This window comes from Mastigoproctus giganteus, chromosome 9 (assembly GCF_048544385.1).
Source record: "Mastigoproctus giganteus isolate SK-2022 chromosome 9, ASM4854438v1, whole genome shotgun sequence".
Classification (NCBI taxonomy): Eukaryota; Metazoa; Arthropoda; class Arachnida; order Uropygi; family Thelyphonidae; genus Mastigoproctus; species Mastigoproctus giganteus.
In genome coordinates, this window is record NC_143583.1 from 168,651,795 (window position 1) to 168,916,934 (window position 265,140).

At 37.7% G+C, this 265,140-nt stretch overlaps 1 protein-coding gene across 3 annotated transcripts; it reads right to left on the bottom strand.

The window, feature by feature from the left end:
• Positions 1-438: 438 nt before the first annotated feature.
• Positions 439-241,803, bottom strand: LOC150080879 (N-acetylgalactosamine-6-sulfatase-like). Of its 3 annotated transcripts, none has more exons than XM_090381786.1 (14): positions 241,777-241,803; positions 229,382-229,505; positions 188,034-188,108; positions 175,855-175,957; positions 159,905-160,048; positions 135,356-135,422; positions 111,265-111,392; positions 97,984-98,120; positions 78,516-78,619; positions 74,537-74,673; positions 60,027-60,129; positions 51,139-51,260; positions 18,160-18,277; positions 439-906 (listed from the first exon to the last, which is right to left on the bottom strand). In XM_090381786.1, the coding sequence occupies exons 2-14, from the start codon at positions 229,503-229,505 to the stop codon at positions 820-822; spliced, it is 1,449 nt and encodes a 482-aa protein (XP_090237912.1). In that variant the 5' UTR covers positions 241,777-241,803; the 3' UTR covers positions 439-819. The 3 variants fall into 3 exon arrangements, with proteins under 3 accessions (XP_090237912.1, XP_090237910.1, XP_090237911.1); XM_090381784.1 differs by lacking the exon at positions 241,777-241,803 and adding an exon at positions 240,821-241,015; XM_090381785.1 differs by lacking the exons at positions 188,034-188,108; positions 241,777-241,803 and adding an exon at positions 240,821-241,015.
• Positions 241,804-265,140: the final 23,337 nt, after the last annotated feature.

Below are 265,140 nucleotides of genomic sequence, written 5' to 3' on the forward strand. Positions count from 1 at the left end.
TTATCAGGATTAACATTAGAGTGAACGGAGGGCATTGAGCTACATCAGATTTACACCTTTATAATGGGGGGATGCACAACTAACAGATTTAAAAAAATGTGAACGGGTATATTTATTATATAAATATAATTGATATAATAAATGTATATAACATTTAGAGACAACTTAATGAAAAAATATTTTAATGAAAATCACAAAGGTATTAGACCCTATAGTACTTTGTACAGTGTAAGGCTGAAGATTATCAACTTTCCCTTGTGTTTTTGCCTTTTTGGTGTAAGAGTGGCAGAGGAAGTCTCCTCTACCACTTTTATACCCCCTCTATCATTAGTAGGTTGTGTAATTATAGGTGAAATTCCAGGAGTATGCTTAGTAATTTATGTATTTCATTCTGTGTGTGTGTGCGCGTATATTAAAAGGATCAATGCAAGCAACACATTCAATGTGACCATTTATAACAATTTCAATACTGATAAAGCAACTCATTCCATGAATTAAAGAAAAAAATGTTTCTCATTAGTTAACTTACATTAAAACTTTACCTGATTTATGCATGATGTGATTTATTTGTATGCAAAGTAAATCACGCTTCCAACACATTTCTGGATAGCAATACAAAATATTCATTCTGTCTTCAAGGTCTGACTATTTATAACAATTTCAGTATTGTATAAAGCAACTGTCATTCCATGAATTAAAAAGCTTCTCATTAGTTAACTTTAATTAAAACAGTACCTGATTTATGCATAATGTAATTATTTATATTCAAAGTAAATCATGCTTTCAACACACTTCTGGATAGCACTGCAGAATATTCATTCAGTGTGGCCATACACAGAGAAAGGGTTTTGACGGAGGCCCTGGTAGGCAACGATCCAGCTGTTCACATCCAGGTGGTGCCCAGTTCTAAAATGTTAAAAATATAACATGAATGCAGTGCAAAACATTTAAATTATGAAAATATGACAGGGCATATGGGGTGTCAAAAAATATTAACACCAGTTGTAATCCAAGGTGCTTAGAGGACCGTGTACTTGAAAGGATTGTTCATGACAAAAGGATCAAGAGTGGTGGCTGCATGGTTATGATTGTCTGGTATTCTAGTAGGTAAACGAACAATCTGTGTGAGGCTATCAATAATTGCAAAAGCCTCAACATCTCAACGAGCTGAATCTGTGTGACTAGAAAACAGAAGCAGCTGAAGTTATGAACATTAAATTCACCAAGGAAAATTGCCTCACTGTTAGACAGTTGGATTGGAGCAAGTCAAGATTCAAAGAAAGGTATGAAACTAAGTATGATAATTTTATACGAGGGGCAATCAATAAATATTTACCCTCACCTAGAAATATTTCAGTTAAGGATTTGAAACTGCGCTGGCAATTTTATCCTTCTTTATATAGTTACCTTCTAGTGCTACACATTTTCCCATCTGTGGATAAACTCTTTTAGGCCTCATGAATAGAACTCATCACTTTGAGCAGAATTTATGTATTCTGTTTCATTAATTACCACCTCAGTGTGAAATTTACAGTCCCATAATGGTTTTTTCATTTTAGGGAAGAGGAAGAAGTCTGAAGTTGAGCGCAGGAGAACAAGGTCTATGTGTTTCAGATTTTCAAAGTCATCTGTGAGAGCCCCATTGTGAGTAGGGGATTGTTAGCTTGGAGGCAGACACCTTTGGATAGCTTCCCATGTCTCTTCAACATGACAGTCTCTCAACTTTCCTAAGAGGTTACCCTTTGGGAGATAATCTGCAAAGATTACCTTTAGCATCCTAGAAGACTGACAACATGATCTTGCTGGCAGACAATTGAACTTTGCCTATTTGGGGGGGGTGAAGACGAATGTTCCGTTGTTTGCTCATACGTTTTTTTTTTTTTTTTGTGTCATAGTGATGTACCCAGCACTCATCCATAGTTGTAATTAAGTCAAAAATTCATTCCTTTACAAATTGCCAACAGTTGTGCAGAACACTTTCCTGTGGTACTTTTGATGTGACATGCAGAAACTCATGAATTATGGTGTAAACAGACAACAGCAGGGTCATGTGGCTGAGATGGGTCTTCCTTCCCTTAGTTCATCATGCACACTGCTTTGCCCACACCTGAACAGTTTTTTTACAATATATCATTTTACAATATTACAATACTTCACTCTCATATGACAGGCAATCCTTCTCATATACAGCTTTCATCTTCATGGATTTGTTTGTTTTGCTTTTTTGCCTTGGAAATTAAGAAATTTTATAATGGAGAGAACCAAGGAAAACTTCCCCAGAAACCACCTCTTGTTGTATTCATAGCTATAGTTCAATAACCATTCAATAGACATTCTCTCAGATATGCCAGACAAGCTGTGCTTGCTACCTGGGAGTGGTCTATGACAGCCAAATCCTCTGCTTGCACCTTCACAATGGTGGAACTGTTAGTAATCCTGGGCAAGCAGACTGTGGGTGACCACCCAGGTGTGAACTAAAGTAAGCAGGGGTTAAGGTGTGGGGCCCACCACACCACATGGAGGAATGCCACCCCTCTGTGTTACCAGGCAATACTAGGTGGTAGATGACTCTCATCAACCGGTGCAATACTACAACCACTTTACTTATTGGAGGATTGAAGTGGTGGAACCCATGTTTAGTCTCCAGAGCTAAGTTCCGGTCAACCCTTCCCCATCTCTTCCATCATGCAGTCTGATTGATATCTTTTGAGGTTATGATGAACATCATGGCGAGATCCTAACTTCCTTGCATTTTGAAGGTACAACTCTAAAACGGTGTTTGCAGGCTGGCCGCTAGTTAGTGCACCGGACCGAATCTATTACTAACTCTTTAAGAGGCTTCCGGATCAGATAATGTATAATATTTGCTGCCAGATGGTGACTGGAGGGAGTCCAAGTAGAGTGTATGCGAGGGGCATTGTCGAGGCTACGTTATGTCAAGGATCTGGGTATATTCTTACCATGCATATGCCATATTTAAAAATTTCATTACTTCATACAGCATGTCCCCCTCCCCAACTTTTTTTTTTTTTTTTTTTTTGTTGTTGTTGGCACATTGGTTTCTGTGGCCATAATGCACCTCCCAGGGTTTTTGCACTACTCTGATCCAAGCCCGAGGCAGGATTCAAACCCGCGACCTTTGGGTTGCTGGGCAGGCACTTTACTTACCCGGCTAGCCCGGTCGACTACTTTTTCTTACTATTGAATACACCATGAATTGTCAAACTAATACAGCAAACGTATCTGAAAAAAAAAGATCTAAACCTCCCAAACACTTCCTAGTTCATTTCACACATATATGTGGTCTCAGTTCTAAGCTCTGTGATGTCCATTTCCACTTACAGTCTGCCAAACCCTATGTACTTTTTCTGAAAGAATCTCAGTTATCGATTGATTCAACCACTGCTCATCTCAGTTGCCCAAATTATTTGCTGTATGATTCCTTTTGCCTCAAAGGTAATACTTGTGCACATGTCCATTCTGATATTCCCTGTCAGAGATTGGGTAATTTGGAATCTCCTCTTTTCGATCTTCTCTAGCTTAAAATCTCTCTGCCTCATTCCAAATTCACCTGTTGTCTCTACCATTCTCCTAACTCCACTAATCACTTGGAACTCTTTGAGGTCAGTGTTGAAAAAAAAAAACCGTGAGTTAGGGTTGAATTTGAAAGTGTCTGCAATTCTGCCCAGACACGATAGAAGGGAGTATATGATGAGAGCCTTGTCAATCAATTTGACCCCGGAGAGATTGTGCAAGGCTCAAAGGGGTAGAATTTTTCTCAGCCTGGTCTGTGCTTGTTAACAGGAGAGATTGCTGCAACAGGGATGGGATACACTTAAATAGAAAGGGTGCAAGAATATTTGCTGATGCTATTGAGGCAGTGTTAGGTGGGGCGGAAAACTGCTAGCTTGTGGGGATACATGGACTAATAGATTAATAGTAGCTGCTGGCTACTAATGAAAGTGATTCTTGCACTGCTTCTATTGGAATGAGAGGCAGCCTGGAAAACAAGGTACAAGGGATTTCAGAGACTGCTGGAAGTCATAGTGGAACAAGTAAATACATGGGCTGTGTTAGGTTAACTAAGAATAGGATCAGGTGCACGTATACTTGCATGTACACCAATGCTAGGAGTTTGGGAAATAAATTTGAGGTGTTGGTCAAAACATCAAAGGCAGATATTGTTGAGATATCAGAGATGTGGTATCACACTGATATAAGGAATGGAGAAATGGAATTTGGGGAGTCCAATGTGTACAGGAAGGGAGGAGGGGTTATGCTATTAGTTAAGAAAAGTGTATAGAGTGGGCCAATCAATCAGTGTGTCTTATAAATGTCTTATAACACACACTAGCAAGGCTTTTGTGGGGCTCACATCTGGTGAGTATGGGCTTGGCACACTCATGGTCCTGAGCTGGATATCATTCTTCTCTTTCTTGGTGATTCCCTTTCTCTCTCTCAGGGGTAACTCAGAATTTTTTTTTTTTTTTTTTTTGCTGGTGCATCATAAGCCTCAGGCTTCCTTGCACCATATGCTAATTATAATAATAAAAAAATAACAATAATAATCATTGTTTTCTACAGCAGCATGTTCGGGAGGAAACTAGAGGGAGTAATAGTGATTTTTCATGCATTAAGAATCTGCAGAATAAGGTACCATTAGGTGGCAGTAATCACAGTGTGATGAAGTGGATTTTACTCAAAGAGTAACTACCATAACGGGTAACAGGGAAGGGATTTTGCTTTCGCAAAGTTGACTAAGGGGGTCTAAGACAATATTTAAATTCTACACGATGGGATAGAATGATGATGTTACCAACAGCAAATACAAAATGGGAAGCATTCAAAGAATTAATCTTGGAAGCTAATACGCTTTCATACCAACTTAAGAAATATTGTTCAAGGATTTAGGTTTAGGCCTAAATGGATTTCAGATGAACTAATGAGACATGTGGCAGAGAAGAAAAATGCATGGGATACATATAAATTAACGGGTGATACGGAAGCCCATGAGAGATATAAGCTGGTCTTTAACCAAGTCACAAAGGAGGTTAGGCAGGCAAAGGCAGATTGCAAGAAATCTTTGGCAAAAGATGCAAAGAAAAACAGCAAGGAGTTCTTTATTATGTAAACTCTAGAAGGAAGGAGGTGAATCAGATTGGTCCACTTGATGGTTCAACTAGTAGTAGCAGAGGCATACGATGCAAGTAAACAAGCGTATGAGCTTATGTAGCATTAGCAAAAAAACAAAAAAAAAAATTTCACAAATTCGCTGCTTCCGAAATTTTGTCCAGTTCCTTGATTTTATTTAAGCTACCAACTTTCACAAAGGCAGATGGAAGTTTGTTCCAGCAATTACCAACACATTTATTCTACAATTGTTTTTCCTCAATTTGAATTTATGCCCCCCTCAGGTTCATAATCTCAGCAAGCAGAAGAATCCCATCAGAATTCAGCATGCTCAACCCATTCAAGGCCTTATACACCTTAATCAGATCACCTTGCAGCTGCCTAGTCTCCAGCTGCTACAATTTGCAGAACTTAAGCCTTTCTTGGCAAGAGGACCCCTTTGTTCCCCTCACCAAACCAATCTTGTTGCCCTTCTCTGTACATGCTTGAGCAAATCTACATCCTTCCAAAAATGAGGCATCCAGACCTGTACGCAGTACTCAAGGTGCGGCCAACCATTGCCTATACAAAGGAATAATCACCTCCTTTTTCCTACTAGCAAAATTCCTGTATATCATTGACAACAACCCATGACTTGCTGCGGCAGCCTGTCTGCATTGCTAAGAAAACTTCATACCTGACTGCACAATTACTCCAAGGTATTTTTCATTTTCTACTACCCTAAGTGTAATACTACATAGTTGGTACGTTTCTCTGGGGTTACTTCAACCCATATGCAGTATTTTGTGTTTGTCAATGTTAAACTTCAGTTGCCACTTCTCAGCCCATCTGCGCAACTTTCTAGATCCTGTTGCAGTAGCACACTGCCATTACTCTCATTAACAACCCTTCCAACCACTTGTATAATGGACATTACGCCTGATTTACTTTCATCAATATAATAATGCGTTAAGAATGCCTCAGGCTGCGAGAAAGTCTAGACTATGTATAAGTTAAGTGGAAATGCATCATTAATACACAGCCAATTCTAAATTAGCGAGATATTTGCAAAGGGAGCATCGTTTTAAGTTATATCTCATATTGTGAATACCTTCACGAGTTGCCATGATATTGCCCTACTTTGAATAAGTAATGCTTCACCTAAAGGAGAAGACTAATGTTACTTATTCTCATTGGATACCACCACCCAAATGACACTGTTTCAGGACTAATCACCCCTTCTACGTCTGGGTGGTGGTATCCACTGAGAATAAGTAACATTAGTCTTCTCCTTTAGGTGAAGCGTTACTTATTTGAAGTAGTGCAATATCATATTGTGAAGGTATTCACAATATGAGATATAACTTAACACGATGCCGCCTTTGCAAATATCTTGCTAATTTAGAATTGGCTGTGTATTAATGATGCATTTGCTTAACTTATACATACGTTCATCAATATCATTGATAAATATACAAAACAACAGCGGACTGAACACCGAACCCTGGGGGTCTCGACTAATAACATTAGTCTACAAAGGGCAGTGTACATTGATTGCCACTCTCTATCATCTCCCACTCAACCACACTTTTATCCATTGTAGCAACTTGCCCTTAGTACCATACTGCTCCAATTTATACAGTAGTCTTCCGTGCACAACAGTATCAAAAGGTTTCCTGAAATCCAAGTATACGATATCAAAAATAATTTTTGCATCCAGTTCCTTTGTAACTACATCATAGTATCCAATCGAATTTGTCTGACAAGAGTTTCCCTTAACAAACCCATGCTCTGTGTTGATGATCCTGCTCAGGTAGCTAACAAACTAAATGTGTATTTTGCATCTACATTCACACATGAGCTATTCAGGGAGGGGAATGCTAAACGTGAATTAAACTCTGGCAGTGAGCTAGATGATTTTGTAATAACTAAGAGTAAAGTGGAAGAGAAATTGTTGAAGATAAACACAAAGGCACCTGGGGTGGATGGGATCTATCCAATTATATTAAAGGAGGCAGCAAAAGAAGTAAGCAAACCCTTAGCCATAATTATGAGAGCTTCCTTGGATTCAGCGGAGGTACCATAAACTGGAGATGTGCAAATGTGACCCCAATTTGCAAAGGAGGATCAAAGGGTGACACAAGTAATTACAGACCTGTTAGTTTAACTTCTGTTCCAGGGAAATTAATGGAGGCACTGGTTGAAGCACTAGCATTAGCATTAGTAGAGGCATATGATGCAAGAAAGCAAGCTTATTCAGCATCAGCCAAAAAAAAAAAAAAAAAAACAACCACTACTCCCATTTCACCCCTCAATTCGTTCGAAATACCTGTCCAGCTGAGCCTTAAATTTGTTTAGGCTATCAACTTCAACAACAAGCGATGGAAGTCTATTCCACAAACCAACTGCCCGCTGGCTAAAGGCGAATTTCCGCACATCTATCCGACATCCGTCCTTCCTCAATTTGAATTTATGCCCTCTCAGGTGATTATTCTGAGCAAGAGGAAGAATCCCATCGGCATTGAGCATGCTCAAGCCATTCAAAGCCTTGTACACCTCTATCAGATCACCTCGGCGATGCCTAGTCTCCAGGCTCTGTAATTTGCAAAACTTAAGCCTTTCTTCGTAAGAGCAACCCTTTGTTCCATTCACTAATCTTGTTGCCCTTCTCTGTACTCGTTCCATCAGCTCTACATCCTTCTTGAAATGAGGCCTCCAGACCTGTATACAGTACTCAAGGTGTGGCCTGACCAATGCCTTATACAAGGGAATAATCACATCCCTGTCCGTGCTAGAAAAATTCCTGTATATCATTGACAAGACACCATGAGCTACCCTTGCAGCTCGTCTGCACTGCTCAGAGAACTTCATATCTGCCTGCACAATTACCCCCAGGTCCTTTTCATTCTCTACCACTGTCAGCGTAGTACCACAGAGTTGATACGTTGATCTGGGGTTACTGTTTCCCATATGTAGTACTTTACATTTGTCAATGTTAAACTTCATTTGCCACCTCTCAGCCCATCTGCTCAACCTTTCCAGATCCTGTTGCAGCAGCACAGTATCAGTAGTGTCCTTAACAACCCTGCCAACCTTTGTATCGTCTGCAAACTTGGACATTAAGCCTGATACACCATCATCAATATCATTTATAAATACAGAAAACAACAATGGACCCAACACTGAACCCTGAGGAACTCCACTAATAACATTAGTCCACGTTGAGCAGTGTCCATTGATTACCACTCTCTGTCTTCTGCCACTCAACCATCCCTTTATCCATAGCAGCAATTTGCCTCGAATGCCACACTTCTCCAATTTGTGCAGCAGTCTTCCATGCGCAACAGTATCAAAAGCCTTTCTAAGATCCAAATATATAATATCAAAGTTATTCCCTGCATCCAGTTCTTTTGTGACTACATCATAGTATCCAATGAAATTGGTCAGACAAGAGCTGCCCTTAACAAACCCATGCTGTGTCTGAGCTATAACTGAATTCTTGTCCAGATGATCCTGCAGTGCTTCTTTAACCAGTGCCTCCATTAATTTTCCTGGAACCGAAGTTAAACTAACAGGTCTATAATTACTTGTGTCAGCCTTTGATCCTCCTTTGTGAATTGGGGTTACATTTGCACATCTCCAGTCCATGGGTACCTCCCCTGAGTCCAAAGAAGCTCTCATAATTATGGCTAGGGGTTTGCTTACTTCCTTTGCTGCCTCCTTTAATATAACTGGATAGATCCCATCCACCCCGGGTGCCTTTTTTATGTTTATCCTCAACAATTTCTCCTCCACTTTCCTCTCAGTTATTAGAAAATCATCTAGCTCACTGCCAATGTTTACTTCACCTACGACATTCCCCTTCCTGAATAACTCCTCATGTGTGAATGTAGATGCAAAATACTCGTTTAGATTGTTAGCCACCTGAGCAGGATCATCAACAGTCGAACCATCAATATCCAGTTGACCAATCTGATTCATCCTTTTCCTTCTAGAGTTTACATAGGTAAAGAACTCTTTTCTGTTTTTCTTTGCATCCTTTGCCAAGGATTTCTCATAATCTGCCTTTGCCTGCCTAATCTCCTTTGTGACTTGGTTACAGACCAACTTATATCTATCATAGGCTTCCACGTCACCCATTAATTTGTATGTATCCCATGCATTTTTCTTCTCTGCCATATGTCTCATTAGTTCATCTGACAACCATTTAGGCCTGAACCTTGAACAATATTTCTTGGTTGGTATGTAAAGCCTGGTAGCTTCCAAGATTAGTTCCTTGAATGCTTCCCATTTTGAATTTGCTGTTGGTAACATCATCAGTTGGTCCCACTGTATAGAATTTAAATACTGTCTCAGACCATCATAGTCGCCTTTACGAAAGCAAAAACCCTTCCCTTTACCTCTGATGGTAGTTACCTCCTTGAGTAAATCCCACTTCAGCACATTGTGATCACTGCCACCCAGTGGTTCATTTATCTGCAGATTCCTAATGCATGAAGAATCACTACTGATAATCAGATCAAGAGTATTGCTCCCTCTTGTTGCCTCACGAACATGCTGGTGTAGAAAACAATCATCCAATAAATCCACAAAAGCCTTGCTAGTGTGTGAGTGACCAACCCACAAATTCCAGTCAATATCTGGGAAATTAAAATCCCCCATTATAAGACTCTCTGATTTACTGGTCCATTCTATTTCCCTGTACAGTGTCTTATTATACTCATCAGAGTCATTAGGCCTATAGCACACTCCTACTCTCAATTTTGATTTACCTATGCTTATGTCACACCAAACTGACTCAACACTGCACTGTCCAGCGATGTCAACTGGCTTCACTTCCTTGGATTTTATGTGTTTTTTAACTAATAGCATAACACCTCCTCCCTTCCTATCCTGTCTATCCTTTCTGTAGACGTTGTACTCCCCAAATTCCAGTTCTGCATTCCTTATATCTGTGTGACACCACGTCTCTGATATCCCAACAATATCTGCCTTTGATGTTTTGAGTAATACCTCAAATTCATCAAATTTATTTACTAAACTCCTAGCATTAGTGTACACGCAAGTATACATGCACCTGTTTCTATTCTTAGCTACCCTAACACAACCCATGTGTTTACTTGTACCGCAATGACTTCCAGCAGTCTCTGAAATATCCTGCATCTTGTTTTTCAGGCTTCTGCTCATTCCAATAGAAGCAGTGCAAGAATCTCTTTCACCTCTGCCAGTGGCTACTGTTAATCCATTAGTCTTTGTCTCCCCCCAAGCTAACAGTTTTCCGACCCACCTAACACTGCCTCGATAGCATCAGCAAATATTCTTGCACCCTTTCTATTTAAGTGTATCCCATCCCTGTAGAAGCAATCTCTCCTGTTAACAAGTACAGTCCAGGCTGAAAAAAATTCTACCCCTTCAGCCTTGCACAATCTTTCCAGGGCCGAATTGATCGACAAGGCTCTCATCATATACTCCCTCCTATCGTGTCTGGGCAGAATTGCAGACACTTTCAAATTCAACCCTACTTCACGGCTTTTTTTCAACAGTGACCTGTACTTGTTAAGTAATTCCGCTGGTCTCCTACTCTTAATATCATTAGTGCCAACGTGTACAACTATATCACCTTTTGTGCCCTTAAAAGATGATATCTGCTCTACAACGTCATCAACCTTTGCCCCTGGCAGACATACCCTGGTCCTGTTCCACCTATCCTTTTTACAAAGCATGTTCCCCGTTTCCCTGACAATTGAGTCACCAACAACTACTAGTTCCTGTTGGACCAGCGCATTCTGCCTTGGGGGCTGCCTCTGTGTTGCAAGATGACCAAGTCCAAGCTCTGGTGTTGATGTGGGCAGCTGAGAGCTTGATGGGCCCCTCAATTTATTTCCTTCGAGGGCATCCACCCTGTCCTTCAAGGTCTCATATAGGCCCATAACAACGCCGAGTTGTCGCCTAATTTCCTTGCACTCCTTGCATCGTGCACACACAAAGACATCCCCCATGGCAGTATCATGTCCCGTACCCGATTGCTCCGCAAACATCAAGCAAACAGTGCATCTTAAAAGGCCGTGATTCAGGGGGCAACCGCCCCCCTCAGTTCTCCCCTGAGTCACAGCACTCCCATTAGCTTGAGCCTTTTGCTTTGCTGCTCTGGTCAGAGTCATGATTTCGATTTAAATGTCAATAAAATTACAATTTCAGAACAAAATTAAAACCTTAAACTTGTATCTTAACACAGTTATAACGCTATATTTATTTTTCGGTATCGAGTGTTATCTACGAGTTCCCTTTATATAACTTCCGTATCAAGTATGTATTAATTATTTGTTACGTTTGTACTCTAAGTCGTTATTTATATATATATATAGTTAAAAGTACAATTTAATTGACAATGAAGTTTAACAAGATTAATAGATGTACTGATTAATTGACAATATTATATTATGCACTATACTATACAAAGCTAATGCTATCGAATTCCGGATATGCTGTATCGCGCTTCAGTAACGAGTGTTATCTACGAAATCCCTTTATATAACTTCTGTATCAAGTTATGTATTAATTATTTATTTTTACTAATTATTTATGTTCCGTAACCTAAGTGGTTATATGTATAGTTAAAATTACAATTTAATTGCCAATGAAGTTCGACAAGATTAATAGATTTTACTGATTAATTTTCACGTAACAATGGCGGCCGTTTATGAACGGTAAACACGTGGATTTGATACCCTTTCCGATACTAAGTAATACCTACAAAATCTCTATCTAAGTTATTTTAACTTTAAGTACCGTAAATAGGAATATAAAGCTACTCTAGAAATAAGTTAATATGTCAATTTAAACTAATAAAGCACAAAATAAATCAGAAAAAACTTCTCTATTCCAAGAGCGGCAGAAAGGCACGTCCGCACAGGAATTAGCCACCATTTCATCCATGAGAATCATCTAGAGAAGACTAGAAGACTACAGAATCATCTAGACAAGACTTCAGTTATATAGCTCGGACACAGCACAGGTTTGTTTAGGGGAAGTCTTGTCTGACCAATTTGATTGGATACTATCATGTGGTCACAAAGGAACTGGATGCAAAGAATAATTTTGATATCATATATATGGATCTTAGAAAGCCTTTTGATACTGTTGCACAAATTAGAGTAGTGTGGCATTGGATGCAAACTGCTGTGATGCATAAAGGGATGATTGAGTGGGAGAAGACAGAGTGCTAATCAATGGACACTGCTTTTCGTGAACTAATGTTATTAGTGAAATCCTCCAAGGTTCAGTGTTGGGTCCATTGTTGTTTTCTGTATCAATTAATGATATTGATGATGGTATATCAGGCTTAATGTCTAAGTTTGCAGATGATACAAAGGTCGGTAGGGTTGTTAATCACAGTACACTGCTGTAACAGAATCTAGATCTAGAAAAGTTGAGCAGATGGGCTGAGAGGTGACAACTGAAGTTTAACATTGACAAATGTAAAGTACTGCATATGGGAAGAAGTAACCCCAGAGTAACGTACTACACTGACAGTGGTAGAAAATGAAAAGGACCCGAGAGTAATTGTGCAGTCAGATATGAAGTTTTCTGAGCAGTGAAGATGGTCTGCAAGAGTGGTGTCTTGTCAATGATATACAGGAATTTTTCCAACAAGGATAAGGAAGTGATTATCCCCTTGTATAAAGCAATGATCAGGCCACACCTTGAGTACTGTATAGTGGTCTGAAGGCCTCATTTTAAGAAGGATGTAGAGGTGCTGGAACGAGTACAGAGAAGGGCAACAAGATTAGTGAATGGAACAAAGGGTTGCTCTTACAAAGAAAGGCTTTAAGTTTTGCAAATTAGAGTGTCTGGAGACTAGGCACTTGCGAGGTGATCTGATTGAGGCATATAAGGCTTTGAATGGTTTGAGTATGCTCAGTGTTAATGGAATTCTTCCTCTTGGTCAGAATAACTGGCTGAGAGGAAAGACAGTTGCAGGATAGATGTGCGGAAGTTTGCCTTCAGCCAGTGGGTGGTTGATTGTTGGAACAAATTTCCATCTGTCGTTGTAGAAGTTGATAGTTTAAATACATTCAAGGCAGGACTAGACAAACATTTGGAACAAGTGTATGGATGAAATTAGAAGGTTTTTTTTTTTTTTTTTTTTTTTTTTGGCTGATGCTCTATAAGCTTGCTTTCTTGCATCATATTCCCTTGCCAATGGTAATGCTAATACTTATTCTTTTGCAACTTGCCTTTCTCCAGTCCGGTAATTTTCCTTGACGATTTTAATGTTTACAACTCCAGCTGGTCGAGATGCTGCGGCTTTTGCAATTACTAATTACCTCTCAGAGATTGTTCATTTACCTACTATAATACCAGACAATCCTAAACATACAGCCAAACGACATTTTTCTTACAAACAACCCTTCTATGTACACGGTCGAAGTGAGTGGTCCTTTAGGCAACTCAGATCACAACTTAGTGATTGTCTCTTCTCCAATGGAGCCTTTATCTCATGGCTATTCCCAACCTCATGTTGTTTGGCATTACAAGAATGCAAAATGGGATGACTGCAAGATTTCTTTTCCATGGTCAAATTACTGTTTCTAAACTTCTGATGTCAAAGTTTACTCAGATTGTGTCAGAGAAATTATTCTTGTACGAATGGAATCCTTTATTCTACACTCCACTTTAAAATCTGGTCCTTTATCTAAACCTTGGTTTTCCAATAAATGTGCTAAAGCTGTTCAAGAGAAGAATGTTGCATATCCTAATTGGCTTGTTTCCAATTCTTCTGTTTCATTATCTGCTCACACCAAAGCTTGCAACAATTGTAAACCAGTTATTAATCAGCCCAAACTAGATTTTGAACAGGCTAAGAGTAGAAAACTTGCTTCCTGCCCTAATGATAGCCGAGCATTCTGGTCTCTTGCCAAAGCTATTGGCTGCAACTTTTGCCTATCTCTGCTACCACCTCTGTCAAAACCAGACGGCTCTATTGTCACTTCAGACAAGGATAAAGCTGACCTGCTAGAATCCCAATTTTCTTCCAACACATGTATTAATGATCTTGGAAAAACACCTCCCACCATTCCCAACATGCTCCATTCAATGCCTCTCGTGGTCTTGCATCAAAAGGATGTTAGAAGAATTTTGAGAAATCTTGATGCTAAGCAAGCTCCAGGTCCTGATGGTATTTCTCCACTTGTTCTCAAAACCTGTGCTCCTGAACTTACTCCTATTCTTTGCCGCCTTTTTTCACTTTCTTATTCCAAAGGTGTGATTTTCCTTCTGCTTGGAAATTTGCTTATATCCAGCCAGTTCCTAAAAAGGGTGCCAAATCCCTCCAATTACTTCTATTCTTTCTAAAGTAATGGAAATCTCAAACTATCTAGAAACATTCTGTCTGATCAACAATTGCCAGTATTGAATTCCGTCAGTGTCGATCCAATGGTGATATTCTGGCTTATGTTATCAAGTTATGGACTAATTCAATGGAAAAGGTTGGTGAAACACAAGCAGTTGCTTTAAGATCTCAATGTCTTTCGATCATGTTTGGCATAAAGGTTTTCCAAACAAGCTTCCATCGTATGGTTTGCCAACTGTTCTTGGTCTTGCTGGCAGACAATTGAACTTTGCCTATTTGGGGGGGAGGGTAAAGATGAATGTTCCAATGTTGCTCATATGTTTTGTTTTTGTGTCATAGTGATGTATCCAGGACTCATCCATAGTTGTAATTAAGTCAAAAATTCATTTATTTACAAATTGCCAACAATTGTGCAGAACACTTTCCTGTGGTATTTTTGAGGTGATGGTAGATGGCATTCTGTCTTCGAACTTCTCCACTAATGCTGATGTCCCCCAAGTTTCAGTTCTTCCCCCCACTGTTTTCCTCTTGTATATTAATGACCTTCTTCCATTGACCGGAAATCCTATCCATAATTGTGTTGAGGATAGCACATTGCATTCCAGTTTGAGAAACTTTGCCCTGCTCAATCAGCTTCAACTTCTCGAATATCAGCTACCAGTTCCTTAATTGCTGATCTCCAGGTAATTCTCCAGTGGGGCAAAGACAATTTAGTTGATTTCAATCCTTCTAAAACTCAGTCCTGTCTTATATCTTGCAAAAAAGGATTCTTTCGCTCCTATGCTTATCTTTGGTGATACTCTGATTTCTAGGCAAGATGATATATCTCTTTTGGGGATTACCCTGACTTTTAATCTATTTTGGCACAAGCACATTATAAATATTGCTTCCTCTGCATCTAAAAAACTTGGTTTTCTCTTTCGCTCTTCGGCGTTACTTTTCTTCCAAACAGCTGTTCACTCTTTACAAATTGCAAATCCACCCTACCATGGAATATTGTTCCCACATCTAGGGCGGTGCCAACAAAACCTCTCTCAGGATTCTACATTCCATCTAGATTCTAGGTTAATTAATGACTCATCTTTAACAGAGTCTCTCCACTCTCTGTCTCAGAGACGTACTGTTTCTGCTGCATGCCTTTTATACAGATACTTCCATGGGCACTGTTCTTCTGAATTGGCTTCTATAATTCCTGCTCTCTCTCTCTCTCTTTCCAAACAGTCCGAACATGTGCCACCACCAGCCAACATTCATTTACTGTCCAGCTTCAAACTCACAGAACCAACTTTTCATCTTCCTCGTTTATTCATTCAACTGCAGTTTTCTGGAACAAACTTTCTTCATACTTTGCTGAAAATTACAGTCTACAGAAGTTCAAGTCCAATGTCAACAATATCTTCTTTCGTGTTCTCAACCTCCAACCCAATGCGCGGTACTAAGTACTATAGGTTCTAATACCTCTCGTGTTTGGGATTTTCATAAAAAAAAAAAAAAATCCCTTTGAATCTAGAATCATACATTAATTTATGAGACTTAGAAATATATCTATACATAATATCAAATTCCCAATTCAAATATTTCAAGGCAAGGGTAAACACTCATTGTTCACCTTTCATAAATTGCACTCTGTTGATATTCTTATTTGAACACATAATTTACATGTAAATTTTGATCCATTTGATTTAATGAACTAGATTTAGGGCAATTTCTATTAGGATTTTTCAACTTTGAATAAAAAAAAAAAAAGGAAAAAAAAATTAATTTTTCGTTTTTTTTGGACTTTGTTATCAAGTCAAGAAAACTGCGTGTAGGCCAATATTATCTAGTTATTTAGTTTTTTAGTCCTTGTATTATACTTAGGTAAGCTTCTGATGTGAAAACATAGCATTCCACTCCCAAGCGCATTTACTGTATGCCAGGTAGTGGGCATCCCTTTGGGTGCCATGGTGGTTGGGTGGGGAGCCCAGGCACTGTACCACTTCAAAAACTTCATGAATCCTGATAAACTTACATCAAAAAAATAAAAAAAAAATATTTTTTAGTCCTTGTATTATACTTAGGTAAGCTTTTGATGTGAAAACATCTTTGGTGATACCTACTACATTTTTGGATGAAGCAAAACCAATTGGTAACAAAATTTTCTTACGGAAATGATGCACTTCCTACTAAGTCACTAATGTTGATTCATTATAGTAAGTAGCGGATAGTAATATTATGCAAGAAAAAGCTTCAAAGCCACCAAACAAGAATCCAACGTTGACAAAAGAATGAGTTCAAAAACATAGAGAACGAAAAAAAATGCAGAGTTTAATAAAATCTGCTTCTCAAGATTTTGATCAACATCAGCCTTCTACTTAGAGTTCTTATCAAGAAGATGGACTGCCAACATCATGAAATTATATTTGACGTGATTACACCTGATGAAATTACATTGATCAGGTAAATTCAGAAATAATTGGTTCTTGTGCTGCTTATGTGGTCAAATGCATGAACAAGACCAATCGAGGGATTAGCAATTTACAATGTGAAATTACAAACGAGTATCCTGAGTTTGACATTGTTGAAATTACAAGGAAATTAAGCATTGAAATGCTCATCTCTGTCAAAATTACTAGTCAATAGGCTGCTTAGTATTTGTTTCGTCAACTGATGTCTGAGAGTTCAGTTGTTGTAACATATACTTACCATGAGGCCTAACGAGGGACAGCGTAATAGAAAATTGAACAAAGAAATGGAACGAGAAAACATTGGCATGATTCTACTGACATTTGGAAAGGGAATTGGTTTAATAAGTATGAGAAAAGACCTCCAGAACTAGAAAATGTTACTTTAGCTGACCTTGTTGCCAATTATACTTACACTTCAGGACATCAATATCGACTTCATCAATATCCAAGAACACTTCGTTATCGAAATTATGATATGGCCAACAATTTGAATGAACATAAACGAGAGTTGGTTACTCTTCATTTACCTTTTCGAAGTGAAGAAGAGGAAATATTTTCTGAAATGAAATCCCTCATTTTGTATATTGAACGCGAACTAGAAATTTTCAGGGCAATCAACAGTTTGATTGCCCTGAAAATTTTTAAATAGCTCGTCCATCTAATCTGTTCACACAACTGAAACTCCTAATAGCTGTTTTTGAAAATATTTTCTTTGACTTCTCCACAGAAAATTCTGGAAATGTCTGTTAATTATTATACAATTAGGAAAAATTCATGATGAAATTAAACCCAATTATATGTTGTGTACAACATATAATAGCAAACTCTCTCTTTACTGCTGCATGCTTTTCTGCAACCAGTAATACTCTCTGGCTTTGCGACACTGATGTACCATCTGGAATCCAACTGTTGATACATGTTTCACATTTCATGCATCAAACTCTCCTGTTGCTGACACAACGGTATCTAATTAAAGTGTTTGTAGGAGCATGCAATTTTTAAATTTGTGCTCTTTATCCAACAGATCTAAAGGGAGCTTTAATTTTAAAAATTAATTAAAAATATGTTTTTCAAATACAGAACATTAATTTTTTTTACAGCTGTGTTCAGAAAAGATTGAAAATATAGGTGGCATAAAAGCATGGAACAATTTTGAATTATTTTTGCTGATATTTCTAATTTGCCTGCAAATAGTGACAGGTTAAAGAATTCTTCCCTGACTTATTAAGCACACAAGACAAAGAAACTTACCATTACAGCTGCATCACACCAGTTAAGATCTGGTTCTGCAATCACTAGTTTAGATTTATGTTTCTCAACGATTTGCATGATCTTTATCATGGCACTTCTGTATTCCTCTGTATCATTTCTATAGAACATACAGGGAAAAACCAAAGCTTTAAAGGAAACTGGAATTTTTTAAAAAATTTAAAAGCAAGTAATAATTTTTAAGTTGGAGAGTTATTTGGTAATCTGGAAACATTATTTTGACTGAAACATTATTTGAAAGAAGCCTTGAAAACTAGATTGATTCAAACATTTTTTGCTTGAATTCTCTGGTTGTTACTGTAACTAATAAAATGACACTAAATATTCCATACTAAAAAGTTCACTAAAGCATTAACTTGCACTAATTACATTTGTAATGAAACAATGCAAAATAAAACAACATAATACACAGGCATAAAAAGTGAATGCTAAAGCTTTCAGCCGCCCAAATAACCTTATTCAATAATAAAACTAATTTAGCATTAGTAAAGGCATATGATGCAAGAAAGCAAGCTTATGTTACAGCATCAGCCAAAAAAAAAAAAAAAAAAAAAAACCTTTCCCATTTCATCCATCCATTCGTTCCAAATGTTTGTCTAGTTCTGCCTTGAATTTATTTAAGCTATCAACTTCCACGACAGATGGAAGTTTGTCTGGCAAACCAACTGCCCGCTGGCTAAAAGCAAATTTCCACACATCTATTCAACAACTGTCTTTCCTCAATTTCATTTTATGCCCCCCTCAGGTTTGTTATCTGAGCACAAGGAAGAATCCCATCAGCATCGAGCCTACTCAATCCATTCAAGGCCTTATACACCTCAATCAGATTGCCTTGAAAATGTCTAGTCTCCAGATGCTGCAATTTGCGGAACTTAAGCCTTTCTTCGTAACAGCACCCCTTTGTTCCCCTCACCAGGGGAACAAAGGGGTGTTCTTGTTGCCCTTCTCTGTACTCATTCTAGCAACTCTACATCCTTCCTAAAATTAGGCTTCCAGACCTGTATGCAGTACCCGAGGTGTGGCCTGACCATTGCCTTATACAAGGGGGATAATCACCTCCTTATCCCTGCTTGCAAAGTTCCTATATATCATTGACAAGACCCCATGACCTACTCGGGCAGCCGGTCTGCACTGCTCAGAAAACTTTATATATGACTGCACAATTACTCCAGGTCTCTTTTATTCCCCACTACCCTGAGTGTAACACCACCGAGTTGGTTCATTTCTCTGGGGTTACTGCTACCCATATGCAGTACTTTGCATTTGTCAATTGTTTAACTTCAGTTGCCATTTCTCAGCCCATCTGCCCAACTTTTCCAGCTCCTGTTGTAGCAGCATCATTACTGTTATTAACAACCCTGCCAACCTTTGTATCATCTGCAAACTTTGATATTAAGCTTGACATACCTTCATCAGTATCATTGATAAATATACAACATGACAATGGGGGACACCAATAACAACATTAGTCCACGAAGACCACTCTCTGTCTTCTCCCACTCAACCATCCTTTTATGTATTGTAGCAACTTGTCCTTAATGTCATACTGCTTCAATTTGTACTGTAGTCTTCCATGTGCAACAGTATCAAAAGCTTTCCTGAAATTCAAGTATATGATATTAAAATTATTTTTTGCATCCAGTTCCTTTGTGACCATGTTATAGTATCCAATCAAATTGGTCAGACGATACTTCCCCTTAACAAACTCATGCTGTGTCTGAATTATTACTGCAGTCACGTCTAGATTATCCTGCAATGCTTCTTTAACCAGTGACTCCATTATTTTCCCTGGAACAGAAGTCAAACTAACAGGTCTGTAATTACTCATGTCACTCTTTGATCCCCTTTGTGAATTGGAGATGCATTTGCACATCTCGAGTCAGTGGGGTCTTCCCCCGAGTCCAAGGATGCTCTCATAATTATGGCTAAGGGTTTGCTTACTTTCTTTGCCACCGCCTTTAATATAACTGGATAGATCCCATCCACCCCAGGTTCCTTATGTTTAACTTTAACAATTTCTCCTCCACTTTGGTCTCAGTTATTACAAATTTATTTAACTCCCTATTAGAGTTTGATAAACATCTGGCTCTCTCCTTGAATAACTCCTCATGTGTGAATGTAGATGCAAAATACTCATTTAGTTTGGCAGCTATCTGAGAATGATCATCTACCGCAGTGTTTCTCAACCTGTGTGCCGTGGAAAATGCAAATAAAAAAATTAATAAATCCAAGTTTTATAATAATAATCAATTTAAATAAAAAAATTCATTTATTTACGCTGCACTGATCCCAACCCCTTCCAGCGGTCAATGTGATGTCATGTTTTGATTCCTAGCACTAGATCTGTTCACCATTAATCCTTTTTTGAGCTTTTGATTCCTAGTAATAGTTCACCTTTATTCGGACATTCTTATCACTTGAGGGTCTCTCCCAGGCACCCTGCAGTTGTATAAATGCAAACTTGTCAGCAGCACAGTAAGAAATTTCCTTTGTGTTTTAAAAGTACTTTTTATATCTCTAAAATGCCATATTCAGTTAATTCGTATAGAACAGGTATTTTCAATTAACTGTATTAGTACATTCTAGAAGTTAATTTTTTTTAGAAATTATTAGTGAAGGATAAATTTTTAGTGAACGGAAATCAGAAGAGGCAACTTGATAACAATGAGCTTGGAGAAAATGACAAAAACAAAAACGAGCAACCATCAACATCAAAAAAGAAGAAAACGTGTCGTAAATATGATGATAATTATTTGGCGACGGGATTTTCTTATGCTGGTACCCAAGATTGTCCTCTACCTTTACGTGTAGTATGTGGTTTAAAATTGTCCAATGAATCAATGATGCCGAGTAAATCAATTTTCTACGAAACACAAGAATTTATCGTCCAAAACTATGGAGTATTTTAAAAGACTGCAGGCCTCTATTAGAAAACTAGGTACAGAATTTTATAATATGGCTAAAATATCTGATAAAGCACAAGAAGTCAGCTATTTAGTAGCTGAACTGGTGCCGAAAAAAAAAAAAAAAAAAAAAAACTTACTTGATTGCAGAAAGCCTTGATTTTACCAGCATGTTGGGTAATCGCAAAAAATATTTTGGGAGAGGAAGTTGGAAAAAAATAAATAAATAATGACAGTACCACTATTGAACAGCACAATTAGCAGGAGTATAAAATAAATGTCCGATGATGTTGAAGAACAAGTTGTTCAACATATTAATAATTTTAGGTGACTGTTTGCATTGCAAGTAGATGAATCTGCAGGTATTAGCAGGAAAGCCCAATTAATAGCATTTGTCAGGTTTATCAATTATTAATTTTTTTTTTGTTGTTGTAAAGAACTCACTGAAAGAATAATGGCCCAGATATTTTCGAAGTAATGAATAATTATTTACAACAGTAAATAATGTGGATAATATATTATGTAAATAATATATAATATATTATGTATTATGGATTATTATGGTAAATAATATATTATGGAAGCCATGTGTCAGCATTTGTACCTACAGTGTTCCCACGATGACAAGAGCACAAGAGGATTTGTGAACTTTAGTAAAGCAACACAATTCAAATATTATTATAACACTCTGTTTATATACAGAGAAGTTCTAGTAGCAAAGACAGTTGTACCCGATTTAAAACTTGTACTTGATCAAGCGGTTAAAATGGTCAATTATAACTAAACTAGACCACAAAAAATATGTATTTTCGATAAATCATACGCGTGGACAAGTTGCACAAAGAAATGCTCATGTTTTTTCACTGGAGCAATCAGAATTTTGTGATTATTTAAGTGATGAAATTTGGTGCTTAAATTAGCTTTTCTAGCAGATTTATTCATGCAGCTTAATAAATTTAATATCAGTATGCAAGGCCCCAGAGGAAAATTTACTCACTTCAACTGACAAGTTGTTCGCCTTTAAAGAAAAGTTGAGTATATGGAAAAAATATGTAAATGAAAAAAAATTTAGAAATGTTTCCCCTAACTGCCAAAATGAATTATACTAAAATAATTAATGTAATAATAAAAAAAAAAAAAAAATGTTTTTGTTTATATTTCAGCATGACCACCAGGTCAGTGGAGTTTACAATAACTCAATCAATACAAATGTATATCATATTTAGGCGTGTGCTGCTGCACTCGTGCTCTTGACCACTCGGCTACGTCAGGCCTAATAAGTGAAACATTAGAGCTATTAAAGACAAAAATTGAGTATTACTTCCCATCCCTTGATACCAAAAAATATTTGTGAGTAAGAGACCCATTTGCAACAAGAAACCTTCCAACACTAGAACTTAATTTGCAAGAGGAAGGAGAATTGGCTGAGATCTGTAGTGACAAGTTGCTGGCAATTCACTTTAAGAACACTAATATTAGCAAATTTTGGATCAAAATTCAAAACGAATTTCCCCGAACTTCAGAAAAGGCAATTAGATGAGATTAAACAAAAAAAGAGAGACAGACTAAAGTTGGTAGAAGAGGAATGAGAGTAAGCCTATCCACAATAAATCCTCATATTAAAAAACTCTGTGCCTCTCATCAAACCCAACCACTGATTAAAATGTTATAATTGTATATTTTTATATAATTATGTTAATTTTTTATATATTTTCTTTTAGAGCTTTTAAATTATTTTCTTTTAAATTTCATGCAATTCATGTATGTTCAGAAAAGAGACATTTAAAACAAATAAAAAGTGTATTATTAAATATACCCAACAGAAATAACTTAGTTTGTGAAAATATATGTACAGTAAATCCTCAATTTAATGGATTTTGGATTTAACGGACCGGGAAAATAATAATACAGTAATGTACATAATAATCTCAACCATATTATTTTTTTTTAGGTTATACAAAACTTCAGTGTTATTAATTAAAAATTAATAATAATTACCTATTTCCATTATTGTTTTGATAATTACCTACTTTTATTTTTATGATCAAATTCACAAAATTGTAGTCTGGAAATTGTTTTTTATTCTTTCTGAAAACGTGTTCAAATAGCTGTTTTACCAGATTACAGATAACAGCAGGCAGTGACTTGCAAGCTGAACATGACTCAGGACACTAAACTGAAAGCCTACTGACTCGCTTTGTTTCGGTCTCAGTCTACCTCAAGCTATCGTGCAGTCAGGTTGTATACAGAGTGTTTCTGTGATTTCTGAATTGTGATTTTATTTATTAAATAAATTTTGCAAACCTTACAATTGAAAATGGTATCAAGTGATAGAGGAGTTAAAAGAAAGCATGTGGACTTAAATGTGGCACAGAAATTAGAGAAAATTTATAAATTAGTTATGTTATGTTATGTTATTTTTGGTTTTTAGGAACATTAGCAACTAAGGCCATATTGCTCCGGGATATGCGGTGGTCATTCCCTGACCTTTCCGCATCCTCCATATTTGGTGGTGACGGGCTCGAACCGCAGTCTAATCAAGAAGCATGTGCTACGCACTGCTGCTCCTTCCCACCTGGCTACGGAGGCGCCTGATAAATTAGAACAAGGCATCTGAGTAGCACATGTTTATGAAATTATAGCATAAAAAAAACAAACTGTTTCTGATATCCATAAATCAAAGGCCAAATTGCAACATAATTTTATATTGTACAGTACTGTATATTGTATTAAAGCTTTTTTTTTTTTTTTTTTTACATTAAGAACAATAAAAAATGCCCCCCCCCCAGGTTACATTCCATTTAACGGACTTTCATCTGCATTAACAGACACCCCTTCTCCCCTCTTAGTCTATTAAATCGAAGGTTTACTGTATATGTATGTATTATATATATATATATTTAATCTATTAGGAAATATTGGAATAGATGTAAAAAAATATGTCAGATAAGATTAATGCCATCAATTGTAAGAGGGTACTATATAGGTACTCAAAGTGTATTAAAACATTGGCACAAAAGTACCCAATGGGCCTTAAGGAACTATAAAGACTAAGATAGCCTGTTGGTTTGCATTGCTATACCCTAGAAATAAACATATAATTAGAAATAAAAATTTAAAATAAAATAATGATTATGCAGCTAAAGATACATTGAATGGCACTTTTTTGAGGGCTAACACCATTCAATATATCCCACCAATAATTAGCAAGGCTATCAGTTTCTGATTATTATCTGCCTGTTTAACTAGGTCCAAATAAGAAACATAAAGGCAATCTATGCTAAACTTTAATATATAATACAGAAAAAGAGTGCCAGCCATAATTTTCACTTCAGTTGTGTGTGTAAAATAAATAAAAAAACACCACAACTGAAGTGAAAATTATAGTCGGCACTCTTTTTCTGTATTATATTCTGTGTATCCATTTCAAAGCTATCTGTTATCTTGCCTGTTTGCTGTTAAATTTAAAGTTTAGCATAGATTGCCTTTGTTTATTATTTGGACCTAGTTAAACAGGCAGATAACAATTAGAAACAGATAGCCTTGCTAATTATTGGTGGGATATATTAAATGGTGTTAGCCCTCAAAAAAGTGCTATTCAATGTATCCAATTATCGATAATTAGCTGCATAATCATTATTTTATTTTATATTTTTATTTGATTTCTAATTATATGTTTATTTCTAGGGCATAGCAATGTAAACCAACACAGGCTATCTTAGTCTTTATAGTTTCTTTTGGCCTTATGGCCCGCTGAGTACTTTTATGCCAATGTTTTAATACACTTTGAAAACCTATATAGTACCAATTACACTCTTAGAATAGGGTTTTTTTTTTTTTTTTTTTTGTTAGTTGTTGGCACATCAGCTTCTGTGGCCATAATGCACCTCACAAAGTTTTTGCATTTACTCTGCCCAAGGCAGGATTCGAACCCGCGACCTTTCGGTTGCCAGGCAGGCACTTTACCCACCCGGCTAGCCCGGTCGGCCTATATATATATATATATATATATATAAAAATAAATAAATAAATAAAACAAATATTATAATATATATTATTTATAAATTTTATGTATAATATTTATAATATATATATATATTTAAGTTTAATAGTGATTGTAGTGTGCCACCAAATTTCAGCATCTTCAAAACTGTACCGTAACAATGAAAAGGTTGAGAAACACTGATCTACAGTCTAATCGTTGATATAAAATGGACCAATCTGATTCATCCCCTTCCTTTTAAAGTTTATGTAAGTAAAGAATTCTTTGCATTCATTGTCATAGATTTCTCATAATTTGCCCTTGCTTGCCAACTCCTTTGTGACTTGATTACAGACTATTTTATATATAGCATAGGCTTTGTGTTTTTTTGATAATTTATATGCATCCCATGCATATTTCTTCTCTGCTATGAGTCTTATCAGTTCATCTGACATCCAGTTGGGCCTAAACCTAGACCAGTATTTCTTAGTTGGAACAAAAAGACTAGTAGCTTCCAAAATTACTTCCTTGAATGCTTCCCATTTAGAATATGCTGTTGGTAACATCATAAGTTGGTCCCACTTAGAGAACTTAAAAAATCTCTGATACCATTGTAGTCACCTTTATGACAGCAAAAACCCTTCCCTTTATCCCTGATGGTAGTTACATTTTTAAATAAATCCCACATCGCTACACTGTGATCATTGCCACCTAGTGGTTCCTTTATCTGTAAATTCTTAATGCATGAATAATCACAGCTGATAATAAGATCAAGAATGTTACTCCCTCTGGTTGCCTCTCTAACATGCTGCTGTAAAAAACAATCATCCAATAAATCCACAAAAGCCTTGCTAGTGTGCAAGTGACCAATCCATAAGTTCCAGTCAATATCTGGGAAGTTAAAATTCCACATTATAAGACACTCTGATTTACTGGTCCACTATATATCTCTATATAATCATTCATTGTCCTCCCCAGAATCATTAAGCCTATAACAAACTCCTACCCTCATTTTTGTTTTCCCAGTGCTTATGTCACACCTGGCTCAACATTGCACTGTCCATCTATGTCAACTGGATGCACTTCCTTTGATTTTATGTGTTTCTTAACTAACAGCATAACCTTTCCTCCCTTCATATCCTGTCTGTATACATTTTACTCCCCAAATTCCAATTTTGCACTCCTTATATCTGTGTGACAACATGTCTCTGATATCCCAACAATATCCACCTTTGATGACTTGACTAGCACTTCAAATTCATTTACTATATTCCTAGCATTGGTGTACATGCAAGTATACATGCACCTGTTCTTATCCTTAGTTACTCTAACACAGCCCATGTATTTACTTGTTTCATGACTCCCAGCAGTTCTTGAAATTCCCAGCAACTTGCTTTCTGGGCTGCTGCTCATTCCAATAGAAGCAGTGCAAGAATCACTTTCACCCCTGTCAGCAGCTACTATTAATATATTAGTCTGTGTATCCCCACAAGCCACCAGTTTTCTGACCCACCTAACACTGCCTCGATAGCATCAGCAAATATTCTTGCACCCTTTCTATTTAAGTGTATCCCATCCCTGTAGAAGCAATCTCTCCTGTTAACAAGCACAGACCATGCTGAATAAAATTCTACCCCCACGAGCCTTGCACAATCTCTCCAGGGCCGAATTGATTGACAAGGCTCTCATATCATATACTCCCTCCTGTCGTGTCTGAGCAGGATTGCAGACACTTTCCAATTTAACCCTAACTCATGACTTTTTTTCAACATTGACCTGTACTTGTTAAGTAAATCCGCAGATTTTCTTCACTTAATATTAGTGCCAAAAATGTATATCGATATCACCATTTGTATCCTTAAAAGATATCTACTCTACGTCATCAACTTTTGCCCCTTGCAGACATACCCTCGTCCTATTCCACCTATCCTTTTTGCACAATATATTTCCTGTTTCCCTGACAATAACTAGCTCCTGTGGAACCAGCACATTCTGCCCTGTGGATTGCCAGTGACATGATATATCTTGACAGTGACATACTACTCCTCTATTTTGCCCTTTGCTGTCATATCCATCCACCACACAATCTCCCCCCCCCACTTACTGATTATCACCATACTACAATAAACACTAATATCATAATATTAAGTTTTCTCATGTAATGTGTATTGGAAGCTCCCTCTACGGTGTTCATAGTATTCTCTATTCATTAGATATATGAAATACACCAAGAATAAAATAGAGGGAGCTTCAATACACCTCAGAGGAAAAAAATATAATATTAGCACAATATTAACACTATTATTTATGGCAGAACGTCAATCAGAAGTTGATAAACAGGAGGGGAGGGTTATATGGTGGCAGAGGGCAGAATAGAGTAGTATCAAGCTATATTATTAGTTTCAAGATGCTAATGAAGAAGGTAACCTAGTGACTAAAAGCTTCTTTAGTTAGCATTCAGTTTTACAGATGCATTTTCTTTTTGTGAAGTTTCATTGCAGTATAGTCACTGAAAGATGCTGCTATAGTAAACTTTTTAGTTTGGAATGGTTGGTGTCATTTTATTTCAGTTGCAGTAATATAAACAATGAGTTCAAACAAGGAATATATTACTTTGAGTACTTTTCAAAACCTGATGAATCCTATCATTGATACATGATAGGATTTTCTTAGTATGATATTTGCACCAAGGACAATGTGGAATGATTCTTTTGCGCTCTCTCAAGAGAGTGAACAAGTTTGTGTGGTTTTTACTTTCAGGAGAAGTAACTCTGGATTACACAAGATATTAATAAAAGACTTGGATCTTTTATTAATCGATGAACTAAATATGGCTTAAAGAATTTTTGGGACTGTGATTACAAATATGAAAAATTACTAAGTATTTTATGAAGTAAAGACACTTAACTTCACATAGATTTCAGCTTAAATTGTTAGTTTGTGTACTGGAATTTTCTGATTACAAATCCCAAAACATATAATTTCTAAACACAAGAACTTTTCTTTTTCTTTCTTAGACTCTGAAATTGAACCCCAAAGGCTAGGTTAAAAATATCAAAAAACAGAGCTAAGTTGCTTAGTAGTTGAGTGCAGTATTAACTTATTTTAACCTTTGGTGTGATTAGAATTCTGGTACTTAATAAACTATCAATTTAAGTTTATGTGGAGCTAAGTGTCTTCACATTAAAAAATACTTAGAGCAATTTTTCACAAACTGTAATTACAATCTCACATTGGCCTTTCATACGAATTTAAGACATAGATACAGACAAGGCAAGATATGGTCTATTTTATTAAGCAGCTCAGGATTGTTAAAATTAAACAGTTAAACATACACACACTGGGATTAAAATATGAGAAGGGATAATACCTTTAGGTGTAAGAATTAAAAGTTAGTTAGTTAGTTATTTGGTTTTTAGGAGCATTAGCAACTAAGGCCATATTGCTCCGGGATATGCGGTGGTCATTCCCTGACCTTTCCACATCCTCCGTATTGGGTGGCGACGGGCTCGAACCCCGGTCTAATCAAGAAGCCTGTGCTATGCACTGCTGCTCCTTCCCACCTGGCTACGGAGGCGCCAAGAATTAAAAATTCAATGAAATATAACAATTAGGTCCAATGTTGTTAATTTAAAATCTTAAATTTCAGAAACATTAGGAGAAACCTAGCACTAATTAAATGTACCTTACACTCACTAAATGGAACTCTTTAACAGCCTTTCGAGAATAGACACGTTTAAAAGATCACTAGAGAACAAGATTAATTGTAATAAAACACCAAAAGGAAATCAAACTGTTAAAGTTAATCCAAAACTGTAACCAAGCTGAGTCATGCGCCATTCAAACGATCACCTTAACTCAAGACAACTTGAACCACTGCCTAATATGAATAACCTACTGTAACATCCTACTATGAACATCCTACTGTAAGTCAATCTGAGAGAATGACACCAGGGCCACACAAGTTCTCTATTCATAGTCAACTTGAGTAGGAGAAAACCATCTCCTTTGGAAAGTAGCATTTTAAACAAAGGCTTAAATTTCAAACCAATTCCCAAAACAATATTTCTGAACCTCTTAACCAACATCCACAACAGTCTCAAAAGAATATCCAATTTGGAAGACAGATGATTAATAGCATAGTTATTAATCTTCTGAAAAATACAAGTATTCAAACATCTCAAAAAAAAAAAAAAAAAAAAAAAAAACGACCAAAAAATAATGTTAAAGCTATCTGCAACTTTATTAAAATTTCACAGTGACATTACAAAGGTAATGTTGCTATGAAAAGAAAATACAGGACTTGTTGGAAACAAGAAAGTAGATGACAGAATTCTGAACCCTAATAACTCTGAGTCCCACACATGCTTACAGGTATCAAAATACATTAACCTACCCACCCAGCAAGACCTATCATTAGTGAAAGATTACACACCAGTAAAATAAAATAAAAAAAATAGCAGATTGGTTTATGAGATTACTGACAAAAATAATATCAAAAAATCCAGGATCCATTAAGAACACAGATGCACTTCTTGAAAAAACCAGAACACAGATACAACAATGATATGAGCCAATCTCCTTTGATATCAAATCAATGTTTACCTTGATCTCCCTCTCAGAAGCTAAGAATCTCCTCAAAGAAGTAATTAACAAAAAAATTCATACTGGTTATACCAAGACCTCTCTTAGTTAATGACATTTTAGTCATGAGATTTTCAGTACAAGAGTTGTATTCTCTTTCAACAAGTTCTCCTCCTCCTTATTCATAAAACAGATCTCAGATTAGTGCTGGAGAATTGTTTCTCTGAATTTATTTACATTAAAGTTAAATAATATGTAGCTTAATGCTTTTGTAAACACCATTGGCAGCTTTGCATCTATGCATTTGTTTGGTGACCAGTACTTTCAACTGCCATAAGTAAAACCACTATTGTCTTACGATAGAAAGCTTGCTGGCTGCTTCACACAGTCCACAATTTACAAAATTTATTTATTTACTATTATTTTTTTGAAAAGTGTATATATATATATATATGACCGTAACTTTGCTGTATGTAAAACATGATAAGATTTGCCATGTTTTTATATGCAGTGAAGGTCTATGTATAACCATTTAATATTTTGATAAATCAAATGTATGCCATATTAAAGGTAAATGAACACAACTACACAGAATCTTATTTGTGGTTTCCACTTTCATCTGATGTTCAAGAGCACATTTATCATACTAGGCTGGCCAACTATTACACTAGGCAGAATGCACTGGTTCTTGTCAGATCACTAATGTTAAGCAGCATTAGGCGTGGTTAGTACTTGGGAGAGCAACCACCTGGAATACTGGATGTAGTTGGCTTTTTTTTGTCAGGGAAACAGGAAATATATTGTGCAAAATGGATAGGTGGAATAGAACCATCATATGTCTACTAGTGACAAAAGTAGATGCTGTTGTAGAGCATCTTTTAAGGGCACAAAAGGTGATAAGGTGATACATGTGGACACTAATGATATTAAGAGTAGGAGATATGAGAACTTACTTAACACATATATAGCAATGCTGGGGAAAGTTGTAGGTTACAATTAAATTTAAATTTGAAAATGTCTGAAATTCTGCCGAAACACAACAGAAGAAAGTGTATGTTGAGAGCTTGTCAGTCAATTTGTCCCTGAAAAGATTGTGCAAGGCTCAGAGTAGAATTTTTCTTAGTATGGTCTGTGCTTGTTAACAGAAGAGACTGTTTTCACAGGGATGGGATACACTTAAATAGAAGGGGAGCAAGAATATTTGCTGATTCTGTTGAGGAAGTGTTAGGTGGGTCAGAAAACTGATAGCTTGGGGGGGGAAATACACAGACTAATATATTAAAAAGCCACAGGCAGGTGAAAGTGAGATTCTTGCACTGCTTCTATTGGAACATGCAGCAGCCTGAAAGGCAAGGTGTTGTAGTTTTAAAACCCTGCTATGAATCATTATGAAACAAGTAATTACATGGGATGTAGTAGTAATAATGGAGGTCATTATTACTACTGATACAAGAAAGCAAGCGCATGAGCTTATGCAGCATCAGCCAAAAAAAAAAAAAAAAAATTTCATACATCCATTCCCTCTCTAAAAGTTTATCCAGTCCCTCCTTGAATCTATTTAAGCTATCAACTTCCACAATGACAGATGGAAGTTTGTTCCAGCAATTAACTACCCGCTGGGCAAATTTCCACACATCTATTCTACAACTATCTTTCCTCAATTTGAATTTATGCCCCCTCAGGTTCATAATCTGAGCAAGAGGAAAAATCCCATCAGAATTAAGCGTGCTCAATCCAGTTCAAGGCCTTATACACCTCAATCAGATCACCTCGCAGGTGCCTAGTCTCTAGCTGCTGTAATTTGCAGAACTTAAGCCTTTCTTTGTAAGAGGACCCCTTCGTTCCCCTCACCAATCTTGTTGCCCTTCTCTGTACACACACCTTGTTTAAATTTTTATCAGAATCAGCATCAACAGCAAAGATATACTAGTCAGAAATCAGTGCATTATAGCCACAGTTGCTGATGCACCAACAAACCTAACAACAACAACAACAACTCTGTACACACTCGAGCAACTCTACATCCTTCTTAAAATGAGGCCTCCAGACTTCTATGCAGTACTCAAAACGTGACCTGACCATTGCCTTATACAAAGGGATAATCACCTCCTTTTCCCTACTAGCAAAACTCCTGTATATATCATTGACGCACCATGACCTGCTCTGGCAGCCTGTCTGCATTGCTAGGGTAAGGAAGAACAGGTACAGGTATATTGCATATACATTAATGCTAAGAGCATAAATCTGGTGAATTTGAAGTATTGATCAAGTCATGAAATGCAGAAGTTGTGGAGATATCGGACACATGGTGTCACAGACAAAGGATGCAGAATTTGAATGTGTGGAGTACAAAAAGGACAGACAAGACAGGAGAGTGGGTGGAGTTATGCTCTTAGTTAAGAAGCATATTAAATCTAATGCAGTGCATCCAGTCAACAAGTGGCTGGTGCAATGTTGAGTCATTTTAGTGAGAAATAGTGGGCCAGTAAATCAGAATGTCTTATATCAGGGGATCTGGAACTTATGGGCTTGCCACTCATACAAGAAAGCATTTTGTGGATTTGTTGAATGGCTGTTTTCTACAGCGACATATTAGAGAAGCAACAAGAGGAAGCAAGATATATCTGATTATTAGCATTGGCATATGATGCAAGAAAGCAAGCTTATGCAGCATCAGCCAAAAAAAAAACGCTTCCATTTCACTCGTCCGTTCATTCTAAATACCTGTCCAGCTCAGCCTTAAATTTATTTAGGCTATCAACTTCCACAACAAAGTCTGTTCCACCAACCAACTACCCGCTGGCTAAAGGTAAATTTCCGCACATCTATCCTATATGTGTCTTTCATCATATTTTAAGCAAATCAGTGATTCTTCACGGATTAAGAATCAGCAGGTAAAAGATCCTCTGGGTAGCATCAATCACAGTGTGCCGCCATGGGATTTACATAAAGACATAACTACTGTCAAGGGTAAAAGGAAGGGTTTGTGCTTTGTAAGGGTGACTACAGTGGTCTCAGACAGTTTTTAAATTCTGTACAGTGGAACCAACTGATGATGTTACCAACCGCAAATTCTAAATGGGAAGCATTCAGGGAAGTAAGCGTAGCAGCTACTGGGGCTTTTCATGCCAATTAAAAAATGCCACTCTAGGCTTAGACCTAAATTGCTGTCAAATGAACTAATGAGACTCACTGCAGAGAAGAAAAATACATGGGATGTATAAAAATTATCAGGTGACAAAAACCTATGGTAGATATAAACAAGTCTGGAATCAAGTTACAAAGGAGGTTAGGCAAGCTAAGGCAGATTATAAGAAGTCTCTAGCAAAGAATGCCAAGAAAAAGAAGCAAAGACTTCTTTACTTATATTAATAGTAAAGGGATTGAATGGCCCGCTTTATGTCAATGGTTTAAGTGTTGATGATCCTGCTCAGGTTTCTGACAAAATGAATAGGTATTTTGCATCTACATTCACACATGAGGAGTTCTTTAGGAAGAGGGAATGCCAGAAGTTCATCACAATCTAACAGCAAGCTAAATTATTTTGTGATAACTGAGAGGAAAGTGGAAGAGAAATTGTTGAATCTTAACATAAAAAAAAAGCACCTGGTGTGGATGCGACTATTCAATTATATCATGGGAGACAGCAGAGGAGGTAAGCAAACCCTTAGCCGTAATTATGAAAGTATCCTTGGATTCGGGGAATATATCCCCAATTCAGAAATTAATGTACCAACTGTGTGGTACTACTCTCAGGGTAGTGAAAATGAAAAAAGATCTGGCAGTAATTGTGCAATGAGATATGAAGTTCTCTTGAGCAATGCACACTGGCTGCCAGAATAGCTCATGGGATTCTGCATATGATATTCAGGAACTTTTCTATCAGAGATAAGGAGGATATACAATGGTTAGGCTGCATCTTGAGTACTGCATACAGGTCTGTTGGCCTTATTTTAGGAAGGATGATTTTCAGTTCTGAAAATTGCAGCATGTGGAGTCTAGGCACCTGTAAAATGCCATCTGCAAGCTCAATGCAGATGGCATTAGAAAACACGCCTTGCGCGTCGGGTTGCATATCATCTAGGTTTCTTGCAACAACCGACTAACTGGTTAAAATATAATAAAAGCATTAAAATATATAGAAGCTTTCAAGACAAAGTGCCTCTTCATCAGCTAGCCAGTGAATGGGGTACTTCAGTATATATTGATGGTTACAATAGCAAAAGTCAGCTCGGCATGATCATGTATCACGACTCTGGTGTCGGCAGAACAGAATTACGTACACGTGATGAACGCCAGTGCTCAACACACAGCAATACAGTACATTCTATAATAGGGTGTAAGTGCACTTCCCTCGTGCAATTCATAGTACTATTATAGGTAACTATGTGCAGTGCTTCAAGCCACGAATGCTGGCGGTAATCATGTGAATAGTCAATAATTTCAATATCCTGTTGGGGACCAAGATTGTGCTGCTCAACTCAATAATGCTCGGCGACTGTGTAGCATTCAAAATTAGCTGTTCGCAGAGCCATCTCATGCTCAGAAACCTGGTCTTTCAATCTTCTACCAGACTCACCTACATAACATCCCCCCCCCACAATCTGGACATGTAATGCAGTATATGGAACCACTCCATATGATAGGAGGAATAGGTGTTTTCACCTTAGAAATAATAGACTGTAATTTCCTCCCTGGAAGTTGCACACATCGTATAATGATGGAGATGCAAGATCCTAACAATATGTTCCAATATGCCCGAATAATAGGGAATGTATGCAGTAGAGATAAATTCATTGATGCGAGGAGGGTTAGATTGCATAATAAATTCGTGAGCCCGAAGCTCACATCTATCTAGAACATGAGGTGGATAGCCACACTTTGAAAGCTCTGCCTTATTTTAGAAATCCCCAATTGCATGTCACCAGTCGAACTAGAATGCGATACTATCTCAGACAATGTCAATAGGAAACTCTTTCTTCTTTGTGCAAAGATGGCACTATTGTAATCTTGCCTGCAGATAAGGGGCGGTGAACTGTCCTGGACAAGTCGGAGTATATTCGTAAAGCCCTCGTCCTACTACAGGATCGGGAGGTTTATGAAACTGTGCAAGACTCCCTGTGAAAGTGTTGGAATCTAAAGTTAATAAACTTGCATTCTTGGTTTTTAGCTAATAAGATTACCAAGAACATCTGCTGGAAGCTTCATGCGACAGGTTGCCGACTCCCGCAGTTTTAAAGACTTCCAAAGATCCATAAATCTGATGTTCCTTTACAGCCCATTGTTTCTTGTTGTCATACACCTATGTATGAACTTTCTAAACACGTTGCCAAGTTATTAGCACCCCTTGTTGGGAAAACTGTTTACACTGTTTCCAGTAGTACGCATTTTCTGCGTATTATTAAAGAATTTACTATTTCTGAGAGTGAGGTTATGGTCTCCTTTGATGTGGTTTCTCTGTTCACTTCTGTACAACAGGCTATTGCCTGTGCAAGACGTCTTTTGAGCAGGGATACCACATTGGGAGACAGAACCTCACTCTCTACAAATGATATTTGTACCACTCTCAATCTGTATTTAACGGAGAGCGTGATCATGTTCAATGACTCTCTGTTTTGCCAAATACAGGGCACAGCTATGAGTGCCCCTGTTAGCCCTATTGTGGCCAATATTGCCATGGAGGAACTTGAGAGTCAGATTTTCTTGAACTTACCTATTCCTATCACTCTTTGTTGTCATTATGTTGGTGATATCTTTGCAATTGTCCCCCCCGGGGATCGGAATCTCGACTGCTGCAATATCTCAATTCTCTGTCGCCTGTCATTCTGTTTACGACTGAACTAGAGGTCGATAATACTCTTCCTTTTTTGAATTGTTAGTCCAACACGTGGATTCAAATTTAGTAACTTCCGTTTTTAGGAAGCTAATGTGCACAGGCCAATTTACCAATTATGGGTCTGCGCATGCCCCTGGTCAGTTGTGTAGCACTGCTCGCACTTTATTCACCCACGCTTAGATGCACTCTAGTTTGACTGGTGACAGGCAATTGAAGATTTCTAAAATTAGGGCAGAGCTTTCAAATTGCAGCTATCCATCTAGACAGATGTGAGCTTCAGGCTCACGAATTTATTATGCAATCTAACCCTCCTCGCATCAATGAATTTATCTCTACTGCATACATTCCCTATTATTCGGGCTATTGGAACATCTTGTTAGGATCTTGCGTCTCCATCATTATACGATGTGTGCAACTTCCAGGGAGGAAATTACAGTCTATTATTTCTAAGGTGAAAACACCTGTTCCTCCTATTCTATGGAGTGGTTCCATATACTGCATTCATGTCCAGATTGTGGGGGAAGGGGGGTGTTATGTAGGTGAGTCTGGTAGAAGATTGAAAGACCAGGTTTCTGAGCATGAGATGGCTCTGCGAACCGCTAATTTTGAATGCTCCACAGTATTGAGTTGAGCAGCACAATCTTGGTCCCCAACAGGATATTGAAATTATTGACTATTCACATGATTACCACCAGCGCTCATGGCTTGAAGCACTGCACATAGCTACCAATAATAGTACTATGATTCCCATGAGGGGAGTGCACTTACACCCTATTATAGAATGTACTGTATTGCAGTGTGATGAGCGCTGGTGGTCATCACGTGTATGTAATTCTGTTCTACCGAAACCAGACTCGTGATACATGATCATGCTGAGCTGACATTTGCTATTGTAACCATCAATATATACTGAAGTACACCATTCACTGACTAGCTGATGAAGAGGCACTTCGTCTCGAAAGCTTCTATGTATTTTAATGCTTTTATTATATAATAACAATTATCTTATTGTATTTTAATGCATTTATCTCTGTTTTATCTTATGTACAAAGGGTACTAGGAAAGTTTTGCAATACAGCTTTGTTTATTTAATTTTTTCAAAGTAATTTCCTCTACATTCAGTACACCTCTCCATCCTCCGAAACCAATCTTTAAACTAGTTCTGCCAAGTTTCACTAGGGAGTAAAGCACACTCGTTGTCCCAAGCCCGCAGAAGGTCCTCATCACTGGAAAACCGCCTCCCTTTTAGCTTCATTTTCACATGCGGGAACAGTGCAAAGTCGCAGGGAGCAAGGTCTGGACTGTAGGGAGGGTGCTCGAGAAGTTTCAGTCCTGTCGTGGTCAAATATTCGGTGCAGGCTTTGGCGCGGTTAGCTGGAGCATTTCGTGATGGAGGCACCAGGTGTCCATTCTTGACTTTGGCCGCAGGTTCTTCATAGATCCAATGACTTTAGGCAGGCATTGTTCAGTATACCACTTAGCTGTGACTGTCTTCTGCGTGTCCAAAACGACACGTTCCACAATTCCACTCGATTTGAAAAATACAGCTATCATTTTCTTCTTTACAGATCGGGATTTTCTGACAATTACGGGTGTGTTGTCATCATCAAAGACCCAAACTTTGTTTTGAGCCTTGGTCGGCAGATCGTAATAGTACAGCTAAGTCTCGTCACCTGTCACGATGTTGTTCACATACCGAGATTGTCCCTTATCAAACTTTTTTAACATCTCCCGGCACCAAGTCACACGTCGTGTCATCTGCTCTTCAGTCAGTTGATGCGGCACCCAGAGAGAACAAAGTTTCTTCACGTGCAAATGATCTTGCAGAATCGAACGAATTGCTGGTGCATTTAGGCTCAAAGTATCCTCTATCTGTTGGTAGGTCACTCGCCTGTTTTCGTCAAGCATTTTCCTCACAGCAGTAACGTTTTCCTCCGTAACTGACGTTCGTGGCCTCTCAGAATCCTCCAGAGTGAAATTTCCCCTTTGGAATTCTCTATACCACCTGAATATCGTTGTACGATGTGGACAATCATCATCTAGTGCAAGAGTAATTTCTTCTAAGCACTGGTCTATGGTTAAACCACGCATGAAATTATACTGCAAAACTGTCCTTATCTCATTTCGTGACCACGATGCCATCGCAAGCACTTTACACTCTCACTACTAATGAATAACTGAGCCCATCGACTTGGCACGGCGGCTACTATGCACGTATGAACACGTCTCAACATGCAGCAACAAGCAGCTTCCTGTGATTCATTGTTGCGTCATATTGCAAAACTTTCCTAGTACCCTTTGTACCGTATTTCCCCATGTATAAGATGCACCTTAATTTTGGGGCCCGAAATTTGAAAAATTACATAAAGTTATTGAACTCAAGTTTTATTCATCATAAAATTCATACAATTCCTCATCACTGTCAAAACTCCCATCCATTAGCTTGTCCTCATCTGTGTCTGATGACGAATGACTGTCTTCATATATTGCCTCGTCCTCAGTTCCATCTATGGCATTTGAAATGCCACACTTCTTAAATGACTTGACAACGATCTCAATCTTGATATTATCCCAGGATCTTTTCACCCAGGTACAAACTTCTCCTATAGTTGGTTTCTTCACTCTTCTTGCTGGTGTCAAATTTTCCCCAGAAGAGTTCATCCATTGGTTCCATTCGTCTCTCATGGCAGCTTTGAAGGGTTTGTTAATGCTGACATCAAGTGGTTGGAGCTGGGATGTCAAGCCTCCAGGTATGACGGCAAGTTTTGTTTTTTGCTCTGCAGCAATCTTCTTTGTATTTTTTGTTGTGTGTGCCCTGAACTGATCAAGCACCAACAGGGCAGGTTTTCGTAAAGTCCCACCTGGTCTCCTGCTCCAAACTTTCTCAAACCAGATCTTCATCCAATCCTGATCCATCCAACCCTTGTCATGAACGTGGACAATCACCAATTGCCTGTCACCTTTGAGGAATGTCTTCTTTTGGCATTGTTTTGCGTTTGAAAATCAGCATAGGAGGCAGTTTGGTTCCGTCGGCACAACAAGCTAGAACAACTGTATAATGGCTCTTTTCATGTCCACTTGTCTTCACAGTTAGTTTTCACCCCCTTCTTATCAACAGTTCTGTTACTTGGGACATAAAATTGAAGGGGGACTTTGTCCATATTTGCAATCTGTCCCAACTCAAACTGATGTGTCTTCCGACATTGAATGACAAAACAATGAAATTCAAGGACCTTCTGCTCATAGTCTTCAGGCATCTTTTGGGCAAGTCTGGTGCGTGTACGCATGCTAAGTCCATTCCGTTTCATGAACCTGAAGCACCAATTGTGTCCTCCTTTGAAATCAGTAACTTCTTCTTTTTCATCAGCAATTCTTCTTGCCTCATGCTGAACCATCTTTGTGGACACAGGAATTCCAATTGCCCTTTGCTCCTCAATCCATATCTTCAATTCCCTCTCTAAATCAGGCCATTTTGCTGACTTGCCTCTAATGGCCTTCTTCTGCCGTGGCGTTTTCAGTAGGGTTTCTTCTTCCCGTAGCTAGTCTTGGATTGTTTTCTCAGTTGGAGGATGACCAAACGTACGTTCAGCAGCACAATTTCCATTCACTTTTGCAAACTGGATCACTTTTAACTTGAATTCAGCACTGTACGAAAATCTTTTCTGAGCCATTTCTGGGCGGAACATGGCAAAACGTAACCTAATATGCCGGTAACAAGCGTGAAACAATGAGCGCAAAGACAACAAGCGGGAAAAGCGGGAAATGCAAGTAAAAAAAAATCTTCAACCACTGTATAAGACGGACCCAGTTTTTAGACCCCAAATTTTTCGAAAAAAGGTGCATCTTATACATGGGGGGAATACAGTATATATTATTTATTTATTTTAATAAATTTATTTTAACCAGTTACTTGGATGATGGCAGATGGCATTCTTTCTGTTGCTCAGACTACACATGAGTGGGCATAAATTCAAATTGAGGAATGACAGTTGCAAGCCAGATGTATGGAGGTTTGCCTTCAGCCAGTACATAGTTGATCGTTGGAACAAACTTCCATTTGTTTTTGTCGTTGTGGAAGCAGGCAGTTTGCATATGTAGTTTAAATTTAAGGATAAACTAGATAAATAATTGGAGCAGATGGACAGGTGATGTGGGAAGGTGATTTTTTTTTTTTTTTTTTTTGCTAATGCTTTATAAGCTTGTTTTTGCCTTGTATGCCACTACTACTACTACTAATAATAATAATAATATAACTGGCCAATGATATAATACAGATTTTTTGTGTCATTTAGAAAATTGGCTTATGTCCTATCTCAAATTTGCTGGATAAACTGTAAACCTGTATGCAGTATTCAAGATACAGCCTAAACCATTACAAAGAATAACTCAAAATAATATTTGTTTTCCACCTACTTCACAATTCACTGCTCCAAAGGTGGCATCACAGTAGGTTATGAAACAAAATGGCTAACAAAAGAAAGTGCAATGTGTTTTGTGGCTTGCCATTGCTGATTCCGGTTCAACATAATTATCATTGGATGTTCAGGAAGGACCAGGTGCTGTAACCTTTTGTGCATGGATGGAAAGTTCAAAAAGACTGGGAGTTAAGGAGCCATCTGTAAGTCCATCAAAGTCCAAGAAATCATTTTGAAATGCTTCACAAGAACTTCATATTTCAAAATCAACAAAATAAAAAGCTTCAATTATTTGCCTATAATGTTTAAGTATCAAGCCAGCATGACAATTGTTTTCCATGACAATTCTCCAGTTAACTGAACAAAACTGTTTCCTATAAAAAGTGTACTTCTTCTGATAAAACAACTTTTCACATTTAAGGACATGTAAATTGGCACAATGTTTGCATATGGGTGTCTGTGAAAAACATGGCGTGTCAAAAAATGCTTGATAATCCAAGGGTCAATGTGTGGTGTGGGCTTAATCATGCATCAGATTATTGGCCTGTTTTTTTCTCTGAAAAGTCAATTAATGGAACAGACTATCTTGACCTTTTCAGCTGAATGTTTTTTCAACAGGAAGTAGACCCACTTCATTGCTATTCTGCTGTATGTAATACTTTTGATGCTTCCCCCCCCCCCACCAAATTGTTAGAATGGCCATTGGTGATCATTTCAATGGCTGCCTCCAATCACATAACATAATGTTCTTCTTTATTTGTGAGGTTACATTAAGGATAAGAAATTAGCATCATCAATGGTTGATTTGACATTAAAGATAAGAATAATTGAAGCAATCTCTTTAATTTCACCTGAAATGCTAAGCAGTATGGCAGGAGGTTGAGTACAGATTTGATATCCTCAGAACTACAAGAGGGATGAATGTTCAAGTTTATTGATAACACTTATGGTGTGGTGGGTAATCCCAGGGACTCACATCTGGCAAGTTTGGGCTTGGCACACCCAGGATCCTGAGATCATCATCCTTCTCTTTCTTGGCAGTTCTCTCTCTCTCTCTCTCTCTCTCTCTCTCTCTCTCTCTCTCTCTCTCAAGGTAACTTGGGATCCATTTTTTTTTTTTTTTTTTTTTTCTGGTGCAGCATAAGCCTTAGGCTTCCTTGCACCATATAGCTAATAATAATAACTTTTTGGGGTATTATTTGTAATTGGAAAACTGTTATAATGTAAATATGCAACTGTTTTGGGCTTTTCTAATAACAATAATAATTTTTCAACACAAACATTTTTTTAACGTTTTTATATCAACGACAGAACTACATGGAGTGTCCCTGCAGCCTGTCTGCACTGCTCACAGAACTTCATGTTGGACTGTACAGTTACCCTATGTCTGTATCATTCTGAACTACTTGAAGTTTCGTACCATCCAAATGGTATGTTATTCTGGGATTATTGCTACCCAATGTGCCTTGCAAGTATATCAGTGTGAAACCTCAATTGCCATTTTTCACTCACCTACTTAATTTAACCAGTTCTTCTTTGGGTAGAAGAACTATCGTATGGCATATCCTTTGTGACTCACAGGAGGAACACAAAGGAACTAGATACAATATGAGGTTGCAGACTTCTAATAAGATTGGTCAGATAAGGTTTCCTCTTAACATGTTTGTTGCCTTTTATATTTATGAGGGTCTTCCCTATGTGCCTTGAGTGCTTCTGTGGGGTGCTGGAACAAGCAGGCAGTGCTCTTTAGTAAATGGATTTCATCTGTGAAGAATCATCATTCCAAGTAATGGCAGAATCTGTTGTTTGTAGTGTTCTAACTTGAACAGATGCAACTGAATTATATTCAGAAGCTGTAGTGCTTGAACTTAATTCTATTTTACTATCAGATGACATATTATAAAGAGCTGATTGATGTTACCAGCTTCAACACACTTTCCATTCCTCTTCCTTTTCAGTCCTGATGTCCCAGACTGTGGATCCATTATAACAACCCTTTATGGTAAAATTTTATAGGAAAACATTTCTTATAAAAATTTTATCAGTAGACACACACTAAGGATGTTTTTTTGTTTTTCACAAACTAAAGAATTAAAATTCAGCAAGCATAATCTTCAAAAAATTTTACCCTTTTCTTTTTATGAAAAATGCTGAACTAGGTAAACTTCAACATAAGCAAAGAACATATGAAACTATGAACTAAATATACAGCTTTTGTAGCACTTTCTAGACAGTTCAATTGACACTAAGCAAAATCCCAGCCATAATGCAATAACCCGTGAGTCAATCAGTCTGCCAACATCAACCAGTTGTTTTTCATGTGCCTTTCCTTTTACAGCGCTCATTCATTGACCACAATTGAATGGAAGCATATCTGTGCTAAAGCACAAAAATTGCAGTTTGTTTGGATGCAAGTTTGCATTCTGGCAGCAAACTTGTTAACAGATCCATGGTGTTGTTACTGTATAACGACTTCATTATTTCTGCATTACTTCTTTAACTACTAACTCCATTAATTTCATGGCACAGAAGTCAGGCTTATGGGTTTGTAATTACCCATGACATCCTTTGATTCCCTACCCCCTTCTTTGTGAATAGGAGTGCCATTTGTACATGTCCCGGTCTGTAGGTACATCCCCTGAATCAAAGGATGTTCTCCTAAGTATAACTAATGGTTTGCTTAAGTAAAAAAAGCACCTAAGGCTCCATCATCCTTAGACCTTATTTACTTTCAACATTGAAAAAATTTCTCTTTCAACTTTCTTTCAGTTGCCATAAAATCATTTAATTCCCGTTTTGAATTAGGCATACCTCTGGTATCACCATCCATAAAATCTTCATGTTAGCATTAGCATTAATAGAAGCATATGATGCAAGAAATCAAGCTTATACAGGATCAGCCAAAAAAAAAAAAAAAAAAAAAAAAACACCTTCCTATTTCATCCATTCGCTCCAAAAATTTGTCCACTGAATTTATTTAAGCTATCAACTTCCATAACGACAGATGGAAGTTTGTTCCAGCAATCAACTACTCGCTGGCCAAAGACAAATTTCTGTACATCTATTCGACAACTATCTTTCCTCAATTTCAGTTTATGCCCCCTCGGGTTTGTAATCTGAGCAAGAGGAAGAATCCCATCAGCACTGAGCCTGCTCAATCCATTCAAGGCCTTATACACCTCAATCAGATCACCTTGCATGTGCCTAGTCTCCAGATCCTGAAATTTGCAGAACTTAAGCCTTTCTTCTTAAGAGCACCCCCATTGTTCCCCTCACCAGTCTTGTTGCCCTTCTCTGTACTCATTCTAGCAACTCTACATCCTAAAAGGAGGCTTCCAGACCTGTACACAGTATTCAAGGTGTGGCCTGACCATTGCCTTATACATGGGGATAATCACCTCCTTTATCCCTACTAGCAAAATTCCTGCATATCATTGACAAGACCACATTGGCCTACTCTGGAAGCCTGTCTGTACTGCTCAGAAAACTTCATATCTGACTGCACAATTACTCCCAGGTCTCTTTCATTCTCCACTACCCTGAGTGTAACACCACTGAGTTGGTACATTTCTCTGGGGTTTCTGCTACCCATATGCAGTATTTTGCATTTGTCAATGTTAAACTTCAGTTGCCACTTCTCAGCCCTGGCGCCTCCATAGCCAGGTGGGAAGGAGCAGAAGTGCGTAGCACACGCTTCTTGATTAGACCGGGGTTCGAGCCTGTCACCACCAAATATGGAGGATGCAGAAAGGTCAGGGAATGACCACCGCATATTCCCGGAGCAATATGGCCTTAGTTGCTAATGCTCCTAAAAACCAAATAACAACAACTTCTCAGCCCAATTAGGCATATGGGCAGCACTAATCAACTTCAACAACTTCTCAGCCCATCTGTCCAACTTTTCCATTCTGGAAAAGTTGGACAGATGGGCTGAGAAGTTGTTGAAGAGAATTTTCCAGAGAACACAGAATGAATTATGTTTTCCTTTTTCTCCCGAACTTGACTGTTTGTTAATTTCGAAACACGAACATAACAGTCAAGTTGAAGAGCAGTTTTTGTGAGTACTGATTTGTTTTTGTGACAAAATGTGTTTCTACAATTATTCTTTACGTGATTTCTCTTAGAAATCACGTAAAGCAGTATTGCAATTATTGCACAAAAAAAGAGACAAGCAAAACTGATAGTACGTATGAAGTTGGAATGCTGAAAAATGGCTAGAATTTTCTAATGCAATCCAGCTTATATAGTAATGTGATTTTTTGGACCCTGTTACATCCCATCACATTATAAAATTTCATTTGTATTGCAATTTGAAGAACTGAAGTCTTTTGTATCCTTGACTAATCCAGTTGCTTTTCTCTACACCCATTCCAAGAGATCTACATCCTTAAAATTCTAGCAAGATGTAGCCTAATTATTACATTATACAATGGTACAATCATCCTATTTGTTTCTGCTTCAAAATTCCTCAATATTGTTGACAAAATCCCCATGAGCTCACTTCAATTCATGTTGGACTGTACAATTATCCCTAAATCTTTTTTCATTTTCCACCATCTTTATGGTACACTATTCTGGGATTAGTGCTGCCCATATGCCTAATTGTTTAATACTCACTGCAGGCTTCTATGTCTCCTTATAATTTATAATCATTGCATGCAGTTTTCCTCTCTACCACTAGTCTAATCAGTTCATTTAACATTCATTTAGGTATAAACCTTGAACATTACTTTTCTCAGTTGACATATTTAGTAGCTTCTACAGTTACCTCTCTCTGAATACATCCCATTTAGAATTTACATATGTTAAAATTTCAGTTGGTTCTACTGAAAAGAATTTAAAAACTTTTTAAAACCATCGTAATCACTTTTACAAAAGCAAAATCGCTTCCATTTATCCTTGAATGTTTATCCAAAAATCGTTTCCCTTTATATTCTTTATATTCTTTATATTCCTAAATAAGTAGTTTTAGTTTTTTCAGTGTGCACAACGTGCACATCAGGTTGCAAATGCCCACTTCTATAGACAAAATAAACACAAACATATCAATAACAATCTCCAGTGATGTGATAAAAATTATTTGTAAGTGCATCTAATATCCACTGAGAGTTGCACACAGCCTTGGTTTCTATGACAGAACCACAGCTCACAAGCCCAACATCAGTGAATATCACATGTCATTTACAATGGTTCACTATCTATTATTCTTGAACTCTATAAAATATAAGTTTTATCGAGCAGTGAGAAGGACTAGTGAGTTTTACTATTCAGGATAGGTATGATTGATGACTTTTGAGGTTATGATGAACGTCGTGGCGAGATCCAATATTCCTTACTGAAAAGAATTTAAAAACTTTTTAAAACCATCGTAATCACTTTTACAAAAGCAAAATCGCTTCCATTTATCCTTGAATGTTTATCCAAAAATCGTTTCCCTTTATATTCTGTATATTCTTTATATTCCTAAATAAGTACATCCAGTCTTTTGTGGTCATATTTGGTCAGCACAATGCATTATTGTCTTCCATTTGTTTGGAGCGATCTGGGTTAGATTCCCATCATCAACCAGAGAAACTTTTAATCATTTTCAGTCAAGGCTGTAGTTAGATTTCAGGGAGATCGAGTATGGATTTTTCGTGAGTTATTTTAGTTTTTTCAGTGTGCACAACGTGCACATCAGGTTGCAAATGCCCACTTCTATAGACAAAATAAACACAAACATATCAATAACAATCTCCAGTGATGTGATAAAAATTATTTGTAAGTGCATCTAATATCCACTGAGAGTTGCACACAGCCTTGGTTTCTATGACAGAACCACAGCTCACAAGCCCAACATCAGTGAATATCACATGTCATTTACAATGGTTCACTATCTATTATTCTTGAACTCTATAAAATATAAGTTTTATCGAGCAGTGAGAAGGACTAGTGAGTTTTACTATTCAGGATAGGTAAAATGTTAATATTCAAAGAACGTATTTGCCAAAGTATACTGATTCAACATTTCAGTTTAGAAAAGTCAGTATCACGGTGGCTGCTTCTTGAGGTTTATCTTGGGGGTTATTGGCTACAATGCCTAGAATTCTGATAAAAGCATCCTATATTGACAATTTAGGAAATTCCTAACTGCTAGCCGGATCAGTTGTCACAGACATTCTCTCAGATATGCCAGACAAGCTGTACTTGCTACCTGGGAGTCTAAAACGCTGATGGAACTGATATTCGGGTGACACTCAAGTCAAATGGACCCAATTTCGGCGAAGTCCGGATGGTCTGTGACAGCCAAATCCTCTGCTTGCACCTTCACGATGGTGGGACTGTTAGTAATCCTGGGTATAACCTCCATGCACAAGCACATGGTGGGTGACCACCCAGGTGTGAACCAACGTAAGCAGGGGTCGAGGTGTGGTGCCCACACCACATGGAGGAATGCCGCCCCTCTATGTTACCAGGCAGTACTAGGTGGTAGATGACTCTCATCAACCGGTGAAATACCACCACTTTGCTTATTGGAGGCTTGAAGTGGTGGAACCCATGTTTAGTCTCTAGAGCTAAGTTCCGGTCAACCCTTCCCTATCTCTTCCATCATGCAGTATGATTGATGACTTTTGAGGTTATGATGAACGTCGTGGCGAGATCCAATATTCCTTACATTTCGAGGGTACAGCTCTAAAACGGTTTTCGCAGGCCGGCCGCTAGTTAGTACACCGGACCGAACCTATTGGTAACTCTCTAGGAGGCTTCCGGATCAGCTAGTGTATAATCTTGCTACCTCTACTCTGCCAGATAGTGACTGGAGGGAGACCGAGTAGTGTGTATGCGGGGAGCATTGTCGAGGCCACATTATGTCAAGGATCTGGGTATATTCTTACCACATGTATGCCATATCCAAAAATTTCATTACTTCATACAGCATGTCCCACCCCCTTTTTCTTACTATTGAATACACCATGAATTGTCAAACTAATAGAACAAGCTTATCTGCGAAAAGATCTAAACCTCCCAAGGACTTCCTAATTCATTTCACAAATATACGTGGTCTCAATTCTAATCTCAACGATGTCCATTTCCACTTGCAGTCTGCCAAACCCCATGTACTTTTTCTGACAGAATCTCAGTTATCGGTTGATTCAACTACTGCTCATCTCAGATGCCCAAATTATTCGCTATATGATTCCTTTCGCCTCAAAGGTGGTACTTGTGCATATGTCCGTTCTGATATTCCCTGTCAGAGACTTGGCAATTTGGAATCTCCTCTCTTTGATCTTCTCTGGCTTAAAATCTCTCTACCTCAATGTGTCAAATTCATCTGTTGTCTCTACCGTTCTCCCAACTCCACTAATCACTTGGAGCTCTTTGACTTTCTCCAGTCCAACTTTCCTAACAGTGAGGTGATTTTAATGTTCACAACTCCAGCTGGCTTCCGTTTTCTAGTCACACCGACCCAGCAGGTCGAGATGCTGAGGCTTTTGCAATTACTAATGACCTAGCACAGATTGTTCATTTACCTACAAGAATACCGGACAATCCGAATCATACAGCCAATATGCTTGATCTTTTTCTCACAAACAACCCTTCTAAGTACACGGTCGAAGTGAGAGGTCTTTTAGGCACTTCAGATCACAACTTGGTGATTGTCTCTTCTCCAATGGAACCTTTATCTCATGGCTATTCCCAACCTCGTGTTGTTTGGCATTACAAGAATGCAAAATGGGATGACCTGCGAGACTTCTTTTCTTCTTTTCCTTGGTCGGATTACTGTTTCAAAACTCCTGATGTCAACGTTTGCTAATGTCGTGTCAGTGAAATTATTCTTGCAGGAATGAAATCCTTTATCCCACACTCCACTTTAAAATCTCGTCCTTTATCTAAACCTTGGTTTTCCAATAAATGTGCTAAGGCTGTTCAAGAGAAGAATGTTGCATATCGTAATTGGCTTGTTTCTAATTCTTCAGTTTCATTTTCTGCCTACACCAAAGCTCGCAACAATTGTAAAGCAGTTATTAATCAGTCCAAACTAGAGTTTGAACAGGCTAAGAGTAGAAAACTTGCTTCTTGCCCTAATGGTAGCCGAGCATTCTGGTCTCTTGCCAAAGCTATAGGCCGCAACTTTTGCCCATCTCTGCTTTCACCTCTGTCCAAACCAGATGGTTCAGTTGTCAATTCAGCCAAGGATAAAGCTGACCTGCTAGCATCCCATTTTTCTTCCAGCTCATGTATTAATGAACTTGGTAAAACACCTCCCACCATTCCCAACACGGTCCATTCAATGCCTCCTGTGGTCTTCCGTCAAAAGGATATCAGAAGGATTTTGATGAATCTTGATGCTAAGAAAGCTCCAGGTCCTGATGGTATTTCTCCACTTGTTCTCAAAATCTGTGCTCCTGAACTTACTCCTATTCTTTGCCGCCTTTTTTCACTTTCTTATTCCAAAGGTGTTTTTCCTTCTGCTTGGAAATTTGCTCATATCCAGCCAGTTCCTAAAAAGGGTGACAAATCCCTCCCATCCAATTATCGTCCCATTGCAATTACTTCTACTCTTTCTAAAGTAATGGAGAAATAAATTAACCGCCAACTCTTAAACTACCTAGAAACCTTCCGTCTGATCAACGATCGCCAGTATGGATTCCGTCAGTGTCGATCCACTGGTGATATTCTGGCTTATGTTACCCATTTATGGACTACTTCAATGGAAAGGTTCGGTGAAACACAAGTAGTTGCTCTTGACATCTCAAAGGCTTTTGATCGTGTTTGGCATAAAGGTCTTCTAAACAAGCTTCCATCTTATAGTTTGCCAACTGTTTTTAGTAATTGGTTATCCAGTTTTCTCTCTGATCGCTCACTGAGGGTAATGGTAGATGGCTCTCTGTCTTCTAACTTCTCCACTAATGCCGGTGTCCCCCAAGGTTCAGTTCTTTCCCCCACTCTTTTCCTCTTGTATATCAATGACCTTCTTCCATTGACTGGAAATCCTATCCATAGTTTTGCCGATGATAGCACATTGCATTCAACTTTCCATTTTGAGAAACCTTGCCCTGCTCAATCAGCTTCAACTTCTCGAAAATCTGCTACCAATTCCTTAAATGCCGATCTTCAGGTAATTCTCTTGATTTCAACCCTTCTAAAACTCAGTCTTGTCTTATATCTCGCAAAAAGGATTCTTCTGCTCCTATGCTTATCTTTAGTGACACTCCAATTTCTAGGCAAAAGGATATATCTCTTTTGGGGATTACCCTGACTTCTAATCTCTCTTGGCACAAGCACAGCTCCTCTGCATCTAAAAAACTTGGTTTTCTCTTTCGCTCTCGGTGTTATTTTTCTTCCAAACAGCTGCTCACTCTGTATAAATCGCAAATCCGCCCTGCCATGGAATATTGTTCCCACATTTGGGGTGGTGCCCCCAAAACCTCTCTCAGGCTTCTTGATTCCATTCAGAAGAGGGCAGTTAGATTAATTAATGATTCATCTTTAACAAAGTCTCTCCACTCGCTTTCTCATAGACGTACTGTTTCTGCTGCATGCTTCTTCTACAGATATTTCCATGGGCACTGTTCTTCTGAATTGGCTTCTATAATTCCCGCTCTCTCTTTCAAAACAGTCCGAACACGTGCTGCCACCAGCCAACATCCATTTACTGTCCAACTTCAAACCCACAGAACCAACTTTTCATCTTCCTCATTTATTCATTCAACTGCCGTTTTCTGGAACAACCTTCCTTCATACGTATTTCCTGAAAATTACAATCTACAGAAGTTCAAGTCCAATGTCAACAAATATCTTCTTTCGTCTTCTCAACCTCCAACCCAAGCACGGTTCTGAGTACTATAGGTTCTAATACCTCTCGTGTTTGGGGTTCACATAAAAAAAAAAATAATAATATATTTCAGGCCATGAGCATGATAACAACATAATCAACTATCAGCATGATAATAATAGTAATATTTCAAGCCAAAAAAAAAAAAAAAAAAAGAAAGTCTTGTAGGCAGTTGAGGAGAACAGTTTTGCAGAATTTACCTGGTCAACATCATTATCAGCCATTTGAAAGCTACTGCAGGATGAAGGCCTCTCCAGCAACTTCCAGTTCCTTCTGTTTTGTGCAATGGCCATCCATTTACTACCCACAAACTATTGAATTTCATCTGTCCATCTCCACTGTTGTCTTCCAGGTTTTCTTTTAACTCCTATTGGGTACTAAAAGAGCAAAACTATCATTAAGGCCAATGGCAAGCCCATAAATTACTAATTTTCTAGTAGTACACACACACACTAAAAAGTACATGGCATTAAATACTTAAAAGTACACTGCAGTACAATATCACAACCTGAATTATACAATCCAGAATTATTATATTCTTGATTTTTTATTCATAAGTCACTGCTGACACAACATAATACTATTTAACACAACAGTAGCATACTTTGGTTCATCAGCTTTTGTATAGTAGAGGAAGCTGATTGTTTTAAAATCCAGATTACCATTTTTACACTTTTAAGTTTCATTTAATATAGAATGTACCAATATTTTTTTTTTTAGTTTTTTTTTTAGGAGCATTAGCAACAAAGGCCATATTGCTCCGGGGATATGTGGTGGTGATTACTTGACCTTTCCACATCCTCCATATTTGGTGGTCATGGGCTCAAATCCCGGTCTGATCAAGAAGCGTGTGCTACGCACTGCTGCTCTTGCTCACCTGGCTACAGAGGCGCCTGAATGTACCAATATGGGAAGGGTATAGTCTCAACCTAAATAGCAATGAACAAAATAAGTTTGCTACTGAATGCATCAATCTCATATTGTGGAAGCACTTCATCACAAGTTGATCCAGTATCAAACTTTAAATAAAAAAGAAATGCTCAAATGAAGAAGTATATCACCACTTATTTAGAATGTATGCCACATCGATGGAGAAGTAGGCACCATAAATAAGCAAACTTGACAACCCAGTGATGAGAAATATCCACAATATGTGAGATGCTCGATGGTGTAGAAAGCTCTAAAACCTCAGTGAATCTACGGCAGAGCCTCAGTCTGTACATAGCATTGCACAAACTAAATTTTCTACTAAGTACATAGGCACATAATATGGAGGCACTTTACACTATACACTTTAGATAAAAGGCACTGCTGCATGAAGAAATACATCATCATTTATTTAATATGTATGTCATTCTAGATTCACTGTGGTTTCATTAATATAGAATTAATTATTTAAAAATCAGCTAAATTTAAACATTCACCCAATTATAAATTTTTCTCCAGGATCTCTACCAATATGAAAGAGGACTGGATCACTCGTATAATTTTTTTGTTCATGACTTGTTATTCCTTCTAACTGCTGACCAGGACAGAAATCAATTCCCTGAACAAATAATAAAAAACATTAGTATTAGAGATTGATGTTAAATCTTATTTACATATATCATATAGAAACCTTAATCACTGCATATTGTGTAAAACAACAGTAATAGACAATGTTACATGGTGCTATGCACGAATCAGGCAATAATGGAGATAGATCTGGAACGATCTACATTTTAGAATGGAGATAGCCCCAGATCTAAAATGGCATGGAAGAAAGATATAGTTAAATTTTTAGATGAATTAATCATTGGTGGATGGCTATTTGGTGCAATGATTTTGTAGTTCACAACAGTAAACAAGTTTAAAAAAACACGGAAGCAGTTCAAGTGGGAAAATTCTGGCAGACACTGGTTGCTGCAGCAAAAGAACCAAAAAAAAATCAGCAAGGACTACAAACAATATTAACAAATATTCAATGGTGATTTGATAGTCAGTATTACATAGTCAGTGCACAGTGAGATTTTGAGCTGTGAGGTTGTGTTTTGCAGTGCTCTTCATATTATTGTTTTTTTTTTTCATCAGATAAGTGATTTCGCCCTTCCCGCCAAGATTTGAGGATCAATTTATAACAATTTAGATTTTTCTCTTGGTGGGAATATCATTTAAATACAGTATTTTGTGTTGAAAGCTAACTGTGCTATTTTTCTCCTTCTACTAACAACTGTTAGAAGTGGTAGTATTTTGGTCATTACCAGATTAAAAGTGAGGTTATTATACAGTTGATTAAGCTGTGATTGTTTCTTAAGGAAGATTACAGGCTGAGGAAAGTAAAATTTTTATGAGGTTAGAGTTTCCTTTTTCTAGAAGAAATATTAGTCAGAAATCTGCTTTGCAGTGACTTGGAGTACAGGTATCCCCATATAACACAGTACTTCTACAACATGGTTTCACTCTAACATGATTGATAAATTGCAGAAATCCTCGCACAACATGGTACTTATATAACATGGTTTCGTTCTAACACAGTTAGAGAATTTTGGCAAATCTCGCATAACAGGGTATTTTTGAGCTTTTGTGTGGGGAAAACCCTGCTATTATGTTGCATGATTCAAAAACAGTGGAAATGTTGATTTTTCAACATTTCCACTCTTTTTGAATCCCCACTGTTGACTCGCTAGTCAAAAAAAATTGAATACAGAGAAATCCCCTTGTTATTGAACTAGTGGAAATATTTTAGATTTCAAAGTTTTATTACTATTGGATAGCACGCCAGGCCATCCAAAAGATTTAAGTCATCCAAACTTTGAAGTTATGTTTCTACCACCATGGTTGTATTAGGTTAATACAACTTGTTTCATGCAGCCATTAGATCAAGGCATTTTATCCACCTTTAAAACTCATTACATCAGGAAATCGTTACAATGGATTTCGAAAAAAAATGATTCTGAATTTATTGAAGTAATGGAGACATGGAAACATCTCTCAATTGTGGACTGTATCAAAATCATAGCTTTATCACTCAAAGAAGTAAAACCGTCAACGTTAAATGCATGTGGAAAAATGTATGGTTCGTTCAGTCAGTTCGTTCAGAAAATATGGTCGAACTGGCAGAAAATGGAATCGGTGCACTAGTAGAACTTGCTACGTCGATAAGAGGGGAAGGTTTTGATGGTATGACTACTGAAGCCCTCATGAGTAGCACAGTTGATAGAATCGCCCTCCTCCCCCCACACCGGGTGGAAAATACCCGAGTTCAAATCCCATCAATAATGGGAGGAATTTTTATGGGTCTTTTTCACAATGTGGCTGAGTTAGTCAGGCTCAGGTGAGGGTAGCATGGTTTTTCCTCCCGGAAATGGGTTTTTCATCCAGCAAAACAGAAAATTGACCTCAGGACAAATGCAATTTATATACAATATATGCAGAGAGACATGACCTTAGCCGCCGATGCTCCTAAAAAATTAAAAAAAGTATGATTACTGAAGACATTCAAAAATTACTGGTAGAAAAAGAGGCTGGTGAAGCAGATTTGGTGGAAATGTCATTGTAGATAAACCAAATCAATTCAGAGGATGATAGCACAGATTAAAAGTCTAAACTTCAAATTTTACACTAAAAAGCATATAGGAAGGCATAAACTTAGCCGCGCAATTAGAATCTTATTTTTTGAATGTAGAATCTTGAATGAAAGAGCCCAAAGTTCAGAAAGGAGCTTCTGAAGTGTTTTACCTCATTTTAAAATGGCTGGAAATTTGTCTGGTCATGGTGAGAGCCTTGTCAGTCAAGCTAGACCTCTTATGAAGAGCCTGTGCAAGGCTCATAAGTGTAAAGTGTGTTTGGTGTCAAGCGGCACGAGGGGCTTCCCCCATCTCCACGTTGCTTGCTTTGTGATGGGCCAGTTTGCTGGAAATGCCAGAGATTTACAAGTGTATGGATTCTGTATATGTGTAATGTTGTGTACCATTGTTCATCTGGTCATTTAGTTGCTGGACCCCTGCTGAGGCCCAACGTTGCCCCACTTTCACCCCATAGAGGCATACCAGATACACCTATATTATAATTATTTACTCTGGCAGATCCTGCCACTTAATTTCCTGAGATTTCAGTGGCTAGGACCTAAAAAAAAAAAAAAAAAAAATTCATTTAATTAGTTTTAATTCAATTGCAAAGGGTAATGTCGCCTGAATAGGAAAGGCCTAGAATATAGGCGAAAGTTAATTTGAACATATTTAAATTTTGTTATAGAGGGGGGGGGAGAAGACTGGAGAAGGCATCCCCAAGGAAGTCAGTGGGGCAGGCCCATTCCCCACCAGGAAGGAAAGGGGGGTCGGCGAGGAGGAGAGGAGACGGAAAAGACTCTCCGTCCCCTCCCCCACTCCGCCAGGGAGAAGTGGCCAGGCAAAGTGCTTGGTCCAGATCGCCAGGTGGCGTGTTGGCAGCAAGGTGCCATGGGATCGCAGATAGCTAGTGCAGGGGGTGCAAGGCTCATAGTGGTATAATTTATCTCAGCATGGCCTGTGCTTGTTAACAAGTGCCAGAGGAGAGACTGTTTTTACTGCGATGGGATACACTTAAACAGAAGGGGTGAGACAATACTTGCTGCTGCTATAAAGGCAGTGTTAGGTGGGTCAGAAAACTACTAGTTTAAGACGAGGACACACAGATTATATTACTGGTCAACACATTTTTTAAATGAATATTTCTTGCTAATTCTCATGTATTTTGTATTGCTGAATTCAAAAACGCAAACAGAATTTCACTATCATGCACAATATTTATGTGACACACAAATTCTGATAAAATAATACCATAATGAAATAATAAAAGAGTGTGGTTTCACAAATAAATCACTGTATGGAAAGGGTTGTTCTACGTGCTGGAAATGCCAGAGACAGGCGGAGACATGTTCGAACCTTCCATGACACTATATTTGTAGCACGTTCAGACCTGACATAATACTGTTTATTTCCGCAGAGCAGACTGTTCTCTCACTTGTATGCCACATGTCATTATCGTTTGTGATCCTTTTCTTTACATGTTGTGTATACTTTTTTCTGTGCATTTACAACCTCAGATGCCTCATAAATGAATCAATCATCCTAATAGTTTTTATTACATACGTGGTGAGCTAACTTTTAAATCACAGAGATGAAACTTCACTTCTCTAGTTAAAAAAGCTTACAAACTTTATTTCAGATGTAAAGTGAGTGATTGAGATAAGTCTTGGGTTCCTCATTTCTCCTGTATCAGTTGTGTTAAATTATTTACTGCCTGGTTATATGGATCTTACTGTCATGTGACATTTGCAGTTCCTACGATTTGGAGGGAACCAAAAGACCATTCTACAGCTTGTTAACAAAAATTTCAGGTATTATGTCTATATCTAAACATACTGTAAACTATCCAAATATACATTCAGCTATAAGACCTGTGTCACACAATGAAGAACAGTAAGGCGTGTTGGTACAGTTTCTGGTACAGTTCCTCTACCAGAAATACCTTTATATTAGTTTTATTATTTGTAGCAGCAAATGATTGAAGAAAGCAAGCTTATATAGCATCAGCCTAAAAAAATCCCATTTCACCTATCCATTCTATCCAATAATTCTTCCTTGAATTTATTCAAACTATCCACTTCCACACTGGTTCAGGATGAAAGGCAAGAATTTACAGAAGCATATAACTGTTGATTTTTTCTCAGCTGTCCTGCATTATTTCTTGCCTACATTTCTAGTTTGTTTATGGTCAGCTGGAGCTGTGGCCTAATGGCATTCAAGCTTTGTGATTATTCACTCAGAGTGAACAATGTAATATTGTTCACTCTAAGGGAAAACAGGTTTTATTCTTAACACAGAGCCCTGTGCACCTACAAAATTCTGAGGAGATTCTCTACAAATTGAGGAAAGCTGGATTCCTAATCTCCATGGTGTATCAAATGCTTCCTCAAGGTCTAGATTTATGTATCCTGCTGTGTGAAAAATGCATTTCTTATATTTGTTTCACCTTTGCTATGTAAATCAAGATTCAACTTTTTTTTTCATAAAACGAAATTGGTGGGGTGATTAAACATGCTCTTTTTCAGTCAGCCATATTAATTTCCTAAGGTCAATGAAATGGGATGTATGTGTTTTAAAAACTGCATGTTGCCAGGCAGATAGCTATAATTGGTTAAGAAAAATTTGATTATTCAAGGTCAGCATCTGATGAGTATCTAAGGAATCTGAGTTTAGGCATTGGATCATGGTATAATATATACCATGGTAATAATATATTTACAATAGTTGCAATTAACTCCTCTATTAGAAATAGTAGATTATATGAATGAGGTATACTGATTAGGAAGTTCAACTTCATTTCTGCTTGTAATTCAAGTCTTTGAAAGTCTGTACTACAGGTTGTAATCACCAACACAGCAGCAAAAGAATTTGTCAAGATTTCTGAGGTCATATCTGTTGAGGAGACTCTTGCCCTTTCCAATGAAAGATTGTATGCAAAGATACTTACCATTCAATATCCAAATCTGTTTCCATACTAAACTAAGACTCGAATTCCCACTGAGTGTGGATGCAAAAAAGATACAAGAATTTTTCTTAGCCTTTCTCTGAATCTACCTCACTTTAACCTTAGCTTTTTTTTATACATAGTTAGTTCAGTTAAGGTTGGATATTTTCAGAATTTGTTCCATGCATAACAGTCTTGTTTTTGCTACTACACATTCTGCATTCCACTAAGAGAACCTACCTTGCCTTACTTAATTGTGGTGGTATTGTAGCAGTTGAAACCTGCAACAATTGGTTATTGATATACATGACAGTATAATTTATTGGTGAGGTCTGAATTAACTGTTTGATTAATTGCTTATATTCGCTCCAGTTAGCTTTTTATAATTCCATATTGTTTTGGTATCAGTATCCGATGTGCAAATCAACTGTGTTTGTATGGAACATACTATCGGAAAGTGTTCACTTATGAGGATCATTTAACACAGACCATTTTATGTTGGGATAAACTGATGGAGAACATACTGATAAATCTATTTTAGAAGTTAACCTGTAAACAAACTGATATAGATGTGAGACTCAGCAATTAATAAATTCAGGTTTTGGTCATCCAAAAGGGTTTTGATCATGTTATCTCTGCTTTTTGTGTGAGTAGATTCTTACAACAGATGGGTATTCATATCGCCCAATAAGACAGTACAGAGGTTGGAGTTGTATAGCAAGGTGTTAAGTTACTATCTGCAAAGCTGTAGATTTGATGGAGGTTATACTGATGTGATTGTAACAGAAATTCTCACTACTGCTGCTTCTAAGTTAGATTATAATGCTTTATTTGCTTAGCTGAAATCTTCATATTCATAAGTATTGCTGCTTCTCCTTTGGTAGTTGTACTCACATTTTTGTCTTTCCAGAATAATACATAGTTTCGAAACTGGCTGAAGGTTTCTCATGTAGACCATGGCAGTTCCACTGCATAATATGTTGCATCATTTAGATCTTGATCTGTTTATTTCTTCTGACTGCTTTTTTTTAATTAGAGTTTTTATGTTTATCATGTTTGGATCTCTCTACCTTTGGGAAAACAGGAGTAGGTGTATCCATACTTTCTTCAGGATGAAGTTCTAGTACATTCTCTCCTTGAACATCAGTGCCATAAGTATCCATTTCATCTGTATTCAAATGTTTCTGCTTATATGATGTCACAGATGCTATCTTGTTTGCTTTTAAAGATGTCAATTCTGGTTAGTGTATTGGAAGCATGGAACTTGACTGTCTTCCTGAGAATAGAGTATTTCCTGTATTATTATTTTTGTTGACAAAAGTCTAGTACCAACTTTAATCCAATCTATAATTTAATTTGGATGTACAGCTACCTCTATCTGCATGGCCAAAGTCAGCTGTAGTTTTTAGTTTTATTGTTAAAGCCTAAGAATATGAAGACTTAGTTGCAAGGATATGCTTTCTTGCCTATAGGCAGGACACTTTATTTTCACATATATTTTTGTATTTGTTTTCCTAATAAAGCTGGAAAAAGCTGGGTGATTTCCCATAATCATTTTCTTTCTATCCACAGCATGGACAGATAGGACTGCCTCGACATGTCACCTGGCAGTGTCCATATCACTGCTGGTGATAACATCTTATGGTTTTACTACAGATGGTGAATTTTGTAATTTAAATATCTTGCTTTCACTGATTGTGGTAAAGAAGGGGTATTAAAAGTAAGAATTAGACTGTGTGTGTGAGCAAGAATGCAATCTTTCTTCTTCATTATTTTTCTTATGTGTATCACTGTTGTTCTTTCAACTCAGCATGATCCCTCTGAAATGGGCGGTAGGTCCCATTCCGCAATAACACCCTTTGGTGTATTTCAGGGTATTATGCAGTGTTAATTTTACCGATAAAACTGAAAAGGTCTTTAGCTTCTCTTTTGAGCAAAATCTTTAGATGTTGTTATTTGGTTTTTAGGAGCATTAGCAACTAAGGCCATATTGCTCCGGAATATGCGGTGGTCATTCCCTGACCTTTCCGCATGCTCCGTATTTGGTGGTGACGGGCTCGAACCCCGGTCTAATCAAGAAGCGTGTGCTACGCACTGCTGCTCCTGCCCACCTGGCTACGGAGGCGCCAGCAAAATCTTTAGAATAGCTTCTCTGATTGCTGATGATGTTGTTAGGTTTCTATTAAAAGAATGCCTGAGTGTAACTATTCGATCATTTTTGGTGAGCCAACCAAGGTTTCTATGGTCTCCTGAATCAAAAAAGGGGGATAAAATAAAATTGGTTTATTTTGTTCAAATAAACCAATTTTATTAGAATAAAAACAAAATAAACATAATGGCTGTATACGCGATGCTTACTCTTCAGTATATGCATTTTGCTGTGTAAACAGCTTGCTGGCTGTATGAGTGCAGTTGTGTCACATTGTATCTACTTGCACGACAATCGTTGCATTTGCTTTTTTTTCTTCAAATAAAAATAGTTCACATTGTTTGTCTTTAGGCTAAACTGCGGATGGAAAAATTAATTAAAAAAACCTTGTTAATTAGGAAAAAATTTAATTTAGAAATCATAAAATCTAAATGGTAATACTTAGTCCTATGTAAACATTGAATTCAAAAATTTTAGCCCAAATATGACAGAAAACCTAAAAATAAGAAAGACAGATAGATCCCAGTGCTTTTTAATTGAAAAACCCTATATGACTGGGCTGATCCATTTTTAAATTTTTTTAGTCCTCAGTTATGTATTAGTATTGGTATTATTAGCCATACAGTACCATAAGGAAGACACAGGCTTTTGCTGTACTAGTAAAAAAAAAAAGTATATATATAAAAAAATAATAATAAAATAAAATAAACAACATATGTGTTTCTTTCCTTATACAGGTAACTATCTGCTGACCTGTGAATTTCAACCTGTCAGCCTCAATGACCAAAACAGTAACTTATTCCAGTAATTAACAATTTGAATGAAAAAAAAGGGGGGGGCAATTCCTTTCCTTTCTGTAAAGGTCTTCCTTATCCTTTGAGAAAGAAAACTAATTATATTATGAAATGAAAACTTCTAAACTCAAAAAAAAAAGGAACACTTCATTTGCTAGAACACTTGCAGAGAAGAATTGCAATGCTTAACCACTCCATCAGGTAATTGCGCAATCCTTCTATAGCAGTTAGTTTAAAAAATCAATTAAGAGCTAACCTGCATCGCTCTCAGTTGTTATTATTGTTGTTCGAGGAAAGTTTTTAGTGCATTGATTACTTTTACCATATTATGCTAGTTCCTAAAATATTATATAGGATCTTATGATCTTTTTTATTATGAATTACATTCTAAAAGTGCACTCATAGGCTGATTTGCATTGTGCAGGCTGAAAAACCCAGAATTAACTCATGGGAAGCAACTTTAGCCCCTCTTCTGAGATCAGTTAACTACTATTCAACCTTGATTTATTATTATTAGCCATATGGTGCAAGGAAGCCTGAGGCTCATGCTGCACCAGTCAAAAAAAAAAATTCCCGGCATTACCCTGAGAGAGAAAGAGTGAGAGAGAGAGAGTCAGAAGTAGAAGGGAATCACCAAGAAAGCAAAAAAGAGAAGAATGATGATATCCAGCTCAGATTGGATTGGCAAAGGCAAACTCACTTATAGCTGTAGACTCTCAATGGGGACCAGTGTTACTGGATTTATTATGTCATGCTATACTTCATATTTGGCTCAAACTGTATTACTTTTTTTCAACAAGAGTTAATTGTTTTACTATATTTATTCAAATAAACACATAATGAATCTTAAAAATTCAAAGGAGTTGGGGAGAAAACCTACTGTCTTAAATTCCTCTAAAGAGTTAGTCCAACACCAGAAGTGAGCTTTATACATTTCATATCTCACTGCCATCATCTGATTACCTCTGTAATAGAATACTGGCCTGTAAGGAAAAGTAGCCTAATATAAATAACAATACAAAATTTATTTGTGCAAATCATCAACCATTTCCCTCCATCAAACTTCAATTTTAACATTTCCAAATTATTTGAATTTATTACCTTTATAGCAATCAGAAGAGACTGATTACCTTAACTAGATAATGGAAAGAACAGAACAGCACACTAACAAGGGAGAAATATCAGTACTAAATGTCAGTACAGTAATCTCTCAATTTACAAACACTATGCATTATCAAGAAGTACAGTTGGACCTCTCTTTAACAAACTTCCATATAGCGAATTTTTCTATTTAGCAAATTTTTTTGATTTCCCCTTGATTATATGGAAATTTTTTTAAATATCTGGAAATACTGAAAATAGTTTCCAGATATCGAAGAAAATTTCCATATAACGAATTGATTTCAAGAGACCTAGATATGCATTTTTTGCACCTCTGGCCTTTAGGCAATAGAGCAGATGCTGCAGAAAGCACAAATTAAGTGCTAAAAGGATTAAGAATTAATCTCTTTAGCTTTTAAGAGCTAAAGGGATTAATTCTTAAGAGCACGAATTAAGAGCTAAAACATTCCACAATTTAGTGGTGCCTGTAAAATCTATATAACTGCCAGTACTGTACTGAGAAGTCGCTCTGATCAACTGCTATTTATGTGACCACAGCCAATGGCAAAGATTAAAACATATTCCCGACACGGACATTGGCTCTGGTCAACCTGTTTTCTACTGTAAGTATCCTATTAGAGAATTAGGAGAGTGATTTTCCTTTATCCCTGAAATTCATGTTGTTTCTCAGAAATGAGTCATTCACACTTTCACTAAATTTGACCTCTCTGTTTACATGGTCGGTACGAGTGGTCCCTAAATCGTTTTTGTTTTAGCTGCTGCGCAAGCAACCTTACAGAGTCTAAGAAAAAATCCTTGAGTGTAGTGGAAAAAGTGGAAGTGCTTAATAGTTAAATGGGGGTGTAAAAAGAGGGGGGAAAGAAATCACTTAAAAATTTGGTATCCCTGCCAGTAGTGTGTCAAATATCTTGAAAAACCATATTTCAATTCTCAAACTCTTTGAGGAAATGGGACCCAGTGTTGGAGGCATGCAAAATTATGCCTGTATGAAGATCTAGATGAAACCATTTTTACATGGGTGAAGCTGATTCAAAACCAAAACATGCCAATATCAGGGCCATTAATAAAAGAAAAGGCTATGGAGTACGCATTTTTTCTGGGGCATAAAACATTCCAAGCCAGTTCTGGTTTGCTGAAAAAAATTTAAAAGGTGCCATTGGCTTACTTGAAAAAGTTATTTCTGGTGAAAGTGGGGTTGTAATCAAGGAAGACTGTACTAATTGGAAAGAAACAGTTTTGAAAAAAAATTATGGAAGACTATGAACCCAAAGACATTTAACGTTGATGACAGAAGTCTATTTTTTAAATGTTTTAACTGACTTTTAAAGGTGATAAATGTTCAGGTAGTAAAAATAGTAAGGAGAGAATTACAGTCTTGGTTATGGCTAGTAATGAAAAACTGAAGCTTTTGGTAACAGGCAAATGTAAACAACTCCAACATTTCAAAGGAGTAAAGTCGTTAGAGTTGGACCTACAAATTCCCCCAGCAGCTCACATCTGGTGAGTATGGACTTGTTACACCCAGGGTCCTGAGCTGGACATCATCATTCTTCTCTTTCTTGGTGATTTCCTTTCTATTTCTCTGTCTCTTTCTCAGGGTAACTTGGGAATATTTTTTTTTCGGCTGGTGCAGCATAAGCCTCAGGCTTCCTTGCACCATATGGCTAATAATACTAATAACAATAACTACAAAAAAAAAAGCTTGGATGACAAGTGAAATTTTTTTGAACGATGGATTTTAAATTTTGATAGAAAGATGAAAGAAAACAGAAAAATTACTTTGATTGTCGACAATTGCCCTACCCACCTTCACTCGGTAATTTTTAAACTTACAAGTGTAAAACTTGTTTTCTTCTCTCCAAATACCTCTTCTAAACTGTAGCCAATGGACCAAGACATTATCAAGAATTTGCAAATGCACTACCAAAGGTGCATACCGAAAAAAATTATACTGAGAATAGAAACCAATCAACCTATAGATTCTGTTATATATTTGCAGATGTGCCATATCACAGTTGGTGAAAGTGTGGAGTCAAGATGTGACAGAAACAAAGATTAAGAATTGTTGTTATTATCATTTGGTTTTTAGGAGCATTAGCAACCAAGGCCATATTGCTTCGGGGATATGCAGTGGTCATATCCTGACCTTTCTGCATCCTCCATATTTGGTGGTCACAGACTCGAACCCCGGCCTAATCAAGAAGTGTGTGCTACGCACTGCTGCTCCTGCCCACCTGGCTACAGAGGCGTCAAAGATTAAGAATTGTTTTGCAAAAGCAGGTTTTGCTAAAATGCCAATCACCAGCAATGAGAGGGATGAACTACAACAAGATATTGTGCAATCTTGGGAAGAACTCCAAGTGAGAGGTTTGATCAGTGGAGAAATTGTTCTTGATGAATTTTTAGGAGTTGATAATGATGTCATAGTAGCTGAAAATCCGAGTCACTCAAACATTTTGGAGGTATTCAAGAATCAAAGAACTAGTGACAATATTGATGATGAGTTCAATGAAAATGAGGGCAATATTAAACCTTCCATACACAAAATGTCAGCAGCATTTGAAATATTGTGTCAAGGCCTTCAGTGTGAAGAAAATGTATTTGAGTGTTTAGAAAAATGCAAACATTTTTATGAATGATCTACAGTTGTTATTATTGTTATTTGGTTTTTAGGAGCATTAGCAACAAAGGCCATATTGCTCCGGGGATATACGGTGGTCATTCCCTGACCTTTCCGCATCCTCCGTATTTGGTACAATGTACAGTAAAATCCAGTGTACAAAAAAAATAACCAAATATTTCATGAAATAATTCTTAAAAGTATATTAATATATTGTGCACATCATGTAAGTAGTCATTTCTTAATATGTATGTATTAACAAATTAATTGTTTTAAAATGTTAGAAAATTTATTCATTCCCACTCTGTTGAATTATAGTAGTTTTCATTATTGAAAAAGTCAAATTTCTTCATAACAAAATTTCTTTTTATTGAATTTTTTCAAGCGAACAACCGAGTTTGTTATATAGAGATCCAACTGTATTTTGAAAATTCGAAGTGATCTTCCTATATATATAATGATACAATGGGAGAATGCATGCCAAAATTTTTTTTTTTTTCTTTGTTGTAGTATGGCTGATATTAGAATGGCCAAATAAAGCAAGGATGCCATTGGTTGATACACACTTTATTTAATGCATACACACTGCACTTTATTTTGTATATATAATATGGCACCATATAAAAGGGAAAAAAATGTGCCCTATAACACTATAAGATTGTAGAGCTACATTTCAATTCAACAGCCAAAATCAAATAAATCTGTATATTTTCTGTGTTCAATTATGATCATGGGGAGATCTTTGCTTCCAAAGAAAGAAAAATGTATACATTTATTTGATTTCAATTATTATGTTGAAATATACCTCCACAATATATATAGAGCAAATACACCTCAGTTCTAAAGGTTAAAGATGTACATAACAGTTATGTTTTTAAGTGGAAGATTTTCACTATTTGACCAAGCATTTGCTAATATAGAGTACAAATTGTTAATGATGAGAAGCCAGGCCAATAAGCATTGAAAAAGCCATCCTGGGGATGTCTCAGATTTTTAATAGTGTAATGCAGGGGTCACCAATTAGTGGACCACAGTCCAAATCATTAATTTAAATATAGTCAGACCTCTGTTTAACAAAACTGCGATGCGTAATGTAAGTTATAATTGAATAAACAAATCTTTATATTACTCCTTTGTACAGTCAAAGATACTGCGGGTTAAAGGATAGCAACCTAGCGCACTATGACACAGTTTTGTCATGCGTACACCACATTTCATATTTCCTACACAAATGCTAAGTTAGCTCCATTACACGCTGCCATCCATCATTGAGTCTTACTGAATAGTGACATTCTCTGAAGTTTGCAGTTTAGTGGTTATCAAATACATGTTTCGTGCCAATTATTTTACGTATGGAATACTTTTTTAAAGAAGGTAGATAGCAAAAATATTTTACAAAAAATTACTTTCTATTTTATCATACATATTTGCACCCACACATATTTGTGGTACTTGTACATATGTCCGTTCTGATATTCCCTGTCAGAGACTTGGTAATTTGGAATCTCCTCTTTTTGACTTTCTCTGGCTTAAAATCTCTCTACCTCATTCTGTCAAATTCATCTGTTGTCTCTACCGTTCTCCCAACTCCACTAATCACTTGGATCTCTTCGACTTCCTCTCTTTACAACTTGACTTTCTCCAGTCCAACTTTCCTAACAGTGAGGTAATTTTCCTTGGTGATTTTAATGTTCACAACTCTAGCTGGCTTCCATTCTCTAGTCACACAGACCCAGCTGGTCAAGATGCTGAGGCTTTTGCAATTACTAATGACCCCGCACAGATTGTTCATTTACCTACAAAAATACCAGACAATCCTAACCATACAGCCAACACGCTTGATCTTTTTTCTCACAAACAACACTTCTAAGTACACGGTTGAAGTGAGTGGTCCTTTAGGCACCTCAGATCACAACTTGGTGATTGTCTCTTCTCCAATGGAGCCTTTATCTCATGGCTATTCCCAACCTCGTGTTGTTTGGCATTACAAGAATGCAAAATGGGATGACCTGCGAGATTTCTTTTCCTTGGTCAGATTACCGTTTCAAAACTTCTGATTTCAATGTTTGCTCAGATTGTATCAGTGAAATTATTCTTGTAGGAATGGAATCCTTTATTCCGCACTCCCCTTTAAAATCTGGTCCTTTATCTAAACCTTGGTTTTCCAATAAATGTGCTAAGGCTGTTCAAGAGAAGAATGTTGCATATCGTAATTGGCTTGTTTCCAATTCTTCAGTTTCATTTTCTGCCTACACCAAAGCTCGCAATAATTGTAAAGCAGTTATTAATCAGTTCAAACTAGATTTTGAACAGGCTAAGAGTACAAAATTTGCTTCTTGCCCTAATGGTAGCTGAGCATTCTGGTCTCTTGACAAAGCTATTGGCCGCAACATTTGCCCATCTCTACTCCCACCTCTGTCAAAACCAGATGGTTCTATTGTCACTTCAGCCAAGGATAAAGCAGACCTGCTAGCATCCCATTTTTCTTCCAACTCATGTATTAATGATCTTGGTAAAACACCTCCCACCATTCCCAACATGCTCTATTCAATGCCTCCTGTGGTCTTCCGACAAAAGGATGTCAGAAGGATTTTGACGAAACTTGATGCTAAGAAAGCTTCAGGTCCTGATGGTATTTCTCCACTCGTTATCAAAACCCGTGCTCCTGAACTTACTTCTGTTCTTTGCTGCCTTTTTTCACTTTATTATTCCAAAGGTGTTTTTCCTTCTGCTTGGAAATTTGCTCATATTCAGCCAGTTCCTAAAAAAGGGATGACAAATCCCTCCCATTCAATTATTGTTCCATTGCAATTACTTCTACTCTTTCTAAAGTAATGAAGAAATCAATTAACCACGAACTCTTAAACTACCTAGAATCCTTCCATCTGATCAACGATCACCAGTATTGATTCCATCAGTGTCGATCCACTATCCATTGGTGATACTCTGGCTTATGTTACCCATTTATGGACAAATTCAATGGAAAAGTTCGGTGAAACACAAGCAGTTGCTCTTGACATCTCAAAGGCTTTCAAAAATGTTTGGCATAAAGGTCTTCTAAACAAGCTTCCATTTTATGGTTTGACAACTGTTTTTTTGTAATTGGTTATCCAGTTTTCTCTCTGACCGCTCACTGAAGGTGATTGTAGATGGCTCTCTGTCTTCTAACTTCTCCACTAATGCCGGTGTCCCCCAAGGTTCAGTTCTTTCCCCCCACTCTTTTCCTCGTGTATATCAATGACCTTCTTCCATTGACTGGAAATCTTATCCATAGTTTTGCCGATGATAGCACATTGCATTCAACTTTCCATTTTGAGAAACCTTGTCCTACTCAATCTGCTTCAACTTCTCGAAACTCTGCTACCAATTCCTTAAATGCCGATCTTCAGGTAATTATCCAGTGGGGCAAAGACAACTTAGTTGATTTCAATCCTTCTAAAACTCAGTCCTGTCTTATATCAGTTGAACTAATAGTAGAATTTAGAAGAGGGCAGTTAGGTTAATTAATAACTCATCTCTAACTGAATCTCTCCAGTCACTGTCTCATAGACATACTGTTTCTGCTGCCTGCCTTTTCTACAGATACTTCCATGGGCATATTGTTCTTCTGTGGCTTCTACAATGCTCACTCTCTATTTCAAAACAGTCTGAATACATGCCATCACCAACCAACATCCATTTACTGTCCAACTTCAAACTCACAGGACGAACTTTTCATCTTCCTTGTTTATTCATCCAACTGCAGTTTTCTGGTTTTGTTTGTTGTTTGTTATTAGGAGCATTAGCAACTAGGGCCATATTGCTCCGGGGATATGCGGTGGTCATTCCCTGACCTTTCCGCATCCTCCGTATTGCAGTTTTCTGGAACAACCTTCCTTCATGCGTATTTCCTGAAAATTAGACTACAGAAGTTCATGTCTAATGTCAACAAATATCTTCTTTCGTCTTCTCAACCTCCAACCCAAGCACGGTACTAAGTACTATAGGTTCTAATACCTTTCTGTGTGGGGTTTTCATAAAAAATAAATAAATAAAAAAAAAAGCCCAAAATCAACCAGTATGGATAAAAAAGGAAAGGAAAGTGGACATGGAAAACAGAGTTTTTACTGGAGTGGATAGAGTTATATATCATTTTATACTTTTAAATAACGAAGGAGAGCTTGCAGTGTGTATAATTTGTCTTAAAACAGTTGCTATTATTAAAAGTAGTAACCTGAAACATCATTATGATACGAACCATACAAGTTTTCATAATAAATATCCAGTAGGAAGTGTCCTTCATAAAAATAAAGTGGCAAATTTATTACTAAGCTTCTCTGCTTCAACACAAATTATGAAACAATGTCTGTCCTGACAAGAAAAAGTGACTGAAGCTGCCTCACATATTCTTGGACTTTGGCTAAACATTTGAAACCATTTGCTGATGTTTGTATTATGAAAAAAATGTATGGTTCAAGCTGCCTCATCAATGTTTGAGAGTGATGTTGCTGATAGCATTCATAGAATCCCATTATCAGCTTAAAGAAACACAAGAAATTCAGAAATACAGAAAATTTTAAACAAATACAACATCATGTTCAACTTTCTAAATATTATTCTTTGGCTCTGGATGAATCATGTAATATTAGCGATACTGCTTAAGTACTTATATTTATACGATTTTTTGACAAAAAAAGTGAGTACTACCAGGAAGAACTCTTAACTGTGTGTGTCTTATCCCTTGAGGACAGAACTCGTGGAGAAGACTTTTACAATTCACTTACTGATTTATAAATACCATTGATCTTGATATATCCAAATTAATATCAATATGCACAGACATCCTCCCGCAATGACATCTTCAATAAAGGGTTGGTTCAACGCCTGAAGCAAGATAACATAAGATACATAATTCACCAAACGGTCTTATATTGCACACTTATTAAAAATTTTTAAGACGTTAATGCAAAAATTTATAAAGATGATTAGGTGAAGGTAAAGAAAGCCAACACGAGAACCACGGGAAACTTCGGAAAACTTATACCGGGTGAACTCGTTTCCCACTACTGCAGTTTCACCCTGCATTCTCGGTAAACAGATGGTGTGTGTTATCAGTAGTGGCAACAGAAGTAGATAACGATGTACTGATTAGTTTTTCTCATTATAAAGCAGATTATTGGAGTTCATGAGTGTAATACCTTCATGGCTGAATTTACTTAAGGGTACCCCCCCCCCCCAGACTGCCTCAGTCTTAGAGTGTTTATCTCCCCTTCCGCTGTTTTAAAATAGGAAAACGACTTCTAGAGATGGCACATGTTATCAGTAGTGGCAGTAGAAGTCATTTTCCTATTGGGTTAAAACAGCATGAAGGGGGGGGGTAAACACCCTAAGATTGAGGCAGTCTGGTAGGTGTACCCATAAGTAAATTTCAGCCCACTCATGATATTCAATAATCTGCTTTTAATAGGTGACCCCCGCTTAACGCTGATAATTCGTTCCCAAAAAACAAAGCACTAAGTGATTCAGCGCTAAGCGAGCGCTGTATTCCCGTAATGTAACATATGTATTTGTGAGTCACAGTCTACGCCATAGGATATTTCCTAATCAATAATAAATGGTAGCAAAAACTCGCACAAGTGTCAGTCAAAATATTTAATATTAAAAATTTGTACATATAAAATATTCTCCATTACATACATATATAATTATGTGGTAGGTAACTACATTACGTATCAAAATTAAACTTAATATCACAAATTTATTAATCCGATGGCCCTGGGCTGTCGGGTTTTCGTAACTTTGGTCGATTTTGAGTTGTACTTTGGCCATCTTCCTAGTAAACTAAAAGGGGTTTTACTTTAAAATCCCCGCAGCGTTACCACCCAACAATAAAGTCAACCGATTCTTCACCGCTTTTGAAGCCTGGCATGTTTTTTTTTTCTTCTTTAGATATGAAACTTCTTTTAGGCATTCGCTTCCAAAAAAGTACTGTTTCATCTATATTAAAAACTTGTTGAGAAGTTTAACACCACTCTTCAATAATTCTTTTTGAAAGTTTCGGCTCCTTCTTGATCTGCACTTGTGGCTTGTCCCTGGATTTTAAATCTATTTTACCAGCCCTTACTAGCTTTAAATGGTTCCACATTTTTTTTTTTTTTTTTTTTTAAAGGTGAGCTTTCTTCAGATCATCATATAGGCTAATCACTTTTTCTTTAATAATATTTAACTTAATGGAATTGTGCGTTGGATATTATCTTCAATAAAATTATTTAGACATCTCTCCATTTCAATTATAATAGCTGGCCTTGTTGCTTGCAGTGGAACGGCTGTCTTTCCCGCTGCTAAAATTAATTTATTTTTTATAATTGTTCTTACAGTTGAACCTGCCAGTCCTAAATTATTGCACACATCCACTTGTCGTTGAATGGAATCGATTCACTTCAAAACACGTAATTTAATTTTCAAATTCAGTATTTTTCTTACCTTAGTAGACTTCGTACCGTGTCCAGACGTTCCTTTTTAATTCTTATCCGCCATTATTAATCTTCGAAAATGTAACTGCATTGCATTAATTATAATACAATGTTTGAGTAAACTGTCCAACAATGTAAAATGTCTAACACTGTACCGAGTGATGACTAGACTTCGGATAAATGCATATAATGCAAATATTACAAGCAATATACTTGATCATTTTAAAAAATGTTGATCATAACAAGTCACCATAGTACAATTAAATTAGCGTGGGAGAAAATTTTACTGAGCATGGGAAAATTTTGCAAGTCAGCGTGGGAAACTTTGCTATTCATTTTCAAGCTATCGACTACATCAAATGAAACGTTTTCATTAAACCTGCCAAAAATTCAATCTGTATGCTGTCTGGTAAAAGAGCGTTATAGTGAGTTGTGACAGCATTAGAGTGAGATATGGGTTATAATATAAAAACAGCATTATAGCAAATCAGCGTAGAGCAAGCCACGTTATAATGAGGGCCTGCTGTAATGAGAAAAAATTAATCAATACATTGTTATCGACTTCTACTGCCACTATCAATAACACGTACCATCTGTTTACTGAAAAATGCAGGGAGAAACTATGGTAGGGGGAAATGAGTTTGCCCAGTATAAGTTTACCAAAGTTTCCTGTGGTTCTTGTGTTGGCTTCTTTACCTTAGCCAATGATTAATTTTATTCGATCTACAGCCTCACTTTATCATCGGCAATTCAAATTGTTTCTTATGGATGTTGAAGCCAATTACGATGATATGCTTCTCCACAATAATGTATGTTGGTTTAGCAAGAGTGAGTTTATGAAGGCTATGGTCAATTCAGAAAGAAGTAAAATCATTTCTTGCTATTTCCATGATTCCAGCAGCAAGGAATCATCTAATTTTTCTTCAAGAAGATATAAATTTATTTACTATTGCCTTAATAACACATATTTACACATTTAAACAATCTAAACCAGAAATTACAACGAAAGGGCAAAGTTATTTCTGAATTTCTGTCAGTTGTACAATCATTTCATAAGGAACTCAACATATTGTCCTCTGATTTAAATGATGAGGCATTGCACTTTCCATATATGGAAAGATATTAGCATTAGTAGAGGCATTTGATGCAAGAAAGCAAGCTTATGCAGCATCAGCCAAAAAAAAAAAAAAAAAAAAAAACCACTCCCACTTCACCCCTCTGTTCGTTCAAAATACCTGTCCAGCCGAGCCTTAAACTTATTTAGGCTATCAACTTCCACGACAAGGGATGGAAGTCTGTTCCACCAACAATATGTTGATGGAAGAACTTAATATACAATTAGATAAAAGCGAATGCAATATTTTTCTAAAAAAACTAAAACATGATGAAAGGCTTGCAGATTTTAAACAAATAGGAAAATTAACACAACTCGTCATATGTCCACTTTCATTTGAAACAAATTGGGAATAAACTAATGAGGCAGCAAAATGGTTTAAAAGGAATAAAGCTGCACTGCAATTAGAAATGTCTGTTTTTCAAGATTTTGCTTTGAAACATTAAATGAAAGAAATCAATAATTTCCAACAGTTTGGGGGAAAATATGTGCAACGTGAAAAGTATCCTGAAATAAGGAAACTGTGTAAATTATGTATAATGTTCAAATCAACTAGATAGTATGAATCAGAGATGTAATACTCAATATGTTCTACGTTGATAATAATATTAGTAAATTAATAAGAGGAGTTTACCTCAATATCGTACGTGGAACACTTCCGTATGATACCCTCCAGAAATTAAACCGGAAAAAATGAAAAAAAATCGCAACTTACCGGTACATAAAAGTAAAATAAATAATTAAAGAAAAATATAAATAATCAATTTAACACAATTCAAAAACAATTAAAATTCAAATTAACGCAATTAAAAGAATCTAACGAAAATATTCAAAACGATTTTCCTTCCTGAAGCTGACAATGCTTTTCGACCGACTGTCGTGATCACAGGAACGAAAATTACCTAATCAGGCTAAACCTGCAACTTAAATAGTGATTATATGTCTTCGCGCATGCGCGTAAAGGTCCACGCATCGGAGATCAAATATGGCCGCCGAACATTAACAGAATTTTCGTGTAATTTAATTTCAACGGTTTCTGCAATTAATAGTTGCGTATAATTACGTTGAACATTAAGTATTTTGGCCTCGTTAAATAAAAAAGTATGTTTTTCGTTAATGGCATGAAAGGCTAATTCTGACGCTGCTGAACGAGAAGCACGAACTGAGGCTTCGTGTTGATTTACACGGATATTAAGAGAAAACCGGGTCGAACCTTGGTAAGACGAGTCGCAATCACCGCAAGAAATGTTGTATACTAGATCATTAATTTGTGTTGCGAACGCGGAAAGAACCGAGCGATTGTTCAGTATAGTGTGTAACTTCCGTATGGGCCTAGCTATAATTTTAAATTCGGTATCTTTAAAGAATCTGTTAAGCTGTTTGTGCCACTGTTCAACATATGGGACAGAAATAAAGTATTTTTTGATATAACTATTGTTGATTGGTGTAGTATTTTGTATCCTATCCTTAGCTTGTACCCTAATCCGATTTATTGTGTTAATGGGATAACCCCTGTTTAAGAATCTGCTAGTTAATATTTGTATTTCTGAGTCCAAAGCAGAATCCGTCGTTGAATATTTATAGGCATTTAGAAATTGATTAAAGATAATCGATCTTTTGTAGGTGAACGGGTGGTAGCTATTATAATGTAGAAGCATACCGGTGTTTGTGGGTTTTCGATAGATGCTAAATTGTATTTTGTTCGAGTCCCGGGTAAGCGTGAAATTTAGAAAGTTTAATGACTTTGTATCCGTATCTTCCCTTTCCAATGTAAATTTGAGTCTAGCATGAATATTATTAAACTATTATTATATTATAATTAATTAATTTCCTTCCTGATAATATTATAATATTATCAGGAAGGAAAATCGTTTTGAATATTTTCGTTAGATTCTTTTAATTGCGTTTATTTGAATTTTAATTGTTTTTGAATTGTGTTAAATTGATTATTTATATTTTTCTTTAATTATTTATTTTACTTTTATGTACCGGTAAGTTGCGATTTTTTTCATTTTTTCCGGTTTAATTTCTGGAGGGTATCATACGGAAGTGTTCCACGTACGATATTGAGGTAAACTCCTCTTATTAATTTACTAATGTTCAAATCAACATATATATGTGAATCAACATTTGCAAAAATGAACCATATAGAGAACAAGTTTTGATCTTGGCTAACAAATGATCATCTGTGAAATTTGCTTTAAATATCAAGTACAAGATTTGCTCCAAATTTTACAAAAATTGTTTTAGCAAAAAAAAAAAAAAAAAAGTCATTTTTTTTCATTATTTATGTATATGTACATAAATAAAAAAAAAAATGTTTTACAAAAATTGCAATTTTTCTTCTTAATATGTATATGTACATAAATTTTTACATTGTATCTATAGTAATTACATAAATAAATACAGAGATCACCTAATGTCTATTAGATGATTTATTAATTTTATTTTAATTTCAAGCATGCGGGACGGCGATTAAATTTTTTTTCTAATACAGACCCCGATGAAAACTAATTGGCGACCTCTGGTGTAGTGGATTTACTTTTTTAGTGATGCTATACATTTTAAAAACATATAAACTCACCCTTTGGTGGAAGCAAAGATCACCCTGTGACTGAAATGAAATACTGAAAAGCATACAAATTTATCTGAAAGTGCAGTATACTTAATAACCTTAAAGTTAACAAAGAAAAATACTTGAAAGTACTGTAGTTATGCAGTCAGAACATGGCATTCTCTCAATAGCAGAGCAGACTCCCAGGACAGCACATGGTGTTTTATCCACGATGTACATGAATTTCACTAAGGACAAAGAGGTAATTATTCCATTGTATAAAGCCTTAATTAGACCATACGCCTAGGGTACTGAAATCCAGTTTGGAACCTTCATATCAAGAAGGACATGGATCTACTGAAAAAAGCACAGTGAAGACCAAGGTTAGTTATTGATATAAAGAATCATTCCTATAAAGAGAACTGCTAGATGTTTGTATTGACCGAGGTGCTTGTGAATAAATTAAATGAATGAATGGATAGCTTTTTCTTTTATGGGTTTTGCAAACTATAGGATATGCACTTAAATTAAGGATATAAAAAAATTCTTTTAGCCAAAGGGTAGTAATTTATTACCGTTGGAATAAATTACTACCTAATTTTGTAAAACTAGAAAGTTTATGGCAATTTAAGTAAAGGTTAGTTGGTTACCTGGATTTTTTTTTTCTTTTTTTGTGTTTCATGCTGAATAGGTCTGGCTTCCTTGCATCACTCTACCTTTGTTAATATCAATATAACAATAAATTATCAACATCAGAACCCTGCCAACAGTTAATAGAAATAGCTAAATAAGCTTACTTTATAGGCAGCAAGGGAGGAATTCCTTACTGCTCCAAAAAACATGTTTCATTGGAAAAATGCAATGTAAACATTTGCTGCAACCAGGAGTGTGCTGAAAGGGACTCCCATATAAGCCCCTTTTTACATTTTTTGGATTATCCAAACCACTTGGTAAAAAAATCAGTTCGATAAAATTTAACAGACTATTTTAACTGGGGATGACCCTTAACAGAAATTCTCAAGAAAGCTTTGTTAACAAATTGGAAGCACATCCTTAACTGCAACCCTGAAATAGAATTAACTGCTGCTTACAACAGCAGCCACCATTTCTCGGATATTAATGAAACTGTATTATTAATATCCAAGAAATGGATATTTTTATGAGAATTTGATCCAAAAGCCAAATGCTTTCTTTTTCTGGTGTATCAGTTATATTGCATGCATATAAATTATTTCTGCATACAGATTTTCTTCTGCGTTTGCCGGTCTTTGATTGTGAACTGGATATGGCAAATGGGATATCTGTTTTACCTTAAATGTCAGAATAAATTACCATCTAGTCTTACAACTAGAAAGACTATGCAAATTTCAGGAAGAATTGGAAGTATCTGTCCAACTACCTGGGATATGAAAAAATACTTGGGTGAAACTAGTTGACTTTTTTCTTTTTTTTTTTTTAAAGACATGCTAAACAAGCTTGCCTTCCTCATCTTACTGCTATCTGAAATACACATTAATAACTCAATTACCTATTTTTTGTTTTTCCTGTGAACATATTAGAAGCAAGAGAGATTCCATCAAATACATGTCCTACAGGAAGGGGAAGTCCTACAATTTCCAAGATAGTTGGAAACAGATCCATTATTGTTGCCACCTGATTAGAAACCTGTATAAATAAATAAATCTTATCTTAAATATATACGAAAAATAATTTTTTGAACATTTTTTTAACAAACATAGCTGACAGGTGGCCAGAATAATGCATATTGTGCTCAACCCCTCCCCCTTTATATAGAAAAAATTATAATTATAAAATATTACACTGAGGGGATAGAAATCATGGGATACCTACCTAGTAACGGGTAGGCTCACCCTTCGCCCGGATAATGCAGTCACATGGTGACGCATCGAGCCCACTAGTTCATGAAAGTGTTCCAGAGGTATTTCCATCCATGCTTGCTGCACCACTGTCCATAATTCTGTTGCATTCCTGGTGGAGGATCCAAAGCTCAAACGGACCTTTTCGCAGCATCCCAAAGATGCTCCACAGATTTCATGTCTGGTGAATGGGGGAGGCCATTCCATGGTAGCAAAATCTGCAGAATGTTCTTCAAACCATGTTCTAGTCACCACAGCTCTGTGGGGAGGCGCATTGTCCTGCTGAAAGAGTCCACTGCCCTGTGGGTACACGATGACTATGAAGGAATGCAGAGGGTCTGCAAGAATGTATATGTAACCTGGACCATTCAGAGATGCATCTAGACGTACCAGAGGTCCCAATGTGTGCCAGTAGGACACACCCCAGACCATTACCGACCGACCACCTGCCTGAACATTTCCTCGTTGACATGACGGGTGCATAGCTTTGTGCAGTTTTGCCAGATACGCACCCTCCTGTCTGCTCGAAATAACTGGAAATAGGACTCATTGGACCAGGAGACCCATCTCCAATCATCCACGGTCCAGTGCTGATGTTCATTCATCCAGTTGAGGCATAGAGTCCTGTGTCGTGGTGTTAGCAATGGGACTCTGGTGGGTCATCAGTTCCCATAACCTATTGCGGCTAATAATCGCCTGATGGTCTTGGTGGAGACATTTCTGGCACTCCCTTGTAGTTGGCAGTAATTTGTGCCAGTTTCTCTCTGGTTGGCTGAAACAATGTGAAACAGATGTCGACGGCCATGTTCATCCACCACCTTTCTCCTCCCATAGCGCTGTCCATGATGAGATGTTATTCTGAAAATGACATATTCCCAATATGCTCTTGATACTGTCAAATGGGGATAGTGCAATTTCTGTATCACCTCCGCGATAGAGTGACTCATGCATTGGGCATCCACTATCATCCCTCTTTCAAAGTCGGTTAACTCACGACATTTATCCATACTAACATCAAATTACCGTCTATGTGAATGCAGTGTACTTATATATACCTGCCAAGCGGTGGGTTCATCCACTAGCGAGAGGGGTAATAGTGTCGCATTGCCCAGGAACCAAGTATCCCATGAATTCTGTCCTTTCAGTGTACTTGCTAATTGCAGTCTTCTTTAATGACAGCAAGCACTTCTCATTTTTGATATAAGTGAATGTTGCTTGTTCATAACACCAAATCATATAACATGACTGTTTAGAAATATTTCTAACTGTCTCTAACCTAACTTATCTTAATAAAACTGGTATATCTAGTTGGAGAAGTGGGAGAAGACAGAGTGTTAATCAATGAACACTACTCTTGGTGGATTAATGCTATTAGTGGAGTCCCCAGGGTTAGGTGTTGGGGGCCCCATTGTTATTTTCTATATTTATCAATGATATTGATGAAGGCATATTAGGCTTAATGTCCATGTCAAAGGTTAGGTTTGCAAGATTGTTAATGACGGTTAATGACAGTATACTACTGGAACAGGATCTAGAAAAGTTAGGAATGGCAATTCCAGAAATGGCAATTGAAGTTTCACATTGACAAATGCAAAGTACTGAATATGGGTAGCAGTAACCCCAGAATAATGTACCAACTATGTGGTACTATGCTGGGGTATTGGAAAATGAAAAAGACCTGGGGTAATTGTGCAGTCAGATATAAAGTTCATTGAGTAGTGTAGACAGGCTGCCAGGGCAGCTCATGAGGTTTTGTCAATGATATACAAGAATTTTGCTAAAAGAGAAAAATGACATGATTATCCCATTGTATAAGGCAATGGTCAGGCCACACCACGAGTACTGCACATAGATCTGGAGGCCTCATTTCAGGAAGGATGTAGAGTTGCTGGAATGAGTACGGAGATTGGTGAGGGGAACAAAGGGGTGCTCTTAATTAAGAAAGACTTCAGTTCTGCAAATTGCTGTGTCTGGAGACCAGTCATGTGTGAGGTAATCTGATTGAGTTGTTTAAGGCTTTCAATGGATTGAATAAGCTCAATGCTGATGGAATCCTCCTTCTTGTTCAAACTATACATGAAGGGGCACAAATTCAAATTGAGGAAGGGTGGTTGCAGATTAAATGCACAAAAATCTACCTTCAGCCAGAGGCTGGTTTGTTGCTGGAACAAACCCTCATTCTGTGTTGTGGAATAGTCTGAATAAATTCAAAGAACTAGATAAACTCTTAGAGGGGATGGATAGGTGAAATGAGGAAGTGTTGCCTTTCATTTTTATTTTTTTTTATTTATTGCTGATGCTACATAAGCTTGCTTTCTTGCATCAGTTGCCATACTTTTCTTGGTGAAGGTTACTACTACTAACCTTCACCAAGAAAAGGTGGAGGAATTAACAACAACTCAACCTTTATTAAGTGGATTCAGTATTAAAAAGTTACAGAACAAGGACTTTAGCTTTACTTGACTATATTAACCATATAACTTTAGTCAAGTTATATTCTCACATAACTTGACTTTTTCTCTTCACTTTAAGGATTACAAATATTAAGAATATGCTGTTACATGGAAAATCACACAAGAAGTCATTGGAATTTTTTATCCATATATTCTTAAAGAGTATTAAAGCCAACTGCTTACACACATCAGTTATTTGGTCTTCTGCACCTCCTACCTACCTATCCAAAGTCACACCTTATGCTTGATTACTGGTCCCCTCATTGCACAAAGTCATCTCAATGAACCACTTGTCAGCATCAAAGGCAATGGATATTAAATTTCCTCTGTAATATTGTTACTCTCAGCTCCTTCTGGTCACATTCTTAATGCTCTAGAAATTCTCCCACCCATCTGAAAGCAACGTTGTTGGCTTGAATACTGGTTCCTTCATTGGATGAACAGCATCACAAGAAACCTACCCATAGCATTAAAGACAGTAGGGTTTACATCATTAGATATCATCCCTTAAAGACATCAAATTCCTTTAGGGATATTGTTTCTCTCAGTTTCCTCTGGTCACACATTCTTGATACCCCAGAAATTAAAGTCTTAATTTGCTAAAACAGACAAGAAGCATTACTAAAACTCCAGCAAGTACTTATTACAGCAGGCTGCCAAACCCTATCGGTGTATTTCATGGATGTTTCTCTTGAACACAGAAATCTGTTACACCGCACAAATGATATCAGTAAGGATTTCAGAGACAGGCAATACAGAAAACAAATGCTGGCTGAACTTTATCTTGTCCACCCCCAATACTTATACTGTGACCTCTTTATTGCTAATGTCTGAATGATTCCAAAGAGACTGTCTTTCCATCTGTGTACTCAGAGTTTTTTTATTCACCTTATGTCAATTCATATACAATATCTGAAACAAGGAGCCGCAAATTTTTTGTTTACTCCTTTCCTGAACTTTTTTCTACAGTTCTATCAGTATTTGTACAGTCTCATCATATGAAAGTTGACAATCATATTTATTAATTTTTGTACATTGACTCATGTTTATATCCTTGAAAACTGGTACTCTTCACTACTGTAAAGTACCTCAACAGCACACTGCACAGAAATGAGGACTCTAGTTTCGATCTAAAATAAATAAATTAAAATTATGGCTATATATTCAAGAAACTAACCTGTCCTGCTGGAATTTTACCAGGCCACCACGCTATAGCTGACTCTCTCATTCCTCCTTCAAAAGTTGTTTGTTTTCCACACAAGAAGGGTCCATTACTTCCAGCTATAATATTTATAATATATAACATGAAGTAAGGTGAGAGATAAAAATGCATAGATGGTTACTGCTATGATAAATTAGTAGCTTCTAGAAAAGTATTTTTTAGCCAAAAATTTGTTAAATGAGAATAAATGTCTTCTACTAATGTAAAAAAAATTTAGTTTATTCATTTCTGAAATTACTACATGAAGCAAAAAATATATATATATATCACACATATTTATTAATATAAACATGGTAGACAGTAAAAACAGAACTTATATATGAATATCTGCTTTTGAATTAAAAAGAATGAGACAGAGATATTCTTTGTGGCATCATTTAAATCACCAGATGATCTAGTAGCAGTAGGAGCTGCTATTTTAAAGTAGGATTTCAAGGGTTGTTTTTCTGGACATCCTTTTCCTCTAACATAATGTTTGTTAATTAGTTTGTTTGCTCCAGAAGCTTGAATGATTCATTTAATCCCTTAGTTGTAAGAGTCCTCATTGTGGGACTCTCCAGAACTAAAGGCACTGCAATACCCCTCTGCTTTTACATAAACTCATCAGATTCCCCAATTCTTCAGCACGAGAACTGAGCAATTATTTTTCACTCTGAAGCTCCAATTCTAAGTTCAATTGTTTAGCCATTTCCACAACCTCAGCTGCCACCGCATCCTCATGTGATGTTTTATAATTCATTTATGAAAGCACTGGACACTTTTTTTTCTATATCCCCATTAATATTAGATCATCATATAAGCATGGTCTAACCATGTTAGAGCACACTTGTACGATGATCTTCATTGCATCCAGCACATTGAATTTTCTCCAGAATACCTGCAAACCTGGTGCATTTTCTCCAACAGTTTCTGCAACTGACTTCATAAACATTCCTACTGAGTAATGTGCTTCGAGGTGGTGATAACTCCTTGGTCCTGCAGGATGGAGGTTGTGTTGGGAGGTAAAAATATAACCTTCACTTTGGGATCAAGATCACCAAGATAGTTGGGATGCCCAGGACCATTGAGAGTTTATTTGCTTTACAATAATCTTTAACAGAAGGCACATGGTACTCAGTGACCCAATCAAAAAAAAAAGTGAAATGGTTGCCTAGGTATTTGACTTTCCAATGACCAGATGCATACCCTTTATACAGCCTTTTAATGCTCATTAATTCTCAGCTTGGTAGACAAACAGAAGATTAGGTGTGAAGTCTTTTGCTGCATTGCCTCATATGAGTCAATCTATCCTTGGCAATTTTGTGTCCAGGAACATATTTCTCCTCCTGAGCAATGTTGGTTCTGAAAGGCATCCTCTTCCAGAATAGCCCTGTCTCATGAATATCAAAGAATATCCTCTCACTTCAATGATTTATTTTTTAGCTGGTCAGAACTTCAGCTGCTGAAATATCTGCACTAGAAGCCTCTACTTTCTTGCTGATATTATGGAACTGAGAGCATTTTCTGAAACAATCAAAACATCTAAACCTCTTTAACAGTTTTGTAAAGGCTTAAAGGCCTCCATCACTATCAGACTCAGGAATATGCTTCTAAATGATCCTGACACCCAGTGGCGTAGGAATGCCTTGACATTGGGGCAGGTGCCAAAGGCGCCAACAGGAGAAGGGCGGCATTGACAGGCCACATCAGTACAGTGACAAGCTATTTCAACACCCGAGGCTAGCTGACGAAATGGCACCCCTTGATGATGTTGAATCAAGATGACAGCACAGGGAGGGTGAAAATTAATTTTCACATGGCGATTCAAGCCTGCATGCATCCTTACACCTGAGTACATACTGCATAGCATCACAGATCTTTTGTTGTCCAGAATGTAACTTTGAAGGGACCAATCAGGCAATCCCTTCATCAGCACATGCTCGAATGCATAGCATTTCGCAATTCACGCATTGTGTACAAACTGAATAAGTTATAAGTTATAGTGTTTTTGTGATTGTTATATATAAACAGATAATCTTGGATATTGTGATTTATAATTTAAATAAAACAATAAACACCAAATTAATTTTAGACATGCCACCAAAGAAAAAAAGTGGACATCAGTACCACGTAGAAAGACTGCATAAAGAGGAAATTAGAAAAAAAACAAAGGCTATTTTCAACATCATTTTAAAATTTTTTCAAAACATTCAAATTTTTGGCACACTGCAAAGCATATGAAATTTAAATATTATCCAGGATGCTATTTCTCCCTGTCCCAAATGATTATTGCTTTCTGTGTTTACTGTTCAAAAATTATAATGAATATTTCAAATAAATCTTTAAAAAAGGAATACTTTATGGTGATTAGACACCATTAATAATCGTTAGACCATGTAAGACAGTTTTATAAATAATTTGAACTAGAAAGAAACATAATCAGATAATTCTCTATCCCGAGTAATTATTTTGAATAATGAACACACACAGAATTGTGTGTTTATTCTTCACACACTAGTATTACAACAAATTAAAGTAGTGTGGTTCTACCCCACTACTTTTATTCATGTCTGGCCCAGACACGATAGGAGGGAGTATAAGATGAGAGCCTTGTCAATCAATTCGATCCTGAAGAGACTGTGCAAGGCTCATGGGGTATAATTTTTCTCACTGCGGTCAGCACTTGTTAACAGAAGATACTGCTTCTACAGGGATGGGATACACTTAAATAGAAAGGGTGAAAAAATATTTGGCGATACTATCAAGGCACTGTTAGGTGGGTTGGAAACCTGCTAGCTTGGGTGAATTCACAGACTAAAAGATTAACAGTAGTGGCAAAGGTGAAAGTGATTCTTGCACTGCTTCTATTAGATTGAGCAGCAGTCTGGAAAGCAAGGTTCTGGTGGGAGTCATCATGGAACAAGTAAATACATTGGCAGTGTTAGTGTAAGAGTAAGAACAGATGCATGTATACTTGCAAGTACACCAATACTAGGACTATAGTAAATAAATTTGAAGTGCTAGTCAAGTCATCAAATGCAGATATTGTTGGGGTATCAGAGATGTTGTGTCACACAGATATCAGGGATACAGAATTTGAATTTTGGAGTATAATGTGTGCAGAAAGGACAGCCAGGATTGGAGGGGGGGGGGGTTGTGATCTTAGATAAGAACCACATAAAATCTAATGTAATGCATCTAGTTGGCATGGATGATCAGTACAATGTTGAGTCAGTGTAGGGTGATTTGTATAAGCACTAGAAAAGCAAAAATGAGAGTAGAAGTCTGTTATAGGCTTAATGACTCTAATTAGTATAATAAACTTGTACAGAGAAATAGACTAGGCCAGTAAACTACAATATCTTATAATGGGAGATTTTAACTTTCCAGATATTGACAGGAACTTGCGGTTTGGTCACACACACACACAACATTTTTTGGGGATTTATTGGATGACTGTTTTCAACAGCAGCATGTTAGAGAGGCAACCAGAGGGAGTAATATTAATGATCTGATAAAGATTATTCGTGCATTAAGAATCTGCAGACAAAGGAACCAGGTAGCAGTGATCACAGTGCATTGATGCAAGATTTGCTTAAAGGTGTCAACCATTACCATTAGTAGAGGCATGTGATGCAAGAAAGCGAACTTATACAGTATCAGCCAAAAAAAAAAAAATCACATTTCACTCAACCATTCGCTCCAAATGTTTTTCTATTTCTGCCTTGAATTTATTTAAGCTGTCAACATCCGCAATAACAGATGGAATGTAGTAGTAGTACTAGAGGCATGTGATGCAAGAAAGCAAACTAATGTAGCATCAGCCAAAAAAAAAAACATTTCACATATCCATTCCCTGCAAGCATTTGTCCAGTTCCTCCTTAAATTTATTTAAGTTATCAACTTCCACGACAGTTGGAAGTTTGTTCCAGCAATTAACTACCTGCTGGCTAAAGGCAAATTTCTGCACATCTATTCTATAACTCTCTTTCCTCGATTTGAATTTATGCCCCCTCAGGTTCGTAACCTGCACAAGCAGAAGCATCCTATCAGAATTCAGCATGCTCAACCCATTCAAGGCCTTATACACCTCAATCAGATCACCTCGCAGATGCCTAGTCTCCACACATTGCAATTTGCAGAACGTAAATCTTTCTTGGTAAGACAACTCCCTTCATTCCCCTCACAAATCTTGTTGCCCTTCTCTGTAGTCGCTCAAGCATGGTTTTTTTTTTTTTAGGAGCATTTGCAACTAAGGCCATATTGCTCCGGCGATATGCGGTGGTCATTCCCTGACCTTTCCGCATCCTCCGTGTTTGGTGGTCACGGGCTCAAACCCCGGTCTAATCAAGAAGTGTGTGCTATGCACTGCAGCTCCGGCCCACCTGGCTACAGAGGCGCCACTCGCTCAAGCAATTCTACATCCTTCCTAAAATGAGGTCTCTAGACCTCTAAGCAGAACTCAAGGCTTGGCCCGACCATTGCCTTATGCAAAGTGATTATCACCTCCTTTTCCCTACTAGCAAAATTTCTGTATGTCATTGACAATACCCCATGAGCTGCTATGTCTGTCTGTCTGCATTGCTCAGAAAATTTCATATTCTGACTGCACAATTACACCCAAGTCTTTTTCATTTTCTACTACTCTAAGTGTAGTACCATACATTTAGTATGTTTCTCTGGGGGGTTACTTCTACCAATATAGAATACTTTTCATTTCTCAATATTAAACTTCAGTTGCCACTTCTCAGTCAATCTCCCCACTTTTTTTAGATCCTGTTGCAGTAGCACACTGCTATTACTGTCATTAACAACCCTACCGACCTTTGTATCATCTGCAAACTTCAACATTAAACCTGATATACCTTCATCAATATTATTGATAAATATACAAAACAACGGTGAGCCCAACACCTAACCCTGAGGGATTCCACTAATAACATTAGTCCATGAAGTGCAGCATCCATTGATTACCACTCTCTTGTCTTCTCCCACTCAACTACCCTTTTATCCATTGTAGCAACTTGCCGCTAATACTGTACCGCTCCAATTTGTGCACAAATGTCAAAAGCTTTCCTGAAATCCAAATATATGATATCAAGATTGTATTTTGCATCCAGTTCCCTTGTAACCACATCATAGTATCCAATAAAATTGGTCAGAGAAGACTTCCCCTTTATCTCAATTACTACTGCAGTCTGGTCTAGACGATCCTGCAATACTTCTTTAACCAGTGACTCCATTATTTTCCCCGGAACAGAAGTTACACTAACTAGTCTGTATAATTACTCGTGTCACCCTTAGATCCCCCTTTGTGAATTGGGGATAGATTTGCACAACTCCAGTCCATGGGGTCTTCCCCTGAGCCAAAGGATGCTCTCATAATAATGTAGCAGGTTGCTATTTTTTTTTTTTTTTTTGTCTGTTAATTCGTTTTTAGGAGCATTAGCAACTAAGGCCATATTGCGCCGGGGATATGCGGTGGTCATTCCCTGACCTTTCTGCATCCTCCGTATTTGGTGGTCACAGGCTCAAACCCCGGTCTAATCAAGAAGCGTGTGCTATGCACTGCTGCTCCTGCCCATCTGGCTACGGAGGCGCCATTAGTTAGTAGGTTGCTTACAACTTCTTACATTATTATGCTCTCATAATAATGTAGGAGGTTGCTTACTTCCTTTGCAACCTCCTTTAACTTCCAAGATAGATCCCGTCCACACCGGGTGCCTTTCTTATGTTTAACTTCAACAATTTCTCCTCCACTTTGCTCTCAGTTATTACAAAATAATTAAGCACCCTGCTACAGTTTGATAAACTTCTAGCATTCTCCTGCCTTAATTACTCTTTGTGTGAATGTAGATGCAAAATACTCATTCAGATTGTCAGCTATCTGAGCAGGATTATCAACAGTCAAACCATCGATATCAAGTGGACCAATCTGATTCATCTGATTCCTTCTAGAGTTTAAAGAAGTCCTTGCTGTTTTTCTTAGCATCCTTTGCCAAAGATTTCTCATAATCTGTCTTCGCTTGCCTTGTTCCAGCAATCAACTGCCCGCTGGATAAAGGTAAATTTCTGCACATCTATTCTACAACTGTCCTTCCTCAATTTGAATTTATGCCCCATTGGGTTGGTAATCTGAGCAAGAGGAAGAATCCTATCACCATTGAGCCTGCTCAACCCATTCAAGGCCTTATACACCTCAATTAGATAACCTTGCAGGTGCCTAGTCACCAGTCACTATAATTTGTAGAACGCCAGCCTTTCTTTGTAAGAGGATCCCCTTTCATTCCCCTCACCAATCTTGTTGCCCTTCTCTGTACATGCTCAAGCAACTCTATATCCTTCCTAAAATGAGGACTCCAAACTTGTGCACAGTACTCAAGGCAGAATAAGTGTATGAATTAAACCTCATACACCTTGATCAACATCATTGATAAATATAAAAAACAACAATGGGCACAACACTGAACACTGGGGAACTCCACTAATAACATTAGTCTACAAAAATCAGTGTCCATTAATTACCACTCTGTTTTCTCCCATGCAACCAACCTTTTATCCACTTATCCACTTCCTTTCAGAGTTTATATAAGTAAAGATGTCTTTGCTGTTTTTATTTGCATCCTTTGCCAAAGGTTTCTCGTAATCTGTCTTCTCTTGCATAACTTCCTCTGTGAAGTAATTACAGCTTATATCTATCATAGGCTTCCGTATGGCCTGATAATTTATATGTATCCCGTGCGATTTTTTTTTCTCTGCCATGAGTCTTATTAGTTGATCTGACATCCATTTAGGCCTAGAACTTGAACAGTATTTTTTTAATTGGTATGAAAAGACTAGTAGCTTCCAAGATTAAATCCTTGAATGCTTCCCATTTAGAATTTGCTGTAGGTAGCTTCATCAGTTGGTCCCACTGTGTAGAATTTAAAATCTGTCTGAGACCACTGTAGTCAGTCACCTTTATGAAAGCAAAAACCCTTCCCTTTACCCCTGATGGTAGTTACGTCTTTAAGTAAAATCCCACTTCAGTACAGTGTGATCACTGCCACCTAGTGGTTTCTTTATCTGCAAATTCTTAATGCACTAATAATCACTGCTGATAATCAGGTCAAGGGTATTGCTCCCTCTGGTTACCTATCGAACATGCTGCTGTAGAAAACAATCATTTAAAAAATCCACAAAAGTCTTGCTAGCGTGCGACTGACCAACCCACAAGTTCCAGTCAATATCTGGGAAGTTAAAATCGTCCATTATAAGACATTCTGATTTACTGGCCCACTATTTCTCTGTACAACTTGTTTGTTGTAATCATCAGAGTCATTAAGCCTATGACACACTCCTACTCTCATTTTTGCTTTACCAGTGCTTATGTCACACCAAACTGACTCAACATTGAACTGTCCATCTATGTCAACTACATGTATTAGCATTAGTAGAAGCATATGATGCAAGAAAATAAGCTTATATAGTACCAGCCAAAAAAAAAAAAAAAACCCTGCCCATTTCACCCATTCATTCATTCACTCCAAATGTTTGTCTAGTTCTGCCATGAACCTATTTAAGTTGTTGACCTCCACTACAACAAATGGAAGTTTGTTACAACTATCAACCACCTGCTGGCTAAAGGTGATTTTCCGCACATCTATTCTACAATTGTCTTTCCTCAATTTGCATTTATGACCCCTGAGGTGAGTAATCTGAGCAAGAGGAAGAATCCCAATTAGCACTGAGCTTGCTCAATTCATTCAAAGCCTTAAAAAAAAAAAAAAAAAAAAAAAACTACAGCCATTATCAACCCAATGCAGGATGGAAGCCTCCTCAACAATTCATGTTGAGGGAAATGGACCATAATCTGCCACACTGGTCCAGTGCGGGTTGGCAGATCGACCGTATTTAGCAGTCAGGGGGTTTGAACCCCGGTCTACTCAAGGAGCGTGTGCTATTGCACTCCCACTCCTGACCACTTGGCTACGGAGGCCAATGTCTTATATTCAAAGCCTTATAATACTTCACTTAGATCACCTCGCAGGTGCCTAGTCTCCAGAAGCTTCAATTTGCAGAACTTAAGCCTTTCTTGGTAACAGCAACCCTTTGTTCCACTCACCAGTCTCGTTGCCCTTCTCTGTACTCATTCCAACAGCTCTACATCTTTCCTAAAATGAGCCATCCAGACCTGTATATAGTACTCAAGCTATGGCCTAACCATTGCCTTATACAAGGACACAATCACCCCCTTATCCCTGCTACCAAAATTCCTGTATATCATTGAAAAGACACCATGAGCTAATCTTGCAGCCGCTTTGCATTGCTCAGAAAACTTCATATCTGACTGCACAATTACTCCCATGTCCTTTTCATTCTCCACTACCCTGAGTGTAGTACCAGCCAATTGGTACTTTACTCTGGGGTTACTGCTACCAGATCCTGTTGCAGTAGCATACTAACATCACTGTCATTAACAACCCTGCCAACCTTCGTATCATCTGCAAACTTAGACATAAACCTTCATATACCATCATCAATATCATTGATAAATACTGAAAACAACAATGGGCCCAACACCAAACCTTGGGAGACTCCACTAATAACATTAGTCCATGAGGAGCAGTGTCCATTGATTACCACTCTGTCATCTCCCACTCAACCATCCTTTTATCCACTGTAGCAACTTGCCCTTAATGCCATACTGCTGCAATTTGTACAGTAGTTTCCTTGTGTCACAGTATCAAAAACTTTCCTAAAATCCAAGTATATGATATCAAAATTATTTTTTCGCATTATTTTTTGGTTCCTTTGTGACCACATCATAGTATCCAATCAAATTTGTTACACAAGACTTCCCCTTAACAAAACCATGCTGTTTCTGAACTATAACTGCAGTCTTGTCTAGATAATCCTGCATCGCTTCCTTAAGGTTTGTTTGTTTGGTTTTTAGGAGCATTAGCAACTAAGGCCATATTGCTCCAGGATATGTGGTGGTCATTCCCTGACCTTTCTGCATCCTCCGTATTTGGTGGTGACAGGCTCGAACCCCAGTCTAATCAAGAAGCGTGTGCTATGCACTGCTGCTCCTTCCCACCTGGCTACGTAGGCGCCGCTTCCTTAAGGAGTGACTGCATTGTTTTCCCTGGAACAGAAGTTAGACTAACAGGTCTGTAAATACCTGTGTCACCTTTTGATCCCCTTTGTGATTTGGGGACACATTTGCACATCACCAGTCCATGGGGACCTCCTCTGAGTCCAAGGAAGCTTCATAATTATGGCTAAGGGTTTGCTTACTTTCTTAGATTTTGTGTTTCTTAACTAACAACATAACCCCTCCTTCCTTCCTATCATGTCTGTACACATTGTGCTCCCCATATTCCATTTCTGCACTGCTTTTATCTGCTTGACACGTCTCTGATATCCCAACAATATCTGCCTTGGATGTCCTGATCAGCACTTCAAATTTATCAAATTTATTTATTATACTCACTATTATCCTAGCATTGGTGTACATGCAAGTATACATGCATCTGTTCTTACTCTTAGTTACCCTAATATAGCCCATTATTTACTTGTTCCATGATGACTCCCACCAGTCCCTTGCTTTTCAGGATGCAGCTCAATCTAATAGAAGCAGTGCAAGAATTGCTTTCGCCTCTGCCTGCAGCTACTCTTGATCTTTTAGTCTGTGAATCTCACCAAGCTAGCAGTTTTCTGAAGGATCGAATACTGCCTCAATCATCAGAAGAGCATCAGCAAATATTCTTGCACCCTTTATACTTAAATGTATCCCATCCCTGTAGAAGCAGTCTCTCTTGTTAGCAATCACAGAACATGCTGAAAAAAAAAAAATTGTATCCCATGATCCTTGCACAATCTCTCCAGGGCCGAATTGATTGACAAGACTCATTGTATACTCCCTCTTATTGTATCTGGGAAAAATTTCAGACACATTCAAATTTAACCTTAACTTGCAATTTTTTCAACACTGACCTGTACTTGTTAAGAAAATTATCAAGGTATACATCTTTAAAAAAAAGGTGCAGGGAAGGATATTTGCTTTCATAATGGTGACTACAGTGGTCTCAAGTAGTATTATAGTCTGTACAGAGGGTCCAATTGATGATATTACAATCAGTCAATTCTAAATGAGAAGCATTCAAAGAATTAATCATGGAAGTTACTAGGCTTTTCATGCCAACTAAGAAATGCTGTTCAAGGTTTAGGCTTACGTGAATGTCAGATCAACTAATGAAGCTTGTCGAAGAGAAGAAAAATGCATGGGATGCATATAAATTATCAGGCAACACAGAAGTGTATGGTAGATATAAGCTAGTCTGTAATCGGGTCACAGAGGAGGTTAGGCAAGTGAAGGCAGATTATGAGAAATCTTTGACAAAGGATGCAAAGAAAAACAGTAAAGACTTCTTTACTTATTTAAACTCTAGAAGGAAGGGGATGAATCAGATTGGTCCAATTGACATCAATGGTTTGCCTGTTAAGGATCCTGCTCAGGTTGGTGAATATAGATGCAAGCTGATTCACACATGAGGAATTTCTTAGGAAAGTGGTAACCAGAAGTTTAGCAAACTCTAACAGGGAGCTAAATGATTGTGTAATAAGTGAGAGGAAAGTGGAAGAGAAACTGTTGAATTTAAACAGAAGAGTTTGAACATCAGGGTGGATGGATCTATCTAATTATATTAAGGGAGGCAATAAAAGAAGTAAGCAAACCCATAGACATAATTTTGAGAGCATCCTTGGAATCAGGGAAGGTGCCCACAGACTGAAGATGTGCAAATGTATCTCCCACTTCACAAAGGGAGATCAAATGGTGAAATGAGTAATTATACACCTGTTAGTTTAACTTCTGTTTCAGGTGAAATAATGGGGTCACTGGTAAAAGAAGTAATGCAGGATCATCTAGACAAGGCTGCAATTATACTTCAGACACAGCATGGGTTTGTTAAGGGGAAAGGTCTGATCAATTTGACAGGATAATAATGTGGTCATAATCGAACTGAATGAAAATAATAATTTTAATGTAATATACTTGGATTTCAGGAAAGCTTTTGATACTGTTGTACATAAAACACTGCTGTACAAATTATAGCAGTGTGGCATTAAGAGCAAGTTGCTGCTATGGATAAAGGGATGGGGGGAAGTGGGGGAAGACAGATAATGGTAATGAATGGACACTAATAATGTTATTAGTCCACAAAGAGCAGTGTGGAGTCCCCAAGGGTTTGGTGTTAGGTCATTGTTTTTTTTTTTTTTTTTATATTTATCAATGATACTGATGAAGGCATTATCAGGCTTAATGTCCATGGCTGCAGAGGATACAAAGGTTGGTTAATGAGAATGACAGTATACTACTTCAACTGAATCTAGAAAAATTTGGCAGATGGGCTGAGAAATGGTAACTGAATTGTATCTTTGAGAAATGCAAAGTACTGCATATCGGTAGCATTAACCCCAGAGTACCATACCAACTGTGTGGTACTACAGTCAGAGTAGTATAAATTGAAAAAAAACCTGGGGGGTAATTGTGCAGTCAGATATGAAATTCTCTGAGCAGTGCAGACTAGCTGCCAGGACAGCTCATGGGCTTTTGTCAATGATATACAGGAATTTTTCTAGCAGGGATAAAGAAGTGTTTATACCATTGAATAGGGCAATGATCAGGCCACATCTTGAATACTGCATATAGTCTGTGCTGGAATGAGTACAGATAAGGGCAACAAGATTGGTGAGGGGAACAAAAGGGTGCTCTTACCAAGAAAGGTTTCAGTTCTGCAAATTGTAGCATCTGTAGCCTAGCCAAATGCGAGGTGATCTGGTTGTGGTGCTTAATGCTTTGAAAAGTTTGAACAAGCTTAGTGCTGATGGGATTCTTCCTCTTGTTCAGATTATGCACATGACGGTACATAAATTCAAGATGAGAAAGAATGGTTGCAGAATAGACATGTGGAAGTTTGCCTTTAGCCAGCGATTCGTTGATTGATGGGACAAACTTCCATCTGTTGTTGTGGAAGTTGATAGCTTAAATAAGTGCAAGGAAGAACTAGACAGATTACTGGAGGGAATAGATAAGATAGCTGAAATGGGAAGTGTGTGTGTGTGTGTGTGTGTGTGTGTGTGTGTGTGTGTGTGTGTGTGTGTGTGTGTGTGTGTGTGTGTGTGTTGTTCATGATGTATAAGCTTGCTTGCAGCTACTCTTGCCTGCAGCTACTCTTGATCTTTTAGTCTGTGAATCTCACCAAGCTAGCAGTTTTCTGAAGGATCGAATACTGCCTCAATCATCAGAAGAGCATCAGCAAATATTCTTGCACCCTTTATACTTAAATGTATCCCATCCCTGTAGAAGCAGTCTCTCTTGTTAGCAATCACAGAACATGCTGAAAAAAAAAAAATTGTATCCCATGATCCTTGCACAATCTCTCCAGGGCCGAATTGATTGACAAGACTCATTGTATACTCCCTCTTATTGTATCTGGGAAAAATTTCAGACACATTCAAATTTAACCTTAACTTGCAATTTTTTCAACACTGACCTGTACTTGTTAAGAAAATTATCAAGGTATACATCTTTAAAAAAAAGGTGCAGGGAAGGATATTTGCTTTCATAATGGTGACTACAGTGGTCTCAAGTAGTATTATAGTCTGTACAGAGGGTCCAATTGATGATATTACAATCAGTCAATTCTAAATGAGAAGCATTCAAAGAATTAATCATGGAAGTTACTAGGCTTTTCATGCCAACTAAGAAATGCTGTTCAAGGTTTAGGCTTACGTGAATGTCAGATCAACTAATGAAGCTTGTCGAAGAGAAGAAAAATGCATGGGATGCATATAAATTATCAGGCAACACAGAAGTGTATGGTAGATATAAGCTAGTCTGTAATCGGGTCACAGAGGAGGTTAGGCAAGTGAAGGCAGATTATGAGAAATCTTTGACAAAGGATGCAAAGAAAAACAGTAAAGACTTCTTTACTTATTTAAACTCTAGAAGGAAGGGGATGAATCAGATTGGTCCAATTGACATCAATGGTTTGCCTGTTAAGGATCCTGCTCAGGTTGGTGAATATAGATGCAAGCTGATTCACACATGAGGAATTTCTTAGGAAAGTGGTAACCAGAAGTTTAGCAAACTCTAACAGGGAGCTAAATGATTGTGTAATAAGTGAGAGGAAAGTGGAAGAGAAACTGTTGAATTTAAACAGAAGAGTTTGAACATCAGGGTGGATGGATCTATCTAATTATATTAAGGGAGGCAATAAAAGAAGTAAGCAAACCCATAGACATAATTTTGAGAGCATCCTTGGAATCAGGGAAGGTGCCCACAGACTGAAGATGTGCAAATGTATCTCCCACTTCACAAAGGGAGATCAAATGGTGAAATGAGTAATTATACACCTGTTAGTTTAACTTCTGTTTCAGGTGAAATAATGGGGTCACTGGTAAAAGAAGTAATGCAGGATCATCTAGACAAGGCTGCAATTATACTTCAGACACAGCATGGGTTTGTTAAGGGGAAAGGTCTGATCAATTTGACAGGATAATAATGTGGTCATAATCGAACTGAATGAAAATAATAATTTTAATGTAATATACTTGGATTTCAGGAAAGCTTTTGATACTGTTGTACATAAAACACTGCTGTACAAATTATAGCAGTGTGGCATTAAGAGCAAGTTGCTGCTATGGATAAAGGGATGGGGAGAAGTGGGGGAAGACAGATAATGGTAATGAATGGACACTAATAATGTTATTAGTCCACAAAGAGCAGTGTGGAGTCCCCAAGGGTTTGGTGTTAGGTCATTGTTTTTTTTTTTTTTTTTTATATTTATCAATGATACTGATGAAGGCATTATCAGGCTTAATGTCCATGGCTGCAGAGGATACAAAGGTTGGTTAATGAGAATGACAGTATACTACTTCAACTGAATCTAGAAAAATTTGGCAGATGGGCTGAGAAATGGTAACTGAATTGTATCTTTGAGAAATGCAAAGTACTGCATATCGGTAGCATTAACCCCAGAGTACCATACCAACTGTGTGGTACTACAGTCAGAGTAGTATAAATTGAAAAAAAACCTGGGGGGTAATTGTGCAGTCAGATATGAAATTCTCTGAGCAGTGCAGACTAGCTGCCAGGACAGCTCATGGGCTTTTGTCAATGATATACAGGAATTTTTCTAGCAGGGATAAAGAAGTGTTTATACCATTGAATAGGGCAATGATCAGGCCACATCTTGAATACTGCATATAGTCTGTGCTGGAATGAGTACAGATAAGGGCAACAAGATTGGTGAGGGGAACAAAAGGGTGCTCTTACCAAGAAAGGTTTCAGTTCTGCAAATTGTAGCATCTGTAGCCTAGCCAAATGCGAGGTGATCTGGTTGTGGTGCTTAATGCTTTGAAAAGTTTGAACAAGCTTAGTGCTGATGGGATTCTTCCTCTTGTTCAGATTATGCACATGACGGTACATAAATTCAAGATGAGAAAGAATGGTTGCAGAATAGACATGTGGAAGTTTGCCTTTAGCCAGCGATTCGTTGATTGATGGGACAAACTTCCATCTGTTGTTGTGGAAGTTGATAGCTTAAATAAGTGCAAGGAAGAACTAGACAGATTACTGGAGGGAATAGATAAGATAGCTGAAATGGGAAGTGTGTGTGTGTGTGTGTGTGTGTGTGTGTGTGTGTGTGTGTGTGTGTGTGTGTGTGTGTGTGTGTGTGTGTGTGTGTGTGTGTGTGTGTGTGTGTGTGTTGTTCATGATGTATAAGCTTGCTTTCTTGCATATGGCCACTACTCTCTGGGAAAATGATAAATAAAAATTCAAAAACCATACCAAGTAAAAATTTATGTATATTTAGGAGTGTACAGAAAATCAAAGATTTTTATCTCTAGCCAACAATTAATGTGGACAGCTTATTTTTTTGTTGCACATCATAGGTGTAGCGTCACAACTGCAGAGTTAATGGAGGACTTGAACATATATGAAGTATGCAAATATTGTAACCTGAAACTTTACTCATAATTAAAAGAAAGACAGAATGAACATCAACAGACATCTCACTGCAGCAACTGCAGCTCTCACCTTTCTGAGTATAATCATTGCCATAAATAAAAGTTGGTGCTTCTTTACAACATGCAAAGAGAACAGAAAACTGTCCAACTCAAAGGAAGTCCTCATCTTGTCAAAAAAATATTTTGGCAAGATCAATTAAAGCGTAAGTTGTTTCTGGAAGTCTTCTATGACAAAATAAACTACACATCATGATTTCATCCTTGCAGGTTTTAATGAAATAATGCATTTTAGGATTTTATATCATTTATGGGAAACTAAATGATGAAAGTAGCTAAAATTTAAGACTCATAAGATCTGGCTTCTGATTCATAAAAATGCACAAAAATGCCTGACCTGTCACTTAGATAGTTACAAGTAAAAATAAAATAAAAGGGTTAAAATAAACTAAATGCTGATGATATTTAAAGATGTCATCAGCATTTAGTTTATTTTAATCCTTTTAATTCATTCAAGTCACCATGCATCTGCATGGTGATTTGAATGAATAATTAATATTAAAATTTTACTAAAAATTAATCACCTAATCAACACTAAAAACTCAATCACATTTTCAGTATTAGGTAGTGGCAAATGACACAAGAAAGTAAGCTTATACAGCATTAGCCAAATATGCACACACAAAATAAAGACTTCCCACCTCACATGTCTATCCCATCTAAGAATTTCTCCAATTCTTCCTTAAACTGATTCCAACTACTCACTTTGAGAACACCCTATGGAAGTTTGTTCCATCTGTTGTTGTGGATGAGGGTAGTTTGAATACCAAATGGAAGTTTGTTCCACCAACCAACTACCTTGCAGCTGAAGACAAATTTCTGCACATTTAATCTGCAACCACCCTTCCTCAATTTAAAACTGTCTCCTCATATGTGTGTTGACTGAGAAAGAGGAAGGATGCCATCAGCATTTAGCTTATTCAATTCATTCAAAGCCTTAAACATTTCAATCTGACTCCTCTCAGGTGACTGGTTTTCAGACCCTGCAGTTTGCAAAATTGAAGGTTTTCTTGGTAAGACAACTGTTTCGTTCCTCTCACTAATCTCATTGCTGTTCTCTACAACCATTACAACAGATCCACATTCTTCCTAATATGAAGCTTCCAGCCCTGTATGCAGTACTCAAGATGTGGTATAATCACATCCTCATCCCTGGTGACAAAATTCCAGTATATCATTGCTAAAATACCATGAGCTCTCTTGGCAGCCAGACTGCACTGCTCAGAAAGCTTCATGTCTGTCAGCATAATTACCCCAAGTCTTTTTCTTTCAACCTACTCTGAATGAGGTACCACATAATTGGCATGTTTTTCTAGAATTACTGCTACCCATATGCCGTACCTTGCATTTGTCAATGTGAACCTTCAATTCCCACTTTCCAGTTTGTTGCCTAATTTCTCTAGATCTTGTTGCCCAAGCATACCCTGAATACTGTCATTAACTGCCCTGCTAAGCTTTCTACCATTTGCAAACTGAACATTAAGTCTGATATGCCTTCATTAATATCATTAATAAATATTGGAAACAACAATGGGCATAGCTCTGAACCCTGGGGCATTCCACTAATAATATTAATCCAAGAAGATTAGTGTCCATTCATAGCCACTCTTTGTCTTTTCCCACTCAACCATTCTTTTATTTATAACAATAACTTACCCTTAATGCCACACTGCTCCAATTTGTGCAGCAGTATTTTATGTGGTACAGTAACAAAAGCTTTTCTGAAATCTAAATATATGATGTCAAAATTATGTTTTGCACCCAGTTCCTTTGTTACTGCATCACAGTATCCAATCAGGTTGGCCAGATAAGATCACCTCTTAAAAAATCCATGCTGCAGTATAATTTCATTCCTGTCTAGATGATCTTGCATTACTTCTGTAATCAGTGACTGCATTATTCTTCCTGGAAAAGAAGTCAAGCTGACAGGTCTGTAATTACTCACTTCACCCTTTGAGCCCTCCCATGTGAACAGGAGAGACAGTTGCACACCTGCCATCTATGGGAACTTCCCCTGAATCCAAGGATGCTCTCATAATTATAGCCTAAGTCCTGCTTACCACTTTTGCTGCTTCTCATAATATAACTGGATAGATACAATCAGCTACAGGTAGTACTTTGTTTACTTTTAGCTTCAATAACCTAGTCTGATTACTCTACTATAGGTAGAGTAATCGAGAATTTGTAGACTAGTTTATATCTACTATAGGTCTGCATTGCCTAATAATTTATAAGCATCCCAAGCATTTTTCTTCTCTGTCAAGAGTCTCATCAGTTCGTCTGACATCCATTTTGGTTTAAGCCTCAGACAATATCTCACGTTTGCTTCCTTGAATTCCTCCCTGTTTTGAATTTTTTGTTGGTAACATCACCAGTTGGTCCGACTGAATATATTTTAAAAACTGTTTGAAACCATTATGGTCATCTTTATGGAAACAAAACCCATTCTCTTTGTTCTTGACAGTAGTCAATATCATGAAGTAAATCCCAAATCAATACACTACAATCACTGCCACCTAGTGATTCTTTTATCTGCAGATTCTTAATTCATGAAAACTCATGATAATCAAATTAAGAGTATTGCTTTCTCTCATTGTCCCTCTCTATAATGTGCTGGTGTAGTAAATAGTCATTAAATCAATTCATAAAATTCCTCTCCTGTGTAAGGAAGCAACCCACAAGGTTCAGTCAATATATGAAAAGTTAAAATCCCTCATTATAAGACATTCTGATTTGTTGGCCCACTCTATTTGTCTGCATAGTCATTCATTATATAAAATAAATAAATTTTCTGTTTATACTCCGGCACGACAACCAAGTCAGTAGAGTTTACAATAAATTGTCAATACAAATGTTTATCGTATTTAGTAGTCATGGGCTTGAACCCCGGTCCACTCAAGGAATGCGTGCTATACACTCTCACTCCTGACCACTCGGCTACGTCAGGCATATTAATTACAGTCCTTAGTCCTATAAAACACTCATAATATGATTTTTGTTTTCTCTCTGCTTATGTTACACCAAACTGACTTGTTGAACGATGTCCCCCAAGGTTCAGTTCTTTCCCCAACTCTTTTCGTCTTGTATATTAATGACCTTCTTCCATTAACTGGAAATCCTATCCATAGTTTTGCCGATGATAGCACATTGCATTCCACTTTCCATTTTGAGAAACCTTGCCCTGTTCAATCAGCTTCAACTTCTCGAAAATCTGCTACCAATTCCATAAATGCCGACCTTCAGGTAATTCTCCAGTGGGGCAAAGACAACTTAGTTGATTTCAACCCTTCTAAAATTCAGTCTTGTCTTATATCTCACAAAAAGGATTCTTCTGCTCCTATGCTTATCTTTAGTGACACTCTGATTTCTAGGCAAAATGATATATCTCTTTTGGGGATTACACTGACTTCTAATCTCCCTTGGCACAAGCACATTACAAATATTGCTTCCTCTGCGTCTAAAAAACTTGGTTTTCTCTTTCGCTCTCGGCGTTACTTTTCTTCCAAACAGCTGCTCACTCTGTATAAATCGCAAATCCGCTCTGCCATGGAATATTGTTCCCACATCTGGGGTGGTGCCCCCAAAACCTCTCTCAGGCTTCTTGATTCTATTCAGAAGAAGAAGAAGGCAGTTAGGTTAATTAGTGATTCATCTCTAACAGAGTCTCTCCACTCGCTGTCTCATAGACATACTGTTTCTGCTGCATGCCTCTTCTACAGATACTTCCATGGGCACTGTTCTTCTGAATTGGCTTCTATAATTCCCGCTCTCTCTTTCAAAACTGTCCGAACATTTGCCGCCATCAGCCAACATCCATTTACTGCCCAACTTCAAACCCACAGAACCAACTTTTCATCTTCCTCATTTATTCATTCAACTGCCATTTTCTGGAACCACCTTCCCTCATACGTATTTCCTGAAAATTACAATCTACAGAAGTTCAAGTCCAATGTCAATAAATATCTTCTTTCGTCTTCTCAATCTCCAACCCAAGCACGGTACTAAGTACTATAAGTTCTAATACCTCTCATATTTGGGGTTTACATAAAAAAAAAAAAATTGCTTTTCAGGCTGCTTCATGTTCCAATAAAAGCAGTGCAAGAATCTCTACACCTCTGTCTATGGATGCTTTTAATTTGTATATCCTCCCCAAACTAACAGTTTCCTGACCAATCTATCATTCTTCGATAGCATTAGCATACATTTTTATAATTCAAATATTCTTTATAACTCAATAATAGTAATCACTGAAACCTATACACTAAATGTTCTTTGAAAATTAGCACATCATGCTGAAAAATAATAATGATTACTGAGTGTGTTTTGTTTACAGGTTTTTTTCAGATGCTTAAAGTTAAAACAGACTTACCCATAGTTTTGCTTACAAGTGCTGCACCATTATCAGAGGTAAAAAACACAAATGTGTCATTTTCTATACCTAAAGATCGAAGCATTTTCAGGATAACACCAACACCATAATCTAATTCTCGAAGAGCATCTCCATATCTGGGGGACGGGGAAATTAAGTATCAACAATAAAGTAATAAATAATATCTAAGAAATGTTTAAAATTTTGTAAAATTATAGAATCAGCAAACAACAGTTATAAAAGCAAGTATTCATTTAGAATGCACAATGATAACATTGTGCATTCTAAACGAATGCCTCCAAGGTACACAAATAAACTACAAGATACACAAATAAACCTTTGTGTATCTTGTAGTGACCAGATAATCAAAATTAAAGATAAACTCTTGGTTCAGCACAAATATCCACTCAACAATAATTATCAAAGAAACATTTTCCCTTTGATTTAAGTCACTGATTGAATGGATCAGAAATGAAGAAGTATAGCCACAGAAAAATCAGGTAAAACGTATACTCATTGTTTGCACATTCTATACCTAATATGGCTTAAAATGCCTGTTCCCCCCCCCTCTAAGCCCCTTAAAGCTTAGAGGGGAACAGGCATTCTGTGTGTTATAAGACACTCAGTCTAAAACACTGATGGGCCCAATATATTTCTATTTTAGAAGTCTGGTTGGCCTGCTTCCCTAAAATCCACTTATGCACACCTTCTCATTTCTAAGCCTGCTTATGTCACTTTGGTGGCAACAAACATGTAGAGTGGTTCTCTTCAAGACACCTAGTCAGAGTGAATAGAAAAAGACCAAACCCTCCAGAACTTTATTAAATATGACAAGACAAAAGAAATGGCTCTCAGTCCCCAACAGCTTTCACTCTTCCTCTTACAGCAGTGAGAGGATCAGAGTGGAAGCAGAGGATGCAAAGAATTTCTGGGTATGCCATGCACGGAAACTGAACTTGGCCGGTTACAATGCAAGATCACTTGTTGGAGAAGATAGGATATTAGAGCTGGAAAAGGAATTACAATGTGAATTGGAATATCATCAGCTTGGCTGAAACAAGAAGAAGAAATGAATCACAAGTTTACCATGTAGAAATCTGCTGTATACCAATGTTTCCAGTGAAAAGAGTGAAGGTGGGGTTGGCTTTCTGTTCCATAAAGATATAAAAAACAAATTTTGGAATTGAAAAGTACATCACCAAGGGTGTCAAGGCTACTACTCATGATTTCTAAGAGCTACAAACTAAAGGTTATAATGATATATGCACCAACATCAAGCCATGATGAAGAGGCTGAAGAAATGTACACCAAAACTGAGCAACTTCTAGATGAACAGAAAACTCATTGCACCATCATTATGGGGACTTCAATGCTAAGGTTGGAAAGAGACAAAACGGCACAGAAATGGAAACTATAGGAAATTTTGGAATTAGTGAAAGAAATGAAAGAGGTAAAAGACTTGTGGAATCTGCAGAATCTCAAGGAACGTCAGTAATGAACATTTTTTTTTTTTCAAGAAAAGTGTGAACAGAAAGTGGACATGGAAGAGCCCAAATGGATTAATAACTAATGAAATTGACTACGTCCTTACTAACAGAAGATATATTGTGAACAATGTTATCATCCCGAAATAAGGTAAATGTTAGAAGTGATCACAGAATGGTAAGAAATGAAAGGAAAAAACTGATCAAGTGAAAAATACATAGGTCTTTGAGATAACAGAAGAGGAGTAAAAGCAGTAGTACTGGAACTTGGGAACAAGTTTGAGCTTCTGCAGACCTTTCATGACCAAGATATGCACGAGGAATACAACTTTCTGAAAGTGATAATGCCCAAGAAACGTATAGGTAAAAAGAAATCCAAAGAAGAAAAAATTAGTCAAGAAACACTAGTCATGATGAAATGAAAACGACAAATGAAGAGAAAGATAAACACTGACAGGGACAAAATTGAGTGAAACCATTAGAAAGAGACTCAGACAGGACATAAGATTTAACGCAAGTAGAACAAACATTAAATGACTTAAATCAGCAACCATAGCAGTAATACAGAAACTGAAGAATAGTGATGGTGTACTTATAAATAGCAGAGAAGGCATAATTCAAATAGCAGAAGACTACTATAAAGAATTATATAAGGAGCAAGGGAATGAAGCCAGCAGTGGGGAAGATGGATCACAAATTAGCAACACATACGACATATCCGATATCCTTCCTGATGAGGTTGAACCTGTATTGAAGAAAATGAAGAATCAAAAAGCCCCAGGTGAAGATAAAGATGAAGTTACTGTAGATTTGTTAAAATTAGGAGGAAGAGGCATGGCACTGAAACTGGCCAGACTCTTCACAAAATACATTAGGAAAGGTGCAAAGCCTAAGAAGTGGAATAATGCAATCATAATTTTGCTGCATGAGAAAGGAGATAAATCAGAAATTGTAAATTATAGACCAATTAGCTTGCTGTTCCACATCTACAAGTTGTTCACATAAGTCATCACTAACAGATTAGAAAGAATACTTGATGAGAATCAACTGAAAGAGCAAGCTGGCTTTAGGACAGGATTCTCAACTATGGATTGCCTTCATGCAATATCACAGCTAATGGAGAAAGCAAATGAATATAAAATATCATTATGCCTGGCATTTGTGGATTATGAAAAGGCATTTGACTCCATACAGCATAAGGCAATGTTTCAGGCACTGGAAAGACAAGGCAGAGACATCCCATACATTATGATTTTGAAAAAAATATATGAAAAATCTATCTCCTTTATTAGACTAGACAAAGACAGTAGCAAATTTAAAATTGAGAAAGGAGATCGACAAGGAGACAGAATATCTCAGTTGTTTGCTGTTGCCCTTGAAGAAGCTTTCAGAAAATTGGACTGGTCGCAGAAAAGGGTCATGGGAATGGAGAGTACCTAAACCATTTATGCTTTGCAGGTGATATTGTAATCATAAGCCATAATCCCAAAGAATTGGAGGAGAATCTTAATCTGTTATGAAGAGTTAGTAAGGATTTTGGACTAAAGATGAATATGGCTAAAACAAAAGTAATGATGAACAAGTATGCCCCAGAAAGGGATATAATGGTTGAAGGAGCAGTAATTGAAAAGGTGGAGTAATATATACTTATCTTGGACAAGTCAATAGCTATAATAATGATAAATTACTGGAAGTCAAGAGAAGAATAAATTTTGGATGGATAGCATTCAAGAAATATAGTCACATACTGAGGAACAATATGCCAATTTGTCTGAAATGTAAAATAATGAACCAATGTATATTCCACTCCATGACTTATGGAAGTGAAACTTGGGCATTCACCAAAAGAATGGAAGAGAAGCTGAAAACTACACAGCAAAGAAAGGAAAGAATTATATTAGGAATCAGACTGTTGGATAAGAAGAGAAACACATGGATTAGGCAGCAAACTCAAGTAAACGACATTCTTATAAAAAAAAAACTGAAATGGACTTGAAGACATGAGGACAGATGGACTAAGAAAATTACAGTGGTGTATTCGGGCTGGAACACACCGGAACAACATTCCGGTACTTTTTTTCTAAATGTCATAATAGAAAATCATTAAATTTATACACCTAATATTATGAAACAATGGCATAATCAAGGGGGAGGGAGAAATATCTATTTTACCCATTGCTACTAAAAATATATATTTATAGTAATCTTTAAAATTAATAGATTTCTTTAAAAAGTTATTTAAAAACAAATATATAAATTTCACAATGAAACTTGAATGTTTCTTACTAAAGTACAATGTGTTAGATTAAGAGATCCAACAAATGAGATATACTGCGATGTGTGTGAACGCTACAATTCGATTCGCCATGAGCTTTATTCTAGAACTGGTTGTTCTATGAACCGTGACTCTGAAGTCTGATTCAGTTACTGTACAGTCGATGTGGCGTTATCATATAGTCTTCTGGAGAACGAGCATTCCAGTACTATTTTTTTTAGCAATACACCTCTGACAGAATGGTATCCAAGAGGAGCTAAAAGAAAACCTGGAAAACAACAATGGAGATGGACAGGTGAAATTCAAGAGTTTGTGGATAGTAAATGGTTGGCCATTGCACAAAACAGAAGGAACTAGAAAGTTGCTGGAGAGGCCTTCACCCTGCAGTGGATTGAGAATGGCTGGTGATTATGATGAAATCTAAATTACTAAATTTATATAATACTAAGGAAATGGTGATCATACCATGTGACAACCTATATTTGCATGCTGTATATCTGATTATCTGTTAATGCCAATTGTAAAAGGTTTCAAAATTTTTGGCCAGTTAGTGTATATATGTTTACTTTAAAAGAAAGCTGAGCCATTAACAAACCTATCCTATATATATATATATTTTTTTTTTGTAATTTTCCAAAAAATAACTAAACAGATATCCAAGAATTCATCTCCAACAAGAGGTTTCATTAGCAGCTTATTTTGAAAAATGAGATTATAGATGGGAGATGCGGATGTATGATACTAAAAATTGCTGATTTCACAAAGAAAAGAGGCAATTCGTTAATCTTCTGCAGGTTTATCCTTTACTGGCTACAGAGGGATGGAGATTTCCCTTCTGTGCATAAAAGCCTCATTCGTTTTGAAGTGAATGCTTGATAATGTACAGTAATGGCTATTTAGAAATAAAGACACATTTGCAGTTTCCTCCCCATATGTTTATAGCATGGGAGTACAGTAGCATAGCGTGAGATGTGCAAAGGGCTCAGAATGGAGACTGGAATACTGTTTCAGTTTGTCATATGCATCAGTAATGTCATGCATTAATTTTCTTCTGCACTTACGATCGTTTTGCTTCATAAAACTTTCCATTTTGAGCCCTGGGCTTGCAAGATTAGCATCTATTTGATAATTAACAATAGATAACACAAGTATTTTCCAGATAATTAACAATAGATAATACAATTTTCCAGTCTCATGGTTTTACATATAGTATTAAACTGGCATAATGCATTCAGTGAATAATGGGGAACAAAGGCAAAAAAGTGCATCTAAATAGCCATTTTTGTAAACAGTTTCAGAACAGAAACTTATATCTATTTGTATTTGATCTTAAAGAAGTTAGATGTAACACATTTATTCATGAACAGGGAACCTAGTGCCATGATACAGTTCGATCAGGGATAATACAACCCCAATCTGGAATGCACACCACTTAATCATCTCTCCACAAAATGCTGAGCTAAATGTTCCTCAACCGATGTTCAACATGAAAGTTTTATTATTTTGTTGTTTTAGTTTCACATCACTATAGCTTGTAGGGTAGATGGACATAAATACATATGGGCACACAGTAGAGTAGTTCAGAGAAAGCTAAGTGTTAAGCCATACCTTGCAACTCAACTTTTTTTTGCATTGGCAAGGTATTTGGTTTTCCTTCATTATTTTCAATGAAATTAAAATCCATATTTGAAAATTATGTATTTTAGCATTACTAAACGCACACGATGCAAGAAAGCAAGCTTATATAGCATCAGCCAAAAAAAAAAAAAAAACCTAAAACCTTCTCAATTCACCCATCCACTAGCTCCAAATGTTTATCTAGTTCTGCTTGGATCTATTTAAGCTTTCAACTTCTACTACGACATATGGAAGTTTGTTCCAGCAATCAACCATCCACGGGCTAAAGGCAATCTTCCGCACATCTATCCTACAACTGTCTTTCCTCAATTTGAATTTATGCCCTCTCAGGCAATTATTCTGAGCAAGAGAAAAAATCCCATCAGCATTGAGCATGCTCAAACCATTCAAGGCTTTATACACCTTAATCAGAACACCTCGCAGGTACCTAGTCTCCGGACACTGTAATTTGCAAAACTTAAGCTTGTCTTCATAAGAGCAACTCTTTGTCCCATTCGCTAATCTTGTTGCCCTTCTCTGTACTCATTCCAGCAGCCCTACATCCTTCTTAAAATAAGGCCTCTAGACCTGTAGACAGTACTCATGGTGTGGCCTGACCATTGCCTTATACAAGGGGATAATCACTTCCTTATCCCTGCTAGAAAAATTCCCATATATCATTGACAAGGCCCCATGAGCTACTCTTGCAGACCATCTGCACTGCTCAGTAAACTTCATATCTGCCTGCACAATTACCCCCAGGTCCTTTTCATTCTCTACCACTGTCAATGTAGTACTACAGAGTTCATACGTTACACTGGGGTTACTGCTTACCATGTGCAATACTTTACATTTGTCAATGTTAAACTTCATTTGCCACCCCTCAACCCATCTGCTCAACTTTTCTAGATCGTGTTGCAGCAGCGTGCTGTCATTAACAACCTTGCTGACTTTTGTAATCACTTCATATCGTCTGCAAACTTGGACATTAAGCCTGATATAGCATCATGAATATCATTTATAAATAGAGAAAACAACAATGGACCCAACACTGAACTCTGCGGGACTCCACTAATAACATTAGCCCACGAAGAGCAGTGTCCATTGATTACCATTCTCTGTCTTCTCCCACTCAACCATCCCTTTATCCATAGCAGCAATTTGCCTCCAATGCCACACTGCTCGAATTTGTTTAGCAGTCTTCCATGTGCAACAGTACAAAAATCTTTTTTAAGATCCAAATATATGATATCAAAATTATTCTTTGCATCCAGTTCCTTTGTGACCACATCATAGTATCCAATCAAATTGGTCAGACAGGACTTCCCCTTAACAAACCCATGCTTTGTCCGAGCTATAACTGAATTCTTGTCTAAATTATCCTGTAGTGGTTCTTTAACCAGTGCCTCATTAATTTCCTGGAACAGAAGTTAAACTAATAGGTCTGTAATTACTTGGGTTACCCTTTGATCCTCCTTTGTGAATTGGGGTCACATTTGCACATCTCCAGTCCAGGGTACCTCCCCCCCCCCCGAGTCCAAGGAAGCTTTCATAATTATGGCTAAGGGTTTGCTTACTTCCTATGCTGCCACCTGGATAGATTCTGTCATATAACTGGATAGATTCCATCCACCACAGTGCCTTTATGTTTATCTTCAACAATTTCTCCTCCACTTTGCTCTAAATTATTACAAAATCATCTAGCTCACTGCCAGAGTTTAATTCCCCTTCCTGAATAACTCCTCATGTGTGAACATAGATGCAAAATACTCATTCAGTTTATTAGCTACCTGAGCAGGATCATTATCAATTCAACCATTGATATCAAGTGGATCAATCTGATTCATCCCCTTTCTTCTAGAATTTACATAAGTAAAGAGCTCTTTGCTGTTTTTCTTTGTATCCTTTGCCAAAGATTTCTCGTAATCTGCCTTTGCCTGCCTAACCTCCTTTGTGACTTTGTTACAGACCAGCTTATATCTATCATAGGCTTCTGTGTCATCCGTTAATTTATATGAATCCCATGCATTTTTCTTCTCAGCCACATCTCATTAGTTCATCTGACATCCAATTAGGCCTAAACATTGAAAAATATTTCTTAGTTGGTATGAAAAGCCTAGTAGTTTCCAAGATTAATTCTTTGAATGCTTCCCATTTTGAATTTGCTATTGGTAACATCATCACTTGGTCCCACAGTATAGAATTTAAATACTGTCTCAGACCACCATAGTCACCTTTACGAAAGCAAAAACTCTTTCCTTTACCCCGATGGTAGTTACTTCTGAGTAAATCCCTTTTTTTGTTTCTTAACTAATAGCATAACTCTTCCTATCCTTCCTGTACACATTGTACTCCCCAAATTCCATTTCTGCATTCCTTATATCTGTGTGACACCGTGTCTCTGATATCCCAACAATATCTGACTTTGATGTTTTGGCCAACACCTCAAATTCATCAATTTATTTACCAAACTCCTAGCATTGGTGTACACGCGAGTATACATTCCCCTGTTCCTATCCTTAGCTACCCTAACACAGCCCATGTATTTACTTGTTCCGCAATTACTCCCAGCAGTGTCTGAAATACCCTGCACCTTTTTTTTTCCAGGTTGGTGCTCATTCCAATAGAAATAAATTAATTTTTATTGTTAAATATTAAACATGTATCTGAGTTTCAAAACTGATCATCATCTTACACATCTAAAAATTGAGACATGGGTCACCAAATAGTATCTTTTAGACATACTTTTTTGGTGACCCATCTACTATATTGCAAACAAACACCAAACAATATCTTTTAGAAATACTGTTTGGTGACAGTATCTCGTAGAGCATGTTTAATTAGCCATCACATCTTACACATTTTAAGATTTAGTGGTTCTGTATGGTGGTGAAACTGTAGCATAGGTTCAAAAGGAACACCAAGATTAGTATGCTTCATTACAATAAGAATTGCCCTGAAGGATTATCTTTATTTAAGTCAGTGTTATTTTAAGGAAATACATTAACAGATCACAGATTTTTAGAGGTTTATTTGGAGCTCAACAGGGCTAGGATGGCATGTCAATTTTTCGAATAAAGTCAGTCTTAATTACGAGATTGAACTTGGGCTATGATCTCGCGAGCATTATCATTTTGGTTTATTTGGCTTATCAAATTTAAATCACTAGTATAGCACAGCAAGTAGTAAAGGCCTCTTCTCAGACATGACTGAAACCAGTAATAATCGTTTGGTTAATCAAAAAAAGCTGGTTAAAGCAGATAATCATAAAAAAATTATACATACATACCTTAAGGATTATTTTTTTCATGTAAAACTTATTTTTGGCTGTGGATTTCATTCAATCTCCTTTTCTTTGTATTTAGATCCATCTATTTCCATCATGTATGATTTCTGCATCATTCATAATTTCATTTTCCAAAAATTCATTGAGGGAAAAAAAAAAATTTATCAATTCAAAACTGACTGCAGCTGTCTAAAAACAGTTTTTGAATTCTATGCGGTGGGACCAACTGGTGACATTGCCAAACAGCAAATTCTAAATGGGAGCAGTCAGAGAAATACTGTTCAAGGCTTAGACATAAATGGATGTCAGATGATCTCATGAGAGCAAAGAAAAATGCATGAGGTGAATATAAAGTGCCAGGGATGCCTACAGTATATATATATACTAGTCTGCAATCAAGTCACAAAGGAGGTTAAGTAAGCTAAGGCAGATTGTGAGAAATATCTGGCAAAGAATGCAAAGAAAAGCAACAAAGACTTCTTTACTTATGCAAACAATAGAAGAAAGGGGTTGAATTGCATTGGTCCGCTAGATACGACTTATATGAAAGGGGTTCAAAGAGAAATATGAGTAATTACAGACCTGTTAGCTTCACTTTTGACCCAGGGAAAATAATGGAGTCATTGGTTAAAGAAACAATACAGGATCACCCAGACAGGAATAAAGTTATACTGCAGTCACAGCATGGATTTCTTAAAGGGTAATCACATCTGACCAGTCTGATTGGATACTATGATACAAGTAACAAAAGAATTACAGTACAGCATCAGTTATCCAGCATAATTGAAGTCAGACCTCTTCCAGATAGCTAAATTTTCCGATAATTGAACCGCGAAATTTTCCAGATAATTTTTCTGGTAAGATTAAATTAAATAAGATTAATTAAATAAAAAAAAAATTATAAACCAATCTCGGAAAACAGAAACATCCATCCAGGCATTTTTATAAAAACAGGAAATTTAGAAAGATTTTTAGATGCTCTTGGTTTTTTCGACTTACCGATAATGAGCACAGACAATCTGTGCGTCCCAGTGGCATTTGCGCAAATAGCAATTGTAACTCACTCTTTTCTCATCTTAAAACTTGGTGCAGGCAGTTCTCTTTTAGAGGCTAGGGTTTTTCTTGGTAATGCTTTCCATAATAAGCCCATCTGATCAACATTATAAATGTTTTCTTTCTCATAATTTGCTATTACTGAAGTAAACTTATTTTTCAAAGGACACCGCTGCCAGTTCGTCTGCAGAAAGTTTCTCGCCTTGAATATCTAGTTCACATATACTGTGTCTCAGTTTAAAGTTTTTCTGCCAACTTGTGCTTGCCTTAAAATCTTCATCACCTATTAATTTTTGATTAAAATCCAATGCTTTTTCACACAACATTGGGCCAGACACTGATTCACCTAAACTTCGCTCTCAAGAAAACAAAAAAATAAAGTGAGCGTACTCTCTAAAGTGGCATTTTCAGGTTTCGACATTGTCTTTTAGCTGTTAGATCCTCCTTCACTATCCATAATCGACACAAATTTTGTTATAGCATTTGAATTTTTCTTGATGTCGTAAATTGTTGAATTCCCACAGTAACTCTTTGGAGAGATTTCCGAAATTGTCACCTTTTCTAATTCTATTAATAATTTCCGTTTTTGTTGCAATGTTAAAACTATGCGTTTTCTTTTCATTCACATTTTACTGTAAAAAATTGAAAAAAATAATAAATCGAAGTTTCAGGCAGACATTATTCTTACCGAATCTGGAGCTAAATTAATCTGAAATCCACTCGTGATTTCCGATAAAACCGAATAGTCTCTGTGATATTTTTCTATTCTGAAGGTCACATAGAATTCTAGAGGTCACAACCATAAAACAATAAAAACAATTTGCAGTTTATTGGGCTTTTTGTTTATACAATCTGTTATAAACAGGTAGTAAACTTGATCTTTCGCTTATAATCAAAATTCAATTTGCAAACGTGATCATTATAACCGGAGCTAACCGTACTACCGTTAATAAAAAAAAAAAGAAGAAAGATCGGACTTTCAAATTATTCTGGACAACTGACGTTCCAGATAACCGACGTTCTACTGTAGTTCAAAAATTAATTTTGACATCATATACCCAGATTTCAGAAAAGCTTTTGATACTGTTACACATAAAAGACTACTTTTGAAGACTAAATGCACAAGGCCTAATACGTTATGGGTTAAAATTAACTATATAATATCGATGTAAATACACCCTAGTTTACCCATAAATTCAACTACATAAGTAGTGTAATGGCACAGTTTTGATTTTATCTCATATGTGGCTACCTTCACAACAAGATACCAGGTATTGCACTACTTCGAATAAATAACGCTTCACATCACGGTTGCTAAGTTAATTCCACAATAATAGAGATGCCAAATGGTCACATGGAATTCACCATTTGGCATCTCTCAAATTATGGAATTAACTTAGCAACCGTGACTCTGCATTATTAGGGTACCTGCCCACCCACTGATGAGTGAGCCAACAAGCTCCGAAATGCGTCTGGGCGGTGGTACCCACTGAGAATAAATAAGTCTCCTCTACTAGAGAAGCGTTATTTATTCAAAGTAGTGGTATACCTGGTATCTCATGAAGGTAGCCACAATATGAGATAAAATCAAAACGATGCTGTTACACTATTTACGTAGTTAAATTTATAGGTAAACTATGGTGTATTTACACTGATATTACATAGTTAATTTTAACCCATAATTATGCCTTGTGCATTTAGTCTTCAAAATATTATCATTATCTTCACCATTTGGCATCTCTCATATTGTGGAATTAACAATATGAGAGATGACAAATGGTGAAGTTGAAAATATCCGTGATGACATGTCTACATTATTAGGGTACCTGCCCGCCCACTGATGAGTGAGCCAACAAGCTCCGAAAAGCGTAGGGTGGTGGTGCCCACTGAGAATAAATAACAGTAGTCTCCTCTACTAGAGAAGCATTATTTATTCGAAGTAGTGCAATACCTGGTATCTCGTTGTGAAGGTAGCCACAATATGAGATAAAATCAAAACAGTGCTGTTACACTACTTATGTAGTTAAATTTATGGCAATTCGATAATTGTAGATTACTTAAAATACCAATTATAATTGACTTAATATGATAGCATAGCTTAATTTATTATGGTACTCACCTTTTTTTATAATCTGCAATTGATGTTTGAATAGGGTGGATGATAATTTTAATTAGGAGTAAGTAAGTAAGTTGGGGTTTAAAATATTTTAACTTCTGTTTTTAAACCCCAACTTACTTAATCCTAATTTATATTAAAATTATCATCCACCCTATTCAAAGATCAATTGCAGATTATAAAAAAAAGGTGAGTACCATAATAAATTAAGCTATGCTATCATATTAAGTTAAATTTATGGGTAAACTATGGTGTAGTTACACCAATATTATATTATAAAAGACTACTATACAAATTGGAGCAGTGTGGCATTAAGGGCAAGTTGCTGCTATGGAAAAGGAATGGTTGAGTGGGAGAAGACAAAGGGTAGTTATCAATGGGCACTGCTCTTCTTGGACTAATGTTATTAGTAGAGTCCCCAGAGTTCAGTGCTGAGTGTATTGTTGTCTTCTATATTTATTAATGATAGTGATGAAGGCATATCAGGTTTAATGTCTTAGTTTCAAGTTGGTACAAAGGTTGGAAGGGCAGTTAATCACATTAATTAGGGTATGCTATTGCAAGAAGATCTAGAAAAATTAGGCAGATGAGCTGAGAAGTGGTAATTGAAGTTTAATATTGACAAATGCAAGGTACTGCAATGGGTAGCAGTAATCCCAGATTAACATACCAGCTGTGTGGCACCACACTCAGGGCAGTGAAAAATGAAAAAGACCCAGGGTAATTGTGCAGTCAGATATTAACTTCTTTGAGCAGCGCAGACAGGTTGTAAGGACATCTCATGGAGTTTGTCAATGATATACAGAAATATTGATAGTAGGGTTTAGAAAGTGATTATACCATTGTAAGAGCAACAAGATTGGTGGGGGGAGTGGCAAAAGGGACATTGCTACCAGAAAAGGCTTCACTTCTGCAAACTGCAGCACCTGGAGACTAAGCATGTGAAAGGGGATCTGACTAAAGTATTTAAGGAGTTGAATGGATTGAGTAAGGTAGATGCTGATGAAATCCTTCTTGCTGACTACACACATGGGCAATTTGAGTAAATTCAAAGAAAACTAGATAAACTGTTAGAGGAGACGGACAAGTAAAATGGGAAGTTTTGATTTGTTTTTTTTTTTTTTTGACTGATGCTGTATTCTTGCATTATTTTCCACTACTACTATTGTTAACAATTGTTGTTATTGTTATTTGGTTTTTAGGACCATTAGCAACTAAAGCCATATTGCTCCCGGGATATGCAGTGGTCATTCCCTGACCTTTCCGCCTCCTCCGTATTTGGTGGTCACGGGCTCGAACCCCGGTCTAATCAAGTAGCGTGTGCTACACACTGCTGCTCCTGCCCACCTGGCTATGGAGGTGCCATTGTTAACAATAATAATAAACATGTATATATATTTTTATTTATTTATTTTTTTAAATGAGGAAAGGACATACAAACCATACATACAAACCACGCTTACTCTTTCCTAAGAACATTTTGGAGGCGTAAACTGGTGCATGAGTTGCATCTGGTGCCCACAGTAAGAAAAAATGACGTTTATGTATGAATTCCTGTTTTATGAAACTGACAGCTTCCTACCACAGAATAAATCACATTCATTGTCTATTTTCTTATATATGCTTATGACCAGAATTTAAAAAAATATCTGCAATTATTAACAATAATGTAAGTATATTTTAAAAATACTTACATTATTCATTATTCATTCATTGTTCATTCATTAAAAATTATGCAATTTTTAATGAATGAACTTGTTTGTGTACATATTCAAAGAATATTAAAAATTATATGATTACATGATAACTTAAAATGTTAATAAAGTAGAACCAGACAACTAGTAGTTAATAACGGTTTTCCTCAGTTGATAGTGGTAGTAAATAATTCTAGAAGAAGGGACCATAAATTCAAATCAAATTGTAGTCCCTAGTTCTAGAAAATAAACCTTTAGACTGGGCTGAAGGAAGTTTTCTTTTCTTCTTAATTACTTTATCATAATACATTGATGTGGGATTTACTTAAAGATATAACTACTGTCAAGGGTACAAGGGAAGGGAAATTGCTTTTGTAAAGGTGAATACCATGGTCTTAGTCAGTTTTTAAATTCTTTCCAATGAGACCAACTGATGATATCACCAATGGAAATTCTAAATGGGAAGTACTTAGGAAAGTAATCACAGAAGCTACTTCTTATACCAAATAAGAGATATAGTTCAAGGTTTTGGCCTAAATGAATGTCAGATGAACTAAATAAATGTCAGATGAACTGATGAGAATACTGGTAAAGAAGAAAAATGCATGAGATAATTATAAATTATCAGGGCACACAGAAATCTACAGTAAGTACCAACTAGTCTAAAATCAAGTAACTCTGGGAGAGGGGACAAGCTAATGCAGGATTATGAAAAATCATTGACTAAGTAGATAAAATTGAGGAAAGACAGTTGTAGAATAGATGTGCAGAAATTTGCCTTTAGCCAGCGGATAGTTGATTGCTGGAACAAACTTCCATCTGTCATTGTGGAAGTTGATGGCTTAAATAAATTCTTTTTTTTTTTGGCTGATGCTGTATTAAGCTTACATTGTTGCATCATATGCCTCTACTAATGCTAATGCCACATTGGCAATCAGTGTCTACTGGTGGCAAGGTTTTATCTATTCTCTCCTTAACCAAAAGCATCACTCTCCTCCACCCATATCTGTCCTTTCTGTACATATTATAATCACTATGTTCAAATTCTGCATCCCCAATATCAAAGTTACATTAATGTAGCAGCCAGTGGCTGCACTGGCTGCTACATTGGTGAATCTGGAAGAAACCTCAAAGATAGTCTCCAAGCATGAGAGAGCTATCCATACCACTGATTTAGAACACTCAGCGATCAGTGAACACTTCTAGTCAACTCAGCACGACATCGATCCATGGTGTGGCGTCAAGATTATTCAACGCTCTCGTCAGTACCATTCCACATCTGGTTAGAGTAACTTCACATTTCATGTTGTTTGATTCTTTTAACCAGAAAAAAGGAAGTCGTATCCATACCGTCATTGAAGCAACCATCCTTCTGAATGATAGACATTGGTGCATGCAGTAAACCCAAGCTTTGCAGTCACAACAACAAGCCTCTACTTCCAACTGCTAATTGTTGTCTGCACCTGTGTTATGTGGTTCACCTTGCATGACTACCATACTGGGCATTCTTTTCAGTTTTGTATTAATGCTTTTCAACTGATGAAGGGCAACCTATGCCCGAAAGCTATTGATGTACATTTATTTTTAACTTATTTTTACTTACCTTATGTGTTTCCTGTTAAAAGGATTTTAATAAACCTGTTTCCCCTATTTTCTCAGTAAAACTGAACCTCATTGTCAAAGTTACACCATGTTTCTGTTATACCTTTATATATATATATATATATATATATATATATATAGACATACAGGGTGATTCACTACCAGTAAGACAAACTTGCAGGAGGTGTAGGGGGCACAAAGACCAATCAGAATCACATAGCATTGCAGGGTCCAAAATGCCTTCGTCATGCGGTAGAGGACGTTGAATGGGAGGTTGCGTGAACAGCGATCCCGCTGGAAGTCAGCATTTGTGAACCGGTTACCGAGGCAGTAGGATGGACGAGTATTCAAACGTTGAACTGGCCAACATGCACCTCGCGTATGGAGCTGCGGACTGTAGCGGTCGCGCCGCTCTTCACTTGTACCAGGAACATTTCCCGCACAGGCATGCTCCTCATCATATGATTTTCACATGTGTGCACAGAAGGTTATGTGAGACTGGTTGTTTCAGGAGAGGTACCACGAATCGAGAGCGAACGACGAGGTCGCCAGACAATGAGGAAAATGTCCTACGTCTTGTAGAAGGCAATCAGAGTACGAGTACTCGAGCGATAGGCCAATGATTGGGTATTTCCCAATCCACTGTATGGAGGATACTGTCAACAAACCAAATGAGTTTATACCATCTGCAATGCGTCCAATCATTGGAGCCTGCGGATTATCCACTCCGGAGGACTTTTGCTACTTGGTTTCTTCAACAGAAATGGTTTGCAAATGCTGACTTCCAGCGGAATCGCGGTTCACGCGACCTCCCGTTCAACATCCTCTACCGCATGACGAAGGCATTTCGGACCCTGCAGTGCTATGTGATTCCGATTCGTCTTTGTGCCCCCTACACCTCCTGCAAGTTTGTCGCACTGGTAGTGAATCACTACCAGTGCGACAAACTACCAGTTTTGGGACATCCTGTATATATAATATATATACAGGGTGTCCCAAAAAGGTGTAACCAATTTTAAATTGGTTACACCTTTTTGTAATTTTAATGATAGAAACACAAAACCTGCGCTAAATGTGAGAAAAACAGTTGAAGTTTTTACTGCCATTCAACATGTGCACCACTTGTCACACGAACAAAAAGGTGCAACCAATTTTAAATGAGCAATACAAACAATAGCAAACTAATAATCCGTTCTTTTCTTTTGCAGATTGTGACGGTTGTCCCAAAGTTTAAGTAGAGAGGTAACAAATGGATTCCGTGACCAAAGCACAAGTAGTGGAGTGGTTTATTGAAACCCAGTATGAAATGCAGGTTCAGCGTAATTTCAGGAGTAAATAAGGGATTTTTTTTTTTTTTTTTTTTTTTATGTGAACCCCAAACACGAGAGGTATTAGAACCTATAGTACTCAGTACCGTGCTTGGGTTGGAGGTTGAGAAGACGAAAGAAGATATTTGTTGACATTGGACTTGAACTTCTGTAGATTGTAATTTTCAGGAAATACGTATGAAGGAAGGTTGTTCCAGAAAACGGCAGTTCAATGAATAAATGAGGAAGATGAAAAGTTGGTTCTGTGGGTTTGAAGTTGGACAGTAAATGGATGTTGGCTGGTGGCGGCACGTGTTCGGACTGTTTTGAAAGAGAGAGCAGGAATTATAGAAGCTAATTCAGAAGAACAGTGCCCATGGAAGTATCTGTAGAAGAGGCATGCAGCAGAAACAGTGCGTCTATGAGACAGCGAGTGCAGCGACTCTATTAGAGATGAATCATTAATTAACCTAACTGCCCTCTTCTGAATGGAATCAAGAAGCCTGAGAGAGGTTTTGGGGGCACCACCCCAGATGTGGGAACTATATTCCATGGCAGGGCGGATTTGCGATTTATACAGAGTGAGCAGCTGTTTGGAAGAAAAGTAACGCCGAGAGCGAAAGAGAAAACCAAGTTTTTTAGATGCAGAGGAAGCAATATTTGTAATGTGCTTGTGCCAAGAGAGATTAGAAGTCAGGGTAATCCCCAAAGGAGATATATCCTTTTGCCTAGAAATTAGAGTGTCACTAAAGATAAGCATAGGAGCAGAATTTTTGCGAGATATAAGACAAGACTGAGTTTTAGAAGGATTGAAATCAACTAAGTTGTCTTTGCCCCACTGGATAATTACCTGAAGATCTGCATTTAAGGAATTGGTAGCACAGTTTCGAGAAGTTGAAGCAGATTGAGTAGGACAAGGTTTCTCAAAATGGAAAGTTGAATGCAATGTGCTATCATCGGCAAAACTATGGATAAGATTTCCAGTCAATGGAAGAAGGTCATTGATATACACGAGGAAAAGAGTGGGGGGAAAGAACTGAACCTTGGGGGACACCGGCATTAGTGGAGAAGTTAGAAGACAGAGAGCCATCAACCATCACCCTCAGTGAGCGATCAGAGAGAAAACTGGATAACCAATTACTAAAAACAGTTGGCAAACCATAAGATGGAAGCTTGTTTAGAAGACCTTTATGCCAAACACGATCAAAAGCCTTTGAGATGTCAAGAGCAACTACTTGTGTTTCACCGAACCTTTCCACTGAATTAGTCCATAAATGGGTAACATAAGCCAGAATATCACCAGTGGATCGACACTGACGGAATCCATACTGGTGATCGTTGATCAGACGGAAGGTTTCTAGGTAGTTTAAGAGTTGGCGGTTAATTGATTTCTCCATTACTTTAGAAAGAGTAGAAGTAATTGCAATGGGACGATAATTGGATGGGAGGGATTTGTCACCCTTTTTAGGAACTGGCTGGATATGAGCAAATTTCCAAGCAGAAGGAAAAACACCTTTAGAATAAGAAAGTGAAAAAAGGCGGCAAAGAATAGGAGTAAGTTCAGGAGCACAGGTTTTGAGAACAAGTGGAGAAATATCATCAGGACCTGGACCTTTCTTAGCATCGAGATTCATCAAAATCCTTCTGATATCCTTTTGACGGAAGACCACAGGAGGCATTGAATGGAGTGTGTTGGGAATGGTGGGAGGTGTTTTACCAAGATCATTAATACATGAGCTGGAAGAAAAATGGGATGCTAGCAGGTCAGCTTTATCCTTGGCTGAAGTGACAACAGAACCATCTGGTTTGGACAGAGGTGGGAGCAGAGATGGGCAAAAGTTGCGGCCAATAGCTTTGGCAAGAGACCAGAATGCCCGGCTACCATTAGGGCAAGAAGCAAGTTTTCTACTCTTAGCCTGTTCAAACTCTAGTTTGGACTGATTAATAACTGCTTTACAATTATTGCGAGCTTTGGCATAGGCAGAAAATGAAACTGAAGAATTGGAAACAAGCCAATTACGATATGCAACATTCTTCTCTTGGACAGCCTTAGCACATTTATTGGAAAACCAAGGTTTAGATAAAGGATGAGATTTTAAAGTGGAGTGTGGGATAAAGGATTCCATTCCTGAAAGAATAATTTCACTGACACAATCTGAGCAAACGTTGACATCAGAACTTTTGAAACAGTAATCCGACCAAGGAAAAGAAGAAAAGAAGTCTCGCAGGTCATCCCATTTTGCATTCTTGTAATGCCAAACAACACGAGGTTGAGAATAGCCTTGAGATAAAGGTTCCATTGGAGAAGAGACAATCACCAAGTTGTGATCTGAAGTGCCTAAAGGAGCTCTCACTTCGACTGTGTACTTAGAAGGGTTGTTTGTGAGAAAAAGATCAAGCGTATTGGCTGTATGATTAGGATTGTCCGGTATTCTTGTAGGTAAATGAACAACCTGTGCTAGGTCATTAGTAATTGCAAAAGCCTCAGCATCTCGACCTGCTGGGTCGGTGTGACTAGAAAACGGAAGCCAGCTGGGGTTGTGAACATTAAAATCACCAAGGAAAATTACCTCACTGTTAGGAGAGTTGGACTGGAGAAAGTCAAGTTGCAACGAGAGGAAGTCAAAGAGCTCCAAGTGATTAGTCGAGTTGGGAGAACGGTAGAGACAACAGATGAATTTGACACAATGAGGTAGAGAGATTTTAAGCCAGAGAAGATCAAAGACAGGAGATTCCAAATTGCCAAGTCTCTGACAGGGAATATCAGAACGGACATATGCACAAGTACCACCTTTGAGGCGAAAGGAATCATACAGCGAATAATTTGGGCATCTGAGATGAGCAGTAGTTGAATCAACCGATAACTGAGATTCTGTCAAAAAAAGTACATGAGGTTTGGCAGACTGCAAGTGGAAATGGACATCGTTGAGATTAGAATTGAGACCACGTATATTTGTGAAATGAATTAGGAAGTCCTTGGGAGGTTTAGATCTTTTCGCAGATAAGCTTGCTCTATTAGTTTGACAATTCATGGTGTATTCAATAGTAAGAAAAAGTGGGTGGGACATGCTGTATGAAGTAATGAAATTTTTGGATATGGCGTACATGTGGTAAGAATATACCCAGATCCTTGACATAACGTGGCCTCAACAATGCTCCCCGCATACACATTACTCGGACTCCCTCCAGTCACTATCTGGCAGAGTAGAGGTAGCAAGATTATACACTAGCTGATCCGGAAGCCTCCTAGAGAGTTACCAATAGGTCCGGTCCGGTGTACTAACTAGCAGCCGGCCTGCGAAAACCGTTTTAGAGCTGTACCCTCGAAATGTAAGGAATATTGGATATCGCCACGACGTTCATCATAACCTCAAAAGTCATCAATCATACTGCATGATGGAAGAGATAAAGCCACCAACCCATAATAGTATCAGAAAGTGGTATCAGCTATTCAAGGAAACAGGCAGCGTCCATCCTAAGAAAAGCCCTGGTCGACTAGCATTGATGCAGGAAAGAGTGGAAGTTGTGAGAGACGCATTCGTTCTTAGTCCTCGAAAATCCGTTAGAACAGCAGCACAGCAACTGGCCATCCCCAAGACTTCAATGCATACAGCGTAGCAAAGAAAATTGAAAATGCACCCTTTTTCTTTCAAGAAGCGACTGTGAGAGTGGATAATTACCAGGAGATGCTTTATGTGTATCCTCAATTGGATGAACTGCCAAATGGGGTTATTTTTCAACAGGATGGAGCGCCAGCACATTGGGCTTTGAGTGTGAGGAGGTCTCTTGATGACAAGTTTCCTGGCCGTTGAGACCATGACAACATTCACCAGATTTATCCCCTTGTTTTCTTCTTGTGGGGATTAATCAAAGACACAGTCTACAAGGCCCCTGCAGCAGACATCGTAGACTTAAAGTGCAGGATTACAAATGCAATTACCATAATTAAGAGTGACATCCTTGAAAAAACATGGGATGAACCTTATTACCGATTAGATTTTGTTCGTGTGACAAGTGGTGCATATGTTGAATGTCAGTAAAAACTTCAACTGTTTTTCTCACATTAAGCGCGGGTTTTGTGTTTCTATCATTAAAATTACATTTGCTACAAACATTTAAAATTGGTTACACCTTTTTGGGACACCCTGTATATAATATATATATATATATATATATATATATAGAATATTATTAGAAAAAGTAAATCAATCCAATAATAATACCATCATGGACCTAATAAAACGGAAAAAAAAAAAAAAAACAAATTATTATTATCGCTTTTTACCGACAATCTAGATGACTTCAACTGGGGCCAACCACCCAGAATGAAGGCAAAAAAAATTTTTTTTTTTGGCATGAAGGCAAAAAAAAATTTTTTTTTGCCTTCATTCTGGGTGGTTGGCCCCAGTTGAAGTCATCTAGATTGTCGGTAAAAAGCGATAATAACAATTTTTTTTTTTTTTTTTTTTTTTTTTGCGTTTTATTAGGTCCATGATGGTATTATTATTGGATTGATTTACTTTTTCTAATAATATTCTGTAGACATTATGGGTGTATTGCATGATTGCTTGCAACTGCATTAACCCATAAATATTAGTTATTGTCTTTTTAACTTTCTTTCTTTCCTTTTTTATCACTAATATAACTATTAATATATATATATATATATATATATATATATATATATATAATCATATAAATTAGAATAAGGTTTAAAATAAAACAAAATAATACCAGCAGTACGGCAAGACTAGAGCGAAAAAACAAAATTAAACCTAAATTCAAATCTAAACAGGGAGGGAAGAGAGAGGGAGTAAGAATAAAATATTGCAATGGAAACTCTAAATTAATTTAGAAAATCTAATTATACGAATAATAATTCATTAAAATTTAAAGCCAATTAAATAGAAATTTAGCGGTGCCCCCTCTGATGGGCACCAGGTCCAAATTAATGTGAAATATCACCAAACAGAGATTTAAACCATACACACCAAAACAAAAATATAAAATATAGACTGACCATTATGCCCCATCTCAACAGAGGACCACAAGGCCAATAATGGTCAGGGAATCGCTGCATTTCGAACGCTAAACAAATCACCGCAAAGGCGAAACGACCGCAAGATCAGTCCGCCACACCGATCCACAGATCGAACCGCCAATGCAGGGAATTGAACAGCGGTGGTCCTGATGCAGCGAAAATCAAAAATAGAACAGACAAAAGCACTCCAGTGCAAAGCCACACTACTGACACAAATACACTTAACCCGTTTATATAAATGAATAAACTATAGATGGCAGTACAGGCACAGCGTTAGCAATTTGCCCAATACTATCATGTGACATAATTATATTTAAATAATGTTGAAAAAGAAGTATTACTTAATAAAAATAAAAGTAAAAGGAGAGTACAGCACACATCAGAGGCAGCAAAAAGCATATTTTGCTGCCTCTGATGTGTGCTGTACTCTCCTTTTACTTTTATTTTTATTAAGTAATACTTCTTTTTCAACATTATTTAAATATAATTATATATATATATATATATATATATATATATATATATATATAGTTATATTAGTGATAAAAAAGGAAAGAAAGAAAGTTAAAAAGACAATATACACCAGTGTGTATATATATATATATATATATATATATACACACTGGTGTTCAAAGAAAGTGCATCACCCCTTAAAATTTTAATTGTCATCCGAATAACATAAGTATATGGCAATATTTCTTACAGATTGCATCAGATAAGATTGGCACGCGTAGGTGATGATGTAATATTGCATCAGATGTTACTTTCAGCTAAATAAGCACGCTCTGCAAGAGTTGCAGTCATTCCTTGCTTGTGTCAGGATGTCGAGTTACATGCTGTTGATGCCACAAAGAAAGAGTGCTATTATTGCTTTACATGAGGAAGGATGTTCTTCCCGTCATATTGCTTATAGAGTGTCTTGTGATCAGTCGACAGTGAGTAAGTTTCTTTCCAAACTCAAGAATACTGCTTCTACTGATAGGAAAAAAGGAACCAGATGCAAACGAATCTCTACGCCAAAACAGGACCGCGTTTTGAAGCGCTTATGCCTTAAAAACCGTAAAGCTTCTTTGTTCAGTAACAGTCAGAAGACGCCTCTTCAAAAATGGACTTGTAGCCCGTCGTCCTAAGAAGAAGCCCCTCCTCACACAAAAAATGAAAAAGGCCCAATTAATTTGGTGTAAGGAACATGTCAAATGGACCCCTGAGCAGTGGAAGTCAGTTATTTCCTCGGATGAGAAGCAATTCAACCTGCATGGCTCTGATGGGAGACAATCGACTCGCCACAGATGTGGTGAAGCAGTGGCGTAGCTACCATGTAGGCAGGCAAGGCAATTGCCCCCGGGCCTGGGCCCTTTAGGAACCCGCCGTCTTTGGCTGTCTCCTCTTTTTGCAATTTTCATTAATTAAGTAGGCGCCCGAACATGTTCTTTCCCTCCGGGCTCGAAAAAGGGTAGCTATGCTACTGTGGTGAAGAATACCATCCAGAGTGAATGGTGTCTACAGTGAAATTCCAAACTAGCCAAATGATATGGGGGGTGCATTTCGTATCTCAGAGTAGGTCACCTGCAGTTTATAAAAGGTTTCGTAAATGCTAACGGATACCTGGCTATATTGGAAGGCAAATTGATGCCAACCATTAGAGACCATTTCACAACCTGCCAAGTAACTGCATCTTTCAGGAAGACTCTGCTCCTTGTCATCGAGCAAAAAATGTAAGTAGGCACTTCTGTAGTTACTTTAGCTTCATTTCTGCCTTAGAGGGTTCGACAGTAATGTGTTTACATTTGTTACAAGTGAAAAAATGGTTGGAAGAACGGTCCATTACAACTCTTAGCTGGCCAGGAAACAGCCCAGACCTGAATCCTATAGAGAACTGTTAGCATCGTGTGGAATCTGTAGTTGACAGAAAGAAACCAAAGACCCCTTCGTGAACTTCAGGAAGCCATAATTCGTGTTTGGAACCATGAACTATCAGTTGATTACCTTCAGAAACTGATCTTGTCACCTCGACAGTGTGCTGCTGTCATCAGGGCCAGAGGCGGTTCAACTGAATATTAGTTCACCTGAACTTTTCATTTTGTTTTCCATTTAAAATGATAAACTGAAGCAAACTGAGGGTTTCTGATAACATTTCAGCCATAATTGTTGTGTTTATGAAAACTGTAGTATAAAGGTTGCAAATGCTCATTTTGAAATATTTTGAGAGAACCTGTCAAATATTACTTAGCTTTGCCTTAACTATTAATAAATATCTTTTGTTTACATTTCTATTTTTGATGCTAGTCATTAATGTGATGCACTTTCTTTGAATACCAGTGTGTGTGTGTGTATATATAAGAAGAAATATGATACCAACGATAAGAAGAAACTAATGGTTTAATAAAATATAACTTAAAATTAAATAAAATAATAACGAATAACAAATAATAAATAATAATAAAATAATTTTTATTTATCCACACTTTATGTAACCCACAAACCATTCATTCACATTATATTTAATTTGTCAGTTTTTTTTGTTTTTTTTTTTTTTGTATATTTGTTCTACATTAAATGACATGTGCACATATAAAGTGTGAAACTGAAAGTCACACTGACCAAAAAAAGAAGACAAAAAACACAACTTATTTATATTTATGTGATGCACAAACAAATAAAGAACAAAAACTGGTTGCTATAGTCTTGAATGCATCAATAAAATGTCATTAAATTAACTTTTTAACATGACCAATATTTGTTGATTTATTTATATATTTGTTTATACAATTTCAAATGTTTTGTTACATCTAATTAATTCCCAAGATTTATTTATTGGGAACTTGAAGTGGGGAAATCCATGTTTAGTCTCCAGAGAAAATCTCTGGCAATCCCATGTCTTCCAATCATGCAGTATGAATGATGTGTTTTTTTGGAGTTATGAGGGGCAACAGCAAGATCCAATATCCTTACATTTTTAGGGTACAGCTCTGAAACAGTGCTCACAGGATGGCTGCTAGATGATCCACCAGACCAAACCTGTTGGTAACTCTCTAGAAGGCATATGGATCAGATAGTGTATAATCTCAGTGCCTCTACTCTGCCAGATAGTCACTAGAGAGTCTGATTAATGCATATGCAGGAGCATCGTTGAGGCCAAGGAACTGGGTACATTGTTGCTGTGTGTGCTTTATATAAAAATTTCATTAATTTGAAAAACATGTTCCCCCACTTTTACTTTATTTACTGAACAAACTTATCTGCAAAAAAAGGTCTAAACCTCCCAAACACTTTCTCCTTCATTTCAAAAATATACACAGTCTTCAATTTGGGAAACCTTGCCCTGCACAAACAGCTTGAATTTCTGGCATATCCACGATGAATTCCTTAAATGCTGGTGTCTGTATAATTCTCATATATCAAAAGGATAAAAAAAAAAAACTGAAGTTAATTTCAATCATTCCAAAACTCATTCCTGTCTAATACTTCTATGATCATCTTCGATGACACTCGACGTTTCTAGACAAGATCATACGTCTCTATTGGGGAATACCTTGACTTCTAATCCCTCTAGGCATAAGCACATCACAACTATTACTGCCTCTGCATCAAAAAAACTGGATTTTTTTTTCACTCCATCTCACTCCCACCAATATTTTTCTTCTAAATAACTACTCAATCTGTACAAATCTCAAATACATCCTACCACAGAATATTGTTCCCAAAGCTGGGGTGTTACTTCCAAAACCTCTCTCAAGTTTCTACTCTATTCAAAAGAGGGCAGTCAGGTTAAATGTCCCATTGGTTACAATCTCTCCACTCTGTTTTATAGACATTCAGTTTCTGCTGCATGCCATTTCTATAGATACTCCCGTAGGCACTGTTCTTCTGAATTGACATCTGTATTTCCTCCACTCTCTTCTAAACCTCCACAATGTATGCAGTAACATACACAAACTAAAACTAAACTATAACTAAACCTCCACAATGTATGCAGTATGCAGCAACCATTCAGTGTCCATTCACTCCAACTCCAAACTCACAGAACCAACTTTTCCTCTTATTCATTTATCCTCACTTTGTTTTCTGGAACAACCTTCTTTCACACATATTTCCTGAAAATTACAACCTACAGAAATTCATGTCACTGTCAACAAGTATCTTCTGGGTTCCCAGCCTTTGACCCATACATGGCACTAAGACTATAGGTTCTAATACTTTTCTTGTTTAGAATTTTCATTCAAAACCCTCACAAATCATTTTCATGTAACAGTTACTTATTACAGTGATATGAGCAGGAACTGCTAGCTGAAATGATATATAAAATTTCAATCTGTTTACCCCTTTCACAAATAGATGTGGTTAAGCTTAAGCTTTGGTTGGTTTTTAGGAGCATTAGCAACTATGGCCATATTGCTCCGGGATATGCGGTGGTCATTCCTTGACCTTTCCGCATCCTCCGTATTTGGTGGTGACGGGCTCGAACCCCGGTCTAATCAAGAAGCGTATGCTGCGTACTGCTGCTCCTTCCCACCTGGCTACGGAGGCGCCTCATAGATGTGGTTTAAATGCTTATAAAATAACTTACAACTGTTAGCTTGCTTTCAGCTGGGTAACAATTGTTACCCAAATGTAGTTGTATAAAATTTACAGCTGTTACATGGGTATAATTATACTGACAGCTATTCATTAGCATAGGCATATGATGCAAGAAAGCAAGCTTATGCAGCATCAGCCAAAAAAAAAAAAAAAAAAAAAAAACACTCCCATTTCACCCCTCTGTACATTCGAAATACCTGTCCAGCTGAGCCTTAAATTTATTTAGGCTATCAACTTCCACAACAAGGGATGAAAGTCTGTTCCACCAACCAACTACCCGCTGGCTAAAGGCAAATTTCCGCACATCTATCCTACATCTGTCTTTCCTTAATTTGAATTTATGTATTCTCAGGTGATTATTCTGAGAAAGAGGAAGAATCTCATCAGTATTGAGCATACTCAAACCATTCAAGGCTTTATACACCTCTATCAGATCACCTCGCCGGTGCCTAGTCTCCAGACACTGTAATTTGCAAAACTTAAGCCTTTCTTCGTAAGAGCAACCCTTTGTTCCATTCACTAATCTTGTTGCCCTTCTCTGTACTCGTTCCAGCAGCTCTACATCCTCCTTGAAATGAGGCCTCCAGACCTGCATACAGTACTCAAGGTGTGGCCTGACCATTACCTTATACAAGGGAATAATCACCTCCTTAACACTGCTAGAAAAATTCCTGTATATCATTGACAAGACACCATGAGCCACTCTTGCAACCCGTCTGCACTGCTCAGAGAACTTCATATCTGTCGGCACAATTACCTCCCAGGTCCTTTTCATTCTTTAATGCTGACAGTTTAGTACCACAGAGTTGATACATTGCTCTGGGGTTGCTGTTTCCCATATGTAGTACTTTACATTTGTCAATTAAACTTCATTTGCCATCTCTCAGCCCATCTGCTCAACCTTTCCAGATTCCTGTTGCAGCAGCATAGTGTTAGTAGTGTCCTTAACAACCCTGCCAACCTTTGTATCGTCTGCAAACTTGGACATTAAGCTTGATATACCATCATCAATATCATTTATAAATACAGAAAACAACAATGGACCCAACACTGAACCCTAAGGGACTCCACTAATAACATTAGTCCACAATGAGCAGTGTCCATTGATTACCACTCTGTCTTCTCCCCCTCAACCATCCCTTTATCCATAGCAGCAATTTGCCTCCAATGCCACTGCTCCAATTTGTGCAGCAGTCTTCCTTGTGCAACAGAATCAAAAGCCTTTCTAAGATCCAAATATATAATATCAAAGTTATTCCCTGCATCCAGTTGTTTTGTGACTGCATCATAGTATCCAATAAAATTGGCCAGGCAAGACTTTCCTTTAACAATACCATGCTATGTCCAAGCTATAACTGAAGTATTGTCTAGATGATCCTGCAGTGCTTCTTTAACCGGTGCCTCCATTAATTTTTGTGCAACAGAAGTTAAACTCACAGGTCTATAATTACTTGTGTCAGCCTTTGATCCTCCTTTGTGAATTGGGGTCACATTTGCACATCTCGAGTCTATGGGTACCTCCCCTCAGTCCAAAGAAGCTCTCATAATTATGGCTAAGAGTTTGCTTACTTCCTCTGCTGCCTCCTTTAATATAACTGGATAGATCCCATCCACCCCCGGGTGCCTTTCTTGTGTTTATCTTCAACAATTTCTCCTCCACTTTACTCTCAGTTATTACAAAATCGTCTAGCTCACTGCCAGAGTTTACTTCACCTCTGGCATTCCCCTTCCTGAATAACTCCTCATGTGTGAATGTAGATGCAAAATACTCATTTAGTTAGTTAGCCACCTGAGCAGGATCATCAACAGTTGAATCAACAATATCCAGTGGACCAATCTGATTCATCCCTTTCTTCTACAGTTTACATAGGAAAAGAACTCTTTTCTGTTTTTCTTTGCATCCTTTGCCAAGGATTTCTCATAATCTGCCTTTGCCTGCCTGATTTCCTTTGTGACTTGGTTACAGACCAGCTTATATCTATCATAGGCTTCCATGTTATCCATTAATTTATATGTATCCCATGCATTTTTCTTCTCTGCCATATGTCTCATTAGTTCATCTGACATCCATTTAGGCCTAAACCTTGAATAATATTTCTTAGTTGGTATTTAAAGCCTAGTAGCTTCCAAGATAAATTCTTTGAATGCTTCCCATTTTGAATTTGCTGTTGGTAACATCATCAGTTGGTCCCACTGTATAGAATTTAAATACTGTCTCAAACCATCGTAGTCACCTTTAAGAAAGCAAAAACGCTTCCCTCTACCCCTGATGGTAGTTACCTCTTTGAGTAACTCCCACTTCAGCACACTGTGATCACTGCCACCTAGTGGTTCCTTTATCTGCAGATTCTTAATGCATGAAGAATCACTACTGATAATCAGATCAAGAGTATTACTCCATCTAGTTGCCTCCCGAACATGCTGATATAGAAAACAATCATACAATAAATCCACAAAAGCCTTGCTAGTGTGTGAGTGAACAACCCACAAATTCCAGTCAATATCTGGGAAATTAAAATCCCTCATTATAAGACTCTCTGATTTACTGGCCAACTCTATTTCCCTGTACAGTTTCTTATTATACTCATCAGAGTCATTAGGCCTATAGCACACTCCTACTCTCAATTTTGATCTTCCAATGATTATGTCACACCAAACTGACTTGACACTGCACTGTCCAGCGACGTCGACTGCCTTCTCTTCCTTGGATTTTATGTGTTTCTTAACTAATAGCATAACCCCTCCTCCCTTCCTATCCTGTCTATTCTTTCTGTACACATTGTGCTTCCCAAATTCCAGTTCTGCATTCCATATATCTGTGTGACACCAAGTCTCTGATATCCCAACAATATCTGCCTTTGATGTTTTGAGCTATACCTCAAAATCATCAAATTTATTTACCAATGTCCTAGCATTGGTGTACACGCAAGTATACATGCACCTGTTCCTATTCTTAGCTACCCTAACACAACCCATGTGTTTACTTGTACCGCAATGACTCCAAGCAGTCTCTGAAATACCCTGCATCTTGTTTTCCAGGCTGCTGCTCATTTCAATAGAAGCATTGCAAGAATCACTTTCACCTCTGCCAGTGGCTACTGTTAATCTATTAGTCCTTGCATCCCCCCCACAAGCTAGCAGTTTTCCGACCCACCTAACACTGCCTCGATAGCATCAGAAAATGTTCTTGCACCCTTTCTATTTAAGTGTATCCCATCCCTGTAGAAGCAGTCTCTCCTGTTAACAAGTACAGACCAGGATGAAAAAATTCTACCCCTTGAGCCTTGCACAATCTTTCCAAGGCAGAATTGATCGAGAAGGCTCTCATCATATACTCCCTCTTATCGTGTCTGGGCAGAATTGCAGACACATTCAAATTCAACCTAAATTTACAGCTTTTTTCAACAGTGACCTGTACTTGTTAAGTAATTCCGCCGGTCTCCTACTCTTAATATCATTAATGCCAACGTGTAAAACTATATCACCTTTTGTGCCTTTAAAAGATGATATCCGCTCTACAACGTCTTCAACCTTTGCCCCTGGCAGACATACCCTGGTCCTGTTCCACCTATCCTTTTTACAAAGCATGTTTCCTGTTTCCCTGACAATAGAGTCACCAACAACTACTAGTTCCTTTGGGACCAGCGCATTCTGCCTTGGGGGTTGCCGCTGTACAACAATATAACCTTTTGTGCCCTTAAAAGATGCTATCCGCTCTACGTCATCAACCTTGGTCCTGTTCCACTTATCCTTTTTACATACCATGTTCCCCGTTTCCCTGACAATAGAGTCACCAACAACTACTAGTTCCTGTGGGACCAGCACGTTCTGCCTTGGGGGTTGCCGCTGTGTTGTGTGATGATCAAGTGCAAGCTCTGGCATTGATGTGGGCAGCTGAGAGCTTGATGGGCCCCTCAATTTAGATTCTTCGAGGGCATCCACCCTGTCCTTCAAGCTCTCATATAGGCCCATAACAACACCGAGTTGTCGCCTGATTTCCTTACACTCCTTACATCACGCACAAACAAAGATAAACAGATAATTGTTTACTATTTGTAACGAAGAAAGCAAGAAGCATATCATATATAAAATAGTAGGTTTTTTAATATTAGAAGCCATTCATTCATGTGCCAGTTGGTGAATGAGTATGGGATATAGGAAATGACAAGTAATAGAGATTAATAATTAAATTAACTCTGACAAATTACAATTAAATAATGACAAATTTAGTTGTTAAAATTATCTCAGACATTAAAATAATACTGGTTAAATAATAGGGATTCAGTTTTCATAGTGGTTACAATGAATATTACAAAATATATGCTTCAGTGCCACTTGATTCAGGTCTCTGACAATGTTGTTGTTATTTTGGTTTTAAGGAGCATTAGCAACTAAGGCCATATTGCTTGGCGGATATGCGGTGGTCATTCCCTGATTTTTCCGCATCCTCCGTATTTGGTGGTCACGGGCTTGAACCCCGGTCTAATCAAGAAGTGTGTGTGCTATGCACTGCTGCTCCTGCCTACCTGGCTACGGAGGTGCCGGCACCTGACAAGCCCACCCATTCTCCCTCCTTCCCTCAGCTGGGCAGAGTCAATCAATTCAATGTGACCAGTAAGTAGCATTTTATGCAGGTTGTTTGTTGTTTGTTTGTTATTTGGTTTTTAGGAGCATTAGCAACTAAGGCCATATTGCTCCGGGATATGCGGTGGTCATTCCCTGACCTTTCCACATCCTCCGTATTTGGTGGTGATGGGCTCGAACCCCGGTCTAATCAAGAAGCGTGTGCTACGCACTGCTGCTCCTTCCCACCTGGCTACGGAGGCGCCCTTTATGCAGGTTATCCATGGTCTTAAAGTTAAGAAAACAAGCATTTCTTTCTGCATTAAAACAGATTTATATTTTACTTCTAAGAAATAGATAAAAAAAATACATTTTGTGGTAATTCTTTACCATTTCCTCAGCATCCGGTCACTGCCTTCGCATTCACTTATATATATATATTCATTCTCATAGTAACCAGTTTTGTTCAGTCTTATTCGGTGAACAGAGGCAGCAACAAGACTGATGAAAGCATACTGTATCATAGTATGAAAAGTGTTTTTTCATTCTAAAAATATTTCTTAGGGAAATACTCAAAATACAAATTTGTTCTAATGCAAGAAGTGTTAATTTTCCTAATTTTAAGACAACAGAGCCAGTTCAGTCATCTAATCACAGCTGCTAGATCAATAAAATGTCTGAAAACCTTCAGTCAAAAATTTCTCCAATTTCATGAGGTCATTCCATGTTCTATTATAAACTAATACACTGATTTTTTTTAATACATTTGAAAGGCTTGTTGCATGGGTTACCTTTATCTAAATACAGTTGATTCCGTTTATTTAGGACGCATCGGGACTAGTGCATTTTAGCCCGATTAAGCGGCTGCCCCAATAATGCGAAGTTTCATGTAAATAGTTAAAAATATAATGGACCCCCGCTTTACGATTGGTTTTCTGTACGATCAAATCACGTTACGATGGACTCACCATAGTAAAGTACCATTCACTATACAATACATAGTAAGCGCCGGTCAGTGTGATTAGGTTTGTGAATTTAATTTGAATTCTATTTAGCAAAAATAGGAGGAATATTATCCACAGGCTATAAAAGTAAAGATATATCAAGCACAAATTTACACTTTATTACCTTACCTTACCAATTAAAAAATTAAATGATATGTGAAAATTGGCAAAATATTTTCCACATGTTAGCAAAATAAAAATAAATTTACGCTTACATGCACAGCTTAATTAATACGTACTGTAATATGCATATAATAACTAGTAGATATTTCTGTTCACTAACATTTGTGGGTGGGGGTTAAAATTTAAAACAGTAAAAAAGATAAGCAATCAATAACAAAGAACTTGACACACACACAAATCACAAGTAACACGATACTCGCAAGTGAGAACGGAGTAACAAACTACAAAGCTTAAAAATAGGAATGAAAAGAAGATTCTGAAAATTTGTTTTTTATATGATTGAAGATTTCATGGAAGGGGAAACAGATTTCACCATAACGTGAAAACCTACAGAATTCCAGCTATTGGTATTATCGCAAATTCAATAAGATTGAGTTTACTATCCATTTATAATAGATTGCACTAACAGAAAAGCAGACATTGCTCCTTAAAGCTCTTCAAACAGAGAAGTTTTTCCTGATTTATTTTCTGCTTTATTAGTTTAAATTGTCATATTAACTTATTTTCTAGAGTAGCTTTATATTCCTAGTTACGATACTTAGTTTAAAGTTTAACTTAGACAGAGATTTCGTAGATATTACTTAGTATCGGTAACGGTATCAAATCCACGTGTCACAAATTGAACGAGAGGTCTTTTAACCAAATTTAGTCGATTTATTAACCAATTGTTATATCAAATTATCTTCTATAAGTAGATTATAGACCTAGGCAGGATCCTTAGTTTAGTCTAAATTGAGATAGCGAGATTTCGAAGCTAATCAATACTTACGAGTCCGTAGAAATACCGTTCGTGAATTCCCGCCATTTTTACACGATAGCATAAGCTTAGTGTAGTATACTGCATAATATAATATTGTCAATTAATCAGTAAATCTATTAATCTTGATAAACTTTATTGTCAATTAAATTGTATTTTTAACTCTATAAATATATATAACGACTTAATCGTAACAAATAATTAATACATAACTATAGTGGTACACGTGATACGGAAGTTGTATAAAGGGAACACTAGATACCGGAAAAAAAAAATATATATATATATATATATATATATATATATATATATATAACATAACTGTTTTGGGATATAACTTAAGGATTTAATTTTTGTTTTAAATTTTATTGAATTAAATTGGAATCATGACTCTGACCAGAGCAGCAAAGCAAAAGGCTCAAGCTAATGGGAGTGCTGTGGTTCAGGGGAGAACTGAGGGGGGCAGTTGCCCTCTGAATCACAGTCTATTGAAATGCACTGTTTGCTTGATGTTTGCGGAGCAGTCGGGTATGGGACATGATACTGCCAAGGGGGATGTCTTTGTGTGTGCACGATGTAAGGAGTGCAAGGAAATCAGGCGACAACTCAGCGTTGTTATGGGCCTTTATGAGACCTTGAAGGACAGGGTGGATGCCCTCGAAGGAAATAAATTGAGGGGCCCATCAAGCTCTCAGCTGCCCACATCAACGCCAGAGCTTGCACTTGGTCATCAGGCAACACAGGGGCAGCCCCCAAGGCAGAATGCGCTGGTTCCACAGGAACTAGTAGTTATTGGTGACTCTATTGTCAGGGAAACGGGGAACATACTTTGTAAAAAGGATAGGTGGAATAGGACCAGGGTATGTCTGCCAGGGGCAAAGGTTGATGACGTTGTAGAGCGGATATCATCTTTTAAGGGCACAAAGGGTGATATAGATGTACACGTTGGCACTAATGATATTAAGAGTAGGAGACCGGCGGAATTACTTAGCAAGTACAGGTCACTGTTGAAAAAAAGCCGTGAATTAGGGTTGAACTTGAAAGTGTCTGCAATTCTGCCCAGACACGATAGGAGGGAGTATATGATGAGAGCCTTGTCGATCAATTCGGCCCTGGAGGGATTGTGCAAGGCTCAAGGGGTAGAATTTTTTTCAGCCTGGACTGTACTTGTTAACAGGAGAGATTGCTTCTACAGGGATGGGATACACTTAAATAGAAAGGGTGCAAGAATTTTTGCTGATGCTGTCGAGGCAGTGTTAGATGGGTCGGAAAACTGCTAGTTGGGGGGGATACAAGGACTAATAGATTAACAGTACCCACTGGCAGAGGTGGAAGTGATTCTTGCACTGCTTCTATTCAAATGAGCAGAAGTCTGAAAAACAAGATGCAGGATATTTCAGAGACTGCTGGTAGTCATTGCGTTACAAGTAAACACATGGGTTGTGTTAGGGTAGCTAAGAATAGAAACAGGTGCATGTATACCTGCGTGTACACCAATGCTAGGAGTTTGGTAAATAAATTTGATGAATTTGAGGTATTGCTCAAAACATCAAAGGCAGATATTGTTGGGATTTCAGAGACGTGGTGTCACACAGATATAAGGAATACAGAACTGGAATTTGGGGAATACAATGTATATAGAAAGGATAGATAGGACAGGAGGGGAGGAGGGGTTATGCTATTAATTAAGAAACACATAAAGTCAAAGGAAGTGAAGCCAGTTGACATCGATGGACAGGGCAGTGTCGAGTCAGTTTGGTGTGACATAAGCATAGGGAAATCAAAATTGAGAGTAGGAGTGTGCTATAGGCCTAATGACTCTGATGAGTATAATAATATATTGTACAGGGAAATAGAGTGGGCCAGTAAATCAGAGAGTCTTATAATGGGGGATTTTAATTTCCCAGATATTGACTGGAATTTGTGGGTTGGTCACTCGCACACTAGCAAGGCTTTTGTGGATTTATTGGATGATTGTTTTCTACATCAGCATGTTCGTGAGGCAACAAGAGGGAGCAATACTCTTGATCTGATTATCAGTAGTGATTCTTCATGCATTAAGAACCTGCAGATAAATGAACCACTAGGTGGCAGTGATCACAGTGTGTTGAAGTGTGATTTACTCAAGGAGGTAACTACCATCAGAGGTAAAGGGAAGGGCTTTTGTTTTCGTAAAGGCGACTATGATGGTCTGAGACAGTATTTAAATTCTATACAGTGGGACCAACTGATGATGTTACCAACAGCAAACTCAAAATGGGAAGCATTCAAGGAACTAATCTTGGTGGCTACCAGGCTTTACATACCAACTAAGAAATATTGTTCAAGGTTTAGGCCTAAATGGTTGTCAGATGGACTAATGAGACATGTGGCAGAGAAGAAAAATGCATGGGATACATACAAATTAATGGGTGACATGGAAGCCTATGATAGATATAAGTTGGTCTGTAACCAAGTCACAAAGGAGATTAGGCAGGCAAAGGCAGACTACGAAAAATCCTTGGCAAAGGATGCAAAGAAAAACAGAAAGGAGTTCTTTACATACTTGAACTCGAGAAGGAAAGCGATGAATCAGATTGGTCCACTGGATATTGATGGTTCAACAGTTGAGGATCCTGCTCAGGTGGCTAACAATCTAAACAAGTATTTTGCATCTACATTCACGCATGAGGAGTTATTCAGGAAGGAGAATGATGTAGGTAAAGTAAACATTGGCAGTGAGCTGGATGATTTTGTAATAACCGAGAGGAAAGTGGAGGAGAGATTGTTGAGGATAAACATAAAAAAGGCACCTGGGGTGGATGGGATCTATCCAGTTATATTAAAGGAGGCAGCAAAGGAAGTATGCAAACCCCTAGCCATAATTATGAGAACTTCTTTGGACTCAGGGGAGGTACCCATAGACTGGAGATGTGCAAATGTAACCCCAATTCACAAAGGAGGATCAAAGGCTGACACGAGTAATTATAGACCTGTTAGTTTAACTTCTGTTCCAGGTAAATTAATGGAGGCACTGGTTAAAGAAGCACTGCAGGATCATCTAGACAAGAATTCAGTTATAGCTCAGACGCAGCATGGTTTTGTTAAGGGTAGGTCTTGTCTGACCAATTTGATTGGATACTATGATGTAGTCACAAAAGAACTGGATGCAGGGAATAACTTTGATATTATATATTTGGATCTTAGAAAGGCTTTTGATACTGTTGCACATGGAAGACTGCTGCACAAATTGGAGCAGTGTGGCATTGGAGGCAAATTGCTGCTATGGATAAGGGGATGGTTGAGTGGCAGAAGACAGAGAGTGGTAATCAATGGACACTGCTCAACGTGGACTAATGTTATTAGTGGAGTTCCTCAAGGTTCATTGTTGGGTCCATTGTTGTTTTTGGTGTTTATGAATGATATTGATGATGGGATATCAAGTTTAATGTCTAAGTTTGCAGATGATACAAAGGTTGGCAGGGTCGTTAAGGACACTACTGACGCTATGCTGCTGCAACAGGATCTGGAAAGGTTGAACAGATGGGCTGAGAGGTGGCAAATGAAGTTTAACATTGACAAATGTAAAGTACTACATATGGGTAACAGTAACCCCAGAGCAATGTATCAACTCTGCGGTACTACACTGACAGTGGTGGAGAATGAAAAGGATCTGGGGGTAATTGTGCAGGCAGATATGAAGTTCTCTGAGCAGTGCAGACGAGCTGCAAGAGTAGCTCATGGTGTCTTGTCAATGATATACAGGAATTTTTCTAGCAGGGATAAGGAGGTGATTATTCCCTTGTATAAGGCAATGGTTAGGCCACATCTTGAGTACTGTATACAGGTCTGGAGTCCTCATTTCAAGAAGGATGTAGAGCTGCTGGAACGGGTACAGAGAAGGGCAACAAGATTAGTAAATGGAACAAAGGGTTGCTCTTACGAAGAAAGGCTTAAGTTTTGCAAATTACAGAGTCTGGAGACTAGGCACCGGCGAGGTGATCTGATAGAGGTGTATAAGGCTTTGAATGGTTTGAGCATGCTCAATGCCAATGGGATTCTTCATCTTTCTCAGAATAATCACCTCAGAGGGCATAAATTCAAATTGAGGAAGGACGGATGTCAGATAGATGTGCGGAAATTTGCCTTTGGCCAGCGGGTGGTTGGTTGGTGGAACCGACTTCCATCACTTGTTGTTGAAGTTGATAGCCTAAACAAATTTAAAGCTCAACTGGACAGGTATTTCGAACGAACGGAGGGGTGAAATGGGAGAGGGTTTTTTTTTTTTTTTTTTGGCTGATGCTGAATAAGCTTGCTTTCTTGCATCATATGCCTCTACTAATGCTAATGCTAATGCTAATAAACAGGGGACTGCTAATTTTTTTATGGTTGTGACCTCCAGAAATCCGACCAAACCACGTGGTATGGTCGGAGACAACTGTAGGGTAATCTTGAGTGCTGCAGTCTCCTGCTCCAATTAAACAGCATGTTGTCCAAATTAAGCGAAGTAAACCCTGGCTATTTTCTCGATTGGGTTCTGTTCTTTAAGATTTGTCCCAAAAAACGGCTGCCCCGATTAATCAGAATCCGCTGTACTTGAAATGAAAGCACTCACCTGTGGAAAGTTTAGAATCTATTCATTATTAACAGAGTTTACTCTTCTGTTACATTTTAGATTACATGTTATATCTCACAAAAATTACCCATTTTTTTTTTTTTTTTTTACTGTATTTGTTTCTCATTGCCATACTTGTATATATGAACTATTTCCTTGGTGAAATCGTTCATATATATACAAAATCTAAATGCATACAGGTTACAATTTATACTTACTTCAATGAAAAGCTGGGTCAGATTTGATTCACCAGTTTTTAAATTTATTTCAAAATCTTCATAGTATCTGAAATAATCAAGAGTGATTGTGTGCAAATATAAAAAGTACATGTTAATTAAAATGGTAAATTATAAAACACTGCAACTAAACCAAACTTAAATGTTATGATATGGCATAATACTGTTGGCGCAAATAATACCTAAGAAAATAATTTTCAACATTATTTCAAACACGCTAAAGAAATAGAAAGAATGCTAGACAAATAAGATGCCTTCCAACCAGTCCTTTGCTTCCATTATTCATATTAAGAAAATTCGATTTTTCCTTTTTATCAAAAGTTATAACACAGAGAAATGTAGGTAAGTTTTATTCTTAGAAGTGTCCATTTGTCCCAAAAAAACTGTAATATCCATTTTTATTTTTTAAACTGAAGGTAGGGCAGTTACAAAATATCAGTTTGTACAGGGGGAAAAAACCAAACAAAATTCATGCTAATATGTTGGCAATGTTAGAAGAATGTCATACTATTCAATAATAAAAGCTGTGTGAAAATTTTAAAAATGGGTTTTTGGACACTGAGGATGTAGAGAGGACAGGAAGACTAGTTTCTGTGACAATGCCTGAAAATGTTAATGCCATTTCACACCATGATATTGTCTGATATACACATTTCTAACAAACGATAGCCGAGACTCTAGGCACGTCCAAGGAATGTTGGATATGAAGAAGCTTTCTGCCAAATGGATCCGAAAATGTCTGAATGCTGATCAAAAGAAATAGCATGTCCTGTCTTCAACTGCCATTCTTCACCATTTTGAATAAGGAGTCAATGATTTTTTGGCACAAATTGTAACAATGAATGAAACATGGTTGTTTCATTATGATTCAGAGAACAAAGAAAGTACAGGAATGGAGATACAGTGACTGTCCAAAGAAATTCCACACCCAGAAGACGATGAAGGTCGTAGCATCTGTCTTTTGGGTCAAGGATGGGATTTTGTTTATTAACTACCTGGTAATGGGTAAAATGATAACTGCTGAGCATTATTAATCACATTTGGACAAATTAAGGAGGGACTGAAGGCAAACACAGAGGACAGCTCACCTGAAGAGTGCTGGTTTTGCAGGACAGTGCACTGGCAGACACACACACATGCCAAATTGGCTGAACTAGCCTTCCAGCTTCTTCACCATCCTCCATATTCTCCAGATTTTGCACCCTTGGACTACCTCTTCCCGAATCCCAAAAAATATTTAAATGGTATCAAATCTGTATGGAATGATGATGCCATACAAACAACAGAAGCCTAGTCTGGGGAGCAGTCTTTTGATTTCTATTTGAAAATTTAAAAATGCAGGAACATCACTGTTGAAAATGTGTGGAGTTGAAAGAACTGTGTATATAATTGGATTATGTTGTTTCTTTCTATTACAAAGGGTTGATTCAGCCTTTTGATAACAATTTTGACATTAATCCTGCTTGTGACATACAGCAGCAATGTAAATTTTTTTTTTTCACACAGGCGTAGTCCCAAACCTTATGAACAGGTGCATCAGTTGTAGAAGTTGTTTTAATGTCAACATGACTCGGAAATTGGACCCATGGTAGGAAAGTTACATAACCACACTTTCCGAAGAAGGGTACAGTTATGTGAAAATTATTGATAGATGCAAGTCAAAAAATTTTAGTGTATTGAAGTTTGGTATCTATAAGGTTTTGAATGGCAAAGGAAAATTCTGTGAAGCTGCTGCAAGTGGGCAGAAAACACCGAAGAAACTGCAGCCTTCTCCAAGTTGAACGAGGAAGGTAGTACAAAAAGTGGAGTTGCTCGTTTTTGGTGAAAATCCAAAAACCCAAAGAGCTATAGTATCACGTGTGAGAACCTCCCAGTCAAGCATTTGTTGCATAATCAATGAAAATTTGCAACTGGAAAAGAATCACAAGGCCCGTGTACACCACCTAGGAGCAAGGCACATTGCAGAGCGGCAGGTCAATGCTCGAAAAGTCTACGAAAAATATCTGGCAGCTGAAAGGTAGAAATTCGTAGCAACATTGGACAAAGCGTGGGTATACCTTTCTGATTGCAACAAAATTCAGGCAATTTATTACCGTCTACAGGGTGACAAGGCCTTTCCAACATGGGCGCGTCAGTAGAAGGAAAGTTTTGGCCGAGGTTTTATGGTTGTAGCCGATTTTTGTTATAATGGCAAATTTGAGTTGTATAGAGTTGCTAAAAACGTGAAAGTCAACTCAGTGTATTACCAGACTGAAGTTCTACAGGTGTTGTTTGAACATGAAATACCCACATTGTACAGTTCTGATTCTGAAAAGGTCTGGGCGCACCCGGATAAGGCTTGGAGCCACACATCATATCGTTTGATCCCGTTTGAAGATATACCTGTTAAATCACCTGACGCCCACGCCCATGGATTTTTGTGCATTCGGACCTTTGAAAAGAGCTCTCGGAAACCGCTGCCCCAGAACTGTTGAAGGTTTGTGGAAAGTCTGCCAGCAGGAATAGAACAAGATCGACTTGGCAGTTTTGCAGCGTGCTTTACTTCAATGAAAATTGCGATGCTGTGCGACAGTCCGTGAGCAGGGGAAAAAAATAGAACACAACCGGTGGTGGCAGCACGGAATTTCATAGTTTTAAAGGACTGTCAAAATCGTTATCAAAAGGCTGAATCACCGTATAGGCCAAAAATTTATCAGCATCCCCTTTCAATCTGATTATGCTACAATCTTGCATAATCTATTGATATTATGCATATCATTTGAAGGTAAAACTTAGGATCGTTTGTCTGGAATATATAATATTTCATTTTCTCAGAGAATAAAGAAAACAAACAAAAGGCTTACATTAGCCCTATTCTTAAAATAACTACAAGATGGGTGAATAGTATGTATTTCTTTTTTTCTGTACACTTGACATGTTAGCCATATTCAATATAAGGAAATTGACTATACTTGTTAAATACAAAAGTGACTTTGTTACAATCCAGTAACATTTTTTTGGCTTTACACATATATTGCACATTATTTACCCATTCATCATACAGTCTAACAAAATGCTGTCTATGTATTTAATGGTGACATAGATAACTTCTGGCATTTCTTTAGCAAATAAAGTGTGTTCCCCAGCTTTAAGATGTTTCTCACTTTAACAAAGGGAATTACCATCTATAAAGTGAAATTTGCCATTCCATTGCTATATACCATCCCACTAAATTCCAAATGTAAGATAATTATCAACTCCTATCAATAACTTGGCAACAAGTTTGATGGCATTAAATATCCATTGGTATTTTAGGGAATGTATTAAAGTCGGATAATAAGGTGGGTTTTGGAATCAGTCTTGGGTGATTTGGCATTAAATGGGCTCATTTTAATGCCCAATATTCAATACCCATGATCTGTTTGGTGCTACTCTTATTGGCTGTGGACTAGAATACTGAGGCATAAGTTAAAATAGGAATGATATGCAAATCTATAATGACTATTTCAAAGACCAGAAAACTTGTTTAAACTACATTGTTAACCAAATTTGTATGCATGTATGTGAACATACACACGTACATATATTTTTTAAAACTCCTGAATAAAGGTAATATTTCTACTTTCCTTGTATGAAAGTAGCTTCTGTCCTACTGAAGCCACAGGCATACTTACTCAAAACAATTCTGACTGCTTACTTCACAGAACTGTAGAGCCTAGGGGGTGGGTGTGTATGTGTGTGTGTGAAATGACCAGATGGCAGAACTTTGAGAAATCAACAACAAATCAAATCTTCAGAATTGCATCAAGAATTTCATATAGGATGTCTGATCAAAACCAGCTGTAACTGACCACCACACTAAAATTTTTGGCCCACATTTACCTTACATGATCCATATTTCCAATCTAAAATTTTTATTTCACTTGCTTCGCTCTCTTCCGTCCACCTAAATTCACAATATATATATACAGTCGGACCTCTATATAACAAAATCAATCGTTCCCTTGAAAAAATTCGTTATACAGAATTTTCGTTAAAGAAATATGGCCTTTTCAACAATTAAAAATACTGTATATTCAGAAATACAGTAAAAGATGGGAATAAATGGGAATGAATAAATTTTCTAACATTTTAAAACAATTTATTAATACATACATATTAAGAAATGACTACTTACATGATGTGCAAAATATATTAGTACACTTAAGAATTAGGTGTCATAAAATATTTGGTTATTTTTTGTTATACATTGGATTCATAAATTCAATATTCATAAAAATACTCGAATTTGTTTAAACTAAAGTTAAACTAAACTAAATTAAACTAAACCACTCAGATATATTTTCTGTTACATTTTCTTCCCACTGAAGTCCTTGATGCAGAGTTTCAAATGCTGCCAATGTTTCTTGTTTGGAATGTTTAATATTGCCCTCATTTTCATCCAACTTATTGTCACCAGTTCTTTAAATACGCTCCAAAACGTTGAAGTCACTCAGATATTCAGCTACTATGACATCGTTATCAACTCCTAAAAATTTGTCAAGAACAATTTCTCCACTGATCAAACCTAGCTTGGAACTCTTCCCAAGATTGCTCAATGACTTCTAGCAGTTCATCCCTCTCATCTCTGTTAATTAACATTTTAGAAAAACCTGTTTTTGTGAAACAATTCTTAATCGTTGTTTCCATGACACCTTGACTCTTCACTTTCGCCAACTCTGATATGCACATCCACAAATCTATAACAGAATCTATAGGTTTGTTGGTTTCTATTCTCAGTATAATTTTTTCAGAATGAGCCTTCGGTAGTGCATTTTCAAATTCCTGATAATGCCTTGGTCCATTGGCTGCAGACTATTTGTCTTAAATGAGACTGCAGTTAAGATGAATTATTCAGAAGGAAGAAAACAAGCTTTACACTTGTAAGTTTCAAAATTACCAAGTGAAGGTGGGCAGGACCGTTTTCGACAATCAACATGATTTTTCTGTTTTCTTTCGTCATCTTTCTATCGAAATTTAAAACCCACTGCTCAAAAATTTTGCTTGCCATTCAAGATTTTTTGTCGTAGTCCAACTCTAACAACTTTACTCTTTAGAAACACCGGGGTTGTTTACTTTTGCCTATTACCAGACACTTCAATTTTTCATTACCAGCCATATTCACAGCCAAGAGTGTAATTCTCTTCTTACTATTTTTACCATCTACCCATTCATCACCTTTAAAAGTCAGTGTCTTGTTCAGCAAATGTTTAAAAAATATAACTGTTTCATCAACATTGAATATGTCTTTGGACTCTTAGTCCCCTTTAATTTCAACTCCACTTTCATCAGAATTAACTTTTTCGAGTAAGCCATGACACTCTTTAAATTTGTCCAGCCAACCAGAACTGGCTTGGAATGTTTTGTGCCCCAGAAAAGATGCGTACTCCATAGCCTTTTCTTTTATTAATAGACCGATATCGGCATGTTTTGGTCTCGAATAAACTTCATCCACTTAAAAACTGCTTCATCTATATCTTCCAAAAGGCATAATTTTGCATGCTTCTGACTGAGTCCTGTTTCCTCAAACAGTTTAAAAATTGAAACCTTTTCAGAATTATTGACACACTACTGGCTTTTTTAAAGCAATTTTTTTTCTAATGCTCTGACCTACACTATTGAGCACTTTCACTTTTTCACACTCCACTCAAGGATTTCCTCTTAAACACTGTAAGGTTAATTGCAAGCAGTTAAAACAAAACTGAAATTAGGGACCACTTGAAGCTACCATGTAAACAGAGACAGATGAAATTTAGTGAAAATGTGGATGATCCATTTCTTTGACACAACAGATGAATTTCTGAGATAAAGGAAAATCACTCTCTCCTAATTCTCTAATAGGATGCTTACAGTAGAAAATAGGTTGACCAGAGCCAATGCCCATGTCGGGAATATGCCTTAATCTTTACCAATGGCTGTGGACAGCTGACCAGCAGGACTTCTCGGTATAGTAGTGTATAAGCTGTATAGGTTTTACTTCTTTTTAACCATTGCTAACCCACTGCTGGGCAAAGGCCTCTCCCAGAACCATCCATCTTTTTCTATCCTGTGCCGTGGTTGGCCAGTTTCCTCCTGCAGGGTTTTACAGGTACCATTAAATTGTAAAACATTTTAGCTATTAATTCGTGGAATTAACGTCTTTGGCCATTAAAAGCTAAAGGGATTAATGCTTAATCCTTTTACCTCTTAATTTATGCTTTCTACAGCATCTGTGGGAACGAGAGTAGCCTTGTGCAGGCAAAGTTTTTACGGCTCAGGAAAATAGGGAAGTTTTTTCTGTTTTATTACTTAAATTGGCATATTAACTTATTTTCTAGAGTAGCTTTATATTCCTAGTTATGATACTTAGTTTAAATTTTAACGTAGATAGAGACTTTGTAGGTTATTACTTGTTGGTAAGGGTATCCAATCCATGAGTTTTACAAATTTTGCAGAGCCGGCGAACGAGAAATTTTTGAGCTATTTTTAGCCACTTTGTTGAGTAATTGTTATATTAAATTATTTTCTATAAGTAGCTTATAGATCTAGTCAAGATCCTTGGTTTATTCTGAATTGAGACAACAAGATTTTAGGAGTTAATTAATATTTAAGTGTCCATAGATTTACCGTTCGTAACTTGCCGCCATTGTTATATGATACAAGTTATATCCCAAACTAGATAGCATTAGTTTAGTATAGTATAGTATATAATATTATCAATTAATCAGCAAAATTTATTAATCTTGTTGAACTTCATTGTCAATTAAATTGTACTTTTTAACTAAATACATATAACGACTTAGATTTTACAAACGTAACATAATTAATTAATACATAGCTTGATACGGAAGTTATATAAAGAAACTCTATGATAATACTTGATACTGAAAAAATATATATAGTGTTACAACTGCATTGGGATACAAGTTTAGGGTTATAATTTTGTACTGAAATTGAAATTTTATTGAAATTGAATCGAAATCATGACTCAGACCAGAGTAGCAAAGCAAAAGGCTCAAGCTAAATGGAGGGCTGTGGCTCAGGAGAGAACTGAGGGGGGGGGCAGTTACCCTCTGAATCACAGCTTTTAAAATGCACTGCTTGCTTGATGTTTCTGGAGCAATCAGGTACGGGACATGATATTGCCAAAGGGAGCGGTCTTTGTGTGTGTGCGTGAGATGTAAAGAGTGTGAGGAAATGAGGCAACAACTCAGCGTTGTTATGGGCCTATACAAGAGCTTGAAGAACAGGGTGGATGCCCTCAAAGGATCTAAATTGAGGGGTCCATCAAGCTCTCAGCTACCCACATCAATGCCAGAGCTTGCACTTGATGACTCCATTGTCAGGGAAATGCAGAACATTCTAAGTAAAAAGGATAGGTGGAACAGGACCAGGGAATGTCTGGCAGAGGCAAAGGTTGATGACGTTGTAGAGTGGATATCATCTTTTAAAGGCACAAAAGGTGATATTGTTGTACACGTTGGAACTAATGATATTAAGAGTAGGAGACCGGCGGAATTACTTAACAAGTACAGGTCACTGTTGAAAAAAACCCGTGAATTAGGGTTGAATTTGAAAGTGTCTGCAATTCTGCCCAGACACGATAAGAGGGAGCCTTGTCAATCAATTCGGCCCTGGAAAGATTGGCAAGGCTCAAGGGGTAGAATTTTTTTCAGCCTGGTCTGTACTTGTTAACAGGAGAGACTGCTTCTACAGGGATAGGATACACTTAAATAGAAAGGGTGCAAGAATATTTGCTGATGCTATCGAGGCAGTGTTAGGCAGGTCAGAAAACTGCTAGCTTGGGGGGGGGGATACAAGGACTAATAGATTAACAGTAGCCACTGGCAGAGGTGAAGGTGATTCTTGCACTGCTTCTATTGGAATGAGCAGCAGCCTGGAAAACAAGATGTAGGGTATTTCAGAGACTGCTGGGAGTCATTGGGGTACGAGTTAACACATGGGTTGTGTTAGGGTGGCTAAGAATAGGAACAGGTTCATGTATACTTCCATGTACACCAATGATAGGAATTTGGTAAATAAATTTGATGATTTTGAGGTATAGCTCAAAATATCAAAGGCAGATATTGTTGGGATATCAGAGACATGGTGTCACACAGATATAAGGAATGCAGAACTGGAATTTGGGGAGTACAATGTGTACAGAAAGGATAGACAGGATAGGAAGGGAGGAGGGGTTATGCTATTAGTTAAGAAACACACAAAATCTAAGGAAGTGAAGCCAGTCGACATCGCTGGGCAGTGTCAAGTCAGTTAGTGTGACATAAGCATTGGGAGATCAAAATTGAGAGTAGGAGTGTGTTATAGGCCTAATGACTCTGATGAGTATAATAAAAAAACTGTACAGGGTAATACAGTGGGCCAGCAAATCCAAGAGTCTTATAATGGGGGATTTTAATTTCCCAGATATTTACTAGAATTTGTGGGTTGGTCACTCATACACTAGCAAGGCTTTTGTGGATTTAATGGATGATTGTTTTCTATATCAGCATGTTTGGGAGGCAACTAGAGGGAGTAATACTCTTGATCTGATTATCAGTAGTGATTCTTCATGCATTAAGAATCTGCAGATAAAGGAACCACTAGGTGGCAGTGATCACAGTGTGCTGAAGTGGGATTTACTCAAAGAGGTAACTACCATCAGGGGTAAAGGGAAGGGTTTTTGCTTTCGTAAAGGCACTACGGTGATCTGAGACAGTATTTAAATTCTATATAGTGAGACCAACTGATGATGTTACCAACGGCAAATTCAAAATGGGAAGCATTCAAAGAATTTATCTTGGAAGCTACTAGGCTTTACATACCAACTAAGAAATATAGTTCAATGTTTAGGCCTAAATGGATGTCAGACGAACTAATGAGACATATGGCAGAGAAGAAAATGCATGGGATATATATAAATTAATGGGTGACATGGAAACCTATGATAGCTATAAGCTGGTCTGTAACCAAGTCACAAAGGAGATTAGGCAGGCAAAGGCAGATTATGAGAAATCCTTGGCAAAGGATGCAAAGAAAAACAGAAAAGAGTTCTTTACCTATGTAAACTCTAGAAGGAAAAGGATGAATCAGATTGGTCAACTGGATATTGATGGTTCGACTGTTGATGATCCTGCTCAGGTGGCTAACAAACTAAATGAGTATTTTGCATGTACATTCACCCATGAGAAGTTATTCAGGGAGGAGAATGCAAGAGGAGAGTTAAACTCTGGGAGTAAGCTAAATGATTTTGTAATAACTGAGAGGAAAGTGGAGGAGAAATTGTTGAAGATAAACATAAAAAAGTCACCTGGAGTGGACAGGATCTATCCAGTTATACTAAAGGAGACATCCAGCAAAGGAAGTAAGTAAGCAAACTCTTAGCCATAATTATGAGAGCTTCCTTGGACTCAGGGGAGGTACCCATGGACTGGAAATGTGCAAAGGTGACCAGAATTCACAAAGGAGGATCAAAGGGTGACAAGTAATTATTTACCTCTTAGTTTAACTTCTGTTTCAGAAAAATTAATGGAGGCACTGGTTAAAGAAGCAGTGCAGGATCATCTAGACAAGACTTCAGTTATAGCTTGAACACAGCATGGTATTGTTAAGGGAAAGTCTTGCCTGGCAAATTTGATTGGATACTATGATGTGGTCACAAAGGAGCTGGATGCAAGGAATAACTTTGATATCATAAAATTGTATCTTAGAAAGGCTTTTGATACTGTTGCACATGGAAGACTGCAGAACAAACTGGAGAAGTGTGGCATTGGAGGCAAATTGCTGCTATGGATAAAGGGATGGTTGAGTGGGAAAAGACAGTGAGTGGTAATCAATGGACAATGCTCATCGTGGGCTATGTTATTAGTGGAGTCTCTCAGAGTTCAGTGTTGGGTCCATTGTTGTTTTCTGTATTTACAAAGGGTACTAGGAAAGTTTTGCAATATGACGCAACAATGAATTACAGGAAGCTGCTTGTTGCTGCATGTTGAGACATGAAAATGGAGGAAGATGAAAAGTTGGTTCTGTGAGTTTGAAATTGGACAGTAAATGGATGTTGGCTGGTGGTAGCACGTGTTCAGACTGTTTTGAAAGAGAGAGCGAGAATTATAGAAGCCAATTGAGAAGATACTTCCACTGCCCATGGAAGTATCTGTAGAAGAGGCATGCAGCAGAAACAGTATGTCTATGAAACAGTGAGTGGAGAGACTCTGTTAGAGATGAATCATTAATTAACCAAACTGCCCTCTTCTGAGTGGAATCAAGAAGCCTGAGACAGGTTTTGGGGGCACCACCCCCAGATGTGGGTACAATATTTCATAACAAGGAGGATTTGCGATTTATACAGTATATATATTTATACAGGAGGATTTGCGATTTATGTTGTTTGGAAGAAAAGTAACACCGAGAGCAAAAGAGAAAACCAAGTTTTTTAGATGCAGAGGAAGCAATATTTGTAATGTGCCAGGAGAGATTAGAAGTCAGGGTACTCCCCAAAAGAGATATATCATTTTGCTTAGAAATTGGAGTGTCACTAAAGATAACTATAGGAGCAGAAGAATCCTTTTTGCAAGATATAAGACAAGACTGAGTTTTAGAAGGGTTGAAATCAACTAAGTTGTCTTTGCCCCACAGGAGAATTACCTGAAGATCGGCATTTAAGGAATTGGTAGCAGATTTTCGAGAAATTGAAGCCGATTGAGCAGGGCAAGGTTTCTCAAAATGAAAAGTAGAATGCTTGTTATTTGGTTTTTAAGAGCATTAGCAACTAAGGCCTTATTGCTCAGGGGATATGCGGTGGTTATTCCCTGACCTTTCCGCATACTCCGTACAGTCGGTCCTCGTATAACACGTGTTTACATTACACGAATTCAATCATACACGATTTATAAATAGGGGAACGTTATCTTATATAACACGAACCGAATTCGCTTACGCACGATTCGCCTTTGTGTTTACAAGAAATGGCAGTCGAATGCGGAATCACCCCAACAGAACGCAACACGATAGGAATGAAGAAGATTCTGAAAATGTATTTATGTGTTTTATATCAGTGAAGGGGAAACACATTTCACCATAATAACGTAAAAACTCACACAATTCCAGCTATCGATAATTTGCAATTGCAATTAGATCGAGTTTACGGCCAGTTTATAACAGATTCCACTAGCAGAAACGCAACTGGAAATTGTTTTATGGTAGTAACCCCCAGAAATGTGCTTTAGTAAAATGTGAGGTGTTAATAGTGTATCTCGGCCTTTACGGTGTTGTTTATTCAGTTGCTACACGCGCGCAGCTTTGTTTATGTGTATTAAGCGTGCCTCCTCGTTTTGTAATTGTGCTTTAAAAATGAGTAAAATACTTAAAAGTTGTGAAAAGGAAGCATCCTGGCGAAGACACTGCAGATTCAGAGAGAAAAAAAAAAAAGCAATATCGATAAACAGAGGCAGACTGAGTCAAAAATTCTTACCCGGGGAAAATTTATAGTGACCTCATACTACGTACGGTTTATGGCCAAAATCACACCGGCCTCCGGCCCACCGGGATTTCCCGGATAAGGCTTATGGCCAGTCCGCCTCTGCCGATAGAGAAAAAATATGAAATTGTGAAATGCTTTGAGCGAAATGAAAGACCATGTGATATTGCACTTGCTACAGATCTAAATGAGGCAACGCCGAGAATTAGAAAGAATGCAGAGAAAATAAAAACAACTTTCATAGCGGGAACAACTCAAAGTGTAATTAAAATCCATTAGATTAAGACACAAGAATTGGAAGAGATGGAACGGCTGTCTTTTCTATTTGTTTTTCGATTTTCTATCTGTTTGGATAGAAAATCAAACAAGTTTGCTTATGATAGAAACAAAAGCATTAGCAATATTTTATTACGTAATAGTCGTAATAAAATACGTAAGCATTTTATTACGACTATTTTATTTAATATAATTTTTTTACGAATAAAATACGTATTTTATTCGTAAAAAATACTTTTTAGTATTAAAAAATACTAAAAATACTTTATTATAATATAATAAATAATAAAAAAATAAATATTTTTTATTATTTATTATATTATAATAAAAAATATTATATTATTTTTTATTACGTATTTTAATCATTATAAAATACATAAGTATTTTATAACGATTAAAATTACCCGATTATTTATTGTGTTTGGTAATGTTTTGGTTCCAAATGTGTGTTCAATCTTGGGTGGTCGACACCTAACCCCACTTTTCCCATAGGGCCTGTTGTTTATATTGTACGATTTTGCATTGCACGAGGGTTTCTAGGAACACAACTATCGTGCTATACGAGGACAGACTGTATTTGGTGGTTACGGGCTTGAACCCCGGTCTAATCAAGAAGCGTGTGCTACGCACTGCTGCTCCTGCCCACCTGGCTATGGAGGCGCCAAAGTAGAATGCAATGTGCTATCATCGGCAAAACTATGGATAGGATTTCCAGTCAATGGACGAAGGTCATTAATATACAAGAGGAAAAGAGTGGGAGGAAAGAACTGAACCTTGGGGGACACTGGCATTAGTGGAGAAGTTAGAAGACAGAGAGCCATCTACCATCACTTTCAGTGAGCGATCAGAGAGAAAACTGGATAACCAATTACTAAAAACAGTTGGCAAACCATAAGATGGAAGCTTGTTTAGAAGACCTTTATGCAAAAACGATTGAATGCCTTTGAGATGTCAAGAGCAACTACTTGTGTTTCACCAAACCTTTCCATTGAATTAGTCAATAAATGGGTAACACAAGCCAGAATATAACCAGTGGATCGACCCTGACAATCATTAATCAGACAGAAGGTTTCTAGGTAGTTTAAGAGTTGGTGGTTAATTGATCTCTCCATTACTTTAGAAAGAGTAGAAGTAATTGAAATGGGACGATAATTGGATGGGAGGGATTTGTCACCCTTTTTAGGAACTGGCTGCATATGAGCAAATTTCCAAGCAGAAGGAAAAACACCTTTGGAATAAGAAAGTGAAAAAAAAATCGGCAAAGAATAGAAGTAAGTTCAGGAGCATAGGTTTTGAGAACAAGTGGAGAAATACCATCGGGACCTGGAGCTTTCTTAGCATCAAGATTCATCAAAATCCTTCAAACATCCTTTTTGACGGAAGACCATAGGAGGCATTAAATGGAGCGTGTTGGGAATGGTGGGAGGTATTTTACCAAGATCATTAATATACGAGTTGGAAGAAAATTGGGCTCCTAGCAGGTCAGCTTTATCCTTGGCTGAGGTGACAACAGAACCATCTGGTTTGAACAGAGGTGGGAGCAGAGATGGGCAAAAGTTGCGGCCAATAGCTTTGGCAAGAGACCAGAATGTTCAGCTAACATTAGGGCAAGAAGCAAGTTTTCTACTCTTAGCCTGTTCAAACTCCAGTTTGGACTGATTAATAACTGCTTTACAATTGTTGCAAGCTTAAAGCCAAAAAGCGTAAAGCCAAAAGCCAAAAAGGAATAATAGCCAAAACATAAAAAATATTCTAAAGGAAGTGACCTGTAAAATAAATAAAATAAAATAACTGTAGCTAGCATCAGATAATGGTGGATAAATTTAGCCATAGTTAAAAAAGGGGAAATAGAACAAAAATACAATTAAATCCGATGTGAGTGAAAATAAAAGTTGATACATGATCAGGTTTTTCATCAGGGGACTACACCTGACCATGTATAAAAGGACTGCATTTCCATACTTGTCCAAAACTGCGTAAGAGTAGAAATTTGAAAATAAAGTAAAAATAATCGAAAAAGAAAAGCAAAATAACTCCTACAAAGTATGGACAAGGTAGTCCCTACGCAGTATTTATAATGAAAGTTACGGTAAAATTTAATACCAAAGTTAAGGTAAATTTAATACAAAAGAATTAAAGTAAATAAATGCCGATACGGCAAAAACTTAAAATCTATACCTGAAATATAAAACCAAATGGGCAGGAAATCACAGTGTGAAAACACAAATAGTCAATCCGATAGCCGCAACCAAAGCGTTAACAAACAGGGACCATACGTAATTTATAGTAATAAAACCAACATGAGAGAGAGAGAGCTGTAAAATAAACAGATCTCTATAATGCATTTTACCCTAAATTATGGACAGGAAGAAATGCGGCAGGAAGTATAACGAACATAACTGTCTAAAGCAATAAAGAAATTAAGCAGAAGTGGTTGTATTTTAAGACTAGCTTCGTGCAAAGCAACAGAAGGCTAAGACTTAAATTGGGAATAGATAAACATATATTAAATATAGATTGAATATAACCAATGCCCCATATTGCGAAAAGCAGCAGCATAGGAAGCAGATGTATATATAATAACTATGAAAGTTAATGCATATTGAATAAAGATTGAGTATAAATTGAATATAAGAAATACACCATAGTGCACAAAGCAGCAGCATAGGATGCAGATATATATACAGGGTGTCCAGGCTACAGGTATCCAAAAATACACACACATATCTCAGCATCAATAAGGTGTACAGGAACTCCCCGACTTAAGTAAGGGTTGCGTTCTGTCGAAAAGGCTGCACAAGTCAGAATTTCGCCCAAGCTTGTGCAGCACTCACAACTGTGCTCACTGAATTGATTGAATCAAAAAAGAAATGTTCAATGAACATAACAGAATTATTTATTGTATTTATTCAATTTTTTATTTCATGCGCAAGAAAAATTACAAAAGCATGCAATTTAAAAAAAAAATTCAAAATTATAAAATTACAAAAAAAGAGGGGAGACAGGCATAACGTCAATAAGTTTTACCTCTCGAGCATTGTTGCCAGAATCGATGTCTTCAGTTGATAAGTACACAGTTGCGGAGGTTGACAGCTGTGGAGATTTAGAAGGGGTCAGCTGCTCGACCTCACGAAAGAACATATTAATGGATGACTGGACAGTGGCGGCTTTTTTCTTTTCATTGTAGATTTTTTTGTAGCAAGCAAGCATATCATTCACCCCTCTGTTAACTTTTAAGAATCATTCGCTGTCAGGATCTATCTTCTCAAACCTCGCCATTGCCGATGAAATTTCATGAAATGCTACTGCCATCTCTCTGGTGATGAAGCATCTCAGCTCCTCATTTGGTTCACGAGCTTCATCAACATTTTCTTCTTTCACTATCGCTGCCTGCAAGTCAACAAGTTCTTCGTTAGATAATTCCTTCCCTTTTTCCTCTATTAAGTCCTCCACGTCTTTGGCATCAACCTCCAACTGAAGTAGCTCTGCAACCTTTACAATCTCATCTGTAACCTCTTCGTATGATTCGTCTTTTTCAAATCGTTCGAAGCCTTTTATGTGCTGTGGGCATATTTTCTTCCATGTGCCATTTAAACAACTTTTAGTAATTTCCACCCAGGCCTTATTAATGTTTAAGATGGCGTGGTAAATATTGTTAAGATTTCCAAAAGTCTCTTAACTTAAAATTTTCCTCATCATCTACTGCAGACAATGCCTGAGTAAATGCTGTGCTTAATAGTATGCTTTTGAATTCAAAATAACACCCTGATCCATAGGGTGGATGAGTAAAGTCGTGTTTGACGGTAGAAATATGACTCTCACGTTCAAATTGAAATCATCTAGATGCATTGGATGTCCAGAGGCATTATATAATACAGTGGTTCTCAGCTTTTTTTGCTCGTGGCCCACTTTTGAGTTTCATTCACCTCTGTGGCACCCCCCTTATATTTTTTAATTATAATAAATATGTACTTTATAAACTGCACCTTTTATTTATAACATCCAATTTTTTATAATACAAGGAATATTAATAATAAAAAGGGGTTTATTTCTACAATCTTTATTTATAATAGAATTTTTACTCATATAATATTGTTTATTCACACTATAGAATTATGCTCCTAACAAAAAATATTACAATAATATTATTGTCCCTTAGTTTATTGAGATCCTTGCAGCTCTCACTAATTTTTTTTATATTAGTAATAATTTTATTTTAGAAGTGACTCTTCATGACCCATTTAACAGTTTCCACGGCCCCCAATTTTACGGATTTTACCTGTGGCCCCTCAGAAATACAGGATGGCCCCCGTTGAGAACCACTGATCTAACAGAAGCAAAATCTTGAAAGGAACACTGTCTTTACAATATTTTTCAACCTTGGGAATGAAGCAGCATTTAAACCAATCCTCAAAAGAGAGATACTGTTATCCATGCTCTGTTTTAATCGGAAATGCATGGGTAGGGTGGCTTTATTGGTGCCCTTAAATGCACAAGGATTTCCAGAATGGTATACAAGCAGTAGTTTTAATTTGTAATCTCCCGCTGCATTAACCCCAAGCAAGAGCGTGGTCCTATCTTTTGAAGCCATGAAACCTGACATTGTCTTTTCCTCTCTGGCAATGTATGTTTGATTTGGCATTTTTTCCCAATACAGAGCAGTCTCGTCAATGTTAAAAATTTGCTGCGTTGAATAGCTGCCTTCATCAATAATTTTTTCAAACACATCACAAAATTTCTCTGCAGCTGCAGTATCGGCACTGGTGACTTCACTGCATACTTTAATGTTTTGGAAACCAGCACAATGCTTGAACCTATTAAACCACCTGTTGCTTGCCACGAACTTGGCTTGTGGTTCGCCATACTTATCCTTAATATCTTCATAAATACTTCTTGCTTTTGCTTGAATGGCCATTGGACTCAGGGTCACTTGCTTCTGAATCTGATTTTCCATCCATATTATTAATAGCTGTACCATCTTCGATATAGCACCTGAACACTGTTTTGTGATCACTGTTGATCTTAAGTGTGTTGATTCTTTGACATGTTCTTTTATACACGCACCTGTCCCTTAAAATAGGGACAGGTGTGTGTATAAAACTGTTGAAGCAGCGAGACCTAATTCCGTGCAATAGATGACAAACTTTGTCCTGCTTCATACTTCTTAATTAATCATCTTCATTTCTAAATGGATGTTGTTTTCTTAGTACAGTCAGCACTTGCACTTTCCACTGGTCGCCTTCCCTTCATCATTGTAATACATAAATAGGAATGAAGTGAAGGTTCTGAAAATTTGTTTTTTTTATAAGATTGAAGATTTCAGTGAAGGGGAACTCATTTCAACATAATAACGTAAATCCTCACAGTATTCCAGTTATCGGTATTATCGCAAATGCAATAAAATCGAGTTTAATACCAGTTTATAATAGATTGCACTAACAGAAAAGCCCAATAAACCGGAAATTGCAAATTGTTTTTATTATTTTTTGGTCGTGACCTCCAGAAATGTGCTTTAGAAAAATATCACAAAGGCATTCAAAATTAATTCTTATAACGGGAACATATGATAATGATGAAAGTGTAGTGCAATTTCCATTATAAATATGACCTTTTAGAGAGATAAATAGCTTAGTAATATAGCGAAATTTTCAACTTCCAAGGACTTGGAACAAATTACAAAAAAAACAATATGTTATTGGTTCGCATTACGATATTTTCACAATACCACCATTTATCCCTACAGATGCGAAATAAGTTTCCGTTTTTTTTTTTTTTTTTCAGTTTGCACTGGCAGGAAAAAACTTACATAGATTCAAATTTGCGCAAGTCAAGTATTACGTAAATCGGGGAATTCCTGTACAACTAAAACACACTAGAAAAAACAGAAGTGTGAGAGAGAGAGAGAGAGAGGGAAGGGAGTATATGAGAAAAGGAGTAATGGGGAAAGAATACATACCTAAGATTTTGAACATTTTAAATAAAAGGCAAATATATACTAAATTGACAAGCCAATAAAGAACAAATTTAGACTGTCACCCACTCAGCAGCACCAAATAATATTAAATATTATGATGATATTATGACAATAATATTTTTTCAGATAAAATTGTGTCCTAGCCTTTCGTTATGTCTTTACTTTGCACAACTTTTGTGCACGATTATGAAGATAGTAGTAATAGAGGCATGTGATGGAAGAAAGCAAGCATATGAGCTTATTTAGCATCAGCCAAAAAAAAAAAAAAAAAATAATAATAATAAATAAATAAATAAATAAAAGAATAAATAATAAAAAAAAATTCACACAACCATTCTCTCTAAATGTTTGTCCAGTTCCTCCTTAAATTTATTTAAGCCACCAACTTCCACAACAACAGATGGAAGTTTCTTCCAGCAATTAACCACCAGGTGGCTAAAGGCAAATTTCCGCACAACTATTCTACAACTATCTTTCCTCAATTTGAATTTATCCCCCCTTAGGTTCATAATCTGAGCAAGTGGAAGAATCCCATCAGAATTCAGTGTGCTCAACCCATTCATGGCCTTGTACACCTCAATCAGATCACCTCGCAGGTGCCTAGTCTCCAGCCTCTCTTGGTAAGAGGATCCCTTCATTCCCCTCACCAACCTTGTTGCCCTTCTCTGTACACGCTCAAGCAAATCTACATCTTTCCTAAAATGAGGCCTCTAGACCTGTACACAGTACTCAAGGCATAGCCCAACCATTGCCTTATACAAAGGGATAATCACATCCTTTTCTCTGCTAGCAAAATTCCTGTATATCATTGATCATGTCCTGCTCTTGCAGCCTGTCTGCATTACTCAGAAAACTTCATATCTCTCTGCACAATTACACCCAGGTCTTTTTCATTTTCTACCACCCTAAGGGTAGTACCACACAGTTGGTACGTCCCCTGGGGTTCCTTCTACCCATAGGCAGTACTTTGTTTACTCTGTTGAAATATTTCTGGCCTACAATGGAATATTGTTCCCACATCTGGGGCAGTGCTCCCAAAACCTCTCTCAGGCTTCTAGATTCCATTCAGAAGAGGGCAGTTAGGTTAATTAACGACTCATCTCTAACAGAGTGTCTCCACTCTGTCTCATAGACGTACTGTTTCTGCTGCATGCCTTTTCTACAGATACTTCCATGGGCACTGTTCTGAATCAGCTTCTATAATTCCCGCCCTCTCTTTCAAAACAATCCAAACACATGCCACCACCAGCCAACATCCATTTACTGTCCAACTTCACATCTTCCTTGTTTATTTGTTGAACTGCCTGCCATTTTCTGGAACAACCTTCCTTCGTACATTTTTCCTGAAAATTACAGTCTACAGAAGTTCAAGTCAATGTCAGCAAATATCTTCTTTCATCTTCTCAACCTCCAACCCAAGCACAGTACTAAGTACTATAGGTTCTAATACCTCTCGTGTTCGAGGTTTTCATAAAAAAAAAATTATACAAGAAAGTAAGCTTATACAACATCAGCAAAAAAAAAAGCACTTCCCATTTTTCACCTATCCATTCTCTCCAATAGTTTGTCTAGTCCTTCCTTGAATTTATTTAAGTTATCAACTTCCACGACAGAGGGAAGTTTGTTCCAACCACTCGCTGGCTAAATGCAAACCTCTACTCATCTATTCTACAACCATCCTTCCTTAATTTAAATTTATGCCCCCTCATATGCATAATCTGAGCAACAGGAAGAATCCCATCAGCATTGCACTTGCTCAAACTATTCAAAGTCATAAACAGCTCAGTCAGATTACCATGCAGATGTCTATTCCCTAGATGCTACAATTTGCAAAACCAAAGCCTTTCTTGGTAAGAGCACCACACTTTTTCTTCCCCCTCAACAATCTCGTTTTCCCTTCTCTGTACTCATTCCAGCAGCTCTACTTTTATAACACATATGCTTATAATACTCATATAAATCAGTATCTCACAGTAGTCTACAACCGGCTCAAGCTTATTTTTTTTTTTGCTTAATTAAACCCTTAACCTCTCTACTAATCCACTTGGCATCTTTCTTTTTCAAAACTTCTCCACTGAAACAAATGCACTTGTAGCTTCCAGAACAAATACGTCAGGAATCACATAGTTTAGCAACTATAAGGGATAGTTATTCTTGTTAAATGTAACTGCTGGTGGTTTTGCATCTATTTAAATATTTCTTTCTGTATATAAGGTAATTACAGGTGGGATACAAGTACTCAGGGAGAGTACAAGTATAATTATGGCCCATGTCACTATTCTGTGCCATTCCAATGATCCTCCCCAACTCAGGCGCCTCCGTAGCCAGGGGGGAAGGAGCAGCAGTGCGTAGCACACGCTTCTTGATTAGACCGGGGTTCGAGCCCATGACCACCAAATACGGAGGATGCGGAAAGGTCAGGGAATGACCATCGCATATCCCGGAGCAATATAGCCTTAGTTGCTAATGCTCCTAAAAACCAAATAACAAACAACAAACATAACAAACCTCCCAAACTCCTCAAATTAAGTTTCCCTGAAGTCTTAAGGCATCCTCAATGACCCCAGCAAAAACTCTTGTGCCTCCTATGTTCAAAAGGATTTCTTCTTTAAAACACAAATTTCTGCTGTTACTAGGACAGGCCATGCTGCAAAAAATTTTGTCCATAAGCCTTGCATAGTCCCTCACACGCCTGGAGTTAATCCACAAGGCTTTAATCATGTATTCCCTTATATCATGTCTAGGCAGATACAAGAATGTTTTGTCACTTCTCATGGCATTTTTCTATGTTTCTTGACCAAAGTCATTAGTCTGTTTTAAGTCATTAGTACCCACAGGGTTCATCATAATACATCCTTTTGTACTCTAGAGGTCTGTTCCATCTGTAAATATATATTATGCAAGGAATATATTACACAATATTTCTAGTTTCTCTTACATTTGAATCCTCCAGTAAGACTACCTCTTGTATCACAACAGCATTCTGCAGTGAAAGAGGTTGGACTTGAGAGAGCTTCATTTGGTACAGAATCAGACACTTGAGTTGGTTCTCTGTCAAATCCACTTTCATTTTTCTCTAGTGTATCAGCTTGTGTTCGCAGAATTCAATCTTGCCTAGCAGTACACCGAATTGTAATTTTAGGCTGTTGCACTCCTTACATCTAGCACATGAAAAAGAATTGCCATTAACAAGAAAAAGTTCTGCATGGAGTGCAAGGCAAAAGGCCATAATTCACAGGTGAAATGTCAGTGACAATTCCTCTCTTCAGTCATTACATTCTCTGACACATTGAGCTTACTAGTTTGCCTTTACCAGTTTAAACCATAATTGTTTTTATGTTTAAAATATTTATATAATAAAAATATCAAAATAATCACTAATCATCTTTAAAAATGACCCCTTCTGATAACTTCTGTCAAACCAAACTTGTTCTATCAAGGTAAATACACTTGATGAATGTCACCATCACCTTGATTGTGGAATGCTCATGGGGTAGAATTTTTATCGGCATGGTCTGCGCTTGTTAACAGAAGAGACTGCTTCTACAGGGATGGGATACACTTTAATAGAAGGGGTGCAAGAGTGTTTGCTGATGGTATCGAGGCAGTGTTAGGTGGGTCAAAAAACTGCTAGCTTGAGGGGATTCACAGACTAACGAATTAACAATAGCTGCAGGCAGAGGTTGAAAATGATTCTTACACTGCTTCTATTAGAATGAGCAGTGGCCTGGAGGGTGGGGTGCTGGGGGGTTAGGGACTGGTGGGATATCATGAAACAAATAAATACATAGTCTATGTTAGGGTAACTAAGAATAAGAATAGGTGCATGTATACTTGCATGTACACCAATGCTAGAAGTATAGTAAATAAATTTGATCAATTTGAAGTGCTGGTCAAGACATCAAGGCAGATATTGTTAGGATATATGGGACATGCTGTCATACAGATATAAGCAGTGCAGAATTGCAATTTGGGGTGTACGTGTACAGAAAGGATTGATATAACCCCCTCCTCCCCTACTATCCTTTCTGTACATGTACAGAAAGGATAGTAAGGGAGGAGGGGGGTTATGCTGTTAATTAAGAAAAACAAAATCTAAAGAAGTGAATCCAGTTGACATGAACAGTGCAATGTTGAGTCAGTTTGGTGTGACATAAGCACTAGGAAAGCAAAAATGAGAGTAGAAGTGTGTTATAGGCCTAATGACTCTAATGAGTATAATGAACAATTGTACAGAGAAATAGAATGGGCCAGTAAATCAGATTGTGTTATAATGGGGGGTTTTAACTTCCCAGATACTGACTGGAACTTGTGGGTTGGTCACTTGCACACTAGCATGATTTTTGTGGATTTATTGGATGATTGTTTTCGGCGGCAGCATGTTCGAGAGGCAACCGGAGAGTGTAATACTCTATGCATATAAATTATCACGTGACACAGAAGCCTATGGCAGATATAAGCTAGTCTGTAATCAAGTCACAAAGGAGATTAGGCAAACAAAGGCAGATTATGAGAAATCTTTGGCAAAGGATGCTAAGAAAAATAGCAAGAACTTCTTTACATATATAAACTCTAGAAGGAAGGGGATGAATCAGATTGATCCACTTGATATTGATGATTCAACTGTTAATGATCCTGCTCTGATAATCAATGGAGCAATATGGCCTTAGTTGCTAATGCTCCTAAATACCAAATAACAAACAACAACAACAACTGATAATCTGAATGAGTAATTTGTATCTACATTCACACGTGAGGAGTTATTAAGGCAGGAAAATGCCGGAGGTTTATCAAACTATAACAGGCTGGTTAATGATTTTGTAATAACTGAGAGCAAAGTGGAGAAGAAATTGCTGAAGTTAAACATAAGAAAGGCATCTGGCATGAATGGGATCTATCCAGTTATATTAGAGGAGGCAGCAAAGGAAGTAAGCAAACCCTTATGACAGCATCCTTGGACTCGAGAAGTCCCCACGGATTGCAGATGTATCCCCCAATTCACAAATGGGATCTAAGGTTGACACAAGTAGTTACAGACCAGTTAGTTTAATTTCCGTTCTTTGGAAAATAATAGTCACTGGTTAAAGATGCATTGCAGGATCATCTAGACAAGACTGCAGTAATAATTAAGACAAAGCATGGGTTTGTTAAGGAAAAGTCTTGTCTGACAAATTTGATTGGATACTATGACATGGCCACAAAGGAACTAGATGCAAAAAATAATTTTGATATCATATATTTGGATTTCAGGAAAGCTTTTGATACTGTTGCACATGGAAGGCTACTGTTCAAATTGTAGCAGTGTGGCATTAAGAGAAAGTTGCTACAATGGATAATAATGGGTGGCTGAGTGGAAGAAGACAGAGTGATAATGAGTGGATGCTGCTCTTTGTAGACTAATGTTATTACTGGAGTCCCCCAGGGTTCACTAAACGGTAGTGGGCCCAGGGTTGGGCCCACTACTGTTTTGTATATTTATCAATGATATTGATGAAAGTACATCAGGCTTAATGTTGAAGTCTGTAGATGATACAAAGGTTGACAGGGTTGTTAATGACAGTAATGGCAGTGTGCTACTGCAACAGGATCGAGAAAATTTTGGCAGATGGGCTGAGAAGTGTCAACCGAAGTTTAACATTGACAAATGCAAAGTACTACATATGGGTAGAAATAACCCTAGAGAAATTTAGGGTGATAGAAAATTAAAAAGATCTGGGAGTAATTTTGCAGTCAGATGTGAAGTTTTCTGAGCAATGCAGACAGGCTGCCAGAGCATATTATGGGGTATTGTCAACTATATACAGTAATCTTGCTAGTAGGGAAAAGGAAGTGATTATCCCTTTGTATAAGGCAATAGTCAGGCCATGCCTTGAGTACTGCGTACAGGTCTGGAGGCCTCATTTTAGGAAGGATGAAGAGTTGCTTGAGCATGTACAGAGAAGGGCAACAAGATTGGTGAGGGGAACGAAAAAGTCCTCTTACCAAGAAAGGCTTAAGTTCTGCAAATTGCAGAAGCTGGAGACTAGGCACCTGCAAGATGATCTGATTGATGTGTATAAGGCTTTGAATGGGTTAAGCACACTGAATTCTGATATGATTCTTCGACTTGCTCAGATTACGGACCTGAGAGGGCATAAATTCAAATTGTAGAAAAACAGTTGAAGAATAAATGTGCAGAAATTTGTATTTTGCCAGCGGGTGGTTAATTGCTGGAACAAAACTTCCATCTGTCGCTGTGGAAGTTGATAGCTTAAATATATTTAAGGAGGAACTGGATGTGTGAAATTGTTTTTTTTTTTCTTTTTTTTTTTTTGGCTTTGGTACCTAAGCTCATATGCTTGCTTTCTTGTATCACATGCCTCCATTACTACTACTAACACCTAAAGAGAACTGCTTTTAAAATCAAAACTAAAAGCTAATTCCCTAGTGACCTACTTTTGAGATCAAGAGTAAAAACTAATCCCCTAGCAACAAATATATTTGCACCTACTCCAATATGTCTATGAAACCAAAAATTATAAAAATTTAACAATATAATACAATAAAATAAAATAATATGATATCCAAAATATCCTATGGCAAAAGAATATTTAAAATATTAACTTTCACAATAATTAAAACTAACCAAAAATCTGCATTCAGTTAAGTATGCAGTTCATTCAAAACACAATGGCTTATTTAGTGACTTTTTTTTGATAACTTTCTAATTATCATTGCAGGTATTTTTGTGAATGCCAACATCAATCAACAAGACTAATACTAAAATTCTTAAAGATTAATTATTGAATAATATGGATAATAGAGATACCTCCCAACCATTGTTGCATTTCTGTAAACAGGAATATTTGGAATTTCTTTGTTATCATAGGGACCAAAATGACAATTTGGGGATCCAAAAAATTCATGGAAGCCATGCAAATGAGGAAGATATTTCTTTTGATGACCTAAATGCCTAAAAAAATGAAATTCAATCTAAACAGGGATGATCTGAAATACAGAGAAAAATATACATATATGTATGCATTTAATTAATAAACTAAAAACCATTAAAAAATGATAAAATTTTTTGCTCTTCTATATTGGTTCAATGGGGTACTTTCTGAATTTTATTATTACTAATTATGGATTTCATAATCATAATTAATGTTTTTTGCATTATGCACCTTGTATAACAGTGTGCATGCTATTGTTCACCACTAACAACACGGGTTTTTAAGTACAGAAGGTTTCGTATTTCAAGAGACAATTCAGTGTAGAACTGAGGGGAACTGTTCAATGAACACAGTGAGGCTGTTCTGAGGATCTGGCAAGCATTTGTGTCATAAAAGTCAGTGGACAGTAGTTTTAGTCAGGGAGTCAAAATCTCTGACAGTCAACTGAAATCTATTAATGTTTTCTTGTATCATTCAGTATATCTAAGTGTTGTTAATTTGTTAAAACACGTATGGTGATACATACGTGTTTTAACAAATTTATCACATAGTATGTAAAAAAATTGTTGAAGATAAACATACAAAAGGCACCCAGAGTGGACGGGATCTATCCAATTATATTAAAGGAGACAGCAAAGGAAGTAAGCAAACCTTTAGCCATAATTATGAGAGCTTCCTTGGACTCAGGGGAGGCACCCATAGACTGGAGATGTGCAAATGTGACCCCAATTCAGAAAGGAGGTTCAAAGGGCAACACAAGTAATTACAGACCTATTAGTTTAACTTCTGTTCCAGGGAAATTAATGGAGGCACTGGTTAAAGAAGCACTGCAGGATCATCTAAACAAAACTTCAGTTACAGCTTGGACACAGTATGGTTTTCTGACCAATTTGATTGGATACTATGATGTGGTCACAAAGGAACTGGATGCAGGGAATAACTTTGATATCATATATTTGGATCTTAGAAAGGCTTTTGATACTATTACACATGGAAGACTGCTGTACAAATTGGAGCAGTGTGGCATTGGAGGAAAATTGCTGCTATGGATAAAGGGATGGTTGAGTGGGAGAAAACAGAGTGGCAATCAATGGATACTGTTCTTCATGTACTAATGTTATTAGTGGAGTGCCTCAGGGTTCAGTGCTAGGTCCACTGTTTTTTTTCTGTATTTATTAATGATATTGATGATGGTATATCAGGATTAATGTCCATGTTTGCAGACTATACAAAGGTTGGCAGGGTTGTTACTGACACTAATGACAGTACACTGCCGCAACAGGATTTAGAAAAGTTAAGCAGATACACTGAGAGGTGGCAAATGAAGTTTAAAATTGACAAATGTAAAGTACTGCATATGGGAAGGTCTAACCCCAGAGTAATGTATCAACTCTGTGGTACCACACTGACAGTGGTAGAGAATGAAAAGGACCTGGGGTAATTGTGCAAGCAGATATGAAGTTTTCTGAGCAGTGCAGATGGTCTGCAAGAGTAGCTCATGGTGTCTTGTCAATGATATACAGGAATTTTTCTAGCAGGGATAAGGTGGTGTTATCCCCTTGTACAAGGCAATGGTCAGGCCACACCTTGAGTACTGTATACAGGTCTGGAGGCGTCATTTTAGGAAGCATGTAGAGCTGCTGGAGTGAGTGCAGAGAAGGGCAACAAGATTAGTGAATGGAACAAAGGATTGCTCTTATGAAGAAAGGTTTAAGTTTTGCAAATTACAGTGTCTAGAGACTAGACATCTGCGAGGTGATCTGATTGAGGTGTATAGAGCCTCGAATGGTTTGAGTATGCTCAATGCCGATGGGATTCTTCCTCTTGCAAAGAATAATCGCCTGAGTGGGCATAAATTCAAATCCCAGTGACTAAAGGCAAATTTCCACACATCTATTCTACAACTGTCTTTCCTCAATTTAAATTTATGTTCCCTCAGGCGAACACTGATGGGATTCTTCCTCTGGGCAAGAGGAAAAATCCCATCGGCATTGAGCTTGCTCAAACCATTCAAGGCCTTATACACCTCAATTGAATCAATTGGCAGGTGCCTAATCTCCATAGCAAACAATAGGCCCAGTACCAAACTCTGAGGGACTCCAGTAATAATATTAGTCCACGAAGAGCAGTGGCAATTGATTACCATTCTGTTTTCTCCCATTCATCCGTTCCTTTATCCATAGCAGCAAATTACCCTTAATGCCACACTGCTCCAATTTGTATAGCAGTCTTTTATGTGCAACAGTATCAAAAGCATTCCTGAAATCCAAGTATATGATATCAGAATTATTTTTTGCATCTAGTTCCTCTGTGACCACATCATAGTATCCAATCAAAAGGGTCAGGCAAGATTTACAGTCCCACTCTATTTCTCTGTACAGATGTTCACTGTAGTCATCACAATCATTAGGCCTATAATACACTCCTACTCTAATATTTGTTTTCCCCGTTTATATGTCACACGAAACTGACTCAACATTGCACTGGCCAACCATGTGCACTGGATGCATTACCATTGATTTTATGTGCTTCTTAATTAAAAGCATAATCCCCCTTCCTATCTTCTCTCTCATTTCTGTACACATTGTACTCCCCATATATCACATCCCTTATATCCGAGTGACACCACTTCTATGTTATCCCAAAATGTCTGCATTTGATGACTTGACCAGTACTTCAAATTTATAAAATTTATTTACTATGCTCCTATCATTGGTGTTTATACAAGTATACAAGTATTGGTCTTACTCTTTGTTACTCTAACACAGCACAAACAGTGGAGGAGAAATTGTTGAAGTCGAACATAAGAAAGGCACCTGGGATGATAAGATCCAGTGCTTTTTTTGTAAAAAAAATATGTGCCGGTACTCATTTTTTCTATCAGGAAAAATTGAAAATTAAAAGGATGTGAAAAGTACTCTAAAAATTTTTTTTGTTGATATTATTACTTTAGTAGTAATGGTTTTCGAATAAGAACAACAAATTTAGTATATTAACACAGTTTATTAAGCCTAAATTTATTATTCAAGTATATAAAAAAATAAGCAAAATATGAGTAAAATAAGTAAATAAATCGGTTAACTACTGATTGCCAGGCACTCAGGATGAAGGATCCGTAGTCATGAATGGTCATTAGTTTAGTATCTCAAATAGAGAGCTTTATGGTAACTGAAAAAAGTTTCTACTACCCCGGCTTGGCCTAAAACAAAGGAACTAATGAAAATGTTGTCTATTTGAGTCTTTGCAGTTGTTGTGAATGACAAGGGTGGGAGAAGCAACTCCGACTTCTTCCTGGAAGCGCGATTGAAGTCTTGGGGGAAAAGTGACTGTCAGGTGAGGGTCATGCAAGACTCCGTGCAGGTGCCTCCTCACCACCGCCGCCTCAACGCTGGCTCTCTGAGTACCTCCTTGTCGGGGACAACTCCAGCTTTGAAAACTATCAAAAAAATGTTTCAAAATGTCTCAAAATTTATAAATGAACTTTATAGAAATATTAACTAACTATTTAGCAACCTTTTTGTCACCAAAGGAGAGTTACTTAGTGCAAAGAAGCATGCTATCAAAGTGCAATAAAAATTGTTTTTTAATTTTAACACAGAAAGTAAATGATAGATTTCAATCGGAATAGTTTTCCCTTGATAAGCATCGAATAACGCATAGCTAATGTGATTTTTAAATTTTTAGCTCCATTAGCGACGGAAATAGAGGTGGGAACACGAAAATTACATCTTCTTGTCTGGTGCCACCATTTTTAATTTTAAAAATTATATTTTACGCCTACTCATTGAGCGCTTTCCAACGGTGTATAATAAGCTATAGATTGTTAAAAACATTTCCCCCCACATTTCTCAAACAAATTTTTGTCAACAACGATCAATATGGTGTATGTAGGCCCACATGATGTACAAACCCATGCGGCACCTCCGTAGCCAGGTGGGCAGGAGCAACAGTGCATACCACACACTTCTTGATTAGACCAGGGTTCGAGCCCGTGACTACCAAATACGGAGGATGCAGAAAGGTCAGGAAATGACCACCGCATATCCCAGGAGCAATATGGCCTTAGTTGCTAATGCTCCTAAAAACCAAATAACAAACCAAAAAAAGAAAAAAGAAAAGAAAAAAAACCATGCAAAATTTCAAGTCAACAGGTTGATTGGTTCCAGAGATACAATGCTGTGACAGACGGACAACCGAGTGACATTATAAGGGTCCTTCATTAGACTACGGACTATGAAAATAATAAGTAAAAATAAATAACATAAGTAAAAATAATTTCATAATAAAGTTTTTGTAGAATATTCCAAATTTTTATTAAGTTCTCATCCAACACCCTTGCCGACTTTTTTTCTTCCTCTTTGTGTGCCTCTTGCTGAATGATGTTTCCAAAACAGCCACAAATCAACATATTTTGCTGGATCGAAACGGGTCAGCAGTGGGCTTACAATTTTAAGAAATAGTTTTGTCATCAACGAAGCGCTGGTTGGGCTGGTGATCAGATTCATTTGTGAAAATCCTCGTTCACATTCTCTCAATGAAACTGGTATCGTACTCAGAGCATCCATCAAATGCTTCAATTCTTCCAAAATCATCTTTTCAATGAGGTATTTCTGAAATCCACGAATTGTATACCTTTCATTTAACTGTAACCAAATTGACAATTTTCTAACTTCATTTTCACCGAATGCCAACAATTCATGTTTAGAAGGTTTAATACCTTCGCTGTCCTCGTTTTCCTTCTCTGGTCATCAGAATTGTCACTAGTTCTTAAATTTAAATTTTTTATTTTATTTATTTATTTTTTTTTTTGAAACTGTCCAAAATATCAGTGTCATTCGGATATTCAGGTACTGTGCCATGTAAACAGGGATAGGGAAAATTTACGGAAAAATGTGGATAATGCATTTCCACGAAACAACAGATGATTATTTGTCGGGGTAAAAGAAAATCAGGCTCTCCTAATTCTTGAATGTGGTGCTTACAGTTGATTCACAGCAGTCTTCAACCTACAGCCTGTCCAGAAGTTAAACTAAAACAGCATTTTAAATTTTGTTAATTATCAAAAAAATTCTCATTAAATGTCTTGTTCAGTAAATGCAATTGTGTATTGTACTTAATAAAAATTTTGAATATTTTCAATTTTACTTTTACATGCAACAAGATATGGAAAATGTAACATACTAAAGAAATCTAACTTTGAATTTTTTTGAATACGGCCACTATACGGGAAAAGGTTGGACACACCACTGCAGTAGAAGGTGGGCCAGAGCCCACTGGGAATACACCTTGATCTGCTCACTGTTGACCAGGTGGTCGGATAGGTTTTACCAGGTACCACTAAGTTGTAGAATAGTAATCCCATTAGCTCTCTTAATTCATGCAGCAGCACTAATTGCCTAAAGGCCAGAAATGCGAACTGTGCGTACCGAGTTAATTCTCTCATAATCCGTTCGCTATATGAAAATTTCTTCGCTCAATGGAAACTATTTGAAATGTAACTTTCAAGGGAAATTCAAAATGATTCGCTACAAAAGGACTTCATTAAAGAGAGGTCCAACTGAGTAATTTAGAATTCTAAAAATGGTTATACAGTTTTATATAGAAAATATCTTAACAATAGACAGTGAAAAATGCAAATTTAGTTAAATAATTTTAAGCTTATTTGAATAGTAGGTAAACATGTGAAACAAAAAGTTACAGATATATTACAAATTTCTGAGTGCACTCCATCCAAATGTCACACGTCACTGTTAATAAAGGTGCCGGTATGACGTACCATCCCAAAAAAAGCACTGGTAGGATCTCTCCAGTTATATTAAGGAAGGCAGCAAAGGAAGTAAGCAAAACCTTAGCCATTATTATGAGACCATCCTTGGATTCAGGGGAGGTCCCCACGGACTGAAGAAGTGCAAATGTATCCTCAATTCACAAAGGGGTATCAAAGGATGACACAAACAATTACTGGTTAAAGAAATAATGCAGGATCATCCAGACAAGACTGCAGTTATAGTTCAGATACAGCTTGGGTTTGTTGAGGGAAAATCTCACCTGAGCAATTTGAATGGATACTACGACAAAAGAAACTGGAGGCAAAAAATAATTTTAATATCATATACTTGGACAAGTGCAGAGAAGGCCAATGAGATTTGTGAGGGAAACAAAGGGGTGTTCTTACCAAGAAAGGCTTAAGTTCTGCAAATTGCAGTGTCTGGAGACTAATCACCTGCAAATTGATCCAACTGAGGTGACAATTGCAGACTAGATGTCATCCTTTTTGAATTTTAACTTTGTTGTGGCACACTATAACCTTGTTGTTTTTGTGCTATAAAAAATCAAAAGTAGAACAGATGTGCAGAAATTTGCCTTAAGCCAGCAAGTGGTTGATTGCTTATTACCTAGTTGATTACTTAGTCATTATTACCACTTCCTCAGAAGACAGAAGTACGACCTGTGAAGAAATAGCCAAAGAATCTAGAATGCCGAAATCATCTACTCACAAAATTTTAACTGAAGTGTTACACCTTGCACTCGCCAGTCGAGGTTACACATTTGTTGTCAGATGAAAACGAGCAAAGTGTAAAGAAAATGCAATGCAGTTACTTACATATTACTGACAAGGTGCAGAGTTTTTAAAATGTATCCACTGATGAGACATGAATACGTGACTTTGGACCTGAATTAGAGTCACAATCAACTCAGTGGAAGCATCCAACTTCACTAATCCCTCTAAATATCACTGGCAATAATCAAAGGTGAAACAAATAGTCATCATAGACTGATTATGAGGGCATTACTGTTGCTGATCACGTACCACTTGGAAGATCAGTAACTGGGGACTACTTGCAACATTTCTTCACCAGAAATTATGCTCCATAACAGCACAAAGTCTCATATCACAGAGACTGTACAGCTTGTTTTCACTAATTACAAAAACAATACCTCAGCACCTTTACATTAGATAACAAGTTCTCATGATTATGATTTATTCGCTAAGCTCAAGGAACCATTGTGCGGACAAAGCAATGGTTCAATCAGCTTAACTTCAGCAGACAGCTAATCAGCATTCAAAAATTACCGGAACATTGAGAAGCAGCCATAAGGCATGAAGGAGACTACATAATGTTTTTAATATAAATTAAGCTTTAAAATAAAAAATTAACTGCTTCTTTTTATGCATTACTCATAAGTTCATAGCTTCCAAGCTATAATAATTATGGATCATTTTTCAACAGAAACAAGCTACTTAGACAGTTCACTGGCAAAAGCCCATTTCACACTAGGGCCATCCATTGAAACAAAATATTTTTTGCAAAAGAAAAGAGGACAACACTTTTGGAATTTGTCAAGCAAATTTTCAGCTCTTGTGTGGCCCAGGAAGACAGAAGTAAGATAACAGGTGCTTACTCTATTGTTGCCATAATTCCAATACTTCAAAACAATATTCATTTACTCATGCTTAGCAACTTTGTTAAATGCTTAATCAAAACATTTCATAAAAGAAAACATAAATGTCATCTGTTACAATTTGTGTGAAGGAGATAATCTCATACTGCAATATTAAATAGAGGCTTCTGTGAGCTGTTGTGGTATCATACTATTATTAATCATTCTTCTAAATATTTATTAAAAATCTCAAAAACTGAATGACATTTATCCCATCACTATTCTTAATATCCCAAAAATCTCTCCTGCTTGAATACAGCAGACTCTCAATTTACCAGGACACTTCAAAACACCAAATTGAAAAAAAAAAAAAACCAACCAGAAATCATAAAATTAAAGTAATAACTAGAATAGGTATAAACATATGTTTTGCAGCAAAGTCATAAATAAGGGACAAGAAGCGGAATTATAAGTCAGCATTGGAAGATTTGTGTGCCTATTATCTTGCAACCCCCGCTGTCTTCACACCTGCCCCTCAAAAAAAAAAAAAAGAAACGAAATGTTTAGTTTTAATGTGTCGGGTCGATTGTTGTGTTCTGTCGCACTGCAAAAGGACAAGTTTTGTTTCGTTATTTATGTCAGGAATGTCGAAATTTTTTTTTTATAGTAACTTAATTAATTTATTTATTTTTTGTTCAGAAATTGAAAAAATGATGGGCAAACATAAGGGTTGTGCTTTAAATTAAACAAAAACTTGAAATTATTCAAAAGTTTGAAAACAATGCATCCGTTAAATCTCTAATGAACCATAATAATGTTGGTGACCAGACCATATGTGACATTGTAAAAAATAAAGGGAAGCTATTAGATTTAAAATGAACATCGTAAAAAATAAATGCATCTCCAATACGCAAGTAGCGTGTGGTAAGTTTTTCATTTTTTATCTATTACTATACTTTTTACATAGGTTGCTGAACATTTCTCAATACATTTAAGTCCCCGACTTATGTAGCTTCGGACTTATTTTGTTTATATGACTGAAGATTTCAGTGAAGGGGACACACATTTCACCATAATAACATAAAAACCCACAGAATTCCAGTCATCGGTATCATCGCAAATGCAAGAAGATCAAGTTTACCGTTTATAATGAACTACACTAACAGAAAAGCCCAATAACCCAGAAAGTGCAAATTGTTTTTATTGTTTTATGGCAGTGACCTCCAGAACTTTAGTAAAATGTGAGCTCACGTGAGGTGATAATAGTGAGTTTTCGCCTTAACCCTGCCATAAAATGTGTGGCTTTTAAAATTTTGACATATCAGGGATATAGTAGCAATATTTTAGCATTAGCATTAGTAGAGGCATATGATGCAAGAAAGCAAGCTTATTCAGCATCAGCCAAAAAAAAAAAAAAAAAAACCAACAACTACTCCCATTTCACCCCTCCGTTCGTTCGAAATACCTGTCCAGCTGAGCCTTAAATTTATTTAGGCTATCAACTTTAACAACAAGCGATGGGAGTCTATTCCACAAACCAACTGCCCGCTGACTAAAGGCAAATTTCCGCACATCTATCCGACATCCGTCCTTCCTCAATTTGAATTTATGCCCTCTCAGGTGATTATTCTGAGCAAGAGGAAGAATCCCATCGGCATTGAGCATGCTCAAGCCATTCAAAGCCTTATACACCTCTATCAGATCACCTCGCCGATGCCTAGTCTCCAGGCTCTGTAATTTGCAAAACTTAAGCCTTTCTTCGTAAGAGCAACCCTTTGTTCCATTCACTAATCTTGTTGCCCTTCTCTGTACTCGTTCGAGCAGCTCTACATCCTTCTTGAAATGAGGCCTCCAGACCTGTATACAGTACTCAAGGTGTGGCCTGACCAATGCCTTATACAAGGGAATAATCACATCCTTATCCCTGCTAGAAAAATTCCTGTATATCATTGACAAGACACCACGAGCTACTCTTGCAGCTCGTCTGCACTGCTCAGAGAACTTCATATCTGCCTGCACAATTACCCCCAGATCCTTTTCATTCTCTACCACTGTCAGCGTAGTACCACAGAGTTGATACGTTGATCTGGGGTTACTGTTTCCCATATGTAGTACTTTACATTTGTCAATGTTAAACTTCATTTGCCACCTCTCAGCCCATCTGCTCAACCTTTCCAGATTCCTGTTGCAGCAGCATAGTATCAGTAGTGTCCTTAACAACCCTGCCAACCTTGGTATCGTCTGCAAACTTGGACATTAAGCCTGATACACCATCATCAATATCATTTATAAATACAGAAAACAACAATGGACCCAACACTGAACCCTGAGGAACTCCACTAATAACATTAGTCCACGTTGAGCAGTGTCCATTGATTACCACTCTCTGTCTTCTGCCACTCAACCATCCCTTTATCCATAGCAGCAATTTGCCTCCAATGCCACACTGCTCCAATTTGTGCAGCAGTCTTCCATGCGCAACAGTATCAAATGCCTTTCTAAGATCCAAATATATAATATCAAAGTTATTCCCTGCATCCAGTTCTTTTGTGACTACATCATAGTATCCAATCAAATTGGTCAGACAAGACCTGCCCTTAACAAAACCATGCTGTGTCTGAGCTATAACTGAATTCTTGTCCAGATGATCCTGCAGTGCTTCTTTAACCAGTGCCTCCATTAATTTTCCTGGAACAGAAGTTAAACTAACAGGTCTATAATTACTTGTGTCAGCCTTTGATCCTCCTTTGTGAATTGGGGTTACATTTGCACATCTCCAGTCCATGGGTACCTCCCCTGAGTCCAAAGAAGCTCTCATAATTATGGCTAGGGGTTTGCTTACTTCCTTTGCTGCCTCCTTTAATATAACTGGATAGATCCCATCCACCCCTGGTGCCTTTTTTATGTTTATCCTCAGCAATTTCTCCTCCACTTTCCTCTCAGTTAGTAGAAAATAATCTAGCTCACTGCCAATGTTTACTTCACCTACGACATTCCCCTTCCTGAATAACTCCTCATGTGTGAATGTAGATGCAAAATACTCGTTTAGATTGTTAGCCACCCGAGCAGGATCCTCAACTGTTGAACCATCAACATCCAGTGGACCAATCTGATTCATCCCTTTCCTTCTTGAGTTTAAATAGGTAAAGAACTCTTTTCTGTTTTTCTTTGCGTCCTTTGCCAAGGATTTCTCATAATCTGCCTTTGCCTGCCTAATCTCCTTTGTGACTTGGTTACAGACCAACTTATATCTATCATAGGCTTCCATGTCACCCATTAATTTGTATGTATCCCATGCATTTTTCTTCTCTGCCATATGTCTCATTAGTTCATCTGACAACCATTTAGGCCTGAACCTTGAACAATATTTCTTGGTTGGTATGTAAAGCCTGGTAGCTTCCAAGATTAGTTCCTTGAATGCTTCCCATTTTGAATTTGCTGTTGGTAACATCATCAGTTGGTCCCACTGTATAGAATTTAAATACTGTCTCAGACCATCATAGTTGCCTTTACGAAAGCAAAAACCCTTCCCTTTGCCTCTGACGGTAGTTACCTCCTTGAGTAAATCCCACTTCAGCACACTGTGATCACTGCCACCCAGTGGTTCCTTTATCTGCAGATTCCTAATGCATGAAATTTTATTTGTCATTCCTGAGTTACATAAAACTCGACTGCGTAAGAAGTCCTGGAATGTATCTCTTACGTATGTCGGGGATTTACTGTATTTTTGAATTAACCAGGAAATCGATTATCCGGGAATTTTTTTTTTTACCATCTATCCCGGAAAATCTAGAGTCTACTGTATTTTCACCAATAACAAAATTACCCCTGAAAACTGCACTTTATATGAAGCACAAAGTGGAAGTCCAACCTCTTCATTTGCTTTTCTTTAGCAGAAGGTATAGCCTTTCTTGCATTAGCAGATGTTTCAGGAGCAAAAGCAGAACTGAAAGTCCATCTTGAATTTGTTTCTTCTTCTTCACTAACCATTCCACCCAAAATCAAAATAAGTCTTCAGAGACATATGAAGGGGTATCAAAAAGTTCTTACCCTAACCTAGATAAAACATCAGGAAGGAAGATGCCATTTTTAATATAAGTTGTCAACATATTCAATAACTAACATGTGAAATTTCATTCCTTTAGGTGATCATACACCACAGGTGGAGCCTGGAATCTGAGGAAGGACGGTATGATTGACAAAGTGGAGTATCGAGCAGTGATCAAGTTCCTGCATTTGCAGGGCAAGGAAGCTCAGGAAATTGATGAAGAAACAAAAGCTGTTTATGGGCAGAATTGTCCATCCTACGTTACTGTAAAAAAAAGTGGAAACGTTTGTTCCAGTGCAGTCATACAAGTGTCTTTGACGAGTCAAGAGAAGGAAGGAAGGCCATCAACATCCACAGACAGTGAAATGGTTGCAAAGATTGAGCAGCTGGTGCTGAGTGACAGACGTGTGACAATTCATTTCATCGCAAATGCAGTGGGAATTAGTTATGGGTCCACCCACAGCATTTTACATGACCATCTGCACATGTCTAAGGTCTCCGCACGATGGGTTCCAAGATTGCTGATGCCTTTGCAGAAGAAATGTCGAATGCAATGTTCTCAGCAACTGTTGTATTTGTGTAATGTGGATGTTGAGAACTTTAAGGTGATTCCACCCTATTCTCCTGACCTCGCACCATCAGACTTCTTTTTTTTTGAGAAATGAAGAAACCGTTGCATGGACGCCACTTTGATTTGTCTCAGGAAGTCATCGATGAAGTGGAATCGTGGTTTCAGAAAAAAAGTGCAGACTTTATGATCAAGGCATTAAACAACTGATCCATAGATGGGAGAAATGTGTTACTATACATGAAGAGTATACAGAAAAGGATTAAAGTTCCTGTGAAGTTTCACCTTTCTATGGCTATTATTTCTAAGTAAGGGTACGAATTTTTTGATACCCTCCTCGTACAACCCTGTGTTCCATAATGGTTTTTTTTTTTTTGAGCTGCACATTTGGAATGTTTTCAAATTTTCTAATAACTACATGATGATTTATTAAGTTACACATATTATAAAATTCAAATACTTTTTTGCAGACTTTTACACTTAGCTTTTGCATTATAACTCTGTTCTAATCATGCAGACTACTCTGGATTCACATATGGGTTGATTCATGTGGGATTAAATGGAGTTTGCTAAACTGCCATGTTCTTTGGCACAAAAGTCCTCAACAAGGCCTAGTGTTGGATTCACTAATTTTTATTTTTTTTTAGAAAAATATGAATCAGTAAAATCAACAAATATGCCTCTTAGAAATCAGAATTTTTTTTATCAAAACAAATCTTAGTGATACCACACCCATACTCACAAGCAGCAAGCCTCTGAGGGAAATAGATTTTCAAGTAAAGAAAAAAAAAGACCAATGCAAACCTTTTCTAATAGTTGAGAAGAGACCAAAGTGTGGTTTCCAATATTTGAAAAAGGAATCGAAACTTAATAATTTTCAAGAGAAGACTCATTCTGTATCATTAAAACAGCAATAATTGACAACAGATACATAAGTAATATTCAGATTTTTCTGGAGATTTCCAAGACTGTGATTAATCAAGTGGTGTTGCAAACTGTATATACATATCAGCTGTTACAAGTCCAAAGTGCTGTTTTAAAACAGTGCTAAGTAACAAAAAAAAAAAAGTCAGAATGTGTAAGAAATCTGGTTTTTAATGGTTTTTGTATGTAGAATGTAACATAGATATTTTGTTCACTTGGAGACAGGATGAAACCATTTGCTGAAATACAGAAAAAATTAATACATAAATGCAACAACCATCATGAAAGACAGTTCAATTGTCACTGTGAACAGAATTGATATGATGCCTCTTATATTTAAATTTTCAAATAAATAAAAGATGAAGACCTGAGGAAGCTATGACATTTATTTCTAGCAGCATTGTAGAGAACTTTAAAAAAATTAATGTTAATATCTGCATGCATGTTATGTTATATTTAAAAAAAAAAAACTTATGCTTGATGTGATGTTTAGCTCCTATGAACTCAGGAATGTTGAAGTGCAAATGTCACTCCTAAAATGTTTATGCTTTGTTTGTATATATCAAAGTATATTCCACAGATATACCAAATTGTATTTAGATATCTGTGTTTACTAGAGCTTATTTATTTCTTTAAATGAAATCCATGTCTGTCTCTGAACCCTGTCAAGATTACACGGTCAAACAACTGAACTTGTATATACTTGAAAATTAAGTATTAAAGTGAAATTCCAGGGATTCTATTACAACAATCACTGCCATACAGGAAACTTTGGAAATGCCTTTCACAAAAGTTTTAAGATTAGAAGTAAATAATGTTTGCCAAGTAAATAATAAATGACTCCAATTTAATTTAAATAAAAATTACTAGGTTAAACAGTGTAGCAAAATTTAACATACAGTTGACTGCATGACATTACATACAAGATAGTGTCAACTTTGCAGCATTTTTTCAACTCTATTCATTCCTCTAATTTTAAGACTTCTGTGGCCAAAATTATGAGTACAGGACGATACATACAAGATACTGAAAACTGTGTATAAATTGTGCTCTATTCAATAGCTTTCTCTAACTTTTAAGACTCTGTGGTAAAAATTATTTCAAAAACACTGAGTAATTCTGGAGTTAACAGAATGATTTAAGTGGAAGTTAGAAAGAAATAGGAAATAGTTAATAAAAAAAATTTCAGCCATCATAAAAATGATGGTTGAAATAATCTGCACACAACCAAAAACAGGTTAATGTAGTCAATGTACATGCCAAAACCCAAAATACCTACTTCAAATATTTTATTAGAGTTATCAGATTAATCAGTTAATTGGATATTGATATTTGAGAAGATATTGTCCTTAAAAAAAAAAAAAAAAAAATTTAAATCCTCTAATATATGAATTTTTTTGTTCAAATATAACGAAGGAAACGAAGATTATACTAGATTATGCTTTGTACAGAACTTTTCATCAGATATGACTATCAATTGCTACAACAGCATTTCATTGTTTCTTTTTGTGATAAGTTTATTGAATTACTGTATTTTAACATGTTATTGTTGTTAAAATGATTGCAAAATTGCTTTTTTTTTTTTTTTTTTTTTTTTTGATTTGGTAGTTGTTGGCGCATCGGCTTCTGTGGCCATATTGCACCTCCCAAGGTTTTTGCAGTACTTTGATCCAAGCCCGAGGCGGGAATCGAACCCGCGACCTTTGGGTTGCCAGGCAGGTACTTTACACACTCGGCCAGCCCGGTCGGCTGCAAAATTGCACGTATATTTCAATAATAATTGTAATTATTTTTATTCATATTTTAATAATGCCTACTAATAATGTTGCAATGCACTGTTTGGTTGGAATCAATAAAAAAAATACATAAAGAATCAGGTTAAGTACAAGCAAGAATATTTCAGTTGTGGGCAGAAAAAAATAAAAAGTCTGCAAAAATGCAACATAAATAAATTTCTAAAAATGCTAAGTTATCAGTGGAATAGTAGTACATTGTAAGAAGTAACGAGAAGCTGATTTATAATGATGGTAAGTGATCAATATATAAAATATAGACAACTCAAAACTGAAATGCTTAAAACAGAATTAAAAGTGTGTGGAGGGGGGGGGGTTCCCTCTTCAACTTCAATCAAACTTAGTGATATTATTTCTAACTCTCCACTGTGTTCACACCTTGTTACATCCATTAATTACATTCCTCCATTCTTATCTGTATAGATATAACTATAATCATAGCTTTGAAGCATAATTTTCTACTGAAAAAAGTGTCAGCCCCTATGCATTAAAAATTACAAATAATTTAGACAACCACTCACAGCATATTATGTCAATACAAATGCAAAATATTTAAAATCAATACTTTTAAAATATTTAAGATAGGAGTGAGTTCGAGTGTATGTGCATTTCATAAAATCATTTGTAGTGCTCTTGAAAAATAATGAGAACTACAAATTTTACTATTCAGCAAAAGTTCTTTTCAAGATTTTGTAGTGATAATTACAGGTGTATATGGCAACTTAAGGTTAAAACGAACCCAATACCATAAGCAGGTCAACAACTAGTATAAGTAGTTATACTAGCTGATGACCTGTGGATATATAAATTTTCATGAAATGAAACAGTGTAAACACATCTGCATATTATTTCTGATATTTGTTTATTAAAATTAAATTATGAACGACTGCATATAAATAAAGATAAACCGCAATTACAAACAAAACAAAATGCAATTACTGCAGCGAGTGCTATCTGGTACATCACTTACTGCAATAATTGTTTTATTAAAATTTTAATTTTTATTAAATTTTGCTTCCATAATTTTTTTGTTTGTCTTGTTCTCTAAATTACTCAATAAATTGTGTAGAATCAGATAACTATTATTAAAAGAAAAAACAGATTTCCTACCACTTTCCAATGATCTTATTAGAAAATCCACCCCCCTTTAACACTTCTGATAAAAGAATTTCTGAACTAGATATGCCTCCCATTATATTTTGTGGAGTGTAAGCTAAAAAAATAAAAAAGAAAAAGGATCTTTGCAAATGTTTTATTTATCACTAACCAGAATATAATATAAAATTCACTATAGGTCATTTAACACTCTAATTAAGGTATTTACCTAATAACAAATATTATATGAAAGTACTCGGATACAAGAGAAAATACAACTCTGACTTACAGAAGAAATTAACTCGACAGAAGTGTTGTGGGCTTCATAGACCCACTTGAAATATATCTGTTGTATGTTAATCACCAGTTCAAAATTAGTGCTCGCCCTCTATTTAGCTTAAATATAGACTAAGTTTTCCTTGAGTAGTTTCTTAATGACTCTGTCTAGACTGTGTTTAGGCATAGCATTAGTAGAGGCATATGATGCAAGAAAGCAAGCTTATGCAGCATCAGCAAAAAAAAAAAAAACCACTCCCATTTCACCCCTCCATTCACCCCACTCATTTAACCCCACAGTCATTAAGAGAAATTGGCAAAACATAGTAATACATGTACATGATGGGGCAGTTGAATTTTCATGCTTTTAACAATTTTATGAACTTGAAAATGGAAGTGCATAATAGTTGTTTATGTTCATAGTTTATTTATGTTCATAGTGTTTTTTAACAATGGAATTTATTAAAGATTTTGTTTTTCTTTTTGAAAAAAAGTATAAAATTTTTAATTTCAATTTTTCTTTAAAAAAAATACATTACCGTATTTTCCGGCTTATAAGACGCGGTTTTTTTTCGCGAAGAAATACTCGGAAAATCACCCTGCATCTTATATGGTCAATGTCGGATTAGGCCTAAAGACTACCGGCAATGCATTTTCGATGACGCAGTGCCGGTAAACTGAGTTCTGAAAACTTCCCTTTGAAATTCACACCAATTTTACTTAAGATTTATCTGTTGAAATATATTTTTAACAATTATCAGTGGTTACAATCTATGGCAGGCCTGGGCAAACTTTTTGGCTGAAGGGCCACATTAGGAATTCAAAAAGAAGGCGGGCCGCACGTAAAATACTATTTTTAGATATATATTATTTGTTATCATGAAGAAATATAACATAAAAAAAAATTATTCTCTAACAACCAAGAATTTAATGAGATGAATGGAACTGTTTTACATCTTTTAACATTTTTTTTTTAATTTCGGGTGTTAATTTTGTACTTGAGATTCTTAAAACTGCTCGTAAATGTTCATCGGTGATGCTTGATTGTAAAGAATTTTTATTTAGATTTATGATGAAATATGTTTGTTCACATATGTAGGTTGATCCAAAAATAACCAACATTTTTCGGGCAAAATCTTTAAGTTCGTCGAATTTGTCCGAATTAAGAATATTGTAAAATTTACAGATTTCCTTACGACAGTGCAATTCCCTTAAATCGGTATCACACTGCAAATTTATAATCTGAAGTTGTAGTTCACTCGGTGCACTATCAATTTATATTGAAAATGGGTCGCGCACTATTGCCAAACTTGTCTCAATTTTTCGGAAGTCGCCAAATCTTCGTGAAAAGTCGTCATTCAGTGCGTTGATAATTTCACAATATTTTTCAAATTTACTTTCTGGAATCTTCAGCAACTTCATGGTTGGAAAGTGGTCTACTTTGTTAATCAATAAATGTCGAAGGAACAACTGGAGTTTTAATTGAAATCCATTCAAACTTTTTACAATATCATGGGCGTATAAATATTTTCCCTTGTAACATGGTGTTGAAAGTATTTAAGTGTGTCACGATGTCCAGGGTAAACGCAGAACCACAAATCCAGTTATTATCAGTTAATTCGGGAAAGTCCATAATATTTTTCAGTTTTAAAAATAGAACGAAGTCTTCTTTAAGATCTCATACTCGTCGAAGAACTTTTCTTAAGCTAACCCATCGAATTTGGCTATGATAAGGAATATCTGTGTACTCGGATTCAATATCTTGAAGAAAATTAACGAATTGTCTGTGTTTCAGGCCCCTTTGATCGTATTAAATTTACTAGTTTAATAATACAAGATGTGACATGTTCAACTTTTAACACATTTTTACATAATACTTGTCGATGTATAATACAATGAATTGTAATTAAATTATAATCAGGATAAATTTCACAAATAAATTTTATCCTGAATTTTCTTTAACACTCCAACATTTTTACCTGTCAAACTTAGTGCTCTGTTAGTTGTTACGCTTACCATTTTGTTCCATTGTAAATTATATCTTGTTAAGCATTTTTCAACTTTTTCAAATATATCTGCTCCCGTTGTTTGGTCTTTAAGAGATTCCATTGAAAGAAGCTCTTCAATAATTTCAAAATTAGAGGTACATCCACGTATGAAAATTAATAACTGTGCAGTATTCTTTTGGTCGTTACTTTCGTCAAGAGCTATCGAGTACCATGCTATGGATTCTAATAATGATAATAATTGCTCATTCAAATTTGTATCGATACATTCAATTCTTCTTACTACGGTTCGCCGAGATAATCTTATATTCTCAAATTTGTGTTTAATGTCAGGACATATAATTCCACAAGCTTCAGTCATACATTCTTTAATATGGTCTCCATCACAAAAAGGCTTGTTGCTTTTTGCAATTATATGAGAAATAACAAAACTTGCCTCTACAGTAGCTTCTTGTTCCTTAGTTAGCCGCGTAAACACATTTTGTTGTCTAGATAAATTTTGAATCAATCTATCAGCAGTTTTCTTTCTCGCTTCCGGAGTTAAATTGGCACCATATTCGGAATATTTAGTAGTAAAATGTCTTTTAATATTGTACTCTTTTAACACTGAGACACTCTCCCGGCAGATGAGACAAATAGGCTCGTTATTTATGTTAGCAAAAAAATATTTTGTGTTCCACTCTTCATTGAAGACACGATGCGCTTGTTGAATTTTTCGTTTTTTATTCATTTTTAAAAGGGCATAAATATTATTTTTATCGCTACTGGCACCAAGATGATAACCGAAGATAATGCAAAAAAACTAACCGTCAGAGAAAACAGATTGGGACTCGGGCCGGTCAGCAGTCCTATCCTATTACTCCGCCACCGCAGCAAAACTATTGTCGTCATCACCGGTTGTCTGTTACCGTAGTTTCGCGCGGTTAGTTTATAATCGCAAATTATACCATTATAAAAGCGCCCGTTGGCTTGCTCCGATTCGCGCACAATTTCAAATTCTATCTCAATTTGAACAATACAGAGATGAAAAAACAATTTAAAAGTCGACAAATTCTATAATGTATTACATAATCAAATTTATTTTTCAAAAAGGTGTCGCAAAAGGCACAAAATAAGTAAACTTTTTTCGAAAATACAATTAAAGCTTGCGGGCCGCACAAAAATGTGCAGCGGACCGTAGTTTGCCCGGGCCTGATCTATGGCAACAATACATACCAGTAATCTTTTTTTCGTGGAAAATTTGTTGAAATCTGCGTGATATGAATCTCACAATCAGACGTAAGTAAAAACTTGTTTCATTTTCCCATGTGTTTGCTTCCTCTATAATATGATCTCGCGCTTTTATGGTATTCCTCTATGATCTCGCGCTTTTATGGTATGGTGGGCTAATCAGACTGGATCGGGATTTTTCAATTCCAACCGTCTTTTACAAAGAGAAAGTGATGCCCGTATTTGTCTTAGGGTGAGTAAGAATTTCTGTTACGTTACTTCTGTCAGCTTTTTTCAGAAACAAACATTTCATTATTGGTTGAACATTTACCCAAGCATATACCATTATTTTGAGAAAAATATATCACCGTATTTAATTTTATTATTATTATTTTCTTTATCAATAATTTTTTTATAAATTTCAGGACACTCTGTTATGATGGAGTTGTTGAGAAGGCATTGCTACACAATTGCCTTTAATTTACAAGTAATAGAATTTGCAAAGCAATATGGGATCTGTGCTGCTGAAAGACATTTTGGACCACCTCCTACCGAGAAAATGGTACGTGGCTGGCAAAGGCAAGAGGAGAAACTTCGACAAGCAATAAAGTCAAAACACAACCTTCACAAGCAAAAAGCTAGATGAGAGGAACTGGAGAATGAGATGAAGACGTGGGTTACAGATCAGAGGAGCCAAGGCATTGTGGTAATGACTAAAAATATCATTTCTGAAGCTAAATTGAGGGCAGCTGCAAGAGAGCATGATGACTTTACAGGTGCTATAGATTTATGAAGAGACACGGATTAGCGATGCAAACAAGAACAAAAATAGCACAGAAAATGCCTGAGGAGTACGAAAACAAAATTATTGATTTTCACCGATATATTATCAAAGTCAGAAAAGAAAATGACTTTGAACTTTGTCAAATTGCAAATATGGATGAAGTTCCATTGACGTTTGACGTTCCCTCTAATAAGACAGTTGATTTTAAGGGTGCTAAATCTGTGACCATTAAAACTTCCGGCAATGAGAAATCCCATTTTACAGCAGTGCTGGCATGTTGCGCTGATGGTACCAAGTTACCACCATTACTAATATTTAAAAGGAAAACAATGCCGAAAGAAAGCATTCCAGCAGGAGTTTTTATTCAAGTTCACCCCAAAGAATGGATGGATGAGCATGGCGTGAGGTTTTGGCTGGAAAAGGCGTGGTCACGCCGTCCTGGTGGACTTCGCAAGAAGCCTTCACTTCTCATGTGGGATCAGTTCCGGTCTCACCTAACTAATTGTACTAAGATAAGATTAAAAAGTTTAAACACGCAAATGGCTGTAATTCCTGGGCCTGAAAGTCGACAAATTGGAAGTCGTCATAACATGGACGAGGGTTAACGGGTCAATTTCAACCCCTGGATGTATCAATAAATAAGCCTTTCAAGGACTACATGCATGAAGAATGAAATAAATGGATGACGCTCCCACAGCATGAACTAACATCAACAGGGTGCATCAAAAGACCTACCATTGTACAGGTTTGCCAGTGAGTCAAAAATGCTTGGAATGAAATTAAAATGGAGACAATAGTACGATCGTTTAAGAAGTGTGACATAACCAATGCACGGAAGACGACCTTTTGTATGAGGAAACAGATTCATCTGACTCAGAGATCGCTCATAACATGGACGATGGTGACATTGACTATCTTGAATATTATGATGATTTCAGTAACGGCTTTTTAGGGTTTAAGGATAAATGAAAATGTCAGACATTTCATAATCTTTAGAAGAAATAAATATTTTTAAAAATTTCTTGTGTTTTATGAATTGAATAAAAACTCCGTGTTGTAAGTCCATTTAATAAAAAAATTTTAAAAAATAAATGTAATTCCATTTAATTTATTTTTAATACCTACCCCCTGATTACGTCCCGTATCACGCCATGTTGCCATATTTGTTTACATCAGTCGGTAAAAGATCGCTTCTTAGTTTCACCGTAAACAGTATCGAAGGATAATAGAAAGGTTATTATTTTTTCCAAAATATGTGGCCAAAACTAGGGTGCGTCTTGTATGCCCGTGCGTCTTATAAGCCGGAAAATATGGCATATTTAATATGTATTTCAATTTGTTAGGAAATGGTTAAACATTGGTAAAGCAAAGGCAAAATTTAATAAAATTCAAAAATTTTTAGAAATAGGTCAGAAATGAAAAAAAAAAAAAAAAAAATTGGTGGGCCTATAAAGCACTACACCACCATGTGTGTTACAGCTGGGAGCACAAAAATTACTGGGTTAAATTGCTCTCATTTGACTTATAACAGCATGCAGTCTTCTTAGAATACTTTCATCAGTTTGTGATGTGCCCCAGCAATAATTCTCCATTTGTCCAAAAGAACAGTTTTTAATCACACAGGTATTAACCTCCATAGATGAGCCCTCACATGTCTTTCTAATCTGTTCTACAATGGTAGTTCTATCAGGTCACATTAGAACTCTGTGCAATACAAGATATGTTCATCAATTTTTATCCTGATTATTTAACACAATTATGCCATCACACACCAAGCACAAAGAAAATGATACAATTATAAATAATACACCTGATAAACTGAATAGATACTGTGCAGTGATCTTCAGAAGAGAAAATCAGTAAAAAGGAGACATCTGACATATGCTATAAAATTGCATCAGTTTTGGTAGAACAACAATATCAAGAATATCATAATATCACATTCCTTCTTCTAGATACCATCCAGAAAAACAATCAGTCCAACACTATACCACAAAAAAAGCTGGTTAAATCATCAGAGAGCCACAACTACATAGGACTTTTGCATGGTGGAAACTGTGCAATCATAGACAATCCAGCTGAAGAGATAATCTGCATTGATCTTCACAGAAGAAAGTCCATCTTGGACAGGCAGAGGGGAGGGGACAGTCCCATACGGAAGGGATTACTGAGTGCACTGAGATTATGGGAAAGATTCTAAAGTTGATTGATTGATGGCTGAAGGACAGGAGGCTAAGGGAGCTATGCTTGTATACCTGAACATTATAAGATAGCCAACATCGATATTACTGAAAAGATTCTAACAGAAAAACTACTGGGCTTGAAAGTGTGTAAGACTCCAGATGCCAATGACCTTCAGTATGATGTTTATCATCATACTGAAGGAGGCAGTTAGCAACTCAGGCTTTCAACATTGTGTATTACACCTGCAGAACTATGTGTTGTGAGCTGATTTCATGCTGTGCAGGCTGAAAAACCTGGAAAGAGGCTGTGAAATAGTGTTCAAAACTATTCAAGTCCAATAATGATAATTTAATTCAGGAGTAATTCCAATTAAAGAGTTAAAAATGTCTTGCCAATAAACAAAGGGAGAGCTAAGAATGAAATGGGTAACTACAGACTGCTCGGTTTTACCTCTTCGGTGGAGAAAGTCATGGACTGTATGGTAAAAAGTGCATTCTAAATTGCCAGGTGGGCAGGAGCAGCAATGCGTAGCACATGCTTCTTGATTAGACAGCGGTTTGAGCCCGTGACCACCAAATATGGAGGATGCGGAAAGGTCAGGGAATGACCACCGCATATACCCAGAGCAATATGGCCTTAGTTGCTAATGCTCCTAAAAACTAAATAACAATAACAGCATTCTAAATTAACCACATGGCCCAGTAAAGGTAAAAGCTTACCTGCCCAACTTGATAAACTACAATTAGTGGTCATACAGGAGTTTGGATAGGGTAACAATTTTAACATTATATAACAGAAAATTGCTGTACAGGCTAGAATGTATTGGGATTATGGAGAAGATCCAAGGTGGGTTGAAGGCTGGCTGTAGAAACAAGAGGCTGAAGGTTGTTATAAATCAGGGGTGTCAAACTGGCGGTCTGCGACAGGTTTTTATACGGCCTGCACTGCCTCCGTGGAAAATAATGACATTTCTAAAATGTGTTTCTAATGCTTTCCACTGCTGTCTACTGCTTTCTGTGATCGCACAATTTCCTGAATTTTTCCATTACCTATTTAAGTGATCGTTTCACACACTAACAGCTAGTTTTACTGCGGCTTTCATACTGTTTGAGTCAGTTACATTGTAATGCAAGTGAGCTAATATTTGTGTTGCCATTTCAATTTAATAAAGTCAGTAAGCAAAAAGTTTTGTGTTGTGACTCTTATATAGTATAAATATGATTCTGATGTGATGTCGCTTTCCAAGCCAACCAGAAAACGAAAGGTTGTTGATGATGAGGGGAGACAATTCCAAGAAAGATGGGAATTGAGTTACTTTTACACAGAAGTAAAAGGTAAAATTGTGTGTAAAATTTGCAATGAATCAATCAGTGTCATCAAAGAGTACAATATTAAATGACATTATGATACAATTCAAAAAGAAAAATTTTCCTGCTTTGAGGATAAATTAAGAGAAGAAAAACTAAAGGATATGAAGAACTCACTTTAAAGGCAGCAAAACATAATTACAAAAATTAATGAAGCAATGAATTGGTAGTGAAAGCCAGTTATGAAATCAGCTATTTACTGGCAAAACATTCCAAACCTTTCAAGCGAAGGCTCCGTGGTTAAGGAATACATGATAAAAGCCACTGAAAATGTCTGTCCCGGAAATGTGAAAGTGTTCCAAGAAATTTTATTGTCAAGAAACAGTGGCTGAAATGATAACCAAGATAGCAGACAACTTGGGTGAACAACTGCAGGAAGCATCTGCAATGTTTCAATGTTTTTCAATTGCACTTGATGAAAGTAACGATATTCAAGACATGGCACAAGTTGCACTGTTTCTTTGAGCCTGCGATGACAATTTGAAAGTAACTGAAGAGTTTTTAGAAATGGTTCCCAACCATGGAACTACTACAAGGGAAAATATTTGTGACACCATATGGAGCATGCTGGAGAAATACAAGCTTCCTCTCTAGAGACTCATGGCTGTGATTACCGATGGTGCTCCAGCGATGACAGGCAATGTCAAAGGATTTGTATCAACCCTAGAAGCAAAACTGAAGGACGAGTATCTGAACAAACAAAAATTGCAATCTTTCCACTGCATTATTAATCAGCAGGTTCCGTGTTCAAAAATACCCAAAATGGACTGTGTGCTCAAGACTGTGGCCAAAACTGTGAACTTCATCCAGTCCAGAGGACTGAATCACCACCAGTTTGCTCTCTTTCTTAAGGACTTGGAAAATGAATTTGAAAGGCTGCCGTACTACACAGAGATTCATTGTTTGTCTTGCCTCAACATACTAAAGAGGTTTTTTTTATTTTTGGAAGAAATAATACAGTTCCTAGAAATGAAAAGTCAGGATGTAGTGCTTCTGAAGGATCAATCTTGGGTAAAAGATCTGGCCTTCATAGTAGATACTGCAGGTCATCTAAATGATCTGAACATCAAACTACAAGGGAAAGATCAACTGATAACAGACATGCATGATGCACTGGCTAGTTTTCAAAAAAAGTTTAATTGTGTGGCAAAATCAATTAAAAGAGGGTACTCTGACTTACTTTTCTACATGTTAACAGTTGAAAAATCAGTCAAAGTTATACCATTTCAAAATATTGTGACAGAATAGAAAAGATTAAAGATGAATTTGACTGGCACTTTAAAGATTTCAAGGGGCACCAAGAAGATTTCTCTTTTCACGGGTCCTTTTTCTTTTAATGTCAAGACTAACTGACACCATCCTTTCTTCCATAATGAAGGTTGTGTCTTCTCAATTTTTTACTCCAAATCTCGCAAAGCTGGTTGCAAGCAAACAAAGTCAAGTGTTTGCTTGCAAAAAGGGCTGGATTACCTAATTTCATGTATATTCACTCATAGAAATATTGTATTATCTGGAATAAACTTGCTTTTCATTATTCGTTCTGTTGTTTATTCAGACTTTTATTTCCTTTCAATTAGTTATTAGTGCATTCTCAGCTGCAGGCGCCTCTGTAGCCAGGTGGGAAGAAGCAGCAGTGCGTAGCACACGCTTCTTGATTAGACCGGGGTTCGAGCCTGTCACCACCAAATACGGAGGATGCGGAAAGGTCAGGGAATGACCACCGCATATCCCGGAGCAATATGGCCTTAGTTGCTAATGTTCCTAAACACTAAATAACAAACAAACAAATTCTCAGCTGCAAGTATCAATCAGCAACAAGCAACAACTGAGCAATTAAAAAGCATCTTTGAGCTTAGCAATGGCAAGGTTTGTAGGCTGTGTGCAGCCTGCACAAGGTACACTAATACGGGAAATGGTCTGCGGCCAAAATGAGTTTGACACCCCCTGTTATAAATGGTCACTTTAGCATGGGCCCAGATCATGATGAGTCCTCAATGTTCAGTACTAGAGCCACCCTTATTTCTAATTTTCTTGAATGACAGTGACAAGAGAAATAAAGGATATTGTTTAAATTTGTGGATGACACAATGAGTGGAAGGGTTAGAAAGTTTACAATGGGTTACAGAGCTTGGAAATTAGGCATGATAGTATTTTATAAGGCACTGAGGAAGATATGTGCTTTTAAGAACCTGAACAGCAATGTCAGATCATTTGGTTAGTTTAAGGGATGGATAAGAGCCCTCCCTTTGAAAATGACCAGAAAAGAAAGCGCACTCTTGTTCTCTCTCTCTCTGGATGGCATAAGAATCATGAATTATGTAATTTTTTGTTTAAATATTTACCTTCTGAAGACCAGTTCAGCAGGCAACAAAACCAGTTTAAATGAGAAATGAGGAAATCCCTTCAAACAAATAGTTAAACCGCAGTGCTACACTGCTCCTTTATGCTGGCTGTTATTCTTAAAGTTTATGAAAGTGCAATACAGACATCATTTGTTCACTTCCAATTAGTGTCAAACTTCTTAATGAAGAGATGCTTTACTCAAAGGTTGCTTGAATTATTATATTTTGGGGATACAATTGCAAACAACAGTAATATGAGTGAAGGAACGTGAAGCTCATTAATGAGGCACAACAAATATGAAGACTTATATTAAAATATTAAAACTTAAAATCACAATTTAAAACTTCAGAAGAAATGCATGGATCAAAATAAGAAACTTGGAATTATTTTAAAAAAATTTTGTCACTTTGTTTCACAAAATGACTCAAAACCACTAACCAAAAGCAACTAGTTGTCCTCACCAACTCATTCCAGCTTTGAGTTTAACCAATTTATTCTAATAGTGAACTGTGACAGCCAACTTCTGGAAATAAAGAGATGAAGATTTTTAATTTAATTGTAAATGAAGGCAGCAACATGATTGCTTGAATCTACCACTGCATAGATTATATAGCCTGAATGAGTAAATCACATTTTTCCTATGGGCTTTTTAATATCCCAGTAACAACACACAGCAAACCAGATTGCTTGGTTCGAGGAAAGAATAAGATTTCTCCTTCAATCAAAGGGATATCCATGGTTTAAGCTGTACTGTTATTTACATTTGGTACTGATGCTGCAATAGTTTGCCTTTATGCAATTACCAACCAGTAGAGGTTGATTCATTGCTCCACTTTGCCATATCTTGGTGAGACATATATAATGTAAAAATTGCACTTCTGAATAATTCCATTTTATTCCTTTGCTCTTATAGCAGGAGAGTGTAAGAAAGAGCCAATAATAGAGCCATCATCTGTCTTTACACTAATTCCTGATGCACTAAGTGTGACAGCTCTCATTAAAAAAAAAAAAAAAAAAACTCATGGTAACTGCACATCACTTATGTGAAACACAATCATGCCTAGTGCTCTGTTTCTTTGAATATTCAACAGGTAACAGCCATGCAATGTGTGGATGGTAAGCTAGGTACAGGAATGTCAAGATGGCTACATTCCCATCATATTCTGACTGTGGTCCAAATGTCATGTTCAAAAAGGCTCTTCAAAATTGAAAATACATCACTGATTGACTTCTTTGCCAGCATCAAGAAATGCCCCTGTACTACGTCCGATTCAAAGATATGACTCACATCTGCAATAACGTATCCTTTTTTTTTTAATTCTTAATTCTGAATAATTCCACAGCCATCCTTATTACCCTGAATTGTTTATTGTATCCCATATTAATTTTTATTTTCTGTTAGATCTGTTTGTGTTATCTTACACAATCATTGGTTTCACTATTTTATATGTTTGTTTTCAATTAAAAAAAATTTAGGTTGATCTGCCTGAATTTGCCTACTTTTGAGAATTTTATTTTCTCTAATGAAATCTCAAAGGTAGCATTGACAAACAGCTCCTGGAGTTAAGACAGTAAAGATGTTTTAATTATAAAGGGTGGAAAAAACTTGACACGTCTGACTAACCATTATACAGATTGACACAGCAAATTGCATTTTTCCCAAAATAACTATCCCTATCGAGACTTCAAAAAGAGATTACAAAAATAGTCATTTTGTTGGAGAGGAGAGATGAGATGTCCCTTTCATGTTTAAATTTAAGGTGCAATTTTTCAACTAGTGCTCATGGCAGAGTAATTTTTTTAGTGTGTATGTGCATCTGTTGGTTTATTTCTAATTTTGCTTTTCTACATTTTTAGTATTTTCTGATAAGTCTAAACATCTGCCTACAATCTGGGAAAAAAGGTATGAAAAACAGCAAATCTAGAAACTACAAGGTTTTCATATGTGCATTTCTGTAAAATACAATACACCATATACATAAATACAAATTCCACAAGAAAAATTAAGTGATTCATACAACTAACCATTTCTAGCATGAGAATTATTGGTATAGAAGCCATTTCGAATAGGTAGCCTTCCTGTTAGAAGTGCAGCTCTGGCTAAAAGAATAAAAATAAGTGTAATAATCAGTTTTTCTTTGTTTTTTTTCCCCATATGGAGACACATAATACACACACAGAGAATTTTAAAATTAAAGTATACTGAGGTCTTTCTCATTTATATTAGACTATTTAATCCCAAAGGGAGTATTACTCCCAGAGAGAGTAATACTCTTGATTTGATTATCAGTAGTGATTCTTCATGCATTAGGAATCTGCAGATAAAGGAGCCACTAGGTGGCAGTGATCACAATGTGCTGATGTGGATTTACTCCAAGAGGTAACTACCATCAGGGGCAAGGAGAAGGGTTTTAGCTTTTGTAAAGGTGACTACGGAAGTCTGAGACAGTTTTTAAAGTCTATACACAGTGGGACCAACTGATGACGTTACCAACAGCAAACTCTAAATGGGAAGCATTCAAAGAATTAATCTTGGAGGCTACTAAGCTTTTCATACCAATTAAGATATATTGTTCAAGGCCTAAATGGATGTCAGATGAACTAATGAGACATGTGGCAGAGAAGAAAAATGCATGGGATATATATAAATTAACAGGTGACACAGAAGCCTATGGAAGATATAAGCTGGTCTGTAATCAAGTCACAAAGGAGGTTAGGCAAACAAAGGCAGATTACGAGAAATCTTTGGCAAAGGATACAAAGAAAAGCAGCAAAGAGTTCACTACTTATGTAAACTCTAGAAGGAAGGGGATAAATCAGATTGGTTCACTTGATTTCGATGGTTCAACTGTTAATGATCCTGCTCAGGTAACTAACAAATTGAATGAGAAATTGGGATCTACATTTACACATGAGGAGTTATTCAAGGGGAGGAATGCCAGAAGTTTATCAAACTCTAATAGAGAGCTAAGTGATTTTGTAATAACTGAGAGCAAAGTGGAGAAGAAATTGTTAAAGTTAAACATAAGGAAGGCACCTGGGGTTGTTGGAATCTATCCAGTTATATTAAAGGAGGCAGCAAAGGAAGTAAGCAAACCCTAAGCCATAATTATGGGAGCTTCCTTGGACTCAGGGGAGGTACCCATGGACTGGAGATGTGCAAATGTAACCCAATTCACAAAGGAGGATCAAAAGGTGACGAGTAATTACAGACCTGTTAATTTAACTTCTGTTCTAAGGAAATTAATGGAGGCACTGGTTAAAGAAGCACTACAGGATCATCTAGACAACACTTCGGTTATAGTTCAAACACAGTATGGGTTTGTTAAGGGGAAGTCTTGTCTGACAAATTTTATTGGATACTGCATAACAAAGGAACTGGATGCAAAAAATAATTTTGATATATACTTGGATCTTAGGAAAGCTTTTGATACTGTTGCACATGAAAGACTACTGTACAAACTGGAGCAGTATGGCATTAAGGGCAAAATTCTGCTAGGGATAAAGGGATGGTTGAGTGTGAGAAAACAGTAAGTGGTAATCAATGGACACTGCTCTTTGTGGACTAATGTTATTAGTGGAGCCCCCAGGGTTCAGTTTTGGGTCCATTGTTGTTTTCTGTATTTATTAATGATATAGATGAAGGTATATCAGGCTTAATTAATAAATTTGAAGACTATATGAAGGTTGGCAGGGTTGTTAATGACATTTGTAGTCTGGACCTTTGTCAATTTGGGATAAATTTCTGAATTTTATGCTAAAGATGGGCTATATATTACTGTTTCAATTTTATGATTTCTAAATTTAAATTCTGCATAACCAACTGCTTTTTTTTTTTTTCTCAATGGGAAAGTTGTTTCCCATCTTGATTTAATGACATTGTGTAAAAAAACAATATGGGAATCCTATAGCCTTGAAACTTTATTAGACACGTTGGACAGATAACTTGTGTAGCCAAGACCAGCTAATTTTTGTAAAAATCAGACAAATGCCAACTTATTGTAATTTTGATTTTATCTTGTGGAGGATCTGTGTTCTCATTTTGAATTTAAAATAAATGGTGTGAATTTTAAACCAAATAAAGAGATAAATAGGATGTATAGGCTATTAAGAAATATTATAGGGATATTAAATTTCAGAAATATTATATTTTGAGTCAGAAATTTTCTTACCTGAAATTTTTTTTTCAGGAATGACTGCATCCGGGTAAGATGTAATTTGAATAGTATTGAAATAAATAAACCTAGTGAGAGGATGAAGGAATAAAAGCAAGCTTTGATCCTAAATCCATGCATGGCGAAATAATTAGAAGTATAAAGGGAGATGAATTCTCAAAGCTTGATGGGGACTTTTCATTTATACCATCTTCAAAGGGGAAGCGAACGTGTGTCAAAGGCAGTATTTATAACCCAGGCACATTCCATTGCTGTATTTCAAAAGTATGGTGGGGGTATTGTCAATGATATACAGGAATTTTGCTAGTAGAGAAAAGGAGGTGATTATCCCTTTGCAATAGTCAAGCACCTTGAGTACTGCGCACAGGTCTGGAGGCTTCATTTTAGAAAGGATGAGGACCTCACTACTCTTGTTGCCCTTGTCTGTACTCGTTCAAGTTCCTTGAGCGAGTACAGACAAGGGCAACAAGAATAGTGAGGTCAACAAAGGGGTGGTCTTACCAAGGAAGCCTTAAGTTCTGCAAATTGCAGCATCTGGAGGAGACTAGCCACCTGTGAGGTGATCTGATTGAGGTGTATAAGGCCTTGAACGGTTTCATCGGGCTCAATTCTGATGGGATTCTTCCTCTTGCTCAGATTACGAACCTGAGGGGACATAAATTCAAATTGAGGAAAGACAGTTATAGAATAGATGTGCGGAAATTTTCCTTTAGCCAGCGGATTGTTGATTGTTGGAACAAACTTCCATCTGTCGTTGCGGAAGTTAATAGCTTGAATAAGTAGCTCAATTTTAACATCAAATTCAAAAATTTCAGCCCAAATATGACAAATAGCTAGCCTAAATATAAAAATAAGTGAGACAGAACTCTACTGCTTTTAATTAAACACTATACAGAATTCTTCTAAATTATTCCAAAATTATAAGAGTATTTCTATGTAACAAAACAAGTAAAAAAGTCCATAAAAATTCCACACTTTTAATGCCCTTTTTATGTTTAAGAATAGCAAAGGTGCTTTTGATAATTGTGCTTCAAGATACAAGGAAAAGAAAATGCAGTTAGTCATTTTTAACACATTTTTTCAAGTGCCCATTTACCAATGTTCAGCAATCACAAAAGCAACATGAAGCAGTTGATCACACTTAGTAACACAACCTACAATGATCTCACGTAGACTAGTGCACATGTTCAAAAATCCCATGTTAGTTCCAAATTGAATTATAGGTCCTGAAAATGAGATCTTCCTCACTTTTAACAAGGTTCTTAAGGCGTCCCAAAAAAAATAAATTTGGTGGATTCAGATTAGTGTATTGTGCTGACCATATGTCACAAGAGCACCATTTCCAATCCATTTCTCATGGCAATCATCCTCCCCCACCATATCTAGATACTTATTTCCACTTCCCACACAAACTGATGGCACATATGACTGGCAAAAGTAAGAGTTTTCAGGACAAGCAACAATGTATAAATGGTTATGGGTGAGTGGGGGCTTCAAATGGTTTGGAACAACTGCCTCGCCCTTGTGGCAATCACCAATCAGGCCGTGTGTGAACTTAACCTGCATAAAAAAAAGTATTGGATGTTGTGACAAGTGAAAATGAATGAGTGAATATATATATATATATATAGTTATTATAGTAAAAGCACAATAAGTACTATACAGATGCTGAACATGTCAATGAACACAACAGTATACAGCTTGCAGTAGGCCATAAGGCCAAAATAACTTATAAAAACTAAAATAGCCCATGCAGGCCTACATGGCCAAAACCTGGAAATAAACATATAATTAGTAATAAAATATAAATATATAATACAATTATGATTATGTAGTTAACTATTGGTGTAGAGATTGAAAGGTACTTTTTCAAGGGCTAACCCTCTCAATATATCCTACCAATAATTAACAGAGCTATCTGTTTCTGACTGCCATCTGATTTCCACCTGTCTCGGATTGCCATCTTAACTTTTATATTCATCCCTATTGTTTGTATATAAAGTGAGGGAAAAAAAAGGAAGACCAGAAGATAACAAAAGATATGTATAATAAGAGATAAATAATTGCAAAATTTGTCTATATATATATATATATACAGATGAAATCTGTTAAAACGCGATTCTGCTTATAACATGATGCAAGCATGGCTCCCATTTTCGTCAGTTGAAATGTGTTTTTAGTCACTGAAGATCTCTCTCTCAACATTCAGGCCACACCCCAAGTACTGCATACAGGTGTAGATGCCTCATTTTAGGAAGGATGTACAGTTACTTTAGGATTTTAGGAACAGTTACTTCATAACTGTTTTTGCCATCATTGCATCACTTGGGTACCTACCCACTCACTGACGAAGGGCCAAATAGCCCTGAAACAGTGCTGTCTGGGTGGTGGTACCTATCTGAGAATAAGTAACACTAGTCTTCTCCTTAGGTGAAGCGTTACTTATTCGAAGTAGTGCAATATCATGGCAACTCGTTGTGAAGGTATTCACAATATGAGATATAACCTAAAACGATGCCACCTTAAAAATTTTCTGTTTATTCAGAAATGGCTGTGTATTATGATGCTAAGCACTTTATATACATAGTCTAAATTTGTTCGCAGCTTGAGGCTCTAGCCCTAAATGCGCCTTACTCAGTAAGTAAAGGTAAATAAGGTTGATAATAACTGTTAAGTAGGAAACTTATTCATGCTAATGCAAGATAATTAATTAAAATCATCAATAAACTTTAAACATTCATAACTTTTTAATGAATTGGCTGATTTTAATGAAACAGAACATCATATCAAAATAAATATTCTAAAAATATATTCTTGGCTAAATGTTAAGGGTATGTAGGAGATGGTCTATGCATGTGTAAGGTGTAAGGTATGTTAGTGTCAACAGCTCCTGGGATTTCTCCCATCTCTGTGGGTATACATTGTATCGGTGCCAGAGATTTGATGTGTGTGGGGGTCATGTGCTGTATATTGTGTTGTGCCCTTTGTTCCTCCGGTCTATTAGCTGCCGAGCCTCTAGTGGGACCCGACGTTACCACACCATGCCACGGGGAGGCTGACTGGGTGCATCACTGATGCTAGAGTACTCTGGTGGGTCCTGCCACCTACTTTCCTGGGATTTCAATGGCTAGGACCAGATTTGAGAATGAGATGATCGCTGTTTCTTGAGCAACGGTTGTAATTTTAACAGAGCATAGTAGGGTTGTTCACTGATAACTTGTTCTAGGGCCAAATAGGTCGGGCAATAATTTTGATATATTTAGATTTAGACCTGTGGGGCATATATATATATATATATATATATATATAAAAAAAAAAAAAAAAAAAAGTTGTGCAAGAGAAAAGTAAGGGAGGAAGGCAGAAGACTGGAGGAAGGTAGGAACCAGAAGAAAGGGGCCGACAGGGAAGATTGCCCCTGATGACAGTGTGGCATGCCCAGTGCCTCACCAGAGAGAAGAGTGGGGTGGTGGGTGGACGAAAAACCACCTCCCCACACAAATAAAAAAAAAAAATTGTGTAAGAGAAAAATAGGAGGGGGAGTAAAAGGACGGATGGTAGGAAACAGAAAAAAGAAGAAGAAAAAAAAAAAAAGAGAGATACCCCACAAGTGCAGGGTAGGTACAGGGTAGGTATGGTCTTTGAGGTTGTCACAGACATTCTCTCAGATATGCCAGACAAGCTGTACTTGCTACCTGGGAGTCTAAAACGCTGATGGAACTGATATTCGGGTGACACTCAAGTCAAGTGGACCCAATTTCGGCGAAGTCCGGACGGTCTGTGACAGCCAAATCCTCTGCTTGCACCTTCACGATGGTGGGACTGTTAGTAATCCTGGGTATAACCCCCATGCACAAGTACATGGTGGGTGACCATCCAGGTGTGAACCAACGTAAGCAGGGGTCGAGGTGTGGCGCCCACACTACATGGAGGAACACCGCCCCCTCTATGTTACCAGGCAGTACTAGGTGGAAGATGACTCTCATCAACCGGTGAAATACCACCACTTTGCTTATTGGAGGCTTGAAGTGGTGGAACCCATGTTTAGTCTCTAGAGCTAAGTTCCGGTCAACCCTTCCCTATCTCTTCCATCATGCAGTATGATTGATGACTTTTGAGGTTATGATGAACGTCGTAGCGAGATCCAATATTCCTTACATTTCGAGGGTACAGCTCTAAAACGGTTTTCGCAGGCCTGCCGCTAGTTAGCACACCGGACCGGACCTATTGGCAACTCTCTAGGAGGCTTCCGGATCAGCTAGTGTATAATCTTGCTACCTCTACTCTGCCAGATAGTGACTGGAGGGAGTCCGAGTAGTGTGTATGCGGGGAGCATTGTCGAGGCCAAGTTATGTCAAGGATCTGGGTATATTCTTACCACATGTATGCCATATCCTAAAATTTCATTACTTCATACAGCATGTCCCACCCACTTTTTCTTACTATTGAATACACCATGAATTGTCAAACTAATAGAGCAAGCTTATCTGCGAAAAGATCTAAACCTCCCAAGGACTTCCTAATTCATTTCACAAATATACGTGGTCTCAATTCTAATCTCAACGATGTCCATTTCCACTTGCAGTCTGCCAAACCTCATGTACTTTTTCTGACAGAATCTCAGTTATCAGTTGATTCAACTACTGCTCATCTCAGATGCCCAAATTATTCGCTGTATGATTCCTTTCGCCTCAAAGGTGGTACTTGTGCATATGTCCGTTCTGATATTCCCTGTCAGAGACTTGGCAATTTAGAATCTCCTCTCTTTGATCTTCTCTGGCTTAAAATCTCTCTACCTCATTGTGTCAAATTCATCTGTTGTCTCTACCGTTCTCCCAACTCGACTAATCACTTGGAGCTCTTTGACTTCCTCTTGTTGCAACTTAACTTTCTCCAGTCCAACTCTCCTAACAGTGAGGTAATTTTCCTTGGCGATTTTAATGTTCACAACCCCAGCTGGCTTCCGTTTTCTAGTCACACCGACCCAGCAGGTCGAGATGCTGAGGCTTTTGCAATTACTAATGACCTAGCACAGATTGTTCATTTACCTACAAGAATACCGGACAATCCTAATCATACAGCCAATACACTTCATCTTTTTCTCACAAACAACCCTTCTAAGTACACGGTCGAAGTGAGAGCTCCTTTAGGCACTTCAGATCACAACTTGGTGATTGTCTCTTCTCCAATGGAACCTTTATCTCAAGGCTATTCCCAACCTCGTGTTGTTTGGCATTACAAGAATGCAAAATGGGATGACCTGTGAGACTTCTTTTCTTCTTTTCCTTGGTCGGATTACTGTTTCAAAAGTTCTGATGTCAACGTTTGCTCAGATCGTGTCAGTGAAATTATTCTTGCAGGAATGGAATCCTTTATCCCACACTCCACTTTAAAATCTCGTCCTTTATCTAAACCTTGGTTTTCCAATAAATGTGCTAAGGCTGTCCAAGAGAAGAATGTTGCATATCGTAATTGGCTTGTTTCTAATTCTTCAGTTTCATTTTCTGCCTACACCAAAGCTCGCAACAATTGTAAAGCAGTTATTAATCAGTCCAAAGTACAGTTTGAACAGGCTAAGAGTAGAAAACTTGCTTCTTGCCCTAATGGTAGCCGGGCATTCTGGTCTCTTGCCAAAGCTATAGACCGCAACTTTTGCCCATCTCTGCTCCCACCTCTGTCCAAACCAGATGGTTCTGTTGTCACTTCAGCCAAGGATAAAGCTGACCTGCTAGCATCCCATTTTTCTTCCAGCTCATGTATTAATAATCTTGGTAAAACACCTCCCACCATTCCCAACACACTCCATTCAACGCCTCCTGTGGTCTTCCGTCAAAAGGAGATCAGAAGGATTTTAAGAAAGCTCCAGGTCCTGATGGTATTTCTCCACTTGTTCTCAAAACCTGTGCTCCTGAACTTACTCCTATTCTTTGCCGCCTTTTTTCACTTTCTTATTCTAAAGGTGTTTTTCCTTCTGCTTGGAAATTTGCTCATATCCAGCCAGTTCCTAAAAAGGGTGACAAATCCCTCCCATCCAATTATCGTCCCATTGCAATTACTTCTACTCTTTCTAAAGTAATGGAGAAATCAATTAACTGCCAACTCTTAAACTACCTAGAAACCTTCCGTCTGATCAACGATCACCAGTATGGATTCCGTCAGTGTCGATCCACTGGTGATATTCTGGCTTATGTTACCCATTTATGGACTAATTCAATGGAAAGGTTCTGTGAAACACAAGTAGTTGCTCTTGACATCTCAAAGGCTTTTGATCGTGTTTGGCATAAAGGTCTTCTAAACAAGCTTCCATCTTATGGTTTGCCAACTGTTTTTAGTAATTGGTTATCCAGTTTTCTCTCTGATCGCTCACTGAGGGTGATGGTTGATGGCTCTCTGTCTTCTAACTTCTCCACTAATGCCGGTGTCCTCCAAGGTTCAGTTCTTTCCCCCACTCTTTTCCTCTTGTATATCAATGACCTTCTTCCATTGACTGGAAATCCTATCCATAGTTTTGCTGATGATAGCACATCGCATTCAACTTTCCATTTTGAGAAACCTTGTCCTGCTCAATCAGCTTCAACTTCTCGAAAATCTGCTACCACTTCCTTAAATGCCGATCTTCATGTAATTCTCCAGTGCGGCAAAGACAACTTAGTTGATTTCAACCCTTCTAAAACTCAGTCTTGTCTTATATCTCGCAAAAAGGATTCTTCTGCTCCTATGCTTATCTTTAGTGACACTCCAATTTCTAGGCAAAAGGATATATCTCTTTTGGGGTTTACCCTGACTTCTAATCTCTCTTGGCACAAGCACATTACAAATATTGCTTCCTCTGCATCTAAAAAACTTGGTTTTCTCTTTCGCTCTCGGCATTACTTTTCTTCCAAACAGCTACTCACTCTGTATAAATCGCAAATCCGCCCTGCCATGGGACATTGTTCCCACATCTGGGGTGGTGCCCCCAAAACCTTTCTCAGGCTTCTTGATTCCATTCAGAAGAGGGCAGTTAGGTTAATTAATGATTCATCTCTAACAGAGTCTCTCCACTCGCTGTCTCATAGATGCACTGTTTCTGCTGCATGCCTCTTCTACAGATACTTCCATGGGCACTGTTCTTCTGAATTAGCTTCTATAATTCCCGCTCTCTCTTTCAAAACAGTCCGAACACGTGCCGCCACCAGCCAACATCCATTTACTGCCCAACTTCAAACCCACAGAACCAACTTTTCATCTTCCTCATTTATTCATTCAACTGCCATTTTCTGGAACCACCTTCCCTCATACGTATTTCCTGAAAATTACAATCTACAGAAGTTCAAGTCCAATGTCAATAAATATCTTCTTTCGTCTTCTCAATCTCCAACCCAAGCACGGTACTAAGTACTATAGGTTCTAATACCTCTCGTGTTTTGGGTTCACATAAAAAAAAAAAAAAAAAAAAAAAGCTAGCACGGCCAGTCAGTTAGAGCCAACAACTTGGTGGAAATCCAGCAGTGTGAGTGCTGCTATGGTGGATGGGTCATGTTCAGGAAGGTCTAGTCCAGGTGTCGTCATTGGGACTCCATTTGGTGAGTCTGTGTCGCATCCAGACTGAAGGCTGGTCCAGTAGTCCATAATAACGAATAATGGGGTGGTCAAAACCGGGAGTCCAAGATATGATGGTCAAGTCCAGGGATCGATGGTAGGTCTCTTCTTGATGAGATGTGTCACGTCTAGTTGGGAGAAGTTGGCCCAGGAAACAATGATGAGGAATTTGTCAAGGTATGTGTGGACTCTGTCTTTGATTGCACTGCTAGTATTGTCCCAACCAAGTGGGGAGACCAGTTGACTACTTGAGATGTGCGGGATCAATTTTGGTTCTGTACTCCGGATGGTTTGTTGGTCAAGTCTTGTGTAAGTTGATCCATGGCTCAATGATGCGCAGCAACAATTGGCAGTCATGGTTGTTATGACCTATTGATTCGGATACTAAGGTGGTGGTAGCACTTTCTGTCTGGAAAATAGGTCCATTGTAAATTGAGTCAGGGCTCGGTAAGTTTCTTCATTCTGTAGGGTGAGGTGTTCTTGATTTTGGTAGTTGAAGCGTAGTTTCATTATTAGGATCCTCCTGAAGTCCTTGTAGATTTCACAGCTGTGGGCAAGGTGCTCCCACATCTGATCCTCTCCACAGTGGCAGCGGGGTGAGTCTGAAATTCTGAAGTCATGTAGTTTTTTCTGGACGGAGCCATGTCCAGTGAGGAAGTAAGTAGCATAGAGTCCCGGTGAAAACCATACAGGTGGGAGGGGGTAGGAGGCCCTGACATCCTGGAGGAATCTTTTGGTGACAGCACCTTTAGTTGAGGTCTGCCATCTTTCTTGCCAGGTGTCTGTTAGATGTTCATTAAGTCTCTTCTTTTCAGCATTTCTATTATTTGCTGGGTCAGTGGTGAAACCTGCGCAGGTAACTGCTCTTCCTTTGGCTATTTGGTAGAGCAACCCATGACGAACAATCTCCAGGTCCAGTGGAAGAGATCCAGTGAGGATCTGGAGCGCACGGGTGCTGACAGGCACACGAGGACAGAAGGACTAGAGAGCGCTGGATAGTTCCTAGATGCGATCTGTCTACTACTGTATTGGCCTTCTTGTACCAGACTACAGAGGCATGGGTGATAACTGGGATGAAAACTGCCTTATAGAAGAGGAACAGCGTTCTCTTCTTTAAGTCCCAGTCCTTCCGCACAACTCTTGAGACTTGGGCAGCATACTTCCTGATCTTAATCCTGAGTTGGTCTAGATGAGGAGTGAAGGAAAGGTTTTTGTCTATCAAACCTAGATATTTAAGCTGTTTTTAGTTTTACTGTAACACCATTGACCTTGATTTGGGGTGGTCTTAAATCAAGGGTACCTTTTAGTAGGATTGAATTGGTTTTCTCTGGGGAGATCTTTAGGTTGTTATGCTCTGCCCAAGCTTGAAGATGGCCTGGTTGGCAGTTGCTTCTAGTTGGGCTCTGTTATTGGCAGAAAAGAGAATGACCAGGTCATCTGCATAGGCCTGGGTCTGTACATTGTTGAGTTTGGTGTTCAAGAAATCATCCAGCACCAGATTCCAGAGAAGAGGCCCCAGGACAGATCCCTGAGGGCATCCCCTGAAGACTGGTTGTTATTGTTATTTAGGAGCATTAGCAACTAAGGCCATATTGCTCCGGGATATGCGGTGGTCATCCCTGACCTTTCCGCATCCTCCGTATTTGGTGGTGACGGGCTCGAACCCCGGTCTAATCAAGAAGCGTGTGCTATGCACTGCTGCTCCTTCCCACCTGGCTATGAAGGCGCCCTGAAGACTGGTCTGGAGACGCTGTAGTGGGGAGTGGACATGACAATTCGCCGATCCTGGAGATGGGTCTTGATGCATCTATATAAGTTTTCTGGGACTTGCACCCTCCAGAGCCTGCCCAGGATGCTGGGCCACCAGAGGGAATCGAAGGCACCAGCAAAGTCGAAGGAGATTAGTAGAAAGTATTTGGAGTTGCAGTTGGTAGCAGCTTCAATGATTGTTTCCAGTGCATCTACCGTAGAACACCCTTTCCGGAAACCATACTGGTTAGGTGAAGAGAGACCAGCATCATTGCAGTGGGCTTCTATTCTATGGGAGATCATTCGTTCGAGAAGTTTGCTGAAGACTGGCAGCAGTGCAATGGGCCGGTAAGATTGTGGCAGATCATGTGGTATGGTTGCATTCTTCAATAAAAGTCTAATGGCTGCAGTCCTCCACTGTGTGGGGAAGAATCCTTGGTAGAGACAGTAGTTTAACAAGTTTGGTATGGTAGTGGGAATAAGTTCAATAGCTTTCTGGACAATTTCTGGTTCGAGCATGTCTCTGCTCGGAGCCTTCTTGTTTCTGATTCTAGATGCAGCTAAGTTGAGCTCGGTTGGGGTGAAGGGTTCTTCACCTGCAGTTGTGCGATATGTTTCATTTTCCGTGCAGAGCTGTAGCTGTTCCGTTGTGTGTGGGTCAGCAGGCTGCTGAAATGTAGCGTCTAGAATATTATTGATAGTCTTGCCATGATCTGGTGTAGAGTCCGGTAATTTTGTGGTTGATATGACCTTGCCTCTGGGGAGCTTGTTAGTGGTCACTTTGTACACAACCCCCCCCCCCCAGGGATTGGTGTTCCCTTCAGTGCTTACCAGGGCTTCCCATGAGTGCCTTTTGCGCTGTTTTGTTGTGGTGTACTGGTTCCTGGTCACTCGATATTGCTGCAGTAAAGCCTCTGTTTCTTCTGGAGGCCATATTCTTCTTGCACATTGAAGCGTTTTTGTCGGTACCAGGTGTATTGTGCTGACCATTTTGAATCTCTTCTTTTTGATAGCCAAAAGCACCAGCATTAGTGACGCTGTTTGCAGAATTAGTGACGAGCTGTGTAATTGCGCAGCTGGGTTGAGGCTGCTAGGATTGAAGCGGCTGGCTGCACTGGTCAATTCCTCCTTAAAAAGGTTCCAGTCAGCCTTATTCAGGGCATGTTGAGTTCGGTTGGTTGAGTGACTAGTGAACGGTGTAGTTGGAAGGTTAGTACCCTGTGGTCAGAGGTGGTCCAGTCTTCACGGACTGTCCAGGAAGCAAGGTGCTGAGCAATGGAGCTTGAGGCTGAGGTGACATCTATGGTAGCTTCCCACAGGGTACTGGAGAAAGTTGGCTGGCAGTTAGGTTTGTTCAGAATGACCAGGTTGCTGTTAGACAAGTAGTCCTCAAGACGTTGGCCATTTCTATTTCCTCTGTGATTTTGAGTTCAGCTGTGCCAGGCTGGAGACCTGCAGTTAACATCAGCCCCTATAATGAGTTTGGCATTTGTAGCTGGATGGTCTGTAGATATCAGGTGGCAGGAAGAATATCTTCCCCTGGTCGACAGTATATCGAAACTAAGTAGAATTGCTCCAGTGGTGAAATTACAAGGGCGCACACAGCCCAGCTAGTACACAGATCAGTGATTTTGGTAACAGTCAGTTCGGGACTGCGAACGACGATTGCGCCCAGGGTGTGTCACCATCAACCTGGACCACTTTAAATCTCAAGGGGTAGCCTTTTACCTCCTTGTTATGAGTGTATCGCTCCTGAAGAAGCAGCACATCTAAGTTCTCTTCATCTGCCTTTTTGACCAGTTGTGCAGCAACAGCCTTGGACCTCTGAGTGTTATGTTGTGCTATTTTCACGGTGTGGATATTTAGATTTGGTCTGTTACTCCCCATATTCTATTCTTGATTGTTGAGCACTTCTGGCTTTGAGATAAACTGGGCAACTGCTGTCACGGAGTGAATGGTTGGCTGGCAACTTTAGGGCCTTGCAATTGGAACATGTGGGAGGTTGAGACTTTTTGGGCATGTAGCATACTCATGCCCCATTTCGGCAAAGTGGCCATAGGTGGGCAGATTTTGTCTGCACGTGTGCGTGGTGTGGCCGAAACAGAAGCACCTGAAACATTTGGGGACGGCTACATGTTTCCTAAAGCGGTGGCTGACCCAGTTGATGTAAATTCTTGTTTGCTGGGAGAGATCTTCCAGGCCTTGGGTGATAGCTCAAAGACCCAGTTAATGGTGTGCCCAGCTCTGGTTTTTGTTTGGAATTTAGGGATTATGTGAGAAGTCGCTTCATCTGGGAGTTTCTGTTTCAAGTTTCTGTGGAAAATTTCGCTTTGCAATTCCTCTGGAGGGAGATCCTTGCCCACGTCTAGTACCAGTATACAAGGACCCTTTTGTCTAGGGGACTCGGCCAGGAGTCCCAGAGATAGTATTTTAGGGTTCTTAACAATCAGTTCAGCATCCTCTTTTGTGGCTGTTTCTATAATTACTCCTGTATTTCGCGTTTTGCGAATCGACTTGATTTTAGTGTTCTTTAAGCCTTCTTGACCTCCTCACTGGACATACGACCTTCATTGGTAAGGGGTTTAAGTACCACTAGGTTAGGTCTGGGTGACAGAGTTTTCTTCAGTGTAGTCCATAGGTTGGCACCTGAATTGTTTGTCTGGTAGCCCAGCTCCTGAGATTCAGGAATAAAGTCCAGTGGCAGCTTCCTCAGCGCTTGGACATATGTGGAGTCGCGCTGTCGCATTTGTTTTACTCCACAGTCAGTGTAGGCTTCCAATTTTGCAGTTGCCTTTTTTGCTTTCCAGGTGAGTCTGGATAAGCAGCGATTCCAGTTTATTCCATAGGGTGACGATTTCTGCCCTGAGAAGTGTTGTAACTCTGTTAGTTGGCTCTTTGAGCAAGTTCTCCAGTGCTACTTTGAGTTATAGCGATTGTTGGATAACCTTCCCCTCAGGCATGTTGGGGTCAAGGGGGGAGGTCAGGTTGTCTCATGTCTGTGTACTCGGTTTGGGAGGGGGGGTTCCATGGTCCCTCTGTTTTGAGATTTTGACCTGGTTTCCCAATCAAATTTGGTACCGATTGGTTTTTTGTTCTTCTTAATGGGGGGGGTGCAGTTTGAGATCCCTCGTGTTTTTCATGTTGCTCTGCTATTTTAGGGTTGTCAGTCACTGGCAGGGTTGTATTTAAATGGAGCTCAAAATGGAGGATAAATCGATTTCCTCGATTTATCCTCCATTTTGAGCAGATACGAATTGGCGAGTTCACTGAGGATAAGCAAGTGGCAAGACAGTCTCACAGAAAGAGCTCAGAAAATGAGGGCAGACGATACCCACTACAAGTTAGTAGGTGAATCAAACTTAAGAAGTACTACACAAGAACAGCTACCAACAGGATTTACAGTATAAGTCACGTGCTATTTGTCCTGGGATGACATCCATATGGTCATTATAATGGTATTAAGTTAGACCAGTGATTATTATTTATAACTTGCAAAATTATTTATATCAAGTGGCACAATTCTAATTTCTGCCAAAACCGTGGGGACAAAATCAGCTGTTCAGATCCAGTATCCCGGCAGACTGTGAATGTGTCACCGATGACTTCCTTGTCACAAGAGAAACTATATTTGTCGTAACACAGAGGCACACGACATTCAGTAACGTCTTTTAAGTTTTTGTTTTCTAATTTGAGTGTAGTAGGGAGATGTTGTGAGAAGCAGGTGGTCGCGGAAGGGCAATTACTGCCAGAGCCGTAGAGTGCGACTAAGTAGCTCTCACTAAAGGGAAGCTTAAGCAACAAGTGACCTTCTGCTATGATTGTACTCACACAGGGGGGGGGTCACCCTACCCAGTCAATAGTGCAGTTCAGCCGTGGTAGCAACAGAAATATGTGTTTGCTACACTCTCCAATTCTAGAACAATGCCACCAAGGTGGGCAGACACATTGTTACTAGCGTTAGATACGAACGAGTCGAAATGCACGAGAATGGCCCAGAAAAACAAAAAACTGATCTCGCCACTAAGTTCCTCTTCCTTAAAAACCCTTATATGGCACAAATCCAAAAGCTGGCACTATTTTAAACTGATTAAAACTATCAATATGCATGGAGCGATTTGAAGCACATGTTACCAAGAAGGCAGACATTTTAACTCTCCCCCTATGCATGGGTAAGGTGTAAGGTATATTGTTGTCATGCGGCACCAGGGGTTTCCCCCATCTCCACGTTGCTTTCTTTGTGGGTGTACCAGTTTCCTGGGAATGCCAGAGGTTTAAAAGTGTGTGGGTATTGTACCTGTGTAATGTCGTGTACCGTTGTTCATCTGGTCATTTAGCCGCTGGACCCCTGCTGGAGCCCAGCGTTGCCCCACCTTCGCCCCGTGGAGGCAGACCAGGAAACACCAGTAGACTAAAATTTACTCTGGCAGGTCCTGCCGCTTAATTTCCTGAGATTTCGGCAGCTAGGACCTAAAAAAGAAAAAAAAAACTTACGTACAAATACACATATACACAACAGTGATACATAATATTTACGCATCCATGCAATTGTAATTACTTTGGATGTTTGCATACAGCACATGTGCATGCATTCATATGACAGGAGTAGGGCAGTGCGTAGGATAATTAGGCCGAGACTGGGCAAAGATTATTTTTGGGCTAGATTAAATTTAGTGTGTAGGGTGCTAGCGTCGTGTATAGATGGAGTGGGGGAGGGGAGGAAGAAGGTTGGGGGAAAGGCAGAAGTATGGGGGACACAGAAGAGATTCCCCCAGGGTGGTCAGTGAGGCATGCCCATGCCTCACCAGAAGGAAAGATGGGGTAGCAGGGGAGCGAGGCGACTGGTCGTCTCGTCCTCCTGCCAGGAAGGGGTATTAAAGGAGAGCCAGGCTAGTGCTTGGCTCAGGCCGCCAGAACAGCTGCTATTCATCCTTCATTCAGATTTTTTCTCTCTCTTCATGGTTGCTTAGTAGGTCATCTTTGGTGTTATGCACATTTTGGCTTCTAGCCATTATGTGGCTAGTGTGCATTCAGGTCCCATCTTCTTCTTCTGTACAAGGCTTCAGCGAACTTTGAGAAGGCAATATATTCCTGCCTCCCGTCCAGGAGGTGTTGTTCTCTATCTCTGGGTAAAAGGGTGATCCGGGTGATAAGCTGGCAGCGGAGGTCATCATAAAGCTGGCATTCATGCATGAGGTGGTGCCAGCTCTCCACAGCAGCAAGTAGGGTCATCTGTAAGTGCTGTAAGTTTAGCCTTAAAGGCACCATGTCCTGTTAGCAGGAAGGTCGCATGGAGTCCCGGCATGAACCATGCTGGAGCCATTGGATAGAGTATGCCAACATTAGGGAAGAATCGTTTGGTGACTTCTCCCTTTGGGGAATTCTCCCATCTGGTTTGCCAGGTTTGCACGAGATGATTTGTAAGTCTCTTTTTCTCAGTCAAACGGTTTGTGATAGGATCTGCGTCGAAGCCGGCGAAGGTGCAGGCTCTTCCCTTGGAGAGTTCATATAATACTCCACATTTAGCTACTTTGAGGTCTAAAGGTAGGGTTCTCGCCATCACCTGCAGCGTGTGGGTGCTAACTGTTCTGCATGCCCGGGTTATAGTGAGCAGCATGGCTCTATGGATAGAGTCGAGGAGTCTGCGATTTACAGCCATGGTGACTTTGGGGTACCATGCCCCAGAAGCATAGGTAGCGATCGGCAGGAAGGCGGCTTTGTAAAACAGCTTGAGGGTCTTCTTTTTCAATCCCCAGTCCCTTTTTGCGACTCTGGTAACAAGGGCTGTATATCCCCGTATCTTCTTCCGGATGTATTTCAAGTGTGCCTGGAAGGAGAGAGTGGGGTCCAGTATTACTCTCAGATATCTAAGTTCCTTGGACAGTATAGTGTGATACCATGAATCTTAATCTGTGGGGGTCTCCTGTAATCTAGGGCACCCTTGAGGAGAATGGAGTCCGTTTTGGTTGCAGAGATCCTAAGGAAGTGGATATTGGTCCACTCTTGTACTGCACATACATAATTTCGACTACCCAAGTAGTATGAATGCATCAATTAATTATATCTTATTGTGATCAACCTTCAAAACGAGTGGCCGAGGTATTGCACTGCTTTGAATAAGTAATGCTTCACCAGTGGAAAAGACTAATGTTACTTATTCTAGGCAGATACCAACACCCCCAGACGGCACTTTTTCGAAGCTTGTTGGCTTACTCATCAGTGGGTGGGCACATACCCTGTTGTTGCAATAGTGACAATCCAATTATGAAGTATAAGCATAACCCAATTAAGATGTAAGTGCCGTACCCATGCATAAACTATCTCCTTCATACTCTTAGAATTTAGCCAAGAATATATTTTTAGATTAAACCACACACACCATCAAGCATCTCTCATATTGTAGACTTATACTTCATAACTGGGCTGTCACTATTGCAACAACAGGATACCTGCCCACCCACCGATAAGTAAGCCAACAAGCTTAAACGGTGCCGTCTGGATGGTGGTATCTACCAAGAATAAGTAACATTAGTCATCTCCACGGTTGAAGTGTTACTTATTCAAAGCAGTGCAATACCTTGGCCACACGTTGTGAAGGTTGATTCACAATATGAGATATAATTAAACAATGCATTCATACTATATGGGTAATAGAAATGATGTATGTGCAGTATCCATGCATAAACCATTTCCTTCAAAATAAATACTATTTTATTATATTATTTTCCACAGTTGAAATCAAATATATGTTCAGTATTATTTTGTAATCCTCCGTAAATTAATTTTAATTCATATTTTAAAATTTTAATATCATTATCAGATAATTTTTGGCCAAACTTTTTTCACATATAAATCTGAAATAAATTTCTTTCTTCATCATATATTTCTGCTACAAGATGAATACCTGTATATTTTTTTAATGGTTTTGGATTTATTTATAGTATATTCATAATATATTCGTAAATCAGTTATTTTTTTTACCAGGCAGAATCTGTAGCTTTGTAGTGTATCATTCATTTAAAAAAAAAAAAAAAAATCAACTTTTTCATTTAGCGAGCATATATATAAGTAACCTTTTATAATGTTCATTTATGAATTCATCACTTAATGAACAATTTAAAACAACATCACACCAGTTAATTTTCATTTTATGTATATTTATGAATTCTTCACTTAAATACTGGTACTTAGCTAACTGTTTCCAGTCTAATTTATCTAGCAGTTGTTCTATAATAACTTCTGATAACTTTTAATATTAATTTATAATTTGCATATCTAATTTATCAGCAAATTCAAGAATAAAAATTTTTGAAACCAAGATAGTTTTTTTTTTCATGTTTCATTTCTCTTTGAATTCCGTAATAAATTCATCAGATAATTTTTGAAGCTCTGAAATAAATTCCCAGTTTAATTCTTCTGCATGCTGTTTGACAAACTCTTCAGAGAGAATCTGATGTTTAGAAATTAGAGACCAATCAACTTTTTCATGAAATTCTTCTGTAAACCTTTCTGAAAGTTTTTGTTCTTTTGAAATAATTCCCCAGTTAAAGTGATCAGTTAAGGTTCAGAGAGTGTAGGATCTCTAGATACTTCATCCCAACTTATAGTATTAGGTCCAAAGGAGTAGCCTTCAAGTATTTTCATTTAATTATAACTAATTTTTTAAATTAAATAAGAGCTGTCTTTTTATCTAATAACAAACTTTTCCCTTCTTTTTCGGATAAAATTAAACAGCATATTCGATAATTTTCATTATTTTTTAATCTCCAGTGAAATAGAACAATTGATCCACTATTAATATATTCAGGTTGTTTACTAATGTCAAAATGTATATATAGTTTAAAACTTGAACCAATCAATAATTGTTCCTTTGTCACAGTACAGGTGTTTAATTTCTACAGATAAGAAACTTGTATATAATCTTATATACTTTTTTTTTTGAAAGTCTATTTTAAATTCTTCATGAGTATCATGTTCCTGACACATGATTCTAAATTTAAATGGTCAAAAATCATTATTTTGTTTTTGATCATTTGTATCTATCTAATTTCTGAAACATTCTAATTATATGTGAAGGTGATTTCTCTATATTAGATACTAACCATGTACCTCCATTATCTTTCTTGATAGTACCTCCATGTACCTCCATTATCTTTCTTGATAGAATATTAAGATAAATTTTAATATTCTGTTAAAATTTATCTTGTATGGTTATATGTGTGTGTGTCATATAAGTGCCGGAAAACAGCACTAAATCAAATTTGAACCCATATTACTTGAAATGTAATGTCAAATCATAAAATGCACCAAATCAAAAACTGCATTAATGGAAACAGAACTAGTTGAGAGATTGTTGTAGTATCTGTCCCATAAACTGTCGTCCAAATTATTGGTCCTTATGGCTGTCACAGACATTCTCTTGAGTATGCCACGCTGTGCTTGCTACCTGGGAGTCTAAAATACTGATGGAACTGATGTTCAGCTGACACTCAAGTCAAGTGAACCTAATTTCGACAAAGTCTGGTTGGGCTTGTGACAGCCAAATCCTCAGCTTGCACCTTCACGATGGTGAGATTGTTAGTAACCCTGAGTAAAAAACCCATGTGCAAGTCCTGAAATAAGGCACCAGCATACTGGAGGCAACCACCCAGGTGCAAACCAACATAAGCAGGGGTTCAGGTATGGAGCCCACGCCACACAAAGGAATGCCACCCCTCTGTGTTATCAGGCAATACTAGGTGGTAGATGACTCTCATCAACAGGTGCAATGCCACCACTTTGCTTATTAGAGACTTGAAGTGGTGGAAGCCACATTTAGTCTCCAGAGCAAAGCTCTGGGAACCCTCCCATCTCTTCCATTTCATGGGTACAGCCCTAAAATGGTATTTGCAGGCCAGCCCCTAGATCAGGAGTTCTTAACCTTATGGTTTAAGGGAGCAAGATTCTGCAGCTTACAATACGTGTGAGCACAATATATTAAAATATAAATTTTTTTGCTTAAAGTTAAAAATGCATTTTTAATTAACTTTTTAGCATATTACGCATACAAGAATTATATTTCTCAATGAAAATTTTTGTGCACTAATATTTATTACCTTATCAGTGTGAACCTTAACTTTGAAGATACGATGCCAAACCTTTTGAAATTAATTTCTCCATTATGAAGAGATAATCGCAAATTTTCTTCCAAATGTGATGTCAATGATCTTGTCCTTTTTTTGTTTTTGATATTGTTCATTAATGAAAAACCTCTTTCACACATGTATGTTGATCCAAACATAGAAAGTACTTTGAAACCTTCTCTTTGTAATAAAGGAAATTTTTTGCAGTCGGAAGAACCCCAGAATTTTAAAATAGTTTTGCGTTGAAAAAGACAATTCAGAGCTTAAAGACAACTGCATATCAACAAGTTTTAACTCAGCAGCTGCTATTTCATTTTGATTGAAAGTTTGTTCCAAGTTATGATTTCAAAATTTCTGTAATTTATCATTAATTCAAATTTTGGGAGGTGCTCTTTCAAGTATTCAAATCTTTCTTAGAATTGGTCACTAAGGTCTTTGATTACATTCATTACAAACGATGGCCACTCCCCAGCAGCTTTCTCCAGACATATTTTAAGAGTAGGAAAATGAAGCAAATTTCCTTTTAAAACTTGATTCTGAAACACCAAGTTTTTTTCTCAAATGCAATAATCTCCTCGTATAAAACTATCACAAATTTATCTTTTCCCTGTAGCCTCAAATTTAACTCATTTAACTGACTGAAGATGTCAACCATTAATGAAAGTGTAATTTTTTTCAGTAAAAATTTCATTAAAAAAGGTTTTCTTTATTGCTTTCTATTATAAATAGCTTTTACTTCTTCAAGAACCTCCCAAATTCCTTTCCATGACTGAGCCAACGAACCTCTGTATGGGTAATAAGATCAGAATGCGGTGCTTGAAGACCTTCCAAAAATATTTTTAAAAGAAGGAAAAAACAGTAGAGCCATTGGAAGCAGTAACTAAAATAAATTTAATAAGTTTTAATACAACGAAGATGATTTCGGGATAACGAACCCCTTCCTCAGCAAGAAAGGTACATACATACAGAAATGCACACATAACATAAAACATGAGGAATGGAATTAACTAAACTAAGGGCACAAAAGGTGATATAGTTGTACACGTTGGCACTAATAATATTAAGAGTAGGAGACCAGCAGAATTACTTAACAAGTACAGGTCACTGTTGAACAAAAGCCGAGAATTAGGCTTGAATTTGAAAGTGTCTGCAATTCTGCCCAGACACGATAGGAGGGAGTATATGATGAGAGCCTTGTCGATCAATTCGGCCCTGGAAAGATTGTGCAAGGCTCAAGGGGTAGAATTTTTTTCAGCCTGGACTGTACTTGTTAACAGGAGAGATTGCTTCTACAGGGATGGGATACACTTAAATAGAAAGGGTGCAAGAATATTTGCTGATGCTATCGAGGCAGTGTTAGGTGAGTCAGAAAACTGCTAGCGTGGGGGGAGACAAAGACCAATAGATTGACAGTAGCCACTGGCAGAGGTGAAAGAGATTCTTGCACTGCTTCTATTAGAATGAGCAGAAGCCTGAAAAACAAGATGCATGGTATTTCAGAGACTGCTGGGAGCCATTGCGGCACAAGTAAACACATGGGTTGTGTTAGAGTAGCTAAGAATAGAAACAGGTGCAGGTATACTTGCGTGTACACCAATGCTAGGAGTTTAGTAAATAAATTTGATGAATTTGAGGTATTGCTCAAAACATCGAAGGCAGATATTGTTGGGATATCAGAGACGTGGTGTCACACAGATATAAGGGATGCAGAACTGCAATTTGGGGAGTACAACGTCTACAGAAAGGATAGACAGGATAGGAAGGGGGGAGGGGTTATGCTATTAGTTAAGAAACACATAAAAACCAAGGAAGTGAGGCCAGTCGACATCGCTGGACAGTGCAGTGTTGAGTCAGTTTGGTGTGACATAAACATTGGGAGATCAAAATTGAGAGTAGGAGTGTGCTATAGGCCTAATGACTCTGATGAGTATAATAAGGAACTGTACAGGGGAATAGAGTGGGCCAGTAAATCAGAGAGTCTTATAATGGGAGATTTTAATTTCTCAGATATTGACTGGAATTTGGGGGCTGGTTACTCACACACTAGCAGGGCTTTTGTGGATTTATTGGATGATTGTTTTCTACATCAGCATGTTCGGGAGCCAACTAGAGGGAGGAATACTCTTGATTTGATTATCAGCAGTGATTCTTCATGCATTAAGAATCTGCAGATAAATGAACCACTAGGTGGCAGTGATCACAGTGTGCTGAAGTGGGATTTACTCAAAGAGGTAACTACCATTAGGGGTAAAGGGAAGGGTTATTGCTTCCGTAAAGGCGACTACGATGGACTGAGACAGTATTTAAATTCTATACAGTGGGACCAACTGATGATGTTACCAACAGCAAATTCAAAATGGGAAGCATTCAAAGAACTTATCTTGGAAGATACTAGGCTTTACATACCAACTAAGAAATATTGTTCAAGGTTTAGGCCAAAATGGATGTCAGATGAACTAATGAGGCATATGGCAGAGAAGAAAAATGTATGGGATACATACAAATTAACACATGACACAGAAGCCTATGATAGATACAAGTTGATATGCAACCAAGTTACAAAGGAGGTTAGGCAGGCGAAGGCAGATTACGAGAAATCCTTGGCAAGGGATGCAAAGAAAAACAGCAAAGAGTTCTTTACTTATGTAAACTCTAGAAGGAAGGGGATGAATCAGATTGGTACACTTGATATTGATGGGTCAACTGTTGATGATCCTGCTCAGGTAGCTAACAAACTAAATGAATATTTTGCATCGACATTCACACATGAGGAGTTATTCAGGAAGGGGAATGCCAGAGGTGTATTCAACTCTAGCAGTAAGCTACAGAATCTTGAAATAACTGGGAGTAAAGTGGAGGAGAAACTGTTGAAGATAAACACAAGAAAGGCACCCGGGGTGGATGGGATCTATCCAGTTATATTAAAGGAGGCAGCAAAGGAAGTAAGCAAACCCTTAGCCATAATTATGAGAGCTTCCTTGGACTCAGGGGAGGTACCCATAGACTGGAAATGTGCAAATGTGACCCCAATTCACAAAGGAGGATCAAAGGCTGACACAAGTAATTATAGACCTGTGAGCTTAACTTCTGTTCCAGGAAAATTAATGGAGGCACTGGTTAAAGAAGCACTGCAGGATCATTTAGACAAGACTTCAGTTATAGCTCAGACACAGCATGGATTTGTTAAGGGGAAGACCTTAACAAAGACCTTGCCTGACCAACTTGATTGGATACTATGATGCAGTCACAAAAGAACTGGATGCAGGGAATAACTTTGATATTATATACTTGGATCTTAGAAAGGCTTTTGATACTGTTGCACATGGAAGACTGCTACACAAATTGGAGCAGTGTGACATTGGAGGCAAATTGCTGCTATGGATAAAGGGGTGGTTGAGGGGGAGAAGATAGAGAGTGGTAATCAATGGACACTGCTCATCGTGGACTGATGTTATTAGTGGAGTCCCTCAGGGCTCAGTGTTGGGTCCATTATTGTTTTCTGTATTTATAAATGATATTGATGATGGTATATCGGGCTTAATGTCCAAGTTTGCAGACGATACAAAGGTTGGCAGGGTTGTCAAGGACCCTACTGACACTATGCTGCTGCAACAGGATCTGGAAAGGTTGAGCAGATGGGCTGAGAGGTGGCAAATGAGGTTTAACATTGACAAATGTAAAGTACTACACATGGGAAACAGCAACCCCAGAGCAACGTATCAACTCTGTGGTACTACACTGACAGTGGTAGAGAATGAAAGGGACTTGGGGGTGGTTGTGCAGGCAGATATGAAGTTCTCTGAGCAGTGCAGACGGGCTGCAAGAGTAGCTCATGGAGTATTGTCAATGATATACAGGAATTTTTCCAGCAAGGATAAGGAGGTGATTATTCCATTGTATAAGGTGATGGTCAGGCCACACCTAGAGTACTGTATACAGGTCTGGAGGCCTCATTTCAAGAAGGATGTAGAGCTGCTGGAACGAGTACAGAGAAGGGCAACAAGATTAGTGAATGGAACAAAGGGGTGCTCTTACGAAGAAAGGCTTAAGTTTTGCAAATTACAGTGTCTGGAGACTAGGCACCAGCGAGGTGATCTGATAGAGGTGTATAAAGCCTTGACTGGTTTAAGCATGCTCAATGCTGATGGGATTCTTCCTCTAGCTCAGAAAAATCACCTGAGAGGGCATAAATTCAAATTGAGGAAAGACAGATGTAGGATAGACGTGCGGAAATTTGCCTTTAGCCAGCGGGTGGTTGGTTGGTGGAACAGAATTAGAACAGATGCACAAAATTAGATATCCTTTCATCTCTATTAAGATAAGCAGTAAGGCCTTTGTTTTTACCTATCATGGAAGGTGCTTCATCAGTAACAATTGATACAAGTTTACTCATATCAATTTTGTGCATTGTGAGGAATTTCATAAGTGTGTCATATACATTTTTTCCAGTTATATTTATTTATTATTCAATTTATTACATAGGCTTCACCCCTGAACAGCCTTCAGCTAGGAGGGTGCCTATATACATTTGTACATCATAAGTTAGAGAGCAAACATAAAAATCGTACATAAATTACACATATTATTATCATTTCTATTTTATAGAAACATTAGTTTCTATATAATATTATAAACGTTAGTTTCTATATTCCAACAAAATAACATCTAAAGTGAGCAAATAAAGCAGATACAAATATATATACAGTGACACGAGCAAAAGGTAGAGACATATAAACACATACGCATCCTAATATATGCATATACAGCCAATACATATACATACAAAATACAATGATTTAAAACAAATTAATTCTTCAGCAAAGTAGAGTTGATGGGAGATTCCATCCTGAAGGAGATAATCAGGAAACTTCTACAGTTGTATGTGATGTTACATGTCCTGTATCTTCTTAGATCTGTATGCTTTCTCATCACAGAATTTGTGGGGATCAATCTTCAGGGTTTTGTACGTTTGGAGGATGTTAGACGGAAAACATCTGCTAAGCATAGTTAAATTCTGTAATAAGCTTCTTAGGGGAATCCATGAACTACTGCAAAGGACGCGGGAAAGCCTAGGACCTGCAACAAGATTATGGACATTTGGAGCGTCAAAGCAATCAGTGAGGAGTTGACAGAGATTACGCAGCTTTCCTGTAATGAACAACTGATTCCAAGGAGTGCAACCAAGGTTAGCATACATGACTGATCTCGAGATGGTGAAAGGGTGGCCATTAATACGGTTCAACCACCTTAAAATCCAGTACTCAATACCCATGAATTTTTTGATGTTAGTGAGGGAAGCAGAGGACCAGATCATCGAGGCATACATGGGAATCAGAACAAGACATGTTTGTATGTAGTGAGTGGCAAGTTTTTGGTTGTTTACTCCAGTAAGTTCCTGTCTTATCACCCACATTGCTGACAGAGTTTTTGCTTTAGTGTTGGCAAAGTGCTGTTGGAAGGTCAGGCCTTCATCCCAGGTGAGCCCTAGATCAGTGTGATGAGAAACCTTTTGGATTCTAATACCATTGATGTAGATGTCTATCTTCATCATCTTCTTCAAGTTGGTGAAAGACATTTGTGCTGACTTGGTCGGATTTAGGGATAGGCCAATATTCTCAAGATAATGGTCAAGTTCTTCTATTAGGGCAGTGGCATGGGCGGTGATTGCGTCAGATTTGTCACCATGTTTTGACGAGATGAAGAGTTTTATGTCATCTGCGTAAGAGCTGCAGTCAGGATGGGTAAAGAGGAAGGGGTCCAAAGCGGCAGCAAAAAATAGTGCGGATAGGATGCCACCTTGGGGGACTCCTCTGTAGACAACATGGTTCGATTGGAAGGTTCTGTTCTACTCTCAAATGCCTTTGTTTGAGAATGGAAATTAGCATTAGCATTAGTAGAGGCATTTGATGCAAGAAAGCAAGCTTATGCAGCATCAGCCAAAAAAAAAAAAAAAAAAAAAAAAGAAACCACTTCACCCCTCTGTTCGTTCAAAATACCTGTCCACTAATCTTGTTGCCCTTCTCTGTACTCGTTCTAGCAGCTCTACATCCTTCTTGAAACGAGGCCTCCAGACCTGTATACAGTACTCTAGGTGCGGTCTGACCATTGCCTTATACAAGCGAATAATCACCTCCTTATCCCTGCTAGAAAAATTCCTATATATCATTGACAATACACCATGAGCTACTCTTGCAGCCTGTCTGCACTGCTCAGAGAACTTCATATCTGCCTGCACAACCACCCCCAGGTCCCTTTCATTCTCTACCACTGTCAGTGTAGTACCACAGAGTTGATACATTGCTCTGGGGTTGCTGTTTCCCATGTGTAGTACTTTACATTTGTCAATGTTAAACTTCATTTGCCACCTCTCAGCCCATCTGCTCAACCTTTCCAGATCCTGTTGCAGCAGCATAGTGTCAGTAGTGTTCTTGACAACCCTGCCTACCTCTGTATTGTCTGCAAACTTCGACATTAAGCTTGATATACCATCATCAATATCATTTATGAATACAGAAAACAATAATGGACTGAGCTCTGAGGGACTCCACTAATAACATTAGTGCACGACGAGCAGTGTCCATTGATTACCACTCCCTGTCTTCTACCCCTCAGCCACCCCTTTATCCACAGCAGCAATTTGCCTCCAATGTCACACTGCTCCAATTTGTGCAGCAGTCTTCCATGTGCAACAGTATCAAAAGCCTTTCTAAGATCCAAGTATATAATATCAAAGCTATTCCCTGCATCCAGTTCTTTTGTGACTGCATCATAGTATCCAACCAAATTGGTTAGGCAAGACTTCCCCTTAACAAAACCATGCTGTGTCCGAGCTATAACTGAAGTCTTGTCTAAATGACCTGCAGTGCTTCTTTAACTAGTGCCTCCATTAATTTTCCTGGAACAGAAGTTAAACTCACAGGTCTATAATTACTTGTGTCGGCCTTTGATCCTCCTTTGTGAATTGGAGTCACATTTGCACATCTCCAGTCTGTGGGTACCTCCCCTGAGTCCAAGGAAGCTCTCATAATTATGGCTAAGGGTTTGCTTACTTCCTCTGCTGCCTCCTTTAATATAACTGGATAGATCCCATCCACACCGGGGTGCCTTTCTTGTGTTTATCTTCAACAATTTCTCCTCCACTTTACTCTCAGTTATTACAAGATTATCTAGCTTACTGCTAGAGTTGAATACACCTCTGGCTTTCCCCTCGCTAAATAACTGCTCATGTGTGAATGTCGATGCAAAATATTCATTTAGTTTGTTAGCTACTTGAGCAGGATCATCAACAGTTGACCTATAGATATCAAGTGGTCCAATCTGATTCATCCCCTTCCTTCTAGAGTTTACATAAGTAAAGAACTCTTTGCTGTTTTTCTTTGCATCCCTTGCCAAAGATTTCTCGTAATCTGCCTTCGCCTGCCTAACGTCCTTTGTAACTTGGTTACAGATCAACTTGTATCTATCATAGGCTTCTGTGTCATGTGTTAATTTGTATTTGGAAAATTAAATGCACTAGGCATAATCCTTATGGGTTTTGATAATTAACTATATAATATCGGTGTAAATACACCATAGTTAACCCATATATTTGAGCTACGATTGTAGCGTAGAAGGCATCGTTTTAAATGTATCTCATAATGTGGTTGCCTTCACAACAAGATAGCTACTATTGAATTACTTCAAATAAATAACGCTTCTCTAGTAGAGAAGACTACTGTTATTTATTTTCACCAGTACCACCACCCAGACGATCGTTTCGAAGCTTTTTGGCTTCTTCATCAGTGGGCGGGCAGGTACCCAGGTAATACAACAAGCCATCTCAGTTGTGAAGTTATATCCACATTATGAGAGATGCCAGAAGGGTGTGGTGGTAATGTATTTGGAAAATTAAATGCACTAGGCATAATCCTTATGGGTTTTGATAATTAACTATATAATATCGGTGTAAATACACCATAGTTAACCCATATATTTGAGCTACGATTGTAGCGTAGAAGGCATCGTTTTAAATGTATCTCATAATGTGGTTGCCTTCACAACAAGATAGCTACTATTGAATTACTTCAAATAAATAACGCTTCTCTAGTAGAGAAGACTACTGTTATTTATTTTCAGCAGTACCACCACCCAGACGATCGTTTCGAAGCTTTTTGGCTTCGTCATCAGTGGGCGGGCAGGTACCCAGGTAATACAACAAGCCATCTCAGTTGTGAAGTTATAGTTAATTTGTATGTATCCCATGCATGTTTCTTCTCTGCCATATGCCTCATCAGTTCATCTGACATCCATTTAGGCCCAAATCTTGAACAATATTTCTTGGTTGGTATGTAAAGCCTAGTAGCGTCCAAGATAAGTTCTTTGAATGCTTCCCATTTTGCATTTGCTGTTGGTAACATCATCAGTTGGTCCCACTGTACAGAATTTAAATACTGTCTCAGTCCATCGTAGTCGCCTTTACGAAAGCAATAACCCTTCCCTTTACCCCTAATGGTAGTTACCTCTTTGAGTAAATCCCACTTCAGCACACTGTGATCACTGCCACCTAGTGGTTCATTTATCTGCAGATTCTTAATGCATGAAGAATCACTGCTGATAATCAAATCAAGAGTATTCCTCCCTCTAGTTGCCTCCCGAACATGCTGATGTAGAAAACAATCATCCAATATATCCACAAAAGCCTTGTTAGTGTGTGAGTGACCAGCCCCCAAATTCCAGTCAATATCTGGGAAATTAAAATCTCCCATTATAAGACTCTCTGATTTACTGGCCCACTCTATTTCCCTGTACAGTTTCTTATTATACTCATCAGAGTCATTAAGCCTATAGCACACTCCTACTCTCAATTTTGATCTCCCAATGCTTATGTCACACCAAACTGACTCGACACTGCACTGTCCAGCGATGTCCACTGGCTTCACTTCCTTGGATTTTATGTATTTCTTAACTAATAGCATAACCCTTCCTCCCTTCCTATCCAGTCTATCCTTTCTGTAGACATTGTACTCCCCAAATTCCAGTTCTGCATTCCTTATATCTGTGTGGCACCACGTCTCTGATATCCCAACAATATCTGCCTTTGATGTTTTGAGCATTACCTCAATGATGACTTTTAATAGGCCTCCCTGTATTCTGAAATGCTTTTCAAGTATTGTCATCAAGGAATTGATTGAGACATTATCGAAAGCAGATTTAATGTCTAAAAATACTACATCAATCTGTTCTTTGGCGTTCAGAGTCGATTGGATCCGAAATAGGGTGTCCATTAGATTAGTCACAGCTGATCTCTTTGGAATCACAGTGTGTAAATATGGTGGTCTTTTATGGAAAAAATTCATAACAAGAATTGGCAGCAGAGTCTTCTCGAAAAATTTTAGTAAATTGCAGCTGATAGAGATGGGACGAAAATCCTTCTTGTCTTTCGGATGTTTGACTTTAGGCACGGGTTTTACAATATAATGTTTCCATACTTCAGGGATAATTCCAGTGTGTAGAGTTTCTCTAAATATGTGTAGCAAGACCTCGATGATGAATGGACTGCTTACTTTCATGATGAAGAGGGGGAACATATCGGGGCCAGAAGTGGATTTATTTGGGAGACTATTTAATGCCTGAATTACATTTTCTTTGGTTATGGTGATTTCTGTTAGTAGAGGTCTGATATCAAGATTGGATCCGGAAGGAGTCATGTTATTCATGTAATTTACCAGCCAACTGATATTGTCTGGTGCGAGAGAGTTATACTTTAAATTAAGATCTGGAGAGATTCCGAAGGTACTGTTCGCCCATTCCCTAAATAAGGTTTCATCCATGGTGAAGTTGGTATTCTTGTTGTTATTGATTCCTTTAGACTGTTTAAGCTTTTTAGAAATTGCAAAGTTGTACTCTTGGCGTTTGCACTTTAAGAAACAGGCTCGTTCTTTTTTGTAAGCGATGTAGTCTTCAGCGGTTCTGGTTATTTGCCATTTTCTGTAAGCTTTTTGTTTTCTTACAAGCACAACCTTCATATTGTTGTTAAACCGCCAGTTAGATCGATGTGAGATCCGAATCTCCTTAGACGCACCAACACAAGCTATTTGAAATAATTCTTCAGCCAGGATGGAAGCGGCTTCAGGCCCTGACTAACAGACGGTTCCATTTATACGTAGTGAGGCGATGGAGGATTATTTCTTGCTTAATGAATTTGTTTGAAAAGACTCTTCTCGTATGCAGTGGGCCACACCCTTCAACCGAGGTATTAGAGAGGTCGGAACGGGCATAAAATTCACAATCTAACGGTTGATGATCTGATTTAAAGAAGAAGGTTGGTTCGATAAGTTCTGTATGAAGTGTGTTGTGAAAGATGAGGTCAAGCTGCTGATTTCCGCGACTTGGGGGAGTTTGAAGAGGATGAAGGTCGAGCATATGTAACATGTTTTCCAGAGAAAACCGAGCCGTTGAGTACCTTGGCAGGGGCATGTTGAAGTCCCCTACGAGAATAGTAGGGACGTTGGGTTGGAGACTGGTAGTAATCCAGGTCGCTAATTCCATTCTAACCTCTAGGGTATGTTCTGGAGGGAGGTAGACAGTGCAAACCTGTATTCTAATTTCATCGAGATCAAGGATTACAGAGATGGCTTCAAAGTTTTCGGAACTACTTGAGTTGGTCCTATGTCGAGAAAAGGAATTTTTATAGATGATTGCAACTCCACCACCGCGGCAAATGGCACGTCCATTAACTTGAGCAGCATAGTTCAAAGGGAGGCAAAGAGTGTCAATACATCTATTGTGGTTCATCCAGGTCTCCATTAAACAAATAATATCATACTCTGCAGTAAGGAGAATAGATTGAAGTGTACCTATGTTATGCCTCTTATGTTATGAATGTAGCATCTGATAGTTACAGATGCGGGTGTGGATGGGACACTCTGTAATTGCTATACCTGAGTATTATTATGTCCCCTCTGGAGCACGCTAGCTTTTCTGTCTTCAAAAGGTTTAATTAGAGTATTTTGTGGCCATGGGTCCAAGCTTATTAGCGGTTGGCTGGGGTCAGCTGGCTTTGAGACAATGAAAGAGGCATAAGATGCATGTCGCGTACGTAGTTGTCTAACATCTACTCTGATGGAGTATTCCTTCCAATACATTTCTGTGATTGCCTGAGTAGTGGTTTTTGGATTTAATCTTGACACAAAGATTTGGTCCCGAGTCAGTACAGCCGTTATATTGTAGTTATATGCTGGGCAAGTCTTTCATTGATTGGGTTTCGGATGATGTTTTATGATACCCTTTTCATTAATGTTTGTTAGAGATGGAGGGAAATACGATACAGCGCTGGGATTAAGAGAGTTAGTTAGTTAGTTATTTGGTTTTTAGGAGCATTAGCAACTAAGGCCATATTGCTCTGGGATATGCGGTGGTCATTCCTGACCTTTCCGCATCCTCTGTATTTGGTGGTGACGGGCTCGAACCCCGGTCTAATCAAGCATGTGCTACGCACTGCTGCTCCTTCCCACCTGGCTACGGAGGCGCCTAGGGATTAAGAGATTGGTTCTCTTGATGGGTGCCGTTTTGGTTGTCTCTATCTTTGGGTCAGACGCCAGTTGGGCTGATAGCGGTAACGTCGGCATAAGACTGCCAAAAAGATTGTTTTTGCTGTGGCGCGTTTAGGCAGCAGCCGACAACCTCATTGACTGTACCTACTGAATTAATACCAGCAAGTGTTACACCCCTTATCTTCTGAGTATCCTTTTTCAATGTATGCTCTGTTGTCTTTTTTTTTTACTGTATGAATTTCAGATGAGGAGTTTTTATGCATTGAGATGCAGCTCTGAGAGGAAACGGTTGTACTGTTATGTGGATGCTTATCGATTTTTTCCTGTTCGAAGGTGACAAAACATTCTTCAGCTTGTGGTATGTGGCCACTTGTTACTGAGATCATCACTGGGAACTGTTTGCTACACGTGGATACTGGTACTATCTCTGGCTCTGGTGTGACACTGCTATCAGTGACCCGTTGTCGGGTCTCTGTTGAGATAGCGTCTGAATCATGGTATTCATTATCCCGTTGTTTGTATTTGCCATATGCTGTACTTTCAGGTCTCATTGTATGTTCTGATAAATGGAGATTCATGATGAATTGCTTGAGGGTGAATAGCTCTTGAGAAATTTCTGTATTTTGTGCTTGAAGTATTTGGTTTTCGTCGATCAAAACCGCTAGATTTTCTTGAACGTTCTTCAGATTCAGAGCTATACTTTCTATTGCTGCTGAGAGTTGTTCAGGGGCTTTTCTTGTGTTCTGAAAATCCGTATTTACCATTAGCAGTGCATGACTACTCTTGGCATTGTTTATACTTTCAGTTTGCGTACTTTTATTCAGAGAACGGGTAGTGATTTCCTGATTGTCAGAGGCCCGATAGGACTCTAGATCTAAGTAATCTTGAGTGCTCAGAGGAAATTGTGTAAAGTTATCATCATCCAGCGATTCATTTGTTTCTTCATTCATTTTTGAAGCTATTTCTAATGTGTGGTCACTCTTGGGAGTATCGGCATTTTCAGGGTGTTTATTTTGTGGTTCTTGAATGAGAGCTTCATCTGGCGCCTTACAGGAAGCTAGTTGTTTCGTATTTTCTTTACATTGACCGCAAATAAATAGGCGTCTTTTAGCTTTGGGCAATTTAGTAAGGTTTATCTTGGTACAAGAATTACATATCAACCCGAAGCATTTAATGCATTTGATAATCATTTCTTCATTATTTCCACAAATTTTACATATTAATAGACCCAGAATGATTTCTTGCTGATCCATAATGTGGACTTAATATGCAATTCTGTATAGTTCTGAAATTGTTCTGCTACCTTTAGTGCACTTTTAAGCTTTCTACACATTTCTAGTACTTTCAGTGATTAAGAGATTATTGTGCCACCTGTTGGGTGGTACATTGTTTGACCTTTATTGCTTGCGGCATTGTCTTAAGATTATTTGGAGCACTCGTCTTACTTCTTAGCTGACTACCTACGTAGGCAGCATTTACACGTGGTGAATCCCACGGGGTTTATCCCGACAGCGATATATCCTGAAAGTTCTTGTTGTTGGTAATTAATGTGCCCAGCTCAGAGAACTCCCTATTGTCATCTTAAAATACAAATAATATATTACCTGTGTAAATCCAGTATTTGAGTGATGTATCCTCTTGTTCAGCTCACAATGATGAATCCAACCATACTAAATCATAAGTTAAACTTTATGGAAAAGTTAGTAAATATACCTGAAAACGACGAGCACTAAAATCAGGTGACTACACTAGCTGGCGCAAGTGCATTTTTCTGTTGTATGACCAGTAAGCAGCAAAATAGCCAAAAAATCTTCATCACAGCTGTCATCATGTTGAATCAAACGAATGAAGCATGAGTCGTGATATGCCCGAAGCGTCAGTTGACTCATCAAGTGCAAGTGAAAAAAAAAAAAACAACTTTCAATTCTACCTAATAATTCACTGAATATTACATCTGCCATTTTATGAACTCGATTTGAAACTGTATCATTACTCAAAGGAATATTTTTGGCAGAGCTAATCAAGGTAGCTTTCTGTTTTTCTGGTAAGACCACTACAAGTCTTTCAAGTTTCTTTTTTTTTTTTTTTTATTGAAGTTTAGCTTTTCTAATATCACTAAATTTGGGAAAATCTTCTTGAAAATTCCTATGGCATGTTTGGTAATATCTTTCACAATTTGACTTCCGATAGCCAGCCAAACACGCCTGACATAATAATCAAATTACACCAGTTCCACTACTAGTATCTATTACCAAATAATCATATTCCCAAGAGGACTGAAATGCATACTTTTCATTTTTTTGTTTCTTTGGATCTGAAAAATGTAAGTCTAAATCAGATAACTGCGAAGGTAGTGTTCATGCATCATTTTTTCCTAATCATGTTTGTTTCGGTTTCTTTTGCAAAACTTATCCATTTTGAAATGGTTTAGTAACTTTAGTTAAATCTGTTAAAAAGAAAATACATTTGAGCATTTGCACACAAAATCAAAAGATTTCTTATTATAACACTTTCATCACCTTTAAAGTCAGCACTACACATATGCAGTACTTATTGTAGCATCACAACTGAGCGAAACCCGGAATAAACCTGTTGTAACCTGTTAAAACTAGAAACTGAGAATTGCATGAGACACGAGGTCTGTAGTGACACTACAGCAAAAACGATCGTACTCTCAACCAAGTATTTTGTAAAAATTTTTCTTACTAAATAAATGTCAAATTAACAATAATTAATAAGAAAAAATTTTAAGAATACCAAAAAAGTGCCAAACTTTGACTGTTTTTGAGATTAAAATGTTGCAAAATATATCTTCCAATCACTAAAAAAAGAAAGGATTTTCTAGTAAAGATTGGCATGGATTTTTGTAAAATATTGCAAAATGATGAGAAACAGGAAGCACCTTTTTTAAAATACAAATATTTATATATAGATTTTTTAGCTTAAGCAAAGGTGTTCATAAGCACCCATTTTAGGATCTGTCATGAGCAAAATTTATTTTTTTAAAAAAGAGCACAATGGTGCTCGCGAGCACCAGGTTAAGAACCCCTGTCCTAGATAGTCTACCAGATTAAACCTATTGGTAACTTTCTAGAAGACTGCTAGATCAGCTAGCATATAATCTCACTGCCTTTACTCTGCTGGATAGTAGCTGGAAAAAGTCCGAGTAGTGCATATGCGGGGGAGCATTGTCAAGGCCACATTATATCAAGGAGTAAGGTATATTGTTACCATGTGTATGCCATATGCAAAAATTTCATTACTTCATACAGCATGTGCTCACCACATTTTCTTACTTCTGAATTGATGAAAGGCCAGCAAGCCTTGAAACGGTGCAGTCTGGGTAGTAGTGCCCACCGAGAATAAGTAACAATAGTCTTCTCTATTAATGAAGCGTTACTTATTCAAGGTAGTGCAATACATGGTAACTTGTTGTGAAAGATAAGCACAATATGAGATACAGATGAAATGATGCCCTTTACACTACTAACGTAGTTTTTCCTTTAAGAGTTGTCTATGGTGTATCTACACCGATATTATATAGTTACTTCTGAATACACCATTAATTGTCAAAATAATACAACAAACTTATCTGCCAAGAGATCTAAACCTCCCAAATGCTTGCTTGTTCATTTCACAAATATACGTGGTCTCAGTTCTAATCTCAGTGATGTCGATTTCCACTTAAAAAAAAAAAAAGTAAACTGTAGCCATTACAACCCACTGTGGCCTCCTCAACAATTCATGTTCCACTTACAGCCTGCCAAACCCCATGTACTTTTTCTAACAGAATCTCAATTATCGACTGATTCAACCACTGCTCACTCAGTTGTCTGAGTTATTTGCTGTATGATTCCTTTCACTTCAAAGGTGGTAGAAGAAAAAAAAAAGGTAAACTGCAGCCATTATCAACCCACTGCAGGATGGAAGCCTCCTCACGATTCATGTTGAGAGAAATGGACCATAATCTGCTATGCTGGTCCAGTGCAGGTTGGCTGTATTAGCAGTCAATTACTGCACTCTCACTCCTGACCACTCAGCTACAGAGGCCTCAGAAGTGGTTCTTGTACATATGTCTGCGGGTCAAAGATGGTACTTGTACATATGCCTGCTCTAATATTCCCTGTCAGAGACTTAGTAGTTTCGAATCACCTCTTTCTGATCTTCTCTGGCTTAAAATCTCTCTACCACATTCTGTCAAATTGATCTGTCGCCTCTATCATTCTCCAAAACTCCACTAATCACTTGGAACTCTGACTTACTCTCTTTGAAACTTGACTTTCTACAGTCCAACTTTCCTAATTTTAATGTTCACAACTCCAGCTGGTTTCCATTTTCTAATCACACAGACCCAGCTGTTTGAGATGCCAAAGATTTTGCAATTACTAATGACCTCTCACAGACTGTTCATTTACCTACCAGAATACCAGACAATCCTAACAATGCAGCCAACAAGCTTGATCTTTTTCTCACAAACAACCCTTCTAACTACACAGTCAAGGAAAATGGTCCTCTACACACCTCAGGTCACAACTTCATGATGTCTCTTGTCCAACAGAGATTTTCTCTCGTGGCCATTCTCAACCCCGTGTTGTTTGGCTGAAAGAATGCAAAATGGGATGACCAACAAGATTTCTTTTCCTTGGTCGGATCACTGTTTCAAATCTTCTGATGTCAACGTTTGCTCAGATAGTGTCAGTGAAATTATTTCTGTAGAGTTAAAATCCTTTATTCCATGTTCCACCTTAAAATCTCGTCCTTTCTCAAAACCTTGGTTGTTGTTTATTGTTGTTTTTGGTTTTTAGGAGCATTAGCAACTAAGGCCATATTGCTCCGCTCTAAACCTTGGTTTTCCAATAAATATGATAAGACTGTTCAAGAGAAGAATGTTTTATATCATACTTGGCTTGTATCTAAATCTCCAGGTTCATTTTCTGTCTATACCAAAGCTTGCAACTATTGTTATTAGTCAGTCCAAAATAGATTTCGAAAAGGCTAAAAGTGGAAAACATGCCTCTTGTCCAAATAGTAGTCAAGCATTCTGGTCTCTTGCCAAAGCTATTGGCTGCAACTTTTGCCCATCTCTGTTCCTACCTCTGACAAAACTTAATGGTTCTATTGCCACTTCAGCCAAGGATAAAGCTGACCTGCTAGCATCCTATTTATCTTCTAACTCATATTGATGATCTTGGTAAACCACCTCCCACCATTCCCAGTACACTCCATTCATTCCTCTTGTGGCCTTCCGTCAAAAGGATGTTAGATAGATTTTTAACAATCTTCATACTAAGGTTGTGCCATACTGCATAGGGCAGAGAAGAAAAATGCATGGGATACTTACAAATTAACACACGACACAGAAGCCTATGATAGATACAAGTTGATATGCAACCGTGTTACAAAGGAGGTTAGGCAGGCGAAGGCAGAATACGAGAAATCCTTGGCAAGGGATGCAAAGAAAAACAGCAAAGAGTTCTTTACTTATGTAAACTCTAGAAGGAAGGGGATGAATCAGATTGGTCCACTTGATATTGATGGGTCAACTGTTGATGATCCTGCTCAGGTAGCTAACAAACTAAATGAATATTTTGCATTGACATTCACACATGAGGAGTTATTCAGCGAGGGGAATGCCAGAGGTGTATTCAACTCTAGCAGTAAGCTACAGAATCTTGAAATAACTGGGAGTAAAGTGGAGGAGAAATTGTTGAAGATAAACACAAGAAAGGCACCCGGGGTGGATGGGATCTATCCAGTTATATTAAAGGAGGCAGCAAAGGAAGTAAGCAAACCATTAGCCATAATTATGAGAGCTTCCTTGGACTCAGGGGAGGTACCCATAGACTGGAAATGTGCAAATGAGACCCAAATTCACAAAGGAGGATCAAAGGCTGACACAAGTAATTATAGACCTGTGAGTTTAACTTCTGTTCCAGGAAAATTAATGGAGGCACCGGTTAAAGAAGCACTGCAGGATCATTTAGACAAGACTTCAGTTATAGCTCGGACACAGCATGGTTTTGTTAAGGGGAAGTCTTGCCTGACCAATTTGATTGGATACTATGATGCAGTCACAAAAGAACTGGATGCAGGGAATAGCTTTGATATTATATACTTTGATCTTAGAAAGGCTTTTGATACTGTTGCACATGGAAGACTGCTACACAAATTGGAGCAGTGTGACATTGGGGGCAAATTGCTGCTATGGATAAAGGGGTGGTTGAGGGGGAGAAGACAGAGAGTGGTAATCAATGGACACTGCTCATCGTGGACTAATGTTATTAGTGGAGTCTCTCAGGGCTCAGTGTTGGGTCCATTATTGTTTTCTGTATTTATAAATGATATTGATGATGGTATATCAAGCTTAATGTCCAAGTTTGCAGACGATACAAAGGTTGGCAGGGTTGTCAAGGACACTACTGACACTATGCTGCTGCAACAGGATCTGGAAAGGTTGAGCAGATGGGCTGAGAGGTGGCAAATGAAGTTTAACATTGACAAATGTAAAGTACTACACATGGGAAACAGCAACCCCAGAGCAACGTATCAACTCTGTGGTACTACACTGACAGTGGTAGAGAATGAAAGGGACTTGGGGGTGGTTGTGCAGGCAGATATGAAGTTCTCTGAACAGTGCAGACGGGCTGCAAGAGTAGCTCATGGAGTATTGTCAATGATATACAGGAATTTTTCCAGCAGGGATAAGGAGGTGATTATTCCCTTGTATTAGGCAATGGTCAGGCCACACCTAGAGTACTGTATACAGGTCTCATTTCAAGAAGGATGTAGAGCTGCTGGAACGAGTACAGAGATGGGCAACAAGATTAGTGAATGGAACAAAGTGGTGCTCTTACGAAGAAAGGTTTAAGTTTTGCAAATTACGGTGTCTGGAGACTAGGCACCAGTGAGGTGATCTGATAGAGGTGTATAAAGCCTTGAATGGTTTGAGCATGCTCAATGCTGATGGGATTCTTCCTCTAGCTCAGAATTATCACCTGAGAGGGCATAAATTCAAATTGAGGAAAGAAAGATGTAGGATAGACGTGCGGAAATTTGCCTTTAGCCAGCGGGTGGTTGGTTGGTGGAACACACTTCCATCCCTTGTCGTGGAGGTTGATAGCCTAAATAAGTTTAAGGCTCAGCTGGACAGGTATTTTGAACGAACAAGAGGGGTGAAGTGGAAGTGGGTTTTTTTTTTTTTTTTTGGCTGATGCTGCATAAGCTTGCTTTCTTGCATCAAATGCCTCTACTAATGCTAATGCTAAGAAAGCTCCAGGTCCTGATGGTATTTCTCCACTTGTTCTTTAAACCTGTGCTCGGGAACTTACTCCTGTTCTGTCACATGTTTTCACTTTCTTATTCCAAAGGTGTTTTCCCTTCTGCTTGGAAATTTGCTGACATCCAGCCAGTTCCTAAAAAGGGTGACAAATCCCTCCCATCCAATTATCATTCCATTACACTTATTTCTACTCTTTCTAAAGTAATGGAGAAATCACTTAACTACCAACTCTTAAACTATCTAGAAACCTTCCATCTGATCAACGATTGCCAATACGGATTCTGTCAGCATCAATCCTGATGATATTCTGGCTTATGTTATCCATCTGTGTATAAATTCAATCGAAAAGTTTGGTGAAACTCGAACTGTTGCTCTTGACATTTCAAAGGCTTTTGATTGTGTTTGGCATAAAGGCCTTCTAAATAAGCTTCCATCTTATGGTTTGCCACCTGTTATTGGGTATCCAGTTTTCTCTCATAATTCTCCATTAATGCTGGTGTTCCCCAAGGTCAGTTTCTTCTCCCACTCTTTTCCTCTTATATATTAATGACCTTCTTCCATTGACTGGAAATCCTATCCATAGTTTTGCTGAAGATAGCACATTGCATTCCACCTTCCAGTTTGAGAAACCTTGCACCACACACACACACACTCACACACACACACACACACACACACACACACACACACACACACACACACACACACACACACACACACACCTCCAACTTCTCGAATATCCACTACTAATTCCTTAAATACTGATCTTCAGCTAATTGTCCAGTGGGGCAAAGATAACTTAGTTGATTTCAAGCCTAAAACTCAGTCTTGTCTTATATCTTGCAAAAAGAATTCTCCTGTGCTTATCTTCAATGACACTCTGATTTTTAGGCAAGATCATATATCTTATTGGAGATTACCATGACCCCCTCCCCTCTCGGCATATGTACATTACAAATATTGCTTCTTCTGCATCTAAAAAAAACTGGATTTTCTCTTTTACTCACAGCATTACTTTTTTTCCAAACAGCTGTTTACTCTGTACAAATCGCAAATCCACCCTACCATGGAATCCTGTTCCCACATCTGAGGCGGTGCCCCCCCAAAACCTCTCTCAGGCTTCAGGATTCCATTCAAAAGAGGGCATTTAGGTTAATTAATGACTCATCACTAACAGAGTCTTTCCACTCTGTCTCATAGATGTTCTGTTTCTGCTGCATGCATTTCTATAGATACTTCCATGGGCACTGTTCTTCTGAATTGGCTTCTATAATTCCTGCTATCTCTTCCAAAGAACTCTGAACACATGTCGCAACCAGTCAATATCCTTTTACTGTCCAACTTCAAACTCACAGAACTAACTTTTCTTCCTCATTTATTCATTGAACTTCCGTTTTCTGGAACAACCTTCCTTCATATGTATTTCGAGACATGACATAAGTGTAAAAAATTGTGGAAATCCTAAAGTCTCAAAACTTTATTAGACAAGTTGGACAGACAACCTATGAAGTTGAGACCCACTAATTAATGGGTCTCGACTAAACAAGTTGTCTGTCCAACATACATATTTCCTGAAAATTACAATGTACAGAAGTTCAAGTCTAATGTCAACAACTTTCTTCTTTCATCTTCTCAACCTTCAGCCCATACATGGTACTAAGTACTATAGGTTCTAATATCTATCATGTTTGGGGTTTTTCATAAAAAAATAATAAAATTCGTACATTACTAAATCAAGATGAGTCACCGAATATGTTGTGACAAGTTGCAACTTCCTGTGATGCCATATTTTCGAGGTACACAGTCAGTCCCCAAAAGTTTTGATCACACCTCATATAAAGTTATAACTATTAATTAAGAGTTAATTAAAAATTTACTTGTACTAAGAAACTATTCCACATAAGAAACAGTTTAAAAAAAAGTTACTACTTAATATACTTACAAGGAGAACATAGTGGATTGGCAGTATAAAAGTCAGTGAACAGCATTCCTTCATGAGCCATTTTATCAATATTGGGGGTGTCCTTTATAGGATGTCCATATATACCAGGGTCGCCCCATCCCATCTACATATTTAAAAAAAAAAAAAATCAATTTTTTCATTAACAAATACAACATTAATTAGTTTTTTTCCAATTTACTATACTTTGTAATTCAAGATGTCAAATTAGTGCTTATGACGCCATGTTTTTAAAAGCATCACTGAGAAATGAGATCGCACACTGTTTATTGTGTTAAATATATTATTAAAGCATCAAATAAAGAAAAAGGTGACTTTATTAAACACACTGCAACAAAGAAGAGTACAAGGCAAACAGTAAAAAATAACAAGCAGCCAAAATGATAAAATAATTTTTTTATTGAGATCTCAGGAAAAAAATAATTCACACTAACTGTTTAAGACTTTGTAAAAGCCTACCAAATTCAAAAATGTGATATCATTTGGGGCCATATTTTTAAAAGAATTTTCTAGAGGAGGACTCCAGAACCCCCTCCCCACTCTCTTTCCGAGGGGAAGACTTCCTTAGTGTTCCAGAAGTTACAATTGTTACATTTGACAAAAAAAGCCCTGATCAAAACCTTCTTTCTGCAAGACTCTGGATATTTTCCAGAGTCACACAAACTCTTCCTTGAGATCGCCTTTGTTGTGTTATAAGTTGTGCTACAGCAAGATAACATGCTTCCATGTTCTGCAACCAATTTTACATTGCCCAAACAGGAAGATACTATTTCTCTACAATTAAAACAAAAAATAAACACATAAAAAAGATACTCAACTTTACAGATCTCCCAAGTCTGGCAGATTTGGTTTGGTTTTTATGGTGTATGGGTGACTAAGGCAATGATGCGCCAAGTCTGGCAGAGTATTCCACTGCTGCAGTCAGGCCCAACCTGCAAGCAATTTCCAGGGTATAGCAATTTTGAATGAGAAGTCTCAATTTTGCCATAGAAATGAATAATTTCTGATACATTCTTTGCTCAACAATTTCACTAAAAAAAAAAAAAAAAGGTGTCCTATTTAAAAAATATATTACTTGTGTTAATATTTTAAAATCTGATAAGGACCAATGTCTCCCCTAATATCCAACCTATAGCTTCCAAGAGCCATACTCCTCCTCACCACTCCACCTCACCTAGGGGTCTCAGATATCATCTCTTTCAAGAAATCAGCTGTTTGTTTCCTGCTGTCATCTCCTGGACATAATCCTGATATCACTAACATCATAGAGCTTTCGACATTACAGTACAGCCAGTTTACAAATAATTGCATTTCTACAAGTTGCATCAAACAAGTTCTGCAGGCATAAATATCCACAGTGCTGCCTTTCACTACCTCCTCTTTACCTTATTGCTCATTAAATTTTATTGCTCATTAAACTTTACCTTATTGCTCATTAAATTTTGAAACTCAGAGCACACCTTTGTGCAAGAGAGGAGTGATACCAGCAAGATTGACATGTGACATTTGTGCTTTTAAGCATGCTTACTGGTTTTTGTTTCTCTTTTCTAGGCTTGAAACTGCATGTTTCTATGACAGTATTAGTGTGAATTCTGTGTCTTATTTCTTCAGCTTTGTAGTAGCACTCCATCTTAATGAAATTATTAATAAAGATACTAGCAAAAAACTCAAAACAAAACTTAACTCTTTATCTGTGAGTATCAATCATATTTTTTGCAACATTCACATGAGCAAAGTCCTTTTTTTAGTTAAAGTTAAGTGTAAATTTCATCTTCGATATTTTTCCCCCCTTTTTGTCATTATAGTCTTGTCCAGCAGCATATCAAATAACAGTCTTGTCAAGCAGCATATCAAATACAATTATAACATGACATATGAATGTTGCTTCTGAAAGTACATTATACTTCTGCATATTATCTTCTAACATCATACATAGAGTTATGTATGCAGAATAATACAATACATGAACTAATGACACTCGTGGCTGAAAAGAAAAATGCATGGGATGCATATAAATTATCAGGCGACACAGAAGCCTATGGTAGATATAAGCTAATCTGTAATCAAATCACAAAGGAGGTTAGGCAAGCGAAGGCAGATTACAAGAAATCTTTGGCAAAGGATGCAAAGAAAAACAACAAAGACTTCTTAACTTATATAACCTCTAGAAGGAAGTAGATGAATCAGATTTGTCTTCTTGATTCGAATGCAAGATGATCCTCCTCAGATAGCTGACAAACTGAACAAGTATTTTGCATCTACATTTACACGTGAAGAATTAATTAGGTAGGGAAGTGGAGGACAGAAGCTTATTAATTAAACACTAACAGGGAACTAAATTATTTTGTAATAACCGAGAGCAAAGTGGAGGAGAAACTGTTGAAGCCAAACTTGTATAGCTAAATAAGAAAGGCACCTAGGGTGGTGGGATCTATCCATTTATATTAAAGGAGGCGGCAAAGTTAGTAAGCAAACCTTAGCCATAATCATGTGAGCAGCCTTAGATTCAGGGGAGGTCCCCATGGACTGGAGATGTGCAAATGTATCCCCAATTCACAAAGAGGGGGGGATCAAAGGGTGAGAAGAGTAATTACAGATCTGTTAGTTTAACTTATGTTCCAGGGGAAAATAATGGAGTCACTGGTTAAAGAAGCATTGCAGGATTATCTAGACAAGACTGCAGTAATAATTCACACACACACACACAGCATGGGTTTGTTAAGGGGGAAATCTTGTCTGACCAATTTAATTGGATACTATGATGTGGTCACAAAGGAACTGGATGATGCAAAAAATAATTTTGATATCATACGAGAGGATATCAAAAAGTTCATACCCTGACCTAGATAAAACATCAGTAGGAAGATGCCATTTTTAATATAAGTTGTCAACATATTCAATAACTAACATGTGAAATTTCATTCCTATAGGTGATCGTACACCAGAGGTGGAGCCTGGAATCTGAGGAAGGTTGCTACGGTTGACAAAGTGGAGTATCTAGCAGTGATCAAATTCCTGCATTTGCAGGGCAAGGAAGCTCAGGAAATTGATGAAGAAACAAAAGCTGTGTATGGGCAGAATTGTCCATCCTACGACACTCTAAAAAAGTGGAAAAGGTTGTTCCAGTGTGGTCGTACAAGTGTCTTTGACAAGTCAAGAGAAGGAAGGCCATCAACATCCACAGACAGTGAAATGGTTGCAGAGAGTGAGCAACTGGTGCTGAGTGACAGACGTGTAACAATTCATTTCATTGCAAATGCAGTGGGAATTAGTTATGGGTCTGCCCACAGCATCTTACATGACCATCTGCACATGTCTAAGGTCTCTGCATGATGGGTTCCAAGATTGCATTTGATATTGCTTTTGAAAAGGCATCAGCAATGTTCTCACCAACGGTTGGATTTGTGGATGCTGAGAACTTTTTTAATCAGTTGGTGACAAATGCTGGGTGTACCAGTATGATCCAGAGACTAAAGACATGTCAAAGCAGTATAAGCACACTTCCTCCCCAAAAAAGCAAAGACCACTCCACTCCACCTGCGAAGAAAGCAATGTCTGTGTTTTGAAACAGAAAAGGGGTTATCCTGACAGATTACCTACCTTGTGGTTCCACACTTACCGGAGAATACTACAGAAATCTTTTGAAAAAGTTACATAATGCTTTGAAGGTGAAAAGGTGCGGAATGTTAACCAAAAGTCTTCTGTCAGACAATGCACTGGCTCACATGGCCATTGCCACCACCAATTTTTGCCCAGTGCAGCTTTGAACTACTACAGCACCCACCCTATTCTCCTGACTTAGCACTGTCAGACTTCTTATTCCGAGAAATTAAGAAACTATTGAGTGGACGCCGCTTGAAATTGTCTCAGGAAGTCATCAATGAAGTGGAATCATGGTTTCAGGCAAAAGGTGCAAACTTCTATGATCAAGGCATTAAACAACTGATCCATATATGGAAGAAATGTGATACTATACATGGAGAGTACATAGAAAAGGATTAAATTTCCTATGAAGGGTACGAACTTTTTGATACCCCCTCGTAAACTTGGATTTCAGTAAAGCTTCTGACACAGTTTCCCATGAAAGGCTATTATATAAACTGGAGCAAAATGGGATTAATGGCTGGCTAAAATATAGGAGACGCAATACTTCTAAATGAACATACTTCAGGTGGACCAGTGTAGCAAGTGGGGGGGTCCCTCATGAATCAGTGTTAGGGGCCACTTCTGTTATCTTCTTTAATGACAATGATCGGGAAAAGCAGGATAAGTTAGCATTAGCATTAGTAGAGGTATTTGATGCAAGAAAGCAAGCTTATGCAGCATCAGCCAAAAAAAAAAAAAAAAACCCACTTCCACTTCACCCCTCTGTTCGTTCAAAATACCTGTCCAGCTGAGCCTTAAACTTATTTAGGCTATCAACCTCCATCACAAGGGATGGAAGTCTGTTCCACCAACCAACCACCCGCTGGCTAAAGGCAAATTTCCGCACGTCTATCCTACATCTGTCTTTCCTCAATTTGAATTTATGCCCTCTCAGGTGATTTTTCTGAGCTAGAGGAAGAATCCCATCAGCATTGAGCATGCTTAAACCATTCAAGGCTTTATACACCTCTATCAGATCACCTCGCTGGTGCCTAGTCTCCAGACACTGTAATTTGCAAAACGTAAGCCTTTCTTCGTAAGAGCACCCCTTTGTTCCATTCACTAATCTTGTTGCCCTTCTCTGTACTCGTTCCAGCAGCTCTACATCCTTCTTGAAATGAGGCCTCCAGACCTGTATACAGTACTCTAGGTGTGGCCTGACCATTGCCTTATACAATGGAATAATCACCTCCTTATCCCTGCTGGAAAAATTCCTGTATATCATTGACAATACTCCATGAGCTACTCTTGCAGCCCGTTTGCACTGCTCAGAGAACTCCATATCTGCCTGCACAACCACCCCCAAGTCCCTTTCATTCTCTACCACTGTCAGTGTAGTACCACAGAGTTGATACGTTGCTCTGGGGTTGCTGTTTCCCATGTGTAGTACTTTACATTTGTCAATGTTAAACTTCATTTGCCACCTCTCAGCCCATCTGCTCAACCTTTCCAGATCCTGTTGCAGCAGCATAGTGTCAGTAGTGTCCTTGACAACCCTGCCAACCTTTGTATCATCTGCAAACTTGGACATTAAGCTTGATATACCATCATCAATATCATTTATAAATACAGAAAACAATAATGGACCCAACACTGAGCCCTGAGGGACTCCACTAATAACATTAGTCCACGATGAGCAGTGTCCATTGATTACCACTCTCTGTCTTCTCCCCCTCAACCACCCCTTTATCCATAGCAGCAATTTGCCTCCAATGTCACACTGCTCCAATTTGTGTAGCAGTCTTCCATGTGCAACAGTATCAAAAGCCTTTCTAAGATCAAAGTATATAATATCAAAGTTATTCCCTGCATCCAGTTCTTTTGTGACTGCATCATAGTATCCAATCAAGTTGGTCAGGCAAGACTTCCCCTTAACAAAACCATGCTGTGTCTGAGCTATAACTGAAGTCTTGTCTAAATGATCCTGCAGTGCTTCTTTAACCAGTGCCTCCATTAATTTTCCTGGAACAGAGGTTAAGCTCACAGGTCTATAATTACTTGTGTCAGCCTTTGATCCTCCTTTGTGAATTGGGGTCACATTTGCACATTTCCAGTCTATGGGTACCTCCCCTGAGTCCAAGGAAGCTCTCATAATTATGGCTAAGGGTTTGCTTACTTCCTATGCTGCCTCCTTTAATATAACTGGATAGATCCCATCCACCCCGGGTGCCTTTCTTGTGTTTATCTTCAACAGTTTCTCCTCCACTTTACTCCCAGTTATTTCAAGATTCTGTAGCTTACTGCTAGAGTTGAATACACCTCTGGCATTCCCCTTGCTGAATAACTCCTCATGTGTGAATGTCGATGCAAAATATTCATTTAGTTTGTTAGCTACCTGAGCAGGATCATCAACAGTTGACCCATCAATATCAAGTGGACCAATCTGATTCATCCCCTTCCTTCTAGAGTTTACATAAGTAAAGAACTCTTTGCTGTTTTTCTTTGCATCCCTTGCCAAGGATTTCTCGTAATCTGCCTTCGCCTGCCTAACGTCCTTTGTAACTTGGTTGCATATCAACTTGTATCTATCATAGGCTTCGTTGTCATGTGTTAATTTGTAAGTATCCCATGCATTTTTCTTCTCTGCCATATGCCTCATTAGTTCATCTGACATCCATTTTGGCCTAAACCTTGAACAATATTTCTTAGTTGGTATGTAAAGCCTAGTAGCTTCCAAGATAAGTTCTTTGAATGCTTCCCATTTTCAATTTGCTGTTGGTAACATCATCAGTTGGTTCCACTGTATAGAATTTAAATACTGTCTCAGTCCATCGTAGTCGCCTTTACAGAAGCAATAACACTTCCCTTTACCCCTAATGGTAGTTACCTCTTTGAGTAAATCCCACTTCAGCACACTGTGATCACTGCCACCTAGTGGTTCATTTATCTGCAGATTCTTAATGCATGAAGAATCACTGCTGATAATCAAATCAAGAGTATTACTCCCTCTAGTTGGCTCCCGAACATGCTGATGTAGAAAACAATCATCCAATAAATCCACAAAAGCCCTGCTAGTGTGTGAGTAACCAGCCCCCAAATTCCAGTCAATATCTGGGAAATTAAAATCTCCCATTATAAGACTCTCTGATTTACTGGCCCACTCTATTTCCCAGTACAGTTCCTTATTATACTCATCAGAGTCATTAGGCCTATAGCACACTCCTACTCTCAATTTTGATCTCCCAATGCTTATGTCACACCAAACTGACTCAACACTGCACTGTCCAGCAACGTCGACTGGCTTCACTTCCTTGGTTTTTATGTGTTTCTTAACTAATAGCATAACCCCTCCCCCCTTCCTATCCTGTCTATCCTTTCTGTAGATGTTGTACTCCCCAAATTGCAGTTCTGCATCCCTTATATCTGTGTGACACCACGTCTCTGATATCCCAACAATATCTGCCTTTGATGTTTTGAGCAATACCTCAAATTCATCAAATTTATTTACTAAACTCCTAGCATTGGTTTACACGCAAGTATACCTGCACCTGTTTCTATTCTTAGCTACCCTAACACAACCCATGTGTTTACTTGTACCGCAATGGCTCCCAGCAGTCTCTGAAATACCATGCATCTTGTTTTCAGGCTTCTGCTCATTCTAATAGAAGCAGTGCAAGAATCTCTTTCACCTCTGCCAGTGGCTACTGTCAATTTATTGGTCTTTGTCTCCCCCCAAGCTAGCAGTTTTCCGACCCACCTAACACTGCCTCAATAGCATCAGCAAATATTCTTGCACCCTTTCTATTTAAGTGTATCCCATCCCTGTAGAAGCAATGTCTCCTGTTAACAAGTACAGCCCAGGCTGAAAAAAATTCTACCCCTTGAGCCTTGCACAATCTTTCCAGGGCCGAATTGATCGACAAGGCTCTCTCATCATATACTCCCTCCTATCGTGTCTGGGCAGAATTGCAGACACTTTCAAATTCAACCCTAATTCTCGGCTTTTGTTCAACAGTGACCTGTACTTGTTAAGTAATTCTGCCGGTCTCCTACTCTTAATATTATTAGTGCCAACATACAACTATATCACCTTTTGTGCCCTTAAAAGATGATATTCGCTCTACAACGTCATCAACCTTTGCCCCTGGCAGACATACCCTGGTCCTGTTCCACCTATCTTTTTTACAAAGCATGTTCCCCGTTTCCCTGACAATAGAGTCACCAACAACTACTAGTTCCTTCGGGACCAGCGCATTCTGCCTTGGAGGTTGTCTCTGTGTCACGCGATGCCCAAGTGCAAGCTCTGGCGTTGATGTGGGCAGCTGAGAGCTTGATGGGCCCCTCAATTTAGTTTCTTCGAGGGCATCCACCCTGTCCTTCAAGCTCTCATATAGGCCCACAAGAACGCCGAGTTGTTGCCTGATATCGATACACTCCTTGCATCGCGCACACACACAAAGACATCCCCCTTGGCAGTATCATGTCCCGTACCCAATTGCTCTGCAAACATCAAGCAAACAGTGCATTTATAAGGCTGTGAGTCAGAGGACAACTGCCCCCCCTCAGTTCTGCTCTGAGCCACAGCACTTCCATTAGCTTGAGCCTTTTGCTTTGCTGCTCTGGTCTGAGTCATGATTCTATTAATTTATTAATTAACTATAATTAATTATGTTATGTTATTAATTATGTTAATATAATTAATTATATTACGTTTGTAATCTAAGTCGTTATATGTATTTATTTAAACATACAATTTAACTGCTAACGAAGTTCAACTAACGCTATCTAGTACGGTATATAACTAATCGTATCACAAAGGCGGGAAAATTACGAACGGTAGCGGAGTTGAAACACGTGGAAACCTTTACCGATACTTTTATGCAATTACAAGGCCGAGTAAAGAATAAATACACCAAATTAATCAGAAAATCACAAAATAATGTTATACTACTAAATTTAAATCAAAGTTTTAGAAAAACAACAATAATTTCAAATCAATAAATAAGAAAAATCCACTTAGCGGCTTTGAACACAACCGTCTCTAGTAGCCTTTAAGGATATAATATGCTTTCTAAAGTTATTTTCTTGCTTATTCTCCGGCACAACCAACTACCGGGTCAATGAAGTTTACATTATGGGCTCGAACCCCAGTTGTCAAAGTCCGCTGATGATTTAAAAGTAGGAATGATGGTTAATGACCAGAACCAGGTAATTTACTTCAAAATGACATAGATCAGTTGCACAAATGATCAAAAATGGCAACTGAAGATTAATGTCTCTAAATATAAGGTTTTGTGCAACTGATCTAAGGAGTTACATGTTAGGGGATTAAATTAAAAGTGGTCCAAAAAGAAAAATACTTTGTTGGGGGGGGGGAATCACAATTTGATCAGATATGCAATTTGGTATAGATCACTGGAATGAATTGCCTGCAACGGTGCTTGAGGTTGACAGTTTTGTAAAGTTCAAAGCAAAATTGGATAGGCATCTTTTAGCAGTAGGAAAGACATGAATAATAGTGGGTTTTTTTTGGCAGATGCTGAAATAGTTTGCTTTCTTACAAGATCCTGCAATTATAATACTAAGTGTATTCTCTCATACATACACCTATGTTCATAATTATTTCTCCTCAAAAAAGCATCATGTTAATGTCTCTAAGACTATTGTAAAAAAAAAGAACAAAATTAATACAAAATTAACACACAAATTAATGCAACAATGAGGATGGTACTTGGAAAGCTGTGATTGAGCTATTTGAGTACTAAGGCACTCTAATAATCAAATTAAAATAAAATCATAAAAACAACTAAAGTGACACTCAACTTACAAATGTGAATGTATGACATCCTGCACAAAGGAAGACACCTTCACACCCAACTAAGGAAGAGTGCCATATCCACAATAAATTAAATAAAATAGAGATAGAGAACTCACAGGCACCATTTTTCAGTGAAGGCAGTGGCCATGGCAGGTGTTATTTCCAAGTTTACTTAATCGTTACTTTCCATTTCTTACTTAGATCATAAAGGGATATCTGTAGATGTTTTGCTGGATAGTAGCCAACTGAAATATGATTATTTTGAATTCACAAGTGCCGATGTTCCATGAAGACGTGGTGCTTCTGGGTTCCCTATCTTCATTTTTGGACGAGGAATCAATAAAAAAACAACAAGAAAAATATAAACAAGGTATATCTACCACTTCCCACGTTATTGGATTTTAAAACTGCAGTGTAAAAATCACTGAAAAAGCCCCTCTAGATATCCAAGTGGGAATCATTTTGAACTGGCACTTTCATTTTTTTTTTTTTTTTTAGACAAGATAATATATTCCAAAATTACTCTATTCAATTAGCTATAGCTCACAGTAACCTTTTCTTCCTTTCTTTTTAATCTTTCTCTACATGCTGCTAAGGGCAGGAAAAACATGAAGGGACAAACTCAAATTGAGGAAAGACAGCTGTTGAATAGATGTGCAGAAATTTGCCTTTAGCTGGCAGGTAGTTGATTACAAAACAAAATTCCATCTGTTGTTGTAGAAATTGATGGCATAAATAAATTCAAAGAAAAACTGGAGAAAAACACCCCAGGGGGTCACATCTAGTGAATATGGGCTTGGCAAACCCAGGGTCCTGAGCTGGATATCATTTTTCTCTTTCTTGGCGATTCCTTTCTACTTCTCTCTCTTTCAGGGTAACTTGGGAATTTTTTTTTTTTTTTTTGGCTGGTGCAGCATAAGCCTCAGGCTTCCTTACACCATATGGCTAATAATAATAATAATAATAAACATTTGGAGCAAATGGATGGGTGAAATGGAAAGGGTTTTTTTTTTTTTTTTTTGGAATGATGCTGCATAAGCTTGCTTTCTTGCCTCATATGACTACTAATGCTAAAGTTGTTGTCCACAGGAACTGTAGTGATATCAAGAGGTCTCATGTCCAGTGGTTTTGCTCCACACCTTTTGATATAACTGCATCATAATATTAGACATTTTAAGTAGGGATAGCCCACTTACAAAGAGGAACCAGAGGCAGTCACTAGCACGGCAAATTCAAGGAAACAAATCAAGTTAAAATAAAAATGAAGTATTTTTAACAAATGCAAATTAAATAATGACAACGTCATGATATTAATTTCCTTGCGTATAAGGAGGTGGTAATACGATTTATAATTCATTCTCCACAATTCTGAGAATAAAAAATATTTATTCAAAATCCACATTTACTTTACTATAAAAATAAATATTAAATATTTTAGAAAAATCCTTTTTTTTTTTTTTTTTGCAATGTGGGTAAAGAAGATATACTTTGCACTCTTGATGAACAATAACCAGGGGCTCACATCTGGTGAGTATAGGCTTGGCACACCCAGGGTCCTGAGCTGGATATCATCATTCTTCTCTTTCTTGGTGATTCCATTCTACTTCTGACTCTTGTTCTCTCTCTCAGGGTATTTTTTTTTTTTTTTTTTGCTGGCGCATCTTCGGGCTTCCTTGCATCATATAGTTAATAATAATAACTTTATAAGCCGCTCAGCAAAATCAACAAAGCTAATTGCTAGCAACTAGTTTAGTGTCGGCGCTGACTTGCAATCCTACGTTAACATCTAGGCTCGAATGCTTCATACCATTACATTCGATTTCCGTAAGGTCCAGGGCGCCTGAGATGATCATGGCTATTTCGAAGTGATTTACAACATTAAAAATATTTTATAGGCCACATCTAAAGAATTTCGCTTGTGGGGGAAAAAAAATGTAATCCGCATTTTATCTTTATTGCTGATTCCTTCACGACTAATTTCTGCACAGAAATCTTATGTAACTATAATGAAAACTTACATCGTCCATTAGCATTACGATAATATTTGGTACCGCATACCCAATATCAGAATAAAATGTGCCTAATAAACACCAAATATACAACTTTACTACCGTATCCATTGGCTATCGTAAGTAACTTGCTAAAAAAAAAAAAGAAAACAGCTCTTCCTAAATGTGACAGTGTGACTAAAAATCAAATGATTTAATACAAGAGATAACTGCACCATTTGAAGTGATCTTATCAGTGGTAAACAAGTTAAAAAAACCCAAAAATGTTGGGAGCCGAACTTAACAAAAGTTCGGCTCTCAACATTTATTAAAATTCGATTTGATAAAATTAAAACATCAGTATATACAGATATATTACATTATTTTGCATAAAGCATGAGACTACGCGTAAGATTCACTACTGAACGGTCAGTGTCATTGCACCATGTTTTGCCCCATAGAGTTAATATCTTTCTACTCTGTGACTGTGTTTTACTCGTAGCACAGAGTACTACTCTGTGGCTCGTAGTGAACTGCGAAGTAGTTAATTGACTTCGTTTTAATTGTATCTCATATTGTGAATACCTTCACAACGAGGTGCCGTGGTATTGCACTACCTCAAATAAGCCTTAGTGATTCCCTTTTATTTCTCTATTGTAGGATAGTTCAGAATTTTTTTTTTTTTTTTTTTTTTGGCTGGTGCAGCATAAGCCTCAGGCTTCCTTGCTAGTTAGTTATTTGGTTTTTAGGAGCATTAGCAACTAAGGCCATATTGCTCCGGGATATGCAGTGGTCATTCCCTGAACTTTCGGCATCCTCCATATTTGGTGGTGACGGGCTCGAACCCCGGCCTAATCAAGAAGCGTGTGCTACGCACTGCTGCTTCTTCCCACTTGGCTACGGAGGGGCCCAGGCTTCCTTGCACCATATGGCTAATAATAATAACAAGTAACTCTACACCAATTGAGAAGACTAATGTTACTTACTCTTGGCGGATACTACCTGTGGTGGTCATATCAGCCGAGAATAAGTAACATAATGTTAAACATAAGTAAAAACATAAATAACGAAAATTATAATATTTTTATATAATAACATAATAAATAAGTATTTATCATATATATAATATAAAGTGACCAGATCCTTAGTATTCCAATGGGGGACATCGATTTTACCCCACCCCCTAAAAACAATATCACATTTATTTAAAATTTTTTTTTATCAAAACAATATTCACATACAAAATATAAATTAAATACATATACTTTGAATTAAATTTATAAAATAAAATATCACTCTTCTTTAAAAAACAAACAAACAAATATAGCCTATATAGCCTATAATTTTTTTTTTTAGCAATATTATATAGCTATTTCTCTGAAATAATAAAAATACATACTTCTTTCAACAAAACACAATACAAATTAAATATATTTTTACGCGGAGTGAGTTTTTCTTAATAATTCTTCATTATGTGCTATTTCATCGTAATTAACAAAATTGCACTTAACTTGTAGTAGCAGTAGTAATAGAGGCATATGATGCAAAAAAGAAAGCTATGAGCTTATTTAGCATCAGCCAAAAAAAAAAAAAAAAAAAAATTAACACAACCATTCCCACTAGAAATATCTCCAGTTCCTCCTTGAATTTATTTACGCTGTCAACTTCCACAACGACAGGTGGAAGTTTGTAGTAGTAGTGGCGTGTGATGAAAGAAAGCAAGTGTATGAGTTATGCAGCATCAGCCAAAAAAAATCAAACATTCCCTCCAAATGCCTGTCCAGTTCCTCCTTAAATTTATTCAACCTATCAACTTTCACAACGACAGATGGAAGTTTGTTCCAGCAATTAACCACCCGCTAGCTAAAGGCAAATTTCCGCACATCTATTCTACAACTGTCCTTTCTTAATTTGAATTTATGCCCCCCTTAGGTTCGTAATCTGAACAAGTGGAAGGATCCCATCTGAATTCAGCGTGCTCAACCCATTCAAGGCCTTATACATCTCAATCAGATCATCGTGCCTAGTCTCCATCCAATGCAATTTGCAGAACTTAAACCTCTCTTGGTAAGAGGATCCCTTCATTCCCCTCACTAATCTTGTTGCCTTTCTCTGTACACGTTCAAGCAAATCTACATCCTTCCTAAAATGAGGCCTCCAGACCTGTACGCTCAAGGTGTGACCTGACCATTGTTTTATAAAGGATAGCTCACGGGGTTAGTTAATGATATACGGGAATTTTTCTACCAGAGATAAGGAGGTGATTATCCCCTTCTACATGGCAATGGTCAGGCCACAGCTTGAGTACTTCATATAGATTTGAAAGCCTCATTTGAGCAAGGTTGTAGAGCTGCTGGAACAGGTACATTGTCCTTCTCTGTACCCGTGATGAGGGTGAACAAAGACGTTCTTACTAATGAAAGCTTCAATTACTGCAAATTGCAGCTTCTGGAGACTAGGCACCTGAGAAGTGATGTGACTGATGCGTTTGAGGGTTTGAATCGATTGAATCAACTCGATGCTGATGGGATCCTTCCTCTTGATTAAAAAAAAAAAAAAAATGGAAATAAATTCAAATTGATGAAGGATCGTTTCAGAATAGAGATGCGGAAATTTGATCGCTGGAAGAAGCTTCCATCCGTTTTCGCGGAAGTGGGTAATTTGAATATACTGTATTCAAGGAAAATTTCGAAAAACTATTGAAGGAACCGATAGGTGAAAAAAAATTTTTTTAAGCTTGTTTTCTTGCGTCATTTGCCTCTATTAATTCTAATACTTTCTTTCTAGGCAAACTTTATTATCCTGCTATCCTTCTTTTTCCCACTAACTCTTTTAAGCTTTTCAGTCAACTTTTAGGAGTCTGTAGGTTAAAGGGCAGTGCTTTTTTCGTAAAAAAAACATAGGTGCCGATACTCATTCTTTACTATCAGGGAAAATTGAAAATTTAAAAGGATATGAAAAGTACTCTAAAATTTTTTTTTCCTGATATTTTTACTTTAGTAATGTTTTATGGAAACAACAAATTAAGTATATTAACACAGTTTATTAAGCATAAATTTATTATTCAAGTATATAAAAAAATAAGCAAAATGTGTAAAATGTAAGTAAAAAAATAATTTTCTAATAAAGTTTTTGTAGAATACTGTATTCCAAATTTTTATTAAGTTCTCATCCAACACACTATGCCGACTTATTTTCTTACTGTTTGTGTCGGTTGCTGAATGATGTTTCCGAAGCAGCCACGAATCGACATATTTTGCTGGATTGAAGCGGGTCAGCAGTGGGCCTACAATTTTAAGAAATAGTAGTGAAAAAATTGTTTTTGTCATCAACGAAGCTCTGGTTGGGCTGACGATCAGATTCATTTGTGAAAATCCTGGTTCACATTCATTTTATGAAATTGGTATCGTACTCAGAGCGTTCATGAAATGCTTCAATTCTTCCGAAACCGTCTTTTCAATTAGGTATTCCCGAAATCCACGTTTTGTATCGCTTTCATTTAACTGTAACCTAATTGACAATTTTCTAACTTAATTTTCACCAAATGTCAACATTTCATGTTTAGAATACCCTCGTTGTCCTCATTTTCCTTCTGCCGTCATCGATATTGTCACTACTTCTTTGAACTAGTAAAATTTGAATTTTTTGAAACTACAAAATGTTGGTGTCATTCGGAAATTCAGGTACTGTGACCTTGTAAACAGAGATAGAGAAAATTTACGGAAAACTGTGGATAACGCACTTCCGCGAAACAATAGATGATTATTTGTTCGGGTAAAAGAATAACACTCTCTTTTAATTCTCGAACAAAGCGCTTACAGTTAATTCACAGTGGTGTCCAACCTACGGCCCGTCACGGAAAGTGCCGAAAACAGCATTTTAAATTTTGTTAATTATCAATAAAAAAAAAAAAAAAAAAATTCTCATTTAATGTTTTGTTCAGTAAATGTAATTGTGTATTGTACTTATACAATTTTGAATATTTTCAATTTCACTTTTACTGTTTTACATGTAACGAGATATAGAAAATGTAACACACTACTTTTTCTCGAACACTCAGTGCGGCCCGCGAAATAAATCTAACTTTGAATATATCCTCTGCACTGGAAAAGGTTGGACACCACTGCAATAGAAGGTTGACCACAGACAATTGTCAGCATCGGGAATACTACTTGATCTGCTCACTGTAGTAGTAGTAGTAGTAGTAGTAATAGTGGCCTGTGATGCAAGAAAGCAAGTGTGCATATGAGCTTATGCAGCATCAGCCAATAAAAAAAAAAAAAAAAAAAAATCACACCATTCTCTCCAAATGCCTGTCCAGTTCCTCCTTAAATTTATTCAACTATCAACTTTCACAACAACAGATGGAAGTTTATTCCAGCAATTAACCACCCGCTGGCTAAAGGCAAATTTCTGCACATCTATTCTACATCTGTCCTTTCTTAATTTGAATTTATGCCCCCATAGGTTCGTAAGCTGAACAAGTGGAAGGATCCCATCAGAATTCACCGTGCTCAACCCATTCAAGGCCGTATACACCACAATCAGATCACCGCGCAGGTGCCTAGTCTCCAGCCACTTCAATTTGCAGAACTTAAGCCTTTCTTGGTAAGAGAATCTCTTAATTCCCCTCACCAATCTTGTTGCCCTTCTCTGTACACGCTCAAGTAAATCTACATCCTTCCTAAAATGAGGCCTCCAGACTTGTACGCAGTACTCAAGGCATGGCCTGACCATTGCCTTATACAGAGGGATAATCACCTCCTTTTCCCTGCTAGCAAAATTCCTATATATCATTGACAAAGCCCAATGACATGCCCTGGCAGCCTGTCTGCATTGCTCAGAAAACTTCACATCTGACTGCACCATTACTTCCGGGTCTTTTTCATTTTCTACCACCTTAAGTGTAGTACCACACAGTTGGCACGTTTCTCTGGGGTTACTTCTACCCATATGCAGTACTTTGCATTTGTCAAGGTTAAACTTCAGTTGCCACTTCGTAGCCCATCTGCCCAAATTATCTAGATCCTGTTGCAGTAGCACACTGCCATTACTGTCATTAACAACCCTGCCAACCTTTGTATCATCTGCAAACTTCGACACTAAGCCTGATATACCTTCATCAATATCATTGATAAATACAAAACAACAGTGGACCCAACACCGATCCCTGTTGGACTCCACTAATAACATTAGTGGAGTCCCACAGAGCAGCACCCATTGATTACCACCCTCGGTCTTCTCCCACTTAACCACCCTTTTATCCATTGCAGCAACATACCCTTAATACCATTCTGCTCCAATTTGTACAATAGTCTTCCATGCGCAACAGTGTCAAAAGATTTCCTGAAATCCAAATATATGATATCAAAATTATTTTTTGCATCCAGTTCCTTTGTAACCATATCATAATATCCTATCAAATTTGTTAGACTATCAAATTTGTCAGACAAGACTTTTCCTTAACAAACCCATGCTGTGTCTGAATTATTGCTGCAGTCTTGTCTAGATGATCCTGCAATGTATCTTCAACCAGTGACTCCATTATTTTACCCGGAACAGAAGTTAAACTACCTGGTCTGTAATTACTCGTCTCACCCTTCGATCCCCTTTGTGAATCGTGGATACATTTTCACATCTCCACTCCGTGGGAACCTCCGCTGGGTACAAGGATGCTCTCATAATTATGGCTAAGGGTTTGCTTAGTTGCTTTGCCGCCTCCTTCAATATAACTGCATAGATCCCATCCACCCCAGGTGCTTTTCTTATGTTTAACTTCAACACTTTCTCCTCCACTTTGCTTTCAGTTATTAGAAAATCATTAAGTATCCTGCTACAATTTGATAACCTTCTGCCATTTTCAAACCTTAATAATTCCTCACGTGTGAATGTAGATGCAAAATACTCATTCAGTTTGTTTGCTATCTGAGCAGGATCATCAAAGCCAAACCATCAATATCCAGTGGACCAATCAGATTCATCCCCTTCCTTTTAGAGTTTATATAAGTAAAGAAATTCTTGCTGTTTTTCTTAGCATCTTTTGCCAAGGATTTCTCGTAATCTGCTTCGCCTGCCTAACCTCCTTTGTGACCTGATTACAGACTAGCTTATATCTGCTACAGGCTTCTGAGTCGCTTGATAATTTATATGCATCCCGTGCATTTTTCTTCTCTGTTTCCAGTGTCATTAGTTCATTAGATAACGATTTAGGCCTAAACCTTGAACAATATTTCTTAATAGGTATGAAACTTTTAGTAGCATCCACGATTAATTCCTTGAATGCTTACCACTTAGAATTTACTGTTGGTAACATCGTCAGTTGATCCCACTGTACAGAATTTAAAAACTTTCTGAGACCACTGTACTCACCTTTACGGAAGCAAAAACCCTTTCCTTTACTCCTGATGGTAATTAAATCTTTTAAGTAAATCCCACATCAGTACACTGTGATCACTGCCACCTAGTGGTTCCTTTACCTGAAAATTCTTAATACACGAATGATCACAGCTGATAACCAGATCAAGAGTACTACTCTCTCTGGTTGCCTCTCGAACATGCTGCTGCAGAAAACAATCATCCAATAAATCCACAAAAGTCTGACTAGTGTGTGAGTGACCAATCCTCAAGTTCCAGTCAATATCTTGGAAGTTAAAATCCCCCATTATAAGACACTCTGATTTACTAGCCCACTCTATTTCTCTGTACAATTGTTCATTGTATACATTCGAGTCATTAGTCCTATAACACACTCGTACTCTTATTTTGATTTCGTAGTGCTTATGTCACACCAAACTGACCCAACAGTTCATCTATATAAACTGGGTGCAGTTCTTTTGATTTTATGTTTTTCTTAATTAACAGCATAACACCAGTGAGTTTGGGGAGTACACATTGTACTCCCCAAATTCCAGTTCTGCTTTCCTTATATCTGTGTTACACCACGTCTCTGCTGTCCCGATAATATCCACCTTTGATGTCTTGATCAACACTTCAAATTCATAAAATTTATTTACTATACTTCTAGCATTGGTATACATGCAAGGATACATGCTCCTATTCCTATTCACCCTAACACATCCCATATACCCACCTATTTCACGATGACTGCCATCCTTTAACAGTGACATATGACATGTGGATGCAGTACACTTCGAAATTTGTAATATTCCGTAAATTTTTTTCACATGTTTACCAGCGCGACTTCTCCGTATGTGGGACAGGTGGTCGGATAGGTTTTACGAGTTGTAGAATGGTAATCCAATTGGTTCTCTTAATTCGTGCAGCAGCACTAATTGCCTAAAGGCCAGATATGCGAACTGTGCGTACCGAGTTAAGTCTGTCCTAATCCGTTCACTATATGAAAAATTTCTTCGCTCAACGGAAACTATTTTAAATGTACCTTACAAAGGGGAATTCAAAATAATTCGTTATAAAAGGAGTTCGTTAAACAGAGGTCCAACTGAGTAATTTAGATAAATGTACCTTACAAATGGGAATTGAAAATAATTCGTTATTAAAGGAGTTGGTTAAACAGATGTCCAAAAACTGAGTCATGTAGAATTCTAAAAATGGTTATAAAGATTTATAGGGAAAATATCTTAACACTAGATAGTGAAAAATGCAAATTTAGTTAAATAACTTTAAGCTTATTTGAATAGTAGGTAAACATGTGAAAAAAAATTACGGAATATTACAAAATTCGAAGTATACTGCATCCAAATGTCACACGTCACTGTTAAAGGTGCCGATACGCTGTACTATTTCACACCGTCCCAAAAAAGCACTGTTAAAGGGCATTACGTCCCTACATAAATATCCTGAAACAGCCGCATGGCTGGTTGTATTCACTTAATACAAGTAACAAGAATCTTCCCTTTTGGGGAAGAGTTACTTTTTTGTACATTGGAAGTAAAACCTGATGTGCAACTCATTCTGAAGGTATTCACAATATGAGATGTAATAAAATGATGCTACTATAACTTATTTTACTGAGTATAGACACAACGCAATTGCATTAACTTGTGTTTATAAATTTTCCCACAGTCTAAGGCATTTTCGCACAGTCTAAGGCTTGAGTGCGCCAGTAAATCAGAGAGTCTTATAATGGAAGATTTTATTTTCCCAGATATTGACTGCAATTTGGGGGCTGGTCACTCACACACTAGCAAGGCTTTTGTGCATTTATTGGATGATTGTTTTCTACACCAGCATGTTCGGGAGGCAACTAGAGGGAGGAATACTCTTGATTTGATTATCAGCAGTGATTCTTCATGCATTAAGAATCTGCAGATGAATGAACCACTAGGTGGCAGTGATCACAGTGTGCTGAAGTGGGATTTACTCAAAGAGGTAACTACCATTAGGGGTAAAGGGAAGGGTTATTGCTTTCGTAAAGGCGATTATGATGGACTGAGACAGTATTTAAATTCTATACAGTGGGACCAATTGATGATGTTACCAACAGCAAATGCACAATGGGAAGCATTCAAAGAACTTATCTTGGAAGCTACTAGGCTTTACATACCAACTAAGAAATATTGTTCAAGGTTTCGGCCTAAATGGATGTCAGATGAACTAATGAGGCATATGGCAGAGAAGAAACATGCATGGGATACATACAAATTAACATGTGACACAGAAGCCTATGATAGATACAAGTTGGTCTGTAACCAAGTTACAAAGGAGGTTAGGAGGCGAAGGCAGATTACAAGAAATCTTTGGCAAGGGATGCAAAGAAAAACAGCAAAGAGTTCTTTACTTATGTAAACTCTAGAAGGAAGGGGATGAATCAGATTGGTCCACTTGATATCGATGGGTCAACTGTTGATGATCCTGCTCAAGTAGCTAACAAACTAAATGAATATTTTGCATCGACATTCACACATGAGGAGTTATACAGCGAGGGGAAAGCCAGAGGTGTATTCAACTCTAGCAGTAAGCTAGAGAATCTTGTAATAACTGAGAGTAAAGTGGAGGAGAAATTGTTGAAGATAAACACAAGAAAGGCACCCGGAGTGGATAGGATCTATCCAGTTATATTAAAGGAGGCAGCAACGGAAGTAAGCAAACCCTTAGCCATAATTATGAGAGCTTCCTTGGACTCAGGGGAGGTACCCACAGACTGGAGATGTGCAAATGTAACCCCAATTCACAAAGGAGGATCAAAGGCTGACACAAGTAATTATAGACCTGTGAGTTTAACTTCTGTTCCAGGAAAATTAATGGAGGCACTAGTTAAAGAAGCACTGCAGGATCATTTAGACAGGACTTCAGCTATAGCTCGGACACAGCATGGTTTTGTTAAGGGGAAGTCTTGCCTGACCAATTTGATTGGATACTATGATGCAGTCACAAAGGAACTGGATGCAGGGAATAACTTTGATATTATATATTTGGATCTTAGAAAAGCTTTTGATACTGTTGCACTTGGAAGACTGCTGCACAAATTGGAGCAGTGTGGCATTGGAGGCAAATTGCTGCTGTGGATAAAGGGGTGGCTGAGGGGGAGAAGACAGAGAGTGGTAATCAATGGACACTGCTGGTCGTGGACTAATGTTATTAGTGGAGTCCCTCAGGGCTCAGTCCATTATTGTTTTCTGTATTCATAAATGATATTGATGATGGTGTATCAAGCTTAATGTCGAAGTTTGCAGACGATACAAAGATAGGCAGGGTTGTCAAGGACACTACTGGCACTATGCTGCTGCAACAGGATCTGGAAAGGTTGAGCAGATGGGCTGAGAGGTGGCAAATGAAGTTTAACATTGACAAATGTAAAGTACTATACATGGGAAACAGCAATTCCAGAGCAACGTATCAACTCTGTGGTACTACACTTAAGGTGGTAGAAAATGAAAAAGACCTGGGAGTAATTGTGCAGTCAGATATGAAGTTCTCTGAGCAGTGCAGACGGGCTGCAAGAGTAGCTCATGGTGTATTGTCAATGATATATAGGAATTTTTCTAGCAGCCATAAGGAGATGATTATTCCCTTGTATAAGGCAATGGTCAGGCCACAGGTAGAGTATTGTATACAGGTCTGGAGGCCTCATTTCAAGAAAGATGTAGAGCTGCTGGAACGAGTACAGAGAAGGGCAACAAGATTATTGAATGGAACAAAAGGGGTGCTCTTACGAAGAAAGGCTTATGTTTTGCAAATTACAGTGTCTGGAGACTAGGCACCAGCGAGGTGATCTTATAGAGGTGTATAAGGCCTTGAATGGTTTGAGCATGCTCAATACTGATGGGATTCTTCCTCTCGCTCAGAATAATCACCTGAGAGGGCATAAATCCAAATTGAGGAAAGACAGATGTAGGATAGACGTGGGGAAATTTGCCTTTAGCCAGCGGGTGGTTGGTTGGAGGAACAGACTTCCATCCCTTGTCGGGGAAGTTGATAGCCTAAATAAGTTTAAGGCTCAGCTGGACAGGTATTTTGAACGAACAGAGGGGTGAAGTGGAAGTGGTTTTTTTTTTTTTTTTTTGGCTGATGCTGCATAAGCTTGCTTTCTTGCATCAAATGCCTCTACTAATGCTAATGCTAACCCTGACATTTTAATATACTGAAACGGCCATCTGAGTGGCGAAAGATGTAGGTATCCATCCCAAAATATCCAGATTTCTTAAAATGAGGCTGCTAGACCTGTATGCAGCACTCATGATGCAGCCTAACTAGTGCCCTATCCAATGAAGAATCACCTCCTTGCCCCTCCTGGTAAAATTACTGTATATCATTGAGAGAACTTAAGACGTCCTAGCAGCCCATCTGCACTCTCAGAAAATTGTGTCGGACTACAATTACCCCTATGTGTGTTTTGTTCTCCACTACTAGTGTGGTTAACACCTAACTGAAATGTTTTTTAGTGATAATTGCTGTCCATATGCAGTACTTTGCTGTTGTTTTGGTTTTTAGGAGCATTAGCAACTAAGGCCATATTGCTCGGGGATATGCGGTGGTCATTCCCTGACCTTTCCGCATCCTCCGTATTTGGTGGTGACGGGCTCGAACCCCGGTCTAATCAAGAAGCGTGTGCTATGCACTGCTGCTCCTTCCCACCTGGCTACGGAGGCGCCTAACACAGTACTTTGCATTTATCAATGAACTTCAATTACCACTTCTGAAACCATCTGCCTAATTTGATAGGTTTTGCTGCAGTAATATGCTTTGATTCCTCTCATTTACAATCCAGCCAGTTTTTGTATCATTTGCAAGTTATACAATTAAATTGATATGCCTTCATCAGTATTAAGAAATATAAATGGTAGGAGGCCTAGCATAGAATTCTGTGGGAATCCACTAATAACATTAGTCCAAAAAAGAGTCGTTCTCACTTATAACCACCCTCTGTCTAGGCCATGCAAAATGGGGATGCACTGGATGCAAATCAACCTGATCACATACAGCAGGTGGGGAGCTCCGAAAGGTTTATTATTAATCAAAATAGAGAAAAAATTCCTCTATACGATCCTTAGAACCAGGTCCTCCTCAGCGCTTTACGGCCTTACCTTTTACCATTCAACCAACCGTTAATGCATAGCACTGCCTTTCCTCGATAATTAGCGTATTTCCCCATGTATAAGACGCTCCCATGTATAAGACGCACCTTAATTTTGGGGCCCGAAATTTGAAAAAAAAAATGTATTACATAAAATTATTGAACTCAAGTTTTATTCATCATAAAATTCATACAACTCCTCATCACTGTGAAAACTCCCATCAATTAGCTTGTCCTCATCTGTGTCTGATGACGAATCACTGTCTTCATATATTGCCTCGTCCTCAGTTCCATCTATGGCATTTGAAATGCCACACTTCTTAAATGACTTGACACCGATCTCAATCTTGATATTATCCCAGGATCTTTTCACCCAGGTACAAACTTCTCCTATAGTTGGTTTCTTCACTCTTCCTGCTCGTGTCAAATTGTCCCCAGAAGAGTTCATCCATTGGTTCCATTCGTCTCTCATGGCAGCTTTGAAGGGTTTGTTAATGATGGCATCAAGTGGTTGGAGCTGGGATGTCAAGCCTCCAGGTATGACGGCAAGTTTTGTTTTTTGCTCTGCAGCAATCTTCTTTGGATTTTTTGTTGTGTGTGTGCCCTGAATTGATCAAGCACCAACAGGGCAGGTTTTCGTAAGATCCCACCTGGTCTACTGCTCCAAACTTTCTCAAACCAGATCTTTATCCCATCCTGATCCATCCAACCCTTGTCATGAACATGGATAATCACTCGAGTAATGTCTTCTTTTGGCATTGTTTTGCATTTGAAAATCAGCATAGAAGGCAGCTTGGTTCCGTCAGCACAAGCTAGAACAACTGTATAATGGCTTTCCATGTCCACTTGTCTTCACAGTTACAGTTTTCATCCCCATTCTTATCAACAGTTCTGTTACTTGGGACATATTTGAAATCTGTCCCAACTCAAACTGATGTGCCTTCCGACATTGAATGACAAAACGATGATATTCAAGGACATTCTGCTCATAACTTTCAGGCATCTTTTGGGCAAGTCCGGTGCATGTACGCATGCTTAGTCCATTCCGTTTACCTGAAGCACCAATTGTCCTCCTTTGAAATCAGTAACTTCTTTTTCATCAGCAATTCTTCTTGCCTCATGCTGAACCATCTTTGTGGACACAGGAATTCCAATTACCCTTTGCTCTTCAATTCCCTCTCAAAATCAGGCCATCTTGCTGACTTGCCTCTCATGGCCTTCTTCTGCTGTGGCATTTTCAGTAGGGTTTCTTCTTCCCGTAGCCAGTCTTGGATTGTTTTCTCAGTTGGAGGAGGACCAAACTTACGTTCAGCAGCACGATTTCCATTCACTTTTGCAAGCTGGATCACTTTTAACTTGAATTCAGCACTGTACAAAAATCTTTTCTGAGCCATTTCTGGGCAGAACTTGTCTTTGCACTCACTGTTTCGGTAACAAGTGCGAAACAATGAGTGCAAAGACAAGGGCGAAAAAGCGGGAAATGCAAGTAAAAAAATCTACAACCACTGTATAAGACACACCCAGTTTTTAGACCCCAAATTTTTCGAAAAAAGGTGCGTCTTATACATGGGGAAATACGGTATATATTACTCGTACAACTTTGTGGCATGGCTATTAGCCATATGGTGGAAAGAAGCTTGAGGCTTTTGCTGCACCCTCCAAAAAAAAAATTCAAATTACCCTGAGAGAGAGAATGATGATATCCAGCTCAGGATCCTGGGTTTGCCAAGCCCATACTCACCAGATGTAAGCCCCTGTATACTATTAATGCCTTTCAAGTGTTACGGGAAATGATTCCTCTACCAGAAATAAATCGCAAATGTTCTGAATATATATATATTTTTTTTTTTTCGATTGGCTACTTATTGTAAAATTAGGGTTTTGGGTGCATCAGTGACTATGGCTATATTGCTCCGTGTATACCATCTGTAAATTGCATGTGTTCTGTGGTCGATTTTCTGTTCGTTGGACAAAACACAGTTTATGGGGGCGGGGCCATGCTACAGTCACCTGAGACTGACGAACTGAAAATGGCTCGTAAAAATTCCTCACATCATCAATGGAAGTCAAATTCAGTTCATTTCCACCGATGTATGAAGCACGGCGATTATACCAACTGTGCTCCTCACAAGGGCGACTGCTAATTTAACGGAATGTCTGCAAGTAAAGATTGATAGCCTAATATTCGGCTTGGGCAATTTACATTCATGTGATGAATGTACAGAATAATAATAAAAAGAGGAACATTGGTGTTTATAAAGAAATGAGCTGAGGAACAGCAAGTGAAAGTAATGATTTTATTTCATTTCATTTCAGTTGATACATCAATTGAATACCCAAAACAGCGTATGGAACAGAAGGTGGGAAAAAGAGTGTGCCATTCACATGCTTGAAATACCTTCTATGCATGCCACAGAAACAAGATGGCAATGTGCAGTGCCATACATGCTCTAACAAGGCATCTAGTGGTGATGATGACTGCATGGGGCTGTGACTAAATCTTCCAAGCTTAAAGTCAAGTGGCATACATCTGTTCCTTCAAATAACCAAGAAAAAACAATATAATTAATTTGCACAAAGTGATCAGTGAGACACCAAGCTATGGCGAAGCGAAGCCACAGGTTATCCTACTCCAAGAGAACTCTGTATTAGGGCTAATCGTTAAGTGGTGCTGCAGGTTCAATTCACTCAGTCTTGTCTGAAAAGAACTTTATATTACAATAAATGGGTGACCCCCTCAATTCAGACAAAAACTCCTCTTTGTGGCTCTTTTCACCAACATTAATTTTTGTACTTGAGCACCCTGAAGCGTAGGTTATATCCTGCACAATATACAGATGATAAGCAGCCTGCAAAGCATTTTATGGCACTTCCCACTGCGCTACATCTGAAGTATGGTTTGTCAATGTCGCGAGTAACCCAATATGAAAATTTTTTTTTTTGTTCCTTGGTGTAAACACAACGTGCAAATCTACAGAATGGAGTAAGGCTTCCTGCATGTTATTCTGGGTTTTTCAGCCTGCACGCCTAAATTGTCCAGTGAACATGTCTACCGAGCCTTTGCATGTAGCATCACAGTGGATATAATCACTATCCTCTAAACAAGGTGGTAAAGGGTCGGGTTTCAATCCCATCAAGAGTGCAAGGATTTTTTTTTTTAACAGCATGGCTGTTAGTCAAGATGTTGTTGCTACGAAGGATTATGGCTACTTCTACGGGGTAGCCAGAATCCTTTATAGCTACATCAGCACCATTCAAACACCCAGAAGGAAACTGTAGTCCACATACCCCCTCACTCTCTTAAAATGATTCCACATCGCCATCACTAGATCTGACGTTGCTCATTTGGCACGAGCTGCACTGTTGGCAGGAGGGACATATCACACCCAACAATGCTAAAATCATAGGCTTCTCATGCAATTTCAAGATCTGCCATTGGTTAGAATCAGCACACATCACTGGAAGTACAATCAACAGGGACTGCAGCACCCGCCTACATCCCGTCTTTGAACCCCTCGTAGTTCGCAACCTCGGTAACCGCCTATGGCAGCAGTCACCTATCTCCCTTCCTTCTTCTCCCTCGTCACCCTTCTTACATACCCATAAACCACCCTCCCCTCCTCCATAACCTCACATACTCAGTCAGCCACACATAAAAACCACTGCTTTCCAGTGCTCAATTAGTTGACAAAGGCTACATACAGTAGCCGAAAAGCTTCCATGTTGTGTTCTTTATATGTGCTAAATTTAATATATGTTATCTCTTGAATATCTGTGCCTTGTGTCAGTTTCCATTTTATGTTTTACCCTGTACTCTCTTGCTTAGCAATCAAGTTCTTTTCAATTGATCAGTGCAAGCAGGGAATTATACTATGCATCCAACCTCCGACCTCACAGGTCTCTTCGGTCATCAATGCCTTACTGTTTCCTATGCCCCCAACCCAAATTAGTGAACAGATAAATACAGCCAAGAAATACAGGTTACACAACATTAAAACCCCTGTGCTCCTCTTCACCACCCCCAAGCAAAAGCTCTATCCACAAAATATCCAGTGTGCACCTGGGTATTTTGTAAAGACTGCCAAAAATCTTATATTGGACAAAAAGGTAGACTATTCAAAAGAATAAAAGAACAGAAGTCAGACATAACCCCTATCATATAATCAAATCAGAACCAGCCTACCACACGTGGAGTAAGAATCACTAGTAGGATTTCAAAAACACCTGTCTTAACCACTGATAAGCACAGATGCAGGCTTCACAAAGAAGAGCTTTCATTATAGGTTTAACCAATAACTACGGAAATACAAACAGATAATAACCACATGTCTTTGAACAAGGGTTTTAGAACAAGTAAAAAAAATAAAATAAAATAAAATAAAAAATAATAGTAATAGGTTAAAAATGACAATACCTAAAATAAAGAACCTCCCATTATCCATTCTCCACAAGACATTCTCAAAGAATAATGGTGAGAGAAGGCTAACCTCTAATCTGTTAATATCCTAAAATTATATAAAATAAATCTCTAATCCCTTAATCCATCAATACCCTAGAACCATTTCATCATTGTGGATCTAACATGACTAGATCCAGGAGATCTTAACCTTGACTTTAGTTTCAGAGTAACTTTAGTCTGAGAGTATACAGTCATTCATATAAATACTTTATATACCTATTAACCTACATCTTAGTGTGTGTGAAGCTGTGATAAAGACAGTAATTCGGGTATGTGGGTATTCATATCTGAATTGCTGTTATTATTTAATTTGGTTTTTAGTTACTGATTAACATTTGACCTATGAATCTTTACCAATTAACTATTAAAACTGTCTATTAATTAACAATGTTGAAAAAAAAAAAAAAAATCAAAATCAACATCCTGACATGCCAGCATTCCAAAAATTTGTAAAAAAAAAAAAAAAAAATGGTTGAAAATTAAAAGTTTGGAAGTGAACACTTACTTTTGTATTGAGTTGTAAATCAGAATAAATCGTAAAATTTTATAAAAAGTTTATTCATGTACATAAGCTAATATGAACACAAGAAAAGAACAAATAAAACTACATGCCACATCCATAAACAAAAGACAAACATTGCTGTAAAGCGTTCAATCAGTGTGCCAAGACCAAGTACTCCGTTAATTTCCTCACATGCATTACCACACAGCACGTGGGTGCCCTTTGAACTCACTATGAATTGCCACACGTCACTTCTAGGGCCATTTTACATTTATATGTGTAAAGGAAGCAAAAGTGTTAAGTAAGAAAGCTTATACGTAAGAAACATTAAGGTAGCTCAAAATTAATTAAAGAAAGAATTCTGTGTAATATAGTTACCAACATTTACTTGTTCTGCTATCTTTACAGTCACTGAAAAAGTGGTATAGGAAGTACCACAAAACATTGCAAATAGTCTGTAGTCCTTCAAGAAATTAAAGGTAGGTTACACTATGCAGGTTGAAGTGCTTAATTTTGCACTATTCTCAATCAAAGGCTTTACTGAAACCTAAGTATATATGATGTCAAAATTATTCTTCACATTCAATTACTTTGTGATAACCTCAAGTCACAGTACCTAATCATACTGGTAAGGCATGATCTCCATTTAAATAGATCCATGCTGTGATTTCCTTATGATTCCATTACTATCAAGATAATCTTGCATCACTTGAACTATTGATTCCATTATTTTCTCTGGCACAGAGGTTACACTTACAGGTCTGTAGGTATCCATTTCACAAAAAACACCCCAGGGGTTCACATCTGGTGAGTATGGGCTTGGCACACCCAGGGTCCTGAGCTGGATATCATCATTCTCTCTTTCTTGGTGATTCCTTGCACCATAGAGCTAATAATAATAATTTGAATTACCCTTGTATATACAGAAGATATATTTGCACTTATCCATTGTGCGGGTAATTCTCCTGAATCTAAGGGTCTCATTATTATGGCTAAAGATTTAACAATTTCCAGTTTATTTAAATGCTGACAATAATTATAGCCCAATGACTTCTAGTTACTATGTCTTACTAATTTAATATTAAAAACAGCAAGAGCCTCTTTTTTTTAATATTAGATTAGTTTCTTTAATATAACTTAATAGATTACATATTTCCAATGTGTTCTCACTTTTAACTTCAGAAACTTCTTTTCCACCTGTTCTGTTATTATAAAATCATTTAAACTTCCAGTCAGTATTAGATATACTTCTGCTAACCCCATCTTTAAATAATTTTTCTCACATGATTGTAGATGTAAAACCTTTTAGTTTATCAGCAGTTTCCACAGAACGATGAATAGTTATGCCAACTATTGATCATCCACTTGGTCAAGTGTAAAATGTGTTAATTGTCTGATGGCACGGGTTTCCCCCAATCTCCGCATTGTGTACTCTGTTTTTGTGACACAGAACTCTGTGGAGGCCAGAGATTTAAAAAGTGTAGTGTTATGTTCTGTTGTTTCTCTGACCATTTAGCGGTTGGGCCCTATTTGGACCCACCATTGCCCACACTTTGCCACGAGGAAGCAGGTCAGGCACCCAGTAAGGCCTGCCAGAGTACCTAAATAATCTATTGGGTTCTGACCTGCCTCCTTGTGGAAAAGTGTGGGTCCAATTTCTATGTCACAGAAACAGAGTATACAATGCAGAACCCCCTAGTGCCATCAGAAAATTAACACACTTTACACTTGACCAAGTGGATGATCAATAGTTGGCATAACTATTCATCATTCTGTGGAAACTGCTGATAAACTAAAAGGTTTTACATCTACAATCATGTGAGAAAAATTATTTAAAGATGGGGTTAGCAGAAGTATATCTAATACTGACTGGAAGTTTAAATGATTTTATAATAACAGAACAGGTGGAAAAGAAGTTTCTGAAGTTAAAAGTGAGAACACATTGGAAATATGTAATCTATTCAGTTATATTAAAGAAACTAGTAGTAGTAGTGGCAGCATGTGATGCAAGAAAGCAAATGTATGAGCTTATGCAGCATCAGCCAACAAAAAAAAAAAAAAAAACACACTATTCCCTCCAAATGCCTGTCCAGTTCCTCCTTAAATTTATTCAAACTATCAACTTCCACAACGACAGATGGAAGTTTGTTCCAGCAATTAACCACCCGCTGGCTAAAGGCAAACTTCCACACATCTATTCTACATCTGTGTTTTCTTAATTTGAATTTATGCCCTCTTAGGTTCGTAATCTGAACAAGTGGAAGGATCCCATCAGAATTCAGCGTGCTCAACCCATTCAAGGCCTTATACACCTCAATCAGATCACCGCGCAGGTGCCTAGTCTCCAGCCACTCCAATTTGCAGAACTTAAGCCTCTCTTGGTAAGAGGATCCCTTTATTCCCCTCACCAATCTTGTTGCCCTTCTCTGTACACGCTGAAGTAAATCTACATCCTTCCTAAAATGAGGCCTCCAGACATGTACGCAGTACTCAAGACGTGGCCTGACCATTGCCTTATACAGAGGGACAATCATCTCCTTTTCCCTGCTAGAAAAATTCCTATATATCATTGACAAAACCCCATGACCTGCCCTGGCAGCCTGTCTGCACTGCTCAGAAATCTTCATATCTGACTACACAATTACTCCCAGGTCTTTTTCATTTTCTACCACCTTAAGTGTAGTACCACACATTTGGTACTTTTCTCTGGGGTTACTTCTACCCATATGCAGTACTTTGCATTTGTCAAGGTTAAACTTCAGTTGCCACTTCTTAGCCCATCTGCCCAAATTATCTACATCCTGTTGCAGTAGCACACTGCCATTACTGTCATTAACAACCCTGCCAACCTTTGTATCATCTGCAAACTTCGACATTAAGCCTGATATTCCTTCATCAATATCATTGATAAATATACAAAACAACAGTGGACCTAATCCTGAACCCTGTGGGACACCACTAATAACATTAGTCCAAGAAGAGCAGCACCCATTGATTACCACCCTCTGTCTTCTCCCACTTAACCATCCTTTTATCCATTGTAGCAACTTACCCTTAATACCATTCCGCTCCAATTTGTACAATAGTCTTCCATGCGCAACAGTATCAAAAGCTTTCCTGAAATCCAAATGTATGATATCAAAATTATTTTTTGCACAGTTCCTTTGTAACCACATCATAATATCCTATCAAATTTGTCAGACAAGACTTTCCCTTAACAAACCCATGCTGTGTCTGAATTATTGCTGCAGTCCCGTCTAGATGATCCTGCAATGCATCTTTAACCAGCGACTCCATTATTTTACCCGGAACAGAAGTTAAACTAACTGGTCTGTAATTACTCGTGTCACCCTTCGATCCCCCTTTGTGAATTGGGGATATATTTGCACATCTCCAGTCTGTGGGAACCTCCCCTGAGTCCAAGAATGCTCTCATAATTATGGCTAAGGGTTTGCTTAGTTGCTTTGCCGCCTCCTTTAATATAACTGGATAAATCACATCCATCCCAGGTGCTTTTCTTACGTTTAACTTCAACAATTTCTCTTCCACTTTGCTCTCAGTTATTACAAAATCATTAAGTATCTTGCTACAATTTGATAACCTTCTGCCATTTTCAAACCTTAATAATTCCTCACGTGAATGTAGATGCAAAATACTCATTCAGTTTGTTTGCTATCTGAGCAGGATCATCAACAGTCGAACCATCGATAACTAATCTAATATTAAAAAAAGAGGCTCGTGCTGTTTTTAATGATAAATGAGTAAGACACAGTAATCCAGTTGGTCAGTGTGATTCATCCCTTTCCTTCTAGTGTTTTATCATATGCAAACAATTAGGCACATTATGGCCATCTTGCTCTTGCACAGTAAAGCTCACAACAAATAAACAAACATGCAAACAATTCTTTGCTGCTTTTATTTGTACTCTTAGCGAAACACTTCTCGTAATCTGACTTAGCCTGCCCAACTTGTGAGTTCACTTGATTACAGACTAGATTTACTTGCTCTTAGACTCTGTCATCTCTGATTATTAGCAGTGATTCATCATTTTATTAGTTGAAATATTGTTTTATTTTGTTGCCTCCCTAGTATATTGGTGTAGGAAGCAGTCATCCAGCAAATTGAGATATGCTTTTCAACTGAGCGAGCTACTAATCCATACCTGGAAAGTTAATATGTGAAAAAAACAAAGTACGCTTCATTTTCAATTTATGAAAAGTCTATCAAGTATTTTAATCTTCTAACGTCACACTTTTCCATGCTCTTTTTACAAATTCACTTCCAGAACTTATTGAATGCTTAAAGGCCATAATAAATGGTAAAATAAATATTAGTTCACAACAAACTCAGTAATCCTCAAATAGTTATGAAATATGTACAGGAAAAATTAGTCAAATGTTAATCCAAAATGTTAGCCAAATATTAATGTAAAATCTACAGAGGTGGCAGAATGTTCATGCACATCACTGTATATATTTTACTGATGAATGCAACATGGGAGGGTAAAGCAAAAACAATTTCCATTCCTTTGCACTACTCCCCCCACGCCCCACCTTCAGATTAATAATGTACTCTTTTGTTAAGGAGATTGGACTGAAGTGTGTATATGTTTGGAAAAAAAGAAAACTGTGGTTAGTGAGAAATTACTATACAGTACCTACTGTACTTGCTTTAATTCATATGTCAGCTAAAACTGTGAAAGTAACACCAGCGAAAAGTACCAAATTATCGAATTATTTAACAGAACTATGTTATGAAAAGGGGGCAAAATTTTCCATCCTTTACATAAAATTTTCAGTTTCACCATTCATTTCAACCATCAAAATTCAACAATTGAACTAAACATATAGTTTACTTGCTGAATTTTTACTTTTTACCTAAAACAATAACAAGTCTGCATTCAGCGTTTTGAAGAATTGGTCACAGTCCCTATTGTTCCTTAAATGGAATTCTCTGCACAAAAAGGAAACAATTTTTCCCTTTTCATAACACAGTTCAGTTAAATAATCTTTATTTATTTTCCAAGATATATTTTGGTCATCCACATTAAAAGTCTCGAATTTTCTTAAAAATGCAAGCCACTTGGTCCACCCATCAGTTTGTTAAGTAAAGTATTATCTATTGACTTCAATTACAGTTGGACCTCTGTTTAACGAACTTCCATACAGCAAATTTCTTTGATTTCCCGTGGTCATTACATTGAAAATAGTTTCCATATAACGAAGAAAATTTCCATATAAAGAACTGATTTCGAGAAGTATTTTTTGCACCTCTCGCCTTTAGGCTATAGAGTTGATGCTGTAGAAAGCATGAATTAAGAGCTAAAAAGGATTATGAATTAATCCCTTTAACTCTTAAAGCTGTTGATTCTTAAGAGCACAAATTAAGAGCCTAAAACATTTCACAATTTAGTGGTGCCTGTAAAACCTATACAACCACCTCTACTCTACCAAGAAGTCGCACTGGTCAACTACTATTTATGTGACCGCAGCCATTGGCAAAATTTAAGGCATATTCCTGCTGCAGACAGTGGCTCTGATCAGCCTGTTTCACTAAATTTCACCTTGTTTACACAGTAGGTACAAGTGGTCCCTAAATCAGTTTTGTTTTAGCTGCTGTGGAAATATGCAAGTAACCTTACAATGTCTAAGAGGAAATCCTTGAATGTAGTGGAAAAAGTGGAAGTGCTTAATAGTGTGGATCGGGGTGTTAAAAAAAAAAAAAAAAAAAAACACTTTAAAATTGGTATCCCTGCAGTAGTGTGTCAACCGATTTTGAAAAACCATGTTTCGATTCTCAAACTTTTTGAGTAAAGACCCAGTTGGAAGCATGCAAAATTATGCCCGTATGATGCAGATGTAGCCATTTTTAAGTGGGTGAAGTTGATTTGAGACCAAAACATGCTGATATCAGGGCCACTAATAAAAGAAAAGTTTATGGAGTATGCATCTTTTCTGGGGCATAAAACATTCCAAGTCAGTTCTGGTTGGCTGGACAAATTTAAAAGGTGCCATGGTTTACTCGAAAAAGTTATTTCTGGTGAAAGTTGGGTTGTAATCAAGGAAGACTGTACCAATTGGAAAAAAACAGTTTTAAAAATAAATCAGTCAACTACTGAGTGCCAGGCAGTCCGTATGAAGGGTCCGTAGTCATGAATGGTCGTTAGTGTAGTATCTCAAACATAAAACTTTATGGTAACTGAAGAAAGTTTCTAGTACCCCGGCTTGGCCTAAAACTGAGGAACTAATGAAAACATTGTCTATTTGAGTCTTTCCAGTTGTTGTGAATGACAAGGGTGGGAGAAGCAACTCCGATTTCTTCCAGGAGAAGAGATTAAAGTCTTGGGAGAGAAGCAACTGGCAGGTGGGGGCCGTGCAAGACACCACACAGGCGCTTTCCCCACCACCGCGCCGCCGCCTCAACCGCTGGCTCTCTGAGTACCTCCTTGCCAGGACAACCCCAGCTTTGAAAATTGTTAAAAAATACTTCTCGTCACAAAATTTATAAATGACCTTTACAGAATTATTAACTAACTATCTAGCAACCTTTTTGTCACCAAAAGGAGAGTTACTTAGTACAAAGAAGTGTGCTATCGATGTGCAATAAAAAATTAGTTTTTAATTTTAACACAAAAAATAAATGATAGATTTCAATCGGAATAGTTTTCCCTTGATAAGCATCGAATAATGCATAGCTAATGTGATTTTTAAATTTTTAGCTCCATCAGCGATGGAAATTGAGCGGCAGGGGGGACACGAAAATTACTCACATTTTCCTGTCTGGTGCCACCATTTTTAATTTAAAAAATATTTTAAAATTATATTTTAAACCTACTCGTTGAGCTCTTTCCAAAGGTGATATAATAAGCTATAGGTTGTCAACATTTTTTGTCGCCCCACATTTTACCTCCCCATTTCTCAGACAAATTTTTGTCAACAACGACAATATCAAGAATTCGAAAATGCACCACCAGCAGAGCATACTGAAAAAAATTATACTGGGAATAGAAATCAACCAACCTATAGATTTGTTGATGTGCATATCATAGTTGGCAAAAGTGTGGAGTTGAGATGTGAGGGAAACAACAATTAAAAATTGTTTTACAAAAGGTTTTGCTGAAATGCAATTAACAGCAATTAGAGGGATGAACTATTACATGATACTGAGCAATCTTGAAAAGAACTCCAAGGGAGAGGTTTGATCAGTGGAGAAATTGTTCTTGACGAATTTTTAGCAGTTGATAATGATATCATTGTAGATGAATATCTGAGTGACTAAAATTTTGGAGAGTACTCAAAGAACTAGGGAAAATATCAAAGAGGAATTTGATGAAAATTAGGTCAAAGAAGGCAATATTAAACCCTCCAAACACGAAATGTTGGCAGCATTTGAAACTTTGCATCAAGGACTTCTTCAGTGTGAACAAAATGTGTCAGTAAAATATATTTGACTGTTTAAACATATGCAAACATTTTTATGACCACGTACTGTAAAATCCAGGGTACAACAAAAAACCAAATATTTTGCTAAATAAATATTAAAAGTTTACTAATATATTGTGTGCCATCATGTAAGTAGTCATTTCTTAATATGTTTTAATAAATTGTTTTAAAATGTTAGAAAATTTATTCATTCCCACTTATTTCTGATTTATTTCCCATCTTTCACTACATTTTTGAATGTTGAATTACAGTGTTTTTCATTGTTGAAAAGGTCATATTTCTTTGTAACGAATTTTTCACGTGAATGATCAATTTTGTTATATAGAGGTCCAACTGTATTTAGTTGCTGATTTAAACAAAAGAATAAATAAAAGTTCTCTTCTACCTTATTTCCGAAGTCCTCAAATTAATGCTTCTATTCATTGAAATCTGAAAAATACTTTGTTAAAAACA

What these genes read in the sequence shown, in the direction of transcription:
- LOC150080879 (XM_090381784.1), bottom strand. Translation starts at nt 240,922, where the DNA reads ATGGATACGGTAGTAAAGTTGTATATTTGGTGTTTATTAGGCACATTT. An exon ending in TAATTCTCATGCTAGAAATG is followed by an intron (nt 175,958 to 188,033) that starts GTTAGTTGTATG and finishes TTATTTTTTTAG; the next exon opens with CTTACACTCCACAAAATATA. An exon ending in CTTTAGAGGAATTTAAGACA is followed by an intron (nt 51,261 to 60,026) that starts GTAGGTTTTCTC and finishes TTATTTGTTCAG; the next exon opens with GGAATTGATTTCTGTCCTGG.